Source organism: Pseudophryne corroboree, unplaced genomic scaffold (genome assembly GCF_028390025.1).
Source record: "Pseudophryne corroboree isolate aPseCor3 unplaced genomic scaffold, aPseCor3.hap2 scaffold_571, whole genome shotgun sequence".
In the NCBI taxonomy this organism is placed as follows: domain Eukaryota; kingdom Metazoa; phylum Chordata; class Amphibia; order Anura; family Myobatrachidae; genus Pseudophryne; species Pseudophryne corroboree.
In genome coordinates this window covers 160009-417350 of record NW_026970170.1, presented here as the reverse complement: position 1 = coordinate 417350, position 257342 = coordinate 160009, and the positions used below count along the sequence as shown (strand labels likewise).

At 44.6% G+C, this 257342-nt stretch overlaps 132 non-coding genes and 12 pseudogenes across 132 annotated transcripts; 83 read left to right on the top strand and 61 right to left on the bottom strand.

Annotated features, from left to right (window-relative positions):
* Window positions 1–1364: 1364 nt before the first annotated feature.
* Window positions 1365–1528, top strand: LOC135033442 (U1 spliceosomal RNA). The gene has a single exon (XR_010228806.1). It is a non-coding gene; the product is annotated as a U1 spliceosomal RNA (small nuclear RNA).
* Window positions 1529–1680: 152 nt separating this feature from the next.
* LOC135033338 (U1 spliceosomal RNA) lies at window positions 1681–1822 on the top strand (annotated as a pseudogene).
* A 692-nt stretch (window positions 1823–2514) lies between these two features.
* Window positions 2515–2678, top strand: LOC135033430 (U1 spliceosomal RNA). The gene has a single exon (XR_010228795.1). It is a non-coding gene; the product is annotated as a U1 spliceosomal RNA (small nuclear RNA).
* Window positions 2679–2830: 152 nt separating this feature from the next.
* On the top strand, window positions 2831–2972 carry LOC135033343 (U1 spliceosomal RNA; annotated as a pseudogene).
* A 692-nt stretch (window positions 2973–3664) lies between these two features.
* LOC135033272 (U1 spliceosomal RNA) lies at window positions 3665–3828 on the top strand. Its single transcript, XR_010228662.1, has one exon. It is a non-coding gene; the product is annotated as a U1 spliceosomal RNA (small nuclear RNA).
* A 152-nt stretch (window positions 3829–3980) lies between these two features.
* LOC135033342 (U1 spliceosomal RNA) lies at window positions 3981–4122 on the top strand (annotated as a pseudogene).
* A 692-nt stretch (window positions 4123–4814) lies between these two features.
* On the top strand, window positions 4815–4978 carry LOC135033466 (U1 spliceosomal RNA). The gene has a single exon (XR_010228830.1). It is a non-coding gene; the product is annotated as a U1 spliceosomal RNA (small nuclear RNA).
* A 4845-nt stretch (window positions 4979–9823) lies between these two features.
* LOC135033350 (U1 spliceosomal RNA) lies at window positions 9824–9986 on the bottom strand. Its single transcript, XR_010228731.1, has one exon. It is a non-coding gene; the product is annotated as a U1 spliceosomal RNA (small nuclear RNA).
* A 152-nt stretch (window positions 9987–10138) lies between these two features.
* LOC135033318 (U1 spliceosomal RNA) lies at window positions 10139–10302 on the bottom strand. Its single transcript, XR_010228707.1, has one exon. It is a non-coding gene; the product is annotated as a U1 spliceosomal RNA (small nuclear RNA).
* Window positions 10303–10977: 675 nt separating this feature from the next.
* On the bottom strand, window positions 10978–11133 carry LOC135033424 (U1 spliceosomal RNA). The gene has a single exon (XR_010228789.1). It is a non-coding gene; the product is annotated as a U1 spliceosomal RNA (small nuclear RNA).
* A 2361-nt stretch (window positions 11134–13494) lies between these two features.
* LOC135033277 (U1 spliceosomal RNA) lies at window positions 13495–13657 on the top strand. Its single transcript, XR_010228667.1, has one exon. It is a non-coding gene; the product is annotated as a U1 spliceosomal RNA (small nuclear RNA).
* A 152-nt stretch (window positions 13658–13809) lies between these two features.
* Window positions 13810–13955, top strand: LOC135033368 (U1 spliceosomal RNA; annotated as a pseudogene).
* A 691-nt stretch (window positions 13956–14646) lies between these two features.
* Window positions 14647–14810, top strand: LOC135033481 (U1 spliceosomal RNA). Its single transcript, XR_010228845.1, has one exon. It is a non-coding gene; the product is annotated as a U1 spliceosomal RNA (small nuclear RNA).
* A 152-nt stretch (window positions 14811–14962) lies between these two features.
* On the top strand, window positions 14963–15125 carry LOC135033356 (U1 spliceosomal RNA). The gene has a single exon (XR_010228736.1). It is a non-coding gene; the product is annotated as a U1 spliceosomal RNA (small nuclear RNA).
* Window positions 15126–15796: 671 nt separating this feature from the next.
* On the top strand, window positions 15797–15960 carry LOC135033489 (U1 spliceosomal RNA). The gene has a single exon (XR_010228852.1). It is a non-coding gene; the product is annotated as a U1 spliceosomal RNA (small nuclear RNA).
* A 152-nt stretch (window positions 15961–16112) lies between these two features.
* On the top strand, window positions 16113–16275 carry LOC135033410 (U1 spliceosomal RNA). Its single transcript, XR_010228781.1, has one exon. It is a non-coding gene; the product is annotated as a U1 spliceosomal RNA (small nuclear RNA).
* A 671-nt stretch (window positions 16276–16946) lies between these two features.
* On the top strand, window positions 16947–17110 carry LOC135033475 (U1 spliceosomal RNA). The gene has a single exon (XR_010228839.1). It is a non-coding gene; the product is annotated as a U1 spliceosomal RNA (small nuclear RNA).
* Window positions 17111–23809: 6699 nt separating this feature from the next.
* Window positions 23810–23925, bottom strand: LOC135033435 (U5 spliceosomal RNA). Its single transcript, XR_010228800.1, has one exon. It is a non-coding gene; the product is annotated as a U5 spliceosomal RNA (small nuclear RNA).
* A 286-nt stretch (window positions 23926–24211) lies between these two features.
* Window positions 24212–24328, bottom strand: LOC135033458 (U5 spliceosomal RNA). Its single transcript, XR_010228822.1, has one exon. It is a non-coding gene; the product is annotated as a U5 spliceosomal RNA (small nuclear RNA).
* Window positions 24329–24598: 270 nt separating this feature from the next.
* LOC135033426 (U5 spliceosomal RNA) lies at window positions 24599–24714 on the bottom strand. Its single transcript, XR_010228791.1, has one exon. It is a non-coding gene; the product is annotated as a U5 spliceosomal RNA (small nuclear RNA).
* Window positions 24715–24858: 144 nt separating this feature from the next.
* Window positions 24859–25022, top strand: LOC135033348 (U1 spliceosomal RNA). The gene has a single exon (XR_010228730.1). It is a non-coding gene; the product is annotated as a U1 spliceosomal RNA (small nuclear RNA).
* Window positions 25023–40609: 15587 nt separating this feature from the next.
* Window positions 40610–40773, top strand: LOC135033486 (U1 spliceosomal RNA). The gene has a single exon (XR_010228849.1). It is a non-coding gene; the product is annotated as a U1 spliceosomal RNA (small nuclear RNA).
* A 152-nt stretch (window positions 40774–40925) lies between these two features.
* On the top strand, window positions 40926–41088 carry LOC135033365 (U1 spliceosomal RNA). Its single transcript, XR_010228745.1, has one exon. It is a non-coding gene; the product is annotated as a U1 spliceosomal RNA (small nuclear RNA).
* A 674-nt stretch (window positions 41089–41762) lies between these two features.
* On the top strand, window positions 41763–41926 carry LOC135033278 (U1 spliceosomal RNA). The gene has a single exon (XR_010228668.1). It is a non-coding gene; the product is annotated as a U1 spliceosomal RNA (small nuclear RNA).
* A 150-nt stretch (window positions 41927–42076) lies between these two features.
* On the top strand, window positions 42077–42240 carry LOC135033320 (U1 spliceosomal RNA). The gene has a single exon (XR_010228709.1). It is a non-coding gene; the product is annotated as a U1 spliceosomal RNA (small nuclear RNA).
* A 9816-nt stretch (window positions 42241–52056) lies between these two features.
* Window positions 52057–52220, top strand: LOC135033337 (U1 spliceosomal RNA). The gene has a single exon (XR_010228725.1). It is a non-coding gene; the product is annotated as a U1 spliceosomal RNA (small nuclear RNA).
* Window positions 52221–52372: 152 nt separating this feature from the next.
* LOC135033327 (U1 spliceosomal RNA) lies at window positions 52373–52535 on the top strand. The gene has a single exon (XR_010228716.1). It is a non-coding gene; the product is annotated as a U1 spliceosomal RNA (small nuclear RNA).
* Window positions 52536–53209: 674 nt separating this feature from the next.
* LOC135033275 (U1 spliceosomal RNA) lies at window positions 53210–53373 on the top strand. The gene has a single exon (XR_010228665.1). It is a non-coding gene; the product is annotated as a U1 spliceosomal RNA (small nuclear RNA).
* A 151-nt stretch (window positions 53374–53524) lies between these two features.
* Window positions 53525–53688, top strand: LOC135033328 (U1 spliceosomal RNA). Its single transcript, XR_010228717.1, has one exon. It is a non-coding gene; the product is annotated as a U1 spliceosomal RNA (small nuclear RNA).
* A 13332-nt stretch (window positions 53689–67020) lies between these two features.
* LOC135033467 (U1 spliceosomal RNA) lies at window positions 67021–67184 on the top strand. The gene has a single exon (XR_010228831.1). It is a non-coding gene; the product is annotated as a U1 spliceosomal RNA (small nuclear RNA).
* Window positions 67185–67336: 152 nt separating this feature from the next.
* On the top strand, window positions 67337–67499 carry LOC135033364 (U1 spliceosomal RNA). The gene has a single exon (XR_010228744.1). It is a non-coding gene; the product is annotated as a U1 spliceosomal RNA (small nuclear RNA).
* Window positions 67500–75377: 7878 nt separating this feature from the next.
* Window positions 75378–75541, top strand: LOC135033274 (U1 spliceosomal RNA). Its single transcript, XR_010228664.1, has one exon. It is a non-coding gene; the product is annotated as a U1 spliceosomal RNA (small nuclear RNA).
* Window positions 75542–75692: 151 nt separating this feature from the next.
* LOC135033319 (U1 spliceosomal RNA) lies at window positions 75693–75856 on the top strand. Its single transcript, XR_010228708.1, has one exon. It is a non-coding gene; the product is annotated as a U1 spliceosomal RNA (small nuclear RNA).
* Window positions 75857–87686: 11830 nt separating this feature from the next.
* LOC135033380 (U1 spliceosomal RNA) lies at window positions 87687–87849 on the bottom strand. The gene has a single exon (XR_010228754.1). It is a non-coding gene; the product is annotated as a U1 spliceosomal RNA (small nuclear RNA).
* A 152-nt stretch (window positions 87850–88001) lies between these two features.
* LOC135033297 (U1 spliceosomal RNA) lies at window positions 88002–88165 on the bottom strand. Its single transcript, XR_010228687.1, has one exon. It is a non-coding gene; the product is annotated as a U1 spliceosomal RNA (small nuclear RNA).
* Window positions 88166–88839: 674 nt separating this feature from the next.
* LOC135033322 (U1 spliceosomal RNA) lies at window positions 88840–89002 on the bottom strand. The gene has a single exon (XR_010228711.1). It is a non-coding gene; the product is annotated as a U1 spliceosomal RNA (small nuclear RNA).
* A 152-nt stretch (window positions 89003–89154) lies between these two features.
* Window positions 89155–89318, bottom strand: LOC135033285 (U1 spliceosomal RNA). The gene has a single exon (XR_010228675.1). It is a non-coding gene; the product is annotated as a U1 spliceosomal RNA (small nuclear RNA).
* Window positions 89319–89992: 674 nt separating this feature from the next.
* On the bottom strand, window positions 89993–90155 carry LOC135033367 (U1 spliceosomal RNA). Its single transcript, XR_010228747.1, has one exon. It is a non-coding gene; the product is annotated as a U1 spliceosomal RNA (small nuclear RNA).
* A 152-nt stretch (window positions 90156–90307) lies between these two features.
* On the bottom strand, window positions 90308–90471 carry LOC135033284 (U1 spliceosomal RNA). Its single transcript, XR_010228674.1, has one exon. It is a non-coding gene; the product is annotated as a U1 spliceosomal RNA (small nuclear RNA).
* A 674-nt stretch (window positions 90472–91145) lies between these two features.
* Window positions 91146–91308, bottom strand: LOC135033326 (U1 spliceosomal RNA). Its single transcript, XR_010228715.1, has one exon. It is a non-coding gene; the product is annotated as a U1 spliceosomal RNA (small nuclear RNA).
* A 149-nt stretch (window positions 91309–91457) lies between these two features.
* LOC135033363 (U1 spliceosomal RNA) lies at window positions 91458–91622 on the bottom strand. The gene has a single exon (XR_010228743.1). It is a non-coding gene; the product is annotated as a U1 spliceosomal RNA (small nuclear RNA).
* Window positions 91623–92292: 670 nt separating this feature from the next.
* LOC135033315 (U1 spliceosomal RNA) lies at window positions 92293–92455 on the bottom strand. The gene has a single exon (XR_010228704.1). It is a non-coding gene; the product is annotated as a U1 spliceosomal RNA (small nuclear RNA).
* Window positions 92456–92607: 152 nt separating this feature from the next.
* Window positions 92608–92771, bottom strand: LOC135033290 (U1 spliceosomal RNA). The gene has a single exon (XR_010228680.1). It is a non-coding gene; the product is annotated as a U1 spliceosomal RNA (small nuclear RNA).
* A 972-nt stretch (window positions 92772–93743) lies between these two features.
* On the bottom strand, window positions 93744–93907 carry LOC135033325 (U1 spliceosomal RNA). The gene has a single exon (XR_010228714.1). It is a non-coding gene; the product is annotated as a U1 spliceosomal RNA (small nuclear RNA).
* A 674-nt stretch (window positions 93908–94581) lies between these two features.
* Window positions 94582–94744, bottom strand: LOC135033411 (U1 spliceosomal RNA). The gene has a single exon (XR_010228782.1). It is a non-coding gene; the product is annotated as a U1 spliceosomal RNA (small nuclear RNA).
* A 152-nt stretch (window positions 94745–94896) lies between these two features.
* Window positions 94897–95060, bottom strand: LOC135033282 (U1 spliceosomal RNA). Its single transcript, XR_010228672.1, has one exon. It is a non-coding gene; the product is annotated as a U1 spliceosomal RNA (small nuclear RNA).
* A 674-nt stretch (window positions 95061–95734) lies between these two features.
* LOC135033416 (U1 spliceosomal RNA) lies at window positions 95735–95897 on the bottom strand. Its single transcript, XR_010228784.1, has one exon. It is a non-coding gene; the product is annotated as a U1 spliceosomal RNA (small nuclear RNA).
* Window positions 95898–96049: 152 nt separating this feature from the next.
* LOC135033281 (U1 spliceosomal RNA) lies at window positions 96050–96213 on the bottom strand. The gene has a single exon (XR_010228671.1). It is a non-coding gene; the product is annotated as a U1 spliceosomal RNA (small nuclear RNA).
* Window positions 96214–96884: 671 nt separating this feature from the next.
* On the bottom strand, window positions 96885–97047 carry LOC135033313 (U1 spliceosomal RNA). Its single transcript, XR_010228702.1, has one exon. It is a non-coding gene; the product is annotated as a U1 spliceosomal RNA (small nuclear RNA).
* Window positions 97048–97199: 152 nt separating this feature from the next.
* Window positions 97200–97363, bottom strand: LOC135033477 (U1 spliceosomal RNA). The gene has a single exon (XR_010228841.1). It is a non-coding gene; the product is annotated as a U1 spliceosomal RNA (small nuclear RNA).
* A 674-nt stretch (window positions 97364–98037) lies between these two features.
* Window positions 98038–98200, bottom strand: LOC135033404 (U1 spliceosomal RNA). The gene has a single exon (XR_010228776.1). It is a non-coding gene; the product is annotated as a U1 spliceosomal RNA (small nuclear RNA).
* Window positions 98201–98352: 152 nt separating this feature from the next.
* Window positions 98353–98516, bottom strand: LOC135033287 (U1 spliceosomal RNA). The gene has a single exon (XR_010228677.1). It is a non-coding gene; the product is annotated as a U1 spliceosomal RNA (small nuclear RNA).
* A 144-nt stretch (window positions 98517–98660) lies between these two features.
* On the top strand, window positions 98661–98776 carry LOC135033439 (U5 spliceosomal RNA). Its single transcript, XR_010228803.1, has one exon. It is a non-coding gene; the product is annotated as a U5 spliceosomal RNA (small nuclear RNA).
* A 270-nt stretch (window positions 98777–99046) lies between these two features.
* On the top strand, window positions 99047–99163 carry LOC135033457 (U5 spliceosomal RNA). The gene has a single exon (XR_010228821.1). It is a non-coding gene; the product is annotated as a U5 spliceosomal RNA (small nuclear RNA).
* Window positions 99164–99449: 286 nt separating this feature from the next.
* LOC135033456 (U5 spliceosomal RNA) lies at window positions 99450–99562 on the top strand. Its single transcript, XR_010228820.1, has one exon. It is a non-coding gene; the product is annotated as a U5 spliceosomal RNA (small nuclear RNA).
* A 4814-nt stretch (window positions 99563–104376) lies between these two features.
* LOC135033478 (U1 spliceosomal RNA) lies at window positions 104377–104539 on the bottom strand. The gene has a single exon (XR_010228842.1). It is a non-coding gene; the product is annotated as a U1 spliceosomal RNA (small nuclear RNA).
* A 144-nt stretch (window positions 104540–104683) lies between these two features.
* Window positions 104684–104799, top strand: LOC135033448 (U5 spliceosomal RNA). Its single transcript, XR_010228812.1, has one exon. It is a non-coding gene; the product is annotated as a U5 spliceosomal RNA (small nuclear RNA).
* Window positions 104800–105069: 270 nt separating this feature from the next.
* LOC135033451 (U5 spliceosomal RNA) lies at window positions 105070–105185 on the top strand. The gene has a single exon (XR_010228815.1). It is a non-coding gene; the product is annotated as a U5 spliceosomal RNA (small nuclear RNA).
* A 286-nt stretch (window positions 105186–105471) lies between these two features.
* Window positions 105472–105587, top strand: LOC135033428 (U5 spliceosomal RNA). Its single transcript, XR_010228793.1, has one exon. It is a non-coding gene; the product is annotated as a U5 spliceosomal RNA (small nuclear RNA).
* A 6630-nt stretch (window positions 105588–112217) lies between these two features.
* LOC135033464 (U1 spliceosomal RNA) lies at window positions 112218–112381 on the bottom strand. The gene has a single exon (XR_010228828.1). It is a non-coding gene; the product is annotated as a U1 spliceosomal RNA (small nuclear RNA).
* A 671-nt stretch (window positions 112382–113052) lies between these two features.
* On the bottom strand, window positions 113053–113215 carry LOC135033409 (U1 spliceosomal RNA). Its single transcript, XR_010228780.1, has one exon. It is a non-coding gene; the product is annotated as a U1 spliceosomal RNA (small nuclear RNA).
* A 152-nt stretch (window positions 113216–113367) lies between these two features.
* On the bottom strand, window positions 113368–113531 carry LOC135033289 (U1 spliceosomal RNA). Its single transcript, XR_010228679.1, has one exon. It is a non-coding gene; the product is annotated as a U1 spliceosomal RNA (small nuclear RNA).
* Window positions 113532–114199: 668 nt separating this feature from the next.
* LOC135033382 (U1 spliceosomal RNA) lies at window positions 114200–114363 on the bottom strand. Its single transcript, XR_010228756.1, has one exon. It is a non-coding gene; the product is annotated as a U1 spliceosomal RNA (small nuclear RNA).
* Window positions 114364–114515: 152 nt separating this feature from the next.
* Window positions 114516–114679, bottom strand: LOC135033483 (U1 spliceosomal RNA). Its single transcript, XR_010228847.1, has one exon. It is a non-coding gene; the product is annotated as a U1 spliceosomal RNA (small nuclear RNA).
* A 670-nt stretch (window positions 114680–115349) lies between these two features.
* On the bottom strand, window positions 115350–115512 carry LOC135033405 (U1 spliceosomal RNA). Its single transcript, XR_010228777.1, has one exon. It is a non-coding gene; the product is annotated as a U1 spliceosomal RNA (small nuclear RNA).
* A 152-nt stretch (window positions 115513–115664) lies between these two features.
* Window positions 115665–115828, bottom strand: LOC135033273 (U1 spliceosomal RNA). The gene has a single exon (XR_010228663.1). It is a non-coding gene; the product is annotated as a U1 spliceosomal RNA (small nuclear RNA).
* Window positions 115829–116530: 702 nt separating this feature from the next.
* LOC135033406 (U1 spliceosomal RNA) lies at window positions 116531–116665 on the bottom strand (annotated as a pseudogene).
* Window positions 116666–116817: 152 nt separating this feature from the next.
* Window positions 116818–116981, bottom strand: LOC135033279 (U1 spliceosomal RNA). Its single transcript, XR_010228669.1, has one exon. It is a non-coding gene; the product is annotated as a U1 spliceosomal RNA (small nuclear RNA).
* A 2361-nt stretch (window positions 116982–119342) lies between these two features.
* Window positions 119343–119498, top strand: LOC135033423 (U1 spliceosomal RNA). The gene has a single exon (XR_010228788.1). It is a non-coding gene; the product is annotated as a U1 spliceosomal RNA (small nuclear RNA).
* A 674-nt stretch (window positions 119499–120172) lies between these two features.
* Window positions 120173–120336, top strand: LOC135033309 (U1 spliceosomal RNA). Its single transcript, XR_010228698.1, has one exon. It is a non-coding gene; the product is annotated as a U1 spliceosomal RNA (small nuclear RNA).
* A 152-nt stretch (window positions 120337–120488) lies between these two features.
* Window positions 120489–120651, top strand: LOC135033401 (U1 spliceosomal RNA). Its single transcript, XR_010228773.1, has one exon. It is a non-coding gene; the product is annotated as a U1 spliceosomal RNA (small nuclear RNA).
* Window positions 120652–123954: 3303 nt separating this feature from the next.
* Window positions 123955–124118, bottom strand: LOC135033288 (U1 spliceosomal RNA). Its single transcript, XR_010228678.1, has one exon. It is a non-coding gene; the product is annotated as a U1 spliceosomal RNA (small nuclear RNA).
* A 692-nt stretch (window positions 124119–124810) lies between these two features.
* LOC135033392 (U1 spliceosomal RNA) lies at window positions 124811–124952 on the bottom strand (annotated as a pseudogene).
* A 152-nt stretch (window positions 124953–125104) lies between these two features.
* On the bottom strand, window positions 125105–125268 carry LOC135033418 (U1 spliceosomal RNA). Its single transcript, XR_010228786.1, has one exon. It is a non-coding gene; the product is annotated as a U1 spliceosomal RNA (small nuclear RNA).
* Window positions 125269–125960: 692 nt separating this feature from the next.
* LOC135033341 (U1 spliceosomal RNA) lies at window positions 125961–126102 on the bottom strand (annotated as a pseudogene).
* Window positions 126103–126254: 152 nt separating this feature from the next.
* Window positions 126255–126418, bottom strand: LOC135033461 (U1 spliceosomal RNA). Its single transcript, XR_010228825.1, has one exon. It is a non-coding gene; the product is annotated as a U1 spliceosomal RNA (small nuclear RNA).
* Window positions 126419–133161: 6743 nt separating this feature from the next.
* Window positions 133162–133277, bottom strand: LOC135033455 (U5 spliceosomal RNA). Its single transcript, XR_010228819.1, has one exon. It is a non-coding gene; the product is annotated as a U5 spliceosomal RNA (small nuclear RNA).
* Window positions 133278–133552: 275 nt separating this feature from the next.
* On the bottom strand, window positions 133553–133668 carry LOC135033432 (U5 spliceosomal RNA). The gene has a single exon (XR_010228797.1). It is a non-coding gene; the product is annotated as a U5 spliceosomal RNA (small nuclear RNA).
* Window positions 133669–133942: 274 nt separating this feature from the next.
* Window positions 133943–134058, bottom strand: LOC135033446 (U5 spliceosomal RNA). The gene has a single exon (XR_010228810.1). It is a non-coding gene; the product is annotated as a U5 spliceosomal RNA (small nuclear RNA).
* Window positions 134059–134333: 275 nt separating this feature from the next.
* On the bottom strand, window positions 134334–134449 carry LOC135033447 (U5 spliceosomal RNA). The gene has a single exon (XR_010228811.1). It is a non-coding gene; the product is annotated as a U5 spliceosomal RNA (small nuclear RNA).
* Window positions 134450–134723: 274 nt separating this feature from the next.
* On the bottom strand, window positions 134724–134839 carry LOC135033434 (U5 spliceosomal RNA). Its single transcript, XR_010228799.1, has one exon. It is a non-coding gene; the product is annotated as a U5 spliceosomal RNA (small nuclear RNA).
* A 264-nt stretch (window positions 134840–135103) lies between these two features.
* Window positions 135104–135219, bottom strand: LOC135033450 (U5 spliceosomal RNA). Its single transcript, XR_010228814.1, has one exon. It is a non-coding gene; the product is annotated as a U5 spliceosomal RNA (small nuclear RNA).
* A 270-nt stretch (window positions 135220–135489) lies between these two features.
* Window positions 135490–135605, bottom strand: LOC135033441 (U5 spliceosomal RNA). Its single transcript, XR_010228805.1, has one exon. It is a non-coding gene; the product is annotated as a U5 spliceosomal RNA (small nuclear RNA).
* Window positions 135606–135749: 144 nt separating this feature from the next.
* LOC135033420 (U1 spliceosomal RNA) lies at window positions 135750–135877 on the top strand (annotated as a pseudogene).
* A 593-nt stretch (window positions 135878–136470) lies between these two features.
* On the top strand, window positions 136471–136634 carry LOC135033280 (U1 spliceosomal RNA). The gene has a single exon (XR_010228670.1). It is a non-coding gene; the product is annotated as a U1 spliceosomal RNA (small nuclear RNA).
* A 152-nt stretch (window positions 136635–136786) lies between these two features.
* LOC135033330 (U1 spliceosomal RNA) lies at window positions 136787–136949 on the top strand. Its single transcript, XR_010228719.1, has one exon. It is a non-coding gene; the product is annotated as a U1 spliceosomal RNA (small nuclear RNA).
* Window positions 136950–137624: 675 nt separating this feature from the next.
* On the top strand, window positions 137625–137788 carry LOC135033295 (U1 spliceosomal RNA). Its single transcript, XR_010228685.1, has one exon. It is a non-coding gene; the product is annotated as a U1 spliceosomal RNA (small nuclear RNA).
* A 152-nt stretch (window positions 137789–137940) lies between these two features.
* Window positions 137941–138103, top strand: LOC135033386 (U1 spliceosomal RNA). The gene has a single exon (XR_010228759.1). It is a non-coding gene; the product is annotated as a U1 spliceosomal RNA (small nuclear RNA).
* A 9211-nt stretch (window positions 138104–147314) lies between these two features.
* LOC135033301 (U1 spliceosomal RNA) lies at window positions 147315–147478 on the top strand. The gene has a single exon (XR_010228691.1). It is a non-coding gene; the product is annotated as a U1 spliceosomal RNA (small nuclear RNA).
* Window positions 147479–147630: 152 nt separating this feature from the next.
* Window positions 147631–147793, top strand: LOC135033347 (U1 spliceosomal RNA). Its single transcript, XR_010228729.1, has one exon. It is a non-coding gene; the product is annotated as a U1 spliceosomal RNA (small nuclear RNA).
* A 1209-nt stretch (window positions 147794–149002) lies between these two features.
* Window positions 149003–149166, top strand: LOC135033265 (U1 spliceosomal RNA). The gene has a single exon (XR_010228656.1). It is a non-coding gene; the product is annotated as a U1 spliceosomal RNA (small nuclear RNA).
* Window positions 149167–158709: 9543 nt separating this feature from the next.
* On the bottom strand, window positions 158710–158872 carry LOC135033384 (U1 spliceosomal RNA). The gene has a single exon (XR_010228758.1). It is a non-coding gene; the product is annotated as a U1 spliceosomal RNA (small nuclear RNA).
* A 152-nt stretch (window positions 158873–159024) lies between these two features.
* LOC135033294 (U1 spliceosomal RNA) lies at window positions 159025–159188 on the bottom strand. The gene has a single exon (XR_010228684.1). It is a non-coding gene; the product is annotated as a U1 spliceosomal RNA (small nuclear RNA).
* Window positions 159189–159863: 675 nt separating this feature from the next.
* LOC135033329 (U1 spliceosomal RNA) lies at window positions 159864–160026 on the bottom strand. Its single transcript, XR_010228718.1, has one exon. It is a non-coding gene; the product is annotated as a U1 spliceosomal RNA (small nuclear RNA).
* Window positions 160027–160178: 152 nt separating this feature from the next.
* On the bottom strand, window positions 160179–160342 carry LOC135033268 (U1 spliceosomal RNA). The gene has a single exon (XR_010228659.1). It is a non-coding gene; the product is annotated as a U1 spliceosomal RNA (small nuclear RNA).
* A 593-nt stretch (window positions 160343–160935) lies between these two features.
* LOC135033419 (U1 spliceosomal RNA) lies at window positions 160936–161063 on the bottom strand (annotated as a pseudogene).
* Window positions 161064–161207: 144 nt separating this feature from the next.
* LOC135033440 (U5 spliceosomal RNA) lies at window positions 161208–161323 on the top strand. Its single transcript, XR_010228804.1, has one exon. It is a non-coding gene; the product is annotated as a U5 spliceosomal RNA (small nuclear RNA).
* Window positions 161324–161593: 270 nt separating this feature from the next.
* Window positions 161594–161709, top strand: LOC135033449 (U5 spliceosomal RNA). Its single transcript, XR_010228813.1, has one exon. It is a non-coding gene; the product is annotated as a U5 spliceosomal RNA (small nuclear RNA).
* Window positions 161710–161973: 264 nt separating this feature from the next.
* On the top strand, window positions 161974–162089 carry LOC135033433 (U5 spliceosomal RNA). Its single transcript, XR_010228798.1, has one exon. It is a non-coding gene; the product is annotated as a U5 spliceosomal RNA (small nuclear RNA).
* A 274-nt stretch (window positions 162090–162363) lies between these two features.
* LOC135033436 (U5 spliceosomal RNA) lies at window positions 162364–162479 on the top strand. Its single transcript, XR_010228801.1, has one exon. It is a non-coding gene; the product is annotated as a U5 spliceosomal RNA (small nuclear RNA).
* A 275-nt stretch (window positions 162480–162754) lies between these two features.
* LOC135033445 (U5 spliceosomal RNA) lies at window positions 162755–162870 on the top strand. Its single transcript, XR_010228809.1, has one exon. It is a non-coding gene; the product is annotated as a U5 spliceosomal RNA (small nuclear RNA).
* Window positions 162871–163144: 274 nt separating this feature from the next.
* Window positions 163145–163260, top strand: LOC135033454 (U5 spliceosomal RNA). Its single transcript, XR_010228818.1, has one exon. It is a non-coding gene; the product is annotated as a U5 spliceosomal RNA (small nuclear RNA).
* Window positions 163261–170003: 6743 nt separating this feature from the next.
* LOC135033453 (U1 spliceosomal RNA) lies at window positions 170004–170167 on the top strand. Its single transcript, XR_010228817.1, has one exon. It is a non-coding gene; the product is annotated as a U1 spliceosomal RNA (small nuclear RNA).
* A 152-nt stretch (window positions 170168–170319) lies between these two features.
* Window positions 170320–170461, top strand: LOC135033340 (U1 spliceosomal RNA; annotated as a pseudogene).
* A 692-nt stretch (window positions 170462–171153) lies between these two features.
* Window positions 171154–171317, top strand: LOC135033407 (U1 spliceosomal RNA). Its single transcript, XR_010228778.1, has one exon. It is a non-coding gene; the product is annotated as a U1 spliceosomal RNA (small nuclear RNA).
* A 151-nt stretch (window positions 171318–171468) lies between these two features.
* Window positions 171469–171610, top strand: LOC135033339 (U1 spliceosomal RNA; annotated as a pseudogene).
* Window positions 171611–172302: 692 nt separating this feature from the next.
* LOC135033490 (U1 spliceosomal RNA) lies at window positions 172303–172466 on the top strand. The gene has a single exon (XR_010228853.1). It is a non-coding gene; the product is annotated as a U1 spliceosomal RNA (small nuclear RNA).
* A 3304-nt stretch (window positions 172467–175770) lies between these two features.
* Window positions 175771–175933, bottom strand: LOC135033400 (U1 spliceosomal RNA). Its single transcript, XR_010228772.1, has one exon. It is a non-coding gene; the product is annotated as a U1 spliceosomal RNA (small nuclear RNA).
* Window positions 175934–176085: 152 nt separating this feature from the next.
* On the bottom strand, window positions 176086–176249 carry LOC135033308 (U1 spliceosomal RNA). Its single transcript, XR_010228697.1, has one exon. It is a non-coding gene; the product is annotated as a U1 spliceosomal RNA (small nuclear RNA).
* Window positions 176250–176923: 674 nt separating this feature from the next.
* On the bottom strand, window positions 176924–177079 carry LOC135033421 (U1 spliceosomal RNA). Its single transcript, XR_010228787.1, has one exon. It is a non-coding gene; the product is annotated as a U1 spliceosomal RNA (small nuclear RNA).
* Window positions 177080–179440: 2361 nt separating this feature from the next.
* LOC135033286 (U1 spliceosomal RNA) lies at window positions 179441–179604 on the top strand. The gene has a single exon (XR_010228676.1). It is a non-coding gene; the product is annotated as a U1 spliceosomal RNA (small nuclear RNA).
* A 152-nt stretch (window positions 179605–179756) lies between these two features.
* Window positions 179757–179891, top strand: LOC135033415 (U1 spliceosomal RNA; annotated as a pseudogene).
* Window positions 179892–180593: 702 nt separating this feature from the next.
* Window positions 180594–180757, top strand: LOC135033480 (U1 spliceosomal RNA). Its single transcript, XR_010228844.1, has one exon. It is a non-coding gene; the product is annotated as a U1 spliceosomal RNA (small nuclear RNA).
* A 153-nt stretch (window positions 180758–180910) lies between these two features.
* LOC135033397 (U1 spliceosomal RNA) lies at window positions 180911–181073 on the top strand. Its single transcript, XR_010228769.1, has one exon. It is a non-coding gene; the product is annotated as a U1 spliceosomal RNA (small nuclear RNA).
* Window positions 181074–181743: 670 nt separating this feature from the next.
* On the top strand, window positions 181744–181907 carry LOC135033482 (U1 spliceosomal RNA). The gene has a single exon (XR_010228846.1). It is a non-coding gene; the product is annotated as a U1 spliceosomal RNA (small nuclear RNA).
* Window positions 181908–182059: 152 nt separating this feature from the next.
* Window positions 182060–182223, top strand: LOC135033381 (U1 spliceosomal RNA). The gene has a single exon (XR_010228755.1). It is a non-coding gene; the product is annotated as a U1 spliceosomal RNA (small nuclear RNA).
* Window positions 182224–182891: 668 nt separating this feature from the next.
* LOC135033296 (U1 spliceosomal RNA) lies at window positions 182892–183055 on the top strand. The gene has a single exon (XR_010228686.1). It is a non-coding gene; the product is annotated as a U1 spliceosomal RNA (small nuclear RNA).
* Window positions 183056–183207: 152 nt separating this feature from the next.
* LOC135033408 (U1 spliceosomal RNA) lies at window positions 183208–183370 on the top strand. Its single transcript, XR_010228779.1, has one exon. It is a non-coding gene; the product is annotated as a U1 spliceosomal RNA (small nuclear RNA).
* Window positions 183371–184041: 671 nt separating this feature from the next.
* On the top strand, window positions 184042–184205 carry LOC135033377 (U1 spliceosomal RNA). The gene has a single exon (XR_010228751.1). It is a non-coding gene; the product is annotated as a U1 spliceosomal RNA (small nuclear RNA).
* Window positions 184206–190830: 6625 nt separating this feature from the next.
* LOC135033425 (U5 spliceosomal RNA) lies at window positions 190831–190946 on the bottom strand. Its single transcript, XR_010228790.1, has one exon. It is a non-coding gene; the product is annotated as a U5 spliceosomal RNA (small nuclear RNA).
* A 144-nt stretch (window positions 190947–191090) lies between these two features.
* Window positions 191091–191253, top strand: LOC135033465 (U1 spliceosomal RNA). The gene has a single exon (XR_010228829.1). It is a non-coding gene; the product is annotated as a U1 spliceosomal RNA (small nuclear RNA).
* Window positions 191254–196067: 4814 nt separating this feature from the next.
* LOC135033460 (U5 spliceosomal RNA) lies at window positions 196068–196180 on the bottom strand. Its single transcript, XR_010228824.1, has one exon. It is a non-coding gene; the product is annotated as a U5 spliceosomal RNA (small nuclear RNA).
* Window positions 196181–196466: 286 nt separating this feature from the next.
* On the bottom strand, window positions 196467–196583 carry LOC135033459 (U5 spliceosomal RNA). Its single transcript, XR_010228823.1, has one exon. It is a non-coding gene; the product is annotated as a U5 spliceosomal RNA (small nuclear RNA).
* A 270-nt stretch (window positions 196584–196853) lies between these two features.
* Window positions 196854–196969, bottom strand: LOC135033443 (U5 spliceosomal RNA). The gene has a single exon (XR_010228807.1). It is a non-coding gene; the product is annotated as a U5 spliceosomal RNA (small nuclear RNA).
* Window positions 196970–197113: 144 nt separating this feature from the next.
* On the top strand, window positions 197114–197277 carry LOC135033492 (U1 spliceosomal RNA). The gene has a single exon (XR_010228855.1). It is a non-coding gene; the product is annotated as a U1 spliceosomal RNA (small nuclear RNA).
* A 152-nt stretch (window positions 197278–197429) lies between these two features.
* LOC135033398 (U1 spliceosomal RNA) lies at window positions 197430–197592 on the top strand. The gene has a single exon (XR_010228770.1). It is a non-coding gene; the product is annotated as a U1 spliceosomal RNA (small nuclear RNA).
* A 674-nt stretch (window positions 197593–198266) lies between these two features.
* On the top strand, window positions 198267–198430 carry LOC135033314 (U1 spliceosomal RNA). Its single transcript, XR_010228703.1, has one exon. It is a non-coding gene; the product is annotated as a U1 spliceosomal RNA (small nuclear RNA).
* Window positions 198431–198582: 152 nt separating this feature from the next.
* LOC135033312 (U1 spliceosomal RNA) lies at window positions 198583–198745 on the top strand. The gene has a single exon (XR_010228701.1). It is a non-coding gene; the product is annotated as a U1 spliceosomal RNA (small nuclear RNA).
* A 671-nt stretch (window positions 198746–199416) lies between these two features.
* On the top strand, window positions 199417–199580 carry LOC135033264 (U1 spliceosomal RNA). The gene has a single exon (XR_010228655.1). It is a non-coding gene; the product is annotated as a U1 spliceosomal RNA (small nuclear RNA).
* Window positions 199581–199732: 152 nt separating this feature from the next.
* On the top strand, window positions 199733–199895 carry LOC135033417 (U1 spliceosomal RNA). Its single transcript, XR_010228785.1, has one exon. It is a non-coding gene; the product is annotated as a U1 spliceosomal RNA (small nuclear RNA).
* Window positions 199896–200569: 674 nt separating this feature from the next.
* LOC135033488 (U1 spliceosomal RNA) lies at window positions 200570–200731 on the top strand. The gene has a single exon (XR_010228851.1). It is a non-coding gene; the product is annotated as a U1 spliceosomal RNA (small nuclear RNA).
* Window positions 200732–201704: 973 nt separating this feature from the next.
* LOC135033283 (U1 spliceosomal RNA) lies at window positions 201705–201868 on the top strand. Its single transcript, XR_010228673.1, has one exon. It is a non-coding gene; the product is annotated as a U1 spliceosomal RNA (small nuclear RNA).
* A 152-nt stretch (window positions 201869–202020) lies between these two features.
* LOC135033311 (U1 spliceosomal RNA) lies at window positions 202021–202183 on the top strand. Its single transcript, XR_010228700.1, has one exon. It is a non-coding gene; the product is annotated as a U1 spliceosomal RNA (small nuclear RNA).
* Window positions 202184–202861: 678 nt separating this feature from the next.
* On the top strand, window positions 202862–203026 carry LOC135033331 (U1 spliceosomal RNA). The gene has a single exon (XR_010228720.1). It is a non-coding gene; the product is annotated as a U1 spliceosomal RNA (small nuclear RNA).
* Window positions 203027–203175: 149 nt separating this feature from the next.
* Window positions 203176–203338, top strand: LOC135033324 (U1 spliceosomal RNA). The gene has a single exon (XR_010228713.1). It is a non-coding gene; the product is annotated as a U1 spliceosomal RNA (small nuclear RNA).
* Window positions 203339–204012: 674 nt separating this feature from the next.
* On the top strand, window positions 204013–204176 carry LOC135033292 (U1 spliceosomal RNA). The gene has a single exon (XR_010228682.1). It is a non-coding gene; the product is annotated as a U1 spliceosomal RNA (small nuclear RNA).
* A 152-nt stretch (window positions 204177–204328) lies between these two features.
* Window positions 204329–204491, top strand: LOC135033366 (U1 spliceosomal RNA). The gene has a single exon (XR_010228746.1). It is a non-coding gene; the product is annotated as a U1 spliceosomal RNA (small nuclear RNA).
* A 674-nt stretch (window positions 204492–205165) lies between these two features.
* Window positions 205166–205329, top strand: LOC135033479 (U1 spliceosomal RNA). The gene has a single exon (XR_010228843.1). It is a non-coding gene; the product is annotated as a U1 spliceosomal RNA (small nuclear RNA).
* A 152-nt stretch (window positions 205330–205481) lies between these two features.
* LOC135033393 (U1 spliceosomal RNA) lies at window positions 205482–205644 on the top strand. Its single transcript, XR_010228766.1, has one exon. It is a non-coding gene; the product is annotated as a U1 spliceosomal RNA (small nuclear RNA).
* Window positions 205645–206315: 671 nt separating this feature from the next.
* On the top strand, window positions 206316–206479 carry LOC135033487 (U1 spliceosomal RNA). Its single transcript, XR_010228850.1, has one exon. It is a non-coding gene; the product is annotated as a U1 spliceosomal RNA (small nuclear RNA).
* Window positions 206480–206631: 152 nt separating this feature from the next.
* LOC135033414 (U1 spliceosomal RNA) lies at window positions 206632–206794 on the top strand. The gene has a single exon (XR_010228783.1). It is a non-coding gene; the product is annotated as a U1 spliceosomal RNA (small nuclear RNA).
* Window positions 206795–207465: 671 nt separating this feature from the next.
* Window positions 207466–207629, top strand: LOC135033262 (U1 spliceosomal RNA). Its single transcript, XR_010228653.1, has one exon. It is a non-coding gene; the product is annotated as a U1 spliceosomal RNA (small nuclear RNA).
* A 6629-nt stretch (window positions 207630–214258) lies between these two features.
* Window positions 214259–214374, bottom strand: LOC135033452 (U5 spliceosomal RNA). The gene has a single exon (XR_010228816.1). It is a non-coding gene; the product is annotated as a U5 spliceosomal RNA (small nuclear RNA).
* A 274-nt stretch (window positions 214375–214648) lies between these two features.
* On the bottom strand, window positions 214649–214764 carry LOC135033444 (U5 spliceosomal RNA). Its single transcript, XR_010228808.1, has one exon. It is a non-coding gene; the product is annotated as a U5 spliceosomal RNA (small nuclear RNA).
* Between the last annotated feature and the right edge of the window lie 42578 nt (window positions 214765–257342).

The window sequence follows — 257342 nt, the reverse complement described above, 5'->3', positions numbered from 1 at the left end:
ATTGAACCACCAACCTTTTGGTTAATAGCCAAACATGCTAACCGATTGCGCCACAGAGACACCTTGCAAAAGTCAATACTGACAAAGGCTAATAAGCATTCATCTAGAACGTTTCCTAGAAAAACTTTAAAAAGTCAATAATCTGGAGAATTTTTGTAAGAAACACATTGGTACTTTCCCATGATGAGTGAGTGTTTCAGGATTTCTTGCACTTACATGGGCTATTAACCAAAAGGTTGGTGGTTCAATCCCACCCAGGGATGTAATTGACCTTGTCAACAGATTTTGGTGATCTTTAAGAAGACAAGTCAAAATTTCATACCCCCTCTTATGGTGTAGGGTACCTGGCCTTCTCTGACGTAATCAGAGTTAGATTTAATTAAGTGATTTTATAAAAAACAGCTAGGAAGCACAATTTAGCAGTGGGTTGCAGAGAAAAAAATAACATTTTAAACCTACCGGTAATTTTTTTTTCTCGTAGTCCGTAGAGGATGATGGGGACTCCGTAAGGACCATGGGGGATAGACGGGCTCCGCAGCAGACATGGGCACTTTAAGAAAGACTTTTGATCTGGGTGTGCACTGGCTCCTCCCTCTATGCCCCTCCTCCATACCTCAGTTAGAGAAACTGTGCCCAGAGGAGACGGACAGTACGAGGAAAGGATTTTTGTTAATCCAAGGTCAAGATTCATACCAGCCACACCAATCACACCGTATAACTTGTGATATACTACCCAGTTAACAGTATGAAAACAACATAGCATCAGTCCAAGACCGATGAAAACTAACATATAACCCTTATGTAAGCAATAACTATATACAAGTCTTGCAGAAGTAGACCGCACTTGGGACGGGCACCCAGCATCCTCTACGGACTACGAGAAAAAGATTTACCGGTAGGTTTAAAATCTTATTTTCTCTTACGTCCTAGAGGATGCTGGGGACTCCGTAAGGACCATGGGGATTATACCAAAGCTCCCAAACGGGCAGGAGAGTGCGGATGACTCTGCAGCACTGATTGAGCAAACAGGAGGTCCTCCTCAGCCAGGGTATCAAACTTATAGAACTTTGCAAAGGTGTTTGAACCAACTTTGACCCACTGCATGGATGACATCACCATATGCAAATCCATCTGCGGCAGGCCTTCCCCCAGGAATGCTTGAACTAGTTGTTGCATTTGGTTTGTTGTTTGGGGGTGCTTCAGTATTAGGCAGCCTTCTGCCCTCCCATGTTCATCTGAAAATATGTGTTCTCCCTGCAGTTGTTGTCCCCAGATGAGAGTTCCCTTGTGCTGCCTCAGTTGAATCTCCTTTACTTGACAGAGATGTGCCTGAGCAGCGGCCCTCCCCAGCCCTATCCCAAATCATACTTATTTTGCATAGGAGATACCATGGTCATGAAGATTGTTCTCCCAGGGTTAGGTTCATTCATTGCATTCTGGGTATGCTGACCCCTGTGATTTCCCCAAATGTGGGAAACTCAACTGCATTATTTGTGGTAGTGGGGGACTGTGTTTGTGCTTTCCTCTGGTCAGCTCTGGTAAAAGTCAGATTTCTTTGTCTCAGATCTTCCTCTAGCCTTGTTCTTCTTTCGAGAGTTCCCTTGTGCTGCCTCAGTTGGATCTCCTTCACTTGACAGGGGGGTGCCCGAGCAGCGACCCTCCCCAGCTCTAGCCCAACTCCTACTTACCTGCCAGGTGAGATACTATGATCATGAAGATGCTTCTCCCAGGGCAAGGCTCACCCATTGCACTCTGGGTGTGCTGCCCCTGCGATTTCCCCAAATGTGGGAAACTTGACTGCATAATTTGTGTTTCCCCTGGTCGTCTCTCATATAATTCAGATCTCTTTGTCTCAGGTCTCTCTCCAGCCTAGTTTGCTGTCTGTTTCCACTTCTTTTTTCTTGAGCCCCTCCCTTCTATACCCTCGTGCACTATCCTGACTTCTCCCGTCTCCTTACTTTGTGCCTTCCAACGCACAATGCAAACTACAGGTAGTGCTGCAGGGCCCACACCCTTTTACTTGCTTTACAGAGCAGCTCTGGAGCTGTTACAGTGCCCAGCTGCTGCAAGAAATCAGCTTGAATGCTTCAGGGGCTGGGGCATAGCCAACATGAGCCCCACACCGAAGGAGGGTGGAGGTGTTTAATGCGAACTAGGGGTCATCCAAGCGCCGCAAAAGGCCGCCATGCCCTGCACACCCCTTTATTCTTTTCATATGCAGACGAGGGTTGAAGCCAACTTTGACCCACTGCTTGGATGACATCACCATATTCAAATCCATCTGCTGCAGGCCTTCCCCCAGGAATACTTGCACTAGTTGTTGCATTTGGTTTGTTATTTGGGGGTGCTTCAGTATTAAGCAGCCTTCTGCCCTCCCATGTTCATCTGAAAATATGTGTTCTCCCTGCAGTTGTTGTCCCCAGATGAGAGTTCCCTTGTGCTGCCTCAGTTGAATCTCCTTTACTTGACAGAGATGTGCCTGAGCAGCGGCCCTCCCCAGCCCTATCCCAAATCATACTTATTTTGCATAGGAGATACCATGGTCATGAAGATTGTTCTCCCAGGGTTAGGTTCATTCATTGCATTCTGGGTATGCTGACCCCTGTGATTTCCCCAAATGTGGGAAACTCAACTGCATTATTTGTGGTAGTGGGGGACTGTGTTTGTGCTTTCCTCTGGTCAGCTCTGGTAAAAGTCAGATTTCTTTGTCTCAGATCTTCCTCTAGCCTTGTTCTTCTTTCGAGAGTTCCCTTGTGCTGCCTCAGTTGGATCTCCTTCACTTGACAGGGGGGTGCCCGAGCAGCGACCCTCCCCAGCTCTAGCCCAACTCCTACTTACCTGCCAGGTGAGATACTATGATCATGAAGATGCTTCTCCCAGGGCAAGGCTCACCCATTGCACTCTGGGTGTGCTGCCCCTGCGATTTCCCCAAATGTGGGAAACTTGACTGCATAATTTGTGTTTCCCCTGGTCGGCTCTCATATAATTCAGATCTCTTTGTCTCAGGTCTCTCTCCAGCCTAGTTTGCTGTCTGTTTCCACTTCTTTTTTCTTGAGCCCCTCCCTTCTATACCCTTGTGCACTATCCTGACTTCTCCCGTCTGCTTACTTTGTGCCTTCCAACGCACAATGCAAACTACAGGTAGTGCTGCAGGGCCCACACCCTTTTACTTGCTTTACATAGCAGCTCTGGAGCTGTTACAGTGCCCAGCTGCTGCAAGAAAACAGCTTAAATGCTTCAGGGGCTGGGGCATAGCCAACATGAGCCCCACACCGAAGGAGGGTAGAGGTGTTTAATGCGAACTAGGGGTCATCCAAGCGCCGCAAAAGGGCGCCATGCCCTGCACACCCCTTTTTTCTTTTCATATGCAGACGAGGGTTGAAGCCAACTTTGACCCACTGCTTGGATGACATCACCATATGCAAATCCATCTGCTGCAGGCCTTCCCCCAGGAATGCTTGCACTAGTAGTTGCATTTGGTTTGTTGTTTGGGGGTGCTTCAGTTTTAGGCAGCCTTCTGCCCTCCCATGTTCATCTGAAAATATGTGTTCTCCCTGCAGTTGTTGTCCCCAGATGAGAGTTCCCTTGTGCTGCCTCAGTTGAATCTCCTTTACTTGACAGAGATGTGCCTGAGCAGCGGCCCTCCCCAGCCCTATCCCAAATCATACTTATTTTGCATAGGATATACCATGGTCATGAAGATTGTTCTCCCAGGGTTAGGTTCATTCATTGCATTCTGGGTATGCTGACCCCTGTGATTTCCCCAAATGTGGAAAACTCAACTGCATTATTTGTGGTAGTGGGGGACTGTGTTTGTGCTTTCCTCTGGTCAGCTCTGGTAAAAGTCAGATTTCTTTGTCTCAGATCTTCCTCTAGCCTTGTTCTTCTTTCGAGAGTTCCCTTGTGCTGCCTCAGTTGGATCTCCTTCACTTGACAGGGGGGTGCCCGAGCAGCGACCCTCCCCAGCTCTAGCCCAACTCCTACTTACCTGCCAGGTGAGATACTATGATCATGAAGATGCTTCTCCCAGGGCAAGGCTCACCCATTGCACTCTGGGTGTGCTGCCCCTGCGATTTCCCCAAATGTGGGAAACTTGACTGCATAATTTGTGTTTCCCCTGGTCGGCTCTCATATAATTCAGATCTCTTTGTCTCAGGTCTCTCTCCAGCCTAGTTTGCTGTCTGTTTCCACTTCTTTTTTCTTGAGCCCCTCCCTTCTATACCCTAGTGCACTATCCTGACTTCTCCCATCTGCTTACTTTGTGCCTTCCAACGCACAATGCAAACTACAGGTAGTGCTGCAGGGCCCACACCCTTTTACTTGCTTTACAGAGCAGCTCTGGAGCTGTTACAGTGCCCAGCTGCTGCAAGAAATCAGCTTGAATGCTTCAGGGGCTGGGGCATAGCCAACATGAGCCCCACACCGAAGGAGGGTGGAGGTGTTTAATGCGAACTAGGGGTCATCCAAGCGCTGCAAAAGGCCGCCATGCCCTGCACACCCCTTTATTCTTTTCATATGCAGACGAGGGTTGAAGCCAACTTTGACCCACTGCTTGGATGACATCACCATATTCAAATCCATCTGCTGCAGGCCTTCCCCCAGGAATGCTTGCACTAGTTGTTGCATTTGGTTTGTTGTTTGGGGGTGCTTCAGTATTAGGCAGCCTTCTGCCCTCCCATGTTCATCTGAAAATATGTGTTCTCCCTGCAGTTGTTGTCCCCAGATGAGAGTTCCCTTGTGCTGCCTCAGTTGAATCTCCTTTACTTGACAGAGATGTGCCTGAGCAGCGGCCCTCCCCAGCCCTATCCCAAATCATACTTATTTTGCATCGGAGATACCATGGTCATGAAGATTGTTCTCCCAGGGTGAGGTTCATTCATTGCATTCTGGGTATGCTGACCCCTGTGATTTCCCCAAATGTGGGAAACTCGACTGCATTATTTGTGGTAGTGGGGGACTGTGTTTGTGCTTTCCTCTGGTCAGCTCTGGTAAAAGTCAGATTTCTTTGTCTCAGATCTTCCTCTAGCCTTGTTCTTCTTTCGAGAGTTCCCTTGTGCTGCCTCAGTTGGATCTCCTTCACTTGACAGGGGGTGCCCAAGCAGCAATCCTCCACAGCTCTAGCCCAACTCCTACTTACCTGCCAGGTGAGATACTATGATCTTCACTGTTAGGGCAATCAGGATGTGGAATTCCCTGCCAGGGAAGGTGGTAATGGTGGACTCTGTAATTGGATTTAAAAAAGGAATGGATACATTTCTGAATGAAAAAGCTATCCAAGGTTATAATACTTAAAATATCAACATGGTTAATCCAGGGGGAACATGAGTTGTAGTAGTTAACTAGTCATAAAACATTGTGAAGGCAGGGGAGAAGAACAAGCGCCATATGGTGTAGTATTTTGAATAAATTGGAGTGATAGATAGGTATATACGAAGTAAGTACCGGATAGATTCTTGAGATTAGGCCTGTCTGTCTCACTAAATTCTTTGTGGCTGTTCCCCACCTAGGAGACAAAAGATCATCGCCATATGGTGTAGTAACCTCAGATATATCTTGGGGTACCCTCCCCTCTATTTCATGCGTACCAAAAGGAAAATTCAATATAGCATATAGGATATATTTATATCCAGGTAGATCAAGTCGGTCCAATATGATGTAATGGCTGAATCAGTCGACTGTTGCTGCCTTATATAGTATTATCAATAAAAAATTTTAATCCACAAAATAATAATACAAATTCAGATAAAAAATAAATAAAACAAATCAGAAAATCTTAGCTGATTGGTGTAGGCAGTAGTTAGGTCAGTCTCAACGCGTTTCGCCTCCAGGGCTTCCTCAGGAGAATACATCATATCAAAAGATACACATATTTATAGTGCTTTCAGTTTCATTTTGGCCAGCACTTCCGGTTCGCGTCATTTCCGGAACCGGAAGTGCTCGGTCCGACTTACATACTAAATGCATATGTGGCTTGATATTTAACATTAGATTGCATTGGTGGTGCAGTGTTAATATAAATTTTAGATCAGTCTGTATAAGTAGCGCAAGACGGACATAGAGTCCGTTTGCTCCGTGAAACCGGAAGTGACGCGGCTCGTCCCGGCCACTGCCGCGTCACTTCCGGTTTAGGTTAGAACCGGAAGTGCTGGCCAAAACGAAACTGAAAGCACTATAAATATGTGTATCTTTTGATATGATGTATTCTCCTGAGGAAGCCCTGGAGGCGAAACGCGTTGAGACTGACCTAACTACTGCCTACACCAATCAGCTAAGATTTTCTGATTTGTTTTATTTATTTTTTATCTGAATTTGTATTATTATTTTGTGGATTAAAATTTTTTATTGATAATACTATATAAGGCAGCAACAGTCGACTGATTCAGCCATTACATCATATTGGACCGACTTGATCTACCTGGATATAAATATATCCTATATGCTATATTGAATTTTCCTTTTGGTACGCATGAAATAGAGGGGAGGGTACCCCAAGATATATCTGAGGTTACTACACCATATGGCGATGATCTTTTGTCTCCTAGGTGGGGAACAGCCACAAAGAATTTAGTGAGACAGACAGGCCTAATCTCAAGAATCTATCCGGTACTTACTTCGTATATACCTATCTATCACTCCAATTTATTCAAAATACTACACCATATGGCGCTTGTTCTTCTCCCCTGCCTTCACAGAATTTCATGACTGAACATACCCAAGTCATATTCTGAAGAACTGAGCAGCCACCAAAGAAGTTTGGAGAGGTGTTTTCTGACGGAGCATCCACAACTGACTGAATCCAAACAGTAGAACCTGTTTGACGACCCTTTGCTTTAAAGGAATATTTGGACGCGAGACTAAGCGCACTGACCTTAAAAAAACTCCCAGTCATAAAACATTATTCAGCAAGTATGTAGAATCATCACAACTTAAAACAGGTTGAACACGATGGGCAATTTGCCTCTTTTCAACCTCAAAAACTATATTACTATATGTTACTATATTACTATGTTACTGTAGTATACAGAACACCACAATGTAATGAGCAGTGATAGTGAGCACTGATGAGGATACTAGAACTGACACTGAGCAGCAAGATGCAGCACTGGACTATTAGTAATGTACTGTAGTATGCTGAGCACCACAATGCAGCACAAGACAATGAGCAGTGATACTGAGCACTGATGAGGATACTACTGAGAACTGACACTGAGCAGGAGAGACACACTACTAGTATTACTGAGCAGCAATAAGTAACCACTGATAATGAGCACTGATATTGAGATTTCCACTGAGAGAACATAGCCACGTCCTCTCCGCTCTCTCTTCAATGCACGAGTAAAAATGGCGGCAACGCGCAGCTCTTTATATGAAATCCGAATCTCGCGAGAATCCGACAGCGGGATGATGACATTTTCCCTTGTTCAGGTTTTCCGAGTCAGGCGGGAACAACCGAGCCTGCCTCGGACCAGTGTAAACCACGTGGAGTTCGTGGGGAATTCGGTTCTCGGAGAACCGAACCCGCTCCTCTCTACCTTATACCCATAATTTTTTTTATTTTCAATCTAAGCCCCTGCAGTTTTCTGTAAGCATCTGCTTCGCTATGATGATCAACAAGTCACAAGGGCAAACACTCAGGGCTTGAGGCGTAGATCTTAGGACCAGCTGCTACAAGCATGGCAGAGGTGTCACTATCACTGGTGACACCCAGAGAGGTGGCGAAGGAGATTGTAATGCAGTGCGCGCAGATAAGCAGCGCAATGGTAAAAAGGAGGCATGGTTTCATAGGTAGGGGCGTGGCCTGGTGGCCTGAATCTACATTTTGTTGCTCCGGGTGTCCCGGGGGTTGGGGGCTGCACCCGGGGACTAGTGTGTGAGCGGTGCTGGCTCCTGCACAGTGACAGGACATGGCCACCCAGCATGACGCCTCCCTTCTTGACCATGCTGTAATTGCAGTCGCACTGCAGTTCAGCGTGATCATAAAAAATGGTGTAGCCTTCTGCTGGTGCAGACTGTATGTGCGCGCAGGAAGCCGCCACCATTTTTGTGATCACAGCGGCTGAATGTGATGTCATACAGCCGCTGTGACCACGCCCCCTGTGTCTCCTCCGTTGCAGACCCCATTTTGAAGCCTTGCCCCCGCACCGCTCCATCCCTGACTTGGAAATGGAGTTTTGCTGACCCCCCTCTCCCCCCCTGCCCCGATTGACAGGCAGAGGCGATCGCATTCTCTGCGGGGTGCCGCAGAAAATGCAGGCACTTGCGTATGCTCTTAGCAATTTTTGCAGTTGGATCGCTTATTGTGATTGCAATCCAACCTGAATCAGGCCCTATTACCTATCGCAATGCGCTGCGGGCAGTACAAAATTGGTTTAATATGGGAGAAAAACCCCCAGACCTGTGCTCCTTAACTGTACCTGGTGGCTTGTGGAGCGGCTGCCCAGTAATCAGTGTCCACGCCAGTGCGCACACGGTCCACCCCCTACGGCCACGCTCCCCTTCATCAGCGGCCTCGTGATCCGGAAGGGCGGTGTGTGTGTGACTGACCTTAGGAAGAAACCGGAGCCTCCGCTGCAGTGACCCAGCAACCAGGGCACGGGAGTATACAGCGCCGCTGGGAGTGATGAAGCTGCAGTAAAGATGTCTATTAGACCTAGCCTGCTGCAGCCCTTGTAGATTCTCATAAAAAAAGTTCTTATTTTCTTGTCAAAATTAATAGCTAAGAATAGGCTGCCTGAGGCAGGCCCCTGTTAAGTGGCCTGCTACTGAAGGCACCAACTACAAACTGAGCTCCCTGTTCATGGAAGCGGGGTTATAGAGGAGAATGCGCTGAGCATCTTGGGAACAGTCAAAAGCTTTGAGCCGGTTGGTGCCTCAGATCAAGATCCTACTCTACACCCCAATGTGAATCCTTGTGGAGTCCAGTGTACCCCACAGAAGAAATTAATGTGTCACACCCATTGGCAGCAACCTTAGAATAGCTGCTGACGGGCACAATTGAGAAAGGAAGGGGGAGGAACATTTGAATCCAGCACATAGATGCAATTCAAATATGTAATTTGAACCTTCCTATTTTAAAATATAATGGATGAACCTCACCCTGTGAGAACAATCTTCATGATATAGAGATCTCATATGCAAAATAAGCATGAGTTGGGATAGGGCTGGGGAGGGTGGCTGCTCGGGCAAGCCCCTCCCCCGTCAAGTTAAGGAGATTCAACTGAGGAAGCACAAGGGAACTCTCGTCTGGGGACAACAACTGCAGGGAGACCACATCTTTTCAGATGAACATGGGAGGGCGGAAGGCTGCCTAATACTGAAGCACCATCAAATATCAAACCATATGCAATAACTAGTACAAGCATTCCTGGGGGAAGGTCTGCAGGAGACGAATTTGCATACGGTGATGTCATCCAAGCAGTGGGCCAAAGTTGGCTGGAACCCTCATCTGCATATGAAAAGAGAAAAGGGTTATGCAGGGCATGGCGGCCTTTTGCGGCGCTTGGATGACCCCTAGTTCGCATTAAACACCTCCACCCTCCTTCGGTGTGGGGCTCATGTTGGCTATGCCCCAGCCCCTGAAGCATTCAAGCTGATTTCTTGCAGCAGCTGGGCACTGTAACAGCTCCAGAGCTGCTCTGTAAGGCAAATAAAAGGGTGTGGGCCCTGCAGCACTACCTGTAGTTCGCATTGTGCGTTGGAAGGCACAAAGTAAGCAGACGGGAGAAGTCAGGATAGTGCGCAAGGGCATAGAAGGGAGCGGCTCAAGAAAAGAGAAGTGGAAACAGACAGCAAACTAGGCTGGAGAGAGACCTGAGACAAAGAGATCTGAATTATACGAGAGCCGACCAGGGGAAACACAAATTATGCAGTCAAGTTTCCCACATTTGGGGAAATCGCAGGGGCAGCACACCCAGAGTGCAATGGGTGAGCCTTGCCCTGGGAGAAGCACCTTCAAGATCATAGTATCTCACCTGGCAGGTAAGTAGGAGTTGGGCTAGAGCTGGGGAGGGTCGCTGCTCGGGCACCCCCCTGTCAAGTGAAGGAGATCCAACTGAGGCAGCACAATGGAACTCTCGAAAGAAGAACAAGGCTAGAGGAAGATCTGAGACAAAGAAATCTGACTTTTACCAGAGCTGACCAGCGGAAAACACAAACACAGTCCCCCACTACCACAAATAATGCAGGCGAGTTTCCCACATTTGGGGAAATCACAGGGGTCAGCATACCCAGAATGCAATGAATGAAACTCACCCTGGGTGAACAATTTTCATGACCATGGTGTCTCCTATGCAAAATAAGTATGATTTGGGATAGGGCTGGGGAGGGCCGCTGCTCAGGCACATCTCTGTCAAGTAAAGGAGATTCAACTGAGGCAGCACAAGGGAACTCTCATCTGGGGACAACAACTGCAGGGAGAACACATATTTTCAGATGAACATGGGAGGGCAGAAGGCTGCCTAATACTGAAGCACCCCCAAACAACAAACCAAATGCAACAACTAGTGCAAGCATTCCTGGGGGAAGGCCTGCAGCAGATGGATTTGCATATGGTGATGTTATCCAAGCAGTGGGTCAAAGTTGGCTTCAACCCTCATCTGCTTATGAAAAGAGAAAAGGGGCGTGCAGGGCATGGCAGCCTTTTGCGGTGCTTGGATGACCCCTAGATCGCATTAAACACCCCCACCCTCCTTTGGTGTGGGGCTCATGTTGGCCATGCCCCATCCCATGAAGCATTCAAGCTGATTTCTTGCAGCAGCTGGGCATTGTAACAGCTCCAGAGCTGCTCTGTAAGGCAAGTAAAAGGGTGTGGGCCCTGCAGCACTACCTGTAGTTTGCATTGTGCATTGGAAGGCACAAAGTAAGCAGACGGGAGGAGAAGTCAGGATAGTGCACAAGGGTATAGAAGGGAGGGGCTCAAGAAAAAAAGAAGTGGAAACAGACAGCAAACTAGGCTGGAGAGAGACCTGAGACAAAGAGATCTGAATTATACGAGAGCCGACCAGAGGAAACACAAATTATGCAGTCAAGTGTCCCACATTTGGGGAAATCGTAGGAGCAGCACACCCAGAGTGCAATGGGTGAGCCTTGCCCTGGGAGAAGCACCGTCCTGATTATAGTATCTCACCTGGGTGTGCTGCCCCTGCGATTTCCCCAAATGTGGGAAACTTGACTGCATAATTTGTGTTTCCCCTGGTCGGCTCTCATATAATTCAGATCTCTTTGTCTCAGGTCTCTCTCCAGCCTAGTTTGCTGTCTGTTTCCACTTCTTTTTTCTTGAGCCCCTCCCTTCTATACCCTTGTGGACTATCCTGACTTCTCCTCCTGTCTGCTTACTTTGTGCCTTCCAATGCACAATGCAAACTACAGGTAGTGCTGCAGGGCCCACACCCTTTTAGTTGCCTTACAGAGCAGCTCTGGAGCTGTTACAGTGCCAAGCTGCTGCAAGAAATCAGCTTGAATGCTTCAGGGGCTGGGGCATGGCCAACATGAGCCCCACACCAAAGGAGGGTGGGGGTGTTTAATGCGAACTAAGGGTCATCCAAGCGCCGCAAAAGGCCGCCATGCCCTGCATACCCCTTTTCTCTTTTCATATGCAGATGAGGGTTCCAGCCAACTTTGGCCCACTGCTTGGATGACATCACTGTATGCAAATCCGTCTTCTGCAGACCTTCCCCCAGGAATGCTTGTACTAGTTGTTGCATTTGGTTTGTTGTTTGGGGGTGCTTCAGTATTAGGCAGCCTTCTGCCCTCCCATGTTCATCTGAAAATATGTGTTCTCACTGCAGTTGTTGTCCCCAGATGGGAGTTCCCTTGTGCTGCCTCAGTTGAATCTCCTTTACTCTAAAACTTTTAAAACTTAGCAAAAGTGTTTACTAAATAGCTGCTCGGCAAAGTTGCAATGCCGAGACTCCCCGACCAGCTGCCCAGGATGAACCCACCTTTCTAGTAGAATGGGTCTTCACCTAATTCAGTAACGGCAATCCTGCCGTGGAATGAGCATGCTGAATCTTACCACAGATCCAGCGCATAATGGTCTACATGGACGCAGGACACCCAATCCTGTTGGGAGCATACAGGACAAACAGAGCCTCTGTTTTCCTAATCTGAACCGTTCTGGTGACATAAATTTTCAAAGTTCTGACCACAGCCAGAGACTTTGACTCAACGAAGGTGTCAGTGGCCAAAGGCACCATGTGGAAAGATGAACCACCTTCGGCAGAAATTGTTGACGTGTCCTCAATTCTGCTCTATCTTCATGAAAGATCAAATAAAGGCTCTTGTGATACTGCATGGTTTGTACTGTTTTCCATGTGCTCCCAGATCTTTCAAAAAAGAAGCATGGTCAAGAAAGTTCTGTTTGAAAAGAAACAACATTTACTGTCATTGTTATAGAATTTGGGAGAAAAAACAAGAAGAAATCTGCACTGTTGACGCACTGGACAGAATGAATGAATCATAAAATATAACCTTTATTAAGTATGTATTAAAATTGGATAAATATTAATATTATTATCCCAAACTGCAGTGAAACATAAAGGTTAAAATCACAGAACTAACATACATGTGCATAAGAAGAATAAAGAGATGTGAAAAAAAGGTTTAAAAAGCGTGTCCGTGTGTGATTATTTTTGAAGGCACAACCCTGGCGGGGTTGTTTATATAGATATATATGTTGCTAATAATCACTTTCTAGCGTAATGTTATTAAATAGCTGTTAGTATCTATGTCGTCAGGTACCACTGGGTCGTATCCTATATACTCCTGTGGGAAACTTGACTGCATAATTTGTGTTTCCCCTGGTCGGCTCTCGTATAATTCAGATCTCTTTGTCTCAGGTCTCTCTCCAGCCTAGTTTGCTGTCTGTTTCCACTTCTCTTTTCTTGAGCCGCTGCCTTCTATGCCCTTGTGCACTCTCCTGACTTCTCCTGTCTGCTTACTTTGTGCCTTCCAACGCACAATGCAAACTACAGGTAGTGCTGCAGGGCCCACACCCTTTTACTTGCCTTACAGAGCAGCTCTGGAGCTGTTACAGTGCCCAGCTGCAGCAAGAAATCAGCTTGAATGCTTCAGGTGCTGGGGCATAGCCAACAAGAGCCCCACACCGACGGAGGGTGGAGGTGTTTAATGCAAACTAGGGGTCAGCCAAGCGCCGCAAAAGGCCGCCATGCCCTGCATGCCCCTTTTCTCTTTTCATATGCAGACGAGGGTTGAAGCCAACTTTGACCCACTGCTTGGATGACATCACCATATGCAAATCCATCTGCGGCAGGCCTTCCCCCAGGAATGCTTGCACTAGTTGTTGCATTTGGTTTGTTGTTTGGGGGTGCTTCAGTATTAGGCAGCCTTCTGCCCTCCCATGTTCATCTGAAAATATGTGTTCTCCCTGCAGTTGTTGTCCCCAGATGAGAGTTCCCTTGTGCTGCCTCAGTTGAATCTCCTTTACTTGACAGAGATGTGCCTGAGCAGCGGCCCTCCCCAGCCCTATCCCAAATCATACTTATTTTGCATAGGAGATACCATGGTCATGAAGATTGTTCTCCCAGGGTTAGGTTCATTCATTGCATTCTGGGTAGCTGACCTCTGTGATTTCCCCAAATGTGGGAAACTCAACTGCATTATTTGTGGTAGTGGGGGACTGTGTTTGTGCTTTCCTCTGGTCAGCTCTGGTAAAAGTCAGATTTCTTTGTCTCAGATCTTCCTCTAGCCTTGTTCTTCTTTCAAGAGTTCCCTTGTGCTGCCTCAGTTGGATCTCCTTCACTTGACAGGGGGGTGCCCGAGCAGCGACCCTCCCCAGCTCTAGCCCAACTCCTACTTACCTGCCAGGTGAGATACTATGATCATGAAGTTGCTTCTCCCAGGGCAAGGCTCACCCATTGCACTCTGGGTGTGCTGCCCCTGCGATTTCCCCAAATGTGGGAAACTTGACTGCATAATTTGTGTTTTCCCTAGTCGGCTCTCATATAATTCAGATCTCTTTGTCTCAGGTCTCTCTCCAGCCTAGTTTGCTGTCTGTTTCCACTTCTTTTTTCTTGAGCCCCTCCCTTCTACACCCTTGTGCACTATCCTGACTTCTCCTCCTGTCTGCTTACTTTGTGCCTTCCAATGCACAATGCAAACTACAGGTAGTGCTGCAGGGCCCACACCCTTTTACTTGCCTTACAGAGCAGCTCTGGAGCTGTTACAGTGCCAAGCTGCTGAAAGAAATCAGCTTGAATGCTTCAGGGGCTGGGGCATGGCCAACATGAGCCCCACACCGAAGGAGGGTGGGGGTGTTTAATGCGAACTAAGGGTCATCCAAGCGCCGCAAAAGGCCGCCATGCCCTACATACCCCTTTTCTCTTTTCATATGCAGATGAGGGTTCCAGCCAACTTTGGCCCACTGCTTGGATGACATCACTGTATGCAAATCCGTCTTCTGCAGACCTTACCCCAGGAATGCTTGTACTAGTTGTTGCATTTGGTTTGTTGTTTGGGGGTGCTTCAGTATTAGGCAGCCTTCTGCCCTCCCATGTTCATCTGAAAATATGTGTTCTCCCGGCAGTTGTTGTCCCCAGATGAGAGTTCCTTTGTGCTGCCTCAGTTGAATCTCCTTTACTTGACAGAGATGTGCCTGAGCAGCGGCCCTCCCCAGCCAATTCCCAAATCATACTTATTTTGCATAGGAGATACCATGGTCATAAAGATTGTTCTCCCAGGGTGAGGTTCATTCATTGCATTCTGGGTATGCTGACCCCTGTGATTTCCCCAAATGTGGGAAACTCAACTGCATTATTTGTGGTAGTGGGGGACTGTGTTTGTGTTTTCCTCTGGTCAGCTCTGGTAAAAGTCAGATTTCTTTGTCTCAGATCTTCCTCTAGCCTTGTTCTTCTTTCGAGAGTTCCATTGTGCTGCCTCAGTTTGATCTCCTTCACTTGACAGGGGGGTACCCAAGCAGCGACCCTCCCCAGCTCTAGCCCAACTCCTACATACCTGCCAGGTGAGATACTATGATCATGAAGGTGCTTCTCCCAGGGCAAGGCTCACCCATTGCACTCTGGGTGTGCTGCTCCTGCGATTTCCCCAAATGTGGGAAACTTGACTGCATAATTTGTGTTTCCCCTGGTCGGCTCTCGTATAATTCAGATCTCTTTGTCTCAGGTCTCTCTCCAGCCTAGTTTGCTGTCTGTTTCCACTTCTCTTTTCTTGAGCCGCTGCCTTCTATGCCCTTGTGCACTCTCCTGACTTCTCCTGTCTGCTTACTTTGTGCCTTCCAACGCACAATGCAAACTACAGGTAGTGCTGCAGGGCCCACACCCTTTTACTTGCCTTTCAGAGCAGCTCTGGAGCTGTTACAGTGCCCAGCTGCTGCAAGAAATCAGCTTGAATGCTTCAGGGGCTGGGGCATAGCCAACATGAGCCCCACACCGACGGAGGGTGGAGGTGTTTAATGCGAACTAAGGGTCATCCAAGCGCCGCAAAAGGCCGCCATGCCCTGCATACCCCTTTTCTCTTTTCATATGCAGATGAGGGTTCCAGCCAACTTTGGCCCACTGCTTGGATGACATCACCGTATGCAAATCCGTCTTCTGCAGACCTTTTCCCAGGAATGCTTGTACTAGTTGTTGCATTTGGTTTGTTGTTTGGGGGTGCTTCAGTATTAGGCAGCCTTCTGCTCTCCCATGTTCATCTGAAAATATCTGTTCTCCCTGCAGTTGTTGTCCCCAGATGAGAGTTCCCTTGTGCTGCCTCAGTTGAATCTCCTTTACTTGACAGAGATGTGCCTGAGCAGCGGCCCTCCCCAGCCCTATCCCAAATCATACTTATTTTGCATAGGAGATACCATTGTCATGAAGATTGTTCTCCCAGGGTGAGGTTCATTCATTGCATTCTGGGTATGCTGACCCCTGTGATTTCCCCAAATGTGGGAAACTCGACTGCATTATTTGTGGTAGTGGGGGACTGTGTTTGTGCTTTCCTCTGGTCAGCTCTGGTAAAAGTCAGATTTCTTTGTCTCAGATCTTCCTCTAGCCTTGTTCTTTTTTCGAGAGTTTCCTTGTGCTGCCTCAGTTGGATCTCCTTCACTTGACAGGGGGGTGCCCGAACAGCGACCCTCCCCAGCTCTAGCCCAACTCCTACTTACCTGCCAGGTGAGATACTATGATCAGGAAGGTGCTTCTCCCAGGGCAAGGCTCACCCAATGCACTCTGGGTGTGCTGCTCCTACGATTTCCCCAAATGTGGGACACTTGATTACATAATTTGTGTTTCCTCTGGTCGGCTCTCGTATAATTCAGATCTCTTTGTCTCAGGTCTCTCTCCAGCCTAGTTTGCTGTCTGTTTCCACTTCTCTTTTCTTGAGCCGCTCCCTTCTATGCCCTTGTGCACTATCCTGACTTCTCCCGTCTGCTTACTTTGTGCCTTCCAACGCACAATGCAAACTACAGGTAGTGCTGCAGGGCCCACACCCTTTTACTTGCTTTACAGAGCAGCTCTGGAGCTGTTACAGTGCCCAGCTGCTGCAAGAAATCAGCTTTAATGCTTCAGGGGCTGGGGCATAGCCAACATGAGCCCCACACCGAAGGAAGGTGGAGGTGTTTAATGCGAACTAGGGGTCATCCAAGCGCCGCAAAAGGCCGCCATGCCCTGCACACCCCATTTTTATTTTCATATGCAGACGAGGGTTGAAGCCAACTTTGACCCACTGCTTGGATGACATCACCATATGCAAATCCATCTGCTGCAGGCCTACCCCCAGGAATGTTTGCACTAGTAGTTGCATTTGGTTTGTTGTTTGGGGGTGCTTCAGTATTAGGCAGCCTTCTGCCCTCCCATGTTCATCTGAAAATATGTGTTCTCCCTGCAGTTGTTGTCCCCAGATGAGAGTTCCCTTGTGTTGCCTCAGTTGAATCTCCTTTACTTGACAGAGATGTGCCTGAGCAGCGGCCCTCCCCAGCCCTATCCCAAATCATACTTATTTTGCATAGGAGATACCATGGTCATGAAGATTGTTCTCCCAGGGTGAGGTTCATTCATTGCACTCTGGGTATGCTGACCCCTGTGATTTCCCCAAATGTGGGAAACTCGTCTGCATTATTTGTGGTAGTGGGGGACTGTGTTTGTGCTTTCCTCTGGTCAGCTCTGGTAAAAGTCAGATTTCTTTGTCTCAGATCTTCCTCTAGCCTTGTTCTTCTTTCGAGAGTTCCCGTGTGCTGCCTCAGTTGGATCTCCTTCACTTGACAGGGGGTGCCCGAGCAGCAATCCTCCACAGCTCTAGCCCAACTCCTACTTACCTGCCAGGTGAACTATGATCTTCACTGTTAGGGCAATCAGGATGTGGAATTCCCTGCCAGGGAAGGTGGTAATGGCGGACTCTGTAATTGGATTTAAAAAAGGAATGGATACATTTCTGAATGAAAAAGCTATCCAAGGTTATAATACTTAAAATATCAACATGGTTAATCCGGGGGTAACATGAGTTATAGTAGCTAACTAGTCATAAAACATTATTCAGCAAGTATGTAGAATCATCACAACTTAAAACAGGTTGAACACGATGGGCAATTTGCCTCTATTCAACCTCAAAAACTATGTTACTATATGTTACTATATTACTATGTTACTGTAGTATACAGAACACCACAATGTAATGAGCAGTGATAGTGAGCACTGATGAGGATACTAGAACTGACACTGAGCAGCAAGATGCAGCACTGGACTATTAGTAATGTACTGTAGTATGCTGAGCACCACAATGCAGCACAAGACAATGAGCAGTGATACTGAGCACTGATGAGGATACTACTGAGAACTGACACTGAGCAGGAGAGACACACTACTAGTATTACAGAGCAGCAATAAGTAACCACTGATACTGAGCACTGATATTGAGATTTCCACTGAGAGAACATAGCCACGTCCTCTCCGCTCTCTCTTCAATGCACGAGTAAAAATGGCGGCAACGCGCAGCTCTTTATATGGAATCCGAATCTCGCGAGAATCCGACAGCGGGATGATGACATTTTCCCTTGTTCAGGTTTTCCGAGTCAGGCGGGAACAACCGAGCCTGCCTCGGACCAGTGTAAACCACGTGGAGTTCGTCGGGAATTCGGTTCTCGGAGAACCGAACCCGCTCCTCTCTACCTTATACCCATCAATTTTTTTATTTTCAATCTAAGCCCCTGCAGTTTTCTGTAAGCATCTGCTTCGCTATGATGATCAACAAGTCACAAGGGCAAACACTCAGGGCTTGAGGCGTAGATCTTAGGACCAGCTGCTACAAGCATGGCAGAGGTGTCACTATCACTGGTGACACCCAGAGAGGTGGCGAGGGAGATTGTAATGCAGTGCGCGCAGATAAGCAGTGCAATGGTAAAAAGGAGGCATGGTTTCATAGGTAGGGGCGTGGCCTGGTGGCCTGAATCTACATTTTGTTGCTCCGGGTGTCCCGGGGGTTGGGGGCTGCACCCGGGGACTAGTGTGTGTGCGGTGCTGGCTCCTGCACAGTGACAGGGCATGGCCACCGAGCATGACGCCTCCATTCTTGACCATGCTGTAATTGCAGTCGCACTGCAGTTCAGCGTGATCATATAAAATGGTGTAGCCTCCTGCTGGTGCAGACTGTATGTGCGCGCAGGAAGCCGCCACCATTTTTGTGATCACAGCGGCTGAATGTGATGTCATACAGCCGCTGTGACCACGCCCCCTGTGTCTCCTCCGTTGCAGACCCCATTTTGAAGCCTTGCCCCCGCACCGCTCCATCCCTGACTTGGAAATGGAGTGTTGCTGACTCCCCTCTCCCCCCCCCCCGCCCCGATTGACAGGCAGAGGCGATCGCATTCTCTGCGGGGTGCCGCAGAAAATGCAGGCACATGCGTATGCTCTTAGCAATTTTTGCAGTTGGATCGCTTATTGTGATTGCAATCCAACCTGAATCAGGCCCTATTACCTATCACAATGCGCTGCGGGCAGTACAAAATTGGGTTAATATAGGAGTAAAACTCCCAGACCTGTGCTCCTTAACTGTACCTGGTGGCTAGTGGAGCGGCTGCCCAGTAATCAGTGTCCACGCCAGTGCGCACACGGTCCACCCCCTACGGCCACGCTCCCCTTCATCAGCGGCCTCGTGATCCGGAAGGGCGGTGTGTGTGTGACTGACCTTAGGAAGAAACTGGAGCCTCCGCTGCAGTGACCCAGCAACCAGGGCACGGGAGTATACAGCGCCGCTGGGAGTGATGAAGCTGCAGTAAAGATGTCTATTAGACCTAGCCTGCTGCAGCCCTTGTAGATTCTCATAAAACAAGTTCTTCTTTTCTTGTCAAAATTAATAGCTAAGAATAGGCTGCCTGAGGCAGGCCCCTGTTAAGAGGCCTGCTACTGAAGGCACCAACTACAAACTGAGCTCCCTGTTCATGGAAGCGGGGTTATAGAGGAGAATGCACTGAGCATCTTGGGAACAGTCAAAAGCTTTGAGCCGGTTGGTGCCTCAGATCAAGATCCTACTCTACACCCCAATGTGAATCCTTGTGGAGTCCAGTGTACCCCACAGAAGAAATTAATGTGTCACACCCATTGGCAGCAACCTTAGAATAGCTGCTGACGGGCACAATTGAGAAAGGAAGGGGGGGGGGACATTTGAATCCAGCACATAGATGCAATTCAAATATGTAATTTGTACCTTCCTATTTTAAAATATAATGGATGAACCTCACCCTGTGAGAACAATCTTCATGATCAAGAGATCTCATATGCAAAATAAGTATGAGTTGGGATAGGGCTGGGGAGGGTGGCTGCTCGGGCAGCCCCTCCCCCGTCAAGTTAAGGAGATTCAACTGAGGACGCACAAGGGAACTCTCGTCTGGGGACAACAACTGCAGGGAGACCACATCTGTTCAGATGAACATGGGAGGGTGGAAGGCTGCCTAATATTGAAGCACCATCAAATATCAAACCATATGCAACAACTAGTACAAGCATTCCAGGGGGAAGGTCTGCAGAAGACGGATTTGCATACGGTGATGTCATCCAAGCAGTGGACCAAAGTTGGCTGGAACTCTCATCTGCATATGAAAAGAGAAAAGGGGCATGCAGGGCATGGCGGCCTTTTGCGGTGCTTGGATGACCCCTAGTTCGCATTAAACACCCCCACCCTCCTTTGGTGTGGGGCTCATGTTGGCCATGCCCCATCCCCTGAAGCATTCAAGCTGATTTCTTGCAGCAGCTGGGCACTGTAACAGCTCCAGAGCTGTTCTGTAAGGCAAGTAAAAGGGTGTGGGCCCTGCAGCACCACCTGTAGTTCGCATTGTGCGTTGGAAGGCACAAAGTAAGCAGACGGGAGGAGAAGTCAGGATAGTGCGCAAGGGCATCCTTTTCTCTTAGTCCGTAGAGGATGCTGGGGTCACATTAAGAACCATGGGGTATAGACGGGATCCGCAAGAGACATGGGCACTTTAAGACTTTCAAAGGGTGTGAACTGGCTCCTCCCTCTATGCCCCTCCTCCAGACTCCAGTTATAGGAACTGTGCCCAGGGAGACGGACATTTCGAGGAAAGGATTTATTGTTAAACTAAGGTGAGCATCTTACCAGCTCACACCTTAAGCATGCCGCAGAACGTGGCATTCAACAGAACACAAGCCAACGGCATGAACAATTGCAGCAAAAAGCTGACCAGAACCATAACACAACATGTGTATAACCACAAGTAATAACTGCAGACACAGTATGGACTGGGACGGGTGCCCAGCATCCTCTACGGACTAAGAGAAAAGGATTTACCGGTAGGTATTAAAATCCTATTTTCTCATACGACCTAGAGGATGCTGGGGTCACATTAAGAACCATGGGGTTATACCAAAGCTCTTGAACGGGTGGGAGAGTGCGTACGACTCTGCAGCACCGAATGACCCAACTTGAGGTTATCATCAGCCAAGGTATCAAACTTGTAAAACTTAGCAAAAGTGTTTACTAAATAGCTGCTCGGCAAAGTTGCAATGCCGAGACTCCCCGACCAGCTGCCCAGGATGAACCCACCTTTCTAGTAGAATGGGTCTTCACCTAATTCAGTAACGGCAATCCTGCCGTGGAATGAGCATGCTGAATCTTACCACAGATCCAGCGCATAATGGTCTACATGGAAGCAGGACACCCAATCCTGTTGGGAGCATACAGGACAAACAGAGCCTCTGTTTTCCTAATCTGAACCGTTCTGGTGACATAAATTTTCAAAGTTCTGACCACAGCCAGAGACTTTGACTCAACGAAGGTGTCAGTGGCCAAAGGCACCATGTGGAAAGATGAACCACCTTCGGCAGAAATTGTTGACGTGTCCTCAATTCTGCTCTATCTTCATGAAAGATCAAATAAAGGCTCTTGTGATACTGCATGGTTTGTACTGTTTTCCATGTGCTCCCAGATCTTTCAAGCAAGTAGCATGGTCAAGAAAGTTCTGTTTGAAAAGTAACAACATTTACTGTCATTGTTATAGAATTTGGGAGAAAAAACAAGAAGAAATCTGCACTGTTGACGCACTGGACAGAATGAATGAATCATAAAATATAACCTTTATTAAGTATGTATTAAAATTGGATAAATATTAATATTATTATCCCAAACTGCAGTGAAACATAAAGGTTAAAATCACAGAACTAACATACATGTGCATAAGAAGAATAAAGAGATGTGAAAAAAAGGTTTAAAAAGCGTGTCCGTGTGTGATTATTTTTGAAGGCACAACCCTGGCGGGGTTGTTTATATAGATATATATGTTGCTAATAATCACTTTCTAGCGTAATGTTATTAAATAGCTGTTAGTATCTATGTCGTCAGGTACCACTGGGTCGTATCCTATATACTCCCTTCACTCAATAGGGGTTACCTCCCGGGAAGCCATCCCCATTGGCGAATTTGTGGGGGTGATTGAGTATAACCGGTAAGCTAACCTCCAATTTGTGGGGTGCTTAGGTAGATGGGGATCACTTATTTCTCTGTGTCCCCTAAGACTATATTCCTAAATTCAATACCATAGCTTTCTATATCGGATAAGGAATCACTTGATAGGGAAATCTCTATGCATCATGGAAAGATCATATTTATTAATATCCAAACTAAAAAAATTATGAATAGCTTTAATTTAGCTGTTTAGATATAGTTAATTGGCGAGATATACCAACAGGTGCGGTTGCCTTAAGGAATATGGCAATTCTAATATAAATAGCAGCCCTCCTTCATATAATCAGCCAGATCTTATTAAATCTGGTCCAGATATAGCCGTTCAGATATACTTAATTGACAACATATATCAATCGGTGGGGTTGCCTTAAGGAATATAGCAATTCCAATTCTCATATAAATAGCAACCTTCCTTCATATATTCAGCCAGATCTTATTTAATCTGATCTAGGCGTAGGCAATAATGCTTTCCTTAGAGGTATAGCCACCTCAATTCTTATTAGGAAGCAAAGTGTCTGTCATAATGGTTTATCCAATTCATCTAAGAAATAATATATTCCATGTGTCAGAGATTCATTACTCTCTATTTACACTGTTAAAGAGTTAATTCTTATTATGTTACAGTGTAATGAAATTATCATATAGGGAGATGTGGCAATTCCATGTGCTATATATATAATAACCCTTAGTGGTCCAGATTCCACAATGAGGAATTTTCTTATAAACCGCTGAAACACACAGCTATTTGACTGACTTCCAAATATATCTATCTCACTTTGTAACAGTCTTATGATAGAGAAACCGTTACATATTCGGTCACTTAGTTATCTAAAGGTAAACAGACTCAGTGTGAGGGTAATATAATATATCAAATGCGCTGTCAATAATCGTGGTAACTGGTGTAATAATGTGGTATATTGAGTATGCTAGTAAGGCATATAACTGCTCTCCAGCCTTTAAGTGTTACCAATCAATTTGTTACACTGTAAAGGATTTATGGTGTCCTGTTAGGACATGCAGCTGCTAGGCTGACTCAAAGATTTATCCATTTGTAACAATTATGTAACAGTTATATACATGTTACTGGTATTACATATAAATAGTATGACACAGGCCAGCAGTCCCATGTGTCTAGATTCCACAATAGGAGATTTTCTTTGTCTTATAAACTGCTGGAACACACAGCTGCTAGACTGACTTCAAATATATATACCGGTATTACTTTGTAACAGTCTTATAGTAAAGAGACTGTTACACACTGTCATTTAGTTATCTCAAGGTTAGCAGATTCTGTATTACTTTGTAACAGTCTTATAGTAAAGAGACTGTTACACACTGTCATTTAGTTATCTCAAGGTTAGCAGATTCTGTGTGAGGATAGTGTTCTGTTAGAACATGCAGCTGCTAGGCTGACTCATAGAAAATGTATCCATTTGTAACAAATGACACATACAGCATTAAATTAATATCTATAGCAGCCCATGTGACATCTCTACTCTTATCATAATTGTCTGGTTATTGCCAATCTGGACAGCAGGAGTGATATATATTCACTAGTCCCAATATCCCATCATATAAATATACCCACACTGATATACATTCTTATCAAGAGTTATTAGTAGCTATCTGTATGCACTTTAGACATTGTAATTGCTAAGTGACATCATATCTAGTGTATTCCTTTCTTATAGCTCAGCTTCTATTCCCTATTAGTGGAGACTAACAGCTAACATCATAATCATATATTTTTGTTTTATAACATTTCACATGAGTCAAATACACGCGGACACGCCGTGCCCTACACGCGTGTTTCACTGCATCTATGGCAACTTACATTAAAGCTAACAAGAAAGCACACTCGTTCTGTCTTTAAACTGATAAAAGAAACCCCAATAATATGGGGCATGCAAACATTTAGATAAAACTCAGTTTTGCTCCTCTCCACGGAAATCTTTAGTAAAAGGCGAAAGATTTGTTCGTTCTGAAGAGAAACCAGAGCATGACCAAGATTCCACCTGTCGCCTGAGTGCCATGCCAGCAGTCCTCATTCAGCTCAAAGTGAGCACCCAATATGAAAGAAAGAAAGCAGATTTCTCACCAGGCTTCCCCTTGCTATAAGCATGGTTTGTACTCTTTTCCATGTGCTCCCAGATCTTTCAAGCAATTAGTATGGTCAAGAAAGTTCTGCTTGAAAAGAAACAGACATTTACTGTCATTGTTATACAAATAAACTTACATTAAAGCCAACAAGAAAGCTCACTCGTTCTGTCTTTAAACTGATAAAAGAAACCCCAATAATATGGGGCATGCAAAAATTGAGATAAAACTCAGTTTTGCTCCTCTCCACGGATAATCTTTAATAAAAGGCGAAAGATTTGTTCATTCTGAAGAGAAACCAGAGCATGACCAAGATTCCACCTGTCGCCTGAGTGCCATGCCAGCAGTCCTCATTCAGATCAAAGTGAGCGCCCAATTTGAAAGAAAGCAGATTTCTCACCTGGCTTCTCCTTGCTATAAGCATGGTTTGTACTGTATTCCATGTGCTCCCAGATCTTTCAAGCAAGTAGCATGGTCAAGAAAGTTCTGTTTGAAAAGAAACAAACATTTACTGTAATTTCTATGCAAATGAGCTTTCATTAAAGCACACTCATTCTATCTTTAAACCGATAAAAGAAACCCCAAAAAGATGGGGCATGCAAAAATTGAGGTAAAACTCAGTTTTGCTCCTCTCCACGGAAATCTTTAGTAAAAGGCGAAAGATTTGTTCGTTCTGAAGAGAAACCAGAGCATGACCAAGATTTTCATCTGAAAATATGTGTTCTCCCTGCAGTTGTTGTCCCCAGATGAGAGTTCCCTTGTGCTGCCTCAGTTGAATCTCCTTTACTTGACAGAGATGTGCCTGAGCAGCGGCCCTCCCCAGCCCTATCCCAAATCATACTTATTTTGCATAGGAGATACCATGGTCATGAAGATTGTTCTCCCAGGGTGAGGTTCATTCATTGCATTCTGGGTATGCTGACCCCTGTGATTTCCCCAAATGTGGGAAACTCGACTGCATTATTTGTGGTAGTGGGGGACTGTGTTTGTGCTTTCCTCTGGTCAGCTCTGGTAAAAGTCAGATTTCTTTGTCTCAGATCTTCCTCTAGCCTTGTTCTTCTTTCGAGAGTTCCCTTGTGCTGCCTCAGTTGGATCTCCTTCACTTGAGAGGGGGTGCCCGAGCAGCAATCCTCCACAGCTCTAGCCCAACTCCTACTTACCTGCCAGGTGAGATACTATGATCTTCACTGTTAGGGCAATCAGGATGTGGAATTCCCTGCCAGGGAAGGTGGTAATGGCGGACTCTGTAATTGGATTTAAAAAAGGAATGGATACATTTCTGAATGAAAAAGCTATCCAAGGTTATAATACTTAAAATATCAACATGGTTAATCCGGGGGTAACATGAGTTATAGTAGCTAACTAGTCATAAAACATTATTCAGCAAGTATGTAGAATCATCACAACTTAAAACAGGTTGAACACGATGGGCAATTTGCCTCTATTCAACCTCAAAAACTATGTTACTATATGTTACTATATTACTATGTTACTGTAGTATACAGAAAACCAAAATGCAATGAACAGTGATAGTGAGCACTGATGAGGATACTAGAACTGACACTGAGCAGCAAGATGCAGCACTGGACTATTAGTAATGTACTGTAGTATGCTGAGCACCACAATGCAGCACAAGACAATGAGCAGTGATACTGAGCACTGATGAGGATACTACTGAGAACTGACACTGAGCAGGAGAGACACACTACTAGTATTACTGAGCAGCAATAAGTAACCACTGATACTGAGCACTGCTATTGAGATTTCCACTGAGAGAACATAGCCACGTCCATTCCGCTCTCTCTTCAATGCACGAGTAAAAATGGCGGCAACGCGCAGCTCTTTATATGGAATCCGAATCTCGCGAGAATCCGACAGCGGGATGATGACATTTTCCCTTGTTCAGGTTTTCCGAGTCAGGCGGGAACAACCGAGCCTGCCTCGGACCAGTGTAAACCACGTGGAGTTCGTGGGGAATTCGGTTCTCGGAGAACCGAACCCGCTCCTCTCTACCTTATACCCATCAATTTTTTTATTTTCAATCTAAGCCCCTGCAGTTTTCTGTAAGCATCTGCTTCGCTATGATGATCAACAAGTCACAAGGGCAAACACTCAGGGCTTGAGGCGTAGATCTTAGGACCAGCTGCTACAAGCATGGCAGAGGTGTCACTATTACTGGTGACACCCAGAGAGGTGGCGAGGGAGATTGTAATGCAGTACGCGCAGATAAGCAGCGCAATGGTAAAAAGGAGGCATGGTTTCATAGGTAGGGACGTGGCCTGGTGGCCTGAATCTACATTTTGTTGCTCCGGGTGTCCCGGGGGTTGGGGGCTGCACCCGGGGACTAGTGTGTGAGCGGTGCTGGCTCCTGCACAGTGAAAAGGCATGGCCACCCAGCATGACGCCTCCCTTCTTGACCATGCTGTAATTGCAGTCGCACTGCAGTTCAGCGTGATCATAAAAAATGGTGTAGCCTCCTGCTGGTGCAGACTGTATGTGCGCGCAGGAAGCCGCCACCATTTTTGTGATCACAGCGGCTGAATGTGATGTCATACAGCCGCTGTGACCACGCCCCCTGTGTCTCCTCCGTTGCAGACCCCATTTTGAAGCATTGCCCCCGCACCGCTCCATCCCTGACTTGGAAATGGAGTGTTGCTGACCCACCTATCCCCCCCCCCCCCCGCCCCGATTGACAGGCAGAGGCGATCGCATTCTCTGCAGGGTGCCGCAGAAAATGCAGGCACATGCGTATGCTCTTAGCAATTTTTGCAGTTGGATCGCTTATTGTGATTGCAATCCAACCTGAATCAGGCCCTATTACCTATCACAATGCGCTGCGGGCAGTACAAAATTGGGTTAATATAGGAGAAAAACCCCCAGACCTGTGCTCCTTAACTGTACCTGGTGACTAGTGGAGCGGCTGCCCAGTAATCAGTGTCCACGCCAGTGCGCACATGGTCCACCCCCTACGGCCACGCTCCCCTTCAACAGCGGCCTCGTGATCCGGAAGGGTGGTGTGTGTGTGACTGACCTTAGGATGAAACCGGAGCCTCCGCTGCAGTGACCCAGCAACCAGGGCACGGGAGTATACAGCGCCGCTGGGAGTGATGAAGCTGCAGTAAAGATGTCTATTAGACCTAGCCTGCTGCAGCCCTTGTAGATTCTCATAAAACAAGTTCTTCTTTTCTTGTCAAAATTTATAGCTAAGAATAGGCTGCCTGAGGCAGGCCCCTGTTAAGTGGCCTGCTACTGAAGGCACCAACTACACACTGAGCTCCCTGTTCATGGAAGCGGGGTTATAGAGGAGAATGCACTGAGCATCTTGGGAACAGTCAAAAGCTTTGAGCCGGTTGGTGCCTCAGATCAAGATCCTACTCTACACCCCAATGTGAATCCTTGTGGAGTCCAGTGTACCCCACAGAAGAAATTAATGTGTCACACCCATTGGCAGCAACCTTAGAATAGCTGCTGACGGGCACAATTGAGAATGGAAGGGGGGGGGGGACATTTGAATCCAGCACATAAATGCAATTCAAATATGTAATTTGTACCTTCCTATTTTAAAATATAATGGATGAACCTCACCCTGTGAGAACAATCTTCATGATCAAGAAATCTCATATGCAAAATAAGTATGAGTTGGGATAGGGCTGGGGAGGGTGTCTGCTCTGGCAGCCCCTCCCCCGTCAAGTTAAGGAGATTCAACTGAGGAAGCACAAGGGAACTCTCGTCTGGGGACAACAACTGCAGGGAGACCACATCTTTTCAGATGAACATGGGAGGGCGGAAGGCTGCCTAATACTGAAGCACCATCAAATATCAAACCATATGCAACATCTAGTACAAGCATTCCTGGGGGAAGGTCTGCAGCAGACGGATTTGCATACAGTGATGTTATCCAAGCAGTGGGCCAAAGTTGGCTGGAACCCTCATCTGCATATGAAAAGAGAAAAGGGGCGTGCAGGGCATGGCGGCCTTTTGCAGTGCTTGGATGACCCCTAGTTCTCATTAAACACCCCCACCCTCCTTTGGTGTGGGGCTCATGTTGGCCATGCCCCATCCCCTGAAGCATTCAAGCTGATTTCTTGCAGCAGCTGGGCACTGTAACAGCTCCAGAGGTGTTCTGTAAGGCAAGTAAAAGGGTGTGGGCCCTGCAGCACCACCTGTAGTTCGCATTGTGTGTTGGAAGGCACAAAGTAAGCAGACGGGAGGAGAAGTCAGGATAGTGCGCAAGGGCATCCTTTTCTCTTAGTCCGTAGAGGATGCTGGGGTCACATTAAGAACCATGGGGTATAGACGGGATCCGCAAGAGACATGGGCACTTTAAGACTATCAAAGGGTGTGAACTGGCTCCTCCCTCTATGCCCCTCCTCCAGACTCCAGTTATAGGAACTGTGCCCAGGGAGACGGACATTTCGAGGAAAGGATTTATTGTTAAACTAAGGTGAGCATCTTACCAGCTCACACCTTAAGCATGCCGCAGAACGTGGCATTCAACAGAACACAAGCCAACGGCATGAACAATTGCAGCAAAAAGCTGACCAGAACCATAACACAACATGTGTATAACCACAAGTAATAACTGCAGACACAGTATGGACTGGGACGGGTGCCCAGCATCCTCTACAGACTAAGAGAAAAGGATTTACCGGTAGGTATTAAAATCCTATTTTCTCATACGACCTAGAGGATGCTGGGGTCACATTAAGAACCATGGGGTTATACCAAAGCTATTGAACGGGTGGAAGAGTGCGTACGACTCTGCAGCACCGAATGACCCAACTTGAGGTTATCATCGGCAGGGATGCAGTGGCGTTAATGTTTCCTGGTGTCAACCTGTATTATTTCAGTAGATATTGAAATGAGGATGCATCTTGCTGCCTTTCCAATGAAGCAAGTTTAATTTAGTAATAGGTGAAAAACCATCCCTACAAAGATGTTAATCAGATACTTGGCTTTGTGGACACTTTTCAGAGAACAAATTTGTTAGCATAAAAATAAAGCCAGAAAATGAAGAGCTGTTTAATCACTCAATTGGATTTTTTTGCCAGCATATTTCTTTTTCTCTGCAAACCACTGCTAAATTGTGCTTCCTAGCTGTTTTTATAAAATCACTGAATCAAATCTAACTCTGATTACATCAGAGAAGGCCAGGTACCCTACACCATAACAGGGGTTTTTGAAATTTTGACTTGTCTACTTAAAGATCACCAAAATCTGATAACAAGGTCAATTACATCCCTGGGTGGGATTGAACCACCAACCCTTTGGTTAATAACCAATCACACTAACCGATTGCACCACAGAGACACTTTGCAAAAGTCCATACTGACAAAGGCTAATAAGCATTCATCTAGAACGTTTCCTAGAAAAACTTTAAAAAGTCAATAATCTGGAGAGTTTTTGTAAGATGTTTCTTCCATCAACCAACGAAGAAACACATTGGTACTTTCCCATGATGAGTGAGTGCTTCAGGATCTCTTGCACTTACATGTGCAGCAGAGTACTGTAATGAAAGCATGCTGGGTTCATAACCCAGAGGTAGGCAGATTGAAACTATCCTCTGCTATATGCATTTTTTTTTGTTAATTAAAGTAATCCAAAACTGGGATTGATATTTTTTCTCTTTTATTTTTACTTAAAGTACAATAACTTTTACCATTTTAATATGTTTTAATAGTATATTGACAGTATTGTTTTCTTTCAAAAATCCACTTAATTTTCTTTACCCTATTATTAAAATGGTAATTGACAAAAACAAACTACATTGTCACCAGAAGAGCAATACAAAATGTACAAGTGATATATTAAAATCATCTTTCCAGCTTGAATTTCAATGATGCATTGGGGCAACGATTTTGTGAGAAACATCTTCACCCTTAAATAAAGATTTTCTTAATTCCTTACCTGTGTGCTAATTAGATATCACCTTGTTTTCACATTAAACAGACTTCCACATGAGAAAGCAGCAAGGATGCAGTAGCGTTAATGTTTCCTGGTGTCAACCTGTATTATTTCAGTAGATATTGAAATGAGGATGCATCTTGCTGCCTTTCCAATGAAGCAAGTTTAATTTAGTAATAGGTGAAAAACCATCCCTACAAATATGTTAATCAGATACTTGGCTTTGTGGACTCTTTTCAGAGAACAAATTAGTTAGCATAAAAATAAAGCCAGAAAATGAAGAGCTGTTTAATCACTCAATTGGATTTTTCTGCCAGCATATTTCTTTTTCTCTGCAACCCACTGCTAAATTGTGCTTCCTAGCTGTTTTTATAAAATCACTGAATCAAATCTAACTCTGATTACATCAGAGAAGGCCAGGTACCCTACACCATAACAGGGGGTTTGAAATTTTGACTTGTCTACTTAAAGATCACCAAAATCTGATAACAAGGTCAATTAAGTCCCTGGGTGGGATTGAACCACCAACCTTTTGGTTAATAGCCTTACACACTAACTGATTGCGCCACAGCGACACTTTGCAAAAGTATATACTGACAAAGGCTAATAAGCATTCATCTAGAACGATTCCTAGAAACATTTTAAAAAGTCAATAATGTGGAGAGTTTTTGTAAGATGTTTCTTCCATCAACCAATGAAGAAACACATTGGTACTTTCCCATGATGAGTGAGTGCTTCAGGATCTCTTGCACTTACATGTGCAGCAGAGTACTGTAATGGAAGCATGCTGGGTCCATAACCCAGAGGTAGGCAGATTTAAACTATCCTCTGCTATATGCATTTTTTTTGTTAATTAAAGTAATCCAAAACTGGGATTGATATTTTTGCTCTTTTATTTTTACTTAAAGTACAATAACTTTTACCATTTTAATTTGTTTTAATAGTATATTGACAGTATTGTTTTCTTTCAAAAATCCAATTAATTTTCTTTACCCGATTATTAAAATGGTAATTGACAAAAACAAACTACATTGTCACCAGAAGAGCAATACAAAATGTACAAGTGATATATTAAAATCATCTTTCCAGCTTGAATTTCAATGATGCATTGGGGCAACGATTTTGTGAGAAACATCTTCACCCTTAAATAAAGATTTTCTTAATTCCTTACCTGTGTGCTAATTAGATATCACCTTGTTTTCACATTAAACAGACTTCCACATGAGAAAACAGCAAAGATGCAGTGGCGTTAATGTTTCCTGGTGTCAACCTGTATTATTTCCGTAGATATTGAAATGAGGATGCATCTTGCTGCCTTTCCAATGAAGCAAGTTTAATTTAGTAATAGGTGAAAAACCATCCCTACAAAGATGTTAATCAGATACTTGGCTTTGTGGACACTTTTCAGAGTACAAATTTGTTATCATAAAAATAAAGCCAGAAAATGAAGAGCTGTTTAATCACTCAATTGGATTTTTCTGCCAGCATTTTTCTTTTTCTCTGCAACCCACTGCTAAATTGTGCTTCCTAGCTGATTTTTTATAAAATCACTTAATCAAATCTAACTCTGATTACATCAGAGAAGGCCAGGTACCCTACACCATAAGAGGGGGTTTGCAATTTTGACTTGTCTACTTAAATATCACCAAAATCTGATCACAAGGTCAATTACGTCCCTGGGTGGGATTGAACCACCAACGTTTTGATTAATAGCTGAACACACTAACCGATTGCGCCACAGAGACACTTTGCAAAAAGTCCATACTGACAAAGACTAATAAGCATTCATTAGAACGTTTCCTAGAAAAACTTTAAAAAGTCAATAATCTGGAGAGTTTTTGTAAGATGTTTCTTCCAGCAACCAATGAAGAAACACATTGGTACTTTTGCATGATGAGTGAGTGCTTCAGGATCTCTTGCACTTACATGTGCAGCAGAGTACTGCAATGGAAGCATGCTGGGCCCATAACCCAGAGGTAGGCAGATTGAAACTATCCTTTGCTATATGCATTTTTTTTTTTGTTCATTAAAGTAATCCAAAACTGGGATTGATATTTTAGCTTTTATTTTTACTTAAAGTACAATAACTTTTACCATTTTAATTTGTTTTAATAGTATATTGACAGTATTGTTTTCTTTCAAAAATCCACTTAATTTTCTTTACCCTATTATTAAAATGGTAATTGACAAAAACAAACTACATTGTCACCAGAAGAGCAATACAAAATGTACAAGTGATATATTAAAATCATCTTTCCAGCTTGAATTTCAATGATGCATTGGGGCAACGATTTTGTGAGAAACATCTTCACCCTTAAATAAAGATTTTCTTAATTCCTTACCTGTGTGCTAATTAGATATCACCTTGTTTTCACATTAAACAGACTTCCACATGAGAAAACAGCAAAGATGCAGTGGCGTTAATGTTTCCTGGTGTCAACCTGTATTATTTCCGTAGATATTGAAATGAGGATGCATCTTGCTGCCTTTCCAATGAAGCAAGTTTAATTTAGTAATAGGTGAAAAAACATCCCTACAAAGATGTTAATCAGATACTTGGCTTTGTGGACACTTTTCAGAGAACAAATTTGTTATCATAAAAATAAAGCCAGAAAATGAAGAGCTGTTTAATCACTCAATTGGATTTTTCTGCCAGCATTTTTCTTTTTCTCTGCAACCCACTGCTAAATTGTGCTTCCTAGCTGTTTTTTTATAAAATCACTTAATCAAATCTGATTACATCAGAGAAGGCCAGGTACCCTACACCATAAGAGGGGGTTTGCAATTTTGACTTGTCTACTTAAATATCACCAAAATCTGATTACAAGGTCAATTACGTCCCTGGGTGGGATTGAACCACCAACCTTTTGATTCATAGCTGAACACACTATCCGATTGCGCCACAGAGACACTTTGCGAAAAGTACATACTGACAAAGATTAATAAGCATTCATCTAGAACGTTTCCTAGAAAAACTTTAAAAAGTCAATAATCTGGAGAGTTTTTGTAAGATGTTTCTTCCAGCAACCAATGAAGAAACACATTGGTACTTTCGCATGATGAGTGAGTGCTTCAGGATCTCTTGCACTTACATGTGCAGCAGAGTACTGCAATGGAAGCATGCTGGGCCCATAACCCAGAGGTAGGCAGATTGAAACTATCCTTTGCTATATGCATTTTTTTTTTGTTCATTAAAGTAATCCAAAACTGGGGTTGATATTTTAGCTTTTATTTTTACTTAAAGTACAATAACTTTTACCATTTTAATTTGTTTTAGTGCAAATGGCATATCAGCAGTCAGCACTAACTGGTGACATGCCATTTGTACAAGTAAGCCATGTGTGACTAATATATAAACATACTTTATTAAATAACACCTCAAACTATCATACCCAGGATTCAAACCTATAACCTGTTGAATTCTAATCAAACACCCTACCCATGGAGCTACTTGATCCTGCATCTTTTCTAACCTCCAAAAACAGATTCAGTTGCATTTTCCAGCGTGTTTTGTTTGCGCCTTTGCAAATGTCTTACATCGACAAACTTATTTAGTACTATTTTGCAAATAGGGTTACATTGTCGCAACATTGTGTTCCCTAATTGCTTGATTTTTTAAATGCAACAATGCAGACACCTGATAATTGCTCTGTGGAGTCTTATTTTGTGTTTTGTGTTTAGTCTTTAGATCTGAATTTGAATGTACTTGTGAACTAACTTAATTTCCTACTTCTAAATTCATTCCTAAATTCACTACTTACATGAATCCTGTAGTTGGGCATTTTGGGACTTCGATTGTGGGCATTGTTTTGTGTCCAGACCAGCAGCAGGTGGTGTGCATTTGCTGGAAAGGCATCGAAGACCTCCGATATGCTGCATCTCCTGATGTGTGTCTCCCTCAAGTGGCTGTCAGCAAATGCCTGCTAGACACCCCATTCCAAGCTGATTGTGACATCATGGAACATGCATCATAGAACAGGCATGCTAAAACATGGGTCTTCAACCTGCGACCCTCCAGCTGCTGTGGAACTACACATCCCAGCATGCCCTGCCTCAGTTTTAGCATACCTTAATAGCAAAACTGTGGCAGGGCATGCTGGGATGTGTAGTTTCACAGCAGCTGGAGGGCCACAGGATGAAGACCCATGTGCTAGAGCCAAGCCGCAGGTACATTGAATGCTAGCAAGCTGAATATTTAAATCCTTTTTGTTCCGCAGCATTCCAATGCGGAAGATTCCATGGAACCAGAGATCCTTCCATTGAGAAGGACATGCTGCCTGGATGACTACACTGTGCAAATTAAATCACGGAGCCAGTTGGCTTGTGGGTGGCTCTGGTGACTGGGTGGTTGGGTGGGTGGTGTGTCGGAAGTGGAGCGCATGCAAATGATTGTGTATCATCCAGCTAGTGAGAGAGAAAACTCATGCAGGAGTGTGCCTGCTTGTCAGTGGGTTATGCACCTTGCCAGACGTTAAATCTACATAGAGCAGCTGGAGGGGACAAGAGCAGGTTTGCAAAATATAGATAGAAGAGCATATATGCTGGCGCATTCTCCATGATTGTGTCAGCTTATGTTTTGGTGCACTGCACTTTCCTCCACTAAGTTTTAGCCATTTTTGTTAAGCTCAAGTGTAGTTGCTTCTCGGCCTTTTGGCTGTGATCTTGTATCGTGGTTGAAGGGTCTGCTGGAGGGAGGGATTGTTTTCTTCATTGGCGAAAGACCAAAGATATTCCAGGATGGAAGGCTTGGGAACACTATCTGTTTTTCAGTTGTGGAAGAGCACAGAGGTCGGATTGGACTACATTCTATAGTAAAGGATATCTTTCTATTTATTGACCCTCCCCTTATATGTGTCTGTGTTACAATAAAGCTTTGGTTTTGTGAATCCCTCACCCTCTTACACTCCACACCCATAGCCTTATTAACTGTTGTATTATTGTATAGTTTAAATGTATAGTGCAGTTCATGATTTATAGTGTAGACTGGCCTGTGCTGTAGTTCTTGAACTGTACTATACCGTCAGCATTTGTATTGTGTTTTGGCTGTGCTGCAACACTGTATTTATGTGTGCAATGTTTATGTATGTTTTTTTTATGTCAATAAAGACTGCTTTTTCAAGCCAATATCTGAAAACAATCAATGTTTATCTTTGATGGCAATAAAAGTGGTATGATATTTGATGCTTTTGAAATCCAATATCTGATATGTCCCCTATCTGGGAACCATATATTAAATGGCTTTTCAGAAAAGGGAGATGGGAGAAGAGCTTTCAGTACTTGTAGGACCGATGCACATAAAGAAGCAAAAAAACATACATAAACATTACACACATAAGTACCGCGTTGCGGCACAGCCAAAACACAATAGAAATGCTGATGGTATAGTACAGTTCAAGAACTACAGCACAGGCCAGCCTACACTATAAATCATGAACTGCACTATACATTTAAACTGTACAATAATACAACAGTTAATAAGGCTATGGGTGTGGAGTGTAAGAGGGTGAGGGAATCACAAGCCCGAAGCTTTATTGAAAGACTGACACATATAAGGGGAGGATTAATAAATAGAAAGACATCCTTTACTATAGAATGTAGTCCAATCCGGTCTTTCAACTCTTCCACAATTGAAAAACGGATAGTGTTCCCAAGCCTTCCATCCTGGAATATCTTTGGTCTTTCGCCAATGAAGAAAGCAATCCCTCCCTCCAGCAGACCCTTCAACCACAATACAAGATCACAGCCAAAAGGCCGAGAAGCAACTACACTTGAGCTTAACAAAAATGGCTAAAACTTAGTGGAGGAAAGTGCAGTGCACCAAAACATAAGCTGACACAATCATGGAGAATGCGCCAGCATATATGCTCTTCTATCTATATTTTGCAAACATGCTCTTGTCCCCTCCAGCTGCTCTATGTAGATTTAACGTCTGGCAAGGTGCATAACCCACTGACAAGCAGGCACACTCCTGCATGAGTTTTCACTCTCACTAGCTGGATGATACACAATCATTTGCATGTGCTCCACCTCCGACACACCACCCACCCAACCACCCAGTCACCAGAGCCACCCACAAACCAACTGGCTCCGTGATTTAATTTGCACAGTGTAGTCATCCAGGCAGCATGTCCTTCTCAATGGAAGGATCTCTGGTTCCATGGAATCTTCCGCATTGGAATGCTGCGGAACAAAAAGGATTTAAATATTCAGCTTGCTAGCATTCAATGTACCTGCGGCTTGGCTCTAGCACATGGGTCTTCATCCTGTGGCCCTCCAGCTGCTGTGAAACTACACATCCCAGCATGCCCTGCCACAGTTTTGCTATAAGGTATGCTAAAACTGAGGCAGGGCATGCTGGGATGTGTAGTTCCACAGCAGCTGGAGGGTCGCAGGTTGAAGACCCATGTTTTAGCATGCCTGTTCTATGATGCATGTTCCGTGATGTCACAATCAGCTTGGAATGGGGTGTCTAGCAGGCATTTGCTGACAGCCACTTGAGGGAGACACACATCAGGAGATGCAGCATATCGGAGGTCTTCGATGCCTTTCCAGCAAATGCACACCACCTGCTGCTGGTCTGGACACAAAACAATGCCCACAATCGAAGTCCCAAAATGCCCAACTACAGGATTCATGTAAGTAGTGAATTTAGGAATGAATTTAGAAGTAGGAAATTAAGTTAGTTCACAAGTACATTCAAATTCAGATCTAAAGTCTAGGTAGGCCTCACGTCCTGGCAGCCGCCAGCATTTAAAAATGCCTTGATTAGAGGTACGGAATTAAATGTAGATAAGAAGTAGACACAAAATAAGACTCCGCAGAGCAGTTATCAGGTGTTTTTATCAATTGTTGCATTTAAAAAATCAAGCAATTAGGGAACACAATGTTGCAACAATGTAACCCTATTTGCAAAATAGTACTAAATAAGTTTGTCGATGTAAGACATTTGCAAAGGCGCATCCAAAACACGCTGGAAAATGCTACTGAATCTGTTTTTGGAGGCTAGAATAGGAAATGTGCATCGGTCCTACAAGTACTGAAAGCTCTTCTCCCATCTCCCTTTTCTGAAAAGCCATTTAATATATGGTTCCCAGATAGGGGACATATCAGATATTGCCTTTCAAAAGCAGCAAATATCATACCACTTCTATTGCCATCAAAGATAAACATTGATTGTTTTCAGATATTGGATTGAAAAAGCAGTCTTTATTGACATAAAGAAGCAAAAAAACATACATAAACATTACACACATAAGTACTGTGTTGCAGCACAGCCAAAACACAATACAAATGCTGTCGGTATAGTACAGTTCAAGAACTACAGCACAGGTCAGCCTACACTATAAATCATGAACTGCACTATACATTTAAACAATACAATAGTTAATAAGGCTATGGGTGTGGAGTGTAAGAGGGTGACGGAATCACAAGCCCAAAGCTTTATTGAAAGACAGACACATATAAAGGGAGGATTAATAAATACAAAGATACCCTTTACTATAGAATGTAGTCCAATCCGGTCTTTCAACTCTTCCACAACTGAAAAACGGATAGTGTTCCCAAGCCTTCCATCCTGGAATATCTTCAGTCTCTCGCCAATGAAGAAAACAATCCCTCCAGCAGACTCTTCAACCACAATACAATATCACAGCCAAAAGAGCGAGAAGCAACTACACTTGCGTTTAAACAAAATGGCTAAAACTTAGTGAAAGTGCAGTGCACCAAAACATAAGCTGACACAATCATGGAGAATGCGCCAGCATATATGCTCTTCTGTCTATATTTTCCAAACCTGCTCTTGTCCCCTCCAGTTGCTCCATGTAGATTTGACGTCTGGCAAGGTGCATAACTCACTGACAAGCAGGCACACTCCTGCATGAGTTTTCTCTCTCACTAGCTGGATGATACACATTCATTTGCATGTGCTCCACCTCCGACACACCGCCCACCCAACCACCCAGTCACCAGAGCCACCCACAAGCCAACTGGCTCCGTGATTTAATTTGCACAGTGCAGTCATCCAGGCAGCATGTCCTTCTCAATGGAATAATCTCTGGTTCCATGGAATCTTCCGCATTGGAATGCTGCGGAACAAAAAGGATTTAAACATTCAGCTTGCTAGCATTCAATGTACCTGCGGTTTGGTTCTAGCACATGGGTCTTCATCCTGTTGCCCTCCAGCTGCTGTGAAACTACACATCCCAGCATGCCCTGCTACAGTTTTGCTTTTAAGGTATGCTAAAACTGAGGCGGGGCATGCTGGGATATGTAGTTCCACAGCAGCTGGAGGGTCGCAGGTTGAAGACCCATGTTCTAGCATGCCTGTTCTATGATGCATGTTCCGTGATGTCACAATCAGCTTGGAATGGGGTGTCTAGCATGCATTTGCTGACAGCCACTTGAGGCAGACACACATCAGGAGATGCAGCATATCGGAGGTCTTCGATGCCTTTCCAGCAAATGCACACCACCAGCTGCTGGTCTGGACACAAAACAATGCCCACAATTGAAGGCTCAAAATGCCCAACTACAGGATTAATGTAAGTAGTGAATTTAGGAATGAATTTAGAAGTAGGAAATTAAGTTAGTTCACAAGTACATTCAAATTCAGATCTAAAGACTAGGTAGGCCTCACGTCCTGGCAGCACCCAGCATTTAAAAATGCCTTGATTATAGGTAGGGAATTAAATGTAGATAAGAAGTAGACACAAAAGAAGACTCCACAGAGCAATTATCAGGTGTCTTTATCAATTTTTGCATTTAAAAAATCAAGCAATTAGGGAACACAATGTTGCGACAATGTAACCCTATTTGCAAAATAGTACTAAATAAGTTTGTCGATGTAAGACATTTGCAAAGGCGCAAACAAAACACGCTGGAAAATGCAACTGAATCTGTTTTTGGAGGTTAGAATAGATGCAGGATCAAGTAGCTCAATGGGTAGGGTGTTTGATTAGAATTTAACAGGTTATAGGTTTGAATCCTGGGTATGATAGTTTGAGGTGTTATTTAATAAAGTATGTTTATATATTAGTCACACATGGCTTACTTGTACAAATGGCATGTCACCAGTTAGTGCTGACTGCTGATATGCCATTTACACAAACATGCCATGTGTGACTGTATATGCATTTAAGGAGGGCACCCCTGCAAAACCACAAACCATTGAGTGTCAAGTATACTAGATATATCTTCATATCTCATGTGCTTTCTCTGAGACCAATCTTGTTATGCCCCTTCCCCACAAGGCATGCGCCTTTTGTCCATATTGCAAAAATGGGGGGGAGGGCATATAATTCTCTGTCACAGGGCACCAAAAAGTCTAGTTATGGCTCTGGTATGCATTATGTAATCTGGCAGACCATCTCTCCAACACTGGCTGGTTGGAATAGAAATCCGGTTATCTATGTGAGCAAATGACCATCAACGATTTACTCTCAAACACTAAAAAATGGACAAAAATGGTCCCCTAAACAAATTGGTTAAATTTTGGGTTTAACCAATTTGTGTAATGACCATTTTTGACCACTTTTCTAGTGTTTGGGAGCAAATGGTTAATTGACATTTGCTCCTATACATTACCAGATTTTCATTCCATCCATCCAGACTGGATAGATAGCCTGACAGATAATTGTGTAGTGTACGCCCAGGATAACTGTTAGTCATGCTTTATTTTATGGCGGCACATAAATGGGTGGACAGATCCAGGGCAAGCACTGCCCACTCATGCATAGTTGTCAACTGATGTGAAGTTCCAGGGGGCAATCTCAGTTATAAAGAGAAGTATCTGGAAATTGTCCCTAGTTAAAAAAAAATTTTTTGATCAACTCCATTTATTTAGTATGATATCCCAGGTGATAGGATGCCGGCAGTCAGAACAACATACTTTATTAAATAACACATCTCAAACTACCATACCCAGGATTCAAACCTATAACCTGTTGAATTCTAATCAAACACCCTACCTATTGAGCTATTTGATCCTGCATAAAAATTGTGAACATTATATGAAGCTATTGGTACTTTGCAAAAAAAAAGAATCAGCATTACAACGCAGCAGATCCATGCAGTTTGCAGCCACACACTACATGTATCTGCTCAGCCACAATGCTGATTATTTCTTCACAAAGTACAAGGTGAGCTCCAAACAGAATTCTCTAGCTTAGAATTTTACCTTTCTTTGCCAAACCTAGAAGTCGGGCCCCCCACCCTGGGATCCCCCAGAGGGAGGCCTGCACCGTCATGCGGCAGGCTTGTCCGTTTTGGAAGCAGGCTGATGGGCAGCCCAGGATTGCTTCAGTCTGGGCTTGGCAGGTCTGGAAACATGAGCTTGCTTTGGGTATGCCTGACCTTGGGTACGCTTTACCTGGAGGATGAAAGGGCCAAGAAAAGTACTTTTAGCCTTCTGCGTGGTAGGAGTCATACTAGGTAGGCAAGCTGTTTTAGCAGTAGCCAGATCAGCTACAATCTTATTGAGGTCTTCTCCAAAAGGAGATTAAACTGAGGCAGCACAAGGGAACTCTCATCTGGGGACAACAACTGCAGGGAGAACACATATTTTCAGATGAACATGGTAGGGCAGAAGGCTGCCTAATACTGAAGCACCCCCAAACAACAAATCAAATGCAACTTACTTGACAGAGATGTGCCTGAGCAACGGCCCTCCCCAGCCCTATCCCAAATCATACTTATTTTGCATAGGAGATACCATGGTCATGAAGATTGTTCTCCCAGGGTGAGGTTCATTCGTTGCATTCTGGGTATGCTGACCCCTGTGATTTCCCCAAATGTGGGAAACTCGACTGCATTATTTGTGGTAGTGGGGGACTGTGTTTGTGCTTTCCTCTGGTCAGCTCTGGTAAAATTCAGATTTCTTTGTCTCAGATCTTCCTCTAGCCTTGTTCTTCTTTCGAGAGTTCCCTTGTGCTGCCTCAGTTGGATCTCCTTCACTTGACAGGGGGGTGCCCGAGCAGCGACCCTCCCCAGCTCTAGCCCAACTCCTACTTACCTGCCAGGTGAGATACTATGATCATGAAGTTGCTTCTCCCAGGGCAAGGCTCACCCATTGCACTCTGGGTGTGCTGCCCCTGCGATTTCCCCAAATGTGGGAAACTTGACTGCATAATTTGAGTTTTCCCTGGTCGGCTCTCATGTAATTCAGATCTCTTTGTCTCAGGTCTCTCTCCAGCCTAGTTTGCTGTCTGGTTCCACTTCTTTTTTCTTGAGCCCCTCCCTTCTATACCCTTGTGCACTATCCTGACTTCTCCTCCCGTCTGCTTACTTTGTGCCTCCCAATGCACAATGCAAACTACGGGTAGTGCTGCAGGGCCCACACCCTTTTACTTGCTTTACAGAGCAGCTCTGGAGCTGTTACAGTGCCCAGCTGCTGCAAGAAATCAGCTTGAATACTTCAGGGGCTGGGGAATGGCCAACATGAGCCCCACACTGAAGGAGGGTGGGGGTGCTTAATGCGAACTAGGGGTCATCCAAGCACCACAAAAGGCCTCCATGCCCTGCACGCTCCTTTTCTCTTTTCATATGCAGACGAGGGTTGAAGCCAACTTTGACCCACTGCTTGGATGACATCACCATATTCAAATCCATCTGCTGCAGGCCATCCCCCAGGAATGCTTGCACTAGTTGTTGCATTTGGTTTGTTGTTTGGGGGTGCTTCAGTATTAGGCAGCCTTCTGCCACCCCATGTTCATCTGAAAATATGTGTTCTCCCTGCAGTTGTTGTCCCCAGATGAGAGTTCCCTTGTGCTGCCTCAGTTGAATCTCCTTTACTTGACAGAGATGTGCCTGAGCAGCGGCCCTCCCCAGCCCTATCCCAAATCATACTTATTTTGCATAGGAGATACTATTGTCATGAAGATTGTTTTCCCAGGGTGAGGTTCATTCATTGCATTCTGGGTATGCTGACCCCTGTGATTTCCCCAAATGTGGGAAACTCGACTGCATTATTTGTGGTAGTGGTGGACTGTGTTTGTGCTTTCCTCTGGTCAGCTCTGGTAAAGTCAGATTTCTTTGTCTCAGATCTTCCTCTAGCCTTGTTCTTCTTTTGAGAGTTCCCTTGTGCTGCCTCAGTTGGATCTCCTTCACTTGAAAGGTAGTGCCCGAGCAGCGACCCTCCCCAGCTCTAGCCCAACTCCTACTAACCTGCCAGGTGAGATACTATGATCATGAAGGTGCTTCTCCCAGGGCAAGGCTCACCCATTGCACTCTGGGTGTGCTGCCCCTTGCGATTTCCCCAAATGTGGGAAACTTGACTGCATAATTTGTGTTTCCCCTGGACGGCTCTCGTATAATTCAGATCTCTTTGTCTCAGGTCTCTCTCCAGCCTAGTATGCTGTCTGTTTCCACTTCTCTTTTCTTGAGCCCCTCCCTTCTATAACCTTGTGCACTATCCTGACTTCTCCTCCCGTCTGCTTACTTTGTGCCTTCCAATGCACAATGCAAACTACAGGTAGTGCTGCAGGGCCCACACCCTTTTACTTGCCTTACAGAGCAGCTCTGGAGCTGTTACAGTACCTAGCTGCTGCAAGAAATCAGCTTGAATGCTTCAGGGGCTGGGGCATGGCCAACATGAGCCCCACACCGAAGGAGGGTGGGGGTGTTTAATGCGAACTAGGGGTCATCCAAGCGTCGCAAAAGGCCGCCATGCCCTGCATATCCCTTTTCTCTTTTCATAAGCAGACGAGGGTTGAAGCCAACTTTGACCCACTGCTTGGATGACATCACTTGCTGCCTTTCCAATGAAGCAAGTTTAATTTAGTAATAGGTGAAAAACCATCCCTACAAAGGTGTTAATCAGATACTTGGCTTTGTGGACACTTTTCAGAGAACAAATTAGTTAGCATAAAAATAAAGCCAGAAAATGAAGAGCTGTTTAATCACTCAATTGGATTTTTCTGCAAGCGTATTTCTTTTTCTCTGCAACCCACTGCTAAGTTGTGCTTCCTAGCTGTTCTTTTATAAAATCACTTAATCAAATCTAACTCTGATTACATCAGAGTAGGCCAGGTACCCTACACCATAAGAGGGGGTTTGAAATTTTGACTTGTCTACTTAAAGATCACCAAAATCTGATGACATGGTCAATAACATCACTGGGTGGGATTGAACCACCAACCCTTTGGTTAATAACCAAACACACTAACCGATTGCACCACCGAGACACTTTGCAAAAGTACATACTGACAAAGGCTAATAAGCATTCATCTAGAACGTTTCCTAGAAAACTTTAAAAAGTCAATAATCTGGAGAGTTTTTGTAAGATGTTTCTTCCATCAACCAATGAAGAAACGCATTGGTACTTTCCCATGATGAGTGAGTGCTTCAGGATCTCTTGCACTTACATGTGCAGCAGAGTACTGCAATGGAAGCATGCTGGGCCCCTTAACCCAGAGGTAGGCAGATTGAAACTATCCTCTGCTATATGCATTTTTTTTTTGTTAATTAAAGTAATCCAAAACTGGGATTGATATTTTTGCTCTTTTATTTTTACTTAAAGTACAATAGCTTTTACCATTTTAATTTGTTTTAATAGTATATTGACAGTATTGTTTTCTTTCAAAAATCCACTTAATTTTCTTTACCCTATTATTAAAATGGTAATTGACAAAAACAAACTACATTGTCACCAGAAGAGCAATACAAAATGTACAAGTGATATATTAAAATCATCTTTCCAGCTTGAATTTCAATGATGCATTGGGGCAACGATTTTGTGAGAAACATCTTCACCCTTAAATAAAGATTTTCTTAATTCCTTACCTGTGTGCTAATTAGATATCACCTTGTTTTCACATTAAACAGACTTCCACATGAGAAAGCACAAAGGATGCAGTGGCGTTAATGTTTCCTGGTGTCAACCTGTATTATTTCAGTAGATATTGAAATGAGGATGCATCTTGCTGCCTTTCCAATGAAGCAAGTTTAATTTAGTAATAGGTTAAAAACCATCCCTACAAAGGTGTTAATCAGAAACTTGGCTTTGTGGACACTTTTCAGAGAACAAATTTGTTAGCATAAAAATAAAGCCAGAAAATGAAGAGCTGTTTAATCACTCAATTGGATTTTTTTGCCAGCATATTTCTTTTTCTCTGCAACCCACTGCTAAATTGTGCTTCCTAGCTGTTTTTATAAAATCACTGAATCAAATCTAACTCTGATTACATCAGAGAAGGCCAGGTACCCTACACCATAAGAGGGGGTTTGAAATTTTGACTTGTCTACATAAAGATCACCAAAATCTGATAACAAGGTCAATTACGTCCCTGGGTGGTATTGAACCACCAACCTTTTGGTTAATAGCCTTACACAGTAAATGATTGCGCCACAGCAACACTTTGTAAAAGTCCATACTGACAAAGGCTAATAAGCATTCATCTAGAACGATTCCTAGAAACATTTTAAAAAGTCAATAATGTGGAGAGTTTTTGTAAGATGTTTCTTCCATCAACCAATGAAGAAACACATTGGTACTTTCCCATGATGAGTGAGTGCTTCAGGATCTCTTGCACTTACATGTGCAGCAGAGTACTGTAATGGAAGCATGCTGGGTCCATAACCCAGAGGTAGGCAGATTGAAACTATCCTTTGCTATATGCATTTTTTTTTTGTTCATTAAAGTAATCCAAAACTGGGATTGATATTTTAGCTTTTATTTTTACTTAAAGTACAATAACTTTTACCATTTTAATTTGTTTTAGTGCAAATGGCATATCAGCAGTCAGCACTAACTGGTGACATGCCATTTGTACAAGTAAGCAATGTGTGACTAATATATAAACATGCTTTATTAAATAACATCTCAAACTATCATACCCAGGATTCAAACCTATAACCTGTTGAATTCTAATCAAACACCCTACCCATGGAGCTACTTGATCCTGCATCTTTTCTAACCTCCAAAAACAGATTCAGTTGCATTTTCCAGCGTGTTTTGTTTGCGCCTTTGCAAATGTCTTACATCGACAAACTTATTTAGTACTATTTTGCAAATAGGGTTACATTGTCGCAACATTGTGTTCCCTAATTGCTTGATTTTTTAAATGCAACAATTGATAAAGACACCTGATAATTGCTCTGTGGAGTCTTATTTTGTGTTTTGTGTTTAGTCTTTAGATCTGAATTTGAATGTACTTGTGAACTAACTTAATTTCCTACTTCTAAATTCATTCCTAAATTCACTACTTACATGAATCCTGTAGTTGGGCATTTTGGGACTTCGATTGTGGGCATTGTTTTGTGTCCAGACCAGCAGCAGGTGGTGTGCATTTGCTGGAAAGGCATCGAAGACCTCCGATATGCTGCATCTCCTGATGTGTGTCTCCCTCAAGTGGCTGTCAGCAAATGCCTGCTAGACACCCCATTCCAAGCTGATTGTGACATCATGGAACATGCATCATAGAACAGGCATGCTAAAACATTGGTCTTCAACCTGCGACCCTCCAGCTGCTGTGGAACTACACATCCCAGCATGCCCTGCCTCAGTTTTAGCATACCTTAATAGCAAAACTGTGGCAGGGCATGCTGGGATGTGTAGTTTCACAGCAGCTGGAGGGCCACAGGATGAAGACCCATGTGCTAGAGCCAAGCCGCAGGTACATTGAATGCTAGCAAGCTGAATATTTAAATCCTTTTTGTTCCGCAGCATTCCAATGCGGAAGATTCCATGGAACCAGAGATCCTTCCATTGAGAAGGACATGCTGCCTGGATGACTACACTGTGCAAATTAAATCACGGAGCCAGTTGGCTTGTGGGTGGCTCTGGTGACTGGGTGGTTGGGTGGGTGGTGTGTCGGAAGTGGAGCGCATGCAAATGATTGTGTATCATCCAGCTAGTGAGAGAGAAAACTCATGCAGGAGTGTGCCTGCTTGTCAGTGGGTTATGCACCTTGCCAGACGTTAAATCTACATAGAGCAGCTGGAGGGGACAAGAGCAGGTTTGCAAAATATAGATAGAAGAGCATATATGCTGGCGCATTCTCCATGATTGTGTCAGCTTATGTTTTGGTGCACTGCACTTTCCTCCACTAAGTTTTAGCCATTTTTGTTAAGCTCAAGTGTAGTTGCTTCTCGGCCTTTTGGCTGTGATCTTGTATCGTGGTTGAAGGGTCTGCTGGAGGGAGGGATTGTTTTCTTCATTGGCGAAAAACCAAAGATATTCCAGGATGGAAGGCTTGGGAACACTATCTGTTTTTCAGTTGTGGAAGAGCACAGAGGTCGGATTGGACTACATTCTATAGTAAAGGATATCTTTCTATTTATTTACCCTCCCCTTATATGTGTCTGTGTTACAATAAAGCTTCGGTTTTGTGAATCCCTCACCCTCTTACACTCCACACCCATAGCCTTATTAACTGTTGTATTATTGTATAGTTTAAATGTATAGTGCAGTTCATGATTTATAGTGTAGACTGGCCTGTGCTGTAGTTCTTGAACTGTACTATACCGTCAGCATTTGTATTGTGTTTTGGCTGTGCTGCAACACTGTATTTATGTGTGCAATGTTTATGTATGTTTTTTTATGTCAATAAAGACTGCTTTTTCAAGCCAATATCTGAAAACAATCAATGTTTATCTTTGATGGCAATAAAAGTGGTATGATATTTGATGCTTTTGAAATCCAATATCTGATATGTCCCCTATCTGGGAACCATATATTAAATGGCTTTTCAGAAAAGGGAGATGGGAGAAGAGCTTTCAGTACTTGTAGGACCGATGCACATAAAGAAGCAAAAAAACATACATAAACATTACACACATAAGTACCGCGTTGCGGCACAGCCAAAACACAATAGAAATGCTGATGGTATAGTACAGTTCAAGAACTACAGCACAGGCCAGCCTACACTATAAATCATGAACTGCACTATACATTTAAACTGTACAATAATACAACAGTTAATAAGGCTATGGGTGTGGAGTGTAAGAGGGTGAGGGAATCACAAGCCCGAAGCTTTATTGAAAGACTGACACATATAAAGGGAGGATTAATAAATAGAAAGACATCCTTTACTATAGAATGTAGTCCAATCCGGTCTTTCAACTCTTCCACAATTGAAAAACGGATAGTGTTCCCAAGCCTTCCATCCTGGAATATCTTTGGTCTTTCGCCAATGAAGAAAGCAATCCCTCCCTCCAGCAGACCCTTCAACCACAATACAAGATCACAGCCAAAAGGCCGAGAAGCAACTACACTTGAGCTTAACAAAAATGGCTAAAACTTAGTGGAGGAAAGTGCAGTGCACCAAAACATAAGCTGACACAATCATGGAGAATGCGCCAGCATATATGCTCTTCTATCTATATTTTGCAAACATGCTCTTGTCCCCTCCAGCTGCTCTATGTAGATTTAACGTCTGGCAAGGTGCATAACCCACTGACAAGCAGGCACACTCCTGCATGAGTTTTCACTCTCACTAGCTGGATGATACACAATCATTTGCATGTGCTCCACCTCCGACACACCACCCACCCAACCACCCAGTCACCAGAGCCACCCACAAACCAACTGGCTCCGTGATTTAATTTGCACAGTGTAGTCATCCAGGCAGCATGTCCTTCTCAATGGAAGGATCTCTGGTTCCATGGAATCTTCCGCATTGGAATGCTGCGGAACAAAAAGGATTTAAATATTCAGCTTGCTAGCATTCAATGTACCTGCGGCTTGGCTCTAGCACATGGGTCTTCATCCTGTGGCCCTCCAGCTGCTGTGAAACTACACATCCCAGCACGCCCTGCCACAGTTTTGCTATAAGGTATGCTAAAACTGAGGCAGGGCATGCTGGGATGTGTAATTCTACAGCAGCTGGAGGGTCGCAGGTTGAAGACCCATGTTTTAGCATGCCTGTTCTATGATGCATGTTCCGTGATGTCACAATCAGCTTGGAATGGGGTGTCTAGCTGGCATTTGCTGACAGCCACTTGAGGGAGACACACATCAGGAGATGCAGCATATCGGAGGTCTTCGATGGCTTTCCAGCAAATGCACACCACCTGCTGCTGGTCTGGACACAAAACAATGCCCACAATCGAAGTCCCAAAATGCCCAACTACAGGATTCATGTAAGTAGTGAATTTAGGAATGAATTTAGAAGTAGGAAATTAAGTTAGTTCACAAGTACATTCAAATTCAGATCTAAAGTCTAGGTAGGCCTCACGTCCTGGCAGCCGCCAGCATTTAAAAATGCCTTGATTAGAGGTACGGAATTAAATGTAGATAAGAAGTAGACACAAAATAAGACTCCGCAGAGCAGTTATCAGGTGTTTTTATCAATTGTTGCATTTAAAAAATCAAGCAATTAGGGAACACAATGTTGCAACAATGTAACCCTATTTGCAAAATAGTACTAAATAAGTTTGTCGATGTAAGACATTTGCAAAGGCGCATCCAAAACACGCTGGAAAATGCAACTGAATCTGTTTTTGGAGGCTAGAATAGGAAATGTGCATCGGTCCTACAAGTACTGAAAGCTCTTCTCCCATCTCCCTTTTCTGAAAAGCCATTTAATATATGGTTCCCAGATAGGGGACATATCAGATATTGCCTTTCAAAAGCAGCAAATATCATACCACTTCTATTGCCATCAAAGATAAACATTGATTGTTTTCAGATATTGGATTGAAAAAGCAGTCTTTATTGACATAAAGAAGCAAAAAAACATATATAAACATTACACACAAGTACTGTGTTGCAGCACAGCCAAATCACAATACAAATGCTGTCGGTATAGTACAGTTCAAGAACTACAGTACAGGTCAGCCTACACTATAAATCATGAACTGCACTATACATTTAAACAATACAATAGTTAATAAGGCTATGGGTGTGGAGTGTAAGAGGGTGACGGAATCACAAGCTCAAAGCTTTATTGAAAGACAGACACATATAAAGGGAGGATTAATAAATACAAAGATACCCTTTACTATAGAATGTAGTCCAATCCGGTCTTTCAACTCTTCCACAACTGAAAAACGGATAGTGTTCCCAAGCCTTCCATCCTGGAATATCTTCAGTCTCTCGCCAATGAAGAAAACAATCCCTCCAGCAGACTCTTCAACCACAATACAATATCACAGCCAAAAGAGCGAGAAGCAACTACACTTGCGTTTAAACAAAATGGCTAAAACTTAGTGGAGGAAAGTGCAGTGCACCAAAACATAAGCTGACACAATCATGGAGAATGCGCCAGCATATATGCTCTTCTGTCTATATTTTCCAAACCTGCTCTTGTCCCCTCCAGTTGCTCCATGTAGATTTGACGTCTGGCAAGGTGCATAACTCACTGACAAACAGGCACACTCCTGCATGAGTTTTCTCTCTCACTAGCTGGATGATACACATTCATTTGCATGTGCTCCACCTCCGACACACCGCCCACCCAACCACCCAGTCACCAGAGCCACCCACAAGCCAACTGGCTCCGTGATTTAATTTGCACAGTGCAGTCATCCAGGCAGCATGTCCTTCTCAATGGAATAATCTCTGGTTCCATGGAATCTTCCGCATTGGAATGCTGCGGAACAAAAAGGATTTAAACATTCAGCTTGCTAGCATTCAATGTACCTGCGGTTTGGTTCTAGCACATGGGTCTTCATCCTGTGGCCCTCCAGCTGCTGTGAAACTACACATCCCAGCATGCCCTGCCACAGTTTTGCTATTAAGGTATGCTAAAACTGAGGCAGGGCATGCTGGGATATGTAGTTCCACAGCAGCTGGAGGGTCGCAGGTTGAAGACCCATGTTCTAGCATGCCTGTTCTATGATGCATGTTCCGTGATGTCACAATCAGCTTGGAATGGGGTGTCTAGCATGCATATGCTGACAGCCACTTGAGGCAGACACACATCAGGAGATGCAGCATATCGGAGGTCTTCGATGCCTTTCCAGCAAATGCACACCACCAGCTGCTGGTCTGGACACAAAACAATGCCCACAATTGAAGGCTCAAAATGCCCAACTACAGGATTAATGTAAGTAGTGAATTTAGGAATGAATTTAGAAGTAGGAAATTAAGTTAGTTCACAAGTACATTCAAATTCAGATCTAAAGACTAGGTAGGCCTCACGTCCTGGCAGCACCCAGCATTTAAAAATGCCTTGATTATAGGTAGGGAATTAAATGTAGATAAGAAGTAGACACAAAAGAAAACTCCACAGAGCAATTATCAGGTGTCTTTATCAATTTTTGCATTTAAAAAATCAAGCAATTAGGGAACACAATGTTGCGACAATGTAACCCTATTTGCAAAATAGTACTAAATAAGTTTGTCGATGTAAGACATTTGCAAAGGCGCAAACAAAACACGCTGGAAAATGCAACTGAATCTGTTATTGGAGGTTAGAATAGATGCAGGATCAAGTAGCTCAATGGGTAGGGTGTTTGATTAGAATTTAACAGGTTATAGGTTTGAATCCTGGGTATGATAGTTTGAGGTGTTATTTAATAAAGTATGTTTATATATTAGTCACACATGGCTTACTTGTACAAATGGCATGTCACCAGTTAGTGCTGACTGCTGATATGCCATTTACACAAACATGCCATGTGTGACTGTATATGCATTTAAGGAGGGCACCCCTGCAATACCACAAACCATTGAGTGTCAAGTATACTAGATATATCTTCATATCTCATGTGCTTTCTCTGAGACCAATCTTGTTATGCCCCTTCCCCACAAGGCATGCGCCTTTTGTCCATATTGCAAAAATGGGGGGGAGGGCATATAATTCTCTGTCACAGGGCACCAAAAAGTCTAGTTATGGCTCTGGTATGCATTATGTAATCTGGCAGACCATCTCTCCAACACTGGCTGGTTGGAATAGAAATCCGGTTATCTATGTGAGCAAATGACCATCAACGATTTACTCTCAAACACTAAAAAATGGACAAAAATGGTCCCCTAAACAAATTGGTTAAATTTTGGGTTTAACCAATTTGTGTAATGACCATTTTTGACCACTTTTCTAGTGTTTGGGAGCAAATGGTTAATTGACATTTGCTCCTATACATTACCAGATTTTCATTCCATCCATCCAGACTGGATAGATAGCCTGACAGATAATTGTGTAGTGTACGCCCAGGATAACTGTTAGTCATGCTTTATTTTATGGCGGCACATAAATGGGTGGACAGATCCAGGGCAAGCACTGCTCACTCATGCATAGTTGTCAACTGATGTGAAGTTCCAGGGGGCAATCTCAGTTATAAAGAGAAGTATCTGGAAATTGTCCCTAGTTAAAAAAAAAAAAATTTTTTTTATCAACTCCATTTATTTAGTATGATATCCCAGGTGATAGGATGCCGGCAGTCAGAACAACATACTTTATTAAATAACACATCTCAAACTACCATACCCAGGATTCAAACCTATAACCTGTTGAATTCTAATCAAACACCCTACCTATTGAGCTATTTGATCCTGCATAAAAATTGTGAACATTATATGAAGCTATTGGTACTTTGCAAAAAAAAAGAATCAGCATTACAACGCAGCAGATCCATGCAGTTTGCAGCCACACACTACATGTATCTGCTCAGCCACAATGCTGATTATTTCTTCACAAAGTACAAGGTGAGCTCCAAACAGAATTCTCTAGCTTAGAATTATACCTTTCTTTGCCAAACCTAGAAGTCGGGCCCCCCACCCTGGGATCCCCCAGAGGGAGGCCTGCACCGTCATGCGGCAGGCTTGTCCGTTTTGGAAGCAGGCTGATGGGCAGCCCAGGATTGCTTCAGTCTGGGCTTGGCAGGTCTGGAAACATGAGCTTGCTTTGGGTATGCCTGACCTTGGGTACGCTTTACCTGGAGGATGAAAGGGCCAAGAAAAGTACTTTTAGCCTTCTGCGTGGTAGGAGTCATACTAGGTAGGCAAGCTGTTTTAGCAGTAGCCAGATCAGCTACAATCTTATTGAGGTCTTCTCCAAAAGGAGATTCAACTGAGGCAGCACAAGGGAACTCTCATCTGGGGACAACAACTGCAGGGAGAACACATATTTTCAGATGAACATGGTAGGGCAGAAGGCTGCCTAATACTGAAGCACCCCCAAACAACAAATCAAATGCAACTTACTTGACAGAGATGTGCCTGAGCAACGGCCCTCCCCAGCCCTATCCCAAATCATACTTATTTTGCATAGGAGATACCATGGTCATGAAGATTGTTCTCCCAGGGTGAGGTTCATTCATTGCATTCTGGGTATGCTGACCCCTGTGATTTCCCCAAATGTGGGAAACTCGACTGCATTATTTGTGGTAGTGGGGGACTGTGTTTGTGCTTTCCTCTGGTCAGCTCTGGTAAAAGTCAGATTTCTTTGTCTCAGATCTTCCTCTAGCCTTGTTCTTCTTTCGAGAGTTCCCTTGTGCTGCCTCAGTTGGATCTCCTTCACTTGACAGGGGGGTGCCCGAGCAGCGACCCTCCCCAGCTCTAGCCCAACTCCTACTTACCTGCCAGGTGAGATACTATGATCATGAAGGTGCTTCTCCCAGGGCAAGGCTCACCCATTGCACTCTGGGTGTGCTGCCCCTGCGATTTCCCCAAATGTGGGAAACTTGACTGCATAATTTGAGTTTTCCCTGGTCGGCTCTCATGTAATTCAGATCTCTTTGTCTCAGGTCTCTCTCCAGCCTAGTTTGCTGTCTGGTTCCACTTCTTTTTTCTTGAGCCCCTCCCTTCTATACCCTTGTGCACTATCCTGACTTCTCCTCCCGTCTGCTTACTTTGTGCCTCCCAATGCACAATGCAAACTACGGGTAGTGCTGCAGGGCCCACACCCTTTTACTTGCTTTACAGAGCAGCTCTGGAGCTGTTACAGTGCCCAGCTGCAGCAAGAAATCAGCTTGAATGCTTCAGGGGCTGGGGAATGGCCAACATGAGCCCCACACCGAAGGAGGGTGGGGGTGCTTAATGCGAACTAGGGGTCATCCAAGCACCACAAAAGGCCTCCATGCCCTGCACGCTCCTTTTCTCTTTTCATATGCAGACGAGGGTTGAAGCCAACTTTGACCCACTGCTTGGATGACATCACCATATTCAAATCCATCTGCTGCAGGCCATCCCCCAGGAATGCTTGCACTAGTTGTTGCATTTGGTTTGTTGTTTGGGGGTGCTTCAGTATTAGGCAGCCTTCTGCCACCCCATGTTCATCTGAAAATATGTGTTCTCCCTGCAGTTGTTGTCCCCAGATGAGAGTTCCCTTGTGCTGCCTCAGTTGAATCTCCTTTACTTGACAGAGATGTGCCTGAGCAGCGGCCCTCCCCAGCCCTATCCCAAATCATACTTATTTTGCATAGGAGATACTATTGTCATGAAGATTGTTCTCCCAGGGTGAGGTTCATTCATTGCATTCTGGGTATGCTGACCCCTGTGATTTCCCCAAATGTGGGAAACTCGACTGCATTATTTGTGGTAGTGGTGGACTGTGTTTGTGCTTTCCTCTGGTCAGCTCTGGTAAAAGTCAGATTTCTTTGTCTCAGATCTTCCTCTAGCCTTGTTCTTCTTTTGAGAGTTCCCTTGTGCTGCCTCAGTTGGATCTCCTTCACTTGAAAGGTAGTGCCCGAGCAGCGACCCTCCCCAGCTCTAGCCCAACTCCTACTAACCTGCCAGGTGAGATACTATGATCATGAAGGTGCTTCTCCCAGGGCAAGGCTCACCCATTGCACTCTGGGAGTGCTGTCCCTTGCGATTTCCCCAAATGTGGGAAACTTGACTGCATAATTTGTGTTTCCCCTGGACGGCTCTCGTATAATTCAGATCTCTTTGTCTCAGGTCTCTCTCCAGCCTAGTATGCTGTCTGTTTCCACTTCTCTTTTCTTGAGCCCCTCCCTTCTATAACCTTGTGAACTATCCTGACTTCTCCTCCCGTCTGCTTACTTTGTGCCTTCCAATGCACAATGCAAACTACAGGTAGTGCTGCAGGGCCCACACCCTTTTACTTGCCTTACAGAGCAGCTCTGGAGCTGTTACAGTACCCAGCTGCTGCAAGAAATCAGCTTGAATGCTTCAGGGGCTGGGGCATGGCCAACATGAGCCCCACACCGAAGGAGGGTGGGGGTGTTTAATGCGAACTAGGGGTCATCCAAGCGTCGCAAAAGGCCGCCATGCCCTGCATATCCCTTTTCTCTTTTCATAAGCAGACGAGGGTTGAAGCCAACTTTGACCCACTGCTTGGATGACATCACTTGCTGCCTTTCCAATGAAGCAAGTTTAATTTAGTAATAGGTGAAAAACCATCCCTACAAAGGTGTTAATCAGATACTTGGCTTTGTGGACACTTTTCAGAGAACAAATTTGTTAGCATAAAAATAAAGCCAGAAAATGAAGAGCTGTTTAATCACTCAATTGGATTTTTCTGCAAGCGTATTTCTTTTTCTCTGCAACCCACTGCTAAGTTGTGCTTCCTAGCTGTTCTTTTATAAAATCACTTAATCAAATCTAACTCTGATTACATCAGAGAAGGCCAGGTACCCTACACCATAAGAGGGGGTTTGAAATTTTGACTTGTCTACTTAAAGATCACCAAAATCTGATAACAAGGTAAATTACGTCCCTGGGTAGGATTGAACCACCAACCTTTTGGTTAATAACCGAACACGCTAACTGATTGCGCCACAGAGACACATTGCAAAAGTATATACTGACAAAGGCTAATAAGCATTCATCTAGAACGTTTCCTAGAAAAACTTTAAAAAGTCAATAATCTGGAGAGTTTTTGTAAGATGTTTCTTCCATCAACCAATGAAGAAACACATTGGTACTTTCCCATGATGAGTGAGTGCTTCAGGATCTCTTGCACTTACATGTGCAGCAGAGTACTGCAATGGAAGCATGCTGGGCCCATAACCCAGAGGTAGGCAGATTGAAACTATCCTCTGCTATATGCATTTTTTTTTGTTAATTAAAGTAATCCAAAACTGGGATTGATATTTTTGCTCTTTTATTTTTACTTAAAGTACAATAACTTTTATTATTTTAATTTGTTTTAATAGTATATTGACAGTATTGTTTTCTTTCAAAAATCCACTTAATTTTCTTTACCCTATTATTCAAATGGTAATTGACAAAAACAAACTACATTGTCACCAGAAGAGCAATACAAAATGTACAAGTGATATATTAAAATCATCTTTCCAGCTTGAATTTCAATGATGCATTGGGGCAACGATTTTGTGAGAAACCTCTTCACCCTTAAATAAAGATTTTCTTAATTCCTTACCTGTGTGCTAATTAGATATCACCTTGTTTTCACATTAAACAGACTTCCACATGAGAAAGCAGCAAGGATGCAGTGGCGTTAATGTTTCCTGGTGTCAACCTGTATTATTTCAGTAGATATTGAAATGAGGATGCATCTTGCTGCCTTTCCAATGAAGCATGTTTAATTTAGTAATAGGTGAAAAACCATCCCTACAAAGGTGTTAATCAGATACTTGGCTTTGTGGACTCTTTTCAGAGAACAAATTTGTTAGCATAAAAATAAAGCCAGAAAATGAAGAGCTGTTTAATCACTCAATTGGATTTTTCTGCCAGCATATTTCTTTTTCTCTGCAACCCACTGCTAAATTGTGCTTCCTAGCTGTTTTTTTTATAAAATCACTTAATCAAATCTAACTCTGATTACATCAGAGTAGGCCAGGTACCCTACACCATAAGAGAGGGTTTGAAATTTTGACTTGTCTACTTAAATATCACCAAAATCTGATCACAAGGTCAATTACGTCCCTGGGTGGGATTGAACCACCAACTTTTTGGTTAATAGCCGTACACACTAACTGATTGCGCTACAGCGACACTTTGCAAAAGTACATACTGACAAAGGCTAATAAGCATTCATCTAGAACGTTTCCTAGAAAAACTTTAAATAGTCAATAATCTGGAGAGTTTTTGTAAGATGTTTCTTCCATCAACCAATGAAGAAACACATTGGTACTTTCCCATGATGAGTGAGTGCTTCAGGATCTCTTGCACTTACATGTGCAGCAGAGTACTGTAATGGAAGCATGCTGGGTCCATAACCCAGAGGTAGGCAGATTGAAATTATCCTCTGCTATATGCATTTTTTTTTGTTAATTAAAGTAATCCAAAACTGGAATTGATATTTTTGCTCTTTTTATTTTACTTAAAGTACAATAACTTTTACCTTTTTAATTTGTTTTAATAGTATATAGACAGTATTGTTTTCTTTCAAAAATCCACTTAATTTTCTTTACCCGATTATTAAAATGGTAATTGACAAAAACAAACTACATTGTCACCAGAAGAGCAATACAAAATGTACAAGTGATATATTAAAATCATCTTTCCAGCTTGAATTTCAATGATGCATTGGGGCAACGATTTTGTGAGAAACATCTTACCATTAAATAAAGAATTTCTTAATTCCTTACCTGTGTGCTAATTAGATATCACCTTGTTTTCACATTAAACAGACTTCCACATGAGAAAGCAGCAAGGATGCAGTGGCGTTAATGTTTCCTGGTGTCAACCTGTATTATTTCAGTAGATCTTGAAATGAGGATGCATCTTGCTGCCTTTCCAATGAAGCATTTTTAATTTAGTAATAGGTGAAAAACCATCCCTACAAAGGTGTTAATCAGATACTTGTCTTTGTGGACTCTTTTCAGAGAACAAATTTGTTAGCATAAAAATAAAGTCAGAAAATGAAGAGCTGTTTAATCACTCAATTGGATTTTTCTGCCAGCATATTTCTTTTTCTCTGCAACCCACTGCTAAATTGTGCTTCCTAGCTGTTTTTTTTATAAAATCACTTAATCAAATCTAACTCTGATTACATCAGAGTAGGCCAGGTACCCTACACCATAAGAGAGGGTTTGAAATTTTGACTTGTCTACTTAAATATCACCAAAATCTGATCACAAGGTCAATTACGTCCCTGGGTGGGATTGAACCACCAACTTTTTGGTTAATAGCCATACACACTAACTGATTGCGCTACAGCGACACTTTGCAAAAGTACCTACTGACAAAGGCTAATAAGCATTCATCTAGAACGTTTCCTAGAAAAACTTTAAATAGTCAATAATCTGGAGAGTTTTTGTAAGATGTTTCTTCCATCAACCAATGAAGAAACACATTGGTACTTTCCCATGATGAGTGAGTGCTTCAGGATCTCTTGCACTTACATGTGCAGCAGAGTACTGTAATGGAAGCATGCTGGGTCCATAACCCAGAGGTAGGCAGATTGAAATTATCCTCTGCTATATGCATTTTTTTTTGTTAATTAAAGTAATCCAAAACTGGGATTGATATTTTTGCTCTTTTTATTTTACTTAAAGTACAATAACTTTTACCTTTTTAATTTGTTTTAATAGTATATAGACAGTATTGTTTTCTTTCAAAAATCCACTTAATTTTCTTTACCCGATTATTAAAATGGTAATTGACAAAAACAAACTACATTGTCACCAGAAGAGCAATACAAAATGTACAAGTGATATATTAAAATCATCTTTCCAGCTTGAATTTCAATGATGCATTGGGGCAACGATTTTGTGAGAAACATCTTACCCTTAAATAAAGATTTTCTTAATTCCTTACCTGTGTGCTAATTAGATATCACCTTGTTTTCACATTAAACAGACTTCCACATGAGAAAGCAGCAAGGATGCAGTGGCGTTAATGTTTCCTGGTGTCAACCTGTATTATTTCAGTAGATATTGAAATGAGGATGCATCTTGCTGCCTTTCCAATGAAGCAAGTTTAATTTAGTAATAGGTGAAAAACCATCCCTACAAAGATGTTAATCCGATACTTGGCTTTGTGGACACTTTTCAGAGAACAAATTAGTTAGCATAAAAATAAAGCCAGAAAATGAAGAGCTGTTTAATCACTCAATTGGATTTTTCTGCCAGCATATTTAATTTTCTCTGCAACCCACTGCTAAATTGTGCTTCCTAGCTGTTTTTTGATAAAATCACTTAATCAAATCTAACTCTGATTACATCAGAGTAGGCCAGGTACCCTACACCATAAGAGGGGGTTTGAAATTTTGACTTGTCTACTTAAAGATCACCAAAATCTGATGACAAGGTCAATAACATCCCTGGGTGGGATTGAACCACCAACCCTTTGGTTAATAACCAAACACACTAACCGATTGCACCACAGAGACACTTTGCAAAAGTACATACTGACAAAGGCTAATAAGCATTCATCTAGAACGTTTCCTAGAAAACTTTAAAAAGTCAATAATCTGGAGAGTTTTTGTAAGATGTTTCTTCCATCAACCAATGAAGAAACGCATTGGTACTTTCCCATGATGAGTGAGTGCTTCAGGATCTCTTGCACTTACATGTGCAGCAGAGTACTGCAATTGAAGCATGCTGGGCCCCTTAACCCAGAGGTAGGCAGATTGAAACTATCCTCTGCTATATGCATTTTTTTTTTGTTAATTAAAGTAATCCAAAACTGGGATTGATATTTTTGCTCTTTTATTTTTACTTAAAGTACAATAACTTTTACCATTTTAATTTGTTTTAATAGTATATTGACAGTATTGTTTTCTTTCAAAAATCCACTTAATTTTCTTTACCCTATTATTAAAATGGTAATTGACAAAAACAAACTACATTGTCACCAGAAGAGCAATACAAAATGTACAAGTGATATATTAAAATCATCTTTCCAGCTTGAATTTCAATGATGCATTGGGGCAACGATTTTGTGAGAAACATCTTCACCCTTAAATAAAGATTTTCTTAATTCCTTACCTGTGTGCTAATTAGATATCACCTTGTTTTCACATTAAACAGACTTCCACATGAGAAAGCAGCAAGGATGCAGTGGCGTTAATGTTTCCTGGTGTCAACCTGTATTATTTCAGTAGATATTGAAATGAGGATGCATCTTGCTGCCTTTCCAATGAAGCAAGTTTAATTTAGTAATAGGTGAAAAACCATCCCTACAAAGATGTTAATCAGATACTTGGCTTTGTGGACACTTTTCAGAGAACAAATTTGTTAGCATAAAAATAAAGCCAGAAAATGAAGAGCTGTTTAATCACTCAATTGGATTTTTTTGCCAGCATATTTCTTTTTCTCTGCAAACCACTGCTAAATTGTGCTTCCTAGCTGTTTTTATAAAATCACTGAATCAAATCTAACTCTGATTACATCAGAGAAGGCCAGGTACCCTACACCATAACAGGGGTTTTTGAAATTTTGACTTGTCTACTTAAAGATCACCAAAATCTGATAACAAGGTCAATTACATCCCTGGGTGGGATTGAACCACCAACCTTTTGGTTAATAGCCGTACACACTAACTGATTGCGCCACAGCGACACTTTGCAAAAGTACATACTGACAAAGGCTAATAAGCATTCATCTAGAACGTTTCCTAGAAAAACTTTAAATAGTCAATAATCTGGAGAGTTTTTGTAAGATGTTTCTTCCATCAACCAATGAAGAAACACATTGGTACTTTCCCATGATGAGTGAGTGCTTCAGGATCTCTTGCAATTACATGTGCAGCAGAGTACTGTAATGGAAGCATGCTGGGTCCATAGCCCAGAGGTAAGCAGATTGAAACTATCCTCTGCTATATGCGTTTTTTTTTGTTAATTCAAGTAATCCAAAACTGGGATTGATATTTTTGCTCTTTTATTTTTACTTAAAGTACAATAACTTTTACCATTTTCATTTGTTTTAGTGCAAATGGCATATCAGCAGTCAGCACTAACTGGTGACATGCCATTTGTACAAGTAAGCCATGTGTGACTAATATATAAACATGCTTTATTAAATAACACCTCAAACTATCATACCCAGGATTCAAACCTATAACCTGTTGAATTTTAATCAAACACCCTACCCATGGAGCTACTTGATCCTACATCTTTTCTAACCTCCAAAAACAGATTCAGTTGCATTTTCCAGCGTGTTTTGTTTGCACCTTTGCAAATGTCTTACATCGACAAACTTATTTAGTACTATTTTGCAAATAGGGTTACATTGTCGCAACATTGTGTTCCCTAATTGCTTGATTTTTTAAATGCAACAATTGATAAAGACACCTGATAATTGCTCTGTGGAGTCTTATTTTGTGTTTTGTGTTTAGTCTTTAGATCTGAATTTGAATGTACTTGTGAACTAACTTAATTTCCTACTTCTAAATTCATTCCTAAATTCACTACTTACATGAATCCTGTAGTTGGGCATTTTGGGACTTCGATTGTGGGCATTGTTTTGTGTCCAGACCAGCAGCAGGTGGTGTGCATTTGCTGGAAAGGCATCGAAGACCTCCGATATGCTGCATCTCCTGATGTGTGTCTCCCTCAAGTGGCTGTCAGCAAATGCCTGCTAGACACCCCATTCCAAGCTGATTGTGACATCATGGAACATGCATCATAGAACAGGCATGCTAAAACATGGGTCTTCAACCTGCGACCCTCCAGCTGCTGTGGAACTACACATCCCAGCATGCCCTGCCTCAGTTTTAGCATACCTTAATAGCAAAACTGTGGCAGGGCATGCTGGGATGTGTAGTTTCACAGCAGCTGGAGGGCCACAGGATGAAGACCCATGTGCTAGAGCCAAGCCGCAGGTACATTGAATGCTAGCAAGCTGAATATTTAAATCCTTTTTGTTCCGCAGCATTCCAATGCGGAAGATTCCATGGAACCAGAGATCCTTCCATTGAGAAGGACATGCTGCCTGGATGACTACACTGTGCAAATTAAATCACGGAGCCAGTTGGCTTGTGGGTGGCTCTGGTGACTGGGTGGTTGGGTGGGTGGTGTGTCGGAAGTGGAGCGCATGCAAATGATTGTGTATCATCCAGCTAGTGAGAGAGAAAACTCATGCAGGAGTGTGCCTGCTTGTCAGTGGGTTATGCACCTTGCCAGACGTTAAATCTACATAGAGCAGCTGGAGGGGACAAGAGCAGGTTTGCAAAATATAGATAGAAGAGCATATATGCTGGCGCATTCTCCATGATTGTGTCAGCTTATGTTTTGGTGCACTGCACTTTCCTCCACTAAGTTTTAGCCATTTTTGTTAAGCTCAAGTGTAGTTGCTTCTCGGCCTTTTGGCTGTGATCTTGTATCGTGGTTGAAGGGTCTGCTGGAGGGAGGGATTGTTTTCTTCATTGGCGAAAGACCAAAGATATTCCAGGATGGAAGGCTTGGGAACACTATCTGTTTTTCAGTTGTGGAAGAGCACAGAGGTCGGATTGGACTACATTCTATAGTAAAGGATATCTTTCTATTTATTGACCCTCCCCTTATATGTGTCTGTGTTACAATAAAGCTTCGGTTTTGTGAATCCCTCACCCTCTTACACTCCACACCCATAGCCTTATTAACTGTTGTATTATTGTATAGTTTAAATGTATAGTGCAGTTCATGATTTATAGTGTAGACTGGCCTGTGCTGTAGTTCTTGAACTGTACTATACCGTCAGCATTTGTATTGTGTTTTGGCTGTGCTGCAACACTGTATTTATGTGTGCAATGTTTATGTATGTTTTTTTTTATGTCAATAAAGACTGCTTTTTCAAGCCAATATCTGAAAACAATCAATGTTTATCTTTGATGGCAATAAAAGTGGTATGATATTTGATGCTTTTGAAATCCAATATCTGATATGTCCCCTATCTGGGAACCATATATTAAATGGCTTTTCAGAAAAGGGAGATGGGAGAAGAGCTTTCAGTACTTGTAGGACCGATGCACATAAAGAAGCAAAAAAACATACATAAACATTACACACATAAGTACCGCGTTGCGGCACAGCCAAAACACAATAGAAATGCTGACGGTATAGTACAGTTCAAGAACTACAGCACAGGCCAGCCTACACTATAAATCATGAACTGCACTATACATTTAAACTGTACAATAATACAACAGTTAATAAGGCTATGGGTGTGGAGTGTAAGAGGGTGAGGGAATCACAAGCCCGAAGCTTTATTGAAAGACTGACACATATAAGGGGAGGATTAATACATAGAAAGACATCCTTTACTATAGAATGTAGTTCAATCCGGTCTTTCAACTCTTCCACAATTGAAAAACGGATAGTGTTCCCAAGCCTTCCATCCTGGAATATCTTTGGTCTTTCGCCAATGAAGAAAGCAATCCCTCCCTCCAGCATACCCTTCAACCACAATACAAGATCACAGCCAAAAGGCCGAGAAGCAACTACATTTGAGCTTAACAAAAATGGCTAAAACTTAGTGGAGGAAAGTGCAGTGCACCAAAACATAAGCTGACACAATCATGGAGAATGCGCCAGCATATATGCTCTTCTATCTATATTTTGCAAACCTGCTCTTGTCCCCTCCAGCTGCTCTATGTAGATTTAACGTCTGGCAAGGTGCATAACCCACTGACAAGCAGGCACACTCCTGCATGAGTTTTCACTCTCACTAGCTGGATGATACACAATCATTTGCATGTGCTCCACCTCCGACACACCACCCACCCAACCACCCAGTCACCAGAGCCACCCACAAACCAACTGGCTCCGTGATTTAATTTGCACAGTGTAGTCATCCAGGCAGCATGTCCTTCTCAATGGAAGGATCTCTGGTTCCATGGAATCTTCCGCATTGGAATGCTGCGGAACAAAAAGGATTTAAATATTCAGCTTGCTAGCATTCAATGTACCTGCGGCTTGGCTCTAGCACATGGGTCTTCATCCTGTGGCCCTCCAGCTGCTGTGAAACTACACATCCCAGCATGCCCTGCCACAGTTTTGCTATAAGGTATGCTAAAACTAAGGCAGGGCATGCTGGGATGTGTAGTTCCACAGCAGTTGGAGGGTCGCAGGTTGAAGACCCATGTTTTAGCATGCCTGTTCTATGATGCATGTTCCGTGATGTCACAATCAGCTTGGAATGGGGTGTCTAGCAGGCATTTGCTGACAGCCACTTGAGGGAGACACACATCAGGAGATGCAGCATATCGGAGGTCTTCGATGCCTTTCCAGCAAATGCACACCACCTGCTGCTGGTCTGGACACAAAACAATGCCCACAATCGAAGTCCCAAAATGCCCAACTACAGGATTCATGTAAGTAGTGAATTTAGGAATGAATTTAGAAGTAGGAAATTAAGTTAGTTCACAAGTACATTCAAATTCAGATCTAAAGTCTAGGTAGGCCTCACGTCCTGGCAGCCGCCAGCATTTAAAAATGCCTTGATTAGAGGTACGGAATTAAATGTAGATAAGAAGAAGACACAAAATAAGACTCCGCAGAGCAGTTATCAGGTGTTTTTATCAATTGTTGCATTTAAAAAATCAAGCAATTAGGGAACACAATGTTGCAACAATGTAACCCTATTTGCAAAATAGTACTAAATAAGTTTGTCGATGTAAGACATTTGCAAAGGCGCATCCAAAACACGCTGGAAAATGCAACTGAATCTGTGTTTGGAGGCTAGAATAGGAAATGTGCATCGGTCCTACAAGTACTGAAAGCTCTTCTCCCATCTCCCTTTTCTGAAAAGCCATTTAATATATGGTTCCCAGATAGGGGACATATCAGATATTGCCTTTCAAAAGCAGCAAATATCATACCACTTCTATTGCCATCAAAGATAAACATTGATTGTTTTCAGATATTGGATTGAAAAAGCAGTCTTTATTGACATAAAGAAGCCATAAAACATACATAAACATTACACACATAAGTACTGTGTTGCAGCACAGCCAAAACACAATACAAATGCTGTCGGTATAGTACAGTTCAAGAACTACAGCACAGGTCAGCCTACACTATAAATCATGAACTGCACTATACATTTAAACAATACAATAGTTAATAAGGCTATGGGTGTGGAGTGTAAGAGGGTGACGGAATCACAAGCCCAAAGCTTTATTGAAAGACAGACACATATAAAGGGAGGATTAATAAATACAAAGATACCCTTTACTATAGAATGTAGTCCAATCCGGTCTTTCAACTCTTCCACAACTGAAAAACGGATAGTGTTCCCAAGCCTTCCATCCTGGAATATCTTCAGTCTCTCGCCAATGAAGAAAACAATCCCTCCAGCAGACTCTTCAACCACAATACAATATCACAGCCAAAAGAGCGAGAAGCAACTACACTTGCGTTTAAACAAAATGGCTAAAACTTAGTGGAGGAAAGTGCAGTGCACCAAAACATAAGCTGACACAATCATGGAGAATGCGCCAGCATATATGCTCTTCTGTCTATATTTTCCAAACCTGCTCTTGTCCCCTCCAGTTGCTCCATGTAGATTTGACGTCTGGCAAGGTGCATAACTCACTGACAAGCAGGCACACTCCTGCATGAGTTTTCTCTCTCTCTAGCTGGATGATACACATTCATTTGCATGTGCTCCACCTCCGACACACCGCCCACCTAACCACCCAGTAACCAGAGCCACCCACAAGCCAACTGGCTCCGTGATTTAATTTGCACAGTGCAGTCATCCAGGCAGCATGTCCTTCTCAATGGAATAATCTCTGGTTCCATGGAATCTTCCACATTGGAATGCTGCGGAACAAAAAGGATTTAAACGTTCAGCTTGCTAGCATTCAATGTACCTGCGGTTTGGTTCTAGCACATGGGTCTTCATCCTGTGGCCCTCCAGCTGCTGTGAAACTACACATCCCAGCATGCCCTGCCACAGTTTTGCTATTAAGGTATGCTAAAACTGAGGCAGGGCATGCTGGGATATGTAGTTCCACAGCAGCTGGAGGGTCGCAGGTTGAAGACCCATGTTCTAGCATGCCTGTTCTATGATGCATGTTCCGTGATGTCACAATCAGCTTGGAATGGGGTGTCTAGCATGCATTTGCTGACTGCCACTTGAGGCAGACACACATCAGGAGATGCAGCATATCGGAGGTCTTCGATGCCTTTCCAGCAAATGCACACCACCAGCTGCTGGTCTGGACACAAAACAATGCCCACAATTGAAGGCTCAAAATGCCCAACTACAGGATTAATGTAAGTAGTGAATTTAGGAATGAGTTTAGAAGTAGGAAATTAAGTTAGTTCAGAAGTACATTCAAATTCAGATCTAAAGACTAGGTAGGCCTCACGTCCTGGCAGCACCCAGCATTTAAAAATGCCTTGATTATAGGTAGGGAATTAAATGTAGATAAGAAGTAGACACAAAAGAAGACTCCACAGAGCAATTATCAGGTGTCTTTATCAATTTTTGCATTTAAAAAATCAAGCAATTAGGGAACACAATGTTGCGACAATGTAACCCTATTTGCAAAATAGTACTAAATAAGTTTGTCGATGTAAGACATTTGCAAAGGCGCAAACAAAACACGCTGGAAAATGCAACTGAATTTGTTTTTGGAGGTTAGAATAGATGCAGGATCAAGTAGCTCAATGGGTAGGGTGTTTGATTAGAATTTAACAGGTTATAGGTTTGAATCCTGGGTATGATAGTTTGAGGTGTTATTTAATAAAGTATGTTTATATATTAGTCACACATGGCTTACTTGTACAAATGGCATGTCACCAGTTAGTGCTGACTGCTGATATGCCATTTACACAAACATGCCATGTGTGACTGTATATGCATTTAAGGAGGGCACCCCTGCAATACCACAAACCATTGAGTGTCAAGTATACTAGATATATCTTCATATCTCATGTGCTTTCTCTGAGATCAATCTTGTTATGCCCCTTCCCCACAAGGCATGCGCCTTTTGTCCATATTGCAAAAATGGGGGGGAGGGCATATAATTCTCTGTCACAGGGCACCAAAAAGTCTAGTTATGGCTCTGGTATGCATTATGTAATCTGGCAGACCATCTCTCCAACACTGGCTGGTTGGAATAGAAATCCGGTTATCTATGTGAGCAAATGACCATCAACGATTTACTCTCAAACACTAAAAAATGGACAAAAATGGTCCCCTAAACAAATTGGTTAAATTTTGGGTTTAACCAATTTGTGTAATGACCATTTTTGACCACTTTTCTAGTGTTTGGGAGCAAATGGTTAATTGACATTTGCTCCTATACATTACCAGATTTTCATTCCATCCATCCAGACTGGATAGATAGCCTGACAGATAATTGTGTAGTGTACGCCCAGGATAACTGTTAGTCATGCTTTATTTTATGGCGGCACATAAATGGGTGGACAGATCCAGGGCAAGCACTGCCCACTCATGCATAGTTGTCAACTGATGTGAAGTTCCAGGGGGCAATCTCAGTTATAAAGAGAAGTATCTGGAAATTGTCCCTAGTTAAAAAAAAAAAAAATTTGATCAACTCCATTTATTTAGTATGATATCCCAGGTGATAGGATGCCGGCAGTCAGAACAACATACTTTATTAAATAACACATCTCAAACTACCATACCCAGGATTCAAACCTATAACCTGTTGAATTCTAATCAAACACCCTACCTATTGAGCTATTTGATCCTGCATAAAAATTGTGAACATTATATGAAGCTATTGGTACTTTGCAAAAAAAAAGAATCAGCATTACAACGCAGCAGATCCATGCAGTTTGCAGCCACACACTACATGTATCTGCTCAGCCACAATGCTGATTATTTCTTCACAAAGTACAAGGTGAGCTCCAAACAGAATTCTCTAGCTTAGAATTATACCTTTCTTTGCCAAACCTAGAAGTCGGGCCCCCCACCCTGGGATCCCCCAGAGGGAGGCCTGCACCGTCATGCGGCAGGCTTGTCCGTTTTGGAAGCAGGCTGATGGGCAGCCCAGGATTGCTTCAGTCTGGGCTTGGCAGGTCTGGAAACATGAGCTTGCTTTGGGTATGCCTGACCTTGGGTACGCTTTACCTGGAGGATGAAAGGGCCAAGAAAAGTACTTTTAGCCTTCTGCGTGGTAGGAGTCATACTAGGTAGGCAAGCTGTTTTAGCAGTAGCCAGATCAGCTACAATCTTATTGAGGTCTTCTCCAAAAGGAGATTCAACTGAGGCAGCACAAGGGAACTCTCATCTGGGGACAACAACTGCAGGGAGAACACATATTTTCAGATGAACATGGTAGGGCAGAAGGCTGCCTAATACTGAAGCACCCCCAAACAACAAATCAAATGCAACTTACTTGACAGAGATGTGCCTGAGCAACGGCCCTCCCCAGCCCTATCCCAAATCATACTTATTTTGCATAGGAGATACCATGGTCATGAAGATTGTTCTCCCAGGGTTAGGTTCATTCATTGCATTCTGGGTATGCTGACCCCTGTGATTTCCCCAAATGTGGGAAACTCGACTGCATTATTTGTGGTAGTGGGGGACTGTATTTGTGCTTTCCTCTGGTCAGCTCTGGTAAAATTCAGATTTCTTTGTCTCAGATCTTCCTCTAGCCTTGTTCTTCTTTCGAGAGTTCCCTTGTGCTGCCTCAGTTGGATCTCCTTCACTTGACAGGGGGGTGCCCGAGCAGCGACCCTCCCCAGCTCTAGCCCAACTCCTACTTACCTGCCAGGTGAGATACTATGATCATGAAGTTGCTTCTCCCAGGGCAAGGCTCACCCATTGCACTCTGGGTGTGCTGCCCCTGCGATTTCCCCAAATGTGGGAAACTTGACTGCATAATTTGAGTTTTCCCTGGTCGGCTCTCATGTAATTCAGATCTCTTTGTCTCAGGTCTCTCTCCAGCCTAGTTTGCTGTCTGGTTCTACTTCTTTTTTCTTGAGCCCCTCCCTTCTATACCCTTGTGCACTATCCTGACTTCTCCTCCCGTCTGCTTACTTTATGCCTCCCAATGCACAATGCAAACTACGGGTAGTGCTGCAGGGCCCACACCCTTTTACTTGCATTACAGAGCAGCTCTGGAGCTGTTACAGTGCCCAGCTGCTGCAAGAAATCAGCTTGAATGCTTCAGGGGCTGGGGAATGGCCAACATGAGCCCCACACCGAAGGAGGGTGGGGGTGCTTAATGCGAACTAGGGGTCATCCAAGCACCACAAAAGGCCTCCATGCCCTGCACGCTCCTTTTCTCTTTTCATATGCAGACGAGGGTTGAAGCCAACTTTGACCCACTGCTTGGATGACATCACCATATTCAAATCCATCTGCTGCAGGCCATCCCCCAGGAATGCTTGCACTAGTTGTTGCATTTGGTTTGTTGTTTGGGGGTGCTTCAGTATTAGGCAGCCTTCTGCCACCCCATGTTCATCTGAAAATATGTGTTCTCCCTGCAGTTGTTGTCCCCAGATGAGAGTTCCCTTGTGCTGCCTCAGTTGAATCTCCTTTACTTGACAGAGATGTGCCTGAGCAGCGGCCCTCCCCAGCCCTATCCCAAATCAAAAAAACACAAAAACTACCCACACAGGTGTGACCCTCTGTAGGAAATCAGTAGCGCTGTCCCCACCATTTATCGGAGATAATCAATAAATAATTAAAAAATGGCTAATTACTATTAAATTTTAAAACATATAAATCATATTTTATTAACATATATTGCTGCAGCAAAATTGACATACATAAAAATGCATATTGTGTATAGTGGATGCCTTTAATGTAAATGCTCCACATACACAAATGTATATACTTAATTACGTTTATTCTCTGAGGCTTGGATTTTAATAAGCTGACTTCAAAATGTCCACATAGATTAATGATAGACCAATGAGCTCGGCATTTACGGACACTGCTTGCATGAGTATGTCCTTAATTAATTAATGTCCCGAAAAAGATGTGTGCACACATATATCACTTTGAATGGATAGTTACCATGGGCGATAAGTTTTTCATTCACCTCTTTAGAACAGTCTGTTTAGGACCGTCCCAATTGGAAAGACTCCCTCTGCTGGTGCTTGTCCATTTACTGCAGAATATCTGGAGACAATATCCACGGGAATCCGTCCACAGTGCTCCGGCTCCCTCTGCTGGTGGCTAACCGCAATTGCAGGTGGACTGGCTGTTTTGTCGTAGCCAGAAGCCGGTGATCGTGTAAAACAAGCAGGAGGTGATAGTCACTGCCAGTAGGTCCTTCGAAAACGCGTTTCTCCGCCTTCCCAGTGCGTTCAGCGGCTTCCTCAGTTCGAATGACCATCATCCCAATGAACACTTTATATAGCCCCACTTATTTGAAATTCCCGCGGCCATTCGCGCATGCGCACTCAAACGTGCGTTCCAAGCCTCAGTCTCATTACAAACTTTAAATAGACTCCAGCGGCCATTTTAGCTGGTTAAAACACACGATCCAAGCCTCATTATCACACCCGGAAGTTGCATCCATCGTTCTTATTAACAATATCAGAATCAAGCCTCGTTTTAAAACATAATTATCTACAACTTCATATTCAATTATACTGAACTCTAATGCAATTTGCTCAACAAGATTACGTCACTTAGTTTAATCATAATTAATGTATCATGATTACAAGTAATCCATGTCTTATTTGACAACATCAGTACAAATATGACCGTATTTAAGAACAATATTAATACTAGTCAACACATCCTATTTTATTAGCACAGGTGATAAATATATTAAATATACTGCTCAACAGTATCATTACTCGGAAATAAAAGGGGACTAATTTTGATTATAATTTGTACTTTATAATTTATAATTTAGATCCCCACACGCCATCTTGTGGTTAGCCACCAGCAGAGGGAGCCGGAGCACTGTGGACGGATTCCCGTGGATATTGTCTCCAGATATTCTGCAGTAAATGAACAAGCACCAGCAGAGGGAGTCTTTCCAATTGGGACGGTCCTAAACAGACTGTTCTAAAGAGGTGAATGAAAAACTTATCGCCCATGGTAACTATCCATTCAAAGTGATATATGTGTGCACACATCTTTTTCGGGACATTAATTAATTAAGGACATACTCATGCAAGCAGTGTCCGTAAATGCCGAGCTCATTGGTCTATCATTAATCTATGTGGACATTTTGAAGTCAGCTTATTAAAATCCAAGCCTCAGAGAATAAACGTAATTAAGTATATACATTTGTGTATGTGGAGCATTTACATTAAAGGCATCCACTATACACAATATGCATTTTTATGTATGTCAATTTTGCTGCAGCAATATATGTTAATAAAATATGATTTATATGTTTTAAAATTTAATAGTAATTAGCCATTTTTTAATTATTTATTGATTATCTCCGATAAATGGTGGGGACAGCGCTACTGATTTCCTACAGAGGGTCACACCTGTGTGGGTAGTTTTTGTGTTTTTTTGTTCAATATAGGGATTGCAATTATCCCTGTATCAGGAGCAGCAGTCTCCGCCATTGTCTAAAATCTCCTTGATCCAGCGGGTACTGGCGCCGGAGAGTGTATACTTCTGTCCACACAAGGTTGGTGTGTGGGCGGTTGTGTACACATCCAGTATCATTTATTCTTTGATTTGATTGTCTTAGGTAATTGCATCTCGGGCAGCAGGTAACTTGGGGAACCATTGATATGGCAGCGCTTAAGTGCATAGCTGAACGATTGGAAAGACGCAATGTGTATTTAAGAGGGGGGGAAGATATACAAATTATGGAGAGGGATGAGAATTTGGAGGATATGCATGGTTTATTCAATAGACTAGAAAATCTATGTATAGAGGAAACAAGGCACTGGTGGGACCAGGTGTCCTTACAGAAATATTTAGATCAAGGTTTGATACCCAGGGGATTGAGGATTTTAAAGACCTCTACGTTTAAAGAGGACAAGCAGTTTTCAGAGGAATGGAATAAATTACTAGATAATTGTTCCATAAACCTTATGAAATTGCTTGTCAGATTTAGGGAAGACAAAGTTAGTGTGATACAGAAGGAAATTGAAAAGACCCAGGATTTGTTGAAATCTTTTTCTGAAGACAAAGGATTCAATGAAAGAGATCTGAGAGTAAATCGTAAGGTGGAGGATTTTGAAAAAACCTTAGTCTTCAGAAAAAACAACAAACTAAATCGGGATAAATTAGACTATCAAAAGGGAGAGGTTCACACTTACAATAGAAGGAGGGACAACATCTATGACCAAAAACCCTCTAAAAGGGAATTAGGACCCAGACAAAATCTTGAACATAGATTAGGTCATTACAGGGGACCAAGAACCCCAATTGATCTTAGAGATTCCAGGAGTTTTAGGAATCAGGATGAGGGGAATTGGGAACCAAATACCTATAGGAATAGGCATGATAATTTATTCCAACAAAATAGTGTCAAATCCCCAGCCCCATATTCCAAGTGGAGTAGAAGAGACTCTGGAAGGGATGATTGGGTAGATATGGGAGGGAAGAATAGGCAACAGTCGAACACCCATGGTGGCACAAATAATTTTTTGGAGGACAGCCACAGATTCCAAAACCGTCCACAAAGAAAGTACGAAGGAACAGGGTGGTCCGGAAAAAGGCAAAGAGAACAAGAGCCAGAGGAAAGAGAGGAAGAAAGAGTAGGTCAAGTAAAAAACATGAAATTAAAGTGAAGGGAAAAGGGGTTTTTAATTTGTCCTCAAAAAAGTTGGGTCCAGATCAACTGAGATTGCTTGAAAAGGGCTTAAACTTTGCTCCCGCCCAAAAACCCAACTTATTCGATCTATTCGTTGATCTTAATAGATATATCAGAACGCTAAGTAGAAAGCGATATTTCGCGATGAAAAATATGAAGAAAAAAGGTATTGAAGGTAATCCCATTATATTGGATCAGGATGACCAATTAATGGTTGATATATTAGAATCCTTGGCAGATGAATCAACGAATGAGTCGAATAAGGAGGACTATACTAAAATATTTGATGGTAATGGGACAAACAGATTTAAAAATAAGTCTGAGTTTTACCCGCTGACTTATAGAGGGCCCTATATTGAGAGCTTCTATAAGTCAACATTAGAACAATTTAGGGAGATGTGCCAAAAATCAGAGAAACAATCGTTAAAGGATAATTTGAGTACTAAGGAACGATCAGCACTTAAAATCTTGAGGGGGGATCCCTCCTTGACTATTAAACAAGCTGATAAAGGCGGTGGGATTGTGGTAATGGATACAGTGATGTACTTGGCGGAGGCCAATAGACAATTAAACAACGTCCACCTGTATTCAAGACTGACCCACAATCCCACCGCACAGTTTCAAAAGGAATTAAAAATCTTGCTAAATAGGGCAGTGGATTTAGGTGCTATATCCAGAGAAACTCAATGTTTTTTGTTTTCTGATAATCCGGTAATTCCCACGTATTATTGTCTTCCAAAAGTACATAAAACTTTAATTAACCCCCCGGGAAGACCCATTATTGCGGGGGTAGATTCATTGACCAGCAATTTATCTTTTTTTATAGACAGTTTTTTACAGGGTTATGTTGTCAAATTAAAATCACACATTAAGGACACTACACATTTTTTAAATTTAATTAAAAATATTAAATGGCAGTCAACTTATTGTTTTATCACATGTGATGTAGAATCATTATATTCTAACATTGAGCACCAGTTGGGGATTGAGGCAGTGGCATTTTATCTGTTAAGAGACCCTAATATAGGGGAAGAATTGCGGTGGTTGATTTTGGAGAGTATTAGATTTATACTCGAACATAATTATTTGATTTTTGATAAACGATATTATTTACAGACTAGGGGGACGGCCATGGGAACCAGGTTCGCTCCGAGTTTCGCCAACCTGTTTATGGGGCGGTTCGAGGAACAACATGTGTGGACCAGTGATCTCGGGGCGAGCCTGGTTCTTTATGGCCGTTTCATTGATGATTTATTTTTCATTTGGGAGGGGAGCACTGAATCAGCAGAAGAATTTGTTGCCAGTTTGAATTGCAATAATTATGGTTTGAAGTTTACGGGGTACTGCCACCCCACACAGGTCACTTTTTTGGATATAGCACTTAAGATCGAAAATGACATCATTATAACAAATACTTTTGTTAAGGAGGTAGATCAAAACCGATATTTACATTACAAAAGTAGTCATTTACAACGATGGAAGGATAATATACCGAAGGGCCAGTTCCTTCGGATAAAAAGGAATTGTTCCACCAAAGAAGGAGCAAGAGAACAAATGGAATCTCTCTATGGGGCGTTTCTTACGCAGGGGTATCCAATATCTGTTCTTGACCAGGCTTGGAAGGAGGTGGAAAATATGGAAAGAGACCATTTATTGGATACCACCAGCAAAAATACTAGAAAGAAAAATAACAAAATGACGGATAGGACAACAATGTTTGTAACTAAGTATAATACTAGTGCATACAAGATCAAGAGGATAATTAAGAAGAACTTTTCTATTCTCAAGTTGGATGAGATGTTGAACTCCAATGTAGTCCTTAGTGAACAGGTAATATTTCGGAAGTCAGATAGTCTGAAGTCCGCACTAGCTCCAAGTTTTTTTAGGAGACCTGGGGAAAAATCCATGGCTCCAGATGCCCAAGGGGGACAAATAGATACATGGATACCCAAACCGCCATTAGGGTTCCATAAGTGTGGTAGACTAAACTGTACAACATGCAAACACACAAAAAAGAAAACCACACAATTTGTCTCATCTGTATCGGGAGAGAAATTCAATATAAAAAGTTTTCTGAATTGTAGATCCATGTATGTTATCTACGTCTTACAGTGTGGTTGTGGAGCACAGTACGTGGGGCACACCACTCGGGCACTTCACGTTAGGTTCATGGAGCATAAAAGACAGATAGATAAAAAAGTAGGAAACACCTACCTATACCGCCATATTTTGGAATGCAATGGAGGGAAAAGTGATAATCTACAAATCATGGCAATTGAACAAGTGGCGGTAACCAGTAGAGGAGGTGATAGGTATAAAAGGTTATGTAAGAAAGAGGCTTTCTGGATCTTTAGCCTAAAAACCTTGATCCCGCAGGGTCTGAATGATACGGTTGAGTTAAATAAAATCTAAGTTCAAATGTTTAATATTTATAATATAAATATTTGATTTTTATAAATATCATTCTTGACATATAATATATGGGGGGGTGGGATAGGATATGGTTCCTTATGATGCTGGATTAAGGAGATGGAGATAACAGGATTATGTATAACAATACGAAGGGGTGTAATTATGTATTTGAACCACAAGATGGCGTGTGGGGATCTAAATTATAAATTATAAAGTACAAATTATAATCAAAATTAGTCCCCTTTTATTTCCGAGTAATGATACTGTTGAGCAGTATATTTAATATATTTATCACCTGTGCTAATAAAATAGGATGTGTTGACTAGTATTAATATTGTTCTTAAATACGGTCATATTTGTACTGATGTTGTCAAATAAGACATGGATTACTTGTAATCATGATAAATTAATTATGATTAAACTAAGTGACGTAATCTTGTTGAGCAAATTGCATTAGAGTTCAGTATAATTGAATATGAAGTTGTAGATAATTATGTTTTAAAACGAGGCTTGATTCTGATATTGTTAATAAGAACGATGGATGCAACTTCCGGGTGTGATAATGAGGCTTGGATCGTGTGTTTTAACCAGCTAAAATGGCCGCTGGAGTCTATTTAAAGTTTGTAATGAGACTGAGGCTTGGAACGCACGTTTGAGTGCGCATGCGCGAATGGCCGCGGGAATTTCAAATAAGTGGGGCTATATAAAGTGTTCATTGGGATGATGGTCATTCGAACTGAGGAAGCCGCTGAACGCACTGGGAAGGCGGAGAAACGCATTTTCGAAGGACCTACTGGCAGTGACTATCACCTCCTGCTTGTTTTACACGATCACCGGCTTCTGGCTACGACAAAACAGCCAGTCCACCTGCAATTGCGGTTAGCCACCAGCAGAGGGAGCCGGAGCACTGTGGACGGATTCCCGTGGATATTGTCTCCAGATATTCTGCAGTAAATGGACAAGCACCAGCAGAGGGAGTCTTTCCAATTGGGACGGTCCTAAACAGACTGTTCTAAAGAGGTGAATGAAAAACTTATCGCCCATGGTAACTATCCATTCAAAGTGATATATGTGTGCACACATCTTTTTCGGGACATTAATTAATTAAGGACATACTCATGCAAGCAGTGTCCGTAAATGCCGAGCTCATTGGTCTATCATTAATCTATGTGGACATTTTGAAGTCATCTTATTAAAATCCAAGCCTCAGAGAATAAACGTAATTAAGTATATACATTTGTGTATGTGGAGCATTTACATTAAAGGCATCCACTATACACAATATGCATTTTTATGTATGTCAATTTTGCTGCAGCAATATATGTTAATAAAATATGATTTATATGTTTTAAAATTTAATAGTAATTAGCCATTTTTTAATTATTTATTGATTATCTCCGATAAATGGTGGGGACAGCGCTACTGATTTCCTACAGAGGGTCACACCTGTGTGGGTAGTTTTTGTGTTTTTTTGTTCAATATAGGGATTGCAATTATCCCTGTATCAGGAGCAGCAGTCTCCGCCATTGTCTAAAATCTCCTTGATCCAGCGGGTACTGGCGCCGGAGAGTGTATACTTCTGTCCACACAAGGTTGGTGTGTGGGCGGTTGTGTACACATCCAGTATCATCTATCCCAAATCATACTTATTTTGCATAGGAGATACTATTGTCATGAAGATTGTTCTCCCAGGGTGAGGTTCATTCATTGCATTCTGGGTATGCTGACCCCTGTGATTTCCCCAAATGTGGGAAACTCGACTGCATTATTTGTGGTAGTGGTGGACTGTGTTTGTGCTTTCCTCTGGTCAGCTCTGGTAAAAGTCAGATTTCTTTGTCTCAGATCTTCCTCTAGCCTTGTTCTTCTTTTGAGAGTTCCCTTGTGCTGCCTCAGTTGGATCTCCTTCACTTGAAAGGTAGTGCCCGAGCAGCGACCCTCCCCAGCTCTAGCCCAACTCCTACTAACCTGCCAGGTGAGATACTATGATCATGAAGGTGCTTCTCCCAGGGCAAGGCTCACCCATTGCACTCTGGGTGTGCTGCCCCTTGCGATTTCCCCAAATGTGGGAAACTTGACTGCATAATTTGTGTTTCCCCTGGACGGCTCTCGTATAATTCAGATCTCTTTGTCTCAGGTCTCTCTCCAGCCTAGTATGCTGTCTGTTTCCACTTCTCTTTTCTTGAGCCCATCCCTTCTATAACCTTGTGCACTATCCTGACTTCTCCTCCCGTCTGCTTACTTTGTGCCTTCCAATGCACAATGCAAACTACAGGTAGTGCTGCAGGGCCCACACCCTTTTACTTGCCTTACAGAGCAGCTCTGGAGCTATTACAGTACCCAGCTGCTGCAAGAAATCAGCTTGAATGCTTTAGGGGCTGGGGCATGGCCAACATGAGCCCCACACCGAAGGAGGGTGGGGGTGTTTATTGCGAACTAGGGGTCATCCAAGCGTCGCAAAAGGCCGCCATGCCCTGCATATCCCTTTTCTCTTTTCATAAGCAGACGAGGGATGAAGCCAACTTTGACCCACTGCTTGGATGACATCACTTGCTGCCTTTCCAATGAAGCAAGTTTAATTTAGTAATAGGTGAAAAACCATCCCTACAAAGGTGTTAATCAGATACTTGGCTTTGTGGACACTTTTCAGAGAACAAATTTGTTAGCATAAAAATAAAGCCAGAAAATGAAGAGCTGTTTAATCACTCAATTGGATTTTTCTGCAAGCGTATTTCTTTTTCTCTGCAACCCACTGCTAAGTTGTGCTTCCTAGCTGTTCTTTTATAAAATCACTTAATCAAATCTAACTCTGATTACATCAGAGAAGGCCAGGTACCCTACACCATAAGAGGGGGTTTGAAATTTTGACTTGTCTACTTAAAGATCACCAAAATCTGATAACAAGGTAAATTACGTCCCTGGGTAGGATTGAACCACCAACCTTTTGGTTAATAACCGAACACGCTAACTGATTGCGCCACAGAGACACATTGCAAAAGTATATACTGACAAAGGCTAATAAGCATTCATCTAGAACGTTTCCTAGAAAAACTTTAAAAAGTCAATAATCTGGAGAGTTTTTGTAAGATGTTTCTTCCATCAACCAATGAAGAAACACATTGGTACTTTCCCATGATGAGTGAGTGCTTCAGGATCTCTTGCACTTACATGTGCAGCAGAGTACTGCAATGGAAGCATGCTGGGCCCATAACCCAGAGGTAGGCAGATTGAAACTATCCTCTGCTATATGCATTTTTTTTTTGTTAATTAAAGTAATCCAAAACTGGGATTGATATTTTTGCTCTTTTATTTTTACTTAAAGTACAATAACTTTTATTATTTTAATTTGTTTTAATAGTATATTGACAGTATTGTTTTCTTTCAAAAATCCACTTAATTTTCTTTACCCTATTATTCAAATGGTAATTGACAAAAACAAACTACATTGTCACCAGAAGAGCAATACAAAATGTACAAGTGATATATTAAAATCATCTTTCCAGCTTGAATTTCAATGATGCATTGGGGCAACGATTTTGTGAGAAACCTCTTCACCCTTAAATAAAGATTTTCTTAATTCCTTACCTGTGTGCTAATTAGATATCACCTTGTTTTCACATTAAACAGACTTCCACATGAGAAAGCAGCAAGGATGCAGTGGCGTTAATGTTTCCTGGTGTCAACCTGTATTATTTCAGTAGATATTGAAATGAGGATGCATCTTGCTGCCTTTCCAATGAAGCATGTTTAATTTAGTAATAGGTGAAAAACCATCCCTACAAAGGTGTTAATCAGATACTTGGCTTTGTGGACTCTTTTCAGAGAACAAATTTGTTAGCATAAAAATAAAGCCAGAAAATGAAGAGCTGTTTAATCACTCAATTGGATTTTTCTGCCAGCATATTTCTTTTTCTCTGCAAACCACTGCTAAATTGTGCTTCCTAGCTGTTTTTTTTATAAAATCACTTAATCAAATCTAACTGATTACATCAGAGTAGGCCAGGTACCCTACACCATAAGAGAGGGTTTGAAATTTTGACTTGTCTACTTAAATATCACCAAAATCTGATCACAAGGTCAATTACGTCCCTGGGTGGGATTGAACCACCAACTTTTTGGTTAATAGCCGTACACACTAACTGATTGCGCTACAGCGACACTTTGTGAAAGTACATACTGACAAAGGCTAATAAGCATTCATCTAGAACGTTTCCTAGAAAAACTTTAAATAGTCAATAATCTGGAGAGTTTTTGTAAGATGTTTCTTCCATCAACCAATGAAGAAACACATTGGTACTTTCCCATGATGAGTGAGTGCTTCAGGATCTCTTGCACTTACATGTGCAGCAGAGTACTGTAATGGAAGCATGCTGGGTCCATAACCCAGAGGTAGGCAGATTGAAATTATCCTCTGCTATATGCATTTTTTTTTTGTTAATTAAAGTAATCCAAAACTGGGATTGATATTTTTGCTCTTTTTATTTTACTTAAAGTACAATAACTTTTACCTTTTTAATTTGTTTTAATAGTATATAGACAGTATTGTTTTCTTTCAAAAATCCACTTAATTTTCTTTACCCGATTATTAAAATGGTAATTGACAAAAACAAACTACATTGTCACCAGAAGAGCAATACAAAATGTACAAGTGATATATTAAAATCATCTTTCCAGCTTGAATTTCAATGATGCATTGGGGCAACGATTTTGTGAGAAACATCTTACCCTTAAATAAAGATTTTCTTAATTCCTTACCTGTGTGCTAATTAGATATCACCTTGTTTTCACATTAAACAGACTTCCACATGAGAAAGCAGCAAGGATGCAGTGGCGTTAATGTTTCCTGGTGTCAACCTGTATTATTTCAGTAGATATTGAAATGAGGATGCATCTTGCTGCCTTTCCAATGAAGCAAGTTTAATTTAGTAATAGGTGAAAAACCATCCCTACAAAGATGTTAATCCGATACTTGGCTTTGTGGACACTTTTCAGAGAATAAATTAGTTAGCATAAAAATAAAGCCAGAAAATGAAGAGCTGTTTAATCACTCAATTGGATTTTTCTGCCAGCATATTTCATTTTCTCTGCAAACCACTGCTAAATTGTGCTTCCTAGCTGTTTTTTGATAAAATCACTTAATCAAATCTAACTCTGATTACATCAGAGTAGGCCAGGTACCCTACACCATAAGAGGGGGTTTGAAATTTTGACTTGTCTACTTAAAGATCACCAAAATCTGATGACAAGGTCAATAACATCCCTGGGTGGGATTGAACCACCAACCCTTTGGTTAATAACCAAACACACTAACCGATTGCACCACAGAGACACTTTGCAAAAGTACATACTGACAAAGGCTAATAAGCATTCATCTAGAACGTTTCCTAGAAAACTTTAAAAAGTCAATAATCTGGAGAGTTTTTGTAAGATGTTTCTTCCATCAACCAATGAAGAAACACATTGGTACTTTCCCATGATGAGTGAGTGCTTCAGAATCTCTTGCACTTACATGTGCAGCAGAGTACTGCAATGGAAGCATGCTGGGCCCCTTAACCCAGAGGTAGGCAGATTGAAACTATCCTCTGCTATATGCATTTTTTTTTTTGTTAATTAAAGTAATCCAAAACTGGGATTGATATTTTTGCTCTTTTATTTTTACTTAAAGTACAATAACTTTTACCATTTTAATTTGTTTTAATAGTATATTGACAGTATTGTTTTCTTTCAAAAATCCACTTAATTTTCTTTACCCTATTATTAAAATGGTAATTGACAAAAACAAACTACATTGTCACCAGAAGAGCAATACAAAATGTACAAGTGATATATTAAAATCATCTTTCCAGCTTGAATTTCAATGATGCATTGGGGCAACGATTTTGTGAGAAACATCTTCACCCTTAAATAAAGATTTTCTTAATTCCTTACCTGTGTGCTAATTAGATATCACCTTGTTTTCACATTAAACAGACTTCCACATGAGAAAGCAGCAAGGATGCAGTGGCGTTAATGTTTCCTGGTGTCAACCTGTATTATTTCCGTAGATATTGAAATGAGGATGCATCTTGCTGCCTTTCCAATAAAGCAAGTTTAATTTAGCAATAGGTGAAAAACCATCCCTACAAAGATGTTAATCAGATACTTGGCTTTGTGGACACTTTTCAGAGAACAAATTTGTTAGCATAAAAATAAAGCCAGAAAATGAAGAGCTGTTTAATCACTCAATTGGATTTTTTTGCCAGCATATTTCTTTTTCTCTGCAAACCGCTGCTAAATTGTGCTTCCTAGCTGTTTTTATAAAATCACTGAATCAAATCTAACTCTGATTACATCAGAGAAGGCCAGGTACCCTACACCATAACAGGGGTTTTTGAAATTTTGACTTGTCTACTTAAAGATCACCAAAATCTGATAACAAGGTCAATTACATCCCTGGGTGGGATTGAACCACCAACCTTTTGGTTAATAGCCGTACACACTAACTGATTGCGCCACAGCGACACTTTGCAAAAGTACATACTGACAAAGGCTAATAAGCATTCATCTAGAACGTTTCCTAGAAAAACTTTAAATAGTCAATAATCTGGAGAGTTTTTGTAAGATGTTTCTTCCATCAACCAATGAAGAAACACATTGGTACTTTCCCATGATGAGTGAGTACTTCAGGATCTCTTGCAATTACATGTGCAGCAGAGTACTGTAATGGAAGCATGCTGGGTCCATAGCCCAGAGGTAGGCAGATTGAAACTATCCTCTGCTATATGCGTTTTTTTTTGTTAATTAAAGTAATCCAAAACTGGGATTGATATTTTTGCTCTTTTATTTTTACTTAAAGTACAATAACTTTTACCATTTTCATTTGTTTTAATAGTATATTGACAGTATTGTTTTCTTTCAAAAATCCACTTAATTTTCTTTACCCGATTATTAAAATGGTAATTGACAAAAACAAACTACATTGTCACCAGAAGAGCAATACAAAATGTACAAGTGATATATTAAAATCATCTTTCCAGCTTGAATTTCAATGATGCATTGGGGCAACGATTTTGTGAGAAACATCTTCACCCTTAAATAAAGATTTTCTTAATTCCTTACCTGTGTGCTAATTAGATATCACCTTGTTTTCACATTAAACAGACTTCCACATGAGAAAGCAGCAAGGATGCAGTGGCGTTAATGTTTCCTGGTGTCAACCTGTATTATTTCAGTAGATATTCAAATGAGGATGCATCTTGCTGCCTTTCCAATGAAGCAAGTTTAATTTAGTAATAGGTGAAAAACCATCCCTACAAAGGTGTTAATCAGAAACTTGGCTTTGTGGACACTTTTCAGAGAACAAATTTGTTAGCATAAAAATAAAGCCAGAAAATGAAGAGCTGTTTAATCACTCAATTGGATTTTTTTGCCAGCATATTTCTTTTTCTCAGCAACCCACTGCTAAATTGTGCTTCCTAGCTGTTTTTATAAAATCACTGAATCAAATCTAACTCTGATTACATCAGAGAAGGCCAGGTACCCTACACCATAAGAGGGGGTTTGCAATTTTGACTTGTCTACTTAAATATCACCAAAATCTGATCACAAGGTCAATCACGTCCCTGGGTGGGATTGAACCACCAACCTTTTGATTAATAGCTGAACACACTAACCGATTGCGCCACAGAGACACTTTGCAAAAAGTAAATACTGACAAAGACTAATAAGCATTCATCTAGAACGTTTCCTAGAAAAACTTTAAAAAGTCAATAATCTGGAGAGTTTTTGTAAGATGTTTCTTCCAGCAACCAATGAAGAAACACATTGGTACTTTCGCATGATGAGTGAGTGCTTCAGGATCTCTTGCACTTACATGTGCAGCAGAGTACTGTAATGGAAGCATGCTGGGTCCATAACCCAGAGGTAGGCAGATTGAAACTATCCTTTGCTATATGCATTTTTTTTTGTTCATTAAAGTAATCCAAAACTGGGATTGATATTTTAGCTTTTATTTTTACTTAAAGTACAATAACTTTTACCATTTTAATTTGTTTTAATAGTATATTGACAGTATTGTTTTCTTTCAAAAATCCACTTAATTTTCTTTACCCTATTATTAAAATGGTAATTGACAAAAACAAACTACATTGTCACCAGAAGAGCAATACAAAATGTACAAGTGATATATTAAAATCATCTTTCCAGCTTGAATTTCAATGATGCATTGGGGCAACGATTTTGTGAGAAACATCTTCACCCTTAAATAAAGATTTTCTTAATTCCTTACCTGTGTGCTAATTAGATATCACCTTGTTTTCACATTAAACAGACTTCCACATGAGAAAGCAGCAAGGATGCAGTGGCGTTAATGTTTCCTGGTGTCAACCTGTATTATTTCAGTAGATATTGAAATGAGGATGCATCTTGCTGCCTTTCCAATGAAGCAAGTTTAATTTAGTAATAGGTGAAAAACCATCCCTACAAAGATGTTAATCAGATATTTGGCTTTGTGGACACTTTTCAGAGAACAAATTTGTTAGCATAAAAGTAAAGCCAGAAAATGAAGAGCTGTTTAATCACTCAATTGGATTTTTTTGCCAGCATATTTCTTTTTCTCTGCAAACCACTGCTAAATTGTGCTTCCTAGCTGTTTTTATAAAATCACTGAATCAAATCTAACTCTGATTACATCAGAGAAGGCCAGGTACCCTACACCATAAGAGGGGTTTTTGAAATTTTGACTTGTCTACTTAAAGATCACCAAAATCTGATAACAAGGTCAATTACGTCCCTGGGTGGGATTGAACCACCAACCTTTTGGTTAATAGCCTTACACACTAACTGATTGCGCCACAGCGACACTTTGCAAAAGTACATACTGACAAAGGCTGATAAGCATTCATCTAGAACGTTTCCAAGAAAAACTTTAAATAGTCAATAATCTGGAGAGTTTTTGTAAGATGTTTCTTCCATCAACCAATGAAGAAACACATTGGTACTTTCCCATGATGAGTGAGTGCTTCAGGATCTCTTGCAATTACATGTGCAGCAGAGTACTGTAATGGAAGCATGCTGGGTCCATAGCCCAGAGGTAGGCAGATTGAAACTATCCTCTGCTATATGCATTTTTTTTTGTTAATTAAAGTAATCCAAAACTGGGATTGATATTTTTGCTCTTTTATTTTTACTTAAAGTACAATAACTTTTACCATTTTAATTTGTTTTAATAGTATATTGACAGTATTGTTTTCTTTCAAAAATCCACTTAATTTTCTTTACCCGATTATTAAAATGGTAATTGACAAAAATAAACTGATGAGGATACTACTGCAGTCTTTGTTTCGTCTGTACCCGCTGAAAGAGCAGCAAAAGGTGGAGATCTTGATGGGACAGTTGAAAGGGCTTGCACTTAGAGAGGTTACTTCCTGGCCTACTGAAGAGAAGAAGACTGTGGACCAGATCCTCAACAGGCTTGCTACCACATTTGACACAAGGACAGTGTCAGAACTTAAAATGCACTTCTTTGCTCGAAAGCAACAACCAGGAGAGTCACTACGGGGCTATGCCCTCAGCTTTCAGGAAGCACTCAGAGATGTTCAGCAAGCAGACCCTGAGGAAGTGCATGACAAAGAGAAAATGTTATTGGACCAGTTCACTGAAGTTGCAAGGGGCGAATTTGTAAAAACTCAGCTGCGACTATTGAGATTGCAGAAGCCTGGAAGCACATTCCTGGATTTTAAAGAGGCTGCGATTAAAGTTCTAGGCTCCAGTCTTACTTCAGGGGCTGTTCCACAAGAGTCTATTCCAGAGATGCCACGGTATCAAGAGAATTCTGATGCCCAGGAGTCAAGTTTTAAAGGAGCTACTTACCCACCTACAGTAAAAGGAGTGACAGTGCCATGTTCAAAGACATGCATATTTGACTCTTCTAGTGAGTTACGAAGTCTGCTGGCTGAACTGACACGTGGTGTGACAGAGATGCGCAGAGACCTGCAGATTCTGAAGAGACAGCAGGCACTGCTCCATGAAGAAATGGAATGGTGCCAGGAGAGGAGACCACTGAACAGTTCCCAATGGGACCTACATAGAAACAGGGAGACACTTTTTTCCAGCCACTTTGCCTCCCAAAGGCGACCCATTTTTCAAAGCTGTGAAGGAAGCGGACAAATTAAGAGAGAATTTGAGCAGCCAGATCATTTAAACTCCAAATTCATGTGGTTAACCCGTTATGTTAGCCAATGCCCGGTGGTTCAAGTTTGCATCAATGGAGTCTCAATGCCCGCTCTCTTAGACACTGGATCACAAGTGACCACAATACAAGCAACACAGTTTGAGCAGCATTGGACTGAGGAACAGATGTTTCCGTCAACTTCCACATTGATAAACCCGATTGCAAGCAATGGGCACTGCATCCCTTGCAAAGGATACTGGGAAGCTGAAATTCAAATCGGACGAACAGTGCTACCACAGCAAGGCTTCATCATCACCACTGCCCAAGATGATGGATTGCCTCCAGTGATAGTGGGCATGAATGTGTTGCGGAACTGCTGTGAGGAGCTCGTAGCAGCACTCCAAGGAGAGTTTCAAACTGACAAGCTCCAGGAGAAACAAGGCCTTCAACCTGGGATAGCCAAACAAAAGGGAAGAATGATAACAGAATTATCTGTAAGAGAGGAACATGAAAAAAATAAGGCTAGCCAAATAATGATAGAAATGCCCATCTCCAGTGTCCAGATTATCCGAAAGAATGCTTCAATGTTAGGCATGAATAATATAGCATCCAGTTCTAGAAACTGTGAGCAACCTATTCAAGGAACCAGTTTTGACCACCTGCAAGATAAAAGTCAGATGATAAGACACCTCAAAGCCTTACTGAAGATTGGGAAATACCTGACCAAGCGACAAAGGCAAGAATCCTCGCCAGAACTCCTGAAGTTGTTGAGACAGCGAGAAAGGCTGTTTGAAGAGAAAGGACAGTTGGTTCGATGTAGTGTGGATCCTAATACTCATTATAGGATCAGTCAACTTGTAATTCCAAGACAAAGTGCTTGTTATGTGCTTGAAGAATATCACGACAAGTCAGGTCACCCTGGGTGCAAAAGGATGGAAACAAGCATCTGGAAAAAGTTCTTTTGGGTTGAAATGAGGGAAGACATCAAGAGATGGTGCCGAAACTGTCCAACCTGTTCTGTAAGAAGAACCTTGCTGCCTCTTTCTCTCCAGAATCCATTGTCCCAAACCAGCTGTGATACTGAATCCCAAGATGGAATGGAAGAGGCTCATAAAATGTATTTACAGCAGACTAAGGTGGTTTGTCACCGACAAGGAGGCAAGAAGACTAGGGCTTGCAAAACAGAAAACCACCATAGTCAGCTGCAGTTTTGTACAGCATGTCCCAAAGACAGTTTAGAAAGAGTTCAATACTCATCCATGGCAGGGGGGTTGAGGTTTCCTAGACAAACTTTTCAAGACCATATACTGTCCAGATTTCAACCGATTGCTCCAGGAGCATGTGTTAATGTACTATAGCACAAAAGGAATTATACCTATCAGATACTGATGTTAAAAATGTTGATAAATGTTAATGTTTCAGACATAATCTGTGTTCACTAATGAATGTGACTGGATATAGTGAGAAGTTTATATAGGGATAAAACCAAAATGCGTGAGGACACGCATGTTTTGGGGGGGGGCACGTGTGATATCCCATAACAACAAGGACATTTTTGACAACAGTGTAGTTGCCTGTGCCATTTTAAATAAAGTTTATTTAAAAGAAAATTGAACAGCAGTTTGAGAAGTCAGTTGGAGCCATGGTGAGGAAAGAGCTGGCGACGCCATTACGCAGAGATGAGCAGCTGAGAGAGGGGAGACAAATAAGCTGAAAATTGCATGAGAGAGTAAGCAGTAGTGCAAAATACAGCAGTGGAAGTGCAGCAATTAACAAGTAAGAACGCCATGACACTCTCAGCCAAGAGAGTGCACAGCAAGTGTCAGAGACAGGAGAGTATAAAGCCTTTATACCAATGCTGACTGGCCTACATCTGAGGGGAAACTGCCTCAGAAACATCTATTGACTGGGTGAGATAAATCCATATTTATACTGAAACCTACTCCACTGCAAAGGACATTATCCTATATTTACTATACCTATGCAGCGATTTACATGGGAAGCAGCTCCAGTTTGTTTTAAACAATCATCTTTACTACACAGAGCTACAATATTTTGTTCACAGCTAAAGGAGACAATAGCTGCATATAACTATGTAACAACATAACCGGGCCCCAACGTGCACATAGAGACTCCCTGCAGTGACACCAATGTTATCTGGGACTTAAATATTGTCTGCATAAGTTGATTTCTATTACTAAGCAACATAGTATTAATCTCAGATTTAGTTATATTACCATTTGTGTAATGACTTAAAGTGTATATGGTGTCTGTGTTTAAGTTGCTTGAATCAAATCTTTCCCTTCCCTACTGTAATCAGTTCCTTTTCTGAGTTATGTGGTAAACCATTTATTCTTTCATACAAAGCCCTGCCTGCCTTTCTTTGTGTCTGGGGAAACCTTGCCTCTCTGCCAGGAATAGAGAAGAGCTGCTGCTGAAGGAGGAATAGTCCATCAAGGTATCCCTGACCTGTTCCACATAGTTTACACACTTGTTATACCGGGGTGTTACATTGTGTGTGACTGACCTTAGGAAGAAACCGGAGCCTCCGCTGCAGTGACCCAGCAACCAGGGCACGGGAGTATACAGTGCCGCTGGGAGTGATGAAGCTGCAGTAAAGATGTCTATTAGACCTAGCCTGCTGCAGCCCTTGTAGATTCTCATAAAAAAAGTTCTTCTTTTCTTGTCAAAATTAATAGCTAAGAATAGGCTGCTTGAGGCAGGCCCCTGTTAAGTGGCCTGCTACTGAAGGCAACAACTACAAACTGAGCTCCCTGTTCATGGAAGCGGGGTTATAGAGGAGAATGCGCTGAGCATCTTGGGAACAGTCAAAAGCTTTGAGCCGGTTGGTGCCTCAGATCAAGATCCTACTCTACACCCCAATGTGAATCCTTGTGGAGTCCAGTGTACCCCACAGAAGAAATTAATGTGTCACACCCATTGGCAGCAACCTTAGAATAGCTGCTGATGGGCACAATTGAGAAAGGAAGGGGGGGGACATTTGAATCCAGCACATAGATGCAATTCAAATATGTAATTTGAACCTTCCTATTTTAAAATATAATGGATGAACCTCACCCTGTGAGAACAATCTTCATGATATAGAGATCTCATATGCAAAACAAGTATGAGTTGGGATAGGGCTGGGGAGGGTGGCTGCTCGGGCAGCCCCTCCCCCGTCAAGTTAAGGAGATTCAACTGAGGAAGCACAAGGGAACTCTCGTCTGGGGACAACAACTGCAGGGAGACCACATCTTTTCAGATGAACATGGGAGGGCGGAAGGCTGCCTAATACTGAAGCACCATCAAATATCAAACCATATGCAATAACTAGTACAAGCATTCCTGGGGGAAGGTCTGCAGGAGACGAATTTGCATACGGTGATGTCATCCAAGCAGTGGGCCAAAGTTGGCTGGAACCCTCATCTGCATATGAAAAGAGAAAAGGGTTATGCAGGGCATGGCGGCATTTTGCGGCGCTTGGATGACCCCTAGTTCGCATTAAACACCTCCACCCTCCTTCGGTGTGGGGCTCATGTTGACTATGCCCCAGCCCCTGAAGCATTCAAGCTGATTTCTTGCAGCAGCTGGGCACTGTAACAGCTCCAGAGCTGCTCTGTAAGGCAAATAAAAGGGTGTGGGCCCTGCAGCACTACCTGTAGTTCGCATTGTGCGTTGGAAGGCACAAAGTAAGCAGACGGGAGAAGTCAGGATAGTGCGCAAGGGCATAGAAGGGAGCGGCTCAAGAATAGAGAAGTGGAAACAGACAGCAAACTAGGCTGGAGAGAGACCTGAGACAAAGAGATCTGAATTATACGAGAGCCGACCAGGGGAAACACAAATTATGCAGTCAAGTTTCCCACATTTGGGGAAATCGCAGGGGCAGCACACCCAGAGTGCAATGGGTGAGCCTTGCCCTGGGAGAAGCACCTTCAAGATCATAGTATCTCACCTGGCAGGTAAATAGGAGTTGGGCTAGAGCTGGGGAGGGTCGCTGCTCGGGCACCCCCCTGTCAAGTGAAGGAGATCCAACTGAGGCAGCACAATGGAACTCTCGAAAGAAGAACAAGGCTAGAGGAAGATCTGAGACAAAGAAATCTGACTTTTACCAGAGCTGACCAGCGGAAAACACAAACACAGTCCCCCACTACCACAAATAATGCAGGCGAGTTTCCCACATTTGGGGAAATCACAGGGGTCAGCATACCCAGAATGCAATGAATGAACCTCACCCTGGGTGAACAATCTTCATGACCATGGTGTCTCCTATGCAAAATAAGTATGATTTGGGATAGGGCTGGGGAGGGCCGCTGCTCAGGCACATCTCTGTCAAGTAAAGGAAATTCAACTGAGGCAGCACAAGGGAACTCTCATCTGGGGACAACAAATGCAGGGAGAACACATATTTTCAGATGAACATGGGAGGGCAGAAGGCTGCCTAATACTGAAGCACCCCCAAACAACAAACCAAATGCAACAACTAGTGCAAGCATTCCTGGGGGAAGGCCTGCAGCAGATGGATTTGCATATGGTGATGTTATTCAAGCAGTGGGTCAAAGTTGGCTTCAACCCTCATCTGCATATGAAAAGAGAAAAGGGGCGTGCAGGGCATGGCGGCCTTTTGCACTGCTTGGATGACCCCTAGATCGCATTAAACACCCCCACCCTCCTTTGGTGTGGGGCTCATGTTGGCCATGCCCCATCCCATGAAGCATTCAAGCTGATTTCTTGCAGCAGCTGGGCACTGTAACAGCTCCAGAGCTGCTCTGTAAGGCAAGTAAAAGGGTGTGGGCCCTGCAGCACTACCTGTAGTTTGCATTGTGCATTGGAAGGCACAAAGTAAGCAGACGGGAGGAGAAGTCAGGATAGTGCACAAGGGTATAGAAGGGAGGGGCTCAAGAAAAGAGAAGTGGAAACAGACAGCAAACTAGGCTGGAGAGAGACCTGAGACAAAGAGATCTGAATTATACGAGAGCCGACCAGGGGAAACACAAATTATGCAGTCAAGTTTCCCACATTTGGGGAAATTGCAGGGGCAGCACACCCAGAGTGCAATGGGTGAGCCTTGCCCTGGGAGAAGCACCTTCATGATCATAGTATCTCACCTGGCAGGTAAGTAGGAGTTGGGCTAGAGCTGGGGAGGGTCGCTGCTCGGGCACCCCCCTGTCAAGTGAAGGAGATCCAACTGAGGCAGCACAAAGGAACTCTCGAAAGAAGAACAAGGCTAGAGGAAGATCTGAGACAAAGAAATCTGACTTTTACCAGAGCTGACCAGAGGAAAGCACAAACACAGTCCACCACTACCACAAATAATGCAGTCGAGTTTCCCACATTTGGGGAAATCACAGGGGTCAGCATACCCAGAGTGCAATGAATGAACCGCACCCTGGGAGAACAATCTTCATAACAATGGTATCTCCTATGCAAAATAAGTATGATTTGGGATATGGCTGGGGAGGGCCGCTGCTCAGGCACATCTCTGTCAAGTAAAGGAGATTCAACTGAGGCAGCACAAGGGAACTCTCATCTGGGGACAACAACTGCAGGGAGAACACATATTTTCAGATGAACATGGGAGGGCAGAAGGCTGCCTAATACTGAAGCACCCCCAAACAACAAACCAAATGCAACAACTAGTGCAAGCATTCCTGGGGGAAGGCCTGCAGCAGATAGATTTGCATATGGTGATGTCATCCAAGCAGTGGGTCAAAGTTGGCTTCAACCCTCGTCTGCATATGAAAAGAGAAAAGGGGCGTGCAGGGCATGGTGGCCTTTTGCGGCACTTGGCTGACCCCTAGTTTGCATTAAACACCTCCACCCTCCTTCGGTGTGGGGCTCATGTTGGCTATGCCCCAGCCCCTGAAGCATTCAAGCTGATTTCTTGCAGCAGCTGGGCACTGTAACAGCTCCAGAGCTGCTCTGTAAGGCAAGTAAAAGGGTGTGGGCCCTGCAGCACTACCTGTAGTTCGCATTGTGCGTTGGAAGGCACAAAGTAAGCAGAAAGGAGGAGAAGTCAGGATAGTGCGCAAGGGCATAGAAGGGAGCGGCTCAAGAAAAGAGAAGTGGAAACAGACAGCAAACTAGGCTGGAGAGAGACCTGAGACAAAGATATCTGAATTATACGAGACCTGACCAGGGGAAACACAAATTATGCAGTCAAGTTTCCCACATTTGGGGAAATCGCAGGAGCAGCACACCCAGAGTGCAATGGGTGAGCCTTGCCCTTGGAGAAGCACCTTCATGATCATAGTATCTCACCTGGCAGGTAAGTAGGAGTTGGGCTAGAGCTGGGGAGGGTCGCTGCTCGGGCACCCCCCTGTCAAGTGAAGGAGATCCAACTGAGGCAGCACAAAGGAACTCTCGAAAGAAGAACAAGGCTAGAGGAAGATCTGAGACAAAGAAATCTGACTTTTACCAGAGCTGACCAGAGGAAAGCACAAACACAGTCCACCACTACCACAAATAATGCAGTCGAGTTTCCCACATTTGGGGAAATCACAGGGGTCAGCATACCCAGAGTGCAATGAATGAACCGCACCCTGGGAGAACAATCTTCATAACAATGGTATCTCCTATGCAAAATAAGTATGATTTGGGATATGGCTGGGGAGGGCCGCTGCTCAGGCACATCTCTGTCAAGTAAAGGAGATTCAACTGAGGCAGCACAAGGGAACTCTCATCTGGGGACAACAACTGCAGGGAGAACACATATTTTCAGATGAACATGGGAGGGCAGAAGGCTGCCTAATACTGAAGCACCCCCAAACAACAAACCAAATGCAACAACTAGTGCAAGCATTCCTGGGGGAAGGCCTGCAGCAGATAGATTTGCATATGGTGATGTCATCCAAGCAGTGGGTCAAAGTTGGCTTCAACCCTCGTCTGCAAATGAAAAGAGAAAAGGGGCGTGCAGGGCATGGTGGCCTTTTGCAGCACTTGGCTGACCCCTAGTTTGCATTAAACACCTCCACCCTCCTTCGGTGTGGGGCTCATGTTGGCTATGCCCCAGCCCCTGAAGCATTCAAGCTGATTTCTTGCAGCAGCTGGGCACTGTAACAGCTCCAGAGCTGCTCTGTAAGGCAAGTAAAAGGGTGTGGGCCCTGCAGCACTACCTGTAGTTCGCATTGTGCGTTGGAAGGCACAAAGTAAGCAGAAAGGAGGAGAAGTCAGGATAGTGCGCAAGGGCATAGAAGGGAGCGGCTCAAGAAAAGAGAAGTGGAAACAGACAGCAAACTAGGCTGGAGAGAGACCTGAGACAAAGAGATCTGAATTATACGAGACCTGACCAGGGGAAACACAAATTATGCAGTCAAGTTTCCCACATTTGGGGAAATCGCAGGGGCAGCACACCCAGAGTGCAATGGGTGAGCCTTGCCCTGGGAGAAGCACCTTCATGATCATAGTATCTCACCTGGCAGGTAAGTAGGAGTTGGGCTAGAGCTGGGGAGGGTCGCTGCTCGGGCACCCCCCTGTCAAGTGAAGGAGATCCAACTGAGGCAGCACAAGGAAACTCTCGAAAGAAGAACAAGGCTAGAGGAAGATCTGAAACAAAGAAATCTGACTTTTACCAGAGATCAGAGGAAAACACAAACACAGTCCCCCACTACCAACAAATAAAGCAGTCACGTTTCCCACATTTGGGGAAATCACAGGGGTCAGCATACCCAGAATGCAATGAATGAACCTCACCCTGGGAGAGTAATCTTCATGACCATGGTATCTCCTATGCAAAATAAGTATGATTTGGGATAGGGCTGGGGAGGGCCGCTGCTCATGCACATCTCTGTCAAGTAAAGGAGATTCAACTGAGGCAGCACAAGGGAACTCTCATCTGGGGACAACAACTGCAGGGAGAACACATATTTTCAGATGAACATGGGAGGGCAGAAGGCTGCCTAATACTGAAGCACCCCCAAACAACAAACCAAATGCAACAACTAGTGCAAGCATTCCTGGGGGAAGTTCTGCAGAAGACGGATTTGCATACAGTGATGTCATCCAAGCAGTGGGTCAAAGTTGGCTTCAACCCTCATCTGCATATGAAAAGAGAAAAGGGGCGTGCAGGGCATGGCGGCCTTTTGCGGTGCTTGGATGACCCCTAGTTCGCATTAAACACCCCACCCTCCTTTGGTGTGGGGCTCATGTTGGCCATGCCCCATCCCCTGAAGCATTCAAGCTGATTTATTGCAGCAGCTGGGCACTGTAACAGCTCCAGAGCAGCTCTGAACGGCAAGTAAAAGGGTGTGGGCCCTGCAGCACTACCTGTAGTTTGCATTGTGCATTGGAAGGCACAAAGTAAGCAGACGGGAGAAGTCAGGATAGTGCGCAAGGGCATAGAAGGGAGCGGCTCAAGAAAAGAGAAGTTGAAACAGACAGCAAACTAGGCTGGAGAGAGACCTGAGACAAAGAGATCTGAATTATACGAGAGCCGACCAGGGGAAACACAAATTATGCAGTCAAGTTTCCCACATTTGGGGAAATCGCAGGAGCAGCACACCCAGAGTGCAATGGGTGAGCCTTGCCCTGGGAGAAGCACCTACATGATCATAGTATCTCACCTGCCAGGTAAGTAGAAGTTGGGCTAGAGCTGGGGAGGGTCGCTGCTCGGGTACCCCCCTGTCAAGTGAAGGAGATCCAACTGAGGCAGCACAAGGGAACTCTCGAAAGAAGAACAAGGCTAAAGGAAGATCTGAGACAAAGAAATCTGACTTTTACCAGAGCTGACCAGAGGAAAGCACAAACACAGTCCCCCACTACCACAAATAAAGCAGTCGAGTTTCCCACATTTGGGGAAATCACAGGGGTCAGCATACCCAGAATGCAATGAATGAACCTCACCGTTGGAGAACAATCTTCATGACCATGGTATCTCCTATGCAAAATAAGTATGATTTGGGATAGGGCTGGGGAGGGCCGCTGCTCAGGCACATCTCTGTCAAGTAAAGGAGATTCAACTGAGGCAGCACAAGGGAACTCTCATCTGGGGACAACAACTGCAGGGAGAACACATATTTTCAGATGAACATGGGAGGGCAGAAGGCTGCCTAATACTGAAGCACCCCCAAACAACAAACCAAATGCATCAACTAGTGCAAGCATTCCTGGGGGAAGGCCTGCAGCAGATGGATTTGCATACGGTGATGTCATCCAAGCAGTGGGTCAAAGTTGGCTTCAACCCTCGTCTGCATATGAAAAGAGAAAAGGGGCGTGCAGGGCATGGCGGCCTTTTGCGGCGCTTGGATGACCCCTAGTTCGCATTAAACACCTCCACCCTCCTTCGGTGTGGGGCTCATGTTGGCTATGCCCCAGCCCCTGAAGCATTCAAGCTGATTTCTTGCAGCAGCTGGGCACTGTAACAGCTCCAGAGCTGCTCTGTACGGCAAGTAAAAGGGTGTGGGCCCTGCAGCACTACCTGTAGTTTGCATTGTGCATTGGAAGGCACAAAGTAAGCAGACAGGAGGAGAAGTCAGGATAGTGCACAAGGGTATAAAAGGGAGGGGCTCATGAAAAAAGAAGTGGAAACAGACAGCAAACTAGGCTGGAGAGAGACCTGAGACAAAGAGATCTGAATTATACGAGAGCCGACCATGGGAAACACAAATTATGCAGTCAAGCTTCCCACATTTGGGGAAATCAGAGTGCAATGGGTGAGCCTTGCCCTGGGAGAAGCACCTTCATGATCATAGTATCTCACCTGGCAGGTAAGTAGGAGTTGGGCTAGAGCTGGGGAGGGTCGCTGCTCGGGCACCCCCCTGTCAAGTGAAAGAGATCCAACTGAGGCAGCACAAGGAAACTCTCGAAAGAAGAACAAGGCTAGAGGAAGATCTGAGACAAATAAATCTGACTTTTACCTGAGCTGACCAGAGGAAAGCACAAACACAGTCCCCCACTACCACAAATAATGCAGTCGAGTTTCCCACATTTGGGGAAATCACAGGGGTCAGCATACCCAGAATGCAATGAATGAACCTCACCCTGGGAGAACAATCTTCATGACCATGGTATCTCCTATGCAAAATAAGTATGATTTGGGATAGGGCTGGGGAGGGCCGCTGCTCAGGCACATCTCTGTCAAGTAAAGGAGATTCAACTGAGGCAGCACAAGGGAACTCTCATCTGGTTACAACAACTGCAGGGAGAACACATATTTTCAGATGAACATGGGAGGGCAGAAGGCTGCCTAATACTGAAGCACCCCCAAACAACAAACCAAATGCAACAACTAGTGCAAGCATTCCTGGGGGAAGGCCTGCAGCAGATGGATTTGCATACGGTGATGTCATCCAAGCAGTGGGTCAAAGTTGGCTTCAACCCTCGTCTGCATATGAAAAGAGAAAAGGGGCGTGCAGGGCATGGCGGCCTTTTGCGGTGCTTGGATGACCCCTAGTTCACATTAAACACCTCCACCCTCCTTCGGTGTGGGGCTCATGTTGGCTGTGCCCCAGCCCCTGAAGCATTCAAGCTGATTTCTTGCAGTAGCTGGGCACTGTAACAGCTCCAGAGCTGCTCTGTACGGCAAGTAAAAGGGTGTGGGCCCTACAGCACTACCTGTAGTTTGCATTGTGCATTGGAAGGCACAAAGTAAGCAGACAGGAGGAGAAGTCAGGATAGTGCACAAGGGTATAAAAGGGAGGGGCTCATGAAAAAAGAAGTGGAAACAGACAGCAAACTAGGCTGGAGAGAGACCTGAGACAAAGAGATCTGAATTATACGAGAGCCGACCAGGGGAAACACAAATTATGCAGTCAAGCTTCCCACATTTGGGGAAATCGCAGGGGCACCACACCCAGAGTGCAATGGGTGAGCCTTGCCCTGGGAGAAGATCCTTCATGATCATATTATCTCACCTGGCAAGTAAGTAGGAGTTGGGCTAGAGCTGGGGAGGGTCGCTGCTCGGGCACCCCCCTGTCAAGTTAAAGAGATCCAACTGAGGCAGCACAAGGGAACTCTCGAAAGAAGAACAAGGCTAGAGGAAGATCTGAGACAAAGAAATCTGACTTTTACCAGAGCTGTCCAGAGGAAAGCACAAACACAGTCCCCCACTACCACAAATAATGCAGTCGAGTTTCCCACATTTGGGGAAATCACAGGGGTCAGCATACCCAGAATGCAATGAATGAAACTCACCCTGGGAGAACAATCTTCATGACCATGGTATCGCCTATGCAAAATAAGTATGATTTGGGATAGGGTTGGGGAGGGCCGCTGCTCAGGCACATCTCTGTCAAGTAAAGGAGATTCAACTGAGGCAGCACAAGGGAACTCTCATCTGGGGACAACAACTGCAGGGAGAACACATATTTTCAGATAAACATGGGAGGGCAGAAGGCTGCCTAATACTGAAGCACCCCCAAACAACAAACCAAATGCAACAACTAGTACAAGCATTCCTGGGGGAAGGCCTGCAGCAGATGGATTTGCATATAGTGATGTCATCCAAGCAGTGGGTCAAAGTTGGCTTCAACCCTCGTCTGCATATGAAAAGAGAAAAGGGGCGTGCAGGGCATGGCGGCCTTTTGCGGCGCCTGGATGACCCCTAGTTCGCATTAAACACCTCCACCCTCCTTCGGTGTGGGGCTCATGTTGGCTATGCCCCAGCCCCTGAAGCATTCAAGCTGATTTCTTGCAGCAGCTGGGCACTGTAACAGCTCCAGAGCTGCTCTGTACGGCAAGTAAAAGGGTGTGGGCCCTACAGCACTACCTGTAGTTTGCATTGTGCATTGGAAGGCACAAAGTAAGCAGACAGGAGGAGAAGTCAGGATAGTGCACAAGGGTATAAAAGGGAGGGGCTCATGAAAAAAGAAGTGGAAACAGACAGCAAACTAGGCTGGAGAGAGACCTGAGACAAAGAGATCTGAATTATACGAGAGCCGACCAGGGGAAACACAAATTATGCAGTCAAGCTTCCCACATTTGGGGAAATCGCAGGGGCACCACACCCAGAGTGCAATGGGTGAGCCTTGCCCTGGGAGAAGATCCTTCATGATCATAGTATCTCACCTGGCAAGTAAGTAGGAGTTGGGCTAGAGCTGGGGAGGGTCGCTGCTCGGGCACCCCCCTGTCAAGTTAAAGAGATCCAACTGAGGCAGCACAAGGGAACTCTCGAAAGAAGAACAAGGCTAGAGGAAGATCTGAGACAAAGAAATCTGACTTTTACCAGAGCTGTCCAGAGGAAAGCACAAACACAGTCCCCCACTACCACAAATAATGCAGTCGAGTTTCCCACATTTGGGGAAATCACAGGGGTCAGCATACCCAGAATGCAATGAATGAAACTCACCCTGGGAGAACAATCTTCATGACCATGGTATCGCCTATGCAAAATAAGTATGATTTGGGATAGGGTTGGGGAGGGCCGCTGCTCAGGCACATCTCTGTCAAGTAAAGGAGATTCAACTGAGGCAGCACAAGGGAACTCTCATCTGGGGACAACAACTGCAGGGAGAACACATATTTTCAGATAAACATGGGAGGGCAGAAGGCTGCCTAATACTGAAGCACCCCCAAACAACAAACCAAATGCAACAACTAGTACAAGCATTCCTGGGGGAAGGCCTGCAGCAGATGGATTTGCATATAGTGATGTCATCCAAGCAGTGGGTCAAAGTTGGCTTCAACCCTCGTCTGCATATGAAAAGAGAAAAGGGGCGTGCAGGGCATGGCGGCCTTTTGCGGCGCTTGGATGACCCCTAGTTCGCATTAAACACCTCCACCCTCCTTCGGTGTGGGGCTCATGTTGGCTATGCCCCAGCCCCTGAAGCATTCAAGCTGATTTCTTGCAGCAGCTGGGCACTGTAACAGCTCCAGAGCTGCTCTGAACGGCAAGTAAAAGGGTGTGGGCCCTGCAGCACTACCTGTAGTTTGCATTGTGCATTGGAAGGCACAAAGTAAGCAGACGGGAGAAGTCAGGATAGTGCGCAAGGGCATAGAAGGGAGCGGCTCAAGAAAAGAGAAGTTGAAACAGACAGCAAACTAGGCTGGAGAGAGACCTGAGACAAAGAGATCTGAATTATACGAGAGCCGACCAGGGGAAACACAAATTATGCAGTCAAGTTTCCCACATTTGGGGAAATCGCAGGAGCAGCACACCCAGAGTGCAATGGGTGAGCCTTGCCCTGGGAGAAGCACCTACATGATCATAGTATCTCACCTGCCAGGTAAGTAGAAGTTGGGCTAGAGCTGGGGAGGGTCGCTGCTCGGGTACCCCCCTGTCAAGTGAAGGAGATTCAACTGAGGCAGCACAAGGGAACTCTCGAAAGAAGAACAAGGCTAGAGGAAGATCTGAGACAAATAAATCTGACTTTTACCAGAGCTGACCAGAGGAAAGCACAAACACAGTCCCCCACTACCACAAATAATGCAGTCGAGTATCCCACATTTGGGGAAATCACAGGGGTCAGCATACCCAGAATGCAATGAATGAACCTCACCCTGGGAGAACAATCTTCATGACCATGGTATCTCCTATGCAAAATAAGTATGATTTGGGATAGGGCTGGGGAGGGCCGCTGCTCAGGCACTTCTATGTCAAGTAAAGGAGATTCAATTGAGGCAGCACAAGGGAACTCTCATCTGGGGACAACAACTGCAGGGAGAACACATATTTTCAGATGAACATGGGAGGGCAGAAGGCTGCCTAATAATGAAGCACCCCCAAACAACAAACCAAATGCAACAACTAGTGCAAGCATTCCTGGGGGAAGGCCTGCAGCAGATGGATTTGCATACGGTGATGTCATCCAAGCAGTGGGTCAAAGTTGGCTTCAACCCTCGTCTGCATATGAAAAGAGAAAAGGGGCGTGCAGGGCAAAGCGGCCTTTTGCGGCGCTTGGATGACCCCTAGTTCGCATTAAACACCTCCACCCTCCTTCGGTGTGGGGCTCATGTTGGCTATGCCCCAGCCCCTGAAGCATTCAAGCTGATTTCTTGCAGCAGCTGGGCACTGTAACAGCTCCAGAGCTGCTCTGTACGGCAAGTAAAAGGGTGTGGGCCCTGCAGCACTACCTGTAGTTTGCATTGTGCATTGGAAGGCACAAAATAAGCAGACAAGAGGAGAAGTCAGGATAGTGCACAAGGGTATAAAAGGGAGGGGCTCATGAAAAAAGAAGTGGAAACAGACAGCAAACTAGGCTGGAGAGAGACCTGAGACAAAGAGATCTGAATTATACGAGAGCCGACCAGGGGAAACACAAATTATGCAGTCAAGCTTCCCATATTTGGGGAAATCGCAGGGGCACCACACCCAGAGTGCAATGGGTGAGCCTTGCCCTGGGAGAAGCACCTTCATGATCATAGTATCTCACCTGGCAGGTAAGTAGGAGTTAGGCTAGAGCTGGGGAGGGTCGCTACTCGGGCACCCCCCTGTCAAGTGAAAGAGATCCAACTGAGGCAGCACAAGGGAACTCTCGAAAGAAGAACAAGGCTAGAGGAAGATCTGAGACAAATAAATCTGACTTTTACCAGAGCTGACTAGAGGAAAGCACAAACACAGTCCCCCACTACCACAAATAATGCAGTCAAGTTTCCCACATTTTGGGAAATCACAGGGGTCAGCATACCCAGAATGCAATGAATGAACCTCACCCTGGGAGAACAATCTTCATGACCATGGTATCGCCTATGCAAAATAAGTATGATTTGGGATAGGGCTGGGGAGGGCCGCTGCTCAGGCACATCTCTGTCAAGTAAAGGAGATTCAGCTGAGGCAGCACAAGGGAACTCTCATCTGGGGACAACAACTGCAGGGAGAACACATATTTTCAGATAAAAATCTTGGTCATGCTCTGGTTTCTCTTCAGAACGAACAAATCTTTCGCCTCTTACTAAAGATTTCCGTGGAGAGGAGCAAAACCGAGTTTTATCTCAATTTTTGCATGCCCCATCTTTTTGGGGTTTCTTTTACCGGTTTAAAGATAGAATGAGTGTGCTTTAATGTAAGCTCATTTGCATAGAAATGACAGTAAATGTTTATTTATGTTCAAACAGAACTTTCTTGACCATGCTACTTGCTTTAAAGATCTGGGAGCACATGGAATACAGTACAAACCATGCTTATAGCAAGGAGAAGCCAGGTGAGAAATCTGCTTTCTTTCAAATTGGGCGCTCACTTTGATCTGAATGAGGACTGCTGGCACAGCACTCAGGCGACAGGTGGAATCTTGGTCATGCTCTGGTTTCTCTTCAGAATGAACAAATCTTTCGCCTTTTATTAAAGATTATCCGTGGAGAGGAGCAAAACTGAGTTTTATCTCAATTTTTGCATGCCCCATATTATTGGGGTTTCTTTTATCAGTTTAAAGACAGAACAAGTGTGCTTTCTTGTTAGCTTTAATGTAAGTTTATTTGCATAACAATGACAATAAATGTCTGTTTCTTTTCAAGCAGAACTTTCTTGACCATACTAATTGCTTGAAAGATCTGGGAGCACATGGAAAAGAGTACAAACCATGTTTATAGCAAGGGGAAGCCTGGTGAGAAATCTGCTTTCTTTCTTTCAAATTGGGTGCTCACTTTGAGCTGAATGAGGACTGCTGGCATGGCACTCAGGCGACAGGTGGAATCTTGGTCATGCTCTGGTTTCTCTTCAGAACGAACAAATCTTTCGCCTTTTACTAAAGATTTCCGTGGAGAGGAGCAAAACTGAGTTTTATCTCAATTTTTGCATGCCCCATATCATACCTCCCAACTGTCCCGATTTTCGCGGGACAGTCCCGTTTTTTGGGGACTGTCCCGCTGTCCCACCTGCGGGCCGCAGTGTCCCGCGGTGGGTAGGACAGTTGGGAGGCTCTGTCTGTCGCTGCCCTGCTTAGCAGAGCAGCGGTGAATAGTCGCTGTGCGCACAGCGTCTATTCACTGAAGTCAGAGGGAGAGGTGGCATGCCAGCGGCTCACAGAGCGCTGGGCATGCCCCCTCAGTGCCGAAAACGGGGGCGTGACTCGCGATCGCGGGTCCTCCCGCGAAGCCATGCCCCTTTTTACTTAGGCCACGCCCTTTTTGGGAGCGCGTGCGACTTCGCCGCGCGTGTGTCCCTCTTTGCGAGCCGACAAAGTTGGGAGGTATGCCCATATTATTGGGGTTTCTTTTATCAGTTTAAAGACAGAACGAGTGTGCTTTCTGGTTAGCTTTAATGTAAGTTTATTTGCATAACAATGACAGTAAATGTTTGTTTCTTTTCAAACAGAACTTTCTTGACCATGCTACTTGCTTGAAAGATCTGGGAGCACATGGAAAACAGTACAAACCATGCAGTATCACAAGAGCCTTTATTTGATCTTTCATGAAGATAGAGCAGAATTGAGGACACGTCAACAATTTCTGCCGAAGGTGGTTCATCTTTCCACATGGTGCCTTTGGCCACTGACACCTTCGTTGAGTCAAAGTCTCTGGCTGTGGTCAGAACTTTGAAAATTTATGTCACCAGAACGGTTCAGATTAGGAAAACAGAGGCTCTGTTTGTCCTGTATGCTCCCAACAGGATTGGGTGTCCTGCTTCCATGTAGACCATTATGCGCTGGATCTGTGGTAAGATTCAGCATGCTCATTCCATGGCAGGATTGCCGTTACTGAATTAGGTGAAGACCCATTCTACTAGAAAGGTGGGTTCATCCTGGGCAGCTGGTCGGGGAGTCTCGGCATTGCAACTTTGCCGAGCAGCTATTTAGTAAACACTTTTGCTAAGTTTTACAAGTTTGATACCTTGGCCGATGATAACTTCAAGTTGGGTAATTCGGTGCTGCAGAGTCGTACGCACTCTTCCACCCGTTCAAGAGCTTTGGTATAACCCCATGGTTCTTAATGTGACCCCAGCATCCTCTAGGTCGTATGAGAAAATAGGATTTTAATACCTACCGGTAAATCCTTTTCTCTTAGTCTGTAGAGGATGCTGGGCACCCGTCCCAGTCCATACTGTGTCTGCAGTTATTACTTGTGGTTATACACATGTTGTGTTATGGTTCTGGTCAGCTTTTTGCTGCAATTATTCATGCCGTTGGCTTGTGTTCTGTTGAATGCCACGTTCTGCGGCATGCTTAAGGTGTGAGCTGGTAAGATGCTCACCTTAGTTTAACAATAAATCCTTTCCTCGAAATGTCCGTCTCCATGGGCACAGTTCCTATAACTGGAGTCTGGAGGAGGGGCATAGAGGGAGGAGCCAGTTCACACCCTTTGATAGTCTTAAAGTGCCCATGTCTATTGCGGATCCCGTCTATACCCCATGGTTCTTAATGTGACCCCAGCATCCTCTACGGACTAAGAGAAAAGGATGCCCTTGCGCACTATCCTGACTTCTCCTCCCGTCTGCTTACTTTGTGCCTTCCAACGCACAATGCAAACTACAGGTGGTGCTGCAGGGCCCACACCCTTTTACTTGCCTTACAGAACAGCTCTGGAGCTGTTACAGTGCCCAGCTGCTGCAAGAAATCAGCTTGAATGCTTCAGGGGATGGGGCATGGCCAACATGAGCCCCACACCAAAGGAGGGTGGGGGTGTTTAATGAGAACTAGGGGTCATCCAAGCACTGCAAAAGGCCGCCATGCCCTGCACGCCCCTTTTCTCTTTTCATATGCAGATGAGGGTTCCAGCCAACTTTGGCCCACTGCTTGAATAACATCACTGTATGCAAATCCGTCTGCTGCAGACCTTCCCCCAGGAAGGCTTGTACTAGATGTTGCATATGGTTTGATATTTGATGGTGCTTCAGTATTAGGCAGCCTTCCGCCCTCCCATGTTCATCTGAAAAGATGTGGTCTCCCTGCAGTTGTTGTCCCCAGACGAGAGTTCCCTTGTGCTTCCTCAGTTGAATCTCCTTAACTTGACGGGGGAGGGGCTGCCCGAGCAGCCACCCTCCCCAGCCCTATCCCAACTCATACTTATTTTGCATATGTGATCTCTTGATCATGAAGATTGTTCTCACAGGGTGAGGTTCATCCATTATATTTTAAAATAGGAAGGTACAAATTACATATTTGAATTGCATTTATGTGCTGGATTCAAATGTCCCCCCCCCCCCCTTCCTTTCTCAATTGTGCCCGTCAGCAGCTATTCTAAGGTTGCTGCCAATGGGTGTGACACATTAATTTCTTCTGTGGGGTACACTGGACTCCACAAGGATTCACATTGGGGTGTAGAGTAGGATCTTGATCTGAGGCACCAACCGGCTCAAAGCTTTTGACTGTTCCCAAGATGCTCAGTGCATTCTCCTCTATAACCCCGCTTCCATGAACAGGGAGCTCAGTTTGTAGTTGGTGCCTTCAGTAGCAGGCCACTTAACAGGGGCCTGCCTCAGGCAGCCTATTCTTAGCTATAAATTTTGACAAGAAAAGAAGAACTTGTTTTATGAGAATCTACAAGGGCTGCAGCAGGCTAGGTCTAATAGACATCTTTACTGCAGCTTCATCACTCCCAGCGGCGCTGTATACTCCCGTGCCCTGGTTGCTGGGTCACTGCAGCGGAGGGTCCGGTTTCATCCTAAGGTCAGTCACACACACACCACCCTTCCGGATCACGAGGCCGCTGATGAAGGGGAGCGTGGCCGTAGGGGGTGGACCGTGTGCGCACTGGCGTGGACACTGATTACTGGGCAGCCGCTCCACTAGCCACCAGGTACAGTTAAGGAGCACAGGTCTGGGGGTTTTTCTCCTATATTAACCCAATTTTGTACTGCCCGCAGCGCATTGTGATAGGTAATAGGGCCTGATTCAGGTTGGATTGCAATCACAATAAGCGATCCAACTGCAAAAATTGCTAAGAGCATACGCATGTGCCTGCATTTTCTGCGGCACCCCGCAGAGAATGCGATCGCCTCTGCCTGTCAATCGGGGCGGGGGGGGATAGGTGGGTCAGCAACACTCCATTTCCAAGTCAGGGATGGAGCGGTGCGGGAGCAAGGCTTCAAAATGGGGTCTGCAACGGAGTAGACACAGGGGGCGTGGTCACAGCGGCTGTATGACATCACATTCAGCCGCTGTGATCACAAAAATGGTGGCGGCTTCCTGCGCGCACATACAGTCTGCACCAGCAGGAGGCTACACCATTTTTTATGATCACGCTGAACTGCAGTGCGACTGCAATTACAGCATGGTCAAGAAGGGAGGCGTCATGCTGGGTGGCCATGCCCTTTCACTGTGCAGGAGCCAGCACCGCTCACACACTAGTCCCCGGGTGCAGCCCCCAACCCCCGGGACACCCGAAGCAACAAAATGTAGATTCAGGCCACCAGGCCACGCCCCTACCTATGAAACCATGCCTCCTTTTTACCATTGCGCTGCTTATCTGCGCGCACTGCATTACAATCTCCCTCGCCACCTCTCTGGGTGTCACCAGTGATAGTGACACCTCTGCCATGCTTGTAGCAGCTGGTCCTAAGATCTACGCCTCAAGCCCTGAGTGTTTGCCCTTGTGACTTGTTGATCATCATAGCGAAGCAGATGCTTACAGAAAACTGCAGGGGCTTAGATTGAAAATAAAAAAATTGATTGGTATAAGGTAGAGAGGAGCGGGTTCGGTTCTCCGAGAACCGAATTCCCCACGAACTCCACGTTGTTTACACTGGTCCGAGGCAGGCTCGGTTGTTCCCGCCTGACTCGCAAAACCTGAACAAGGGAAAATGTCATCATCCCGCTGTCGGATTCTCGCGAGATTCGGATTCCATATAAAGAGCTGCGCGTTGCCGCCATTTTTACTCGTGCATTGAAGAGAGAGCGGAATGGACGTGGCTATGTTCTCTCAGTGGAAATCTCAATATCAGTGCTCAGTATCAGTGGTTACTTATTGCTGCTCAGTAATACTAGTAGTGTGTCTCTCCTGCTCAGTGTCAGTTCTCAGTAGTATCCTCATCAGTGCTCAGTATCACTGCTCATTGTCTTGTGCTGCATTGTGGTGCTCAGCATACTACAGTACATTACTAATAGTCCAGTGCTGCATCTTGCTGCTCAGTGTCAGTTCTAGTATCCTCATCAGTGCTCACTATCACTGTTCATTGCATTTTGGTTTTCTGTATACTACAGTAACATAGTAATATAGTAACATATAGTAACATAGTTTTTGAGGTTGAATAGAGGCAAATTGCCCATCGTGTTCAACCTGTTTTAAGTTGTGATGATTCTACATACTTGCTGAATAATATTTTATGACTAGTTAGCTACTATAACTCATGTTACCCCCGGATTAACCATGTTGATATTTTAAGTATTATAACCTTAGATAGCTTTTTCATTCAGAAATGTATCCATTCCTTTTTTAAATCCAATTACAGAGTCCGCCATTACCACCTTCCCTGGCAGGGAATTCCACATCCTGATTGCCCTAACAGTGAAGATCATAGTATCTCACCTGGCAGGTAAGTAGGAGTTGGGCTAGAGCTGTGGAGGATTGCTGCTCGGGCACCCCCTGTCAAGTGAAGGAGATCCAACTGAGGCAGCACAAGGGAACTCTCGAAAGAAGAACAAGGCTAGAGGAAGATCTGAGACAAAGAAATCTGACTTTTACCAGAGCTGACCAGAGGAAAGCACAAACACAGTCCCCCACTACCACAAATAATGCAGTCGAGTTTCCCACATTGGGGAAATCACAGGGGTCAGCATACCCAGAATGCAATGAATGAACCTCACCCTGGGAGAACAATCTTCATGACCATGGTATCTCCTGTGCAAAATAAGTATGATTTGGGATAGGGCTGGGGAGGGCCGCTGCTCAGGCACATCTCTGTCAAGTAAAGGAGATTCAACTGAGGCAGCACAAGGGAACTCTCATCTGGGGACAACAACTGCAGGGAGAACACATATTTTCAGATGAAAATCTTGGTCATGCTCTGGTTTCTCTTCAGAACGAACAAATCTTTCGCCTTTTACTAAAGATTTCCGTGGAGAGGAGCAAAACTGAGTTTTACCTCAATTTTTGCATGCCCCATCTTTTTGGATTTTCTTTTATCGGTTTAAAGATAGAATGAGTGTGCTTTAATGAAAGCTCATTTGCATAGAAATTACAGTAAATGTTTGTTTCTTTTCAAACAGAACTTTCTTGACCATGCTACTTGCTTGAAAGATCTGGGAGCACATGGAATACAGTACAAACCATGCTTATAGCAAGGAGAAGCCAGGTGAGAAATCTGCTTTCTTTCAAATTGGGCGCTCACTTTGATCTGAATGAGGACTGCTGGCATGGCACTCAGGCGACAGGTGGAATCTTGGTCATGCTCTGGTTTCTCTTCAGAATGAACAAATCTTTCGCCATTTATTAAAGATTTCCGTGGAGAGGAGCAAAACTGAGTTTTATCTCAATTTTTGCATGCCCCATATTATTGGGGTTTCTTTTATCAGTTTAAGGACAGAATGAGTGTGCTTTCTTGTTGGCTTTAATGTAAGTTTATTTGTATAACAATGACAGTAAATGTCTGTTTCTTTTCAAACAGAACTTTCTTGACCATGCTACTTGCTTGAAAGATCTGGGAGCACATGGAAAAGAGTACAAACCATGCTTATAGCAAGGGGAAGCCTGGTGAGAAATCTGCTTTCTTTCTTTCAAATTGGGTGCTCACTTTGAGCTGAATGAGGACTGCTGGCATGGCACTCAGGCGACAGGTGGAATCTTGGTCATGCTCTGGTTTCTCTTCAGAACGAACAAATCTTTCGCCTTTTACTAAAGATTTCCGTGGAGAGGAGCAAAACTGAGTTTTATCTCAATTTTTGCATGCCCCATATTATTGGGGTTTCTTTTATCAGTTTAAAGACAGAACGAGTGTGCTTTCTTGTTAGCTTTAATGTAAGTTGCCATAGATGCAGTGAAACACACGTGTAGGGCACGGCGTGTCCGCGTGTATTTGACTCATGTGAAATGTTATAAAACAAAAATATATGATTATGATGTTAGCTGTTAGTCTCCACTAATAGGGAATAGAAGCTGAGCTATAAGAAAGGAATACACTAGATATGATGTCACTTAGCAGATACAATGTCTAAAGTGCATACAGATAGCTACTAATAACTCTTGATAAGAAAGTATATCAGTGTGGGTATATTTATATGATGGGATATTGGGACTAGTGAATATATATCACTCCTGCTGTCCAGATTGGCAATAACCAGACAATTATGATAAGAGTAGAGATGTCACATGGGCTGCTATAGATATTAATTTAATGCTGTATGTGTCATTTGTTACAAATGGATACATTTTCTATGAGTCAGCCTAGCAGCTGCATGTTCTAACAGAACACTATCCTCACACAGAATCTGCTAACCTTGAGATAACTATATGACAGTGTGTAACAGTCTCTTTACTATAAGACTGTTACAAAGTAATATATATATTTGAAGTCAGTCTAGCAGCTGTGTGTTCCAGCAGTTTATAAGACAAAGAAAATCTCCTATTGTGGAATCTAGACACATGGGACTGCTGGCCTGTGTCATACTATTTCTATGTAATACCAGTAACATGTATATAACTGTTACATAATTGTTACAAATGGATAAATCTTTGAGTCAGCCTAGCAGCTGCATGTCCTAACAGGACACCATAAATCCTTTACAGTGTAACAAATTGATTGGTAACACTTAAAGGCTGGAGAGCAGTTATATGCCTTACTAGCATACTCAATATACCACATTATTACACCAGTTACCACGATTATTGACAGCGCATTTGATATATTATATTACCCTCACACTGAGTCTGTTTACCTTTAGATAACTAAGTGACCGAATATGTAACAGTTTCTCTATCATAAGACTGTTACAAAGTGAGATAGATATATTTGGAAGTCAGTCAAACAGCTGTGTGTTTCAGCGGTTTATAAGAAAATTCCTCATTGTGGAATCTGGACCACTAAGGGTTATTATATATATAGCACATGGAATTGCCACATCTCCCTATATGATAATTTCATTACACTGTAACATAATAAGAATTAACTCTTTAACAGTGTAAATAGAGAGTAATGAATCTCTGACACATGGAATATATTATTTCTTAGATGAATTGGATAAACCATTATGACAGACACTTTGCTTCCTAATAAGAATTGAGGTGGCTATACCTCTAAGGAAAGCATTATTGCCTACGCCTAGATCAGATTAAATAAGATCTGGCTGAATATATGAAGGAAGGTTGCTATTTATATGAGAATTGGAATTGCTATATTCCTTAAGGCAACCCCACCGATTGATATATGTTGTCAATTAAGTATATCTGAACGGCTATATCTGGACCAGATTTAATAAGATCTGGCTGATTATATGAAGGAGGGCTGCTATTTATATTGGAATTGCCATATTCCTTAAGGCAACCGCACCTGTTGGTATATCTCGCCAATTAACTATATCTAAACAGCTAAATTAAAGCTATTCATCATTTTTTTAGTTTGGATATTAATAAATATGATCTTTCCATGATGCATAGAGATTTCCCTATCAAGTGATTCCTTATCCGATATAGAAAGCTATCCCCCTGTGGTATTGAATTTAGGAATATAGTCTTAGGGGACACAGAGAAATAAGTGATCCCCATCTACCTAAGCACCCCACAAATTGGAGGTTAGCTTACCGGTTAAACTCAATCACCCCCACAAATTCGCCAATGGGGATGGCTTCCCGGGAGGTAACCCCTATTGAGTGAAGGGAGTATATAGGATACGACCCAGTGGTACCTGACGACATAGATACTAACAGCTATTTAATAACATTACGCTAGAAAGTGATTATTAGCAACATATATATCTATATAAACAACCCCGCCAGGGTTGTGCCTTCAAAAATAATCACACACGGACACGCTTTTTAAACCTTTTTTTCACATCTCTTTATTCTTCTTATGCACATGTATGTTAGTTCTGTGATTTTAACCTTTATGTTTCACTGCAGTTTGGGATAATAATATTAATATTTATCCAATTTTAATACATACTTAATAAAGGTTATATTTTATGATTCATTCATTCTGTCCAGTGCGTCAACAGTGCAGATTTCTTCTTGTTTTTTCTCCCAAATTCTATAACAATGACAGTAAATGTTGTTTCTTTTCAAACAGAACTTTCTTGACCATGCTACTTGCTTGAAAGATCTGGGAGCACATGGAAAACAGTACAAACCATGCAGTATCACAAGAGCCTTTATTTGATCTTTCATGAAGATAGAGCAGAATTGAGGACACGTCAACAATTTCTGCCGAAGGTGGTTCATCTTTCCACATGGTGCCTTTGGCCACTGACACCTTCGTTGAGTCAAAGTCTCTGGCTGTGGTCAGAACTTTGAAAATTTATGTCACCAGAACGGTTCAGATTAGGAAAACAGAGGCTCTGTTTGTCCTGTATGCTCCCAACAGGATTGGGTGTCCTGCTTCCATGTAGACCATTATGCGCTGGATCTGTGGTAAGATTCAGCATGCTCATTCCATGGCAGGATTGCCGTTACTGAATTAGGTGAAGACCCATTCTACTAGAAAGGTGGGTTCATCCTGGGCAGCAGGTCGGGAAGTCTCGGCATTGCAACTTTGCCGAGCAGCTATTTAGTAAACACTTTTGCTAAGTTTTACAAGTTTGATACCTTGGCTGATGATAACCTCAAGTTGGGTCATTCGGTGCTGCAGAGTCGTACGCACTCTCCCACCCGTTCAAGAGCTTTGGTATAACCCCATGGTTCTTAATGTGACCCCAGCATCCTCTAGGTCGTATGAGAAAATAGGATTTTAATACCTACCGGTAAATCCTTTTCTCTTAGTCCGTAGAGGATGCTGGGCACCCGTCCCAGTCCATACTGTGTCTGCAGTTATTACTTGTGGTTATACACATGTTATGTTATGGTTCTGGTCAGCTTTTTGCTGCAATTGTTCATGCCGTTGGCTTGTGTTCTGTTGAATGCCACGTTCTGCGGCATGCTTAAGGTGTGAGCTGGTAAGATGCTCACCTTAGTTTAACAATAAATCCTTTCCTCGAAATGTCCGTCTCCCTGGGCACAGTTCCTATAACTGGAGTCTGGAGGAGGGGCATAGAGGGAGGAGCCAGTTCACACCCTTTGAAAGTCTTAAAGTGCCCATGTCTCTTGCGGATCCCGTCTATACCCCATGGTTCTTAATGTGACCCCAGCATCCTCTACGGACTAAGAGAAAAGGATGCCCTTGCGCACTATCCTGACTTCTCCTCCCGTCTGCTTACTTTGTGCCTTCCAACGCACAATGCGAACTACAGGTGGTGCTGCAGGGCCCACACCCTTTTACTTGCCTTACAGAACAGCTCTGGAGCTGTTACAGTGCCCAGCTGCTGCAAGAAATCAGCTTGAATGCTTCAGGGGATGGGGCATGGCCAACATGAGCCCCACACCAAAGTAGGGTGGGGGTGTTTAATGCGAACTAGGGGTCATCCAAGCACCGCAAAAGGCCGCCATGCCCTGCATGCCCCTTTTCTCTTTTCATATGCAGATGAGGGTTCCAGCCAACTTTGGCCCACATCTTGGATGACATCACCGTATGCAAATCCGTCTTCTGCAGACCTTCCCCCAGGAATGCTTGTACTAGTTGTTGCATATGGTTTGATATTTGATGGTGCTTCAATATTAGGCAGCCTTCCACCCTCCCATGTTCATCTGAACAGATGTGGTCTCCCTGCAGTTGTTGTCCCCAGACGAGAGTTCCCTTGTGCGTCCTCAGTTGAATCTCCTTAACTTGACGGGGGAGGGGCTGCCCGAGCAGCCACCCTCCCCAGCCCTATCCCAACTCATACTTATTTTGCATATGAGATCTCTTGATCATGAAGATTGTTCTCACAGGGTGAGGTTCATCCATTATATTTTAAAATAGGAAGGTACAAATTACATATTTGAATTGCATCTATGTGCTGGATTCAAATGTCCCCCCCCCCCCCCCTTCCTTTCTCAATTGTGCCCGTCAGCAGCTATTCTAAGGTTGCTGCCAATGGGTGTGACACATTAATTTCTTCTGTGGGGTACACTGGACTCCACAAGGATTCACATTGGGGTGTAGAGTAGGATCTTGATCTGAGGCACCAACCGGCTCAAAGCTTTTGACTGTTCCCAAGATGCTCAGCGCATCCTCCTCTATAACCCCGCTTCCATGAACAGGGAGCTCAGTTTGTAGTTGGTGCCTTCAGTAGCAGGCCACTTAACAGGGGCCTGCCTCAGGCAGCCTATTCTTAGCTATTAATTTTGACAAGAAAAGAAGAACTTGTTTTATGAGAATCTACAAGGGCTGCAGCAGGCTAGGTCTAATAGACATCTTTACTGCAGCTTCATCACTCCCAGCGGCGCTGTATACTCCCGTGCCCTGGTTGCTGGGTCACTGCAGCGGAGGCTCCAGTTTCTTCCTAAGGTCAGTCACACACACACCGCCCTTCCGGATCACGAGGCCGCTGATGAAGGGGAGCGTGGCCGTAGGGGGTGGACCGTGTGCGCACTGGCGTGGACACTGATTACTGGGCAGCCGCTCCACTAGCCACCAGGTACAGTTAAGGAGCACAGGTCTGGGAGTTTTACTCCTATATTAACCCAATTTTGTACTGCCCGCAGCGCATTGTGATAGGTAATAGGGCCTGATTCAGGTTGGAATGCAATCACAATAAGCGATCCAACTGCAAAAATTGCTAACAGCATACGCATGTGCCTGCATTTTCTGCGGCACCCCGCAGAGAATGCGATCGCCTCTGCCTGTCAATCGGGGCGGGGGGGGGAGAGGGGGGTCAGCAACACTCCATTTCCAAGTCAGGGATGGAGCGGTGCGGGGGCAAGGCTTCAAAATGGGGTCTGCAACGGAGGAGACACAGGGGGCGTGGTCACAGCGGCTGTATGACATCACATTCAGCCGCTGTGATCACAAAAATGGTGGCGGCTTCCTGCGCGCACATACAGTTTGCACCAGCAGGAGGCTACACCATTTTTTATGATCACGCTGAACTGCAGTGCGACTGCAATTACAGCATGGTCAAGAATGGAGGCGTCATGCTGGGTGGCCATGCCCTGTCACTGTGCAGGAGCCAGCACCGCACACACACTAGTCCCCGGGTGCAGCCCCCAACCCCCGGGACACCCGGAGCAACAAAATGTAGATTCAGGCCACCAGGCCACGCCCCTACCTATGAAACCATGCCTCCTTTTTACCATTGCGCTGCTTATCTGCGCGCACTGCATTACAATCTCCTTCGCCACCTCTCTGGGTGTCACCAGTGATAGTGACACCTCTGCCATGCTTGTAGCAGCTGGTCCTAAGATCTACGCCTCAAGCCCTGAGTGTTTGCCCTTGTGACTTGTTGATCATCATAGCGAAGCAGATGCTTACAGAAAACTGCAGGGGCTTAGATTGAAAATAAAAAAATTGATGGGTATAAGGTAGAGAGGAGCGGGTTCGGTTCTCCGAGAACCGAATTCCCGACGAACTCCATGTGGTTTACACTGGTCCGAGGCAGGCTCGGTTGTTCCCGCCTGACTCGGAAAACCTGAACAAGGGAAAATGTCATCATCCCGCTGTCGGATTCTCTCGAGATTCGGATTCCATATAAAGAGCTGCGCGTTGCCGCCATTTTTACTCGTGCATTGAAGAGAGAGCGGAGAGGACGTGGCTATGTTCTCTCAGTGGAAATCTCAATATCAGTGCTCAGTATCAGTGGTTACTTATTGCTGCTCAGTAATACTAGTAGTGTGTCTCTCCTGCTCAGTGTCAGTTCTCAGTAGTATCCTCATCAGTGCTCAGTATCACTGCTCATTGTCTTGTGCTGCATTGTGGTGCTCAGCATACTACAGTACATTACTAATAGTCCAGTGCTGCATCTTGCTGCTCAGTGTCAGTTCTAGTATCCTCATCAGTGCTCACTATCACTGCTCATTACATTGTGGTGTTCTGTATACTACAGTAACATAGTAATATAGTAACATATAGTAACATAGTTTTTGAGGTTGAATAGAGGCAAATTGCCCATCGTGTTCAACCTGTTTTAAGTTGTGATGATTCTACATACTTGCTGAATAATGTTTTATGACTAGTTAGCTACTATAACTCATGTTACCCCCGGATTAACCATGTTGATATTTTAAGTATTATAACCTTGGATAGCTTTTTCATTCAGAAATGTATCCATTCCTTTTTTAAATCCAATTACAGAGTCCGCCATTACCACCTTCCCTGGCAGGGAATTCCACATCCTGATTGCCCTAACAGTGAACATCATAGTATCTCACCTGGCAGGTAAGTAGGAGTTGGGCTAGAGCTGTGGAGGATTGCTGCTCGGGCACCCCCTGTCAAGTGAAGGAGATCCAACTGAGGCAGCACAAGGGAACTCTCGAAAGAAGAACAAGGCTAGAGGAAGATCTGAGACAAAGAAATCTGACTTTTACCAGAGCTGACCAGAGGAAAGCACAAACGCAGTCCCCCACTACCACAAATAATGCAGTCGAGTTTCCCACATTTGGGGAAATCACAGGGGTCAGCATACCCAGAGTGCAATGAATGAACCTCACCCTGGGAGAACAATCTTCATGACCATGGTATCTCCTATGCAAAATAAGTATGATTTGGGATAGGGCTGGGGAGGGCCGCTGCTCAGGCACATCTCTGTCAAGTAAAGGAGATTCAACTGAGGCAACACAAGGGAACTCTCATCTGGGGACAACAACTGCAGGGAGAACACATATTTTCAGATGAACATGGGAGGGCAGAAGGCTGCCTAACACTGAAGCACCCCCAAACAACAAACCAAATGCAACTACTAGTGCAAGCATTCCTGGGGGAAGGCCTGCAGCAGATGGATTTGCATATGGTGATGTCATCCAAGCAGTGGGTCAAAGTTGGCTTCAACCCTCGTCTGCATATGAAAATAAAAAAGGGGTGTGCAGGGCATGGCGGCCTTTTGCGGCGCTTGGATGACCCCTAGTTTGCATTAAACACCTCCACCTTCCTTCGGTGTGGGGCTCATGTTGGCTATGCCCCAGCCCCTGAAGCATTCAAGCTGATTTCTTGCTGCAGCTGGGCACTGTAACAGCTCCAGAGCTGCTCTGTAAAGCAAGTAAAAGGGTGTGGGCCCTGCAGCACTACCTGTAGTTTGCATTGTGCGTTGGAAGGCACAAAGTAAGCAGACGGGAGAAGTCAGGATAGTGCACAAGGGCATAGAAGGGAGCGGCTCAAGAAAAGAGAAGTGGAAACAGACAGCAAACTAGGCTGGAGAGAGACCTGAGACAAAGAGATCTGAATTATACGAGAGCCGACCAGAGGAAACACAAATTATGTAATCAAGTGTCCCACATTTGGGGAAATCGTAGGAGCAGCACACCCAGAGTGCATTGGGTGAGCCTTGCCCTGGGAGAAGCACCTTCCTGATCATAGTATCTCACCTGGCAGGTAAGTAGGAGTTGGGCTAGAGCTGGGGAGGGTCGCTGTTCGGGCACCCCCCTGTCAAGTGAAGGAGATCCAACTGAGGCAGCACAAGGAAACTCTCGAAAAAAGAACAAGGCTAGAGGAAGATCTGAGACAAAGAAATCTGACTTTTACCAGAGCTGACCAGAGGAAAGCACAAACACAGTCCCCCACTACCACAAATAATGCAGTCGAGTTTCCCACATTTGGGGAAATGACAGGGGTCAGCATACCCAGAATGCAATGAATGAACCTCACCCTGGGAGAACAATCTTCATGACAATGGTATCTCCTATGCAAAATAAGTATGATTTGGGATAGGGCTGGGGAGGGCCGCTGCTCAGGCACATCCCTGTCAAGTAAAGGAGATTCAACTGAGGCAGCACAAGGGAACTCTCATCTGGGGACAACAACTGCAGGGAGAACACATATTTTCAGATGAACATGGGAGAGCAGAAGGCTGCCTAATACTGAAGCACCCCCAAACAACAAACCAAATGCAACAACTAGTACAAGCATTCCTGGGAAAAGGTCTGCAGAAGACGGATTTGCATACGGTGATGTCATCCAAGCAGTGGGCCAAAGTTGGCTGGAACCCTCATCTGCATATGAAAAGAGAAAAGGGGTATGCAGGGCATGGCGGCCTTTTGCGGCGCTTGGATGACCCTTAGTTCGCATTAAACACCTCCACCCTCCGTCGGTGTGGGGCTCATGTTGGCTATGCCCCAGCCCCTGAAGCATTCAAGCTGATTTCTTGCAGCAGCTGGGCACTGTAACAGCTCCAGAGCTGCTCTGTAAGGCAAGTAAAAGGGTGTTGGCCCTGCAGCACTACCTGTAGTTTGCATTGTGCGTTGGAAGGCACAAAGTAAGCAGACAGGAGAAGTCAGGAGAGTGCACAAGGGCAAGGGCAGGGGCTCAAGAAAAGAGAAGTGGAAACAGACAGCAAACTAGGCTGGAGAGAGACCTGAGACAAAGAGATCTGAATTATACGAGTAGCCGACCAGAGGAAACACAAATTATGTAGTCAAGTGTCCCACATTTGGGGAAATCGTAGGAGCAGCACACCCAGAGTGCAATGGGTGAGCCTTGCCCTGGGAGAAGCACCTTCCTGATCATAGTATCTCACCTGGCAGGTAAGTAGGAGTTGGGCTAGAGCTGGGGAGGGTCGCTGCTCGGGCACCCCCCTGTCAAGTGAAGGAAATCCAACTGAGGCAGCACAAGGAAACTCTCAAAAAAAGAACAAGGCTAGAGGAAGATCTGAGACAAAGAAATCTGACTTTTACCAGAGCTGACCAGAGGAAAGCACAAACACAGTCCCCCACTACCACAAATAATGCAGTCGAGTTTCCCACATTTGGGGAAATCACAGGGGTCAGCATACCCAGAATGCAATGAATGAACCTCACCCTGGAAGAACAATCTTCATGACCATGGTATCTCCTATGCAAAATAAGTATGATTTGGGATAGGGCTGGGGATGGCCGCTGCTCAGGCACATCTCTGTCAAGTAAAGGAGATTCAACTGAGGCAGCACAAGAGAACTCTCATCTGGGGACAACAACTGCAGGGAGAACACATATTTTCAGATGAACATGGGAGAGCAGAAGGCTGCCTAATACTGAAGCACCCCAAACAACAAACCAAATGCAACAACTAGTACAAGCATTCCTGGGGGAAGGTTTGCAGAAGACGTATTTGCATACGGTGATGTCATCCAAGCAGTGGGCCAAAGTTGGCTGGAACCCTCATCTGCATATGAAAAGAGAAAAGGGGTATGCAGGGCATGGCGGCCTTTTGCGGCGCTTGGATGACCCTTAGTTCGCATTAAACACCTCCACCCTCCGTCGGTGTGGGGCTCATGTTGGCTATGCCCCAGCCCCTGAAGCATTCAAGCTGATTTCTTGCAGCAGCTGGGCACTGTAACAGCTCCAGAGCTGCTCTGAAAGGCAAGTAAAAGGGTGTGGGCCCTGCAGCACTACCTGTAGTTTGCATTGTGCGTTGGAAGGCACAAAGTAAGCAGACAGGAGAAGTCAGGAGAGTGCACAAGGGCATAGAAGGCAGCGGCTCAAGAAAAGAGAAGTGGAAACAGACAGCAAACTAGGCTGGAGAGAGACCTGAGACAAAGAGATCTGAATTATACGAGAGCCGACCAGGGGAAACGCAAATTATGCAGTCAAGTTTCCCACATTTGGGGAAATCGCAGGAGCAGCACACCCAGAGTGCAATGGGTGAGCCTTGCCCTGGGAGAAGCACCTTCATGATCATAGTATCTCACCTGGCAGTTATGTAGGAGTTGGGCTAGAGCTGGGGAGGGTCGCTGCTCGGGTACCCCCCTGTCAAGTGAAGGAGATCAAACTGAGGCAGCACAATGGAACTCTCGAAAGAAGAACAAGGCTAGAGGAAGATCTGAGACAAAGAAATCTGACTTTTACCAGAGCTGACCAGAGGAAAACACAAACACAGTCCCCCACTACCACAAATAATGCAGTTGAGTTTCCCACATTTGGGGAAATCACAGGGGTCAGCATACCCAGAATGCAATGAATGAACCTCACCCTGAGAGAACAATCTTTATGACCATGGTATCTCCTATGCAAAATAAGTATGATTTGGGATAGGGCTGGGGAGGGCCGCTGCTCAGGCACATCTCTGTCAAGTAAAGGAGATTCAACTGAGGCAGCACAAGGGAACTCTCATCTGGGGACAACAACTGCCGGGAGAATACATATTTTCAGATGAACATGGGAGGGCAGAAGGCTGCCTAATACTGAAGCACCCCCAAACAACAAACCAAATGCAACAACTAGTACAAGCATTCCTGGGGGAAGGTCTGCAGAAGACGGATTTGCATACAGTGATGTCATCCAAGCAGTGGGCCAAAGTTGGCTGGAACCCTCATCTGCATATGAAAAGAGAAAAGGGGTATGCAGGGCATGGCGGCCTTTTGCGGCGCTTGGATGACCCTTAGTTCGCATTAAACACCCCCACCCTACTTCGGTGTGGGGCTCATGTTGGCCATGCCCCAGCCCCTGAAGCATTCAAGCTGATTTCTTGCAGCAGCTTGGCACTGTAACAGCTCCAGAGCTGCTCTGTAAGGCAAGTAAAAGGGTGTGGGCCCTGCAGCACTACCTGTAGTTTGCATTGTGCATCGGAAGGCACAAAGTAAGCAGACAGGAGGAGAAGTCAGGATAGTGCACAAGGGTATAGAAGGGAGGGGCTCAAGAAAAAAGAAGTGGAAACAGAGAGCAAACTAGGCTGGAGAGAGACCTGAGACAAAGAGATCTGAATTATATGAGAGCCGACTAGGGGAAACACAAATTATGCAATCAAGTTTCCCATATTTGGGGAAATCGCAGGGGCAGCACACCCAGAGTGCAATGGGTGAGCCTTGCCCAGGGAGAAGCAACTTCATGATCATAGTATCTCACCTGGCAGGTAAGTAGGAGTTGGGCTAGAGCTGGGGAGGGTCGCTGCTCGGGCACCCCCCTGTCAAGTGAAGGAGATCCAACTGAGGCAGCACAAGGGAACTCTTGAAAGAAGAACAAGGCTAGAGGAAGATCTGAGACAAAGAAATCTGACTTTTACCAGAGCTGACCAGAGGAAAGCACAAACACAGTCCCCCACTACCACAAATAATGCAGTTGAGTTTCCCACATTTGGGGAAATCACAGAGGTCAGCATACCCAGAACGCAATGAATGAACCTAACCCTGGGAGAACAATCTTCATGACCATGGTATCTCCTATGCAAAATAAGTATGATTTGGGTTAGGGCTGGGGAGGGCCGCTGCTCAGGCACATCTCTGTCAAGTAAAGGAGATTCAACTGAGGCAGCACAAGGGAACTCTCATCTGGGGACAACAACTGCAGGGAGAACACATATTTTCAGATGAACATGGGAGGGCAGAAGGCTGCCTAATACTGAAGCACCCCCAAACAACAAACCAAATGCAACAACTAGTGCAAGCATTCCTGGGGGAAGGCCTGCCGCAGATGGATTTGCATATGGTGATGTCATCCAAGCAGTGGGTCAAAGTTGGCTTCAACCCTCGTCTGCATATGAAAAGAGAAAAGGGGCATGCAGGGCATGGCGGCCTTTTGCGGCGCTTGGCTGACCCCTAGTTTGCATTAAACACCTCCACCCTCCGTCGGTGTGGGGCTCATGTTGGCTATGCCCCAGCCCCTGAAGCATTCAAGCTGATTTCTTGCTGCAGCTGGGCACTGTAACAGCTCCAGAGCTGCTCTGTAAGGCAAGTAAAAGGGTGTGGGCCCTGCAGCACTACCTGTAGTTTGCATTGTGCGTTGGAAGGCACAAAGTAAGCAGACAGGAGAAGTCTGGAGAGTGCACAAGGGCATAGAAGGCAGCGGCTCAAGAAAAGAGAAGTGGAAACAGACAGCAAACTAGGCTGGAGAGAGACCTGAGACAAAGAGATCTGAATTATACGAGAGCCGACCAGGGGAAACACAAATTATGCAGTCAAGTTTCCCACAGGAGTATATAGGATACGACCCAGTGGTACCTGACGACATAGATACTAACAGCTATTTAATAACATTACGCTAGAAAGTGATTATTAGCAACATATATATCTATATAAACAACCCCGCCAGGGTTGTGCCTTCAAAAATAATCACACACGGACACGCTTTTTAAACCTTTTTTTCACATCTCTTTATTCTTCTTATGCACATGTATGTTAGTTCTGTGATTTTAACCTTTATGTTTCACTGCAGTTTGGGATAATAATATTAATATTTATCCAATTTTAATACATACTTAATAAAGGTTATATTTTATGATTCATTCATTCTGTCCAGTGCGTCAACAGTGCAGATTTCTTCTTGTTTTTTCTCCCAAATTCTATAACAATGACAGTAAATGTTGTTTCTTTTCAAACAGAACTTTCTTGACCATGCTTCTTGCTTGAAAGATCTGGGAGCACATGGAAAACAGTACAAACCATGCAGTATCACAAGAGCCTTTATTTGATATTTCATGAAGATAGAGCAGAATTGAGGACACGTCAACTATTTCTGCCGAAGGTGGTTCATCTTTCCACATGGTGCCTTTGGCCACTGACACCTTCGTTGAGTCAAAGTCTCTGGCTGTGGTCAGAACTTTGAAAATTTATGTCACCAGAACGGTTCAGATTAGGAAAACAGAGGCTCTGTTTGTCCTGTATGCTCCCAACAGGATTGGGTGTCCTGCTTCCATGTAGACAATTATGCGCTGGATCTGTGGTAAGATTCAGCATGCTCATTCCACGGCAGGATTGCCGTTACTGAATTAGGTGAAGACCCATTCTACTAGAAAGGTGGGTTCATCCTGGGCAGCTGGTCGGGGAGTCTCGGCATTGCAACTTTGCCGAGCAGCTATTTAGTAAACACTTTTGCTAAGTTTTACAAGTTTTAGAGTAAAGGAGATTCAACTGAGGCAGCACAAGGGAACTCTCATCTGGGGACAACAACTGCAGTGAGAACACATATTTTCAGATGAACATGGGAGGGCAGAAGGCTGCCTAATACTGAAGCACCCCCAAACAACAAACCAAATGCAACAACTAGTACAAGCATTCCTGGGGGAAGGTCTGCAGAAGACGGATATGCATATAGTGATGTCATCCAAGCAGTGGGCCAAAGTTGGCTGGAACCCTCATCTGCATATGAAAAGAGAAAAGGGGTATGCAGGGCATGGCGGCCTTTTGCGGCGCTTGGATGACCCTTAGTTCGCATTAAACACCCCCACCCTCCTTCGGTGTGGGGCTCATGTTGGCCATGCCCCAGCCCCTGAAGCATTCAAGCTGATTTCTTGCAGCAGCTTGGCACTGTAACAGCTCCAGAGCTGCTCTGTAAGGCAAGTAAAAGGGTGTGGGCCCTGCAGCACTACCTGTAGTTTGCATTGTGCATTGGAAGGCACAAAGTAAGCAGACAGGAGGAGAAGTCAGGATAGTCCACAAGGGTATAGAAGGGAGGGGCTCAAGAAAAAAGAAGTGGAAACAGACAGCAAACTAGGCTGGAGAGAGACCTGAGACAAAGAGATCTGAATTATATGAGAGCCGACCAGGGGAAACACAAATTATGCAGTCAAGTTTCCCACATTTGGGGAAATCGCAGGGGCAGCACACCCAGGTGAGATACTATAATCAGGAAGGTGCTTCTCCCAGGGCAAGGCTCACCCATTGCACACTGGGTGTGCTGCTCCTACGATTTCCCCAAATGTGGGACACTTGACTGCATAATTTGTGTTTCCTCTGGTCGGCTCTCGTATAATTCAGATCTCTTTGTCTCAGGTCTCTCTCCAGCCTAGTTTGCTCTCTGTTTCCACTTCTTTTTTCTTGAGCCCCTCCCTTCTATACCCTTGTGCACTATCCTGACTTCTCCTCCCGTCTGCTTACTTTGTGCCTTCCAATGCACAATGCAAACTACAGGTAGTGCTGCAGGGCCCACACCCTTTTACTTGCCTTACAGAGCAGCTCTGGAGCTGTTACAGTGCCCAGCTGCTGCAAGAAATCAGCTTGAATGCTTCATGGGATGGGGCATGGCCAACATGAGCCCCACACCAAAGGAGGGTGGGGGTGTTTAATGCGATCTAGGGGTCATCCAAGCACCGCAAAAGGCCGCCATGCCCTGCACGCCCCTTTTCTCTTTTCATATGCAGATGAGGGTTGAAGCCAACTTTGACCCACTGCTTGGATAACATCACCATATGCAAATCCATCTGCTGCAGGCCTTCCCCCAGGAATGCTTGCACTAGTTGTTGCATTTGGTTTGTTGTTTGGGGGTGCTTCAGTATTAGGCAGCCTTCTGCCCTCCCATGTTAATCTGAAAATATGTGTTCTCCCTGCAGTTGTTGTCCCCATATGAGAGTTCCCTTGTGCTGCCTCAGTTGAATCTCCTTTACTTGACAGAGATGTGCCTGAGCAGCGGCCCTCCCCAGCCCTATCCCAAATCATACTTATTTTGCATAGGAGACACCATGGTCATGAAAATTGTTCACCCAGGGTGAGGTTCATTCATTGCATTCTGGGTATGCTGACCCCTGTGATTTACCCAAATGTGGGAAACTCGCCTGCATTATTTGTGGTAGTTGGGGACTGTGTTTGTGTTTTCCGCTGGTCAGCTCTGGTAAAAGTCAGATTTCTTTGTCTCAGATCTTCCTCTAGCCTTGTTCTTCTTTCGAGAGTTCCATTGTGCTGCCTCAGTTGGATCTCCTTCACTTGACAGGGGGGTGCCCGAGCAGCGACCCTCCCCAGCTCTAGCCCAACTCCTACTTACCTGCCAGGTGAGATACTATGATCTTGAAGGTGCTTCTCCCAGGGCAAGGCTCAACCATTGCACTCTGGGTGTGCTGCCCCTGCGATTTCCCCAAATATGGGAAACTTGACTGCATAATTTGTGTTTCCCCTGGTCGGCTCTCGTATAATTCAGATCTCTTTGTCTCAGGTCTCTCTCCAGCCTAGTTTGCTGTCTGTTTCCACTTCTCTTTTCTTGAGCCGCTCCCTTCTATGCCCTTGCGCACTATCCTGACTTCTCCCGTCTGCTTACTTTGTGCCTTCCAACGCACAATGCGAACTACAGGTAGTGCTGCAGGGCCCACACCCTTTTATTTGCCTTACAGAGCAGCTCTGGAGCTGTTACAGTGCCCAGCTGCTGCAAGAAATCAGCTTGAATGCTTCAGGGGCTGGGGCATAGCCAACATGAGCCCCACACCGAAGGAGGGTGGAGGTGTTTAATGCGAACTAGGGGTCATCCAAGCGCCGCAAAAGGCCGCCATGCCCTGCATAACCCTTTTCTCTTTTCATATGCAGATGAGGGTTCCAGCCAACTTTGGCCCACTGCTTGGATGACATCACCGTATGCAAATTCGTCTCCTGCAGACCTTCCCCCAGGAATGCTTGTACTAGTTATTGCATATGGTTTGATATTTGATGGTGCTTCAGTATTAGGCAGCCTTCCGCCCTCCCATGTTCATCTGAAAAAATGTGGTCTCCCTGCAGTTGTTGTCCCCAGACGAGAGTTCCCTTGTGCTTCCTCAGTTGAATCTCCTTAACTTGACGGGGGAGGGGCTTGCCCGAGCAGCCACCCTCCCCAGCCCTATCCCAACTCATACTTATTTTGCATATGAGATCTCTATATCATGAAGATTGTTATCACAGGGTGAAGTTCATCCATTATATTTTAAAATAGGAAGGTTCAAATTACATATTTGAATTGCATCTATGTGCTGGATTCAAATGCCCCCCCCCCTTCCTTTCTCAATTGTGCCCGTCAGCAGCTATTCTAAGGTTGCTGCCAATGGGTGTGACACATTAATTTCTTCTGTGGGGTACACTGGACTCCACAAGGATTCACATTGGGGTGTAGAGTAGGATCTTGATCTGAGGCACCAACCGGCTCAAAGCTTTTGACTGTTCCCAAGATGCTCAGCGCATTCTCCTCTATAACCTCGCTTCCATGAACAGGGAGCTCAGTTTGTAGTTGGTGCCTTCAGTAGCAGGCCACTTAACAGGGGCCTGCCTCAGGCAGCCTATTCTTAGCTATTAATTTTGACAAGAAAATAAGAACTTTTTTTATGAGAATCTACAAGGGCTGCAGCAGGCTAGGTCTAATAGACATCTTTACTGCAGCTTCTTCACTCCCAGCGGCGCTGTATACTCCCGTGCCCTGGTTGCTGGGTCACTGCAGCGGAGGCTCCGGTTTCTTCCTAAGGTCAGTCACACACGCACCGCCCTTCCGGATCACGAGGCCGCTGATGAAGGGGAGCGTGGCCGTAGGGGGTGGACCGTGTGCGCACTGGCGTGGACACTGATTACTGGGCAGCCGCTCCACGAGCCACCAGGTACAGTTAAGGAGCACAGGTCTGGGGTTTTTTCTCCCATATTAAACCAATTTTGTACTGCCCGCAGCGCATTGTGATAGGTAATAGGGCCTGATTCAGGTTGGATTGCAATCACAGTAAGCGATCCAACTGCAAAAATTGCTAAGAGCATACGCATGTGCCTGCATTTTCTGCGGCACCCCGCAGAGAATGCGATCGCCTCTGCCTGTCAATCGGGGCAGGGGGGGAGAGGGGGGTCAGCAACACTCCATTTCCAAGTCAGGGATGGAGCGGTGCGGGGGCAAGGCTTCAAAATGGGGTCTGCAACGGAGGAGACACAGGGGGCGTGGTCACAGCGGCTGTATGACATCACATTCAGCCGCTGTGATCACAAAAATGGTGGCGGCTTCCTGCGCGCACATACAGTCTGCACCAGCAGGAGGCTACACCATTTTTTATGATCACGCTGAACTGCAGTGCAACTGCAATTACAGATTGGTCAAGAAGGGAGGCGTCATGCTGGGTGGCCATGTCCTGTCACTGTGCAGGAGCCAGCACCGCTCACACACTAGTCCCCGGGTGCAGCCCCCAACCCCCGGGACACCCGGAGCAACAAAATGTAGATTCAGGCCACCAGGCCACGCCCCTACCTATGAAACCATGCCTCCTTTTTACCATTGCGCTGCTTATCTGCGCGCACTGCATTACAATCTCCTTCGCCACCTCTCTGGGTGTCACCAGTGATAGTGACACCTCTGCCATGCTTGTAGCAGCTGGTCCTAAGATCTACGCCTCAAGCCCTGAGTGTTTGCCCTTGTGACTTGTTGATCATCATAGCGAAGCAGATGCTTACAGAAAACTGCAGGGGCTTAGATTGAAAATAAAAAAATATATGGGTATAAGGTAGAGAGGAGCGGGTTCGGTTCTCCGAGAACCGAATTCCCCACGAACTCCACGTGGTTTACACTGGTCCGAGGCAGGCTCGGTTGTTCCCGCCTGACTCGGAAAACCTGAACAAGGGAAAATGTCATCATCCCGCTGTCGGATTCTCGCGAGATTCGGATTTCATATAAAGAGCTGCGCGTTGCCGCCATTTTTACTCGTGCATTGAAGAGGGAGCGGAGAGGACGTGGCTATGTTCTCTCAGTGGAAATCTCAATATCAGTGCTCAGTATCAGTGGTTACTTATTGCTGCTCAGTAATACTAGTAGTGTGTCTCTCCTGCTCAGTGTCAGTTCTCAGTAGTATCCTCATCAGTGCTCAGTATCACTGCTCATTGTCTTGTGCTGCATTGTGGTGCTCAGCATACTACAGTACATTACTAATAGTCCAGTGCTGCATCTTGCTGCTCAGTGTCAGTTCTAGTATCCTCATCAGTGCTCACTATCACTGCTCATTACATTGTGGTGTTCTGTATACTACAGTAACATAGTAATATAGTAACATATAGTAATATAGTTTTTGAGGTTGAAAAGAGGCAAATTGCCCATCGTGTTCAACCTGTTTTAAGTTGTGATGATTCTACATACTTGCTGAATAATGTTTTATGACTAGTTAACTACTACAACTCATGTTACCCCCGGATTAACCATGTTGATATTTTAAGTATTATAACCTTGGATAGCTTTTTCATTCAGAAATGTATCCATTCCTTTTTTAAATCCAATTACAGAGTCCGCCATTACCACCTTCCCTGGCAGGGAATTCCACATCCTGATTGCCCTAACAGTGAAGATCATAGTATCTCCCCTGGCAGGTAAGTAGGAGTTGGGCTAGAGCTGTGGAGGATTGCTGCTTGGGCACCCCCTGTCAAGTGAAGGAGATCCAACTGAGGCAGCACAAGGGAACTCTCGAAAGAAGAACAAGGCTAGAGGAAGATCTGAGACAAAGAAATCTGACTTTTACCAGAGCTGACCAGAGGAAAGCACAAACACAGTCCCCCACTACCACAAATAATGCAGTCGAGTTTCCCACATTTGGGGAAATCACAGGGGTCAGCATACCCAGAATGCAATGAATGAACCTCACCCTGGGAGAAAAATCCTCATGACCAAGGTATCTCCTATGCAAAATAAGTATGATTTGGGATAGGGCTGGGGAGGGCCGCTGCTCAGGCACATCTCTGTCAAGTAAAGGAGATTCAACTGAGGCAGCACAAGGGAACTCTCATCTGGGGACAACAACTGCAGGGAGAACACATATTTTCAGATGAACATGGGAGGGCAGAAGGCTGCCTAAAACTGAAGCACCCCCAAACAACGAACCAAATGCAACTACTAGTGCAAGCATTCCTGGGGGAAGGCCTGCAGCAGATGGATTTGCATATGGTGATGTCATCCAAGCAGTGGGTCAAAGTTGGCTTCAACCCTCGTCTGCATATGAAAAGAAAAAAGGGGTGTGCAGGGCATGGCGGCCTTTTGCGGCGCTTGGATGACCCCTAGTTCGCATTAAACACCTCCACCCTCCTTCGGTGTGGGGCTCATGTTGACTATGCCCCAGCCCCTGAAGCATTCAAGCTGATTTCTTGCAGCAGCTGGGCACTGTAACAGCTCCAGAGCTGCTCTGTAAAGCAAGTAAAAGGGTGTGGGCCCTGCAGCACTACCTGTAGTTTGCATTGTGCGTTGGAAGGCACAAAGTAAGCAGATGGGAGAAGTCAGGATAGTGCACAAGGGTATAGAAGGGAGGGGCTCAAGAAAAAAGAAGTGGAAACAGACAGCAAACTAGGCTGGAGAGAGACCTGAGACAAAGAGATCTGAATTATATGAGAGCCGACCAGGGGAAACACAAATTATGCAGTCAAGTTTCCCACATTTGGGGAAATCGCAGGGGCAGCACAGCCAGAGTGCAATGGGTGAGCCTTGCCCTGGGAGAAGCATCTTCATGATCATAGTATCTCACCTGGCAGGTAAGTAGGAGTTGGGCTAGAGCTGGGGAGGTTCGCTGCTCGGGCACCCCCCTGTCAAGTGAAGGAGATCCAACTGAGGCAGCACAAGGGAACTCTCAAAAGAAGAACAAGGCTAGAGGAAGATCTGAGACAAAGAAATCTGACTTTTACCAGAGCTGACCAGAGGAAAGCACAAACACAGTCCCCCACTACCACAAATAATGCAGTTGAGTTTCCCACATTTGGGGAAATCACAGGGGTCAGCATACCCAGAATGCAATGAATGAACCTAACCCTGGGAGAACAATCTTCATGACCATGGTATCTCCTATGCAAAATAAGTATGATTTGGGATAGGGCTGGGGAGGGCCGCTGCTCAGGCACATCTCTGTCAAGTAAAGGAGATTCAACTGAGGCAGCACAAGGGAACTCTCATCTGGGGACAACAACTGCAGGGAGAACACATATTTTCAGATGAACATGGGAGGGCAGAAGGCTGCCTAATACTGAAGCACCCCCAAACAACAAACCAAATGCAACAACTAGTGCAAGCATTCCTGGGGGAAGGCCTGCAGCAGATGGATTTGAATATGGTGATGTCATCCAAGCAGTGGGTCAAAGTTGGCTTCAACCCTCGTCTGCATATGAAAAGAATAAAGGGGTGTGCAGGGCATGGCGGCCTTTTGCGGCGCTTGGATGACCCCTAGTTCGCATTAAACACCTCCACCCTCCTTCGGTGTGGGGCTCATGTTGGCTATGCCCCAGCCCCTGAAGCATTCAAGCTGATTTCTTGCAGCAGCTGGGCACTGTAACAGCTCCAGAGCTGCTCTGTAAAGCAAGTAAAAGGGTGTGGGCCCTGCAGCACTACCTGTAGTTTGTATTGTGCGTTGGAAGGCACAAAGTAAGCAGACGGGAGAAGTCAGGATAGTGCACAAGGGTATAGAAGGGAGGGGCTCAAGAAAAAAGAAGTGGAAACAGACAGCAAACTAGGCTGGAGAGAGACCTGAGACAAAGAGATCTGAATTATATGAGAGCCGACCAGGGGAAACACAAATTATGCAGTCAAGTTTCCCACATTTGGGGAAATCGCAGGGGCAGCACACCCAGAGTGCAATGGGTGAGCCTTGCCCTGGGAGAAGCATCTTCATGATCATAGTATCTCACCTGGCAGGTAAGTAGGAGTTGGGCTAGAGCTGGGGAGGGTCGCTGCTCGGGCACCCCCCTGTCAAGTGAAGGAGATCCAACTGAGGCAGCACAAGGGAACTCTCAAAAGAAGAACAAGGCTAGAGGAAGATCTGAGACAAAGAAATCTGACTTTTACCAGAGCTGACCAGAGGAAAGCACAAACACAGTCCCCCACTACCACAAATAATGCAGTTGAGTTTCCCACATTTGGGGAAATCACAGGGGTCAGCATACCCAGAATGCAATGAATTAACCTAACCCTGGGAGAACAATCTTCATGACCATGGTATCTCCTATGCAAAATAAGTATGATTTGGGATAGGGCTGGGGAGGGCCGCTGCTCAGGCACATCTCTGTCAAGTAAAGGAGATTCAACTGAGGCAGCACAAGGGAACTCTCATCTGGGGACAACAACTGCAGGGAGAACACATATTTTCAGATGAACATGGGAGGGCAGAAGGCTGCCTAATACTGAAGCACCCCCAAACAACAAACCAAATGCAACAACTAGTGCAAGCATTCCTGGGGGAAGGCCTGCCGCAGATGGATTTGCATATGGTGATGTCATCCAAGCAGTGGGTCAAAGTTGGTTCAAACACCTTTGCAAAGTTCTATAAGTTTGATACCCTGGCTGAGGAGGACCTCCTGTTTGCTCAATCGGTGCTGCAAAGTCATCCGCACTCTCCTGCCCGTTTGGGAGCTTTGGTATAATCCCCATGGTCCTTACGGAGTCCCCAGCATCCTCTAGGACGTAAGAGAAAATTAGATTTTAAACCTACCGGTAAATCTTTTTCTCGTAGTCCGTAGAGGATGCTGGGTGCCCGTCCCAAGTGCGGTCTACTTCTGCAAGACTTATATATAGTTATTGCTTACATAAGGGTTATATGTTAGTTTTCATCGGTCTTGGACTGATGCTATGTTGTTTTCATACTGTTAACTGGGTAGTATATCACAAGTTATACGGTGTGATTGGTGTGGCTGGTATGAATCTTGACCTTGGATTAACAAAAATCCTTTCCTCGTACTGTCCGTCTCCTCTGGGCACAGTTTCTCTAACTGAGGTATGGAGGAGGGGCATAGAGGGAGGAGCCAGTGCACACCCAGATCTAAAGTCTTTCTTAAAGTGCCCATGTCTGCTGCGGAGCCCGTCTATCCCCCATGGTCCTTACGGAGTCCCCATCATCCTCTACGGACTACGAGAAAAAAAAATTACCGGTAGGTTTAAAATGTTATTTTTTTCTCTGCAACCCACTGCTAAATTGTGCTTCCTAGCTGTTTTTTATAAAATCACTTAATTAAATCTAACTCTGATTACGTCAGAGAAGGCCAGGTACCCTACACCATAAGAGGGGGTTTGAAATTTTGACTTGTCTACTTAAAGATCACCAAAATCTGATGACAAGGTCAATTACATCCCTGGGTGGGATTGAACCACCAACCTTTTGGTTAATAGCCCATGTAAGTGCAAGAAATCCTGAAGCACTCACTCATCATGGGAAAGTACCAATGTGTTTCTTACAAAAATTCTCCAGATTATTGACTTTTTAAAGTTTTTCTAGGAAACGTTCTAGATGAATGCTTATTAGCCTTTGTCAGTATTGACTTTCGCAAGGTGTCTCTGTGGCGCAATCGGTTAGCATGTTTGGCTATTAACCAAAAGGTTGGTGGTTCAATCCCACCCAGGGATGTAATTGACCTTGTAATCAGATTTTGGTGATCTTTAAGTAGACAAGTCAAAATTTCAAAAACCCCCCTTATGGTGTAGGGTACCTGGCCTTCTCTGATGTAATCAGAGTTAGATTTGATTAAGTGATTTTATAAAAAAACAGCTAGGAAGCACAATTTAGCAGTGAGTTGCAGAGAAAAAAAATTATGCTGGCAGAAAAGTCCAATTGAGTGATTAAACAGCTCTTCATTTTCTGATTTTATGTTTATGCTAACAAATTTGCTCTCTGAAAAGTGTCCACAAAGCCAAGTCTCTGATTAACACCTTTGTAGGAATGGTTTTTCACCTATTACTGAATTAAACTTGCTTCATTGGAAAGGCATCAAAGATGCATCCTCATTTCAATGTCTACTGAAATAATACAGGTTGACACCAGGAAACGTCACTGCATCCTTGCTGCTTCCTCATGGGGAAGTCTGTTTAATGTGAAAACAAGGTGATATCTAATCAGCACACAGGTAAGGAATTAAGAAAATCTTTCTTTATGGGTGAAGATGTTTCTCACAAATTGTTGTCCCAATGCATCATTGAAATTCAAGATGGAAGATGATTTTCATATATCACTTGTACATTTTGCATTGCTCTTCTGGTGACAATGTAGTTTGTTTTTGTCAATTACCATTTCAGTAATAGGGTAAAGAAAATTAAGTGGATTTTTTAAAGAAAACAATGCTGTCAATATACTATTAAAACAAATTAAAATGATAAAAGTTATTGTACTTTAAGTAAAAATAAAAGTGCCAAAATATCAATCCCAGTTTTTGATTACTTTAATTATAAAAAAAAAAATGCACATAGCAGAGGATAGTTTCGATCAATCGACCTCTGGGTTATGGGCCCAGCATGCTTCCATTGCACTACTCTGCTGCTCATGGAAGTGTCAGAGATCCTGAAGACTAAATTGATTAAAGGCCTTAAAGTACTGGACTATAAGGAAAGACTTACTAGGCTGAATATTTATACACTAGAAAAGAGGTGCCTAAGAGGAGATATTATTAATATCTTCAAATATGTAAAGATACATAACAAAGAGTTATCAGAGGAATTATTTATTAAAAGAACACGTGGTCACTCGCTGCGACTGGAGGAAAGTTCAGAACGCAATGGAGGAAAGGTTTCTTTACTGTTAGGGCAATCAGGATGTGGAATTCCCTGCCAGGGAAGGTGGTAATGGCGGACTCTGTAATTGGATTTAAAAAAGGAATGGATACATTTCTGAATGAAAAAGCTATCCAAGGTTATAATACTTAAAATATCAACATGGTTAATCCGGGGGTAACATGAGTTATAGTAGCTAACTAGTCATAAAACATTATTCAGCAAGTATGTAGAATCATCACAACTTAAAACAGGTTGAACACGATGGGCAATTTGCCTCTATTCAACCTCAAAAACTATGTTACTATATTACTATGTTATTGTAGTATACAGAACACCACAATGCAATGAGCAGTGATAGTGAGCACTGATGAGGATACTAGAACTGACACTGAGCAGCAAGATGCAGCACTGGACTATTAGTAATGTACTGTATTATGCTGAGCAACACAATGCAGCACAAGACAATGAACAGTGATACTGAGCACTGATGAGGATACTACTGAGAACTGACACTGAGCAGGAGAGACACACTACTAGTATTACTGAGCAGCAATAAGTAACCACTGATACTGAGCACTGATATTGAGATTTCCACTGAGAGAACATAGCCACGTCCTCTCCGCTCTCTCTTCAATGCACGAGTAAAAATGGCAGCAACGCGCAGCTCTTTATATGGAATCCGAATCTCGCGAGAATCCGACAGCGGGATGATGACATTTTCCCTTGTTCAGGTTTTCCGAGTCAGGCGGGAACAACCGAGCCTGCCTCGGACCAGTGTAAACCACGTGGAGTTCGTGGGGAATTCGGTTCTCGGAGAACCGAACCCGCTCCTCTCTACCTTATACCCTATCAATTTTTTTATTTTCAATCTAAGCCCCTGCAGTTTTCTGTAAGCATCTGCTTCGCTATGATGATCAACAAGTCACAAGGGCAAACACTCAGGGTTTGAGGCGTAGATCTTAGGACCAGCTGCTACAAGCATGGCAGAGGTGTCACTATCACTGGTGACACCCAGAGAGGTGGCGAGGGAGATTGTAATGCAGTGCGCGCAGATAAGCAGTGCAATGGTAAAAAGGAGGCATGGTTTCATAGGTAGGGGCGTGGCCTGGTGGCCTGAATCTACATTTTGTTGCTCCGGGTGTCCCGGGGGTTGGGGGCTGCACCCGGGGACTAGTGTGTGAGCGGTGCTGGCTCCTGCAAAGTGACAGGGCATGGCCACCCAGCATGACGCCTCCCTTCTTGACCATGCTGTAATTGCAGTCGCACTGCAGTTCAGCGTGATCATAAAAAATGGTGTAGGCTCCTGCTGGTGCAGACTGTATGTGCGCGCAGGAAGCCGCCACCATTTTTGTGATCACAGCGGCTGAATGTGATGTCATACAGTCGCTGTGACCACGCCCCCTGTGTCTCCTCCGTTGCAGACCCCATTTTGAAGCCTTGCCCCCGCACCGCTCCATCCCTGACTTGGAAATGGAGTGTTGCTGACCCACCTCTCCCCCCCTTCCCCGCCCCGATTGACAGGCAGAGGCGATCACATTCTCTGCGGGGTGCCGCAGAAAATGCAGGCACATGCGTATGCTCTTAGCAATTTTTGCAGTTGGATCGCTTATTGTGATTGCAATCCAACCTGAATCAGGCCCTATTACCTATCACAATGCGCTGCGGGCAGTACAAAATTGGGTTAATATAGGAGAAAAACCCCCAGACCTGTGCTCCTTAACTGTACCTGGTGGCTAGTGGAGCGGCTGCCCAGTAATCAGTGTCCACCGCAGTGCGCACACGGCCCACCCCCTACGGCCTCGCTCCCCTTCAGCAGCGGCCTCGTGATCCGGAAGGGTGGTGTGTGTGTGACTGACCTTAGGATGAAACCGGAGCCTCCGATGCAGTGACCCAGCAACCAGGGCATGGGAGTATACAGCGCCGCTGGGAGTGATGAAGCTGCAGTAAAGATGTCTATTAGACCTAGCCTGCTGCAGCCCTTGTAGATTCTCATAAAACAAGTTCTTCTTTTCTTGTCAAAATTAATAGCTAAGAATAGGCTGCCTGAGGCAGGCCCCTGTTAATTGGCCTGCTACTGAAGGCACCAACTACAAACTGAGCTCCCTGTTCATGGAAGCGGGGTTATAGAGGAGAATGCACTGAGCTTCTTGGGAACAGTCAAAAGCTTTGAGCCGGTTGGTGCCTCAGATCAAGATCCTACTCTACACCCCAATGTGAATCCTTGTGGAGTCCAGTGTACCCCACAGAAGAAATTAATGTGTCACACCCATTGGCAGCAACCTTAGAATAGCTGCTGACGGGCACAATTGAGAAAGGAAGGGGGGGGGGACATTTGAATCCAGCACATAGATGCAATTCAAATATGTAATTCGTACCTTCCTATTTTAAAATATAATGGATGAACCTCACCCTGTGAGAACAATCTTCATGATCAAGAGATCTCATATGCAAAATAAATATGAGTTGGGATAGGGCTGGGGAGGGCTGCTCGGGCAGCACCTCCCCCGTCAAGTTAAGGAGATTCAACTGAGGAAGCACAAGGGAACTCTCGTCTGGGGACAACAACTGCAGGGAGACCACATCTTTTCAGATGAACATGGGAGGGCGGAAGGCTGCCTAATACTGAAGCACCATATGCAACAACTAGTACAAGCATTCCTGGGGGAAGGTCTGCAGCAGACGGATTTGCATACGGTGATGTTATCCAAGCAGTGGGCCAAAGTTGACTGGAACCCTCATCTGCATATGAAAAGAGAAAAGGGGCATGCAGGGCATGGCGGCCTTTTGCAGTGCTTGGATGACCCCTAGTTCACATTAAACACCCCCACCCTCCTTTGGTGTGGGGCTCATGTTGGCCATGCCCCATCCCCTGAAGCATTCAAGCTGATTTCTTGCAGCAGCTGGGCACTGTAACAGCTCCAGAGCTGTTCTGTAAGGCAAGTAAAAGGGTGTGGGCCCTGCAGCACCACCTGTAGTTCGCATTGTGCGTTGGAAGGCACAAAGTAAGCAGACGGGAGGAGAAGTCAGGATAGTGCGCAAGGGCATTCTTTTCTCTTAGTCCGTAGAGGATGCTGGGGTCACATTAAGAACCATGGGGTATAGACGGGATCCGCAAGAGACATGGGCACTTTAAGACTTTCAAAGGGTGTGAACTGGCTCCTCCCTCTATGCCCCTCCTCCAGACTCCAGTTATAGGAACTGTGCCCAGGGAGACGGACATTTCGAGGAAAGGATTTATTGTTAAACTAAGGTGAGCATCTTACCAGCTCACACCTTAAACATGCCGCAGAACGTGGCATTCAACAGAACACAAGCCAACGGCATGAACAATTGCAGCAAAAAGCTGACCAGAACCATAACACAACATGTGTATAACCACAAGTAATAACTGCAGACACAGTATGGACTGGGACGGGTGCCCAGCATCCTCTACAGACTAAGAGAAAAGGATTTACCGGTAGGTATTAAAATCCTATTTTCTCATACGACCTAGAGGATGCTGGGGTCACATTAAGAACCATGGGGTTATACCAAAGCTCTTGAACGGGTGGGAGAGTGCGTACGACTCTGCAGCACCGAATGACCCAACTTAAGGTTATCATCAGCCAAGGTATCAAACTTGTAAAACTTAGCAAAAGTGTTTACTAAATAGCTGCTCGGCAAAGTTGCAATGCCGAGACTCCCCGACCAGCTGCCAAGGATGAACCCACCTTTCTAGTAGAATGGGTCTTCACCTACTTCAGTAACGGCAATCCTGCCGTGGAACGAGCATGCTGAATCTTACCACAGATCCAGCGCATAATGGTCTGCATGGAAGCAGGACACCAAATCCTGTTGGGAGCATACAGGACAAACAGAGCCTCTGTTTTCCTAATCTGAACCGTTCTGGTGACATACATTTTCAAAGTTCTGACCACAGCCAGAGACTTTGACTCAACGAAGGTGTCAGTGGCCAAAGGCACCATGTGGAAAGATGAACCACCTTCGGCAGAAATTGTTGACGTGTCCTCAATTCTGCTCTATCTTCATGAAAGATCAAATAAAGGCTCTTGTGATACTGCATGGTTTGTACTGTTTTCCATGTGCTCCCAGACCTTTAAGCAAGTAGCATGGTCAAGAAAGTTCTGTTTGAAAAGAAACAACATTTACTGTCATTGTTATGCAAATAAACTTACATTAAAGCTAACAAGAAAGCACACTCGTTCTGTCTTTAAACTGATAAAAGAAACCCCAATAATATGGGGCATGCAAAAATTGAGATAAAACTCAGTTTTGCTCCTCTCCACGGAAATCTTTAATAAAAGGCAAAATATTTGTTAGTTCTGAAGAGAAACCAGAGCATGACCAAGATTCCACCTGTCGCCTGAGTGCCATGCCAGCAGTTCTCATTCAGCTGAAAGTGAGCACCCAATTTGAATGAAAGAAAGCAGATTTCTCACCAGGCTTCCCCTTGCTATAAACATGGTTTGTACTCTTTTCCATGTGCTCCCAGATCTTTCAAGCAATTAGTGTGGTCAAGAAAGTTCTGTTTGAAAAGAAACAAACATTTACTGTCATTTCTATGCAAATGAGCTTACATTAAAGCACACTCGTTCTATCTTTAAACCGATAAAATAAAACCCCAATAAGATGGGGCATGCAAAAATTGAGATAAAACTCAGTTTTGCTCCTCTCCACGGAAATCTTTAGTAAAAGGCGAAAGATTTGTTCGTTCTGAAGAGAAACCAGAACATGACCAAGATTCCACCTGTCGCCTGAGTGCCATGCCAGCAGTCCTCATTCAGCTCAAAGTGAGCACCCAATTTGAAAGAAAGAAAGCAGATTTCTCACCAGGCTTCCCCTTGCTATAAACATGGTTTGTACTCTTTTCCATGTGCTCCCAGATCTTTCAAGCAATTAGTATAGTCAAGAAAGTTCTGTTTGAAAAGAAACAAACATTTACTGTCATTTCTATGCAAATGAGCTTACATTAAAGCACACTCGTTCTATCTTTAAACCGATAAAAGAAACCCCAATAAGACGGAGCATGCAAAAATTGAGATAAAACTCAGTTTTGCTCCTCTCCACGGAAATCTTTAGTAAAAGGCGAAAGATCTGTTCGTTTTGAAGAGAAACCAGAGCATGACCAAGATTCCACCTGTCGCCTGAGTGCCATGCCAGCAATCCTCATTCAGCTCAAAGTGAGCACCCAATTTGAAAGAAAGAAAGCAGATTTCTCACCAGGCTTCCCCTTGCTATAAACATGGTTTGTACTCTTTTCCATGTGCTCCCAGATCTTTCAAGCAATTAGTGTGGTCAAGAAAGTTCTGTTTGAAAAGAAACAAACATTTACTGTCATTTCTATGCAAATGAGCTTACATTAAAGCACACTCGTTCTATCTTTAAACCGATAAAATAAAATCCCAATAAGATGGGGCATGCAAAAATTGAGATAAAACTCAGTTTTGCTCCTCTCCACGGAAATCTTTAGTAAAAGGCGAAAGATTTGTTCATTCTGAAGAGAAACCAGAACATGACCAAGATTCCACCTGTCGCCTGAGTGCCATGCCAGCAGTCCTCATTCAGCTCAAAGTGAGCACCCAATTTGAAAGAAAGAAAGCAGATTTCTCACCAGGCTTCCCCTTGCTATAAACATGGTTTGTACTCTTTTCCATGTGCTCCCAGATCTTTCAAGCATTTAGTATAGTCAAGAAAGTTCTGTTTGAAAAGAAACAAACATTTACTGTCATTTCTATGCAAATGAGCTTACATTAAAGCACACTCGTTCTATCTTTAAACCGATAAAAGAAACCCCAATAAGACGGAGCATGCAAAAATTGAGATAAAACTCAGTTTTGCTCCTCTCCACGGAAATCTTTAGTAAAAGGCGAAAGATCTGTTCGTTTTGAAGAGAAACCAGAGTATGACTAAGATTCCACCTGTCGCCTGAGTGCCATGCCAGCAGTCCTCATTCAGCGCAAAGTGAGCACCCAATTTGAAAGAAAGAAAGCAGATTTCTCACCAGGCTTCCCCTTGCTATAAGCATGGTTTGTACTCTTTTCCATGTGCTCCCAGATCTTTCAAGCAATTAGAATGGTCAAGAAAGTTCTGCTTGAAAAGAAACAGACATTAATAGTCATTGTTATGCAAATAAACTTACATTAAAGCTAACAAGAAACTGATAAAAGAAACCCCAATAATATGGGGCATGCAAAAATTGAGATAAAACTCAGTTTTGCTCCTCTCCACAGAAATCTTTAATAAAAGGCGAAAGATTTGTTCGTTCTGAAGAGAAACCAGAGCATGACCAAGATTCCACCTGTCGCCTAAATGCTGTGCCAGCAGTCCTCATTCAGATCAAAGTGAGCGCCCAACTTGAAAGTAAGCAGATTTCTCACCTGGCTTCTCCTTGCTATAAGCATGGTTTGTACTGTATTCCATGTGCTCCCAGATCTTTCAAGCAAGTAGCATGGTCAAGAAAGTTCTGTTTGAAAAGAAACAAACATTTACTGTCATTTCTATGCAAATGAGCTTACATTAAAGCACACTCATTCTATCTTTAAACCGATAAAAGAAACCCCAAAAAGATGGGGCATGCAAAAATTGAGATAAAACTCGGTTTTGCTCCTCTCCACGGAAATCTTTAATAAAAGGCGAAAGATTTGTTCGTTCTGAAGAGAAACCAGAGCATGACCAAGATTTTTATCTGAAAATATGTGTTCTCCCTGCAGTTGTTGTCCCCAGATGAGAGTTCCCTTGTGCTGCCTCAGTTGAATCTCCTTTACTTGACAGAGATGTGCCTGAGCAGCGGCCCTCCCCAGCCCTATCCCAAATCATACTTATTTTGCATAGGAGATACCATGGTCATGAAGATTGTTCTCCCAGGGTGAGGTTCATTCATTGCATTCTGGGTATGCTGACCCCTGTGATTTTCCCAAATGTGGGAAACTCGCTTTTATACCCTTGTGCACTATCCTGACTTCTCCTCCTGTCTGCTTACTTTGTGCCTTCCAATGCACAATGCAAACTACAGGTAGTGCTGCAGGGCCCACACCCTTTTACTTGCCTTACAGAGCAGCTCTGGAGCTGATACAGTGCCAAGCTGCTGCAAGAAATCAGCTTGAATGCTTCAGGGGATGGGGCATGGCCAACATGAGCCCCACACCGAAGGAGGGTGGGGGTGTTTAATGCGAACTAAGGGTCATCCAAGCGCCGCAAAAGGCCGCCATGCCCTGCATACCCCTTTTCTCTTTTCATATGCAGATGAGGGTTCCAGCCAACTTTGGCCCACTGCTTGGATGACATCACCGTATGCAAATCCGTCTTCTGCAGAACTTCCCCCAGGAATGCTTGCACTAGTTGTTGCATTTGGTTTGTTGTTTGGGGGTGCTTCAGTATTAGGCAGCCTTCTGCCCTCCCATGTTCATCTGAAAATATGTGTTCTCCCTGCAGTTGTTGTCCCCAGATGAGAGTTCCCTTGTGCTGCCTCAGTTGAATCTCCTTTACTTGACAGAGATGTGCATGAGCAGCGGCCCTCCCCAGCCCTATCCCAAATCATACTTATTTTGCATAGGAGATACCATGGTCATGAAGATTGTTCTCCCAGGGTGAGGTTCATTCATTGCATTTTGGGTATGCTGACCCCTGTGATTTACCCAAATGTGGGAAACTCGACTGCATTATTTGTGGTAGTGGGGGACTGTGTTTGTGCTTTCCTCTGGTCAGCTCTGTTAAAACTCAGATTTCTTTGTCTCAGATTTTCCTCTAGCCTTGTTCTTCTTTCGAGAGTTCCCTTGTGCTGCCTCAGGTGGATCTCCTTCACTTGACAGGGGGGTGCCCGAGCAGCGACCCTCCCCAGCTCTAGCCCAACTCCTACTTACCTGCCAGGTGAGATACTATGATCAGGAAGGTGCTTCTCCCAGGGCAAGGCTCACCCATTGCACTCTGGGTGTGCTGCTCCTACGATTTCCCCAAATGTGGGACACTTGACTGCATAATTTGTGTTTCCTCTGGTCGGCTCTCGTATAATTCAGATCTCTTTGTCTCAGGTCTTTCTCCAGCCTAGTTTGCTGTCTGTTTCCACTTCTTTTATCTTGAGCCCCTCCCTTCTATACCCTTGTGCACTATCCTGACTTCTCCTCCCGTCTGCTTACTTTGTGCCTTCCAATGCACAATGCAAACTACAGGTAGTGCTGCAGGGCCCACACAATCTTTTACTTGCCTTAAAGAGCAGCTCTGGAGCTGTTACAGTGCCCAGCTGCTGCAAGAAATCAGCTTGAATGCTTCAGGGGATGGGGCATGGCCAACATGAGCCCCACACCAAAGGTGGGTGGGGGTGTTTAATGCGAACTAGGGGTAATCCAAGCACCGCAAAAGGCCGCCATGCCCTGCACGCCCCTTTTCTCTTTTCATATGCAGATGAGGGTTGAAGCCAACTTTGACCCACTGCTTGGATGACATCACCATATGCAAATCCATCTGCTGCAGGCCTTGCCCCAGGAATGCTTGCACTAGTTGTTGCATTTGGTTTGTTGTTTGGGGGTGCTTCAGTATTAGGCAGCCTTCTGCCCTCCCATGTTCATCTGAAAATATGTGTTCTCCCTGCAGTTGTTGTCCCCAGATGAGAGTTCCCTTGTGCTGCCTCAGTTGAATCTCCTTTACTTGACAGAGATGTGCCTGAGCAGCGGCCCTCCCAGCCCTATCCCAAATCATACTTATTTTGCATAGGAGACACCATGGTCATGAAGATTGTTCACCCAGGGTGAGGTTCATTCATTGCATTCTGGGTATGCTGACCCCTGTGATTTCCCCAAATGTGGGAAACTCGCCTGCATTTTTTGTGGTAGTGGGGGACTGTGTTTGTGTTTTCCTCTGGTCAGCTCTGGTAAAAGTCAGATTTCTTTGTCTCATATATTCCTCTAGCCTTGTTCTTCTTTCGAGAGTTCCCTTGTGCTGCCTCAGTTGGATCTCCTTCACTTGACAGGGGGGTGCCCGAGCAGTGACCCTCCCCAGCTCTAGCCCAACTCCTACTTACCTGCCAGGTGAGATACTATGATCATGAAGGTGCTTCTCCCAGGGCAAGGCTCACCCATTGCACTCTGGGTGTGCTGCTCCTGTGATTTCCCCAAATGTGGGAAACTTGATTGCATAATTTGTGTTTCCCCTGGTCGGCTCTCGTATAATTCAGATCTCTTTGTCTCAGGTCTCTCTCCAGCCTAGTTTGCTGTCTGTTTCCACTTCTCTTTTCTGGAGCCACTCCCTTCTATGCCCTTGCGCACTATCCTGACTTCTCCCGTCTGCTTACTTTGTGCCTTCCAACGCACAATGCGAACTACAGGTAGTGCTGCAGGGCCCACACCCTTTTAGTTGCCTTACAGAGCAGCTCTGGAGCTGTTACAGTGCCCAGCTGCTGCAAGAAATCAGCTTGAATGCTTCAGGGGCTGGGGCATAGCCAACATGAGCCCCACACCAAAGGAGGGTGGGGGTGTTTAATGCGAACTAGGGGTCATCCAAGCACCGCAAAAGGCCGCCATGCCCTGCATGCCCCTTTTCTCTTTTCATATGCAGATGAGGGTTCCAGCCAACTTTGGCCCACTGCTTGGATGACATCACCGTATGCAAATCCGTCTGCTGCAGACCTTCCCCCAGGAATGCTTGTACTAGTTGTTGCATATGGTTTGATATTTGATGGTGCTTCAGTATTAGGCAGCCTTCCGCCCTCCCATGTTCATCTGAAAAGATGTGGTCTCCCTGCAGTTGTTGTCCCCAGACGAGAGTTCCCTTGTGCTTCCTCAGTTGAATCTCCTTAACTTGATGGGGGAGGGGCTGCCCGAGCAGCCACCCTCCCCAGCCCTATCCCAACTCATACTTATTTTGCATATGAGATCTCTTGATCATGAAGATTGTTCTCACAGGGTGAAGTTCATCCATTATATTTTAAAATAGGAAGGTACAAATTACATATTTGAATTGCATCTATGTGCTGGATTCAAATGTCCCCCCCCCCCCCCTTCCTTTCTCAATTGTGCCCATCAGCAGCTATTCTAAGGTTGCTGCCAATGGGTGTGACACATTAATTTCTTCTGTGGGGTACACAGGACTCCACAAGGATTCACATTGGGGTGTAGAGTAGGATCTTGATCTGAGGCACCAACCGACTCAAAGCTTTTGACTGTTCCCAAGATGCTCAGCGCATCCTCCTCTATAACCCCGCTTCCATGAACAGGGAGCTCAGTTTGTAGTTGGTGCCTTCAGTAGCAGGCCACTTAACAGGGGCCTGCCTCAGGAAGCCAATTCTTAGCTATTCATTTTGACAAGAAAAGAAGAACTTGTTTTATGAGAATCTACAAGGGCTGCAGCAGGCTAGGTCTAATAGACATCTTTACTGCAGCTTCATCACTCCCAGCGGCACTGTATACTCCCGTGCCCTGGTTGCTGGGTCACTGCAGCGGAGGCTCCGGTTTCTTCCTAAGGTCAGTCACACACACACCGCCCTTCCGGATCACGAGGCCGCTGATGAAGGGGAGCGTGGCCGTAGGGGGTGGACCGTGTGCGCACTGGCGTGGACACTGATTACTGGGCAGCCGCTCCACTAGCCACCAGGTACAGTTAAGGAGCACAGGTCTGGGGGGTTTTCTCCTATATTAAACCAATTTTGTACTGCCCGCAGCGCATTGTGATAGGTAATAGGGCCTGATTCAGGTTGGATTGCAATCACAATAAGTGATCCAACTGCAAAAATTGCTAAGAGCATACGCATGTGCCTGCATTTTCTGCAGCACCCCGCAGAGAATGCGATCGCCTCTGCCTGTCAATCGGGGCAGGGGGGGAGAGGGGGGTCAGCAACACTCCATTTCCAAGTCAGGGATGGAGCGGTGCGGGGGCAAGGCTTCAAAATGGGGTCTGCAATGGAGGAGACACAGGGGGCGTGGTCACAGCAGCTGTATGACATCACATTCAGCCGCTGTGATCACAAAAATGGTGGCGGCTTCCTGCGCGCACATACAGTCTGCACCAGCAGGAGGCTACACCATTTTTTATGATCACGCTGAACTGCAGTGCGACTGCAATTACAGCATGGTCAAGAAGGGAGGCGTCATGCTGGGTGGCCATAAGAGATGAGCGGGTTCGGTTCCTCGGAATCCGAACCCGCCCGAACTTCACCCTTTTTTGCTCGGGTCCGAGCAGACTCGGATCCTCTCGCCTTGCTCGGTTAACCCGAGCGCGCCCGAACGTCATCATCCCGCTGTCGGATTCTCACGAGACTTGGATTCTATATAAGGAGCCGCGCGTCGCCGCCATTTTCACACGTGCATTGAGATTGATAGGGAGAGGACGTGGCTGGCGTCCTCTCCGTTTAGATTAGAAGATAGAGACGAGTGACATTTGATTTACTACTAATTTGGGGAGCAGTTGAACTTGTCAGGAGTACTCAGTAGTGCAGAGTTTTGCTGATAGTGACCACCAGTTTTATTATTTATAATCCGTTCTCTGCCTGAAAAAAAACGATACACATACCATATCTGTGCTCAGCCTCAGTGTGCTGCATGATATATCATCTATGTATATCTGACTGTGCTGAGTGCTCACTGCTCACACAGCTTAATTGTGGGGGAGACTGGGGAGCAGTTATAGCAGGAGTACAGTGCACACTTTTGCTGCCAGTGTGACCACCAGTATATTGTCTGCCTGAAAAAGTTAAACACTCCTGTGGTGTTTTTTTTTTATTCTATAAATGCATTCTGCTGACAGTGTCCAGCAGGTCCGTCATACATATATTATATAAATATTTACCTGCAGTAGTGTTATATTTTTTTTTTCATCTTTATCATCTCTATATTAGCAGACGCAGTACGGTAGTCCACGGCTGTGGCTATCTCTGTGTCGTCAGTGCTCGTCCATAATTGTATACCTACCTACCTGTGGTGGTTTTTTTTTTTCTATCTTCTTCATACTAGTAGTTTAGGAGTCTACTGACAGTGTCCACCAGGTCCATCATTATATTATATACCTACAGTAGTAATATATTTATTATATTATCTATACTAGCAGACGCAGTACGGTAGTCCACGGCTGTGGCTATCTCTGTGTCGTCAGTGCTCGTCCATAATTGTATACCTACCTACCTGTGGTGGGGTTTTTTTTTTATCTTCTTCATACTAGCAGTTTAGCAGTCTGCTGACAGTGTCCACCAGGTCCGTCATTATATTATATACCTACAGTAGTAATATATTTATTATATTATCTATACTAGCAGATGCAGTACGGTAGTCCACGGCTGTACCTACCTCTGTGTCGTCAGTGCTCGTCCATAATTGTATACCTACCTGTGGTGGGGTTTTTTTTTCTATCTTCTTCATACTAGTAGTTTAGGAGTCTGCTGACAGTGTCCACCAGGTCCGTCATTATATTATATACCTACAGTAGTAATATATTTAGTATATTATCTATACTAGCAGACGCAGTACGGTAGTCCACGGCTGTACCTACCTCTGTGTCGTCACTCGTCCATAATTGTATACCTAACTGTGGTGGTTTTTTTTTTCTATCTTCTTCATACTAGTAGTTTAGCAGTCTGCTGACAGTGTCCACCAGGTCCGTCATTATATTATATATACCTACAGTAGTTATATATATTTTTTTTATATCATTAATTATCATCTCTATACTAGCAGACGCAGTACGGTAGGCCACGGCTGTGGCTATCTCTGTGTCGTCAGTGCTCGTCCATAATTGTATACCTTCCTACCTGTGGTGGAAGTTTTTTTCTATCTTCTTCATACTAGTAGTTTAGCAGTCTGCTGACAGTGTCCACCAGGTCCGTCATTATATTATATATACCTACAGTAGTTATATATATATTTTTTTTTATATCATTAATTATCATCTCTATACTAGCAGACGCAGTACGGTAGTCCACGGCTGTAGCTACCTCTGTGTCGTCAGTCACTCGTCATCCATAAGTATACTAGTATCCATCCATCTCCATTGTTTACCTGAGGTGCCTTTTAGTTGTGCCTATTAAAATATGGAGAACAAAAATGTTGAGGTTCCAAAAATAGGGAAAGATCAAGATCCACTTCCACCTCGTGCTGAAGCTGCTGCCACTAGTCATGGCCGAGACGATGAAATTCCATCAACGTCGTCTGCCAAGGCCGATGCCCAATGTCATAGTACAGAGCATGTAAAATCCAAAACACAAAAGATCAGTAAAAAAATGACTCAAAAATCTAAATAAAAATCGTCGGAGGAGAAGCGTAAACTTGCCAATATGCCATTTACCACACGGAGTGGCAAGGAACGGCTGAGGCCCTGGCCTATCTTCATGGCTAGTGGTTCAGCTTCACATGAGGATGGAAGCACTCAGCCTCTCGCTAGAAAAATGAAAAGACTTAAGCTGGCAAAAGCACAGCAAAGAACTGTGCGTTCTTCAAAATCACAAATCCACAAGGAGAGTCCAATTGTGTCGGTTGCGATGCCTGACCTTCCCAACACTGGACGTGAAGAGCATGCACCTTCCACCATTTGCACGCCCCCTGCAAGTGCTGGAAGGAGCACCCGCAGTCCAGTTCCTGATAGTCAGATTGAAGATGTCAGTGTTGAAGTACACCAGGATGAGGAGAATATGGGTGTTGCTGGCGCTGGGGAGGAAATTGACAAGGAGGATTCTGATGGTGAGGTGGTTTGTTTAAGTCAGGCACCCGGCGAGACACCTGTTGTCCGTGGGAGGAATATGGCCATTGACATGCCTGGTGAAAATACCAAAAAAATCAGCTCTTCGGTGTGGAAGTATTTCAACAGAAATGCGGACAACAGGTGTCAAGCCGTGTGTTGCCTTTGTCAAGCTGTAATAAGTAGGGGTAAGGACGTTAACCACCTCGGAACATCCTCCCTTATACGTCACCTGCAGCGCATTCATCATAAGTCAGTGACAAGTTCAAAAACTTTGGGCGACAGCGGAAGCAGTCCACTGACCAGTAAATCCCTTCCTCTTGTAACCAAGCTCACGCAAACCACCCCACCAACTCCCTCAGTGTCAATTTCCTCCTTCCCCAGGAATGCCAATAGTCCTGCAGGCCATGTCACTGGCAATTCTGACGAGTTCTCTCCTGCCTGGGATTCCTCCGATGCATCCTTGAGTGTAACGCCTACTGCTGCTGGCGCTGCTGTTGTTGCTGCTGGGAGTCGATGGTCATCCCAGAGGGGAAGTCGTAAGACCACTTTTACTACTTCCACCAAGCAATTGACTGTCCAACAGTCCTTTGCGAGGAAGATGAAATATCACAGCAGTCATCCTGCTGCAAAGCGGATAACTGAGGCCTTGGCATCCTGGGCAGTGAGAAACGTGGTTCCGGTATCCATCATTACTTCAGAGCCAACTATAGACTTGATTGAGGTACTGTGTCCCCGGTACCAAATACTATCTAGGTTCCATTTCTCTAGGCAGGCGATACCGAAAATGTACACAGACCTCAGAAAAAGACTCACCAGTGTCCTAAAAAATGCAGTTGTACCCAATGTCCACTTAACCACGGACATGTGGACAAGTGGAGCAGGGCAGACTCAGGACTATATGACTGTGACAGCCCACTGGGTAGATGTATTGACTCCCGCCGCAAGAACAGCAGCGGCGGCACCAGTAGCAGCATCTCGCAAACGCCAACTCTTTCCTAGGCAGGCTACGCTTTGTATCACCGCTTTCCAGAATACGCACACAGATGAAAACCTCTTACGGCAACTGAGGAAGATCATCACAGAATGGCTTACCCCAATTGGACTCTCCTGTGGATTTGTGGCATCGGACAACGCCAGCAATATTGTGCGTGCATTATATCTGGGCAAATTCCAGCACGTCCCATGTTTTGCACATACCTTGAATTTGGTGGTGCAGAATTATTTAAAAAACGACAGGGGCGTGCAAGAGATGCTGTCGGTGGCCACAAGAATTGCGGGACACTTTCGGCGTACAGGCACCACGTACAGAAGACTGGAGCAACACCAAAAACGCCTGAACCTGCCCTGCCATCATCTGAAGCAAGAAGTGGAAACGAGGTGGAATTCAACCCTCTATATGCTTCAGAGGATGGAGGAGCAGCAAAAGGCCATTCAAGCCTATACATCTGACCACGATATAGGAGGTGGAATGCACCTGTCTCAAGCGCAGTGGAGAATGATTTCAACGTTGTGCAAGGTTCTGCAACCTTTTGAACTTGCCACACGTGAAGTCAGTTCAGACACTGCCAGCCTGAGTCAGGTCATTCCCGTCATCAGGCTTTTGCAGAAGAAGCTGGAGACATTGAAGGAGGAGCTAAGACAGAGCGATTCCGCTAGGCATGTGGGACTTGTGGATGGAGCCCTTCATTCGCTTAACCAGGATTCACGGGTGGTCAATCTGTTGAAATCAGAGCACTACATTTTGGCCACCGTGCTCGATCCTAGATTTAAAACCTACGTTGTATCTCTCTTTCCGGCAGACACAAGTCTGCAGGGGTTCAAAGACCTGCTGGTGAGAAAATTATCAAGTCAAGCGGAACTTGATCGGTCAACAGCTCCTCCTTCACAGTCTCCCGCAATTGGGGGTGCGAGGAAAAGGCTCAGAATTCCGAGCCCACCCGCTGGCGGTGATGCAGGGCAGTCTGGAGCGACTGCTGATGCTGACATCTGGTCCGGACTGAAGGACCTGCCAACGATTACGGACATGTCGTCTACTGTCACTGCATATGATTCTCTCACCATTGAAAGAATGGTGGAGGATTATATGAGTGACCGCATCCAAGTAGGCACGTCAGACAGTCCGTACGTATACTGGCAGGAAAAAGAGGCAATTTGGAGGCCCTTGCACAAACTGGCTTTATTCTACCTAAGTTGCCCTCCCACAAGTGTGTACTCCGAAAGAGTGTTTAGTGCCGCCGCTCACCTTGTCAGCAATCGGCGTACGAGGTTACTTCCAGAAAATGTGGAGAAGATGATGTTCATTAAAATGAATTATAATCAATTGCTCCGTGGAGACATTGACCAGCAGCAATTGCCTCCACAAAGTATACAGGGAGCTGAGATGGTGGATTCCAGTGGGGACGAATTGATAATCTGTGAGGAGGGGGATGTACACGGTGATGAATCGGAGGATGATGATGAGGTGGACATCTTGCCTCTATAGAGCCAGTTTGTGCAAGGAGAGATTTATTGCTTCTTTTTTGGTGGGGGTCCAAACCAACCCGTCATTTCAGTCACAGTCGTGTGGCAGACCCTGTCACTGAAATGATGGGTTGGTTAAAGTGTGCATGTCCTGTTTATACAACATAAGGGTGGGTGGGAGGGCCCAAGGCAATTCCACCTTGCACCTCTTTTTTCTTTTATTTTTCTTTGCGTCATGTGCTGTTTGGGGAGTGTTTTTTGGAAGGGCCATCCTGCGTGACACTGCAGTGCCACTCCTAGATGGGCCAGGTGTTTGTGTCGGCCACTTGGGTCGCTGAGCTTAGTCACACAGCTACCTCATTGCGCCTCTTTTTTTCTTTGCGTCATGTGCTGTTTGGGGAGTGTTTTTTGGAAGGGCCATCCTGCGTGACACTGCAGTGACACTCCTAGATGGGCCAGGTGTTTGTGTCGTCCACTTGGGTCGCTGAGCTTAGTCACACAGCTACCTCATTGCGCCACTTTTTTTCTTTGCGTCATGTGCTGTTTGGGGAGTGTTTTTTGGAAGGGCCATCCTGCCCTGCAGTGCCACTCCTAGATGGGCCAGGTGTTTGTGTCGGCCACTTGGGTCGCTGAGCTTAGTCACACAGCTACCTCATTGCGCCTCTTTTTTTCTTTGCGTCATGTGCTGTTTGGGGAGTGTTTTTGGAAGGGCCATCCTGCGTGACACTGCAGTGCCACTCCTAGATGGGCCAGGTGTTTGTGTCGGCCACTTGGGTCGCTGAGCTTAGTCACACAGCTACCTCATTGCGCCTCTTTTTTTCTTTGCGTCATGTGCTGTTTGGGGAGTGTTTTTTGGAAGGGCCATCCTGCGTGACACTGCAGTGCCACTCCTAGATGGGCCAGGTGTTTGTGTCGGCCACTTGGGTCGCTGAGCTTAGTCACACAGCTACCTCATTGCGCCTCTTTTTTTCTTTGCGTCATGTGCTGTTTGGGGAGTGTTTTTTGGAAGGGCCATCATGCGTGACACTGCAGTGCCACTCCTAGATGGGCCAGGTGTTTGTGTCGGCCACTTGGGTCACTGAGCTTAGTCATCCAGCGACCTCGGTGCAAATTTTAGGACTAAAAATAATATTGTGAGGTGTGAGGTGTTAAGAATAGACTGAAAATTAGTGGAAATTATGGTTATTGAGGTTAATAATACTTTGGGATCAAAATGACTCCCAAATTCTATGATTTAAGCTGTTTTTTAGGGTTTTTTGAAAAAAACACCCGAATCCAAAACACACCCGAATCCGACAAAAAAAATTCGGTGAGGTTTAGCCAAAATGCGTTCGAACCCAAAACACGGCCGCGGAACCGAACCCAAAACCAAAACACAAAACCCGAAAAATTTCCGGTGCACATCTCTAGTGGCCATGCCATGTCACTGTGCAGGAGCCAGCACCGCTCACACACTAGTCCCCGGTGCAGCCCCCAACCCCCGGGACACCCGGAGCAACAAAATGTAGATTCAGGCCACCAGGCCACGCCCCTACCTATGAAACCATGCCTCCTTTTTACCATTGCGCTGCTTATCTGCGCGCACTGCATTACAATCTCCCTCGCCACCTCTCTGGGTGTCACCAGTGATAGTGACACCTCTGCCATGCTTGTAGCAGCTGGTCCTAAGATCTACACCTCAAGCCCTGAGTGTTTGCCCTTGTGACTTGTTGATCATCATAGCAAAGCAGATGCTTACAGAAAACTGCAGGGGCTTAGATTGAAAATAAAAAAAATTGATGGGTATAAGGTAGAGAGGAGCGGGTTCGGATCTCCGAGAACCGAATTCCCCACGAACCCCACGAACTCCTCCTCCGAGGCAGGCTCGGTTGTTCCCGCCTGACTCGGAAAACCTGAACAAGGGAAAATGTCATCATCCCGCTGTCGGATTCTCGCGAGATTCGGATTTCATATAAAGAGTGCAAGCATTCCTGGGGGAAGGCCTGCAGCAGATGGATTTGCATATGGTGATGTCATCCAAGCAGTGGGTCAAAGTTGGCTTCAGAAACAAACAGGAATGCTTGCACTAGTTGTTGCATTTGGTTTGTTGTTTGGGGGTGCTTCAGTATTAGGCAGCCTTCTGCCCTCCCATGTTCATCTGAAAATATGTGTTCTCCCTGCAGTTGTTGTCCCCAGATGAGAGTTCCCTTGTGCTGCCTCAGTTGAATCTCCTTTACTTGACAGAGATGTGCCTGAGCAGCGGCCCTCCCCAGCCCTATCCCAAATCATACTTATTTTGCATATGAGATACCATGGTCATGAAGATTATTCTCCCAGGGTGAGGTTCATTCATTGCATTCTGGGTATGCTGACCCCTGTGATTTCCCCAAATGTGGGTAACTCGACTGCATTATTTGTGGTAGTGGGGGACTGTGTTTGTGTTTTCCTCTGGTCAGCTCTGGTAAAAGTCAGATTTCTTTGTTTCAGATCTTCCTCTAGCCTTGTTCTTCTTTCGAGAGTTCCCTTGTGCTGCCTCAGTTGGATCTCCTTCACTTGACAGGGGGGTGCCCGAGCAGCGACCCTCCCCAGCTCAAGCCCAACTCCTACTTACCTGCCAGGTGAGATACTATGATCATGAAGGTGCTTCTTCCAGGGCAAGGCTCACCCATTGCACTCTGGGTGTGCTGCCCCTGCGATTTCCCCAAATGTGGGAAACTTGACTGCATAATTTGTGTTTCCCCTGGTCGGCTCTCGTATAATTCAGATCTCTTTGTCTCAGGTCTCTCTCCAGCCTAGTTTGCTGTCTGTTTCCACTTCTTTTTTCTTGAGCCCCTCCCTTTTATACCCTTGTGCACTATCCTGACTTCTCCTCCTGTCTGCTTACTTTGTGCCTTCCAATGCACAATGCAAACTACACACCCTTTTACTTGCCTTACAGAGCAGCTCTGGAGCTGTTACAGTGCCAAGCTGCTGTAAGAAATCAGCTTGAATGCTTCAGGGGCTGGGGCATTGTCAACATGAGCCCCACACCGAAGGAGGGTGGGGGTGTTTAATGCGAACTAAGGGTCATCCAAGCGCCGCAAAAGGCCGCCATGCCCTGCATACCCCTTTTCTCTTTTCATATGCAGATGAGGGATCCAGCCAACTTTGGCCCACTGCTTGGATGACATCACCGTATGCAAATCCGTCTTCTGCAGAACTTCCCCCAGGAATGCTTGTACTAGTTGTTGCATTTGGTTTGTTGTTTGGGGGTGCTTCAGTATTAGGCAGCCTTCTGCCCTCCCATAGCAGAAAAGAAAAAACACCTGCGCTATGTTGTACCAATGGGTTATTCCCTCTAATCTCTCATAAAATCAAGATAACATAATTAGATACAAATCAAAAAGGACGGTAGGTTTTATATTGAATTAATATAACAATTTATTAAAATATTTATTTAAATATTTATTTAAAAACATAGAATTTGTGACATCTGTATTTGACTAAAATAGACTCAATTCATAAGTCATCAGCTTAAAACGTTCAGTTCATGGGTCAACGACAATCACTTATCCCCTAGGAGAATTTAAATAGTACCCCAGGCTAGGATTCTCTCCAAATTATGGTCCACAGTATAGATGTTTGGTGAGTGACAGCTTTTGAAAGTCCCTCTTTTAAGCACAATGTGCAAGCTTTTTCATGCAGGTAGGGATTTATTTCTCAATCTCACCATAGCAGGTTGGGTCCAAAGTGGAGAGACCAATTCGTGCCGTCCGGGTCAATCAAAGGTAGAAATTTCTCCAATTTAGCAGGGGATAAGTAGTGAAATCTGTCCAGCAATATCGTCTCATGCCCTCCCATGTTCATCTGAAAATATGTGTTCTCCCTGCAGTTGTTGTCCCCAGATGAGAGTTCCCTTGTGCTGCCTCAGTTGAAACTCCTTTACTTGACAGAGATGTGCCTGAGCAGCGGCCCTCCCCAGCCCTATCCCAAATCATACTTATTTTGCATAGGCGATACCATGGTCATGAAGATTGTTCTCCCAGGGTGAGGTTCATTCATTGCATTCTGGGTATGCTGACCCCTGTGATTTCCCCAAATGTGGGAAACTCGACTGCATTATTTGTGGTAGTGGGGGACTGTGTTTGTGCTTTCCTCTGGTCAGCTCTGGTAAAAGTCAGATTTCTTTGTCTCAGATCTTCCTCTAGCCTTGTTCTTCTTTCGAGAGTTCCCTTGTGCTGCCTCAGTTGGATCTCCTTCATTTGACAGGGGGTGCCCGAGCAGCAATCCTCCACAGCTCTGGCCCAACTCCTACTTACCTGCCAGGTGAGATACTATGATCTTCACTGTTAGGGCAATCAGGATGTGGAATTCCCTGCCAGGGAAGGTGGTAATGGCGGACTCTGTAATTGGATTTAAAAAAGGAATGGATACATTTCTGAATGAAAAAGCTATCCAAGGTTATAATACTTAAAATATCAACATGGTTAATCCGGGGGTAACATGAGTTGTAGTAGCTAACTAGTCATAAAACATTATTCAGCAAGTATGTAGAATCATCACAACTTAAAACAGGTTGAACACGATGGGCAATTTGCCTCTATTCAACCTCAAAAACTATGTTACTATATGTTACTATATTACTATGTTACTGTAGTATACAGAACACCACAATGCAATGAGCAGTGATAGTGAGCACTGATGAGGATACTAGAACTGACACTGAGCAGCAAGATGCAGCACTGGACTATTAGTAATGTACTGTAGTATGCTGAGCACAACAATGCAGCACAAGACAATGAGCAGTGATACTGAGCACTGATGAGGATACTACTGAGAACTGACACTGAGCAGGAGAGACACACTACTAGTATTACTGAGCAGCAATAAGTATCCACTGATACTGAGCACTGATATTGAGATTTCCACTGAGAGAACATAGCCACGTCCTCTCCGCTCTCTCTTCAATGCACGAGTAAAAATGGCGGCAACGCGCAGCTCTTTATATGGAATCCGAATCTCGCGAGAATCCGACAGCGGGATGATGACATTTTCCCTTGTTCAGGTTTTCCGAGTCAGGCGGGAACAACCGAGCCTGCCTCGGAGGAGGAGTTCGTGGGGTTCGTGGGGAATTCGGTTCTCGGAGAACCGAACCCGCTCCTCTCTACCTTATACCCATCAATTTTTTTTATTTTCAATCTAAGCCCCTGCAGTTTTCTGTAAGCATCTGCTTTGCTATGATGATCAACAAGTCACAAGGGCAAACACTCAGGGCTTGAGGTGTAGATCTTAGGACCAGCTGCTACAAGCATGGCAGAGGTGTCACTATCACTGGTGACACCCAGAGAGGTGGCGAGGGAGATTGTAATGCAGTGCGCGCAGATAAGCAGCGCAATGGTAAAAAGGAGGCATGGTTTCATAGGTAGGGGCGTGGCCTGGTGGCCTGAATCTACATTTTGTTGCTCCGGGTGTCCCGGGGGTTGAGGGCTGCACCGGGGACTAGTGTGTGAGCGGTGCTGGCTCCTGCACAGTGACATGGCATGGCCACTAGAGATGTGCACCGGAAATTTTTCGGGTTTTGTGTTTTGGTTTTGGGTTCGGTTCCGCGGCCGTGTTTTGGGTTCGAACGCGTTTTGGCTAAACCTCACCGAATTTTTTTTGTCGGATTCGGGTGTGTTTTGGATTCGGGTGTTTTTTTCAAAAAACCCTAAAAAACAGCTTAAATCATAGAATTTGGGAGTCATTTTGATCCCAAAGTATTATTAACCTCAATAACCATAATTTCCACTAATTTTCAGTCTATTCTTAACACCTCACACCTCACAATATTATTTTTAGTCCTAAAATTTGCACCGAGGTCGCTGGATGACTAAGCTCAGTGACCCAAGTGGCCGACACAAACACCTGGCCCATCTAGGAGTGGCACTGCAGTGTCACGCATGATGGCCCTTCCAAAAAACACTCCCCAAACAGCACATGACGCAAAGAAAAAAAGAGGCGCAATGAGGTAGCTGTGTGACTAAGCTCAGCGACCCAAGTGGCCGACACAAACACCTGGCCCATCTAGGAGTGGCACTGCAGTGTCACGCAGGATGGCCCTTCCAAAAAACACTCCCCAAACAGCACATGACGCAAAGAAAAAAAGAGGCGCAATGAGGTAGCTGTGTGACTAAGCTCAGCGACCCAAGTGGCCGACACAAACACCTGGCCCATCTAGGAGTGGCACTGCATTGTCACGCAGGATGGCCCTTCCAGAAACACTCCCCAAACAGCACATGACGCAAAGAAAAAAAGAGGCGCAATGAGGTAGCTGTGTGACTAAGCTCAGCGACCCAAGTGGCCGACACAAACACCTGGCCCATCTAGGAGTGGCACTGCAGTGTCACGCAGGATGGCCCTTCCAAAAAACACTCCCCAAACAGCACATGACGCAAAGAAAAAAAGTGGCGCAATGAGGTAGCTGTGTGACTAAGCTCAGCGACCCAAGTGGACGACACAAACACCTGGCCCATCTAGGAGTGTCACTGCAGTGTCACGCAGGATGGCCCTTCCAAAAAACACTCCCCAAACAGCACATGACGCAAAGAAAAAAAGAGGCGCAATGAGGTAGCTGTGTGACTAAGCTCAGCGACCCAAGTGGCCGACACAAACACCTGGCCCATCTAGGAGTGGCACTGCAGTGTCACGCAGGATGGCCCTTCCAAAAAACACTCCCCAAACAGCACATGACGCAAAGAAAAATAAAAGAAAAAAGAGGTGCAAGGTGGAATTGCCTTGGGCCCTCCCACCCACCCTTATGTTGTATAAACAGGACATGCACACTTTAACCAACCCATCATTTCAGTGACAGGGTCTGCCACACGACTGTGACTGAAATGACGGGTTGGTTTGGACCCCCACCAAAAAAGAAGCAATAAATCTCTCCTTGCACAAACTGGCTCTATAGAGGCAAGATGTCCACCTCATCATCATCCTCCGATTCATCACCGTGTACATCCCCCTCCTCACAGATTATCAATTCGTCCCCACTGGAATCCACCATCTCAGCTCCCTGTATACTTTGTGGAGGCAATTGCTGCTGGTCAATGTCTCCACGGAGCAATTGATTATAATTCATTTTAATGAACATCATCTTCTCCACATTTTCTGGAAGTAACCTCGTACGCCGATTGCTGACAAGGTGAGCGGCGGCACTAAACACTCTTTCGGAGTACACACTTGTGGGAGGGCAACTTAGGTAGAATAAAGCCAGTTTGTGCAAGGGCCTCCAAATTGCCTCTTTTTCCTGCCAGTATACGTACAGACTGTCTGACGTGCCTACTTGGATGCGGTCACTCATATAATCCTCCACCATTCTTTCAATGGTGAGAGAATCATATGCAGTGACAGTAGACGACATGTCCGTAATCGTTGGCAGGTCCTTCAGTCCGGACCAGATGTCAGCATCAGCAGTCGCTCCAGACTGCCCTGCATCACCGCCAGCGGGTGGGCTCGGAATTCTGAGCCTTTTCCTCGCACCCCCAATTGCGGGAGACTGTGAAGGAGGAGCTGTTGACCGATCAAGTTCCGCTTGACTTGATAATTTTCTCACCAGCAGGTCTTTGAACCCCTGCAGACTTGTGTCTGCCGGAAAGAGAGATACAACGTAGGTTTTAAATCTAGGATCGAGCACGGTGGCCAAAATGTAGTGCTCTGATTTCAACAGATTGACCACCCGTGAATCCTGGTTAAGCGAATGAAGGGCTCCATCCACAAGTCCCACATGCCTAGCGGAATCGCTCTGTCTTAGCTCCTCCTTCAATGTCTCCAGCTTCTTCTGCAAAAGCCTGATGACGGGAATGACCTGACTCAGGCTGGCAGTGTCTGAACTGACTTCACGTGTGGCAAGTTCAAAGGTTGCAGAACCTTGCACAACGTTGAAATCATTCTCCACTGCGCTTGAGACAGGTGCATTCCACCTCCTATATCGTGGTCAGATGTATAGGCTTGAATGGCCTTTTGCTGCTCCTCCATCCTCTGAAGCATATAGAGGGTTGAATTCCACCTCGTTTCCACTTCTTGCTTCAGATGATGGCAGGGCAGGTTCAGGCGTTTTTGGTGTTGCTCCAGTCTTCTGTACGTGGTGCCTGTACGCCGAAAGTGTCCCGCAATTCTTGTGGCCACCGACAGCATCTCTTGCACGCCCCTGTCGTTTTTTAAATAATTCTGCACCACCAAATTCAAGGTATGTGCAAAACATGGGACGTGCTGGAATTTGCCCAGATATAATGCACGCACAATATTGCTGGCGTTGTCCGATGCCACAAATCCACAGGAGAGTCCAATTGGGGTAAGCCATTCTGTGATGATCTTCCTCAGTTGCCGTAAGAGGTTTTCATCTGTGTGCGTATTCTGGAAAGCGGTGATACAAAGCGTAGCCTGCCTAGGAAAGAGTTGGCGTTTGCGAGATGCTGCTACTGGTGCCGCCGCTGCTGTTCTTGCGGCGGGAGTCAATACATCTACCCAGTGGGCTGTCACAGTCATATAGTCCTGAGTCTGCCCTGCTCCACTTGTCCACATGTCCGTGGTTAAGTGGACATTGGGTACAACTGCATTTTTTAGGACACTGGTGAGTCTTTTTCTGAGGTCTGTGTACATTTTCGGTATCGCCTGCCTAGAGAAATGGAACCTAGATAGTATTTGGTACCGGGGACACAGTACCTCAATCAAGTCTATAGTTGGCTCTGAAGTAATGATGGATACCGGAACCACGTTTCTCACTGCCCAGGATGCCAAGGCCTCAGTTATCCGCTTTGCAGCAGGATGACTGCTGTGATATTTCATCTTCCTCGCAAAGGACTGTTGGACAGTCAATTGCTTGGTGGAAGTAGTAAAAGTGGTCTTACGACTTCCCCTCTGGGATGACCATCGACTCCCAGCAGCAACAACAGCAGCGCCAGCAGCAGTAGGCGTTACACTCAAGGATGCATCGGAGGAATCCCAGGCAGGAGAGAACTCGTCAGAATTGCCAGTGACATGGCCTGCAGGACTATTGGCATTCCTGGGGAAGGAGGAAATTGACACTGAGGGAGTTGGTGGGGTGGTTTGCGTGAGCTTGGTTACAAGAGGAAGGGATTTACTGGTCAGTGGACTGCTTCCGCTGTCGCCCAAAGTTTTTGAACTTGTCACTGACTTATGATGAATGCGCTGCAGGTGACGTATAAGGGAGGATGTTCCGAGGTGGTTAACGTCCTTACCCCTACTTATTACAGCTTGACAAAGGCAACACACGGCTTGACACCTGTTGTCCGCATTTCTGTTGAAATACTTCCACACCGAAGAGCTGATTTTTTTGGTATTTTCACCAGGCATGTCAATGGCCATATTCCTCCCACGGACAACAGGTGTCTCGCCGGGTGCCTGACTTAAACAAACCACCTCACCATCAGAATCCTCCTTGTCAATTTCCTCCCCAGCGCCAGAAACACCCATATTCTCCTCATCCTGGTGTACTTCAACACTGACATCTTCAATCTGACTATCAGGAACTGGACTGCGGGTGCTCCTTCCAGCACTTGCAGGGGGCGTGCAAATGGTGGAAGGTGCATGCTCTTCACGTCCAGTGTTGGGAAGGTCAGGCATCGCAACCGACACAATTGGACTCTCCTTGTGGATTTGTGATTTTGAAGAACGCACAGTTCTTTGCTGTGCTTTTGCCAGCTTAAGTCTTTTCATTTTTCTAGCGAGAGGCTGAGTGCTTCCATCCTCATGTGAAGCTGAACCACTAGCCATGAAGATAGGCCAGGGCCTCAGCCGTTCCTTGCCACTCCGTGTGGTAAATGGCATATTGGCAAGTTTACGCTTCTCCTCCGACGATTTTTATTTAGATTTTTGAGTCATTTTTTTACTGATCTTTTGTGTTTTGGATTTTACATGCTCTGTACTATGACATTGGGCATCGGCCTTGGCAGACGACGTTGATGGAATTTCATCGTCTCGGCCATGACTAGTGGCAGCAGCTTCAGCACGAGGTGGAAGTGGATCTTGATCTTTCCCTATTTTTGGAACCTCAACATTTTTGTTCTCCATATTTTAATAGGCACAACTAAAAGGCACCTCAGGTAAACAATGGAGATGGATGGATACTAGTATACTTATGGATGACGAGTGACTGACGACACAGAGGTAGCTACAGCCGTGGACTACCGTACTGCGTCTGCTAGTATAGAGATGATAATTAATAATATAAAAAAAAATATATATATAACTACTGTAGGTATATATAATATAATGACGGACCTGGTGGACACTGTCAGCAGACTGCTAAACTACTAGTATGAAGAAGATAGAAAAAAACTTCCACCACAGGTAGGTAGGTATACAATTATGGACGAGCACTGACGACACAGAGATAGCCACAGCCGTGGCCTACCGTACTGCGTCTGCTAGTATAGAGATGATAATTAATGATATAAAAAAAAATATATATAACTACTGTAGGTATATATAATATAATGACGGACCTGGTGGACACTGTCAGCAGACTGCTAAACTACTAGTATGAAGAAGATAGAAAAAAAAACCCACCACAGTTAGGTATACAATTATGGACGAGTGACGACACAGAGGTAGGTACAGCCGTGGACTACCGTACTGCGTCTGCTAGTATAGATAATATACTAAATATATTACTACTGTAGGTATATAATATAATGACGGACCTGGTGGACACTGTCAGCAGACTCCTAAACTGCTAGTATGAAGAAGATAGAAAAAAACCCCCCACCACAGGTAGGTAGGTATACAATTATGGACGAGCACTGACGACACAGAGATAGCCACAGCCGTGGACTACCGTACTGCGTCTGCTAGTATAGATAATATAATAAATATATTACTACTGTAGGTATATAATATAATGATGGACCTGGTGGACACTGTCAGTAGACTCCTAAACTACTAGTATGAAGAAGATAGAAAAAAAAAAACCACCACAGGTAGGTAGGTATACAATTATGGACGAGCACTGACGACACAGAGATAGCCACAGCCGTGGACTACCGTACTGCGTCTGCTAATATAGAGATGATAAAGATGAAAAAAAAAATATAACACTACTGCAGGTAAATATTTATATAATATATGTATGACGGACCTGCTGGACACTGTCAGCAGAATGCATTTATAGAATAAAAAAAAAACACCACAGGAGTGTTTAACTTTTTCAGGCAGACAATATACTGGTGGTCACACTGGCAGCAAAAGTGTGCACTGTACTCCTGCTATAACTGCTCCCCAGTCTCCCCCACAATTAAGCTGTGTGAGCAGTGAGCACTCAGCACAGTCAGATATACATAGATGATATATCATGCAGCACACTGAGGCTGAGCACAGATATGGTATGTGTATCGTTTTTTTTCAGGCAGAGAACGGATTATAAATAATAAAACTGGTGGTCACTATCAGCAAAACTCTGCACTACTGAGTACTCCTGACAAGTTCAACTGCTCCCCAAATTAGTAGTAAATCAAATGTCACTCGTCTCTATCTTCTAATCTAAACGGAGAGGACGCCAGCCACGTCCTCTCCCTATCAATCTCAATGCACGTGTGAAAATGGCGGCGACACGCGGCTCCTTATATAGAATCCAAGTCTCGTGAGAATCCGACAGCGGGATGATGACGTTCGGGCGCGCTCGGGTTAACCGAGCAAGGCGAGAGGATCCGAGTCTGCTCGGACCCGAGCAAAAAAGGGTGAAGTTCGGGCGGGTTCGGATTCCGAGGAACCGAACCCGCTCATCTCTTATGGCCACCCAGCATGACGCCTCCCTTCTTGACCATGCTGTAATTGCAGTCGCACTGCAGTTCAGCGTGATCATAAAAAATGGTGTAGCCTCCTGCTGGTGCAGACTGTATGTGCGCGCAGGAAGCCGCCACCATTTTTGTGATCACAGCGGCTGAATGTGATGTCATACAGCTGCTGTGACCACGCCCCCTGTGTCTCCTCCATTGCAGACCCCATTTTGAAGCCTTGCCCCCGCACCGCTCCATCCCTGACTTGGAAATGGAGTGTTGCTGACCCCCCTCTCCCCCCCTGCCCCGATTGACAGGCAGAGGCGATCGCATTCTCTGCGGGGTGCCGCAGAAAATGCAGGCACATGCGTATGCTCTTAGCAATTTTTGCAGTTGGATCACTTATTGTGATTGCAATCCAACCTGAATCAGGCCCTATTACCTATCACAATGCGCTGCGGGCAGTACAAAATTGGTTTAATATAGGAGAAAAACCCCCAGACCTGTGCTCCTTAACTGTACCTGGTGGCTAGTGGAGCGGCTGCCCAGTAATCAGTGTCCACGCCAGTGCGCACACGGTCCACCCCCTACGGCCTCGCTCCCCTTCATCAGCGGCCTCGTGATCCGGAAGGGCGGTGTGTGTGTGACTGACCTTAGGAAGAAACCGGAGCCTCCGCTGCAGTGACCCAGCAACCAGGGCACGGGAGTATACAGCGCCGCTGGGAGTGATGAAGCTGCAGTAAAGATGTCTATTAGACCTAGCCTGCTGCAGCCCTTGTAGATTCTCATAAAACAAGTTCTTCTTTTCTTGTCAAAATGAATAGCTAAGAATTGGCTTCCTGAGGCAGGCCCCTGTTAAGTGGCCTGCTACTGAAGGCACCAACTACAAACTGAGCTCCCTGTTCATGGAAGCGGGGTTATAGAGGAGGATGCGCTGAGCATCTTGGGAACAGTCAAAAGCTTTGAGTCGGTTGGTGCCTCAGATCAAGATCCTACTCTACACCCCAATGTGAATCCTTGTGGAGTCCTGTGTACCCCACAGAAGAAATTAATGTGTCACACCCATTGGCAGCAACCTTAGAATAGCTGCTGATGGGCACAATTGAGAAAGGAAGGGGGGGGGGGACATTTGAATCCAGCACATAGATGCAATTCAAATATGTAATTTGTACCTTCCTATTTTAAAATATAATGGATGAACTTCACCCTGTGAGAACAATCTTCATGATCAAGAGATCTCATATGCAAAATAAGTATGAGTTGGGATAGGGCTGGGGAGGGTGGCTGCTCGGGCAGCCCCTCCCCCATCAAGTTAAGGAGATTCAACTGAGGAAGCACAAGGGAACTCTCGTCTGGGGACAACAACTGCAGGGAGACCACATCTTTTCAGATGAACATGGGAGGGCGGAAGGCTGCCTAATACTGAAGCACCATCAAATATCAAACCATATGCAACAACTAGTACAAGCATTCCTGGGGGAAGGTCTGCAGCAGACGGATTTGCATACGGTGATGTCATCCAAGCAGTGGGCCAAAGTTGGCTGGAACCCTCATCTGCATATGAAAAGAGAAAAGGGGCATGCAGGGCATGGCGGCCTTTTGCGGTGCTTGGATGACCCCTAGTTCGCATTAAACACCCCCACCCTCCTTTGGTGTGGGGCTCATGTTGGCTATGCCCCAGCCCCTGAAGCATTCAAGCTGATTTCTTGCAGCAGCTGGGCACTGTAACAGCTCCAGAGCTGCTCTGTAAGGCAACTAAAAGGGTGTGGGCCCTGCAGCACTACCTGTAGTTCGCATTGTGCGTTGGAAGGCACAAAGTAAGCAGACGGGAGAAGTCAGGATAGTGCGCAAGGGCATAGAAGGGAGTGGCTCCAGAAAAGAGAAGTGGAAACAGACAGCAAACTAGGCTGGAGAGAGACCTGAGACAAAGAGATCTGAATTATACGAGAGCCGACCAGGGGAAACACAAATTATGCAATCAAGTTTCCCACATTTGGGGAAATCACAGGAGCAGCACACCCAGAGTGCAATGGGTGAGCCTTGCCCTGGGAGAAGCACCTTCATGATCATAGTATCTCACCTGGCAGGTAAGTAGGAGTTGGGCTAGAGCTGGGGAGGGTCACTGCTCGGGCACCCCCCTGTCAAGTGAAGGAGATCCAACTGAGGCAGCACAAGGGAACTCTCGAAAGAAGAACAAGGCTAGAGGAATATATGAGACAAAGAAATCTGACTTTTACCAGAGCTGACCAGAGGAAAACACAAACACAGTCCCCCACTACCACAAAAAATGCAGGCGAGTTTCCCACATTTGGGGAAATCACAGGGGTCAGCATACCCAGAATGCAATGAATGAACCTCACCCTGGGTGAACAATCTTCATGACCATGGTGTCTCCTATGCAAAATAAGTATGATTTGGGATAGGGCTGGGAGGGCCGCTGCTCAGGCACATCTCTGTCAAGTAAAGGAGATTCAACTGAGGCAGCACAAGGGAACTCTCATCTGGGGACAACAACTGCAGGGAGAACACATATTTTCAGATGAACATGGGAGGGCAGAAGGCTGCCTAATACTGAAGCACCCCCAAACAACAAACCAAATGCAACAACTAGTGCAAGCATTCCTGGGGCAAGGCCTGCAGCAGATGGATTTGCATATGGTGATGTCATCCAAGCAGTGGGTCAAAGTTGGCTTCAACCCTCATCTGCATATGAAAAGAGAAAAGGGGCGTGCAGGGCATGGCGGCCTTTTGCGGTGCTTGGATTACCCCTAGTTCGCATTAAACACCCCCACCCACCTTTGGTGTGGGGCTCATGTTGGCCATGCCCCATCCCCTGAAGCATTCAAGCTGATTTCTTGCAGCAGCTGGGCACTGTAACAGCTCCAGAGCTGCTCTTTAAGGCAAGTAAAAGATTGTGTGGGCCCTGCAGCACTACCTGTAGTTTGCATTGTGCATTGGAAGGCACAAAGTAAGCAGACGGGAGGAGAAGTCAGGATAGTGCACAAGGGTATAGAAGGGAGGGGCTCAAGATAAAAGAAGTGGAAACAGACAGCAAACTAGGCTGGAGAAAGACCTGAGACAAAGAGATCTGAATTATACGAGAGCCGACCAGAGGAAACACAAATTATGCAGTCAAGTGTCCCACATTTGGGGAAATCGTAGGAGCAGCACACCCAGAGTGCAATGGGTGAGCCTTGCCCTGGGAGAAGCACCTTCCTGATCATAGTATCTCACCTGGCAGGTAAGTAGGAGTTGGGCTAGAGCTGGGGAGGGTCGCTGCTCGGGCACCCCCCTGTCAAGTGAAGGAGATCCACCTGAGGCAGCACAAGGGAACTCTCGAAAGAAGAACAAGGCTAGAGGAAAATCTGAGACAAAGAAATCTGAGTTTTAACAGAGCTGACCAGAGGAAAGCACAAACACAGTCCCCCACTACCACAAATAATGCAGTCGAGTTTCCCACATTTGGGTAAATCACAGGGGTCAGCATACCCAAAATGCAATGAATGAACCTCACCCTGGGAGAACAATCTTCATGACCATGGTATCTCCTATGCAAAATAAGTATGATTTGGGATAGGGCTGGGGAGGGCCGCTGCTCATGCACATCTCTGTCAAGTAAAGGAGATTCAACTGAGGCAGCACAAGGGAACTCTCATCTGGGGACAACAACTGCAGGGAGAACACATATTTTCAGATGAACATGGGAGGGCAGAAGGCTGCCTAATACTGAAGCACCCCCAAACAACAAACCAAATGCAACAACTAGTGCAAGCATTCCTGGGGGAAGTTCTGCAGAAGACGGATTTGCATACGGTGATGTCATCCAAGCAGTGGGCCAAAGTTGGCTGGAACCCTCATCTGCATATGAAAAGAGAAAAGGGGTATGCAGGGCATGGCGGCCTTTTGCGGCGCTTGGATGACCCTTAGTTCGCATTAAACACCCCCACCCTCCTTCGGTGTGGGGCTCATGTTGGCCATGCCCCATCCCCTGAAGCATTCAAGCTGATTTCTTGCAGCAGCTTGGCACTGTATCAGCTCCAGAGCTGCTCTGTAAGGCAAGTAAAAGGGTGTGGGCCCTGCAGCACTACCTGTAGTTTGCATTGTGCATTGGAAGGCACAAAGTAAGCAGACAGGAGGAGAAGTCAGGATAGTGCACAAGGGTATAAAAGCGAGTTTCCCACATTTGGGAAAATCACAGGGGTCAGCATACCCAGAATGCAATGAATGAACCTCACCCTGGGAGAACAATCTTCATGACCATGGTATCTCCTATGCAAAATAAGTATGATTTGGGATAGGGCTGGGGAGGGCCGCTGCTCAGGCACATCTCTGTCAAGTAAAGGAGATTCAACTGAGGCAGCACAAGGGAACTCTCATCTGGGGACAACAACTGCAGGGAGAACACATATTTTCAGATAAAAATCTTGGTCATGCTCTGGTTTCTCTTCAGAACGAACAAATCTTTCGCCTTTTATTAAAGATTTCCGTGGAGAGGAGCAAAACCGAGTTTTATCTCAATTTTTGCATGCCCCATCTTTTTGGGGTTTCTTTTATCGGTTTAAAGATAGAATGAGTGTGCTTTAATGTAAGCTCATTTGCATAGAAATGACAGTAAATGTTTGTTTCTTTTCAAACAGAACTTTCTTGACCATGCTACTTGCTTGAAAGATCTGGGAGCACATGGAATACAGTACAAACCATGCTTATAGCAAGGAGAAGCCAGGTGAGAAATCTGCTTACTTTCAAGTTGGGCGCTCACTTTGATCTGAATGAGGACTGCTGGCACAGCATTTAGGCGACAGGTGGAATCTTGGTCATGCTCTGGTTTCTCTTCAGAACGAACAAATCTTTCGCCTTTTATTAAAGATTTCTGTGGAGAGGAGCAAAACTGAGTTTTATCTCAATTTTTGCATGCCCCATATTATTGGGGTTTCTTTTATCAGTTTCTTGTTAGCTTTAATGTAAGTTTATTTGCATAACAATGACTATAAATGTCTGTTTCTTTTCAAGCAGAACTTTCTTGACCATTCTAATTGCTTGAAAGATCTGGGAGCACATGGAAAAGAGTACAAACCATGCTTATAGCAAGGGGAAGCCTGGTGAGAAATCTGCTTTCTTTCTTTCAAATTGGGTGCTCACTTTGCGCTGAATGAGGACTGCTGGCATGGCACTCAGGCGACAGGTGGAATCTTAGTCATACTCTGGTTTCTCTTCAAAACGAACAGATCTTTCGCCTTTTACTAAAGATTTCCGTGGAGAGGAGCAAAACTGAGTTTTATCTCAATTTTTGCATGCTCCGTCTTATTGGGGTTTCTTTTATCGGTTTAAAGATAGAACGAGTGTGCTTTAATGTAAGCTCATTTGCATAGAAATGACAGTAAATGTTTGTTTCTTTTCAAACAGAACTTTCTTGACTATACTAAATGCTTGAAAGATCTGGGAGCACATGGAAAAGAGTACAAACCATGTTTATAGCAAGGGGAAGCCTGGTGAGAAATCTGCTTTCTTTCTTTCAAATTGGGTGCTCACTTTGAGCTGAATGAGGACTGCTGGCATGGCACTCAGGCGACAGGTGGAATCTTGGTCATGTTCTGGTTTCTCTTCAGAACGAACAAATCTTTCGCCTTTTACTAAAGATTTCCGTGGAGAGGAGCAAAACTGAGTTTTATCTCAATTTTTGCATGCCCCATCTTATTGGGATTTTATTTTATCGGTTTAAAGATAGAACGAGTGTGCTTTAATGTAAGCTCATTTGCATAGAAATGACAGTAAATGTTTGTTTCTTTTCAAACAGAACTTTCTTGACCACACTAATTGCTTGAAAGATCTGGGAGCACATGGAAAAGAGTACAAACCATGTTTATAGCAAGGGGAAGCCTGGTGAGAAATCTGCTTTCTTTCTTTCAAATTGGGTGCTCACTTTGAGCTGAATGAGGATTGCTGGCATGGCACTCAGGCGACAGGTGGAATCTTGGTCATGCTCTGGTTTCTCTTCAAAACGAACAGATCTTTCGCCTTTTACTAAAGATTTCCGTGGAGAGGAGCAAAACTGAGTTTTATCTCAATTTTTGCATGCTCCGTCTTATTGGGGTTTCTTTTATCGGTTTAAAGATAGAACGAGTGTGCTTTAATGTAAGCTCATTTGCATAGAAATGACAGTAAATGTTTGTTTCTTTTCAAACAGAACTTTCTTGACTATACTAATTGCTTGAAAGATCTGGGAGCACATGGAAAAGAGTACAAACCATGTTTATAGCAAGGGGAAGCCTGGTGAGAAATCTGCTTTCTTTCATTCAAATTGGGTGCTCACTTTCAGCTGAATGAGAACTGCTGGCATGGCACTCAGGCGACAGGTGGAATCTTGGTCATGCTCTGGTTTCTCTTCAGAACTAACAAATATTTCGCCTTTTATTAAAGATTTCCGTGGAGAGGAGCAAAACTGAGTTTTATCTCAATTTTTGCATGCCCCATATTATTGGGGTTTCTTTTATCAGTTTAAAGACAGAACGAGTGTGCTTTCTTGTTAGCTTTAATGTAAGTTTATTTGCATAACAATGACAGTAAATGTTGTTTCTTTTCAAACAGAACTTTCTTGACCATGCTACTTGCTTAAAGGTCTGGGAGCACATGGAAAACAGTACAAACCATGCAGTATCACAAGAGCCTTTATTTGATCTTTCATGAAGATAGAGCAGAATTGAGGACACGTCAACAATTTCTGCCGAAGGTGGTTCATCTTTCCACATGGTGCCTTTGGCCACTGACACCTTCGTTGAGTCAAAGTCTCTGGCTGTGGTCAGAACTTTGAAAATGTATGTCACCAGAACGGTTCAGATTAGGAAAACAGAGGCTCTGTTTGTCCTGTATGCTCCCAACAGGATTTGGTGTCCTGCTTCCATGCAGACCATTATGCGCTGGATCTGTGGTAAGATTCAGCATGCTCGTTCCACGGCAGGATTGCCGTTACTGAAGTAGGTGAAGACCCATTCTACTAGAAAGGTGGGTTCATCCTTGGCAGCTGGTCGGGGAGTCTCGGCATTGCAACTTTGCCGAGCAGCTATTTAGTAAACACTTTTGCTAAGTTTTACAAGTTTGATACCTTGGCTGATGATAACCTTAAGTTGGGTCATTCGGTGCTGCAGAGTCGTACGCACTCTCCCACCCGTTCAAGAGCTTTGGTATAACCCCATGGTTCTTAATGTGACCCCAGCATCCTCTAGGTCGTATGAGAAAATAGGATTTTAATACCTACCGGTAAATCCTTTTCTCTTAGTCTGTAGAGGATGCTGGGCACCCGTCCCAGTCCATACTGTGTCTGCAGTTATTACTTGTGGTTATACACATGTTGTGTTATGGTTCTGGTCAGCTTTTTGCTGCAATTGTTCATGCCGTTGGCTTGTGTTCTGTTGAATGCCACGTTCTGCGGCATGTTTAAGGTGTGAGCTGGTAAGATGCTCACCTTAGTTTAACAATAAATCCTTTCCTCGAAATGTCCGTCTCCCTGGGCACAGTTCCTATAACTGGAGTCTGGAGGAGGGGCATAGAGGGAGGAGCCAGTTCACACCCTTTGAAAGTCTTAAAGTGCCCATGTCTCTTGCGGATCCCGTCTATACCCCATGGTTCTTAATGTGACCCCAGCATCCTCTACGGACTAAGAGAAAAGAATGCCCTTGCGCACTATCCTGACTTCTCCTCCCGTCTGCTTACTTTGTGCCTTCCAACGCACAATGCGAACTACAGGTGGTGCTGCAGGGCCCACACCCTTTTACTTGCCTTACAGAACAGCTCTGGAGCTGTTACAGTGCCCAGCTGCTGCAAGAAATCAGCTTGAATGCTTCAGGGGATGGGGCATGGCCAACATGAGCCCCACACCAAAGGAGGGTGGGGGTGTTTAATGTGAACTAGGGGTCATCCAAGCACTGCAAAAGGCCGCCATGCCCTGCATGCCCCTTTTCTCTTTTCATATGCAGATGAGGGTTCCAGTCAACTTTGGCCCACTGCTTGGATAACATCACCGTATGCAAATCTGTCTGCTGCAGACCTTCCCCCAGGAATGCTTGTACTAGTTGTTGCATATGGTGCTTCAGTATTAGGCAGCCTTCCGCCCTCCCATGTTCATCTGAAAAGATGTGGTCTCCCTGCAGTTGTTGTCCCCAGACGAGAGTTCCCTTGTGCTTCCTCAGTTGAATCTCCTTAACTTGACGGGGGAGGTGCTGCCCGAGCAGCCCTCCCCAGCCCTATCCCAACTCATATTTATTTTGCATATGAGATCTCTTGATCATGAAGATTGTTCTCACAGGGTGAGGTTCATCCATTATATTTTAAAATAGGAAGGTACGAATTACATATTTGAATTGCATCTATGTGCTGGATTCAAATGTCCCCCCCCCCTTCCTTTCTCAATTGTGCCCGTCAGCAGCTATTCTAAGGTTGCTGCCAATGGGTGTGACACATTAATTTCTTCTGTGGGGTACACTGGACTCCACAAGGATTCACATTGGGGTGTAGAGTAGGATCTTGATCTGAGGCACCAACCGGCTCAAAGCTTTTGACTGTTCCCAAGAAGCTCAGTGCATTCTCCTCTATAACCCCGCTTCCATGAACAGGGAGCTCAGTTTGTAGTTGGTGCCTTCAGTAGCAGGCCAATTAACAGGGGCCTGCCTCAGGCAGCCTATTCTTAGCTATTAATTTTGACAAGAAAAGAAGAACTTGTTTTATGAGAATCTACAAGGGCTGCAGCAGGCTAGGTCTAATAGACATCTTTACTGCAGCTTCATCACTCCCAGCGGCGCTGTATACTCCCGTGCCCTGGTTGCTGGGTCACTGCAGCGGAGGCTCCGGTTTCATCCTAAGGTCAGTCACACACACACCACCCTTCCGGATCACGAGGCCGCTGCTGAAGGGGAGCGAGGCCGTAGGGGGTGGGCCGTGTGCGCACTGCGGTGGACACTGATTACTGGGCAGCCGCTCCACTAGCCACCAGGTACAGTTAAGGAGCACAGGTCTGGGGGTTTTTCTCCTATATTAACCCAATTTTGTACTGCCCGCAGCGCATTGTGATAGGTAATAGGGCCTGATTCAGGTTGGATTGCAATCACAATAAGCGATCCAACTGCAAAAATTGCTAAGAGCATACGCATGTGCCTGCATTTTCTGCGGCACCCCGCAGAGAATGTGATCGCCTCTGCCTGTCAATCGGGGCGGGGAAGGGGGGGAGAGGTGGGTCAGCAACACTCCATTTCCAAGTCAGGGATGGAGCGGTGCGGGGGCAAGGCTTCAAAATGGGGTCTGCAACGGAGGAGACACAGGGGGCGTGGTCACAGCGACTGTATGACATCACATTCAGCCGCTGTGATCACAAAAATGGTGGCGGCTTCCTGCGCGCACATACAGTCTGCACCAGCAGGAGCCTACACCATTTTTTATGATCACGCTGAACTGCAGTGCGACTGCAATTACAGCATGGTCAAGAAGGGAGGCGTCATGCTGGGTGGCCATGCCCTGTCACTTTGCAGGAGCCAGCACCGCTCACACACTAGTCCCCGGGTGCAGCCCCCAACCCCCGGGACACCCGGAGCAACAAAATGTAGATTCAGGCCACCAGGCCACGCCCCTACCTATGAAACCATGCCTCCTTTTTACCATTGCACTGCTTATCTGCGCGCACTGCATTACAATCTCCCTCGCCACCTCTCTGGGTGTCACCAGTGATAGTGACACCTCTGCCATGCTTGTAGCAGCTGGTCCTAAGATCTACGCCTCAAACCCTGAGTGTTTGCCCTTGTGACTTGTTGATCATCATAGCGAAGCAGATGCTTACAGAAAACTGCAGGGGCTTAGATTGAAAATAAAAAAATTGATAGGGTATAAGGTAGAGAGGAGCGGGTTCGGTTCTCCGAGAACCGAATTCCCCACGAACTCCACGTGGTTTACACTGGTCCGAGGCAGGCTCGGTTGTTCCCGCCTGACTCGGAAAACCTGAACAAGGGAAAATGTCATCATCCCGCTGTCGGATTCTCGCGAGATTCGGATTCCATATAAAGAGCTGCGCGTTGCTGCCATTTTTACTCGTGCATTGAAGAGAGAGCGGAGAGGACGTGGCTATGTTCTCTCAGTGGAAATCTCAATATCAGTGCTCAGTATCAGTGGTTACTTATTGCTGCTCAGTAATACTAGTAGTGTGTCTCTCCTGCTCAGTGTCAGTTCTCAGTAGTATCCTCATCAGTGCTCAGTATCACTGTTCATTGTCTTGTGCTGCATTGTGTTGCTCAGCATAATACAGTACATTACTAATAGTCCAGTGCTGCATCTTGCTGCTCAGTGTCAGTTCTAGTATCCTCATCAGTGCTCACTATCACTGCTCATTGCATTGTGGTGTTCTGTATACTACAATAACATAGTAATATAGTAACATAGTTTTTGAGGTTGAATAGAGGCAAATTGCCCATCGTGTTCAACCTGTTTTAAGTTGTGATGATTCTACATACTTGCTGAATAATGTTTTATGACTAGTTAGCTACTATAACTCATGTTACCCCCGGATTAACCATGTTGATATTTTAAGTATTATAACCTTGGATAGCTTTTTCATTCAGAAATGTATCCATTCCTTTTTTAAATCCAATTACAGAGTCCGCCATTACCACCTTCCCTGGCAGGGAATTCCACATCCTGATTGCCCTAACAGTGAAGAAACCTTTCCTCCATTGCGTTCTGAACTTTCCTCCAGTCGCAGCGAGTGACCACGTGTTCTTTTAATAAATAATTCCTCTGATAACTCTTTGTTATGTATCTTTACATATTTGAAGATATTAATAATATCTCCTCTTAGGCACCTCTTTTCTAGTGTATAAATATTCAGCCTAGTAAGTCTTTCCTTATAGTCCAGTACTTTTAGGCCTTTAATCAATTTAGTCTTCAGGATCTCTGACACTTCCATGAGCAGCAGAGTAGTGCAATGGAAGCATGCTGGGCCCATAACCCAGAGGTCGATTGATCGAAACTATTCTCTGCTATGTGCATTTTTTTTTTTATAATTAAAGTAATCAAAAACTGGGATTGATATTTTGGCACTTTTATTTTTACTTAAAGTACAATAACTTTTATCATTTTAATTTGTTTTAATAGTATATTGACAGCATTGTTTTCTTTAAAAAATCCACTTAATTTTCTTTACCCTATTACTGAAATGGTAATTGACAAAAACAAACTACATTGTCACCAGAAGAGCAATGCAAAATGTACAAGTGATATATGAAAATCATCTTCCATCTTGAATTTCAATGATGCATTGGGACAACAATTTGTGAGAAACATCTTCACCCATAAAGAAAGATTTTCTTAATTCCTTACCTGTGTGCTGATTAGATATCACCTTGTTTTCACATTAAACAGACTTCCCCATGAGGAAGCAGCAAGGATGCAGTGACGTTTCCTGGTGTCAACCTGTATTATTTCAGTAGACATTGAAATGAGGATGCATCTTTGATGCCTTTCCAATGAAGCAAGTTTAATTCAGTAATAGGTGAAAAACCATTCCTACAAAGGTGTTAATCAGAGACTTGGCTTTGTGGACACTTTTCAGAGAGCAAATTTGTTAGCATAAACATAAAATCAGAAAATGAAGAGCTGTTTAATCACTCAATTGGACTTTTCTGCCAGCATAATTTTTTTTCTCTGCAACTCACTGCTAAATTGTGCTTCCTAGCTGTTTTTTTATAAAATCACTTAATCAAATCTAACTCTGATTACATCAGAGAAGGCCAGGTACCCTACACCATAAGGGGGGTTTTTGAAATTTTGACTTGTCTACTTAAAGATCACCAAAATCTGATTACAAGGTCAATTACATCCCTGGGTGGGATTGAACCACCAACCTTTTGGTTAATAGCCAAACATGCTAACCGATTGCGCCACAGAGACACCTTGCGAAAGTCAATACTGACAAAGGCTAATAAGCATTCATCTAGAACGTTTCCTAGAAAAACTTTAAAAAGTCAATAATCTGGAGAATTTTTGTAAGAAACACATTGGTACTTTCCCATGATGAGTGAGTGCTTCAGGATTTCTTGCACTTACATGGGCTATTAACCAAAAGGTTGGTGGTTCAATCCCACCCAGGGATGTAATTGACCTTGTCATCAGATTTTGGTGATCTTTAAGTAGACAAGTCAAAATTTCAAACCCCCTCTTATGGTGTAGGGTACCTGGCCTTCTCTGACGTAATCAGAGTTAGATTTAATTAAGTGATTTTATAAAAAACAGCTAGGAAGCACAATTTAGCAGTGGGTTGCAGAGAAAAAAATAACATTTTAAACCTACCGGTAATTTTTTTTTCTCGTAGTCCGTAGAGGATGATGGGGACTCCGTAAGGACCATGGGGGATAGACGGGCTCCGCAGCAGACATGGGCACTTTAAGAAAGACTTTAGATCTGGGTGTGCACTGGCTCCTCCCTCTATGCCCCTCCTCCATACCTCAGTTAGAGAAACTGTGCCCAGAGGAGACGGACAGTACGAGGAAAGGATTTTTGTTAATCCAAGGTCAAGATTCATACCAGCCACACCAATCACACCGTATAACTTGTGATATACTACCCAGTTAACAGTATGAAAACAACATAGCATCAGTCCAAGACCGATGAAAACTAACATATAACCCTTATGTAAGCAATAACTATATACAAGTCTTGCAGAAGTAGACCGCACTTGGGACGGGCACCCAGCATCCTCTACGGACTACGAGAAAAAGATTTACCGGTAGGTTTAAAATCTTATTTTCTCTTACGTCCTAGAGGATGCTGGGGACTCCGTAAGGACCATGGGGATTATACCAAAGCTCCCAAACGGGCAGGAGAGTGCGGATGACTTTGCAGCACCGATTGAGCAAACAGGAGGTCCTCCTCAGCCAGGGTATCAAACTTATAGAACTTTGCAAAGGTGTTTGAACCAACTTTGACCCACTGCTTGGATGACATCACCATATGCAAATCCATCTGCGGCAGGCCTTCCCCCAGGAATGCTTGCACTAGTTGTTGCATTTGGTTTGTTGTTTGGGGGTGCTTCAGTATTAGGCAGCCTTCTGCCCTCCCATGTTCATCTGAAAATATGTGTTCTCCCTGCAGTTGTTGTCCCCAGATGAGAGTTCCCTTGTGCTGCCTCAGTTGAATCTCCTTTACTTGACAGAGATGTGCCTGAGCAGCGGCCCTCCCCAGCCCTATCCCAAATCATACTTATTTTGCATAGGAGATACCATGGTCATGAAGATTGTTCTCCCAGGGTTAGGTTAATTCATTGCATTCTGGGTATGCTGACCCCTGTGATTTCCCCAAATGTGGGAAACTCAACTGCATTATTTGTGGTAGTGGGGGACTGTGTTTGTGCTTTCCTCTGGTCAGCTCTGGTAAAAGTCAGATTTCTTTGTCTCAGATCTTCCTCTAGCCTTGTTCTTCTTTCGAGAGTTCCCTTGTGCTGCCTCAGTTGGATCTCCTTCACTTGACAGGGGGGTGCCCGAGCAGCGACCCTCCCCAGCTCTAGCCCAACTCCTACTTACCTGCCAGGTGAGATACTATGATCATGAAGATGCTTCTCCCAGGGCAAGGCTCACCCATTGCACTCTGGGTGTGCTGCCCCTGCGATTTCCCCAAATGTGGGAAACTTGACTGCATAATTTGTGTTTCCCCTGGTCGGCTCTCATATAATTCAGATCTCTTTGTCTCAGGTCTCTCTCCAGCCTAGTTTGCTGTCTGTTTCCACTTCTTTTTTCTTGAGCCCCTCCCTTCTATACCCTTGTGCACTATCCTGACTTCTCCCGTCTGCTTACTTTGTGCCTTCCAACGCACAATACAAACTACAGGTAGTGCTGCAGGGCCCACACCCTTTTACTTGCTTTACAGAGCAGCTCTGGAGCTGTTACAGTGCCCAGCTGCTGCAAGAAATCAGCTTGAATGCTTCAGGGGCTGGGGCATAGCCAACATGAGCCCCACACCGAAGGAGGGTGGAGGTGTTTAATGCGAACTAGGGGTCATCCAAGCGCCGCAAAAGGCCGCCATGCCCTGCACACCCCTTTATTCTTTTCATATGCAGACGAGGGTTGAAGCCAACTTTGACCCACTGCTTGGATGACATCACCATATTCAAATCCATCTGCTGCAGGCCTTCCCCCAGGAATGCTTGCACTAGTTGTTGCATTTGGTTTGTTGTTTGGGGGTGCTTCAGTATTAGGCAGCCTTCTGCCCTCCCATGTTCATCTGAAAATATGTGTTCTCCCTGCAGTTGTTGTCCCCAGATGAGAGTTCCCTTGTGCTGCCTCAGTTGAATCTCCTTTACTTGACAGAGATGTGCCTGAGCAGCGGCCCTCCCCAGCCCTATCCCAAATCATACTTATTTTGCATAGGAGATACCATGGTCATGAAGATTGTTCTCCCAGGGTTAGGTTCATTCATTGCATTCTGGGTATGCTGACCCCTGTGATTTCCCCAAATGTGGGAAACTCAACTGCATTATTTGTGGTAGTGGGGGACTGTGTTTGTGCTTTCCTCTGGTCAGCTCTGGTAAAAGTCAGATTTCTTTGTCTCAGATCTTCCTCTAGCCTTGTTCTTCTTTCGAGAGTTCCCTTGTGCTGCCTCAGTTGGATCTCCTTCACTTGACAGGGGGTGCCCGAGCAGCGACCCTCCCCAGCTCTAGCCCAACTCCTACTTACCTGCCAGGTGAGATACTATGATCATGAAGATGCTTCTCCCAGGGCAAGGCTCACCCATTGCACTCTGGGTGTGCTGCCCCTGCGATTTCCCCAAATGTGGGAAACTTGACTGCATAATTTGTGTTTCCCCTGGTCGGCTCTCATATAATTCAGATCTCTTTGTCTCAGGTCTCTCTCCAGCCTAGTTTGCTGTCTGTTTCCACTTCTTTTTTCTTGAGCCCCTCCCTTCTATACCCTTGTGCACTATCCTGACTTCTCCCATCTGCTTACTTTGTGCCTTCCAACGCACAATGCAAACTACAGGTAGTGCTGCAGGGCCCACACCCTTTTACTTGCTTTACAGAGCAGCTCTGGAGCTGTTACAGTGCCCAGCTGCTGCAAGAAATCAGCTTGAATGCTTCAGGGGCTGGGGCATAGCCAACATGAGCCCCACACCGAAGGAGGGTGGAGGTGTTTAATGCGAACTAGGGGTCATCCAAGCGCCGCAAAAGGCCGCCATGCCCTGCACACCCCTTTATTCTTTTCATATGCAGACGAGGGTTGAAGCCAACTTTGACCCACTGCTTGGATGACATCACCATAAGCAAATCCATCTGCTGCAGGCCTTCCCCCAGGAATGCTTGCACTAGTAGTTGCATTTGGTTCGTTGTTTGGGGGTGCTTCAGTTTTAGGCAGCCTTCTGCCCTCCCATGTTCATCTGAAAATATGTGTTCTCCCTGCAGTTGTTGTCCCCAGATGAGAGTTCCCTTGTGCTGCCTCAGTTGAATCTCCTTTACTTGACAGAGATGTGCCTGAGCAGCGGCCCTCCCCAGCCCTATCCCAAATCATACTTATTTTGCATAGGAGATACCTTGGTCATGAAGATTGTTCTCCCAGGGTGAGGTTCATTCATTGCATTCTGGGTATGCTGACCCCTGTGATTTCCCCAAATGTGGGAAACTCGACTGCATTATTTGTGGTAGTGGGGGACTGTGTTTGTGCTTTCCTCTGGTCAGCTCTGGTAAAAGTCAGATTTATTTGTCTCAGATCTTCCTCTAGCCTTGTTCTTCTTTCGAGAGTTCCCTTGTGCTGCCTCAGTTGGATCTCCTTCACTTGACAGGGGGTGCCCAAGCAGCAATCCTCCACAGCTCTAGCCCAACTCCTACTTACCTGCCAGGTGAGATACTATGATCTTCACTGTTAGGGCAATCAGGATGTGGAATTCCCTGCCAGGGAAGGTGGTAATGGCGGACTCTGTAATTGGATTTAAAAAAGGAATGGATACATTTCTGAATGAAAAAGCTATCCAAGGTTATAATACTTAAAATATCAACATGGTTAATCCGGGGGTAACATGAGTTGTAGTAGTTAACTAGTCATAAAACATTATTCAGCAAGTATGTAGAATCATCACAACTTAAAACAGGTTGAACACGATGGGCAATTTGCCTCTTTTCAACCTCAAAAACTATATTACTATATGTTACTATATTACTATGTTACTGTAGTATACAGAACACCACAATGTAATGAGCAGTGATAGTGAGCACTGATGAGGATACTAGAACTGACACTGAGCAGCAAGATGCAGCACTGGACTATTAGTAATGTACTGTAGTATGCTGAGCACCACAATGCAGCACAAGACAATGAGCAGTGATACTGAGCACTGATGAGGATACTACTGAGAACTGACACTGAGCAGGAGAGACACACTACTAGTATTACTGAGCAGCAATAAGTAACCACTGATACTGAGCACTGATATTGAGATTTCCACTGAGAGAACATAGCCACGTCCTCTCCGCTCCCTCTTCAATGCACGAGTAAAAATGGCGGCAACGCGCAGCTCTTTATATGAAATCCGAATCTCGCGAGAATCCGACAGCGGGATGATGACATTTTCCCTTGTTCAGGTTTTCCGAGTCAGGCGGGAACAACCGAGCCTGCCTCGGACCAGTGTAAACCACGTGGAGTTCGTCGGGAATTCGGTTCTCGGAGAACCGAACCCGCTCCTCTCTACCTTATACCCATCAATTTTTTTATTTTCAATCTAAGCCCCTGCAGTTTTCTGTAAGCATCTGCTTCGCTATGATGATCAACAAGTCACAAGGGCAAACACTCAGGGCTTGAGGCGTAGATCTTAGGACCAGCTGCTACAAGCATGGCAGAGGTGTCACTATCACTGGTGACACCCAGAGAGGTGGCGAAGGAGATTGTAATGCAGTGCGCGCAGATAAGCAGCGCAATGGTAAATAGGAGGCATGGTTTCATAGGTAGGGGCGTGGCCTGGTGGCCTGAATCTACATTTTGTTGCTCCGGGTGTCCCGGGGGTTGGGGGCTGCACCCGGGGACTAGTGTGTGAGCGGTGCTGGCTCCTGCACAGTGACAGGACATGGCCACCCAGCATGACGCCTCCCTTCTTGACCAATCTGTAATTGCAGTCGCACTGCAGTTCAGCGTGATCATAAAAAATGGTGTAGCCTCCTGCTGGTGCAGACTGTATGTGCGCGCAGGAAGCCGCCACCATTTTTGTGATCACAGCGGCTGAATGTGATGTCATACAGCCGCTGTGACCACGCCCCCTGTGTCTCCTCCGTTGCAGACCCCATTTTGAAGCCTTGCCCCCGCACCGCTCCATCCCTGACTTGGAAATGGAGTGTTGCTGACCCCCCTCTCCCCCCCTGCCCCGATTGACAGGCAGAGGCGATCGCATTCTCTGCGGGGTGCCGCAGAAAATGCAGGCACATGCGTTTGCTCTTAGCAATTTTTGCAGTTGGATCGCTTACTGTGATTGCAATCCAACCTGAATCAGGCCCTATTACCTATCACAATGCGCTGCGGGCAGTACAAAATTGGTTTAATATGGGAGAAAAAACCCCAGACCTGTGCTCCTTAACTGTACCTGGTGGCTCGTGGAGCGGCTGCCCAGTAATCAGTGTCCACGCCAGTGCGCACACGGTCCACCCCCTACGGCCACGCTCCCCTTCATCAGCGGCCTCGTGATCCGGAAGGGCGGTGCGTGTGTGACTGACCTTAGGAAGAAACCGGAGCCTCCGCTGCAGTGACCCAGCAACCAGGGCACGGGAGTATACAGCGCCGCTGGGAGTGATGAAGCTGCAGTAAAGATGTCTATTAGACCTAGCCTGCTGCAGCCCTTGTAGATTCTCATAAAAAAAGTTCTTATTTTCTTGTCAAAATTAATAGCTAAGAATAGGCTGCCTGAGGCAGGCCCCTGTTAAGTGGCCTGCTACTGAAGGCACCAACTACAAACTGAGCTCCCTGTTCATGGAAGCGGGGTTATAGAGGAGAATGCGCTGAGCATCTTGGGAACAGTCAAAAGCTTTGAGCCGGTTGGTGCCTCAGATCAAGATCCTACTCTACACCCCAATGTGAATCCTTGTGGAGTCCAGTGTACCCCACAGAAGAAATTAATGTGTCACACCCATTGGCAGCAACCTTAGAATAGCTGCTGACGGGCACAATTGAGAAAGGAAGGGGGGGGGGACATTTGAATCCAGCACATAGATGCAATTCAAATATGTAATTTGAACCTTCCTATTTTAAAATATAATGGATGAACTTCACCCTGTGATAACAATCTTCATGATATAGAGATCTCATATGCAAAATAAGTATGAGTTGGGATAGGGCTGGGGAGGGTGGCTGCTCGGGCAAGCCCCTCCCCCGTCAAGTTAAGGAGATTCAACTGAGGAAGCACAAGGGAACTCTCGTCTGGGGACAACAACTGCAGGGAGACCACATTTTTTCAGATGAACATGGGAGGGCGGAAGGCTGCCTAATACTGAAGCACCATCAAATATCAAACCATATGCAATAACTAGTACAAGCATTCCTGGGGGAAGGTCTGCAGGAGACGAATTTGCATACGGTGATGTCATCCAAGCAGTGGGCCAAAGTTGGCTGGAACCCTCATCTGCATATGAAAAGAGAAAAGGGTTATGCAGGGCATGGCGGCCTATTGCGGCGCTTGGATGACCCCTAGTTCGCATTAAACACCTCCACCCTCCTTCGGTGTGGGGCTCATGTTGGCTATGCCCCAGCCCCTGAAGCATTCAAGCTGATTTCTTGCAGCAGCTGGGCACTGTAACAGCTCCAGAGCTGCTCTGTAAGGCAAATAAAAGGGTGTGGGCCCTGCAGCACTACCTGTAGTTCGCATTGTGCGTTGGAAGGCACAAAGTAAGCAGACGGGAGAAGTCAGGATAGTGCGCAAGGGCATAGAAGGGAGCGGCTCAAGAAAAGAGAAGTGGAAACAGACAGCAAACTAGGCTGGAGAGAGACCTGAGACAAAGAGATCTGAATTATACGAGAGCCGACCAGGGGAAACACAAATTATGCAGTCAAGTTTCCCATATTTGGGGAAATCGCAGGGGCAGCACACCCAGAGTGCAATGGTTGAGCCTTGCCCTGGGAGAAGCACCTTCAAGATCATAGTATCTCACCTGGCAGGTAAGTAGGAGTTGGGCTAGAGCTGGGGAGGGTCGCTGCTCGGGCACCCCCCTGTCAAGTGAAGGAGATCCAACTGAGGCAGCACAATGGAACTCTCGAAAGAAGAACAAGGCTAGAGGAAGATCTGAGACAAAGAAATCTGACTTTTACCAGAGCTGACCAGCGGAAAACACAAACACAGTCCCCAACTACCACAAATAATGCAGGCGAGTTTCCCACATTTGGGTAAATCACAGGGGTCAGCATACCCAGAATGCAATGAATGAACCTCACCCTGGGTGAACAATTTTCATGACCATGGTGTCTCCTATGCAAAATAAGTATGATTTGGGATAGGGCTGGGGAGGGCCGCTGCTCAGGCACATCTCTGTCAAGTAAAGGAGATTCAACTGAGGCAGCACAAGGGAACTCTCATATGGGGACAACAACTGCAGGGAGAACACATATTTTCAGATGAACATGGGAGGGCAGAAGGCTGCCTAATACTGAAGCACCCCCAAACAACAAACCAAATGCAACAACTAGTGCAAGCATTCCTGGGGGAAGGCCTGCAGCAGATGGATTTGCATATGGTGATGTTATCCAAGCAGTGGGTCAAAGTTGGCTTCAACCCTCATCTGCATATGAAAAGAGAAAAGGGGCGTGCAGGGCATGGCGGCCTTTTGCGGTGCTTGGATGACCCCTAGATCGCATTAAACACCCCCACCCTCCTTTGGTGTGGGGCTCATGTTGGCCATGCCCCATCCCATGAAGCATTCAAGCTGATTTCTTGCAGCAGCTGGGCACTGTAACAGCTCCAGAGCTGCTCTGTAAGGCAAGTAAAAGGGTGTGGGCCCTGCAGCACTACCTGTAGTTTGCATTGTGCATTGGAAGGCACAAAGTAAGCAGACGGGAGGAGAAGTCAGGATAGTCCACAAGGGTATAGAAGGGAGGGGCTCAAGAAAAAAGAAGTGGAAACAGAGAGCAAACTAGGCTGGAGAGAGACCTGAGACAAAGAGATCTGAATTATACGAGAGCCGACCAGAGGAAACACAAATTATGCAGTCAAGTGTCCCACATTTGGGGAAATCGTAGGAGCAGCACACCCAGTGTGCAATGGGTGAGCCTTGCCCTGGGAGAAGCACCTTCCTGATTATAGTATCTCACCTGGGTGTGCTGCCCCTGCGATTTCCCCAAATGTGGGAAACTTGACTGCATAATTTGTGTTTCCCCTGGTCGGCTCTCATATAATTCAGATCTCTTTGTCTCAGGTCTCTCTCCAGCCTAGTTTGCTGTCTGTTTCCACTTCTTTTTTCTTGAGCCCCTCCCTTCTATACCCTTGTGGACTATCCTGACTTCTCCTCCTGTCTGCTTACTTTGTGCCTTCCAATGCACAATGCAAACTACAGGTAGTGCTGCAGGGCCCACACCCTTTTACTTGCCTTACAGAGCAGCTCTGGAGCTGTTACAGTGCCAAGCTGCTGCAAGAAATCAGCTTGAATGCTTCAGGGGCTGGGGCATGGCCAACATGAGCCCCACACCGAAGGAGGGTGGGGGTGTTTAATGCGAACTAAGGGTCATCCAAGCGCCGCAAAAGGCCGCCATGCCCTGCATACCCCTTTTCTCTTTTCATATGCAGATGAGGGTTCCAGCCAACTTTGGCCCACTGCTTGGATGACATCACTATATGCATATCCGTCTTCTGCAGACCTTCCCCCAGGAATGCTTGTACTAGTTGTTGCATTTGGTTTGTTGTTTGGGGGTGCTTCAGTATTAGGCAGCCTTCTGCCCTCCCATGTTCATCTGAAAATATGTGTTCTCACTGCAGTTGTTGTCCCCAGATGAGAGTTCCCTTGTGCTGCCTCAGTTGAATCTCCTTTACTCTAAAACTTGTAAAACTTAGCAAAAGTGTTTACTAAATAGCTGCTCGGCAAAGTTGCAATGCCGAGACTCCCCGACCAGCTGCCCAGGATGAACCCACCTTTCTAGTAGAATGGGTCTTCACCTAATTCAGTAACGGCAATCCTGCCATGGAATGAGCATGCTGAATCTTACCACAGATCCAGCGCATAATTGTCTACATGGAAGCAGGACACCCAATCCTGTTGGGAGCATACAGGACAAACAGAGCCTCTGTTTTCCTAATCTGAACCGTTCTGGTGACATAAATTTTCAAAGTTCTGACCACAGCCAGAGACTTTGACTCAACGAAGGTGTCAGTGGCCAAAGGCACCATGTGGAAAGATGAACCACCTTCGGCAGAAATAGTTGACGTGTCCTCAATTCTGCTCTATCTTCATGAAATATCAAATAAAGGCTCTTGTGATACTGCATGGTTTGTACTGTTTTCCATGTGCTCCCAGATCTTTCAAGCAAGAAGCATGGTCAAGAAAGTTCTGTTTGAAAAGAAACAACATTTACTGTCATTGTTATAGAATTTGGGAGAAAAAACAAGAAGAAATCTGCACTGTTGACGCACTGGACAGAATGAATGAATCATAAAATATAACCTTTATTAAGTATGTATTAAAATTGGATAAATATTAATATTATTATCCCAAACTGCAGTGAAACATAAAGGTTAAAATCACAGAACTAACATACATGTGCATAAGAAGAATAAAGAGATGTGAAAAAAAGGTTTAAAAAGCGTGTCCGTGTGTGATTATTTTTGAAGGCACAACCCTGGCGGGGTTGTTTATATAGATATATATGTTGCTAATAATCACTTTCTAGCGTAATGTTATTAAATAGCTGTTAGTATCTATGTCGTCAGGTACCACTGGGTCGTATCCTATATACTCCTGTGGGAAACTTGACTGCATAATTTGTGTTTCCCCTGGTCGGCTCTCGTATAATTCAGATCTCTTTGTCTCAGGTCTCTCTCCAGCCTAGTTTGCTGTCTGTTTCCACTTCTCTTTTCTTGAGCCGCTGCCTTCTATGCCCTTGTGCACTCTCCAGACTTCTCCTGTCTGCTTACTTTGTGCCTTCCAACGCACAATGCAAACTACAGGTAGTGCTGCAGGGCCCACACCCTTTTACTTGCCTTACAGAGCAGCTCTGGAGCTGTTACAGTGCCCAGCTGCAGCAAGAAATCAGCTTGAATGCTTCAGGGGCTGGGGCATAGCCAACATGAGCCCCACACCGACGGAGGGTGGAGGTGTTTAATGCAAACTAGGGGTCAGCCAAGCGCCGCAAAAGGCCGCCATGCCCTGCATGCCCCTTTTCTCTTTTCATATGCAGACGAGGGTTGAAGCCAACTTTGACCCACTGCTTGGATGACATCACCATATGCAAATCCATCTGCGGCAGGCCTTCCCCCAGGAATGCTTGCACTAGTTGTTGCATTTGGTTTGTTGTTTGGGGGTGCTTCAGTATTAGGCAGCCTTCTGCCCTCCCATGTTCATCTGAAAATATGTGTTCTCCCTGCAGTTGTTGTCCCCAGATGAGAGTTCCCTTGTGCTGCCTCAGTTGAATCTCCTTTACTTGACAGAGATGTGCCTGAGCAGCGGCCCTCCCCAGCCCTATCCCAAATCATACTTATTTTGCATAGGAGATACCATGGTCATGAAGATTGTTCTCCCAGGGTTAGGTTCATTCATTGTGTTCTGGGTATGCTGACCTCTGTGATTTCCCCAAATGTGGGAAACTCAACTGCATTATTTGTGGTAGTGGGGGACTGTGTTTGTGCTTTCCTCTGGTCAGCTCTGGTAAAAGTCAGATTTCTTTGTCTCAGATCTTCCTCTAGCCTTGTTCTTCTTTCAAGAGTTCCCTTGTGCTGCCTCAGTTGGATCTCCTTCACTTGACAGGGGGGTGCCCGAGCAGCGACCCTCCCCAGCTCTAGCCCAACTCCTACTTACCTGCCAGGTGAGATACTATGATCATGAAGTTGCTTCTCCCAGGGCAAGGCTCACCCATTGCACTCTGGGTGTGCTGCCCCTGCGATTTCCGCAAATATGGGAAACTTGATTGCATAATTTGTGTTTCCCCTAGTCGGCTCTCATATAATTCAGATCTCTTTGTCTCAGGTCTCTCTCCAGCCTAGTTTGCTGTCTGTTTCCACTTCTTTTTTCTTGAGCCCCTCCCTTCTATACCCTTGTGCACTATCCTGACTTCTCCTCCTGTCTGCTTACTTTGTGCCTTCCGATGCACAATGCAAACTACAGGTAGTGCTGCAGGGCCCACACCCTTTTACTTGCCTTACAGAGCAGCTCTGGAGCTGTTACAGTGCCAAGCTGCTGCAAGAAATCAGCTTGAATGCTTCAGGGGCTGGGGCATGGCCAACATGAGCCCCACACCGAAGTAGGGTGGGGGTGTTTAATGCGAACTAAGGGTCATCCAAGCGCCGCAAAAGGCCGCCATGCCCTGCATACCCCTTTTCTCTTTTCATATGCAGATGAGGGTTCCAGCCAACTTTGGCCCACTGCTTGGATGACATCACTGTATGCAAATCCGTCTTCTGCAGACCTTCCCCCAGGAATGCTTGTACTAGTTGTTGCATTTGGTTTGTTGTTTGGGGGTGCTTCAGTATTAGGCAGCCTTCTGCCCTCCCATGTTCATCTGAAAATATGTGTTCTCCCGGCAGTTGTTGTCCCCAGATGAGAGTTCCCTTGTGCTGCCTCAGTTGAATCTCCTTTACTTGACAGAGATGTGCCTGAGCAGCGGCCCTCCCCAGCCCTATCCCAAATCATACTTATTTTGCATAGGAGATACCATGGTCATAAAGATTGTTCTCCCAGGGTGAGGTTCATTCATTGCATTCTGGGTATGCTGACCCCTGTGATTTCCCCAAATGTGGGAAACTCAACTGCATTATTTGTGGTAGTGGGGGACTGTGTTTGTGTTTTCCTCTGGTCAGCTCTGGTAATAGGTCAGATTTCTTTGTCTCAGATCTTCCTCTAGCCTTGTTCTTCTTTCGAGAGTTCCATTGTGCTGCCTCAGTTTGATCTCCTTCACTTGACAGGGGGGTACCCGAGCAGCGACCCTCCCCAGCTCTAGCCCAACTCCTACATAACTGCCAGGTGAGATACTATGATCATGAAGGTGCTTCTCCCAGGGCAAGGCTCACCCATTGCACTCTGGGTGTGCTGCTCCTGCGATTTCCCCAAATGTGGGAAACTTGACTGCATAATTTGTGTTTCCCCTGGTCGGCTCTCGTATAATTCAGATCTCTTTGTCTCAGGTCTCTCTCCAGCCTAGTTTGCTGTCTGTTTCCACTTCTCTTTTCTTGAGCCGCTGCCTTCTATGCCCTTGTGCACTCTCCTGACTTCTCCTGTCTGCTTACTTTGTGCCTTCCAACGCACAATGCAAACTACAGGTAGTGCTGCAGGGCCCACACCCTTTTACTTGCCTTTCAGAGCAGCTCTGGAGCTGTTACAGTGCCCAGCTGCTGCAAGAAATCAGCTTGAATGCTTCAGGGGCTGGGGCATAGCCAACATGAGCCCCACACCGACGGAGGGTGGAGGTGTTTAATGCGAACTAAGGGTCATCCAAGCGCCGCAAAAGGCCGCCATGCCCTGCATACCCCTTTTCTCTTTTCATATGCAGATGAGGGTTCCAGCCAACTTTGGCCCACTGCTTGGATGACATCACCGTATGCAAATACGTCTTCTGCAGACCTTCCCCCAGGAATGCTTGTACTAGTTGTTGCATTTGGTTTGTTGTTTGGGGTGCTTCAGTATTAGGCAGCCTTCTGCTCTAACATGTTCATCTGAAAATATGTGTTCTCCCTGCAGTTGTTGTCCCCAGATGAGAGTTCTCTTGTGCTGCCTCAGTTGAATCTCCTTTACTTGACAGAGATGTGCCTGAGCAGCGGCCCTCCCCAGCCCTATCCCAAATCATACTTATTTTGCATAGGAGATACCATGGTCATGAAGATTGTTCTTCCAGGGTGAGGTTCATTCATTGCATTCTGGGTATGCTGACCCCTGTGATTTCCCCAAATGTGGGAAACTCGACTGCATTATTTGTGGTAGTGGGGGACTGTGTTTGTGCTTTCCTCTGGTCAGCTCTGGTAAAAGTCAGATTTCTTTGTCTCAGATCTTCCTCTAGCCTTGTTCTTTTTTTGAGAGTTTCCTTGTGCTGCCTCAGTTGGATTTCCTTCACTTGACAGGGGGGTGCCCGAGCAGCGACCCTCCCCAGCTCTAGCCCAACTCCTACTTACCTGCCAGGTGAGATACTATGATCAGGAAGGTGCTTCTCCCAGGGCAAGGCTCACCCATTGCACTCTGGGTGTGCTGCTCCTACGATTTCCCCAAATGTGGGACACTTGACTACATAATTTGTGTTTCCTCTGGTCGGCTACTCGTATAATTCAGATCTCTTTGTCTCAGGTCTCTCTCCAGCCTAGTTTGCTGTCTGTTTCCACTTCTCTTTTCTTGAGCCCCTGCCCTTGCCCTTGTGCACTCTCCTGACTTCTCCTGTCTGCTTACTTTGTGCCTTCCAACGCACAATGCAAACTACAGGTAGTGCTGCAGGGCCAACACCCTTTTACTTGCCTTACAGAGCAGCTCTGGAGCTGTTACAGTGCCCAGCTGCTGCAAGAAATCAGCTTGAATGCTTCAGGGGCTGGGGCATAGCCAACATGAGCCCCACACCGACGGAGGGTGGAGGTGTTTAATGCGAACTAAGGGTCATCCAAGCGCCGCAAAAGGCCGCCATGCCCTGCATACCCCTTTTCTCTTTTCATATGCAGATGAGGGTTCCAGCCAACTTTGGCCCACTGCTTGGATGACATCACCATATGCAAATCCGTCTTCTGCAGACCTTTTCCCAGGAATGCTTGTACTAGTTGTTGCATTTGGTTTGTTGTTTGGGGGTGCTTCAGTATTAGGCAGCCTTCTGCTCTCCCATGTTCATCTGAAAATATGTGTTCTCCCTGCAGTTGTTGTCCCCAGATGAGAGTTCCCTTGTGCTGCCTCAGTTGAATCTCCTTTACTTGACAGAGATGTGCCTGAGCAGCGGCCCTCCCCAGCCCTATCCCAAATCATACTTATTTTGCATAGGAGATACCATTGTCATGAAGACTGTTCTCCCAGGGTGAGGTTCATTCATTGCATTCTGGGTATGCTGACCCCTGTCATTTCCCCAAATGTGGGAAACTCGACTGCATTATTTGTGGTAGTGGGGGACTGTGTTTGTGCTTTCCTCTGGTCAGCTCTGGTAAAAGTCAGATTTCTTTGTCTCAGATCTTCCTCTAGCCTTGTTCTTTTTTCAAGAGTTTCCTTGTGCTGCCTCAGTTGGATCTCCTTCACTTGACAGGGGGGTGCCCGAACAGCGACCCTCCCCAGCTCTAGCCCAACTCCTACTTACCTGCCAGGTGAGATACTATGATCAGGAAGGTGCTTCTCCCAGGGCAAGGCTCACCCAATGCACTCTGGGTGTGCTGCTCCTACGATTTCCCCAAATGTGGGACACTTGATTACATAATTTGTGTTTCCTCTGGTCGGCTCTCGTATAATTCAGATCTCTTTGTCTCAGGTCTCTCTCCAGCCTAGTTTGCTGTCTGTTTCCACTTCTCTTTTCTTGAGCCGCTCCCTTCTATGCCCTTGTGCACTATCCTGACTTCTCCCGTCTGCTTACTTTGTGCCTTCCAACGCACAATGCAAACTACAGGTAGTGCTGCAGGGCCCACACCCTTTTACTTGCTTTACAGAGCAGCTCTGGAGCTGTTACAGTGCCCAGCTGCTGCAAGAAATCAGCTTGAATGCTTCAGGGGCTGGGGCATAGCCAACATGAGCCCCACACCGAAGGAAGGTGGAGGTGTTTAATGCAAACTAGGGGTCATCCAAGCGCCGCAAAAGGCCGCCATGCCCTGCACACCCCTTTTTTATTTTCATATGCAGACGAGGGTTGAAGCCAACTTTGACCCACTGCTTGGATGACATCACCATATGCAAATCCATCTGCTGCAGGCCTTCCCCCAGGAATGCTTGCACTAGTAGTTGCATTTGGTTTGTTGTTTGGGGGTGCTTCAGTGTTAGGCAGCCTTCTGCCCTCCCATGTTCATCTGAAAATATGTGTTCTCCCTGCAGTTGTTGTCCCCAGATGAGAGTTCCCTTGTGTTGCCTCAGTTGAATCTCCTTTACTTGACAGAGATGTGCCTGAGCAGCGGCCCTCCCCAGCCCTATCCCAAATCATACTTATTTTGCATAGGAGATACCATGGTCATGAAGATTGTTCTCCCAGGGTGAGGTTCATTCATTGCACTCTGGGTATGCTGACCCCTGTGATTTCCCCAAATGTGGGAAACTCGACTGCATTATTTGTGGTAGTGGGGGACTGCGTTTGTGCTTTCCTCTGGTCAGCTCTGGTAAAAGTCAGATTTCTTTGTCTCAGATCTTCCTCTAGCCTTGTTCTTCTTTCGAGAGTTCCCTTGTGCTGCCTCAGTTGGATCTCCTTCACTTGACAGGGGGTGCCCGAGCAGCAATCCTCCACAGCTCTAGCCCAACTCCTACTTACCTGCCAGGTGAGATACTATGATGTTCACTGTTAGGGCAATCAGGATGTGGAATTCCCTGCCAGGGAAGGTGGTAATGGCGGACTCTGTAATTGGATTTAAAAAAGGAATGGATACATTTCTGAATGAAAAAGCTATCCAAGGTTATAATACTTAAAATATCAACATGGTTAATCCGGGGGTAACATGAGTTATAGTAGCTAACTAGTCATAAAACATTATTCAGCAAGTATGTAGAATCATCACAACTTAAAACAGGTTGAACACGATGGGCAATTTGCCTCTATTCAACCTCAAAAACTATGTTACTATATGTTACTATATTACTATGTTACTGTAGTATACAGAACACCACAATGTAATGAGCAGTGATAGTGAGCACTGATGAGGATACTAGAACTGACACTGAGCAGCAAGATGCAGCACTGGACTATTAGTAATGTACTGTAGTATGCTGAGCACCACAATGCAGCACAAGACAATGAGCAGTGATACTGAGCACTGATGAGGATACTACTGAGAACTGACACTGAGCAGGAGAGACACACTACTAGTATTACTGAGCAGCAATAAGTAACCACTGATACTGAGCACTGATATTGAGATTTCCACTGAGAGAACATAGCCACGTCCTCTCCGCTCTCTCTTCAATGCTCGAGTAAAAATGGCGGCAACGCGCAGCTCTTTATATGGAATCCGAATCTCGAGAGAATCCGACAGCGGGATGATGACATTTTCCCTTGTTCAGGTTTTCCGAGTCAGGCGGGAACAACCGAGCCTGCCTCGGACCAGTGTAAACCACGTGGAGTTCGTCGGGAATTCGGTTCTCGGAGAACCGAACCAGCTCCTCTCTACCTTATACCCATCAATTTTTTTATTTTCAATCTAAGCCCCTGCAGTTTTCTGTAAGCATCTGCTTCGCTATGATGATCAACAAGTCACAAGGGCAAACACTCAGGGCTTGAGGCGTAGATCTTAGGACCAGCTGCTACAAGCATGGCAGAGGTGTCACTATCACTGGTGACACCCAGAGAGGTGGCGAAGGAGATTGTAATGCAGTGCGCGCAGATAAGCAGCGCAATGGTAAAAAGGAGGCATGGTTTCATAGGTAGGGGCGTGGCCTGGTGGCCTGAATCTACATTTTGTTGCTCCGGGTGTCCCGGGGGTTGGGGGCTGCACCCGGGGACTAGTGTGTGTGCGGTGCTGGCTCCTGCACAGTGACAGGGCATGGCCACCCAGCATGACACCTCCATTCTTGACCATGCTGTAATTGCAGTCGCACTGCAGTTCAGCGTGATCATAAAAAATGGTGTAGCCTCCTGCTGGTGCAGACTGTATGTGCGCGCAGGAAGCCGCCACCATTTTTGTGATCACAGCGGCTGAATGTGATGTCATACAGCCGCTGTGACCATGCCCCCTGTGTCTCCTCCGTTGCAGACCCCATTTTGAAGCCTTGCCCCCGCACCGCTCCATCCCTGACTTGGAAATGGAGTGTTGCTGACCCCCCTCTCCCCCCCCCGCCCCGATTGACAGGCAGAGGCGATCGCATTCTCTGCGGGGTGCCGCAGAAAATGCAGGCACATGCGTATGCTGTTAGCAATTTTTGCAGTTGGATCGCTTATTGTGATTGCATTCCAACCTGAATCAGGCCCTATTACCTATCACAATGCGCTGCGGGCAGTACAAAATTGGGTTAATATAGGAGTAAAACTCCCAGACCTGTGCTCCTTAACTGTACCTGGTGGCTAGTGGAGCGGCTGCCCAGTAATCAGTGTCCACGCCAGTGCGCACACGGTCCACCCCCTACGGCCACGCTCCCCTTCATCAGCGGCCTCGTGATCCGGAAGGGCGGTGTGTGTGTGACTGACCTTAGGAAGAAACTGGAGCCTCCGCTGCAGTGACCCAGCAACCAGGGCACGGGAGTATACAGCGCCGCTGGGAGTGATGAAGCTGCAGTAAAGATGTCTATTAGACCTAGCCTGCTGCAGCCCTTGTAGATTCTCATAAAACAAGTTCTTCTTTTCTTGTCAAAATTAATAGCTAAGAATAGGCTGCCTGAGGCAGGCCCCTGTTAAGTGGCCTGCTACTGAAGGCACCAACTACAAACTGAGCTCCCTGTTCATGGAAGCGGGGTTATAGAGGAGGATGCGCTGAGCATCTTGGGAACAGTCAAAAGCTTTGAGCCGGTTGGTGCCTCAGATCAAGATCCTACTCTACACCCCAATGTGAATCCTTGTGGAGTCCAGTGTACCCCACAGAAGAAATTAATGTGTCACACCCATTGGCAGCAACCTTAGAATAGCTGCTGACGGGCACAATTGAGAAAGGAAGGGGGGGGGGGACATTTGAATCCAGCACATAGATGCAATTCAAATATGTAATTTGTACCTTCCTATTTTAAAATATAATGGATGAACCTCACCCTGTGAGAACAATCTTCATGATCAAGAGATCTCATATGCAAAATAAGTATGAGTTGGGATAGGGCTGGGGAGGGTGGCTGCTCGGGCAGCCCCTCCCCCGTCAAGTTAAGGAGATTCAACTGAGGACGCACAAGGGAACTCTCGTCTGGGGACAACAACTGCAGGGAGACCACATCTGTTCAGATGAACATGGGAGGGTGGAAGGCTGCCTAATATTGAAGCACCATCAAATATCAAACCATATGCAACAACTAGTACAAGCATTCCTGGGGGAAGGTCTGCAGAAGACGGATTTGCATACGGTGATGTCATCCAAGATGTGGGCCAAAGTTGGCTGGAACCCTCATCTGCATATGAAAAGAGAAAAGGGGCATGCAGGGCATGGCGGCCTTTTGCGGTGCTTGGATGACCCCTAGTTCGCATTAAACACCCCCACCCTCCTTTGGTGTGGGGCTCATGTTGGCCATGCCCCATCCCCTGAAGCATTCAAGCTGATTTCTTGCAGCAGCTGGGCACTGTAACAGCTCCAGAGCTGTTCTGTAAGGCAAGTAAAAGGGTGTGGGCCCTGCAGCACCACCTGTAGTTTGCATTGTGCGTTGGAAGGCACAAAGTAAGCAGACGGGAGGAGAAGTCAGGATAGTGCGCAAGGGCATCCTTTTCTCTTAGTCCGTAGAGGATGCTGGGGTCACATTAAGAACCATGGGGTATAGACGGGATCCGCAAGAGACATGGGCACTTTAAGACTTTCAAAGGGTGTGAACTGGCTCCTCCCTCTATGCCCCTCCTCCAGACTCCAGTTATAGGAACTGTGCCCAGGGAGACGGACATTTCGAGGAAAGGATTTATTGTTAAACTAAGGTGAGCATCTTACCAGCTCACACCTTAAGCATGCCGCAGAACGTGGCATTCAACAGAACACAAGCCAACGGCATGAACAATTGCAGCAAAAAGCTGACCAGAACCATAACATAACATGTGTATAACCACAAGTAATAACTGCAGACACAGTATGGACTGGGACGGGTGCCCAGCATCCTCTACGGACTAAGAGAAAAGGATTTACCGGTAGGTATTAAAATCCTATTTTCTCATACGACCTAGAGGATGCTGGGGTCACATTAAGAACCATGGGGTTATACCAAAGCTCTTGAACGGGTGGGAGAGTGCGTACGACTCTGCAGCACCGAATGACCCAACTTGAGGTTATCATCAGCCAAGGTATCAAACTTGTAAAACTTAGCAAAAGTGTTTACTAAATAGCTGCTCGGCAAAGTTGCAATGCCGAGACTCCCCGACCAGCTGCCCAGGATGAACCCACCTTTCTAGTAGAATGGGTCTTCACCTAATTCAGTAACGGCAATCCTGCCATGGAATGAGCATGCTGAATCTTACCACAGATCCAGCGCATAATGGTCTACATGGAAGCAGGACACCCAATCCTGTTGGGAGCATACAGGACAAACAGAGCCTCTGTTTTCCTAATCTGAACCGTTCTGGTGACATAAATTTTCAAAGTTCTGACCACAGCCAGAGACTTTGACTCAACGAAGGTGTCAGTGGCCAAAGGCACCATGTGGAAAGATGAACCACCTTCGGCAGAAATTGTTGACGTGTCCTCAATTCTGCTCTATCTTCATGAAAGATCAAATAAAGGCTCTTGTGATACTGCATGGTTTGTACTGTTTTCCATGTGCTCCCAGATCTTTCAAGCAAGTAGCATGGTCAAGAAAGTTCTGTTTGAAAAGAAACAACATTTACTGTCATTGTTATAGAATTTGGGAGAAAAAACAAGAAGAAATCTGCACTGTTGACGCACTGGACAGAATGAATGAATCATAAAATATAACCTTTATTAAGTATGTATTAAAATTGGATAAATATTAATATTATTATCCCAAACTGCAGTGAAACATAAAGGTTAAAATCACAGAACTAACATACATGTGCATAAGAAGAATAAAGAGATGTGAAAAAAAGGTTTAAAAAGCGTGTCCGTGTGTGATTATTTTTGAAGGCACAACCCTGGCGGGTTGTTTATATAGATATATATGTTGCTAATAATCACTTTCTAGCGTAATGTTATTAAATAGCTGTTAGTATCTATGTCATCAGGTACCACTGGGTCGTATCCTATATACTCCCTTCACTCAATAGGGGTTACCTCCCGGGAAGCCATCCCCATTGGCGAATTTGTGGGGGTGATTGAGTATAACCGGTAAGCTAACCTCCAATTTGTGGGGTGCTTAGGTAGATGGGGATCACTTATTTCTCTGTGTCCCCTAAGACTATATTCCTAAATTCAATACCACAGGGGGATAGCTTTCTATATCGGATAAGGAATCACTTGATAGGGAAATCTCTATGCATCATGGAAAGATCATATTTATTAATATCCAAACTAAAAAAATGATGAATAGCTTTAATTTAGCTGTTTAGATATAGTTAATTGGCGAGATATACCAACAGGTGCGGTTGCCTTAAGGAATATGGCAATTCCAATATAAATAGCAGCCCTCCTTCATATAATCAGCCAGATCTTATTAAATCTGGTCCAGATATAGCCGTTCAGATATACTTAATTGACAACATATATCAATCGGTGGGGTTGCCTTAAGGAATATAGCAATTCCAATTCTCATATAAATAGCAACCTTCCTTCATATATTCAGCCAGATCTTATTTAATCTGATCTAGGCGTAGGCAATAATGCTTTCCTTAGAGGTATAGCCACCTCAATTCTTATTAGGAAGCAAAGTGTCTGTCATAATGGTTTATCCAATTCATCTAAGAAATAATATATTCCATGTGTCAGAGATTCATTACTCTCTATTTACACTGTTAAAGAGTTAATTCTTATTATGTTACAGTGTAATGAAATTATCATATAGGGAGATGTGGCAATTCCATGTGCTATATATATAATAACCCTTAGTGGTCCAGATTCCACAATGAGGAATTTTCTTATAAACCGCTGAAACACACAGCTGTTTGACTGACTTCCAAATATATCTATCTCACTTTGTAACAGTCTTATGATAGAGAAACTGTTACATATTCGGTCACTTAGTTATCTAAAGGTAAACAGACTCAGTGTGAGGGTAATATAATATATCAAATGCGCTGTCAATAATCGTGGTAACTGGTGTAATAATGTGGTATATTGAGTATGCTAGTAAGGCATATAACTGCTCTCCAGCCTTTAAGTGTTACCAATCAATTTGTTACACTGTAAAGGATTTATGGTGTCCTGTTAGGACATGCAGCTGCTAGGCTGACTCAAAGATTTATCCATTTGTAACAATTATGTAACAGTTATATACATGTTACTGGTATTACATAGAAATAGTATGACACAGGCCAGCAGTCCCATGTGTCTAGATTCCACAATAGGAGATTTTCTTTGTCTTATAAACTGCTGGAACACACAGCTGCTAGACTGACTTCAAATATATATATTACTTTGTAACAGTCTTATAGTAAAGAGACTGTTACACACTGTCATTTAGTTATCTCAAGGTTAGCAGATTCTGTGTGAGGATAGTGTTCTGTTAGAACATGCAGCTGCTAGGCTGACTCATAGAAAATGTATCCATTTGTAACAAATGACACATACAGCATTAAATTAATATCTATAGCAGCCCATGTGACATCTCTACTCTTATCATAATTGTCTGGTTATTGCCAATCTGGACAGCAGGAGTGATATATATTCACTAGTCCCAATATCCCATCATATAAATATACCCACACTGATATACTTTCTTATCAAGAGTTATTAGTAGCTATCTGTATGCACTTTAGACATTGTATCTGCTAAGTGACATCATATCTAGTGTATTCCTTTCTTATAGCTCAGCTTCTATTCCCTATTAGTGGAGACTAACAGCTAACATCATAATCATATATTTTTGTTTTATAACATTTCACATGAGTCAAATACACGCGGACACGCCGTGCCCTACACGTGTGTTTCACTGCATCTATGGCAACTTACATTAAAGCTAACAAGAAAGCACACTCGTTCTGTCTTTAAACTGATAAAAGAAACCCCAATAATATGGGGCATGCAAAAATTGAGGTAAAACTCAGTTTTGCTCCTCTCCACGGAAATCTTTAGTAAAAGGCGAAAGATTTGTTCGTTCTGAAGAGAAGCCAGAGCATGACCAAGATTTTCATCTGAAAATATGTGTTCTCCCTGCAGTTGTTGTCCCCAGATGAGAGTTCCCTTGTGCTGCCTCAGTTGAATCTCCTTTACTTGACAGAGATGTGCCTGAGCAGCGGCCCTCCCCAGCCCTATCCCAAATCATACTTATTTTGCATAGGAGATACCATGGTCATGAAGATTGTTCTCCCAGGGTGAGGTTCATTCATTGCATTCTGGGTATGCTGACCCCTGTGATTTCCCCAATGTGGGAAACTCGACTGCATTATTTGTGGTAGTGGGGGACTGTGTTTGTGCTTTCCTCTGGTCAGCTCTGGTAAAAGTCAGATTTCTTTGTCTCAGATCTTCCTCTAGCCTTGTTCTTCTTTCGAGAGTTCCCTTGTGCTGCCTCAGTTGGATCTCCTTCACTTGACAGGGGGTGCCCGAGCAGCAATCCTCCACAGCTCTAGCCCAACTCCTACTTACCTGCCAGGTGAGATACTATGATCTTCACTGTTAGGGCAATCAGGATGTGGAATTCCCTGCCAGGGAAGGTGGTAATGGCGGACTCTGTAATTGGATTTAAAAAAGGAATGGATACATTTCTGAATGAAAAAGCTATCTAAGGTTATAATACTTAAAATATCAACATGGTTAATCCGGGGGTAACATGAGTTATAGTAGCTAACTAGTCATAAAACATTATTCAGCAAGTATGTAGAATCATCACAACTTAAAACAGGTTGAACACGATGGGCAATTTGCCTCTATTCAACCTCAAAAACTATGTTACTATATGTTACTATATTACTATGTTACTGTAGTATACAGAAAACCAAAATGCAATGAACAGTGATAGTGAGCACTGATGAGGATACTAGAACTGACACTGAGCAGCAAGATGCAGCACTGGACTATTAGTAATGTACTGTAGTATGCTGAGCACCACAATGCAGCACAAGACAATGAGCAGTGATACTGAGCACTGATGAGGATACTACTGAGAACTGACACTGAGCAGGAGAGACACACTACTAGTATTACTGAGCAGCAATAAGTAACCACTGATACTGAGCACTGATATTGAGATTTCCACTGAGAGAACATAGCCACGTCCATTCCGCTCTCTCTTCAATGCACGAGTAAAAATGGCGGCAACGCGCAGCTCTTTATATGGAATCCGAATCTCGCGAGAATCCGACAGCGGGATGATGACATTTTCCCTTGTTCAGGTTTTGCGAGTCAGGCGGGAACAACCGAGCCTGCCTCGGACCAGTGTAAACAACGTGGAGTTCGTGGGGAATTCGGTTCTCGGAGAACCGAACCCGCTTCTCTCTACCTTATACCAATCAATTTTTTTATTTTCAATCTAAGCCCCTGCAGTTTTCTGTAAGCATCTGCTTCGCTATGATGATCAACAAGTCACAAGGGCAAACACTCAGGGCTTGAGGCGTAGATCTTAGGACCAGCTGCTACAAGCATGGCAGAGGTGTCACTATCACTGGTGACACCCAGAGAGGTGGCAAGGGAGATTGTAATGCAGTGCGCGCAGATAAGCAGCGCAATGGTAAAAAGGAGGCATGGTTTCATAGGTAGGGGCGTGGCCTGGTGGCCTGAATCTACATTTTGTTGCTCCGGGTGTCCCGGGGGTTGGGGGCTGCACCCGGGGACTAGTGTGTGAGCGGTGCTGGCTCCTGCACAGTGAAAGGGCATGGCCACCCAGCATGACGCCTCCCTTCTTGACCATGCTGTAATTGCAGTCGCACTGCAGTTCAGCGTGATCATAAAAAATGGTGTAGCCTCCTGCTGGTGCAGACTGTATGTGCGCGCAGGAAGCCGCCACCATTTTTGTGATCACAGCGGCTGAATGTGATGTCATACAGCCGCTGTGACCACGCCCCCTGTGTCTACTCCGTTGCAGACCCCATTTTGAAGCCTTGCCCCCGCACCGCTCCATCCCTGACTTGGAAATGGAGTGTTGCTGACCCACCTATCCCCCCCCGCCCCGATTGACAGGCAGAGGCGATCGCATTCTCTGCGGGGTGCCGCAGAAAATGCAGGCACATGCGTATGCTCTTAGCAATTTTTGCAGTTGGATCGCTTATTGTGATTGCAATCCAACCTGAATCAGGCCCTATTACCTATCACAATGCGCTGCGGGCAGTACAAAATTGGGTTAATATAGGAGAAAAACCCCCAGACCTGTGCTCCTTAACTGTACCTGGTGGCTAGTGGAGCGGCTGCCCAGTAATCAGTGTCCACGCCAGTGCGCACACGGTCCACCCCCTACGGCCACGCTCCCCTTCATCAGCGGCCTCGTGATCCGGAAGGGTGGTGTGTGTGTGACTGACCTTAGGATGAAACCGGACCCTCCGCTGCAGTGACCCAGCAACCAGGGCACGGGAGTATACAGCGCCGCTGGGAGTGATGAAGCTGCAGTAAAGATGTCTATTAGACCTAGCCTGCTGCAGCCCTTGTAGATTCTCATAAAACAAGTTCTTCTTTTCTTGTCAAAATTTATAGCTAAGAATAGGCTGCCTGAGGCAGGCCCCTGTTAAGTGGCCTGCTACTGAAGGCACCAACTACAAACTGAGCTCCCTGTTCATGGAAGCGGGGTTATAGAGGAGAATGCACTGAGCATCTTGGGAACAGTCAAAAGCTTTGAGCCGGTTGGTGCCTCAGATCAAGATCCTACTCTACACCCCAATGTGAATCCTTGTGGAGTCCAGTGTACCCCACAGAAGAAATTAATGTGTCACACCCATTGGCAGCAACCTTAGAATAGCTGCTGACGGGCACAATTGAGAAAGGAAGGGGGGGGGGGGGACATTTGAATCCAGCACATAAATGCAATTCAAATATGTAATTTGTACCTTCCTATTTTAAAATATAATGGATGAACCTCACCCTGTGAGAACAATCTTCATGATCAAGAGATCTCATATGCAAAATAAGTATGAGTTGGGATAGGGCTGGGGAGGGTGGCTGCTCGGGCAGCCCCTCCCCCGTCAAGTTAAGGAGATTCAACTGAGGAAGCACAAGGGAACTCTCGTCTGGGGACAACAACTGCAGGGAGACCACATCTTTTCAGATGAACATGGGAGGGCGGAAGGCTGCCTAATACTGAAGCACCATCAAATATCAAACCATATGCAACATCTAGTACAAGCCTTCCTGGGGGAAGGTCTGCAGCAGACGGATTTGCATACAGTGATGTTATTCAAGCAGTGGGCCAAAGTTGGCTGGAACCCTCATCTGCATATGAAAAGAGAAAAGGGGCGTGCAGGGCATGGCGGCCTTTTGCAGTGCTTGGATGACCCCTAGTTCTCATTAAACACCCCCACCCTCCTTTGGTGTGGGGCTCATGTTGGCCATGCCCCATCCCCTGAAGCATTCAAGCTGATTTCTTGCAGCAGCTGGGCACTGTAACAGCTCCAGAGCTGTTCTGTAAGGCAAGTAAAAGGGTGTGGGCCCTGCAGCACCACCTGTAGTTTGCATTGTGCGTTGGAAGGCACAAAGTAAGCAGACGGGAGGAGAAGTCAGGATAGTGCGCAAGGGCATCCTTTTCTCTTAGTCCGTAGAGGATGCTGGGGTCACATTAAGAACCATGGGGTATAGACGGGATCCGCAAGAGACATGGGCACTTTAAGACTATCAAAGGGTGTGAACTGGCTCCTCCCTCTATGCCCCTCCTCCAGACTCCAGTTATAGGAACTGTGCCCATGGAGACGGACATTTCGAGGAAAGGATTTATTGTTAAACTAAGGTGAGCATCTTACCAGCTCACACCTTAAGCATGCCGCAGAACGTGGCATTCAACAGAACACAAGCCAACGGCATGAATAATTGCAGCAAAAAGCTGACCAGAACCATAACACAACATGTGTATAACCACAAGTAATAACTGCAGACACAGTATGGACTGGGACGGGTGCCCAGCATCCTCTACAGACTAAGAGAAAAGGATTTACCGGTAGGTATTAAAATCCTATTTTCTCATACGACCTAGAGGATGCTGGGGTCACATTAAGAACCATGGGGTTATACCAAAGCTCTTGAACGGGTGGAAGAGTGCGTACGACTCTGCAGCACCGAATGACCCAACTTGAAGTTATCATCGGCCAAGGTATCAAACTTGTAAAACTTAGCAAAAGTGTTTACTAAATAGCTGCTCGGCAAAGTTGCAATGCCGAGACTCCCCGACCTGCTGCCCAGGATGAACCCACCTTTCTAGTAGAATGGGTCTTCACCTAATTCAGTAACGGCAATCCTGCCATGGAATGAGCATGCTGAATCTTACCACAGATCCAGCGCATAATGGTCTACATGGAAGCAGGACACCCAATCCTGTTGGGAGCATACAGGACAAACAGAGCCTCTGTTTTCCTAATCTGAACCGTTCTGGTGACATAAATTTTCAAAGTTCTGACCACAGCCAGAGACTTTGACTCAACGAAGGTGTCAGTGGCCAAAGGCACCATGTGGAAAGATGAACCACCTTCGGCAGAAATTGTTGACGTGTCCTCAATTCTGCTCTATCTTCATGAAAGATCAAATAAAGGCTCTTGTGATACTGCATGGTTTGTACTGTTTTCCATGTGCTCCCAGATCTTTCAAGCAAGTAGCATGGTCAAGAAAGTTCTGTTTGAAAAGAAACAAACATTTACTGTCATTGTTATGCAAATAAACTTACATTAAAGCTAACCAGAAAGCACACTCGTTCTGTCTTTAAACTGATAAAAGAAACCCCAATAATATGGGCATACCTCCCAACTTTGTCGGCTCGCAAAGAGGGACACACGCGCGGCGAAGTCGCACGCGCTCCCAAAAAGGGCGTGGCCTAAGTAAAAAGGGGCATGGCTTAGCGGGAGGACCCGCGATCGCGAGTCACGCCCCCGTTTTCGGAACTGAGGGGGCATGCCCAGCGCTCTGTGAGCCGCTGGCATGCCACCTCTCCCTCTGACTTCAGTGAATAGACGCTGTGCGCACAGCGACTATTCACCGCTGCTCTGCTAAGCAGGGCAGCGACAGACAGAGCCTCCCAACTGTCCTCCCCACCGCGGGACACTGCGGCCCGCAGGTGGGACAGCGGGACAGTCTCCAAAAAACGGGACTGTCCCGCGAAAATCGGGACAGTTGGGAGGTATGATATGGGGCATGCAAAAATTGAGATAAAACTCAGTTTTGCTCCTCTCCACGGAAATCTTTAGTAAAAGGCGATAGATTTGTTCGTTCTGAAGAGAAACCAGAGCATGACCAAGATTCCACCTGTCGCCTGAGTGCCATGCCAGCAGTCCTCATTCAGCTCAAAGTGAGCACCCAATTTGAAAGAAAGAAAGCAGATTTCTCACCAGGCTTCCCCTTGCTATAAACATGGTTTGTACTCTTTTCCATGTGCTCCCAGATCTTTCAAGCAATTAGTATGGTCAAGAAAGTTCTGCTTGAAAAGAAACAGACATTTATTGTCATTGTTATGCAAATAAACTTACATTAAAGCTAACAAGAAAGCACACTCGTTCTGTCTTTAAACTGATAAAAGAGACCCCAATAATATGGGGCATGCAAAAATTGAGATAAAACTCAGTTTTGCTCCTCTCCACGGATAATCTTTAATAAAAGGCGAAAGATTTGTTCATTCTGAAGAGAAACCAGAGCATGACCAAGATTCCACCTGTCGCCTGAGTGCTGTGCCAGCAGTCCTCATTCAGATCAAAGTGAGCGCCCAATTTGAAAGAAAGCAGATTTCTCACCTGGCTTCTCCTTGCTATAAGCATGGTTTGTACTGTATTCCATGTGCTCCCAGATCTTTAAAGCAAGTAGCATGGTCAAGAAAGTTCTGTTTGAACATAAATAAACATTTACTGTCATTTCTATGCAAATGAGCTTACATTAAAGCACACTCATTCTATCTTTAAACCGGTAAAAGAAACCCCAAAAAGATGGGGCATGCAAAAATTGAGATAAAACTCGGTTTTGCTCCTCTCCACGGAAATCTTTAGTAAGAGGCAAAAGATTTGTTCGTTCTGAAGAGAAACCAGAGCATGACCAAGATTTTTATCTGAAAATATGTGTTCTCCCTGCAGTTGTTGTCCCCAGATGAGAGTTCCCTTGTGCTGCCTCAGCTGAATCTCCTTTACTTGACAGAGATGTGCCTGAGCAGCGGCCCTCCCCAGCCCTATCCCAAATCATACTTATTTTGCATAGGCGATACCATGGTCATGAAGATTGTTCTCCCAGGGTGAGGTTCATTCATTGCATTCTGGGTATGCTGACCCCTGTGATTTCCCCAAATGTGGGAAACTCGACTGCATTATTTGTGGTAGTGGGGGACTGTGTTTGTGCTTTCCTCTAGTCAGCTCTGGTAAAAGTCAGATTTATTTGTCTCAGATCTTCCTCTAGCCTTGTTCTTCTTTCGAGAGTTTCCTTGTGCTGCCTAAGTTGGATCTCTTTCACTTGACAGGGGGGTGCCCGAGTAGCGACCCTCCCCAGCTCTAGCCCAACTCCTACTTACCTGCCAGGTGAGATACTATGATCATGAAGGTGCTTCTCCCAGGGCAAGGCTCACCCATTGCACTCTGGGTGTGGTGCCCCTGCGATTTCCCCAAATGTGGGAAGCTTGACTGCATAATTTGTGTTTCCCCTGGTCGGCTCTCGTATAATTCAGATCTCTTTGTCTCAGGTCTCTCTCCAGCCTAGTTTGCTGTCTGTTTCCACTTCTTTTTTCATGAGCCCCTCCCTTTTATACCCTTGTGCACTATCCTGACTTCTCCTCTTGTCTGCTTATTTTGTGCCTTCCAATGCACAATGCAAACTACAGGTAGTGCTGCAGGGCCCACACCCTTTTACTTGCCGTACAGAGCAGCTCTGGAGCTGTTACAGTGCCCAGCTGCTGCAAGAAATCAGCTTGAATGCTTCAGGGGCTGGGGCATAGCCAACATGAGCCCCACACCGAAGGAGGGTGGAGGTGTTTAATGCGAACTAGGGGTCATCCAAGCGCCGCAAAAGGCCGCTATGCCCTGCACGCCCCTTTTCTCTTTTCATATGCAGACGAGGGTTGAAGCCAACTTTGACCCACTGCTTGGATGACATCACCGTATGCAAATCCATCTGCTGCAGGCCTTCCCCCAGGAATGCTTGCACTAGTTGTTGCATTTGGTTTGTTGTTTGGGGGTGCTTCATTATTAGGCAGCCTTCTGCCCTCCCATGTTCATCTGAAAATATGTGTTCTCCCTGCAGTTGTTGTCCCCAGATGAGAGTTCCCTTGTGCTGCCTCAGTTGAATCTCCTTTACTTGACAGAGATGTGCCTGAGCAGCGGCCCTCCCCAGCCCTATCCCAAATCATACTTATTTTGCATAGGAGATACCATGGTCATGAAGATTGTTCTCCCAGGGTGAGGTTCATTCATTGCATTCTGGGTATGCTGACCCCTGTGATTTCCCCAAATGTGGGAAACTCGACTGCATTATTTGTGGTAGTGGGGGACTGTGTTTGTGCTTTCCTCTGGTCAGCTCTGGTAAAAGTCAGATTTATTTGTCTCAGATCTTCCTCTAGCCTTGTTCTTCTTTCGAGAGTTCCCTTGTGCTGCCTCAGTTGAATCTCCTTCACTTGACAGGGGGGTACCCGAGCAGCGACCCTCCCCAGCTCTAGCCCAACTTCTACTTACCTGGCAGGTGAGATACTATGATCATGTAGGTGCTTCTCCCAGGGCAAGGCTCACCCATTGCACTCTGGGTGTGCTGCTCCTGCGATTTCCCCAAATGTGGGAAACTTGACTGCATAATTTGTGTTTCCCCTGGTCGGCTCTCGTATAATTCAGATCTCTTTGTCTCAGGTCTCTCTCCAGCCTAGTTTGCTGTCTGTTTCAACTTCTCTTTTCTTGAGCCGCTCCCTTCTATGCCCTTGCGCACTATCCTGACTTCTCCCGTCTGCTTACTTTGTGCCTTCCAATGCACAATGCAAACTACAGGTAGTGCTGCAGGGCCCACACCCTTTTACTTGCCGTTCAGAGCAGCTCTGGAGCTGTTACAGTGCCCAGCTGCTGCAAGAAATCAGCTTGAATGCTTCAGGGGCTGGGGCATAGCCAACATGTGCCCCACACCGAAGGAGGGTGGAGGTGTTTAATGCGAACTAGGGGTCATCCAAGCGCCGCAAAAGGCCGCCATGCCCTGCACGCCCCTTTTCTCTTTTCATATGCAGACGAGGGTTGAAGCCAACTTTGACCCACTGCTTGGATGACATCACTATATGCAAATCCATCTGCTGCAGGCCTTCCCCCAGGAATGCTTGTACTAGTTGTTGCATTTGGTTTGTTGTTTGGGGGTGCTTCAGTATTAGGCAGCCTTCTGCCCTCCCATGTTTATCTGAAAATATGTGTTCTCCCTGCAGTTGTTGTCCCCAGATGAGAGTTCCCTTGTGCTGCCTCAGTTGAATCTCCTTTACTTGACAGAGATGTGCCTGAGCAGCGGCCCTCCCCAACCCTATCCCAAATCATACTTATTTTGCATAGGCGATACCATGGTCATGAAGATTGTTCTCCCAGGGTGAGGTTCATTCATTGCATTCTGGGTATGCTGACCCCTGTGATTTCCCCAAATGTGGGAAACTCGACTGCATTATTTGTGGTAGTGGGGGACTGTGTTTGTGCTTTCCTCTGGACAGCTCTGGTAAAAGTCAGATTTCTTTGTCTCAGATCTTCCTCTAGCCTTGTTCTTCTTTCGAGAGTTCCCTTGTGCTGCCTCAGTTGGATCTCTTTAACTTGACAGGGGGGTGCCCGAGCAGCGACCCTCCCCAGCTCTAGCCCAACTCCTACTTACTTGCCAGGTGAGATACTATGATCATGAAGGATCTTCTCCCAGGGCAAGGCTCACCCATTGCACTCTGGGTGTGGTGCCCCTGCGATTTCCCCAAATGTGGGAAGCTTGACTGCATAATTTGTGTTTCCCCTGGTCGGATCTCGTATAATTCAGATCTCTTTGTCTCAGGTCTCTCTCCAGCCTAGTTTGCTGTCTGTTTCCACTTCTTTTTTCATGAGCCCCTCCCTTTTATACCCTTGTGCACTATCCTGACTTCTCCTCCTGTCTGCTTACTTTGTGCCTTCCAATGCACAATGCAAACTACAGGTAGTGCTGTAGGGCCCACACCCTTTTACTTGCCGTACAGAGCAGCTCTGGAGCTGTTACAGTGCCCAGCTACTGCAAGAAATCAGCTTGAATGCTTCAGGGGCTGGGGCACAGCCAACATGAGCCCCACACCGAAGGAGGGTGGAGGTGTTTAATGTGAACTAGGGGTCATCCAAGCACCGCAAAAGGCCGCCATGCCCTGCACGCCCCTTTTCTCTTTTCATATGCAGACGAGGGTTGAAGCCAACTTTGACCCACTGCTTGGATGACATCACCGTATGCAAATCCATCTGCTGCAGGCCTTCCCCCAGGAATGCTTGCACTAGTTGTTGCATTTGGTTTGTTGTTTGGGGGTGCTTCAGTATTAGGCAGCCTTCTGCCCTCCCATGTTCATCTGAAAATATGTGTTCTCCCTGCAGTTGTTGTCCCCAGATGAGAGTTCCCTTGTGCTGCCTCAGTTGAATCTCCTTTACTTGACAGAGATGTGCCTGAGCAGCGGCCCTCCCCAGCCCTATCCCAAATCATACTTATTTTGCATAGGAGATACCATGGTCATGAAGATTGTTCTCCCAGGGTGAGGTTCATTCATTGCATTCTGGGTATGCTGACCCCTGTGATTTCCCCAAATGTGGGAAACTCGACTGCATTATTTGTGGTAGTGGGGACTGTGTTTGTGCTTTCCTCTGGTCAGCTCTGGTAAAAGTCAGATTTATTTGTCTCAGATCTTCCTCTAGCCTTGTTCTTCTTTCGAGAGTTTCCTTGTGCTGCCTCAGTTGGATCTCTTTCACTTGACAGGGGGGTGCCCGAGCAGCGACCCTCCCCAGCTCTAGCCCAACTCCTACTTACCTGCCAGGTGAGATACTATGATCATGAAGGTGCTTCTCCCAGGGCAAGGCTCACCCATTGCACTCTGATTTCCCCAAATGTGGGAAGCTTGACTGCATAATTTGTGTTTCCCCTGGTCGGCTCTCGTATAATTCAGATCTCTTTGTCTCAGGTCTCTCTCCAGCCTAGTTTGCTGTCTGTTTCCACTTCTTTTTTCATGAGCCCCTCCCTTTTATACCCTTGTGCACTATCCTGACTTCTCCTCCTGTCTGCTTACTTTGTGCCTTCCAATGCACAATGCAAACTACAGGTAGTGCTGCAGGGCCCACACCCTTTTACTTGCCGTACAGAGCAGCTCTGGAGCTGTTACAGTGCCCAGCTGCTGCAAGAAATCAGCTTGAATGCTTCAGGGGCTGGGGCATAGCCAACATGAGCCCCACACCGAAGGAGGGTGGAGGTGTTTAATGCGAACTAGGGGTCATCCAAGCGCCGCAAAAGGCCGCCATGCCCTGCACGCCCCTTTTCTCTTTTCATATGCAGACGAGGGTTGAAGCCAACTTTGACCCACTGCTTGGATGACATCACCGTATGCAAATCCATCTGCTGCAGGCCTTCCCCCAGGAATGCTTGCACTAGTTGTTGCATTTGGTTTGTTGTTTGGGGGTGCTTCAGTATTAGGCAGCCTTCTGCCCTCCCATGTTCATCTGAAAATATGTGTTCTCCCTGCAGTTGTTGTCCCCAGATGAGAGTTCCCTTGTGCTGCCTCAGTTGAATCTCCTTTACTTGACAGAGATGTGCCTGAGCAGCGGCCCTCCCCAGCCCTATCCCAAATCATACTTATTTTGCATAGGAGATACCATGGTCATGAAGATTGTTCTCCCACGGTGAGGTTCATTCATTGCATTCTGGGTATGCTGACCCCTGTGATTTCCCCAAATGTGGGAAACTCGACTGCTTTATTTGTGGTAGTGGGGGACTGTGTTTGTGCTTTCCTCTGGTCAGCTCTGGTAAAAGTCAGATTTCTTTGTCTCAGATCTTCCTTTAGCCTTGTTCTTCTTTCGAGAGTTCCCTTGTGCTGCCTCAGTTGGATCTCCTTCACTTGACAGGGGGGTACCCGAGCAGCGACCCTCCCCAGCTCTAGCCCAACTTCTACTTACCTGGCAGGTGAGATACTATGATCATGTAGGTGCTTCTCCCAGGGCAAGGCTCACCCATTGCACTCTGGGTGTGCTGCTCCTGCGATTTCCCCAAATGTGGGAAACTTGACTGCATAATTTGTGTTTCCCCTGGTCGGCTCTCGTATAATTCAGATCTCTTTGTCTCAGGTCTCTCTCCAGCCTAGTTTGCTGTCTGTTTCAACTTCTCTTTTCTTGAGCCGCTCCCTTCTATGCCCTTGCGCACTATCCTGACTTCTCCCGTCTGCTTACTTTGTGCCTTCCAATGCACAATGCAAACTACAGGTAGTGCTGCAGGGCCCACACCCTTTTACTTGCCGTTCAGAGCTGCTCTGGAGCTGTTACAGTGCCCAGCTGCTGCAATAAATCAGCTTGAATGCTTCAGGGGATGGGGCATGGCCAACATGAGCCCCACACCAAAGGAGGGTGGGGTGTTTAATGCGAACTAGGGGTCATCCAAGCACCGCAAAAGGCCGCCATGCCCTGCACGCCCCTTTTCTCTTTTCATATGCAGATGAGGGTTGAAGCCAACTTTGACCCACTGCTTGGATGACATCACCGTATGCAAATCCGTATTCTGCAGAACTTCCCCCAGGAATGCTTGCACTAGTTGTTGCATTTGGTTTGTTGTTTGGGGGTGCTTCAGTATTAGGCAGCCTTCTGCCCTCCCATGTTCATCTGAAAATATGTGTTCTCCCTGCAGTTGTTGTCCCCAGATGAGAGTTCCCTTGTGCTGCCTCAGTTGAATCTCCTTTACTTGACAGAGATGTGCATGAGCATTTGGGATAGGGCCCTCCCCAGCCCTATCCCAAATCATACTTATTTTGCATAGGAGATACCATGGTCATGAAGATTATTCTCCCAGGGTGAGGTTCATTCATTGCATTCTGGGTATGCTGACCCCTGTGATTTCCCCAAATGTGGGAAACGTGACTGCTTTATTTGTTGGCAGTGGGGGACTGTGTTTGTGTTTTCCTCTGATCTCTGGTAAAAGTCAGATTTCTTTGTTTCAGATCTTCCTCTAGCCTTGTTCTTCTTTCGAGAGTTTCCTTGTGCTGCCTCAGTTGGATCTCCTTCACTTGACAGGGGGGTGCCCGAGCAGCGACCCTCCCCAGCTCTAGCCCAACTCCTACTTACCTGCCAGGTGAGATACTATGATCATGAAGGTGCTTCTCCCAGGGCAAGGCTCACCCATTGCACTCTGGGTGTGCTGCCCCTGCGATTTCCCCAAATGTGGGAAACTTGACTGCATAATTTGTGTTTCCCCTGGTCAGGTCTCGTATAATTCAGATCTCTTTGTCTCAGGTCTCTCTCCTGCCTAGTTTGCTGTCTGTTTCCACTTCTCTTTTCTTGAGCCGCTCCCTTCTATGCCCTTGCGCACTATCCTGACTTCTCCTCCTTTCTGCTTACTTTGTGCCTTCCAACGCACAATGCGAACTACAGGTAGTGCTGCAGGGCCCACACCCTTTTACTTGCCTTACAGAGCAGCTCTGGAGCTGTTACAGTGCCCAGCTGCTGCAAGAAATCAGCTTGAATGCTTCAGGGGCTGGGGCATAGCCAACATGAGCCCCACACCGAAGGAGGGTGGAGGTGTTTAATGCAAACTAGGGGTCAGCCAAGTGCTGCAAAAGGCCACCATGCCCTGCACGCCCCTTTTCTCTTTTCATATGCAGACGAGGGTTGAAGCCAACTTTGACCCACTGCTTGGATGACATCACCATATGCAAATCTATCTGCTGCAGGCCTTCCCCCAGGAATGCTTGCACTAGTTGTTGCATTTGGTTTGTTGTTTGGGGGTGCTTCAGTATTAGGCAGCCTTCTGCCCTCCCATGTTCATCTGAAAATATGTGTTCTCCCTGCAGTTGTTGTCCCCAGATGAGAGTTCCCTTGTGCTGCCTCAGTTGAATCTCCTTTACTTGACAGAGATGTGCCTGAGCAGCGGCCCTCCGCAGCCATATCCCAAATCATACTTATTTTGCATAGGAGATACCATTGTTATGAAGATTGTTCTCCCAGGGTGCGGTTCATTCATTGCACTCTGGGTATGCTGAACCCTGTGATTTCCCCAAATGTGGGAAACTCGACTGCATTATTTGTGGTAGTGGTGGACTGTGTTTGTGCTTTCCTCTGGTCAGCTCTGGTAAAAGTCAGATTTCTTTGTCTCAGATCTTCCTCTAGCCTTGTTCTTCTTTCGAGAGTTCCTTTGTGCTGCCTCAGTTGGATCTCCTTCACTTGACAGGGGGGTGCCCGAGCAGCGACCCTCCCCAGCTCTAGCCCAACTCCTACTTACCTGCCAGGTGAGATACTATGATCATGAAGGTGCTTCTCCAAGGGCAAGGCTCACCCATTGCACTCTGGGTGTGCTGCTCCTGCGATTTCCCCAAATGTGGGAAACTTGACTGCATAATTTGTGTTTCCCCTGGTCAGGTCTCGTATAATTCAGATATCTTTGTCTCAGGTCTCTCTCCAGCCTAGTTTGCTGTCTGTTTCCACTTCTCTTTTCTTGAGCCGCTCCCTTCTATGCCCTTGCGCACTATCCTGACTTCTCCTCCTTTCTGCTTACTTTGTGCCTTCCAACGCACAATGCGAACTACAGGTAGTGCTGCAGGGCCCACACCCTTTTACTTGCCTTACAGAGTAGCTCTGGAGCTGTTACAGTGCCCAGCTGCTGCAAGAAATCAGCTTGAATGCTTCAGGGGCTGGGGCATAGCCAACATGAGCCCCACACCGAAGGAGGGTGGAGGTGTTTAATGCAAACTAGGGGTCAGCCAAGTGCCGCAAAAGGCCACCATGCCCTGCACGCCCCTTTTCTCTTTTCATATGCAGACGAGGGTTGAAGCCAACTTTGACCCACTGCTTGGATGACATCACCATATGCAAATCTATCTGCTGCAGGCCTTCCCCCAGGAATGCTTGCACTAGTTGTTGCATTTGGTTTGTTGTTTGGGGGTGCTTCAGTATTAGGCAGCCTTCTGCTCTCCCATGTTCATCTGAAAATATGTGTTCTCCCTGCAGTTGTTGTCCCCAGATGAGAGTTCCCTTGTGCTGCCTCAGTTGAATCTCCTTTACTTGACAGAGATGTGCCTGAGCAGCGGCCCTCCCCAGCCCTATCCCAAATCATACTTATTTTGCATAGGAGATACCATGGTCATAAAGATTGTTCTCCCAGGGTGAGGTTCATTCATTGCATTCTGGGTATGCTGACCCCTGTGATTTCCCCAAATGTGGGAAACTCAACTGCATTATTTGTGGTAGTGGGGGACTGTGTTTGTGTTTTCCTCTGGTCAGCTCTGGTAAAAGTCAGATTTCTTTGTCTCAGATCTTCCTCTAGCCTTGTTCTTCTTTCGAGAGTTCCATTGTGCTGCCTCAGTTTGATCTCCTTCACTTGACAGGGGGGTACCCGAGCAGCGACCCTCCCCAGCTCTAGCCCAACTCCTACATACCTGCCAGGTGAGATACTATGATCATGAAGGTGCTTCTCCCAGGGCAAGGCTCACCCATTGCACTCTGGGTGTGCTGCTCCTGTGATTTCCCCAAATGTGGGAAACTTGACTGCATAATTTGTGTTTCCCCTGGTCGGCTCTCGTATAATTCAGATCTCTTTGTCTCAGGTCTCTCTCCAGCCTAGTTTGCTGTCTGTTTCCACTTCTCTTTTCTTGAGCCGCTGCCTTCTATGCCCTTGTGCACTCTCCTGACTTCACCTGTCTGCTTACTTTGTGCCTTCCAACGCACAATGCAAACTACAGGTAGTGCTGCAGGGCCAACACCCTTTTACTTGCCTTACAGAGCAGCTCTGGAGCTGTTACAGTGCCCAGCTGCTGCAAGAAATCAGCTTGAATGCTTCAGGGGCTGGGGCATAGCCAACATGAGCCCCACACCGACGGAGGGTGGAGGTGTTTAATGCTAACTAAGGGTCATCCAAGCGCCGCAAAAGGCCGCCATGCCCTGCATACCCCTTTTCTCTTTTCATATGCAGATGAGGGTTCCAGCCAACTTTGGCCCACTGCTTGGATGACATCACCGTATGCAAATCCGTCTTCTGCAGACCTTTTCCCAGGAATGCTTGTACTAGTTGTTGCATTTGGTTTGTTGTTTGGGGGTGCTTCAGTATTAGGCAGCCTTCTGCTCTCCCATGTTCATCTGAAAATATGTGTTCTCCCTGCAGTTGTTGTCCCCAGATGAGAGTTCCCTTGTGCTGCCTCAGTTGAATTTCCTTTACTTGACAGAGATGTGCCTGAGCAGCGGCCCTCCCCAGCCATATCCCAAATCATACTTATTTTGCATAGGAGATACAATTGTCATGAAGATTGTTCTCCCAGGGTGAAGTTCATTCATTGCATTCTGGGTATGCTGACCCCTGTGATTTCCCCAAATGTGGGAAACTCGACTGCATTATTTGTGGTAGTGGGGGACTGTGTTTGTGCTTTCCTCTGGTCAGCTCTGGTAAAAGTCAGATTTCTTTGTCTCAGATCTTCCTCTAGCCTTGTTCTTTTTTCGAGAGTTTCCTTGTGCTGCCTCAGTTGGATCTCCTTCACTTGACAGGGGGGTGCCCGAACAGCGACCCTCCCCAGCTCTAGCCCAACTCCTACTTACCTGCCAGGTGAGATACTATGATCAGGAAGGTGCTTTTCCCAGGGCAAGGCTCACCCAATGCACTCTGGGTGTGCTGCTCCTACGATTTCCCCAAATGTGGGACACTTGATTACATAATTTGTGTTTCCTCTGGTCGGCTCTCGTATAATTCAGATCTCTTTGTCTCAGGTCTCTCTCCAGCCTAGTTTGCTGTCTGTTTCCACTTCTCTTTTCTTGAGCCGCTCCCTTCTATGCACTTGTGCACTATCCTGACTTCTCCCGTCTGCTTACTTTGTGCCTTCCAACGCACAATGCAAACTACAGGTAGTGCTGCAGGGCCCACACCCTTTTACTTGCTTTACAGAGCAGCTCTGGAGCTGTTACAGTGCCCAGCTGCTGCAAGAAATCAGCTTGAATGCTTCAGGGGCTGGGGCATAGCCAACATGAGCCCCACACCGAAGGAAGGTGGAGGTGTTTAATGCGAACTAGGGGTCATCCAAGCGCCGCAAAATGCCGCCATGCCCTGCACACCCCTTTTTTATTTTCATATGCAGACGAGGGTTGAAGCCAACTTTGACCCACTGCTTGGATGACATCACCATATGCAAATCCATCTGCTGCAGGCCTTCCCCCAGGAATGCTTGCACTAGTAGTTGCATTTGATTTGTTGTTTGGGGGTGCTTCAGTATTAGGCAGCCTTCTGCCCTCCCATGTTCATCTGAAAATATGTGTTCTCCCTGCAGTTGTTGTCCCCAGATGAGAGTTCCCTTGTGTTGCCTCAGTTGAATCTCCTTTACTTGACAGAGATGTGCCTGAGCAGCGGCCCTCCCCAGCCCTATCCCAAATCATACTTATTTTGCATAGGAGATACCATGGTCATGAAGATTGTTCTCCCAGGGTGAGGTTCATTCATTGCACTCTGGGTATGCTGACCCCTGTGATTTCCCCAAATGTGGGAAACTCGACTGCATTATTTGTGGTAGTGGGGGACTGCGTTTGTGCTTTCCTCTGGTCAGCTCTGGTAAAAGTCAGATTTCTTTGTCTCAGATCTTCCTCTAGCCTTGTTCTTCTTTCGAGAGTTCCCTTGTGCTGCCTCAGTTGGATCTCCTTCACTTGACAGGGGGTGCCCGAGCAGCAATCCTCCACAGCTCTAGCCCAACTCCTACTTACCTGCCAGGTGAGATACTATGATCTTCACTGTTAGGGCAATCAGGATGTGGAATTCCCTGCCAGGGAAGGTGGTAATGGCGGACTCTGTAATTGGATTTAAAAAAGGAATGGATACATTTCTGAATGAAAAAGCTATCCAAGGTTATAATACTTAAAATATCAACATGGTTAATCCGGGGGTAACATGAGTTATAGTAGCTAACTAGTCATAAAACATTATTCAGCAAGTATGTAGAATCATCACAACTTAAAACAGGTTGAACACGATGGGCAATTTGCCTCTATTCAACCTCAAAAACTATGTTACTATATGTTACTATATTACTATGTTACTGTAGTATACAGAACACCACAATGTAATGAGCAGTGATAGTGAGCACTGATGAGGATACTAGAACTGACACTGAGCAGCAAGATGCAGCACTGGACTATTAGTAATGTACTGTAGTATGCTGAGCACCACAATGCAGCACAAGACAATGAGCAGTGATACTGAGCACTGATGAGGATACTACTGAGAACTGACACTGAGCAGGAGAGACACACTACTAGTATTACTGAGCAGCAATAAGTAACCACTGATACTGAGCACTGATATTGAGATTTCCACTGAGAGAACATAGCCACGTCCTCTCCGCTCTCTCTTCAATGCACGAGTAAAAATGGCGGCAACGCGCAGCTCTTTATATGGAATCCGAATCTCGCGAGAATCCGACAGCGGGATGATGACATTTTCCCTTGTTCAGGTTTTCCGAGTCAGGTGGGAACAACCGAGCCTGCCTCGGACCAGTGTAAACCACGTGGAGTTCGTCGGGAATTCGGTTCTCGGAGAACCGAACCCGCTCCTCTCTACCTTATACCCATCAATTTTTTTATTTTCAATCTAAGCCCCTGCAGTTTTCTGTAAGCATCTGCTTCGCTATGATGATCAACAAGTCACAAGGGCAAACACTCAGGGCTTGAGGCGTAGATCTTAGGACCAGCTGCTACAAGCATGGCAGAGGTGTCACTATCACTGGTGACACCCAGAGAGGTGGCGAGGGAGATTGTAATGCAGTGCGCGCAGATAAGCAGTGCAATGGTAAAAAGGAGGCATGGTTTCATAGGTAGGGGCGTGGCCTGGTGGCCTGAATCTACATTTTGTTGCTCCGGGTGTCCCGGGGGTTGGGGGCTGCACCCGGGGACTAGTGTGTGTGCGGTGCTGGCTCCTGCACAGTGACAGGGCATGGCCACCCAGCATGACGCCTCCATTCTTGACCATGCTGTAATTGCAGTCGCACTGCAGTTCAGCGTGATCATAAAAAATGGTGTAGCCTCCTGCTGGTGCAGACTGTATGTGCGCGCAGGAAGCCGCCACCATTTTTGTGATCACAGCGGCTGAATGTGATGTCATACAGCCGCTGTGACCACGCCCCCTGTGTCTCCTCCGTTGCAGACCCCATTTTGAAGCCTTGCCCCCGCACCGCTCCATCCCTGACTTGGAAATGGAGTGTTGCTGACCCCCCTCTCCCCCCCCGCCCCGATTGACAGGCAGAGGCGATCGCATTCTCTGCGGGGTGCCGCAGAAAATGCAGGCACATGCGTATGCTGTTAGCAAATTTTGCAGTTGGATCGCTTATTGTGATTGCATTCCAACCTGAATCAGGCCCTATTACCTATCACAATGCGCTGCGGGCAGTACAAAATTGGGTTAATATAGGAGTAAAACTCCCAGACCTGTGCTCCTTAACTGTACCTGGTGGCTAGTGGAGCGGCTGCCCAGTAATCAGTGTCCACGCCAGTGCGCACACGGTCCACCCCCTACGGCCACGCTCCCCTTCATCAGCGGCCTCGTGATCCGGAAGGGCGGTGTGTGTGTGACTGACCTTAGGAAGAAACTGGAGCCTCCGCTGCAGTGACCCAGCAACCAGGGCACGGGAGTATACAGCGCCGCTGGGAGTGATGAAGCTGCAGTAAAGATGTCTATTAGACCTAGCCTGCTGCAGCCCTTGTAGATTCTCATAAAACAAGTTCTTCTTTTCTTGTCAAAATTAATAGCTAAGAATAGGCTGCCTGAGGCAGGCCCCTGTTAAGTGGCCTGCTACTGAAGGCACCAACTACAAACTGAGCTCCCTGTTCATGGAAGCGGGGTTATAGAGGAGGATGCGCTGAGCATCTTGGGAACAGTCAAAAGCTTTGAGCCGGTTGGTGCCTCAGATCAAGATCCTACTCTACACCCCAATGTGAATCCTTGTGGAGTCCAGTGTACCCCACAGAAGAAATTAATGTGTCACACCCATTGGCAGCAACCTTAGAATAGCTGCTGACGGGCACAATTGAGAAAGGAAGGGGGGGGGGGGGGGACATTTGAATCCAGCACATAGATGCAATTCAAATATGTAATTTGTACCTTCCTATTTTAAAATATAATGGATGAACCTCACCCTGTGAGAACAATCTTCATGATCAAGAGATCTCATATGCAAAATAAGTATGAGTTGGGATAGGGCTGGGGAGGGTGGCTGCTCGGGCAGCCCCTCCCCCGTCAAGTTAAGGAGATTCAACTGAGGACGCACAAGGGAACTCTCGTCTGGGGACACCAACTGCAGGGAGACCACATCTGTTCAGATGAACATGGGAGGGTGGAAGGCTGCCTAATATTGAAGCACCATCAAATATCAAACCATATGCAACAACTAGTACAAGCATTCCTGGGGGAAGGTCTGCAGAAGACGGATTTGCATACGGTGATGTCATCCAAGATGTGGGCCAAAGTTGGCTGTAACCCTCATCTGCATATGAAAAGAGAAAAGGGGCATGCAGGGCATGGCGGCCTTTTGCGGTGCTTGGATGACCCCTAGTTCGCATTAAACACCCCCACCCTCCTTTGGTGTGGGGCTCATGTTGGCCATGCCCCATCCCCTGAAGCATTCAAGCTGATTTCTTGCAGCAGCTGGGCACTGTAACAGCTCCAGAGCTGTTCTGTAAGGCAAGTAAAAGGGTGTGGGCCCTGCAGCACCACCTGTAGTTTGCATTGTGCGTTGGAAGGCACAAAGTAAGCAGACGGGAGGAGAAGTCAGGATAGTGCGCAAGGGCATCCTTTTCTCTTAGTCCGTAGAGGATGCTGGGGTCACATTAAGAACCATGGGGTATAGACGGGATCCGCAAGAGACATGGGCACTTTAAGACTTTCAAAGGGTGTGAACTGGCTCCTCCCTCTATGCCCCTCCTCCAGACTCCAGTTATAGGAACTGTGCCCAGGGAGACGGACATTTCGAGGAAAGGATTTATTGTTAAACTAAGGTGAGCATCTTACCAGCTCACACCTTAAGCATGCCGCAGAACGTGGCATTCAACAGAACACAAGCCAACGGCATGAACAATTGCAGCAAAAAGCTGACCAGAACCATAACATAACATGTGTATAACCACAAGTAATAACTGCAGACACAGTATGGACTGGGACGGGTGCCCAGCATCCTCTACGGACTAAGAGAAAAGGATTTACCAGTAGGTATTAAAATCCTATTTTCTCATACGACCTAGAGGATGCTGGGGTCACATTAAGAACCATGGGGTTATACCAAAGCTCTTGAACGGGTGGGAGAGTGCGTACGACTCTGCAGCACCGAATGACCCAACTTGAGGTTATCATCAGCCAAGGTATCAAACTTGTAAAACTTAGCAAAAGTGTTTACTAAATAGCTGCTCGGCAAAGTTGCAATGCCGAGACTCCCCGACCAGCTGCCCAGGATGAACCCACCTTTCTAGTAGAATGGGTCTTCACCTAATTCAGTAATGGCAATCCTGCCATGGAATGAGCATGCTGAATCTTACCACAGATCCAGCGCATAATGGTCTACATGGAAGCAGGACACCCAATCCTGTTGGGAGCATACAGGACAAACAGAGCCTCTGTTTTCCTAATCTGAACCGTTCTGGTGACATAAATTTTCAAAGTTCTGACCACAGCCAGAGACTTTGACTCAACGAAGGTGTCAGTGGCCAAAGGCACCATGTGGAAAGATGAACCACCTTCGGCAGAAATTGTTGACGTGTCCTCAATTCTGCTCTATCTTCATGAAAGATCAAATAAAGGCTCTTGTGATACTGCATGGTTTGTACTGTTTTCCATGTGCTCCCAGATCTTTCAAGCAAGTAGCATGGTCAAGAAAGTTCTGTTTGAAAAGAAACAACATTTACTGTCATTGTTATAGAATTTGGGAGAAAAAACAAGAAGAAATCTGCACTGTTGACGCACTGGACAGAATGAATGAATCATAAAATATAACCTTTATTAAGTATGTATTAAAATTGGATAAATATTAATATTATTATCCCAAACTGCAGTGAAACATAAATGTTAAAATCACAGAACTAACATACATGTGCATAAGAAGAATAAAGAGATGTGAAAAAAAGGTTTAAAAAGCGTGTCCGTGTGTGATTATTTTTGAAGGCACAACCCTGGCGGGGTTGTTTATATAGATATATATGTTGCTAATAATCACTTTCTAGCGTAATGTTATTAAATAGCTGTTAGTATCTATGTCGTCAGGTACCACTGGGTCGTATCCTATATACTCCCTTCACTCAATAGGGGTTACCTCCCGGGAAGCCATCCCCATTGGCGAATTTGTGGGGGTGATTGAGTATAACCGGTAAGCTAACCTCCAATTTGTGGGGTGCTTAGGTAGATGGGGATCACTTATTTCTCTGTGTCCCCTAAGACTATATTCCTAAATTCAATACCACAGGGGGATAGCTTTCTATATCGGATAAGGAATCACTTGATAGGGAAATCTCTATGGATCATGGAAAGATCATATTTATTAATATCCAAACTAAAAAAATGATGAATAGCTTTAATTTAGCTGTTTAGATATAGTTAATTGGCGAGATATACCAACAGGTGCGGTTGCCTTAAGGAATATGGCAATTCCAATATAAATAGCAGCCCTCCTTCATATAATCAGCCAGATCTTATTAAATCTGGTCCAGATATAGCCGTTCAGATATACTTAATTGACAACATATATCAATCGGTGGGGTTGCCTTAAGGAATATAGCAATTCCAATTCTCATATAAATAGCAACCTTCCTTCATATATTCAGCCAGATCTTATTTAATCTGATCTAGGCGTAGGCAATAATGCTTTCCTTAGAGGTATAGCCACCTCAATTCTTATTAAGAAGCAAAGTGTCTGTCATAATGGTTTATCCAATTCATCTAAGAAATAATATATTCCATGTGTCAGAGATTCATTACTCTCTATTTACACTGTTAAAGAGTTAATTCTTATTATGTTACAGTGTAATGAAATTATCATATAGGGAGATGTGGCAATTCCATGTGCTATATATATAATAACCCTTAGTGGTCCAGATTCCACAATGAGGAATTTTCTTATAAACCGCTGAAACACACAGCTGTTTGACTGACTTCCAAATATATCTATCTCACTTTGTAACAGTCTTATGATAGAGAAACTGTTACATATTCGGTCACTTAGTTATCTAAAGGTAAACAGACTCAGTGTGAGGGTAATATAATATATCAAATGCGCTGTCAATAATCGTGGTAACTGGTGTAATAATGTGGTATATTGAGTATGCTAGTAAGGCATATAACTGCTCTCCAGCCTTTAAGTGTTACCAATCAATTTGTTACACTGTAAAGGATTTATGGTGTCCTGTTAGGACATGCAGCTGCTAGGCTGACTCAAAGATTTATCCATTTGTAACAATTATGTAACAGTTATATACATGTTACTGGTATTACATAGAAATAGTATGACACAGGCCAGCAGTCCCATGTGTCTAGATTCCACAATAGGAGATTTTCTTTGTCTTATAAACTGCTGGAACACACAGCTGCTAGACTGACTTCAAATATATATATTACTTTGTAACAGTCTTATAGTAAAGAGACTGTTACACACTGTCATTTAGTTATCTCAAGGTTAGCAGATTCTGTGTGAGGATAGTGTTCTGTTAGAACATGCAGCTGCTAGGCTGACTCATAGAAAATGTATCCATTTGTAACAAATGACACATACAGCATTAAATTAATATCTATAGCAGCCCATGTGACATCTCTACTCTTATCATAATTGTCTGGTTATTGCCAATCTGGACAGCAGGAGTGATATATATTCACTAGTCCCAATATCCCATCATATAAATATACCCACACTGATATACTTTCTTATCAAGAGTTATTAGTAGCTATCTGTATGCACTTTAGACATTGTAATTGCTAAGTGACATCATATCTAGTGTATTCCTTTCTTATAGCTCAGCTTCTATTCCCTATTAGTGGAGACTAACAGCTAACATCATAATCATATATTTTTGTTTTATAACATTTCACATGAGTCAAATACACGCGGACACGCCGTGCCCTACACATGTGTTTCACTGCATCTATGGCAACTTACATTAAAGCTAACAAGAAAGCACACTCGTTCTGTCTTTAAACTGATAAAAGAAACCCCAATAATATGGGGCATGCAAAAATTGAGATAAAACTCAGTTTTGCTCCTCTCCACGGAAATCTTTAATAAAAGGCGAAATATTTGTTAGTTCTGAAGAGAAACCAGAGCATGACCAAGATTCCACCTGTCGCCTGAGTGCCATGCCAGCAGTTCTCATTCAGCTGAAAGTGAGCACCCAATTTGAATGAAAGAAAGCAGATTTCTCACCAGGCTTCCCCTTGCTATAAACATGGTTTGTACTCTTTTCTATGTGCTCCCAGATCTTTCAAGCAATTAGTATAGTCAAGAAAGTTCTGTTTGAAAAGAAACAAACATTTACTGTCATTTCTATGCAAATGAGCTTACATTAAAGCACACCCGTTCTATCTTTAAACCGATAAAAGAAACCCCAATAAGACGGAGCATGCAAAAATTGAGATAAAACTCAGTTTTGCTCCTCTCCACGGAAATCTTTAGTAAAAGGCGAAAGATCTGTTCGTTTTGAAGAGAAACCAGAGCATGACCAAGATTCCACCTGTTGCCTGAGTGCCATGCCAGCAATCCTCATTCAGCTCAAAGTGAGCACCCAATTTGAAAGAAAGAAAGCAGATTTCTCACCAGGCTTCCCCTTGCTATAAACATGGTTTGTACTCTTTTCCATGTGCTCCCAGATTTTTCAAGCAATTAGTGTGGTCAAGAAAGTTCTGTTTGAAAAGAAACAAACATTTACTGTCATTTCTATGCAAATGAGCTTACATTAAAGCACACTCGTTCTATCTTTAAACCGATAAAAGAAACCCCAATAAGACGGAGCATGCAAAAATTGAGATTTTGAAAAGGCGAAAGATCTGTTCGTTTTGAAGAGAAACCAGAGTATGACTAAGATTCCACCTGTCGCCTGAGTGCCATGCCAGCAATCCTCCTTTCTAGTGTCCTTCGTTTGGGAGAAAAATGCAATGGTACAAGACAGCTTTTCCTTGCCAATATCTCTCTTTTGCAAAGAGCTGCGCATTGGAAAATTCAGGGCTATGTCGTGTAGATGATGGCCTAACAGGAGGCTTTAAAATGTTCTTTCTAGTGTCCTTCGTTTGGGAGAAAAATGCAATGGTACAAGACAGCTTTTCCTTGCCAATATCTCTCTTTTGCAAAGAGCTGCGCATTGGAAAATTCAGGGCTATGTCGTGTAGATGATGGCCTAACAGGAGGCTTTAAAATTTTCTTTCTAGTGTCCTTCATTTGGGAGAAAAATGCAAAGGTACAAGACAGCTTTTCCTTGCCAATATCTCTCTTTTGCAAAGAGCTACGCATTGGAAAATTCAGGGCTATGTCGTGTAGATGATGGCCTAACAGGAGGCTTTAAAATTTTCTTTCTAGTGACCTTCGTTTGGGAGAAAAATGCAATGGTACAAGACAGCTTTTCCTTGCCAATATCTCTCTTTTGCAAAGAGCTGCGCATTGGAAAATCCAGGGCTATGTCGTGTAGATGATGGCCTAACAGGAGGCTTTAAAATTTTCTTTCTAGTGTCCTTCGTTTGGGAGAAAAATGCAAAGGTACAAGACAGCTTTTCCTTGCCAATATCTCTCTTTTGCAAACAGCTACGCATTGGAAAATTCAGGGCTATGTCGTGTAGATGATGGCCTAACAGGAGGCTTTAAAATTTTCTTTCTAGTGTCCTTCGTTTGGGAGAAAAATGCAATGGTACAAGACAGCTTTTCCTTGCCAATATCTCTCTTTTGCAAAGAGCTGCGCATTGGAAAATTCAGGGCTATGTCGTGTAGATGATGGCCTAACAGGAGGCTTTAAAATTTTCTTTCTAGTGTCCTTCGTTTGGGAGAAAAATGCAAAGGTACAAGACAGCTTTTCCTTGCCAATATCTCTCTTTTGCAAAGAGCTACGCATTGGAAAATTCAGGGCTATGTCGTGTAGATGATGGCCTAACAAGAGTCTTTAAAATTTTCTTTCTAGTGACCTTCGTTTGGGAGAAAAATGCAATGGTACAAGACAGCTTTTCCTTGCCAATATCTCTCTTTTGCAAAGAGCTGCGCATTGGAAAATTCAGGGCTATGTCGTGTAGATGATGGCCTAACAGGAGGCTTTAAAATGTTCTTTCTAGTGTCCTTCGTTTGGGAGAAAAATGCAATGGTACAAGACAGCTTTTCCTTGCCAATATCTCTCTTTTGCAAAGAGCTGCGCATTGGAAAATTCAGGGCTATGTCGTGTAGATGATGGCCTAACAGGAGGCTTTAAAATGTTCTTTCTAGTGTCCTTCGTTTGGGAGAAAAACGCAATGGTACAAGACAGCTTTTCCTTGCCAATATCTCTCTTTTGCAAAGAGCTGCGCATTGGAAAATTCAGGGCTATGTCGTGTAGATGATGGCCTAACAGGAGGCTTTAAAATTTTCTTTCTAGTGTCCTTCATTTGGGAGAAAAATGCAAAGGTACAAGACAGCTTTTCCTTGCCAATATCTCTCTTTTGCAAAGAGCTACGCATTGGAAAATTCAGGGCTATGTCGTGTAGATGATGGCCTAACAGGAGGCTTTAAAATTTTCTTTCTAGTGACCTTCGTTTGGGAGAAAAATGCAATGGTACAAGACAGCTTTTCCTTGCCAATATCTCTCTTTTGCAAAGAGCTGCGCATTGGAAAATCCAGGGCTATGTCGTGTAGATGATGGCCTAACAGGAGGCTTTAAAATTTTCTTTCTAGTGTCCTTCGTTTGGGAGAAAAATGCAAAGGTACAAGACAGCTTTTCCTTGCCAATATCTCTCTTTTGCAAAGAGCTACGCATTGGAAAATTCAGGGCTATGTCGTGTAGATGATGGCCTAACAGGAGGCTTTAAAATTTTCTTTCTAGTGACCTTCGTTTGGGAGAAAAATGCAAAGGTACAAGACAGCTTTTCCTTGCCAATATCTCTCTTTTGCAAAGAGCTGCGCATTGGAAAATTCAGGGCTATGTCGTGTAGATGATGGCCTAACAGGAGGCTTTAAAATTTTCTTTCTAGTGTCCTTCGTTTGGGAGAAAAATGCAAAGGTACAAGACAGCTTTTCCTTGCCAATATCTCTCTTTTGCAAAGAGCTACGCATTGGAAAATTCAGGGCTATGTCGTGTAGATGATGGCCTAACAGGAGGCTTTAAAATTTTCTTTCTAGTGACCTTCGTTTGGGAGAAAAATGCAATGGTACAAGACAGCTTTTCCTTGCCAATATCTCTCTTTTGCAAAGAGCTGCGCATTGGAAAATCCAGGGCTATGTCGTGTAGATGATGGCCTAACAGGAGGCTTTAAAATTTTCTTTCTAGTGTCCTTCGTTTGGGAGAAAAATGCAAAGGTACAAGACAGCTTTTCCTTGCCAATATCTCTCTTTTGCAAAGAGCTACGCATTGGAAAATTCAGGGCTATGTCGTGTAGATGATGGCCTAACAGGAGGCTTTAAAATTTTCTTTCTAGTGACCTTCGTTTGGGAGAAAAATGCAAAGGTACAAGACAGCTTTTCCTTGCCAATATCTCTCTTTTGCAAAGAGCTGCGCATTGGAAAATTCAGGGCTATGTCGTGTAGATGATGGCCTAACAGGAGGCTTTAAAATTTTCTTTCTAGTGTCCTTCGTTTGGGAGAAAAATGCAAAGGTACAAGACAGCTTTTCCTTGCCAATATCTCTCTTTTGCAAAGAGCTACGCATTGGAAAATTCAGGGCTATGTCGTGTAGATGATGGCCTAACAGGAGGCTTTAAAATTTTCTTTCTAGTGACCTTCGTTTGGGAGAAAAATGCAAAGGTACAAGACAGCTTTTCCTTGCCAATATCTCTCTTTTGCAAAGAGCTGCGCATTGTAAAATTCAGGGCTATGTCGTGTAGATGATGGCCTAACAGGAGGCTTTAAAATGTTCTTTCTAGTGTCCTTCGTTTGGGAGAAAAATGCAATGGTACAAGACAGCTTTTCCTTGCCAATATCTCTCTTTTGCAAAGAGCTGCGCATTGGAAAATTCAGGGCTATGTCGTGTAGATGATGGCCTAACAGGAGGCTTTAAAATTTTCTTTCTAGTGTCCTTCGTTTGGGAGAAAAATGCAAAGGTACAAGACAGCTTTTCCTTGCCAATATCTCTCTTTTGCAAAGAGCTACTCATTGGAAAATTCAGGGCTATGTCGTGTAGATGATGGCCTAACAGGAGGCTTTAAAATTTTCTTTCTAGTGCCCTTCGTTTGGGAGAAAAATGCAAAGGTACAAGACAGCTTTTCCTTGCCAATATCTCTCTTTTGCAAAGAGCTGCGCATTAAAAAATTCAGGGCTATGTCGTGTAGATGGCCTAACAGGAGGCTTTAAAATTTTCTTTCTAGTGCCCTTCGTTTGGGAGAAAAATGCAATGGTACAAGACAGCTTTTCCTTGCCAATATCTCTCTTTTGCAAAGAGCTGCGCATTGGAAAATTCAGGGCTATGTCGTGTAGATGATGGCCTAACAGGAGGCTTTAAAATTTTCTTTCTAGTGTCCTTCGTTTGGGAGAAAAATGCAATGGTACAAGACAGCTTTTCCTTGCCAATATCTCTCTTTTGCAAAGAGCTGCGCATTGGAAAATTCAGGGCTATGTCGTGTAGATGATGGCCTAACAGGAGGCTTTAAAATGTTCTTTCTAGTGTCCTTCGTTTGGGAGAAAAATGCAATGGTACAAGACAGCTTTTCCTTGCCAATATCTCTCTTTTGCAAAGAGCTGCGCATTGGAAAATTCAGGGCTATGTCGTGTAGATGATGGCCTAACAGGAGGCTTTAAAATTTTCTTTCTAGTGTCCTTCATTTGGGAGAAAAATGCAAAGGTACAAGACAGCTTTTCCTTGCCAATATCTCTCTTTTGCAAAGAGCTACGCATTGGAAAATTCAGGGCTATGTCGTGTAGATGATGGCCTAACAGGAGGCTTTAAAATTTTCTTTCTAGTGACCTTCGTTTGGGAGAAAAATGCAATGGTACAAGACAGCTTTTCCTTGCCAATATCTCTCTTTTGCAAAGAGCTGCGCATTGGAAAATCCAGGGCTATGTCGTGTAGATGATGGCCTAACAGGAGGCTTTAAAATTTTCTTTCTAGTGTCCTTCGTTTGGGAGAAAAATGCAAAGGTACAAGACAGCTTTTCCTTGCCAATATCTCTCTTTTGCAAAGAGCTACGCATTGGAAAATTCAGGGCTATGTCGTGTAGATGATGGCCTAACAGGAGGCTTTAAAATTTTCTTTCTAGTGACCTTCGTTTGGGAGAAAAATGCAAAGGTACAAGACAGCTTTTCCTTGCCAATATCTCTCTTTTGCAAAGAGCTGCGCATTGGAAAATTCAGGGCTATGTCGTGTAGATGATGGCCTAACAGGAGGCTTTAAAATGTTCTTTCTAGTGTCCTTCGTTTGGGAGAAAAATGCAATGGTACAAGACAGCTTTTCCTTGCCAATATCTCTCTTTTGCAAAGAGCTGCGCATTGGAAAATTCAGGGCTATGTCGTGTAGATGATGGCCTAACAGGAGGCTTTAAAATTTTCTTTCTAGTGACCTTCGTTTGGGAGAAAAATGCAAAGGTACAAGACAGCTTTTCCTTGCCAATATCTCTCTTTTGCAAAGAGCTGCGCATTGGAAAATTCAGGGCTATGTCGTGTAGATGATGGCCTAACAGGAGGCTTTAAAATTTTCTTTCTAGTGTCCTTCGTTTGGGAGAAAAATGCAAAGGTACAAGACAGCTTTTCCTTGCCAATATCTCTCTTTTGCAAAGAGCTGCGCATTGTAAAATTCAGGGCTATGTCGTGTAGATGATGGCCTAACAGGAGGCTTTAAAATGTTCTTTCTAGTGTCCTTCGTTTGGGAGAAAAATGCAATGGTACAAGACAGCTTTTCCTTGCCAATATCTCTCTTTTGCAAAGAGCTGCGCATTGGAAAATTCAGGGCTATGTCGTGTAGATGATGGCCTAACAGGAGGCTTTAAAATTTTCTTTCTAGTGCCCTTCGTTTGGGAGAAAAATGCAATGGTACAAGACAGCTTTTCCTTGCCAATATCTCTCTTTTGCAAAGAGCTGCGCATTGGAAAATTCAGGGCTATGTCGTGTAGATGATGGCCTAAAAGGAGGCTTTAAAATTTTCTTTCTAGTGTCCTTCGTTTGGGAGAAAAATGCAAAGGTACAAGACAGCTTTTCCTTGCCAATATCTCTCTTTTGCAAAGAGCTACGCATTGGAAAATTCAGGGCTATGTCGTGTAGATGATGGCCTAACAGGAGGCTTTAAAATTTTCTTTCTAGTGTCCTTCGTTTGGGAGAAAAATGCAAAGGTACAAGACAGCTTTTCCTTGCCAATATCTCTCTTTTGCAAAGAGCTACGCATTGGAAAATTCAGGGCTATGTCGTGTAGATGATGGCCTAACAGGAGGCTTTAAAATTTTCTTTCTAGTGACCTTCGTTTGGGAGAAAAATGCAATGGTACAAGACAGCTTTTCCTTGCCAATATCTCTCTTTTGCAAAGAGCTGCGCATTGGAAAATTCAGGGCTATGTCGTGTAGATGATGGCCTAACAGGAGGCTTTAAAATTTTCTTTCTAGTGTCCTTCGTTTGGGAGAAAAATGCAAAGGTACAAGACAGCTTTTCCTTGCCAATATCTCTCTTTTGCAAAGAGCTACGCATTGGAAAATTCAGGGCTATGTCGTGTAGATGATGGCCTAACAGGAGGCTTTAAAATTTTCTTTCTAGTGACCTTCGTTTGGGAGAAAAATGCAAAGGTACAAGACAGCTTTTCCTTGCCAATATCTCTCTTTTGCAAAGAGCTGCGCATTGGAAAATTCAGGGCTATGTCGTGTAGATGATGGCCTAACAGGAGGCTTTAAAATGTTCTTTCTAGTGTCCTTCGTTTGGGAGAAAAATGCAATGGTACAAGACAGCTTTTCCTTGCCAATATCTCTCTTTTGCAAAGAGCTGCGCATTGGAAAATTCAGGGCTATGTCGTGTAGATGATGGCCTAACAGGAGGCTTTAAAATTTTCTTTCTAGTGCCCTTCGTTTGGGAGAAAAATGCAATGGTACAAGACAGCTTTTCCTTGCCAATATCTCTCTTTTGCAAAGAGCTGCGCATTGGAAAATTCAGGGCTATGTCGTGTAGATGATGGCCTAACAGGAGGCTTTAAAATTTTCTTTCTAGTGTCCTTCGTTTGGGAGAAAAATGCAAAGGTACAAGACAGCTTTTCCTTGCCAATATCTCTCTTTTGCAAAGAGCTACGCATTGGAAAATTCAGGGCTATGTCGTGTAGATGATGGCCTAACAGGAGGCTTTAAAATTTTCTTTCTAGTGACCTTCGTTTGGGAGAAAAATGCAAAGGTACAAGACAGCTTTTCCTTGCCAATATCTCTCTTTTGCAAAGAGCTGCGCATTGGAAAATTCAGGGCTATGTCGTGTAGATGATGGCCTAACAGGAGGCTTTAAAATTTTCTTTCTAGTGTCCTTCGTTTGGGAGAAAAATGCAAAGGTACAAGACAGCTTTTCCTTGCCAATATCTCTCTTTTGCAAAGAGCTACGCATTGGAAAATTCAGGGCTATGTCGTGTAGATGATGGCCTAACAGGAGGCTTTAAAATTTTCTTTCTAGTGACCTTCGTTTGAGAGAAAAATGCAAAGGTACAAGACAGCTTTTCCTTGCCAATATCTCTCTTTTGCAAAGAGCTGCGCATTGTAAAATTCAGGGCTATGTCGTGTAGATGATGGCCTAACAGGAGGCTTTAAAATGTTCTTTCTAGTGTCCTTCGTTTGGGAGAAAAATGCAATGGTACAAGACAGCTTTTCCTTGCCAATATCTCTCTTTTGCAAAGAGCTGCGCATTGGAAAATTCAGGGCTATGTCGTGTAGATGATGGCCTAACAGGAGGCTTTAAAATTTTCTTTCTAGTGTCCTTCGTTTGGGAGAAAAATGCAAAGGTACAAGACAGCTTTTCCTTGCCAATATCTCTCTTTTGCAAAGAGCTACTCATTGGAAAATTCAGGGCTATGTCGTGTAGATGATGGCCTAACAGGAGGCTTTAAAATTTTCTTTCTAGTGCCCTTCGTTTGGGAGAAAAATGCAAAGGTACAAGACAGCTTTTCCTTGCCAATATCTCTCTTTTGCAAAGAGCTGCGCATTAAAAAATTCAGGGCTATGTCGTGTAGATGATGGCCTAACAGGAGGCTTTAAAATTTTCTTTCTAGCGCCCTTCGTTTGGGAGAAAAATGCAATGGTACAAGACAGCTTTTCCTTGCCAATATCTCTCTTTTGCAAAGAGCTGCGCATTGGAAAATTCAGGGCTATGTCGTGTAGATGATGGCCTAACAGGAGGCTTTAAAATTTTCTTTCTAGTGTCCTTCGTTTGGGAGAAAAATGCAATGGTACAAGACAGCTTTTCCTTGCCAATATCTCTCTTTTGCAAAGAGCTGCGCATTGGAAAATTCAGGGCTATGTCGTGTAGATGATGGCCTAACAGGAGGCTTTAAAATTTTCTTTCTAGTGTCCTTCGTTTGGGAGAAAAATGCAAAGGTACAAGACAGCTTTTCCTTGCCAATATCTCTCTTTTGCAAAGAGCTGCGCATTGGAAAATTCAGGGCTATGTCGTGTAGATGATGGCCTAACAGGAGGCTTTAAAATGTTCTTTCTAGTGTCCTTCGTTTGGGAGAAAAATGCAATGGTACAAGACAGCTTTTCCTTGCCAATATCTCTCTTTTGCAAAGAGCTGCGCATTGGAAAATTTAGGGCTATGTCGTGTAGATGATGGCCTAACAGGAGGCTTTAAAATTTTCTTTCTAGTGTCCTTCGTTTGGGAGAAAAATGCAATGGTACAAGACAGCTTTTCCTTGCCAATATCTCTCTTTTGCAAAGAGCTGCGCATTGGAAAATTCAGGGCTATGTCGTGTAGATGATGGCCTAACAGGAGGCTTTAAAATTTTCTTTCTAGTGTCCTTCGTTTGGGAGAAAAATGCAAAGGTACAAGACAGCTTTTCCTTGCCAATATCTCTCTTTTGCAAAGAGCTACGCATTGGAAAATTCAGGGCTATGTCGTGTAGATGATGGCCTAACAGGAGTCTTTAAAATTTTCTTTCTAGTGACCTTCGTTTGGGAGAAAAATGCAATGGTACAAGACAGCTTTTCCTTGCCAATATCTCTCTTTTGCAAAGAGCTGCGCATTGGAAAATTCAGGGCTATGTCGTGTAGATGATGGCCTAACAGGAGGCTTTAAAATGTTCTTTCTAGTGTCCTTCGTTTGGGAGAAAAATGCAATGGTACAAGACAGCTTTTCCTTGCCAATATCTCTCTTTTGCAAAGAGCTGCGCATTGGAAAATTCAGGGCTATGTCGTGTAGATGATGGCCTAACAGGAGGCTTTAAAATGTTCTTTCTAGTGTCCTTCGTTTGGGAGAAAAATGCAATGGTACAAGACAGCTTTTCCTTGCCAATATCTCTCTTTTGCAAAGAGCTGCGCATTGGAAAATTCAGGGCTATGTCGTGTAGATGATGGCCTAACAGGAGGCTTTAAAATGTTCTTTCTAGTGTCCTTCGTTTGGGAGAAAAATGCAATGGTACAAGACAGCTTTTCCTTGCCAATATCTCTCTTTTGCAAAGAGCTGCGCATTGGAAAATTCAGGGCTATGTCGTGTAGATGATGGCCTAACAGGAGGCTTTAAAATTTTCTTTCTAGTGTCCTTCATTTGGGAGAAAAATGCAAAGGTACAAGACAGCTTTTCCTTGCCAATATCTCTCTTTTGCAAAGAGCTACGCATTGGAAAATTCAGGGCTATGTCGTGTAGATGATGGCCTAACAGGAGGCTTTAAAATTTTCTTTCTAGTGACCTTCGTTTGGGAGAAAAATGCAATGGTACAAGACAGCTTTTCCTTGCCAATATCTCTCTTTTGCAAAGAGCTGCGCATTGGAAAATCCAGGGCTATGTCGTGTAGATGATGTCCTAACAGGAGGCTTTAAAATTTTCTTTCTAGTGTCCTTCGTTTGGGAGAAAAATGCAAAGGTACAAGACAGCTTTTCCTTGCCAATATCTCTCTTTTGCAAACAGCTACGCATTGGAAAATTCAGGGCTATGTCGTGTAGATGATGGCCTAACAGGAGGCTTTAAAATTTTCTTTCTAGTGTCCTTCGTTTGGGAGAAAAATGCAATGGTACAAGACAGCTTTTCCTTGCCAATATCTCTCTTTTGCAAAGAGCTGCGCATTGGAAAATTCAGGGCTATGTCGTGTAGATGATGGCCTAACAGGAGGCTTTAAAATTTTCTTTCTAGTGTCCTTCGTTTGGGAGAAAAATGCAAAGGTACAAGACAGCTTTTCCTTGCCAATATCTCTCTTTTGCAAAGAGCTACGCATTGGAAAATTCAGGGCTATGTCGTGTAGATGATGGCCTAACAAGAGTCTTTAAAATTTTCTTTCTAGTGACCTTCGTTTGGGAGAAAAATGCAATGGTACAAGACAGCTTTTCCTTGCCAATATCTCTCTTTTGCAAAGAGCTGCGCATTGGAAAATTCAGGGCTATGTCGTGTAGATGATGGCCTAACAGGAGGCTTTAAAATGTTCTTTCTAGTGTCCTTCGTTTGGGAGAAAAATGCAATGGTACAAGACAGCTTTTCCTTGCCAATATCTCTCTTTTGCAAAGAGCTGCGCATTGGAAAATTCAGGGCTATGTCGTGTAGATGATGGCCTAACAGGAGGCTTTAAAATGTTCTTTCTAGTGTCCTTCGTTTGGGAGAAAAATGCAATGGTACAAGACAGCTTTTCCTTGCCAATATCTCTCTTTTGCAAAGAGCTACGCATTGGAAAATTCAGGGCTATGTCGTGTAGATGATGGCCTAACAGGAGGCTTTAAAATTTTCTTTCTAGTGACCTTCGTTTGGGAGAAAAATGCAATGGTACAAGACAGCTTTTCCTTGCCAATATCTCTCTTTTGCAAAGAGCTGCGCATTGGAAAATCCAGGGCTATGTCGTGTAGATGATGGCCTAACAGGAGGCTTTAAAATTTTCTTTCTAGTGTCCTTCATTTGGGAGAAAAATGCAAAGGTACAAGACAGCTTTTCCTTGCCAATATCTCTCTTTTGCAAAGAGCTACGCATTGGAAAATTCAGGGCTATGTCGTGTAGATGATGGCCTAACAGGAGGCTTTAAAATTTTCTTTCTAGTGACCTTCGTTTGGGAGAAAAATGCAATGGTACAAGACAGCTTTTCCTTGCCAATATCTCTCTTTTGCAAAGAGCTGCGCATTGGAAAATCCAGGGCTATGTCGTGTAGATGATGGCCTAACAGGAGGCTTTAAAATTTTCTTTCTAGTGTCCTTCGTTTGGGAGAAAAATGCAAAGGTACAAGACAGCTTTTCCTTGCCAATATCTCTCTTTTGCAAAGAGCTACGCATTGGAAAATTCAGGGCTATGTCGTGTAGATGATGGCCTAACAGGAGGCTTTAAAATTTTCTTTCTAGTGACCTTCGTTTGGGAGAAAAATGCAAAGGTACAAGACAGCTTTTCCTTGCCAATATCTCTCTTTTGCAAAGAGCTGCGCATTGGAAAATTCAGGGCTATGTCGTGTAGATGATGGCCTAACAGGAGGCTTTAAAATTTTCTTTCTAGTGTCCTTCGTTTGGGAGAAAAATGCAAAGGTACAAGACAGCTTTTCCTTGCCAATATCTCTCTTTTGCAAAGAGCTACGCATTGGAAAATTCAGGGCTATGTCGTGTAGATGATGGCCTAACAGGAGGCTTTAAAATTTTCTTTCTAGTGACCTTCGTTTGGGAGAAAAATGCAAAGGTACAAGACAGCTTTTCCTTGCCAATATCTCTCTTTTGCAAAGAGCTGCGCATTGTAAAATTCAGGGCTATGTCGTGTAGATGATGGCCTAACAGGAGGCTTTAAAATGTTCTTTCTAGTGTCCTTCGTTTGGGAGAAAAATGCAATGGTACAAGACAGCTTTTCCTTGCCAATATCTCTCTTTTGCAAAGAGCTGCGCATTGGAAAATTCAGGGCTATGTCGTGTAGATGATGGCCTAACAGGAGGCTTTAAAATTTTCTTTCTAGTGTCCTTCGTTTGGGAGAAAAATGCAAAGGTACAAGACAGCTTTTCCTTGCCAATATCTCTCTTTTGCAAAGAGCTACTCATTGGAAAATTCAGGGCTATGTCGTGTAGATGATGGCCTAACAGGAGGCTTTAAAATTTTCTTTCTAGTGCCCTTCGTTTGGGAGAAAAATGCAAAGGTACAAGACAGCTTTTCCTTGCCAATATCTCTCTTTTGCAAAGAGCTGCGCATTAAAAAATTCAGGGCTATGTCGTGTAGATGGCCTAACAGGAGGCTTTAAAATTTTCTTTCTAGTGCCCTTCGTTTGGGAGAAAAATGCAATGGTACAAGACAGCTTTTCCTTGCCAATATCTCTCTTTTGCAAAGAGCTGCGCATTGGAAAATTCAGGGCTATGTCGTGTAGATGATGGCCTAACAGGAGGCTTTAAAATTTTCTTTCTAGTGTCCTTCGTTTGGGAGAAAAATGCAATGGTACAAGACAGCTTTTCCTTGCCAATATCTCTCTTTTGCAAAGAGCTGCGCATTGGTAAATTCAGGGCTATGTCGTGTAGATGATGGCCTAACAGGAGGCTTTAAAATTTTCTTTCTAGTGTCCTTCATTTGGGAGAAAAATGCAAAGGTACAAGACAGCTTTTCCTTGCCAATATCTCTCTTTTGCAAAGAGCTACGCATTGGAAAATTCAGGGCTATGTCGTGTAGATGATGGCCTAACAGGAGGCTTTAAAATTTTCTTTCTAGTGACCTTCGTTTGGGAGAAAAATGCAATGGTACAAGACAGCTTTTCCTTGCCAATATCTCTCTTTTGCAAAGAGCTGCGCATTGGAAAATCCAGGGCTATGTCGTGTAGATGATGGCCTAACAGGAGGCTTTAAAATTTTCTTTCTAGTGTCCTTCGTTTGGGAGAAAAATGCAAAGGTACAAGACAGCTTTTCCTTGCCAATATCTCTCTTTTGCAAAGAGCTACGCATTGGAAAATTCAGGGCTATGTCGTGTAGATGATGGCCTAACAGGAGGCTTTAAAATTTTCTTTCTAGTGACCTTCGTTTGGGAGAAAAATGCAAAGGTACAAGACAGCTTTTCCTTGCCAATATCTCTCTTTTGCAAAGAGCTGCGCATTGGAAAATTCAGGGCTATGTCGTGTAGATGATGGCCTAACAGGAGGCTTTAAAATGTTCTTTCTAGTGTCCTTCGTTTGGGAGAAAAATGCAATGGTACAAGACAGCTTTTCCTTGCCAATATCTCTCTTTTGCAAAGAGCTGCGCATTGGAAAATCCAGGGCTATGTCGTGTAGATGATGGCCTAACAGGAGGCTTTAAAATTTTCTTTCTAGTGTCCTTCGTTTGGGAGAAAAATGCAAAGGTACAAGACAGCTTTTCCTTGCCAATATCTCTCTTTTGCAAAGAGCTACGCATTGGAAAATTCAGGGCTATGTCGTGTAGATGATGGCCTAACAGGAGGCTTTAAAATTTTCTTTCTAGTGACCTTCGTTTGGGAGAAAAATGCAAAGGTACAAGACAGCTTTTCCTTGCCAATATCTCTCTTTTGCAAAGAGCTGCGCATTGGAAAATTCAGGGCTATGTCGTGTAGATGATGGCCTAACAGGAGGCTTTAAAATGTTCTTTCTAGTGTCCTTCGTTTGGGAGAAAAATGCAATGGTACAAGACAGCTTTTCCTTGCCAATATCTCTCTTTTGCAAAGAGCTGCGCATTGGAAAATTCAGGGCTATGTCGTGTAGATGATGGCCTAACAGGAGGCTTTAAAATTTTCTTTCTAGTGACCTTCGTTTGGGAGAAAAATGCAAAGGTACAAGACAGCTTTTCCTTGCCAATATCTCTCTTTTGCAAAGAGCTGCGCATTGGAAAATTCAGGGCTATGTCGTGTAGATGATGGCCTAACAGGAGGCTTTAAAATTTTCTTTCTAGTGTCCTTCGTTTGGGAGAAAAATGCAAAGGTACAAGACAGCTTTTCCTTGCCAATATCTCTCTTTTGCAAAGAGCTACGCATTGGAAAATTCAGGGCTATGTCGTGTAGATGATGGCCTAACAGGAGGCTTTAAAATTTTCTTTCTAGTGACCTTCGTTTGGGAGAAAAATGCAAAGGTACAAGACAGCTTTTCCTTGCCAATATCTCTCTTTTGCAAAGAGCTGCGCATTGTAAAATTCAGGGCTATGTCGTGTAGATGATGGCCTAACAGGAGGCTTTAAAATGTTCTTTCTAGTGTCCTTCGTTTGGGAGAAAAATGCAATGGTACAAGACAGCTTTTCCTTGCCAATATCTCTCTTTTGCAAAGAGCTGCGCATTGGAAAATTCAGGGCTATGTCGTGTAGATGATGGCCTAACAGGAGGCTTTAAAATTTTCTTTCTAGTGTCCTTCGTTTGGGAGAAAAATGCAAAGGTACAAGACAGCTTTTCCTTGCCAATATCTCTCTTTTGCAAAGAGCTACTCATTGGAAAATTCAGGGCTATGTCGTGTAGATGATGGCCTAACAGGAGGCTTTAAAATTTTCTTTCTAGTGCCCTTCGTTTGGGAGAAAAATGCAAAGGTACAAGACAGCTTTTCCTTGCCAATATCTCTCTTTTGCAAAGAGCTGCGCATTAAAAAATTCAGGGCTATGTCGTGTAGATGGCCTAACAGGAGGCTTTAAAATTTTCTTTCTAGTGCCCTTCGTTTGGGAGAAAAATGCAATGGTACAAGACAGCTTTTCCTTGCCAATATCTCTCTTTTGCAAAGAGCTGCGCATTGGAAAATTCAGGGCTATGTCGTGTATATGATGGCCTAACAGGAGGCTTTAAAATTTTCTTTCTAGTGTCCTTCGTTTGGGAGAAAAATGCAATGGTACAAGACAGCTTTTCCTTGCCAATATCTCTCTTTTGCAAAGAGCTGCGCATTGGAAAATTCAGGGCTATGTCGTGTAGATGATGGCCTAACAGGAGGCTTTAAAATTTTCTTTCTAGTGTCCTTCGTTTGGGAGAAAAATGCAAAGGTACAAGACAGCTTTTCCTTGCCAATATCTCTCTTTTGCAAAGAGCTGCGCATTGGAAAATTCAGGGCTATGTCGTGTAGATGATGGCCTAACAGGAGGCTTTAAAATGTTCTTTCTAGTGTCCTTCGTTTGGGAGAAAAATGCAATGGTACAAGACAGCTTTTTCTTGCCAATATCTCTCTTTTGCAAAGAGCTGCGCATTGGAAAATTTAGGGCTATGTCGTGTAGATGATGGCCTAACAGGAGGCTTTAAAATTTTCTTTCTAGTGTCCTTCGTTTGGGAGAAAAATGCAATGGTACAAGACAGCTTTTCCTTGCCAATATCTCTCTTTTGCAAAGAGCTGCGCATTGGAAAATTCAGGGCTATGTCGTGTAGATGATGGCCTAACAGGAGGCTTTAAAATTTTCTTTCTAGTGTCCTTCGTTTGGGAGAAAAATGCAAAGGTACAAGACAGCTTTTCCTTGCCAATATCTCTCTTTTGCAAAGAGCTACGCATTGGAAAATTCAGGGCTATGTCGTGTAGATGATGGCCTAACAGGAGTCTTTAAAATTTTCTTTCTAGTGACCTTCGTTTGGGAGAAAAATGCAATGGTACAAGACAGCTTTTCCTTGCCAATATCTCTCTTTTGCAAAGAGCTGCGCATTGGAAAATTCAGGGCTATGTCGTGTAGATGATGGCCTAACAGGAGGCTTTAAAATGTTCTTTCTAGTGTCCTTCGTTTGGGAGAAAAATGCAATGGTACAAGACAGCTTTTCCTTGCCAATATCTCTCTTTTGCAAAGAGCTGCGCATTGGAAAATTCAGGGCTATGTCGTGTAGATGATGGCCTAACAGGAGGCTTTAAAATGTTCTTTCTAGTGTCCTTCGTTTGGGAGAAAAATGCAATGGTACAAGACAGCTTTTCCTTGCCAATATCTCTCTTTTGCAAAGAGCTGCGCATTGGAAAATTCAGGGCTATGTCGTGTAGATGATGGCCTAACAGGAGGCTTTAAAATTTTCTTTCTAGTGTCCTTCATTTGGGAGAAAAATGCAAAGGTACAAGACAGCTTTTCCTTGCCAATATCTCTCTTTTGCAAAGAGCTACGCATTGGAAAATTCAGGGCTATGTCGTGTAGATGATGGCCTAACAGGAGGCTTTAAAATTTTCTTTCTAGTGTCCTTCGTTTGGGAGAAAAATGCAAAGGTACAAGACAGCTTTTCCTTGCCAATATCTCTCTTTTGCAAAGAGCTACGCATTGGAAAATTCAGGGCTATGTCGTGTAGATGATGGCCTAACAGGAGGCTTTAAAATTTTCTTTCTAGTGACCTTCGTTTGGGAGAAAAATGCAAAGGTACAAGACAGCTTTTCCTTGCCAATATCTCTCTTTTGCAAAGAGCTGCGCATTGGAAAATTCAGGGCTATGTCGTGTAGATGATGGCCTAACAGGAGGCTTTAAAATGTTCTTTCTAGTGTCCTTCGTTTGGGAGAAAAATGCAATGGTACAAGACAGCTTTTCCTTGCCAATATCTCTCTTTTGCAAAGAGCTGCGCATTGGAAAATTCAGGGCTATGTCGTGTAGATGATGGCCTAACAGGAGGCTTTAAAATTTTCTTTCTAGTGACCTTCGTTTGGGAGAAAAATGCAAAGGTACAAGACAGCTTTTCCTTGCCAATATCTCTCTTTTGCAAAGAGCTGCGCATTGGAAAATTCAGGGCTATGTCGTGTAGATGATGGCCTAACAGGAGGCTTTAAAATTTTCTTTCTAGTGTCCTTCGTTTGGGAGAAAAATGCAAAGGTACAAGACAGCTTTTCCTTGCCAATATCTCTCTTTTGCAAAGAGCTACGCATTGGAAAATTCAGGGCTATGTCGTGTAGATGATGGCCTAACAGGAGGCTTTAAAATTTTCTTTCTAGTGACCTTCGTTTGGGAGAAAAATGCAAAGGTACAAGACAGCTTTTCCTTGCCAATATCTCTCTTTTGCAAAGAGCTGCGCATTGTAAAATTCAGGGCTATGTCGTGTAGATGATGGCCTAACAGAAGGCTTTAAAATGTTCTTTCTAGTGTCCTTCGTTTGGGAGAAAAATGCAATGGTACAAGACAGCTTTTCCTTGCCAATATCTCTCTTTTGCAAAGAGCTGCGCATTGGAAAATTCAGGGCTATGTCGTGTAGATGATGGCCTAACAGGAGGCTTTAAAATTTTCTTTCTAGTGTCCTTCGTTTGGGAGAAAAATGCAAAGGTACAAGACAGCTTTTCCTTGCCAATATCTCTCTTTTGCAAAGAGCTACTCATTGGAAAATTCAGGGCTATGTCGTGTAGATGATGGCCTAACAGGAGGCTTTAAAATTTTCTTTCTAGTGCCCTTCGTTTGGGAGAAAAATGCAAAGGTACAAGACAGCTTTTCCTTGCCAATATCTCTCTTTTGCAAAGAGCTGCGCATTAAAAAATTCAGGGCTATGTCGTGTAGATGATGGCCTAACAGGAGGCTTTAAAATTTTCTTTCTAGTGCCCTTCGTTTGGGAGAAAAATGCAATGGTACAAGACAGCTTTTCCTTGCCAATATCTCTCTTTTGCAAAGAGCTGCGCATTGGAAAATTCAGGGCTATGTCGTGTAGATGATGGCCTAACAGGAGGCTTTAAAATTTTCTTTCTAGTGTCCTTCGTTTGGGAGAAAAATGCAATGGTACAAGACAGCTTTTCCTTGCCAATATCTCTCTTTTGCAAAGAGCTGCGCATTGGAAAATTCAGGGCTATGTCGTGTAGATGATGGCCTAACAGGAGGCTTTAAAATTTTCTTTCTAGTGTCCTTCGTTTGGGAGAAAAATGCAAAGGTACAAGACAGCTTTTCCTTGCCAATATCTCTCTTTTGCAAAGAGCTGCGCATTGGAAAATTCAGGGCTATGTCGTGTAGATGATGGCCTAACAGGAGGCTTTAAAATGTTCTTTCTAGTGTCCTTCGTTTGGGAGAAAAATGCAATGGTACAAGACAGCTTTTCCTTGCCAATATCTCTCTTTTGCAAAGAGCTGCGCATTGGAAAATTTAGGGCTATGTCGTGTAGATGATGGCCTAACAGGAGGCTTTAAAATTTTCTTTCTAGTGTCCTTCGTTTGGGAGAAAAATGCAATGGTACAAGACAGCTTTTCCTTGCCAATATCTCTCTTTTGCAAAGAGCTGCGCATTGGAAAATTCAGGGCTATGTCGTGTAGATGATGGCCTAACAGGAGGCTTTAAAATTTTCTTTCTAGTGTCCTTCGTTTGGGAGAAAAATGCAAAGGTACAAGACAGCTTTTCCTTGCCAATATCTCTCTTTTGCAAAGAGCTACGCATTGGAAAATTCAGGGCTATGTCGTGTAGATGATGGCCTAACAGGAGTCTTTAAAATTTTCTTTCTAGTGACCTTCGTTTGGGAGAAAAATGCAATGGTACAAGACAGCTTTTCCTTGCCAATATCTCTCTTTTGCAAAGAGCTGCGCATTGGAAAATTCAGGGCTATGTCGTGTAGATGATGGCCTAACAGGAGGCTTTAAAATGTTCTTTCTAGTGTCCTTCGTTTGGGAGAAAAATGCAATGGTACAAGACAGCTTTTCCTTGCCAATATCTCTCTTTTGCAAAGAGCTGCGCATTGGAAAATTCAGGGCTATGTCGTGTAGATGATGGCCTAACAGGAGGCTTTAAAATGTTCTTTCTAGTGTCCTTCGTTTGGGAGAAAAATGCAATGGTACAAGACAGCTTTTCCTTGCCAATATCTCTCTTTTGCAAAGAGCTGCGCATTGGAAAATTCAGGGCTATGTCGTGTAGATGATGGCCTAACAGGAGGCTTTAAAATTTTCTTTCTAGTGTCCTTCATTTGGGAGAAAAATGCAAAGGTACAAGACAGCTTTTCCTTGCCAATATCTCTCTTTTGCAAAGAGCTACGCATTGGAAAATTCAGGGCTATGTCGTGTAGATGATGGCCTAACAGGAGGCTTTAAAATTTTCTTTCTAGTGACCTGCGTTTGGGAGAAAAATGCAATGGTACAAGACAGCTTTTCCTTGCCAATATCTCTCTTTTGCAAAGAGCTGCGCATTGGAAAATCCAGGGCTATGTCGTGTAGATGATGGCCTAACAGGAGGCTTTAAAATTTTCTTTCTAGTGTCCTTCGTTTGGGAGAAAAATGCAAAGGTACAAGACAGCTTTTCCTTGCCAATATCTCTCTTTTGCAAAGAGCTACGCATTGGAAAATTCAGGGCTATGTCGTGTAGATGATGGCCTAACAGGAGGCTTTAAAATTTTCTTTCTAGTGACCTTCGTTTGGGAGAAAAATGCAAAGGTACAAGACAGCTTTTCCTTGCCAATATCTCTCTTTTGCAAAGAGCTGCGCATTGGAAAATTCAGGGCTATGTCGTGTAGATGATGGCCTAACAGGAGGCTTTAAAATGTTCTTTCTAGTGTCCTTCGTTTGGGAGAAAAATGCAATGGTACAAGACAGCTTTTCCTTGCCAATATCTCTCTTTTGCAAAGAGCTGCGCATTGGAAAATTCAGGGCTATGTCGTGTAGATGATGGCCTAACAGGAGGCTTTAAAATTTTCTTTCTAGTGACCTTCGTTTGGGAGAAAAATGCAAAGGTACAAGACAGCTTTTCCTTGCCAATATCTCTCTTTTGCAAAGAGCTGCGCATTGGAAAATTCAGGGCTATGTCGTGTAGATGATGGCCTAACAGGAGGCTTTAAAATTTTCTTTCTAGTGTCCTTCGTTTGGGAGAAAAATGCAAAGGTACAAGACAGCTTTTCCTTGCCAATATCTCTCTTTTGCAAAGAGCTGCGCATTGGAAAATTCAGGGCTATGTCGTGTAGATGATGGCCTAACAGGAGGCTTTAAAATTTTCTTTCTAGTGTCCTTCGTTTGGGAGAAAAATGCAATGGTACAAGACAGCTTTTCCTTGCCAATATCTCTCTTTTGCAAAGAGCTGCGCATTGGAAAATTCAGGGCTATGTCGTGTAGATGATGGCCTAACAGGAGGCTTTAAAATTTTCTTTCTAGTGACCTTCGTTTGGGAGAAAAATGCAAAGGTACAAGACAGCTTTTCCTTGCCAATATCTCTCTTTTGCAAAGAGCTGCGCATTGGAAAATTCAGGGCTATGTCGTGTAGATGATGGCCTAACAGGAGGCTTTAAAATTTTCTTTCTAGTGACCTTCGTTTGGGAGAAAAATGCAAAGGTACAAGACAGCTTTTCCTTGCCAATATCTCTCTTTTGCAAAGAGCTGCGCATTGGAAAATTCAGGGCTATGTCGTGTAGATGATGGCCTAACAGGAGGCTTTAAAATTTTCTTTCTAGTGCCCTTCGTTTGGGAGAAAAATGCAATGGTACAAGACAGCTTTTCCTTGCCAATATCTCTCTTTTGCAAAGAGCTGCGCATTGGAAAATTCAGGGCTATGTCGTGTAGATGATGGCCTAACAGGAGGCTTTAACATTTTCTTTCTAGTGTCCTTCGTTTGGGAGAAAAATGCAAAGGTACAAGACAGCTTTTCCTTTCCAATATCTCTCTTTTGCAAAGAGCTACGCATTGGAAAATTCAGGGCTATGTCGTGTAGATGATGGCCTAACAGGAGGCTTTAAAATTTTCTTTCTAGTGACCTTCGTTTGGTAGAAAAATGCAAAGGTACAAGACAGCTTTTCCTTGCCAATATCTCTCTTTTGCAAAGAGCTGCGCATTGGAAAATTCAGGGCTATGTCGTGTAGATGATGGCCTAACAGGAGGCTTTAAAATTTTCTTTCTAGTGTCCTTCGTTTGGGAGAAAAATGCAAAGGTACAAGACAGCTTTTCCTTGCCAATATCTCTCTTTTGCAAAGAGCTACTCATTGGAAAATTCAGGGCTATGTCGTGTAGATGATGGCCTAACAGGAGGCTTTAAAATTTTCTTTCTAGTGCCCTTCGTTTGGGAGAAAAATGCAAAGGTACAAGACAGCTTTTCCTTGCCAATATCTCTCTTTTGCAAAGAGCTGCGCATTAAAAAATTCAGGGCTATGTCGTGTAGATGGCCTAACAGGAGGCTTTAAAATTTTCTTTCTAGTGCCCTTCGTTTGGGAGAAAAATGCAATGGTACAAGACAGCTTTTCCTTGCCAATATCTCTCTTTTGCAAAGAGCTGCGCATTGGAAAATTCAGGGCTATGTCGTGTAGATGATGGCCTAACAGGAGGCTTTAAAATTTTCTTTCTAGTGTCCTTCGTTTGGGAGAAAAATGCAATGGTACAAGACAGCTTTTCCTTGCCAATATCTCTCTTTTGCAAAGAGCTGCGCATTGGAAAATTCAGGGCTATGTCGTGTAGATGATGGCCTAACAGGAGGCTTTAAAATTTTCTTTCTAGTGTCCTTCGTTTGGGAGAAAAATGCAAAGGTACAAGACAGCTTTTCCTTGCCAATATCTCTCTTTTGCAAAGAGCTGCGCATTGGAAAATTCAGGGCTATGTCGTGTAGATGATGGCCTAACAGGAGGCTTTAAAATGTTCTTTCTAGTGTCCTTCGTTTGGGAGAAAAATGCAATGGTACAAGACAGCTTTTCCTTGCCAATATCTCTCTTTTGCAAAGAGCTGCGCATTGGAAAATTTAGGGCTATGTCGTGTAGATGATGGCCTAACAGGAGGCTTTAAAATTTTCTTTCTAGTGTCCTTCGTTTGGGAGAAAAATGCAATGGTACAAGACAGCTTTTCCTTGCCAATATCTCTCTTTTGCAAAGAGCTGCGCATTGGAAAATTCAGGGCTATGTCGTGTAGATGATGGCCTAACAGGAGGCTTTAAAATTTTCTTTCTAGTGTCCTTCGTTTGGGAGAAAAATGCAAAGGTACAAGACAGCTTTTCCTTGCCAATATCTCTCTTTTGCAAAGAGCTACGCATTGGAAAATTCAGGGCTATGTCGTGTAGATGATGGCCTAACAGGAGTCTTTAAAATTTTCTTTCTAGTGACCTTCGTTTGGGAGAAAAATGCAATGGTACAAGACAGCTTTTCCTTGCCAATATCTCTCTTTTGCAAAGAGCTGCGCATTGGAAAATTCAGGGCTATGTCGTGTAGATGATGGCCTAACAGGAGGCTTTAAAATGTTCTTTCTAGTGTCCTTCGTTTGGGAGAAAAATGCAATGGTACAAGACAGCTTTTCCTTGCCAATATCTCTCTTTTGCAAAGAGCTGCGCATTGGAAAATTCAGGGCTATGTCGTGTAGATGATGGCCTAACAGGAGGCTTTAAAATGTTCTTTCTAGTGTCCTTCGTTTGGGAGAAAAATGCAATGGTACAAGACAGCTTTTCCTTGCCAATATCTCTCTTTTGCAAAGAGCTGCGCATTGGAAAATTCAGGGCTATGTCGTGTAGATGATGGCCTAACAGGAGGCTTTAAAATTTTCTTTCTAGTGTCCTTCATTTGGGAGAAAAATGCAAAGGTACAAGACAGCTTTTCCTTGCCAATATCTCTCTTTTGCAAAGAGCTACGCATTGGAAAATTCAGGGCTATGTCGTGTAGATGATGGCCTAACAGGAGGCTTTAAAATTTTCTTTCTAGTGTCCTTCGTTTGGGAGAAAAATGCAAAGGTACAAGACAGCTTTTCCTTGCCAATATCTCTCTTTTGCAAAGAGCTACGCATTGGAAAATTCAGGGCTATGTCGTGTAGATGATGGCCTAACAGGAGGCTTTAAAATTTTCTTTCTAGTGACCTTCGTTTGGGAGAAAAATGCAAAGGTACAAGACAGCTTTTCCTTGCCAATATCTCTCTTTTGCAAAGAGCTGCGCATTGGAAAATTCAGGGCTATGTCGTGTAGATGATGGCCTAACAGGAGGCTTTAAAATGTTCTTTCTAGTGTCCTTCGTTTGGGAGAAAAATGCAATGGTACAAGACAGCTTTTCCTTGCCAATATCTCTCTTTTGCAAAGAGCTGCGCATTGGAAAATTCAGGGCTATGTCGTGTAGATGATGGCCTAACAGGAGGCTTTAAAATTTTCTTTCTAGTGACCTTCGTTTGGGAGAAAAATGCAAAGGTACAAGACAGCTTTTCCTTGCCAATATCTCTCTTTTGCAAAGAGCTGCGCATTGGAAAATTCAGGGCTATGTCGTGTAGATGATGGCCTAACAGGAGGCTTTAAAATTTTCTTTCTAGTGTCCTTCGTTTGGGAGAAAAATGCAAAGGTACAAGACAGCTTTTCCTTGCCAATATCTCTCTTTTGCAAAGAGCTACGCATTGGAAAATTCAGGGCTATGTCGTGTAGATGATGGCCTAACAGGAGGCTTTAAAATTTTCTTTCTAGTGACCTTCGTTTGGGAGAAAAATGCAAAGGTACAAGACAGCTTTACCTTGCCAATATCTCTCTTTTGCAAAGAGCTGCGCATTGTAAAATTCAGGGCTATGTCGTGTAGATGATGGCCTAACAGAAGGCTTTAAAATGTTCTTTCTAGTGTCCTTCGTTTGGGAGAAAAATGCAATGGTACAAGACAGCTTTTCCTTGCCAATATCTCTCTTTTGCAAAGAGCTGCGCATTGGAAAATTCAGGGCTATGTCGTGTAGATGATGGCCTAACAGGAGGCTTTAAAATTTTCTTTCTAGTGTCCTTCGTTTGGGAGAAAAATGCAAAGGTACAAGACAGCTTTTCCTTGCCAATATCTCTCTTTTGCAAAGAGCTACTCATTGGAAAATTCAGGGCTATGTCGTGTAGATGATGGCCTAACAGGAGGCTTTAAAATTTTCTTTCTAGTGCCCTTCGTTTGGGAGAAAAATGCAAAGGTACAAGACAGCTTTTCCTTGCCAATATCTCTCTTTTGCAAAGAGCTGCGCATTAAAAAATTCAGGGCTATGTCGTGTAGATGATGGCCTAACAGGAGGCTTTAAAATTTTCTTTCTAGTGCCCTTCGTTTGGGAGAAAAATGCAATGGTACAAGACAGCTTTTCCTTGCCAATATCTCTCTTTTGCAAAGAGCTGCGCATTGGAAAATTCAGGGCTATGTCGTGTAGATGATGGCCTAACAGGAGGCTTTAAAATTTTCTTTCTAGTGTCCTTCGTTTGGGAGAAAAATGCAATGGTACAAGACAGCTTTTCCTTGCCAATATCTCTCTTTTGCAAAGAGCTGCGCATTGGAAAATTCAGGGCTATGTCGTGTAGATGATGGCCTAACAGGAGGCTTTAAAATTTTCTTTCTAGTGTCCTTCGTTTGGGAGAAAAATGCAAAGGTACAAGACAGCTTTTCCTTGCCAATATCTCTCTTTTGCAAAGAGCTGCGCATTGGAAAATTCAGGGCTATGTCGTGTAGATGATGGCCTAACAGGAGGCTTTAAAATGTTCTTTCTAGTGTCCTTCGTTTGGGAGAAAAATGCAATGGTACAAGACAGCTTTTCCTTGCCAATATCTCTCTTTTGCAAAGAGCTGCGCATTGGAAAATTTAGGGCTATGTCGTGTAGATGATGGCCTAACAGGAGGCTTTAAAATTTTCTTTCTAGTGTCCTTCGTTTGGGAGAAAAATGCAATGGTACAAGACAGCTTTTCCTTGCCAATATCTCTCTTTTGCAAAGAGCTGCGCATTGGAAAATTCAGGGCTATGTCGTGTAGATGATGGCCTAACAGGAGGCTTTAAAATTTTCTTTCTAGTGTCCTTCGTTTGGGAGAAAAATGCAAAGGTACAAGACAGCTTTTCCTTGCCAATATCTCTCTTTTGCAAAGAGCTACGCATTGGAAAATTCAGGGCTATGTCGTGTAGATGATGGCCTAACAGGAGTCTTTAAAATTTTCTTTCTAGTGACCTTCGTTTGGGAGAAAAATGCAATGGTACAAGACAGCTTTTCCTTGCCAATATCTCTCTTTTGCAAAGAGCTGCGCATTGGAAAATTCAGGGCTATGTCGTGTAGATGATGGCCTAACAGGAGGCTTTAAAATGTTCTTTCTAGTGTCCTTCGTTTGGGAGAAAAATGCAATGGTACAAGACAGCTTTTCCTTGCCAATATCTCTCTTTTGCAAAGAGCTGCGCATTGGAAAATTCAGGGCTATGTCGTGTAGATGATGGCCTAACAGGAGGCTTTAAAATGTTCTTTCTAGTGTCCTTCGTTTGGGAGAAAAATGCAATGGTACAAGACAGCTTTTCCTTGCCAATATCTCTCTTTTGCAAAGAGCTGCGCATTGGAAAATTCAGGGCTATGTCGTGTAGATGATGGCCTAACAGGAGGCTTTAAAATTTTCTTTCTAGTGTCCTTCATTTGGGAGAAAAATGCAAAGGTACAAGACAGCTTTTCCTTGCCAATATCTCTCTTTTGCAAAGAGCTACGCATTGGAAAATTCAGGGCTATGTCGTGTAGATGATGGCCTAACAGGAGGCTTTAAAATTTTCTTTCTAGTGACCTTCGTTTGGGAGAAAAATGCAATGGTACAAGACAGCTTTTCCTTGCCAATATCTCTCTTTTGCAAAGAGCTGCGCATTGGAAAATCCAGGGCTATGTCGTGTAGATGATGGCCTAACAGGAGGCTTTAAAATTTTCTTTCTAGTGTCCTTCGTTTGGGAGAAAAATGCAAAGGTACAAGACAGCTTTTCCTTGCCAATATCTCTCTTTTGCAAAGAGCTACGCATTGGAAAATTCAGGGCTATGTCGTGTAGATGATGGCCTAACAGGAGGCTTTAAAATTTTCTTTCTAGTGACCTTCGTTTGGGAGAAAAATGCAAAGGTACAAGACAGCTTTTCCTTGCCAATATCTCTCTTTTGCAAAGAGCTGCGCATTGGAAAATTCAGGGCTATGTCGTGTAGATGATGGCCTAACAGGAGGCTTTAAAATGTTCTTTCTAGTGTCCTTCGTTTGGGAGAAAAATGCAATGGTACAAGACAGCTTTTCCTTGCCAATATCTCTCTTTTGCAAAGAGCTGCGCATTGGAAAATTCAGGGCTATGTCGTGTAGATGATGGCCTAACAGGAGGCTTTAAAATTTTCTTTCTAGTGACCTTCGTTTGGGAGAAAAATGCAAAGGTACAAGACAGCTTTTCCTTGCCAATATCTCTCTTTTGCAAAGAGCTGCGCATTGGAAAATTCAGGGCTATGTCGTGTAGATGATGGCCTAACAGGAGGCTTTAAAATTTTCTTTCTAGTGTCCTTCGTTTGGGAGAAAAATGCAAAGGTACAAGACAGCTTTTCCTTGCCAATATCTCTCTTTTGCAAAGAGCTGCGCATTGGAAAATTCAGGGCTATGTCGTGTAGATGATGGCCTAACAGGAGGCTTTAAAATTTTCTTTCTAGTGTCCTTCGTTTGGGAGAAAAATGCAATGGTACAAGACAGCTTTTCCTTGCCAATATCTCTCTTTTGCAAAGAGCTGCGCATTGGAAAATTCAGGGCTATGTCGTGTAGATGATGGCCTAACAGGAGGCTTTAAAATTTTCTTTCTAGTGACCTTCGTTTGGGAGAAAAATGCAAAGGTACAAGACAGCTTTTCCTTGCCAATATCTCTCTTTTGCAAAGAGCTGCGCATTGGAAAATTCAGGGCTATGTCGTGTAGATGATGGCCTAACAGGAGGCTTTAAAATTTTCTTTCTAGTGACCTTCGTTTGGGAGAAAAATGCAAAGGTACAAGACAGCTTTTCCTTGCCAATATCTCTCTTTTGCAAAGAGCTGCGCATTGGAAAATTCAGGGCTATGTCGTGTAGATGATGGCCTAACAGGAGGCTTTAAAATTTTCTTTCTAGTGCCCTTCGTTTGGGAGAAAAATGCAATGGTACAAGACAGCTTTTCCTTGCCAATATCTCTCTTTTGCAAAGAGCTGCGCATTGGAAAATTCAGGGCTATGTCGTGTAGATGATGGCCTAACAGGAGGCTTTAAAATTTTCTTTCTAGTGTCCTTCGTTTGGGAGAAAAATGCAAAGGTACAAGACAGCTTTTCCTTTCCAATATCTCTCTTTTGCAAAGAGCTACGCATTGGAAAATTCAGGGCTATGTCGTGTAGATGATGGCCTAACAGGAGGCTTTAAAATTTTCTTTCTAGTGACCTTCGTTTGGTAGAAAAATGCAAAGGTACAAGACAGCTTTTCCTTGCCAATATCTCTCTTTTGCAAAGAGCTGCGCATTGGAAAATTCAGGGCTATGTCGTGTAGATGATGGCCTAACAGGAGGCTTTAAAATTTTCTTTCTAGTGTCCTTCGTTTGGGAGAAAAATGCAATGGAACAAGACAGCTTTTCCTTGCCAATATCTCTCTTTTGCAAAGAGCTGCGCATTGGAAAATTCAGGGTTATGTCGTGTAGATGATGGCCTAACAGGAGGCTTTAAAATTTTCTTTCTAGTGCCCTTCGTTTGGGAGAAAAATGCAAAGGTACAAGACAGCTTTTCCTTGCCAATATCTCTCTTTTGCAAAGAGCTGCGCATTGGAAAATTCAGGGCTATGTCGTGTAGATGATGGCCTAACAGGAGGCTTTAAAATATTCTTTCTAGTGTCCTTCGTTTGGGAGAAAAATGCAATGGTACAAGACAGCTTTTCCTTGCCAATATCTCTCTTTTGCAAAGAGCTGCGCATTGGAAAATTCAGGGCTATGTCGTGTAGATGATGGCCTAACAGGAGGCTTTAAAATTTTCTTTCTAGTGACCTTCGTTTGGGAGAAAAATGCAAAGGTACAAGACAGCTTTTCCTTGCCAATATCTCTCTTTTGCAAAGAGCTGCGCATTGGAAAATTCAGGGCTATGTCGTGTAGATGATGGCCTAACAGGAGGCTTTAAAATTTTCTTTCTAGTGTCCTTCGTTTGGGAGAAAAATGCAATGGTACAAGACAGCTTTTCCTTGCCAATATCTCTCTTTTGCAAAGAGCTGCGCATTGGAAAATTCAGGGCTATGTCGTGTAGATGATGGCCTAAAAGGAGGCTTTAAAATTTTCTTTCTAGTATCCTTCGTTTGGGAGAAAAATGCAATGGTACAAGACAGCTTTTCCTTGCCAATATCTCTCTTTTGCAAAGAGCTGCGCATTGGAAAATTCAGGGCTATGTCGTGTAGATGATGGCCTAACAGGAGGCTTTAAAATTTTCTTTCTAGTGTCCTTCGTTTGGGAGAAAAATGCAAAGGTACAAGACAGCTTTTCCTTGCCAATATCTCTCTTTTGCAAAGAGCTGCGCATTGGAAAATTAAGGGCTATGTCGTGTAGATGATGGCCTAACAGGAGGCTTTAAAATTTTCTTTCTAGTGTCCTTCGTTTGGGAGAAAAACGCAATGGTACAAGACAGCTTTTCCTTGCCAATATCTCTCTTTTGCAAAGAGCTGCGCATTGGAAAATTCAGGGCTATGTCGTGTAGATGATGGCCTAACAGGAGGCTTTAAAATTTTCTTTCTAGTGACCTTCGTTTGGGAGAAAAATGCAAAGGTACAAGACAGCTTTTCCTTGCCAATATCTCTCTTTTGCAAAGAGCTGCGCATTGGAAAATTTAGGGCTATGTCGTGTAGATGATGGCCTAACAGGAGGCTTTAAAATTTTCTTTCTAGTGTCCTTCGTTTGGGAGAAAAATGCAATGGTACAAGACAGCTTTTCCTTGCCAATATTTCTCTTTTGCAAAGAGCTGCGCATTGGAAAATTCAGGGCTATGTCGTGTAGATGATGGCCTAACAGGAGGCTTTAAAATTTTCTTTCTAGTGACCTTCGTTTGGGAGAAAAATGCAAAGGTACAAGACAGCTTTTCCTTGCAAATATCTCTCTTTTGCAAAGAGCTGCGCATTGGAAAATTCAGGGCTATGTCGTGTAGATGATGGCCTAACAGGAGGCTTTAAAATTTTCTTTCTAGTGACCTTCGTTTGGGAGAAAAATGCAAAGGTACAAGACAGCTTTTCCTTGCCAATATCTCTCTTTTGCAAAGAGCTGCGCATTGGAAAATTCAGGGCTATGTCGTGTAGATGATGGCCTAACAGGAGGCTTTAAAATTTTCTTTCTAGTGCCCTTCGTTTGGGAGAAAAATGCAATGGTACAAGACAGCTTTTCCTTGCCAATATCTCTCTTTTGCAAAGAGCTGCGCATTGGAAAATTCAGGGCTATGTCGTGTAGATGATGGCCTAACAGGAGGCTTTAAAATTTTCTTTCTAGTGTCCTTCGTTTGGGAGAAAAATGCAAAGGTACAAGACAGCTTTTCCTTGCCAATATCTCTCTTTTGCAAAGAGCTACGCATTGGAAAATTCAGGGCTATGTCGTGTAGATGATGGCCTAACAGGAGGCTTTAAAATTTTCTTTCTAGTGACCTTCGTTTGGTAGAAAAATGCAAAGGTACAAGACAGCTTTTCCTTGCCAATATCTCTCTTTTGCAAAGAGCTGCGCATTGGAAAATTCAGGGCTATGTCGTGTAGATGATGGCCTAACAGGAGGCTTTAAAATGTTCTTTCTAGTGTCCTTCGTTTGGGAGAAAAATGCAATGGTACAAGACAGCTTTTCCTTGCCAATATCTCTCTTTTGCAAAGAGCTGCGCATTGGAAAATTTAGGGCTATGTCGTGTAGATGATGGCCTAACAGGAGGCTTTAAAATTTTCTTTCTAGTGTCCTTCGTTTGGGAGAAAAATGCAATGGTACAAGACAGCTTTTCCTTGCCAATATCTCTCTTTTGCAAAGAGCTGCGCATTGGAATATTCAGGGCTATGTCGTGTAGATGATGGCCTAACAGGAGGCTTTAAAATTTTCTTTCTAGTGTCCTTCGTTTGGGAGAAAAATGCAAAGGTACAAGACAGCTTTTCCTTGCCAATATCTCTCTTTTGCAAAGAGCTACGCATTGGAAAATTCAGGGCTATGTCGTGTAGATGATGGCCTAACAGGAGTCTTTAAAATTTTCTTTCTAGTGACCTTCGTTTGGGAGAAAAATGCAATGGTACAAGACAGCTTTTCCTTGCCAATATCTCTCTTTTGCAAAGAGCTGCGCATTGGAAAATTCAGGGCTATGTCGTGTAGATGATGGCCTAACAGGAGGCTTTAAAATGTTCTTTCTAGTGTCCTTCGTTTGGGAGAAAAATGCAATGGTACAAGACAGCTTTTCCTTGCCAATATCTCTCTTTTGCAAAGAGCTGCGCATTGGAAAATTCAGGGCTATGTCGTGTAGATGATGGCCTAACAGGAGGCTTTAAAATGTTCTTTCTAGTGTCCTTCGTTTGGGAGAAAAATGCAATGGTACAAGACAGCTTTTCCTTGCCAATATCTCTCTTTTGCAAAGAGCTGCGCATTGGAAAATTCAGGGCTATGTCGTGTAGATGATGGCCTAACAGGAGGCTTTAAAATTTTCTTTCTAGTGTCCTTCATTTGGGAGAAAAATGCAAAGGTACAAGACAGCTTTTCCTTGCCAATATCTCTCTTTTGCAAAGAGCTACGCATTGGAAAATTCAGGGCTATGTCGTGTAGATGATGGCCTAACAGGAGGCTTTAAAATTTTCTTTCTAGTGACCTTCGTTTGGGAGAAAAATGCAATGGTACAAGACAGCTTTTCCTTGCCAATATCTCTCTTTTGCAAAGAGCTGCGCATTGGAAAATCCAGGGCTATGTCGTGTAGATGATGGCCTAACAGGAGGCTTTAAAATTTTCTTTCTAGTGTCCTTCGTTTGGGAGAAAAATGCAAAGGTACAAGACAGCTTTTCCTTGCCAATATCTCTCTTTTGCAAAGAGCTACGCATTGGAAAATTCAGGGCTATGTCGTGTAGATGATGGCCTAACAGGAGGCTTTAAAATTTTCTTTCTAGTGTCCTTCGTTTGGGAGAAAAATGCAAAGGTACAAGACAGCTTTTCCTTGCCAATATCTCTCTTTTGCAAAGAGCTGCGCATTGGAAAATTCAGGGCTATGTCGTGTAGATGATGGCCTAACAGGAGGCTTTAAAATTTTCTTTCTAGTGTCCTTCGTTTGGGAGAAAAATGCAATGGTACAAGACAGCTTTTCCTTGCCAATATCTCTCTTTTGCAAAGAGCTGCGCATTGGAAAATTCAGGGCTATGTCGTGTAGATGATGGCCTAACAGGAGGCTTTAAAATTTTCTTTCTAGTGACCTTCGTTTGGGAGAAAAATGCAAAGGTACAAGACAGCTTTTCCTTGCCAATATCTCTCTTTTGCAAAGAGCTACGCATTGGAAAATTCAGGGCTATGTCGTGTAGATGATGGCCTAACAGGAGGCTTTAAAATTTTCTTTCTAGTGACCTTCGTTTGGTAGAAAAATGCAAAGGTACAAGACAGCTTTTCCTTGCCAATATCTCTCTTTTGCAAAGAGCTGCGCATTGGAAAATTCAGGGCTATGTCGTGTAGATGATGGCCTAACAGGAGGCTTTAAAATGTTCTTTCTAGTGTCCTTCGTTTGGGAGAAAAATGCAATGGTACAAGACAGCTTTTCCTTGCCAATATCTCTCTTTTGCAAAGAGCTGCGCATTGGAAAATTTAGGGCTATGTCGTGTAGATGATGGCCTAACAGGAGGCTTTAAAATTTTCTTTCTAGTGTCCTTCGTTTGGGAGAAAAATGCAATGGTACAAGACAGCTTTTCCTTGCCAATATCTCTCTTTTGCAAAGAGCTGCGCATTGGAAAATTCAGGGCTATGTCGTGTAGATGATGGCCTAACAGGAGGCTTTAAAATTTTCTTTCTAGTGTCCTTCGTTTGGGAGAAAAATGCAAAGGTACAAGACAGCTTTTCCTTGCCAATATCTCTCTTTTGCAAAGAGCTACGCATTGGAAAATTCAGGGCTATGTCGTGTAGATGATGGCCTAACAGGAGTCTTTAAAATTTTCTTTCTAGTGACCTTCGTTTGGGAGAAAAATGCAATGGTACAAGACAGCTTTTCCTTGCCAAAATCTCTCTTTTGCAAAGAGCTGCGCATTGGAAAATTCAGGGCTATGTCGTGTAGATGATGGCCTAACAGGAGGCTTTAAAATGTTCTTTCTAGTGTCCTTCGTTTGGGAGAAAAATGCAATGGTACAAGACAGCTTTTCCTTGCCAATATCTCTCTTTTGCAAAGAGCTGCGCATTGGAAAATTCAGGGCTATGTCGTGTAGATGATGGCCTAACAGGAGGCTTTAAAATGTTCTTTCTAGTGTCCTTCGTTTGGGAGAAAAATGCAAAGGTACAAGACAGCTTTTCCTTGCCAATATCTCTCTTTTGCAAAGAGCTGCGCATTGGAAAATTCAGGGCTATGTCGTGTAGATGATGGCCTAACAGGAGGCTTTAAAATTTTCTTTCTAGTGTCCTTCATTTGGGAGAAAAATGCAAAGGTACAAGACAGCTTTTCCTTGCCAATATCTCTCTTTTGCAAAGAGCTACGCATTGGAAAATTCAGGGCTATGTCGTGTAGATGATGGCCTAACAGGAGGCTTTAAAATTTTCTTTCTAGTGACCTTCGTTTGGGAGAAAAATGCAATGGTACAAGACAGCTTTTCCTTGCCAATATCTCTCTTTTGCAAAGAGCTGCGCATTGGAAAATCCAGGGCTATGTCGTGTAGATGATGGCCTAACAGGAGGCTTTAAAATTTTCTTTCTAGTGTCCTTCGTTTGGGAGAAAAATGCAAAGGTACAAGACAGCTTTTCCTTGCCAATATCTCTCTTTTGCAAAGAGCTACGCATTGGAAAATTCAGGGCTATGTCGTGTAGATGATGGCCTAACAGGAGGCTTTAAAATTTTCTTTCTAGTGCCCTTCGTTTGGGAGAAAAATGCAATGGTACAAGACAGCTTTTCCTTGCCAATATCTCTCTTTTGCAAAGAGCTGCGCATTGGAAAATTCAGGGCTATGTCGTGTAGATGATGGCCTAACAGGAGGCTTTAAAATTTTCTTTCTAGTGTCCTTCGTTTGGGAGAAAAATGCAAAGGTACAAGACAGCTTTTCCTTTCCAATATCTCTCTTTTGCAAAGAGCTACGCATTGGAAAATTCAGGGCTATGTCGTGTAGATGATGGCCTAACAGGAGGCTTTAAAATTTTCTTTCTAGTGACCTTCGTTTGGTAGAAAAATGCAAAGGTACAAGACAGCTTTTCCTTGCCAATATCTCTCTTTTGCAAAGAGCTGCGCATTGGAAAATTCAGGGCTATGTCGTGTAGATGATGGCCTAACAGGAGGCTTTAAAATTTTCTTTCTAGTGTCCTTCGTTTGGGAGAAAAATGCAATGGAACAAGACAGCTTTTCCTTGCCAATATCTCTCTTTTGCAAAGAGCTGCGCATTGGAAAATTCAGGGTTATGTCGTGTAGATGATGGCCTAACAGGAGGCTTTAAAATTTTCTTTCTAGTGCCCTTCGTTTGGGAGAAAAATGCAAAGGTACAAGACAGCTTTTCCTTGCCAATATCTCTCTTTTGCAAAGAGCTGCGCATTGGAAAATTCAGGGCTATGTCGTGTAGATGATGGCCTAACAGGAGGCTTTAAAATATTCTTTCTAGTGTCCTTCGTTTGGGAGAAAAATGCAATGGTACAAGACAGCTTTTCCTTGCCAATATCTCTCTTTTGCAAAGAGCTGCGCATTGGAAAATTCAGGGCTATGTCGTGTAGATGATGGCCTAACAGGAGGCTTTAAAATTTTCTTTCTAGTGACCTTCGTTTGGGAGAAAAATGCAAAGGTACAAGACAGCTTTTCCTTGCCAATATCTCTCTTTTGCAAAGAGCTGCGCATTGGAAAATTCAGGGCTATGTCGTGTAGATGATGGCCTAACAGGAGGCTTTAAAATTTTCTTTCTAGTGTCCTTCGTTTGGGAGAAAAATGCAATGGTACAAGACAGCTTTTCCTTGCCAATATCTCTCTTTTGCAAAGAGCTGCGCATTGGAAAATTCAGGGCTATGTCGTGTAGATGATGGCCTAAAAGGAGGCTTTAAAATTTTCTTTCTAGTATCCTTCGTTTGGGAGAAAAATGCAATGGTACAAGACAGCTTTTCCTTGCCAATATCTCTCTTTTGCAAAGAGCTGCGCATTGGAAAATTCAGGGCTATGTCGTGTAGATGATGGCCTAACAGGAGGCTTTAAAATTTTCTTTCTAGTGTCCTTCGTTTGGGAGAAAAATGCAAAGGTACAAGACAGCTTTTCCTTGCCAATATCTCTCTTTTGCAAAGAGCTGCGCATTGGAAAATTAAGGGCTATGTCGTGTAGATGATGGCCTAACAGGAGGCTTTAAAATTTTCTTTCTAGTGTCCTTCGTTTGGGAGAAAAACGCAATGGTACAAGACAGCTTTTCCTTGCCAATATCTCTCTTTTGCAAAGAGCTGCGCATTGGAAAATTCAGGGCTATGTCGTGTAGATGATGGCCTAACAGGAGGCTTTAAAATTTTCTTTCTAGTGACCTTCGTTTGGGAGAAAAATGCAAAGGTACAAGACAGCTTTTCCTTGCCAATATCTCTCTTTTGCAAAGAGCTGCGCATTGGAAAATTTAGGGCTATGTCGTGTAGATGATGGCCTAACAGGAGGCTTTAAAATTTTCTTTCTAGTGTCCTTCGTTTGGGAGAAAAATGCAATGGTACAAGACAGCTTTTCCTTGCCAATATTTCTCTTTTGCAAAGAGCTGCGCATTGGAAAATTCAGGGCTATGTCGTGTAGATGATGGCCTAACAGGAGGCTTTAAAATTTTCTTTCTAGTGACCTTCGTTTGGGAGAAAAATGCAAAGGTACAAGACAGCTTTTCCTTGCAAATATCTCTCTTTTGCAAAGAGCTGCGCATTGGAAAATTCAGGGCTATGTCGTGTAGATGATGGCCTAACAGGAGGCTTTAAAATTTTCTTTCTAGTGACCTTCGTTTGGGAGAAAAATGCAAAGGTACAAGACAGCTTTTCCTTGCCAATATCTCTCTTTTGCAAAGAGCTGCGCATTGGAAAATTCAGGGCTATGTCGTGTAGATGATGGCCTAACAGGAGGCTTTAAAATTTTCTTTCTAGTGCCCTTCGTTTGGGAGAAAAATGCAATGGTACAAGACAGCTTTTCCTTGCCAATATCTCTCTTTTGCAAAGAGCTGCGCATTGGAAAATTCAGGGCTATGTCGTGTAGATGATGGCCTAACAGGAGGCTTTAAAATTTTCTTTCTAGTGTCCTTCGTTTGGGAGAAAAATGCAAAGGTACAAGACAGCTTTTCCTTGCCAATATCTCTCTTTTGCAAAGAGCTACGCATTGGAAAATTCAGGGCTATGTCGTGTAGATGATGGCCTAACAGGAGGCTTTAAAATTTTCTTTCTAGTGACCTTCGTTTGGTAGAAAAATGCAAAGGTACAAGACAGCTTTTCCTTGCCAATATCTCTCTTTTGCAAAGAGCTGCGCATTGGAAAATTCAGGGCTATGTCGTGTAGATGATGGCCTAACAGGAGGCTTTAAAATGTTCTTTCTAGTGTCCTTCGTTTGGGAGAAAAATGCAATGGTACAAGACAGCTTTTCCTTGCCAATATCTCTCTTTTGCAAAGAGCTGCGCATTGGAAAATTTAGGGCTATGTCGTGTAGATGATGGCCTAACAGGAGGCTTTAAAATTTTCTTTCTAGTGTCCTTCGTTTGGGAGAAAAATGCAATGGTACAAGACAGCTTTTCCTTGCCAATATCTCTCTTTTGCAAAGAGCTGCGCATTGGAAAATTCAGGGCTATGTCGTGTAGATGATGGCCTAACAGGAGGCTTTAAAATTTTCTTTCTAGTGTCCTTCGTTTGGGAGAAAAATGCAAAGGTACAAGACAGCTTTTCCTTGCCAATATCTCTCTTTTGCAAAGAGCTACGCATTGGAAAATTCAGGGCTATGTCGTGTAGATGATGGCCTAACAGGAGTCTTTAAAATTTTCTTTCTAGTGACCTTCGTTTGGGAGAAAAATGCAATGGTACAAGACAGCTTTTCCTTGCCAATATCTCTCTTTTGCAAAGAGCTGCGCATTGGAAAATTCAGGGCTATGTCGTGTAGATGATGGCCTAACAGGAGGCTTTAAAATGTTCTTTCTAGTGTCCTTCGTTTGGGAGAAAAATGCAATGGTACAAGACAGCTTTTCCTTGCCAATATCTCTCTTTTGCAAAGAGCTGCGCATTGGAAAATTCAGGGCTATGTCGTGTAGATGATGGCCTAACAGGAGGCTTTAAAATGTTCTTTCTAGTGTCCTTCGTTTGGGAGAAAAATGCAATGGTACAAGACAGCTTTTCCTTGCCAATATCTCTCTTTTGCAAAGAGCTGCGCATTGGAAAATTCAGGGCTATGTCGTGTAGATGATGGCCTAACAGGAGGCTTTAAAATTTTCTTTCTAGTGTCCTTCATTTGGGAGAAAAATGCAAAGGTACAAGACAGCTTTTCCTTGCCAATATCTCTCTTTTGCAAAGAGCTACGCATTGGAAAATTCAGGGCTATGTCGTGTAGATGATGGCCTAACAGGAGGCTTTAAAATTTTCTTTCTAGTGACCTTCGTTTGGGAGAAAAATGCAATGGTACAAGACAGCTTTTCCTTGCCAATATCTCTCTTTTGCAAAGAGCTGCGCATTGGAAAATCCAGGGCTATGTCGTGTAGATGATGGCCTAACAGGAGGCTTTAAAATTTTCTTTCTAGTGTCCTTCGTTTGGGAGAAAAATGCAAAGGTACAAGACAGCTTTTCCTTGCCAATATCTCTCTTTTGCAAAGAGCTACGCATTGGAAAATTCAGGGCTATGTCGTGTAGATGATGGCCTAACAGGAGGCTTTAAAATTTTCTTTCTAGTGTCCTTCGTTTGGGAGAAAAATGCAAAGGTACAAGACAGCTTTTCCTTGCCAATATCTCTCTTTTGCAAAGAGCTGCGCATTGGAAAATTCAGGGCTATGTCGTGTAGATGATGGCCTAACAGGAGGCTTTAAAATTTTCTTTCTAGTGTCCTTCGTTTGGGAGAAAAATGCAATGGTACAAGACAGCTTTTCCTTGCCAATATCTCTCTTTTGCAAAGAGCTGCGCATTGGAAAATTCAGGGCTATGTCGTGTAGATGATGGCCTAACAGGAGGCTTTAAAATTTTCTTTCTAGTGACCTTCGTTTGGGAGAAAAATGCAAAGGTACAAGACAGCTTTTCCTTGCCAATATCTCTCTTTTGCAAAGAGCTACGCATTGGAAAATTCAGGGCTATGTCGTGTAGATGATGGCCTAACAGGAGGCTTTAAAATTTTCTTTCTAGTGACCTTCGTTTGGTAGAAAAATGCAAAGGTACAAGACAGCTTTTCCTTGCCAATATCTCTCTTTTGCAAAGAGCTGCGCATTGGAAAATTCAGGGCTATGTCGTGTAGATGATGGCCTAACAGGAGGCTTTAAAATGTTCTTTCTAGTGTCCTTCGTTTGGGAGAAAAATGCAATGGTACAAGACAGCTTTTCCTTGCCAATATCTCTCTTTTGCAAAGAGCTGCGCATTGGAAAATTTAGGGCTATGTCGTGTAGATGATGGCCTAACAGGAGGCTTTAAAATTTTCTTTCTAGTGTCCTTCGTTTGGGAGAAAAATGCAATGGTACAAGACAGCTTTTCCTTGCCAATATCTCTCTTTTGCAAAGAGCTGCGCATTGGAAAATTCAGGGCTATGTCGTGTAGATGATGGCCTAACAGGAGGCTTTAAAATTTTCTTTCTAGTGTCCTTCGTTTGGGAGAAAAATGCAAAGGTACAAGACAGCTTTTCCTTGCCAATATCTCTCTTTTGCAAAGAGCTACGCATTGGAAAATTAAGGGCTATGTCGTGTAGATGATGGCCTAACAGGAGTCTTTAAAATTTTCTTTCTAGTGACCTTCGTTTGGGAGAAAAATGCAATGGTACAAGACAGCTTTTCCTTGCCAAAATCTCTCTTTTGCAAAGAGCTGCGCATTGGAAAATTCAGGGCTATGTCGTGTAGATGATGGCCTAACAGGAGGCTTTAAAATGTTCTTTCTAGTGTCCTTCGTTTGGGAGAAAAATGCAATGGTACAAGACAGCTTTTCCTTGCCAATATCTCTCTTTTGCAAAGAGCTGCGCATTGGAAAATTCAGGGCTATGTCGTGTAGATGATGGCCTAACAGGAGGCTTTAAAATGTTCTTTCTAGTGTCCTTCGTTTGGGAGAAAAATGCAAAGGTACAAGACAGCTTTTCCTTGCCAATATCTCTCTTTTGCAAAGAGCTGCGCATTGGAAAATTCAGGGCTATGTCGTGTAGATGATGGCCTAACAGGAGGCTTTAAAATTTTCTTTCTAGTGTCCTTCATTTGGGAGAAAAATGCAAAGGTACAAGACAGCTTTTCCTTGCCAATATCTCTCTTTTGCAAAGAGCTACGCATTGGAAAATTCAGGGCTATGTCGTGTAGATGATGGCCTAACAGGAGGCTTTAAAATTTTCTTTCTAGTGACCTTCGTTTGGGAGAAAAATGCAAAGGTACAAGACAGCTTTTCCTTGCCAATATCTCTCTTTTGCAAAGAGCTGCGCATTGGAAAATTCAGGGCTATGTCGTGTAGATGATGGCCTAACAGGAGGCTTTAAAATTTTCTTTCTAGTGCCCTTCGTTTGGGAGAAAAATGCAATGGTACAAGACAGCTTTTCCTTGCCAATATCTCTCTTTTGCAAAGAGCTGCGCATTGGAAAATTCAGGGCTATGTCGTGTAGATGATGGCCTAACAGGAGGCTTTAAAATTTTCTTTCTAGTGTCCTTCGTTTGGGAGAAAAATGCAAAGGTACAAGACAGCTTTTCCTTTCCAATATCTCTCTTTTGCAAAGAGCTACGCATTGGAAAATTCAGGGCTATGTCGTGTAGATGATGGCCTAACAGGAGGCTTTAAAATTTTCTTTCTAGTGACCTTCGTTTGGTAGAAAAATGCAAAGGTACAAGACAGCTTTTCCTTGCCAATATCTCTCTTTTGCAAAGAGCTGCGCATTGGAAAATTCAGGGCTATGTCGTGTAGATGATGGCCTAACAGGAGGCTTTAAAATTTTCTTTCTAGTGTCCTTCGTTTGGGAGAAAAATGCAATGGAACAAGACAGCTTTTCCTTGCCAATATCTCTCTTTTGCAAAGAGCTGCGCATTGGAAAATTCAGGGTTATGTCGTGTAGATGATGGCCTAACAGGAGGCTTTAAAATTTTCTTTCTAGTGCCCTTCGTTTGGGAGAAAAATGCAATGGTACAAGACAGCTTTTCCTTGCCAATATCTCTCTTTTGCAAAGAGCTGCGCATTGGAAAATTCAGGGCTATGTCGTGTAGATGATGGCCTAACAGGAGGCTTTAAAATTTTCTTTCTAGTGTCCTTCGTTTGGGAGAAAAATGCAAAGGTACAAGACAGCTTTTCCTTGCCAATATCTCTCTTTTGCAAAGAGCTACGCATTGGAAAATTCAGGGCTATGTCGTGTAGATGATGGCCTAACAGGAGGCTTTAAAATTTTCTTTCTAGTGACCTTCGTTTGGTAGAAAAATGCAAAGGTACAAGACAGCTTTTCCTTGCCAATATCTCTCTTTTGCAAAGAGCTGCGCATTGGAAAATTCAGGGCTATGTCGTGTAGATGATGGCCTAACAGGAGGCTTTAAAATATTCTTTCTAGTGTCCTTCGTTTGGGAGAAAAATGCAATGGTACAAGACAGCTTTTCCTTGCCAATATCTCTCTTTTGCAAAGAGCTACGCATTGGAAAATTCAGGGCTATGTCGTGTAGATGATGGCCTAACAGGAGGCTTTAAAATTTTCTTTCTAGTGACCTTCGTTTGGGAGAAAAATGCAATGGTACAAGACAGCTTTTCCTTGCCAATATCTCTCTTTTGCAAAGAGCTGCGCATTGGAAAATCCAGGGCTATGTCGTGTAGATGATGGCCTAACAGGAGGCTTTAAAATTTTCTTTCTAGTGTCCTTCGTTTGGGAGAAAAATGCAAAGGTACAAGACAGCTTTTCCTTGCCAATATCTCTCTTTTGCAAAGAGCTACGCATTGGAAAATTCAGGGCTATGTCGTGTAGATGATGGCCTAACAGGAGGCTTTAAAATTTTCTTTCTAGTGTCCTTCGTTTGGGAGAAAAATGCAAAGGTACAAGACAACTTTTCCTTGCCAATATCTCTCTTTTGCAAAGAGCTGCGCATTGGAAAATTCAGGGCTATGTCGTGTAGATGATGGCCTAACAGGAGGCTTTAAAATTTTCTTTCTAGTGTCCTTCGTTTGGGAGAAAAATGCAATGGTACAAGACAGCTTTTCCTTGCCAATATCTCTCTTTTGCAAAGAGCTGCGCATTGGAAAATTCAGGGCTATGTCGTGTAGATGATGGCCTAACAGGAGGCTTTAAAATTTTCTTTCTAGTGACCTTCGTTTGGGAGAAAAATGCAAAGGTACAAGACAGCTTTTCCTTGCCAATATCTCTCTTTTGCAAAGAGCTGCGCATTGGAAAATTCAGGGCTATGTCGTGTAGATGATGGCCTAACAGGAGGCTTTAAAATTTTCTTTCTAGTGACCTTCGTTTGGGAGAAAAATGCAAAGGTACAAGACAGCTTTTCCTTGCCAATATCTCTCTTTTGCAAAGAGCTGCGCATTGGAAAATTCAGGGCTATGTCGTGTAGATGATGGCCTAACAGGAGGCTTTAAAATTTTCTTTCTAGTGCCCTTCGTTTGGGAGAAAAATGCAATGGTACAAGACAGCTTTTCCTTGCCAATATCTCTCTTTTGCAAAGAGCTGCGCATTGGAAAATTCAGGGCTATGTCGTGTAGATGATGGCCTAACAGGAGGCTTTAAAATTTTCTTTCTAGTGTCCTTCGTTTGGGAGAAAAATGCAAAGGTACAAGACAGCTTTTCCTTTCCAATATCTCTCTTTTGCAAAGAGCTACGCATTGGAAAATTCAGGGCTATGTCGTGTAGATGATGGCCTAACAGGAGGCTTTAAAATTTTCTTTCTAGTGACCTTCGTTTGGTAGAAAAATGCAAAGGTACAAGACAGCTTTTCCTTGCCAATATCTCTCTTTTGCAAAGAGCTGCGCATTGGAAAATTCAGGGCTATGTCGTGTAGATGATGGCCTAACAGGAGGCTTTAAAATTTTCTTTCTAGTGTCCTTCGTTTGGGAGAAAAATGCAATGGAACAAGACAGCTTTTCCTTGCCAATATCTCTCTTTTGCAAAGAGCTGCGCATTGGAAAATTCAGGGTTATGTCGTGTAGATGATGGCCTAACAGGAGGCTTTAAAATTTTCTTTCTAGTGCCCTTCGTTTGGGAGAAAAATGCAATGGTACAAGACAGCTTTTCCTTGCCAATATCTCTCTTTTGCAAAGAGCTGCGCATTGGAAAATTCAGGGCTATGTCGTGTAGATGATGGCCTAACAGGAGGCTTTAAAATTTTCTTTCTAGTGTCCTTCGTTTGGGAGAAAAATGCAAAGGTACAAGACAGCTTTTCCTTGCCAATATCTCTCTTTTGCAAAGAGCTACGCATTGGAAAATTCAGGGCTATGTCGTGTAGATGATGGCCTAACAGGAGGCTTTAAAATTTTCTTTCTAGTGACCTTCGTTTGGTAGAAAAATGCAAAGGTACAAGACAGCTTTTCCTTGCCAATATCTCTCTTTTGCAAAGAGCTGCGCATTGGAAAATTCAGGGCTATGTCGTGTAGATGATGGCCTAACAGGAGGCTTTAAAATATTCTTTCTAGTGTCCTTCGTTTGGGAGAAAAATGCAATGGTACAAGACAGCTTTTCCTTGCCAATATCTCTCTTTTGCAAAGAGCTGCGCATTGGAAAATTCAGGGCTATGTCGTGTAGATGATGGCCTAACAGGAGGCTTTAAAATTTTCTTTCTAGTGACCTTCGTTTGGGAGAAAAATGCAAAGGTACAAGACAGCTTTTCCTTGCCAATATCTCTCTTTTGCAAAGAGCTGCGCATTGGAAAATTCAGGGCTATGTCGTGTAGATGATGGCCTAACAGGAGGCTTTAAAATTTTCTTTCTAGTGTCCTTCGTTTGGGAGAAAAATGCAATGGTACAAGACAGCTTTTCCTTGCCAATATCTCTCTTTTGCAAAGAGCTGCGCATTGGAAAATTCAGGGCTATGTCGTGTAGATGATGGCCTAAAAGGAAGCTTTAAAATTTTCTTTCTAGTGTCCTTCGTTTGGGAGAAAAATGCAATGGTACAAGACAGCTTTTCCTTGCCAATATCTCTCTTTTGCAAAGAGCTGCGCATTGGAAAATTCAGGGCTATGTCGTGTAGATGATGGCCTAACAGGAGGCTTTAAAATTTTCTTTCTAGTGTCCTTCGTTTGGGAGAAAAATGCAAAGGTACAAGACAGCTTTTCCTTGCCAATATCTCTCTTTTGCAAAGAGCTGCGCATTGGAAAATTAAGGGCTATGTCGTGTAGATGATGGCCTAACAGGAGGCTTTAAAATTTTCTTTCTAGTGTCCTTCGTTTGGGAGAAAAACGCAATGGTACAAGACAGCTTTTCCTTGCCAATATCTCTCTTTTGCAAAGAGCTGCGCATTGGAAAATTCAGGGCTATGTCGTGTAGATGATGGCCTAACAGGAGGCTTTAAAATTTTCTTTCTAGTGACCTTCGTTTGGGAGAAAAATGCAAAGGTACAAGACAGCTTTTCCTTGCCAATATCTCTCTTTTGCAAAGAGCTGCGCATTGGAAAATTTAGGGCTATGTCGTGTAGATGATGGACTAACAGGAGGCTTTAAAATTTTCTTTCTAGTGTCCTTCGTTTGGGAGAAAAATGCAATGGTACAAGACAGCTTTTCCTTGCCAATATTTCTCTTTTGCAAAGAGCTGCGCATTGGAAAATTCAGGGCTATGTCGTGTAGATGATGGCCTAACAGGAGGCTTTAAAATTTTCTTTCTAGTGACCTTCGTTTGGGAGAAAAATGCAAAGGTACAAGACAGCTTTTCCTTGCCAATATCTCTCTTTTGCAAAGAGCTGCGCATTGGAAAATTCAGGGCTATGTCGTGTAGATGATGGCCTAACAGGAGGCTTTAAAATTTTCTTTCTAGTGACCTTCGTTTGGGAGAAAAATGCAAAGGTACAAGACAGCTTTTCCTTGCCAATATCTCTCTTTTGCAAAGAGCTGCGCATTGGAAAATTCAGGGCTATGTCGTGTAGATGATGGCCTAACAGGAGGCTTTAAAATTTTATTTCTAGTGCCCTTCGTTTGGGAGAAAAATGCAATGGTACAAGACAGCTTTTCCTTGCCAATATCTCTCTTTTGCAAAGAGCTGCGCATTGGAAAATTCAGGGCTATGTCGTGTAGATGATGGCCTAACAGGAGGCTTTAAAATTTTCTTTCTAGT